Source organism: Balaenoptera ricei, chromosome 4 (assembly GCF_028023285.1).
Source record: "Balaenoptera ricei isolate mBalRic1 chromosome 4, mBalRic1.hap2, whole genome shotgun sequence".
Taxonomy (NCBI): domain Eukaryota; kingdom Metazoa; phylum Chordata; class Mammalia; order Artiodactyla; family Balaenopteridae; genus Balaenoptera; species Balaenoptera ricei.
The window spans coordinates 148586165-148874522 of record NC_082642.1 but is presented as its reverse complement, the minus strand read 5'-3'; the positions used below and the strand labels follow the sequence as shown (position 1 = coordinate 148874522).

Genomic DNA, 288358 nt, shown 5'->3' with positions numbered 1-288358 from the left:
GGGAGAGCGCGACACCGCCTGCAGGTCTGGGATGACAGCGTGAGGGCCGGGGCAGTGTCCCTGTGAGTTAAGCCGCTGCTAAAAGTGGCAGCAGAGACAAGGTTTGCAAAGCAGAAGGACATGCAGATGAGCCTGGCCTCCTCCCTCGCCTAGGGCTTAGGAGATGTCTGGGAGCTGCTTCGGGCCCGCTGCCACTGCGGGCAGCCTGACATTCCTGATCTGTGCATCTCACTGGGGCCTCTTAAGGAGATGGACAGATGGACAGATGGAGGAGGGGAGGGGTGGGGGGAGGGGAACGGAAAGAAGGAACAGAGGGGACAGGAGGAGAGAGGGAGGGGAAGAAGCAAGAGAAGGTGTGGGAGGGGAGGGAAAGGGAGGAAAGAAGGAGGGAGGGAGGGAGGAAGGAAGGAAGCTCCCATAGCTCAGCTTAGGGGCCCAGGCTTTTCTAATTCAAGCGCCTCCTCATCCCAGGTGTTACCAGTTAAACTGAATCTCTCCCTCTGCCTCCACCCCTACCCGTTCCCCCACCCAAAAGATGTGTTGACCTCAGAATTTGACCTTGTTCGGAAATAGGGTCATTGCAGATGAAATTAGTTAAGATGAGGTCATATTGGAGAAACCAATCTGAAATATGTACTGTATGATTTCAGCTATATGACATTTAGTAAAGGCAAAATTATGGAGAAAATTTAAAAAGATCAGTAGTGGCCCTTGGTGTGGGGGAACGGGGAGTGACTAGACAAAGCACCGATGATTTTTAGGGCAGTGAAAATGCTTTGTATGATATTATAATGATGGCTACATGACATTATACATTTGTCTAAACCATAGAATGTACAATACCAAGAGTTAACCCTGAAGTAAACTACAGACTTTGGGTGATTATGATGTGTCAACCTATGTTCATCCCTGGTTAAAAAAAAATTTTTATTTTTGATGACTGATATTACAATGCAGGAGGCTATGCCTGTGTGGAAGTAGGGGTGTATTGAAAATCTCTGTACCGCCTTCTCAATTTTGTTGTAAACCTAAAACTTCTCTTTAAAAAACTAAGTCTTTTAAAAAAATCAGAAAGCAGGTATGGTGCGGGCCAGCGAGAAAAGCAAGTGTTGGCACTGTCTCTGCATTCTCCCCCCCCCCCCCCCCCCCCCCGGTTATTCATAACGACAATAAGCATCACATGGGAGGCCCGCCACGTGCCAGGCACTGGGCACAGACGTTTTACAAGTGAAAAGAGACTTACTACTTTTCACAGTAACATGACCATTTCTCCCCTTCTACCGAAGAAAACAATTAGGTAACAACAATAAAGCAAGTTCCAGAGAAGTTAAATAGCTTTTTTGAGGCCACCTAGCCAATGGCATGCTTGTATTCAGACCCCAGTCTTTCTAACTCCAAGGACTGTATGATTGTATTCTTTGAACCAATTCTCTCTCTCTCCTTTTTCTTTTGGCTGTGCCACGTGGCTTTCAGGATCTTAGTTCCCCGACCAGGGATTGAACCCAGGCCCACGGCAGTGAAAGTGCCAAGTCCTAACCACTGGACCGCCAGGGAACTCCCTTGCCACCAATTCTCATAACCGCATTTTGCACTTAAGGAGTCATCAAGATTAGAACTTACATGGGGAGAATCCATCTCTTTAGCTACTCTGGACTATCTCATTGTTACACACTGGATTCCAGTAATAATATTCCCCCAAATACAGTGGCTCAAGTGAGATAAAGATTTATTTCTGTCTCATGAAACAGTCCAGACAAGTAGTGCAGGGTCAAAGCTCAACTGTGTGTGGACCCAGGACCTTTCCACCTCCTTGCTTTCCCATCCATAGAGTCTTCTTCTGGAACAAATTGTCAGGGGTAGCTCTCCATCACCTCCACATTCCAGCCCATGAGAAAGAGACAAGGAAGGAAGGGAGCACGGGCGTCTTTTCTTTTACAGGAACACCCCAGAAGTTCCGCACTCTGTTCCCGCTCACATCCCAGTGGCCTGAATCTGACCACACTTTTGGTCATATTTAGCTGCAAGGGAGGCTGGGAAACATCATCTTTTGAGCTGGATTAACCAAGCTGAAGCTTCTATTCCTATGGAAGGGAATAAAGGTTATTGTAGAAGACAATGGCGGTCCCTATCACAAAATTAATAGAGGAGATTTCCTTAACCAGAGCACATACAGAAGAGATGGAAGTTTGTCCAGGAAGTGGGAATAATCAGAATTGGGACTCTCTGATCTGTTTCCCCAGTTTGTGGTCTTGGTCTTCACACTGACTGCCCTAGTTTGGGTCCTCAAGCCTCTGGACTATTTCACCTGTTTCGTAATTGGTTTTTTAGTTCCTGTTTCTTTCCCATATAATTTTCTACATCACCACCGATATTCTAAAGTGCATTCTAAAATTCAAATCTAATTATGTCAATTCCCTGCTTAAAGCCTTTTGATGGCTCCCCACTCTCTAGAGGACCAAGTCCAACACGCTTAGCAAAGCACTGGAACCCTGGTCAACTTTTAATGCTCATCTTCGGCTGCCCTCACATCATTATCCTAAGCTGTAGGCAGATGGAGACAATAGCAATTCTCAAAATGCTACAACCTCCCACTTGTATGCAGTGTTTCATTCCCCTTGTATATGATGTTTCTTTTGCCTGGAAGGCCCATCTCTGCTTTGTCCTTCAGGTGAACTCAGTCTTCAGTGTACTAAGGAAAAGTATACAGATATCTGCAATATACTTTGAATTGTGTCCAAAAAAGTGAGAAAGTCTGATGGATGGATAGTTGGGTGAAAAGATGGATAGGTTTGTAATTTTTTTAAAAGTGTAGTAAAACATTAATGGTAGATTCAAGCTGTGGGCATATGGCTGTCCACTGTACAATTTTTTAAACTTTGCTATAAGTTTCATATTTTTCATAATAAAAATAAAGAAAAAGACCCCAACACAAAGTGGTTTTAAATGTTTAGGTTTTTTTTCTCCCTCAAGTAACAGTTCCAAAGTGAGTGTGCCAGGTTTGTGGGCAGTTCTGTTCCATCTGTTCATCTAGGGGTGCCAGGCTTGTGGGCAGGGATTCAAATTTTTCCAAGTTGTCAAGTCATTGCTCCATTATCCTTTAGACCCAAGGATATTGTCCTCATCTGTGGCCAAAGCTGGACCACTCTGCCCCAGTCCCAAGAGAAAGAAAGACTGCAGGAGGCATGCCCATCTCTCAAGGCCTAGACCCAGCTGTAGACAGCATGACTTCTGTCAACACTCCACTGCAAGAACTGAGTCATATGGCCACATGTGACCACAAAGAAGGCTGGGAAATAAGTAGCGCCATGCTTAGGAAGAAGGAGAGTATCCCCTACCCTGCACTCTCCGAGAACACACCAGACAGCCATTTATCACACTGTAGTCATTTGAAACCTGCAAACTCCTTACAGGCAGAAACAGTGTTTTGCACATCTAGGAAACAAACACCAATCAAAACCGAACACGAGGCCTGAAATGAGAAAAGTGTTGAAGAAATGTTTGCTAAATGAATTAGTGCATGAAAGTAAAAATGCATAAATAAATGAAATGAAGAATTAATAGTACTTTTTGGACCATACATTTCTCAGTATGTATCTACTTTGATTTGTGGAAAGCAAGCCATCTCTTGATATTGTAGATCTATAATAGGCCAACTCATTCAAATCAAGTAATTCTTTATTAATTTAGGCCTCTTTCCCATTCCTCCTCTTTCCTCAATTTTATCTTCATGAGGGATAAGAATTACTCTTTTACAGAGTTTACCAAACAACTTACATGCCTTGGAAGAAAAATATTTAACCTGATTAAGAATGGAAACTCCTTTCCATGTTATTAAAGCACTTGAGTAACACCAGTTTGTATTAAAATAATGTGAAATGGCATATGAAAATTGTCTACTTATTACAATCGACCCATAAGACTTCTACTTGGTTACCATTAAAAAAAAATATCGGGGGGCTTCCCTGGTGGCGCAGTGGTTGAGAGTCTGCCTGCCAATGCAGGGGACACGGGTTCGAGCCCTGGTCTGGGAAGATCCCACATACCGCGGAGCGACTAGGCCCGTGTGCCACAATTACTGAGCCTGCACGTCTGGAGCCTGTGCTCCGCAACAAGAGAGGCCGCGACAGTGAGAGGCCCGCGCACCGCGATGAAGAGTGGCTCCCACTTGCCGCAACTAGAGAAAGCCCTCGCACAGAAACGAAGACCCAACACAGCCATAAATAAATAAATAAATAAATAAATAAATAAATAAATAAAATTAAAAAAAAAATTATCTGTGTAGGTGCTTAGAAGTAATATGTGTTTCTTCCATTACATTCTGTAATTCTAACTTTCATTAACTCATATTGAATTCTTTGCCGATTGATCCAAATTATTGTGCTTTTACTGCACTTCTCCAACACTTAATCTGAGATTTAAAGAAACATGATACTATTTTTTTTTTAATTTATTTATTTAATTTATTTATTTTTGGCTGTGTTGGGTCTTCGTTGCCTCTCAGGCTTTCTCTAGTTGTGGCGAGCGGGGGCTACTCTTCATTGCGGTGCGTGGGCTTCTCATTGCGGTGGCTTCTCTTGCTGCGGAGCACGGGCTCTAGGCACGTGGGCTTCAGTAGTTGTGGCATGCGGGCTCAGTAGTTGTGGCTCACGGGCTTAGTTGCTCCGTGGCATGTGGGATCTTCCCAGACCAGGGCTCGAACCCGTATCCCCTGCATTGGCAGGTGGATTCTTAACCACTGTGCCACCAGGGAAGCCCTATGATACTATTATAGATGGCATTTAGCTCAAGTATTAATTGGATCATTATTGAAAAAATAGAATAGGAAATTAATTTTCTTTCTCGATTTTGATGGGTTTGCCTTATACAAGATACAGAACTGTCCTTTCCAATTCTCATGTCATTTCTTTCTGTTCAATTCAGGGACCTCCTGCCTTTCTGCATTCACATCAAGATCTCCACATATACCTTTGTTGTAAATAGTGACTTTTCCAGGTTATTTTAACTGGATCTCCTGTGTCTGTATATTGGAAATTATTTTCAGCAAGCTGGTATGATATGCATATGCTAGCCCAGAAGATACAGTGAATTTGGATGGTTCAGGAATTGACTGTCAGAAGAAGGATCTTGTTTGGATAGGTATGAGCCTGGGTTTGTGCCTGGTAAGAGAAAGCAGTGATATGGAAAAGGGAGACTTTTCTACAAGAGGATAAGCGGAAAGAAGGATGGCTTACCCTGGCCTGGGGATGAAGCACTGAAGGCTGCAAAGGGCAACTAAGAGGTCAAAAGAGGTGGAAAGAGGCTGCTGTGAGCAGCCTGGCATGACTGAGAAGAGACCTGTCAACCTGGACATGAGTAAGACTAGAATGTCTCCAAGGTCTAAGATGAAGATACTGACTACTTCTCATGGGAATTTGGCCAGGTGGAGTTCCACTTTTAGGGTTGCAAATTTCAGGACCACCATCACTTTTGTCACAGATAAGTTGGGGGTCTTCAAGACCACTTTCATTCTGACACAAATTGCAAGCTTGAGCCAAGACTATTACCCGAAAACTAGGTTCACTTCTTGGTGGGTGTTGAGCTAAAAGAAACAACCAAGTCAAAGATCAGGAGAAGGAAGGATTTATTACTTGCAGCAAGTAAGGAGAACACCAGGGATCTTTCCCAAAGCAGTATCTCCCCAAACAGCAAAATTGAGGAAGTTTTAAGCTAAGGGTACACTGCATATTTATGAAGGGGCTTGGGCTGTTGACAGAGTCCAAGCTTTAGTTGATGGAAGTCATGAGGGTCAGAAAAGGTCGTCATCATCCTCCCTTAGTTTCCAGTTGATCTGGTGGTTGAGCTTCAGGCTAATCTTTACCATTGAAACAGAACTGAGAGTCTTTACAACTGATTTATTATCTTTGCTATTGTTAATTATCTTGCCTGATGACAATTGTTTGTTTCTGCATGTTTTGTTCCCTTAAGATTATTATTTTTTATTTTATTTTATTTATTTTTTATACAGCAGGTTCTTATTAGTTATCCATTTTATACATATTAGTGTATATATGTCAATCCCAATCCCTTAAGATTATTAATTACTGAGACCTGTTCAAGGACAAGCATTGTGGCCAGGCTTAGATCACAAAATGGCTTAGGCCAAAAATGGCTTCTCTCATGTCAAGAAAGCCATGCCTGGTTCTCTTCCTCCAGGGACCCTCCCTACCCTGTCTACTTACAAGACCACCTTCAGCATTAACACAACATTGTAAATCTATACTTCAATAAAATAAATTTTTTTAAAAAGACCACCTTTGGGTTCAATAATTTGTTAGAAGGGCTCACAGAGCTCAGAAAAGTCATTATATTCATGGCTACAGTTCATTAAAGTATTGATAAAAGGATTCTGATTAAAATCAGCCAAGGGAAGAGAGTATAGGGCAGGGTCCAGGAGTCACCAGATGCAAGTTGTCCCAAGAACACCTACTTCTCCATGATATAATATGATGTGCAGCAACATGCATGGAGTATTATTAAGCAGGGGAGCTCAAGCCTTGGTGTCCAGAGTTTTTATTGGGGCTCAGTCATGTAGACATGGTTGGTGATCTGCATGGTGGACCTTTGTCTCCAGCTTCTCCAAAAGTCAAGTTGATACCATGTGGTCCAAGTTCCCCCACCATAAATCACTCTGTTAGCATAGACTTTCTGTCATGGCCCAAGGTCTCCAGATAAACAAAGGCACTCTTATCAGGCAGGGTATTCCAAGGGCTTAGAAGCTACTTCAGGAGCTGAGGCAAAGGCCAAACTTTTCTTAGGGCAAGGTAAATCCTGTACTGCACACAGGGTCATTCTTGATTAGTGGCCCTATGCCCAGGGCAGATCAAAAGATCAAATCTGTGGCAGAGCATCGGATAGAAACTTAACTGTCCTTGTATCCAAGGGGCAACCTCAGAGTTATCACAGAAAATAAAGCTCCAAAGTCTGGACAGGGAAGATGAGCAGACATGAATAAGGGAGTCATACCCAGGGCTGAGATACCAGGATCTTGTTCTTATTGGGTGCTTATATCCTATGATGCTTGGGTGGGTCTGTCATTAAAAAATCTAGGACTGTAGTGGTCCAACTGAAAAACTTAAAAAAAAAATCCAACCAAATCATGTTGGTTGTGATGACTAATCTGGACACCTGAAATTTTCCATCTCTCTATAGCTTGACCTGGTTGTAGAGCTGATAATTATATGCAGAATAACTGACACTCCAATTGTGCTGATGGACAGGCATGGGGCCTGGGTATGGGAGTAGATGATAGGCTCCAAATGGCATCCAAAGAGGGCAAGCGTCCCTTCTCCTTGGGGTGGGAAGCAGCAGTGATCCCAGGTGAATACAAGCTTCCTGAAGAAGATTCGTCACAAGCTCATGAATAGTAGAGTCTGTTCCCATGCCTGTTCTGCCAGGTGAAGAGACAATCCAAAACCAAGCTTCTCCACCATTTCTTAGACTAGGTCATGTTGGACTGGAATGGGATTACCAAGCATGAAGCATTTCTAAAAATCAGATGGAGGATCCTTATAGAAAGACTTTGGCAGAGTCTGTAGCCAACACGTTCACTTAATCAACTTATCCTTAATATTTATTGAACACCTCCTATGTACCTGTCAATGGATTCAGTTCCAGGGATATCACCATAAAGCTCACTCAAAAGGAGCTTATGTTCCACCCTAAGTCAAACATTTATTGAACGCCCACTGAGTGTAAGGTGTGCATTCTCTTATTTGTCCAGGATCTGCATAGATTATGTGATGGTGACATCTGACTGCTCCATGAAAGGTAGTAGTTAGGATCTAGTTGTCTCTCTACCTCCTCTTCCTGAATACCCATGGGTTTCTGAGCTTTGGAGAAGCTCTAGAATCCCTGGTGACCAAGAGAAGGAAACTGCTGGTGTGAATGATTAGGGGAAAGGCTGAGGAAATCAGCTGTACACCTGGTACTGAAGTAATGGCTGGAGTACATTCTGATTGGTCAGGTTCGTCCCATACAAGCTGCTAATTCTGAATATCACCTTGGCTGTGTCCTCTCCTTCCAGGGCTCCTCCCCATCAAGGGCTTTCTCTTCTCCAAGAGGAATCCTGATCTGATGGACAAAGGTTGCCTTAGAGGGCACTTTCTGGAAACTTCCACTTTCTCCTTGAATGGTGATTTCCCCCCCACCCCACCCCCCAATTTCATAAGCCCTAAGGATTCATCTCTGGGCAATGAGCAAGTCTTCAGAATCATTTCACTGTTTCATTCTATCTCAGGACCCAGTGTGGTATTTGATTCTGATAAGGTTTCTTTGTGTGTGAGAAACTCTTCTGAAATATGCTAACAAGAAACCAAGTCATATTATACTGCACTGTATGGGAAATCCACACAATTCTCCCCCTCCCTAGTGAGGGTAATCACTGCCAATTCATGATGCTTTTGTGAAAATGAGTTATTTGGAGGGAATCCAAAATAGGCAAAGAAAGGAGGTAACAGATCAGACTGATGGATTTGGTGACATTAAATCACACAGATTTAAATGTGGTGCACTTTGTAGAGTTGTGTTTTTAATCCTTGCTGAGAATGTTGATTAAAGAAAGAAGTTACCTAGATATGTGACATTTGGTAATATGATTATATTACCCTTTAAAAATTTTTATTTTTGACTAGATAATATATGCAAGTGTTTTAAAACTCAAAATGACATGCAAATGTACACATTGAGAAGTCGTGCTCCTCATCTTTCTGCATATACCCTTCCCCCAGAGGTAACTACGTTTGTATCATTTTATGTTTCCTTATGCAAATACAAGTGATAAAACTTCCTCTTTAGTTTGGGGGATCCCACACCAGAAGAGCTTATCACTGCCTCTATAAGCTCAAATTAACAGATACATCCCCAGCCTTCCCCACAGCTGGGGCGAAGTCATATGATCTAGGCTCAGCCAATCAAAAACACCTGCCCAAAGTGTGACTTGGAAGGAGGTGACATCCCAGAGCAAGCACAGGGGAGAACCTTCTCATCTCATTTTCAGAGACAGTGAGGCTAGTGGTTCAACCGCTGCATTTGGGGTCCATGGCCAACGGGGTCAGCAGTGCCCACTGAGGCATTTGCAAAGCCAGATTAACAGCAAATCCAATGACTCTTTACCTTCAGGCCTCCTCAGTTGAATGAGCTTCTTCCAAAGCCTGGAAGCGGGTTCCAGCAACGTGTTGACACATTTTTGTAAAATCTGCAGAAGCCAGATATTTTAAGTGAAATTGGTTAAGACTCTTTCCTCTCCAACTAACCCTTTGTCACACTTCCTTTTGGACTACGTGATGTTGGTGTGGCTGCAGCATTTTGGGAGAACAAGCTAATGAGGAGGAAGCTGAGTTAGGGTACAGTTAGTCTGGGCTTAGGGTGACACGTTTATGTGGTTCATGATTGTTTCCATAGTCTTTGCTATCCATCCTGAGGTCAGAATGGCTGCCAGGAGCATTTCAACCTCTCACTGTGCCAATTCACCCAGCCTCTGGTCAGGAAGGTGCAGGGCCAGAATTTGTATTGCAAAAGGATACGTCCTTAGTGCCAGGTCCTGAACTATGTGGAGACCAGAAGGGAAATAAGATACAAATGCACAGAGCCAGAAGCTCGTCTGTGGGAAATCCTTCTAAACCTTCAGGATCACAAAAGAAATTTGATAGAGGTTTTCCCAAATCTGACAACAATCCAACAACTTTACACGACGTTGCCAATAATGAGTATGAAGCTGAAAGAAACTTTTCTAAATTATAAAAAATATGAAACAAATTTGGATCTCAGCCAGGTGGCTGAGATGGGATGAAAGTGGTCCTTTGTCTGTGTGGTCTTCCTCTCCCAAACCTAGAATCTCTATCAAACCATGAGAAAAACAGACAAAACCAAATTGAGGGACAGTCTACAAAATACTTATAAAACTCAAAACTGTCCAGGTTACCAAAAAGAAGGAGAGTCTGAGAAACTATCATAGCCCAGAGGAGCCTAAGGAGACATGGTGACTAAACGAATGTGATGTGTTTTCCTGGAACAGAAAAGAGAGCTTAGGGAAGAACTAATGAAATTCAAATAAAGTGTGGAGTTATTTAATAATGATGTTTCAGTATTGATTCATTCATAACAAATAGATGATAGAGAAAAATGGATGAGGGTTATACAGGAACTCTTTTCACTATCCTCACATTTTCTGTAAATCTAAAACTCTTCTATATTTTAAAAGTTGCTTAGAAGAGAAATTTGGATCAACCATGCTAAAAGACTGAATTATCTGTTCTTTCTATAGAAAATATTATAAATTACATTTTATAACCCTATTCTTACATAACCGAAAAATGAAATGGAAAAATACAATGTGAAGTGTGTCAGGCAAATAATTAAACTATTATGTAGTATTCTAGATTTTGTGATGTTTATGGTATTATCAGCTTTTTAAATATTTAATTTTTGTGATTTATCTTCTCTCATTCTAAATATTTACTTTTGTGCCTAATTTTCTGTTCATGATTTTTTGTTAAAGAACAGCCCCTCAAAATCCAGATCTGCCCCTGGGTATATGTGTGCAGCCGTGGGCAGTAGTGTTACCACGGTACCAGTCTACAATATGCTGTGGGACATATGTACTGTTCTTTGGCCTACCCAAAGGCCAAAGATATTAATTTAAATATTGTCTAAATAAATTCCTTTTTTTGCATAAATTATCCATAGTTTGTTTCTGCTGCTTGTAAATGAGAATTTGATGAATAATTTGGGCAGAATTTAAAGCAGTGGTTTTAAGCCCTGGCTGTACATTAGAGTCCCCTGGGGCAGGGGTAGGAGGGAGGGGGTTAAAATATACTGATGCCCAATCCCTGATGTTGAACCAGCCTTTCCAAGGCTAGGACTTAGGCATCAGTAGTGTTTAAAATTCCCTAGATTATTCTAATATTCAGCCAGACTTGAGGACCATTGAATATAGTCTGGTTTCCAAGTGGTCCAAGTCAACTATTCATGTTATGAGTCCTAATTTTGTGCCCATCACTGTTCTAGGAGTGACAGATGCACGGAAGGGTGAAACAGACCATCAAGGACCCCTCAGTCTGGACATCCCAGAGTGAGGTTGGGGTGTCTGGATTTCCCTTTCAGAAGCATCTGAAGAGAAAATTGAGTGCACACTGCCTGGAGAGAGGAGCAAATGAAAATGCCCAGGAGAGCTGTGTTTTGCTTTATCACATCTAGGGGTAGTGAGAGATTCTGAAAGAGTGTTCTATGAATTCCCAGAAGCTTCCAACAAATTTAAGTCCATGAAGAACCTTCCACCAGAGCTCTCAGCTTTGACATTAATGAGGGAAAAGATGATCTCAGATGGCCTGCGGGCCCTGAGCCCCTGCCTTCATGGAGACCCGACTAACAACATTGTGTGGTTGTTAAGAAAACATGAAGGAAGAGAGAGAGAGAGAGAGAAAGGTTGCTCACAGTAGCAACAAAAATATAAAATACTGAGGAAACAAGTGGTATATAGGATCTGAAGTCAGAAAACTACAAACTTTACTGAATAAGTTTTTTAAAACTTACTAGAAAAAATAGAATTGGGAAAACTTAACATCGTAAACACATTTATTCATCCCAAACTAACTAACACATTCATTAGAATTCTGGTCTCTATCCCAATGAAATTATTTTTGGAACTTGACAGTGATTTTAAAGTTCAACTGGCAGAATGTGTGAAACTGGTAGAGATTTTTTTTTTTAAAAAAGGAGGAGCATTGATTTTACCGGATATTAAAACATATTTTTTTAAGTGACAAAAATATAAACAGAATGATACTATCTTAGGAACAAACAGATAAGGAACAGAATGAAAAGTAAAGAAAGAGCTCTACTTATAATAAATAATCAGATATGATAAAGATGGAATTCCAATTAAGTGGGGAAGAATGAACCAGTCAATATATCATTTTGGAATAACTGGCTAACCATTTGGAAAAAATCAAGCTGGATTTCCTCCTCATAACATCCATGGTAATAACTTGCACATGGTTTATATATTTTTTTTTAAAATGTAAAGGTACCAGAAGGCAAAAGAGGTAAAATTTTATGTAAACTTGTAGTAGGAAAAGCATTCTAAGCATAACACCAAAGGAAATATCAATAAAGTAACATCCTGGGATAAATGATTATAAAAAAATATTTTAGTCTCATAAATCTAAAAAATGAAGAAACATGAAAGGCAAATTACATCTGGGAAAATAGCTAGGACACATGTGACATACATAGGATTTAAGATCTTAAAATACAAAGCTATACTGACAGACAAAAGAAAGAGGCAAATAGTTCAGTATAAAATAAGAACTAACCATTCTTACAATAAGTGCATACAGCCGATATGAAAAAAAGCATTCAACCTCCTTAGTCAATAGAATGCACACAAAAACAAAGCCACTTTTGGCCTAAAAGATTAGCAAAGAAGGTGTGGAGAAATAGGTTCACCTCCGAAAAATATAAACTGGTAACATGTTTCTGGAAGACAATTAGGTATTAAGTCTTCACAGTCTTGCAAAGATTCATCTCCTTTGGGGAAGTCATTCTAAGAACTGCTGGTGTAAAAGCACAAAGAGAGAAAGTTAAGCACATGCTTAGGCATCAGCAGAGCAAAGAAAGCTTTTTCTTTTAAAATAAAAGAACTGTAGGGGTAGGAGAGAGGGAAGTGGGGCGGGGCAATGTAGGGGTAGGCGGTAAAGAGGTACAAACTATTACATATAAAATAAGCTACAAGGATATATTGTACAACATGGGGAATACAACCAGTATTTTATAATAACTGTAAAAGGAGTATAACCTTTAAAAATTGTGAATCACTATATTGTACACCTGTAACTTATGTAATATTATACATCAACTTTACTTCAATAAAAATAAAAAAGAAAAGATATATTTGATATTCAAAAAAGGACCAGAAGAGTATCATCTTAGATAAACCAGAATCTTGCTGAACCTTTTTTATGATTTTACTATTTTTATTTTCTAATCTGAACCAGACAAGGGAATGCAGTGGGAGAAACCATGATTTCTTTTCACTATTTCATTTATCTTTAGATCTTTTTTTTTTTTTTGAGAGGCTGTATTTCTTATGAGAGAATCATCAGACACCTCCCTCAAGCCAAGAGAAAATATGTTAAAAGATCCATGCATGAGATGGACCTTAGTCCTTGGGACATCAGGGAAGGAGACGGCTATCAGACTCATCCTTAGCAGTATAAAGGTGAAGGTCATCGCTAGAGTGTTCTGTGGTGGGAGAGGGCTGAGCCAGGAGCCAGCAAGGGAATCAAAAGATAAAAAAATATAAAACTAAAAAATAAAAACTGCTACAAGATGAAAAAAAATCTACAAATTTGTCAAATTATAGACAAATTACATTCTAAAACTCTTTGTCTGGAAAAAAAAAGATTTGGCTAGAAATTTCCCACTAGTATAGCAGAAGCAATATATTTTACCACCTCTCAGTAGTGAGTGGTGACCAACTTGCTTGGGAATGAAGACACTGGTTGGTCCTTCTGGAAGGTTAGCACCCTTGCTGCAGTACCTCATTGCTCTATGTGGTTCTTTTGGGAAGAGCGTCTCTCAAAAATACTTAGTTCAACTCCCATCCACAGGGCCCTCCACCAGGCCAAGGGAACCATGCTTCTTATCTTTAGATCTTGATCCACATTCTGCATAAAGACATTTAGTCTACTATTAATACTTATAGTAATGAAAACCTAGAAAAAACAGTAGAGAAAACAATCAATGATTTGTTTCAAATGTATGCACAGTCTTATAATGGAATACTAGGAGCCACTAAAAATTATAATTGCAAATTTCTATTTATTGACACGGTTAGATATTCCCAATTCATGAGAAAGTTCAAAACAAGTTCAAAAACAATCACGTAGTAAGATCCTGTTTTCGTTAAGTAAATATTTAAAAGTGTCTCGATGCACAGAATAAAAGCCCAGAAGAATAAATACTAAAATGGATACAGTGAGTATCAGGATGGGGGCAGATGATGGTTAGCATTTTTAAAATCTGCGTTTTCTAAATTTTCTACAATAAAAATGAGTTACTCTGGGGATACAGAAAAGAAGTTACTGGAAATTTTTAGCTGCCCAGTTGTAATACTTTCTGGAACAAGGCAGAGTGTAAATTAATTATTTAATGTTTTAAAAATCTAGAGCAGTCAGTCCATGTGCCTGGTCCCATCTCCAAATAACTAGGTACCGTGGACAAGGCCGTATATTTGTAAGAATGCTGCAGATTCTAAAATATTTGATCTTCAGGCATCTGTCCTCTTGGTTTTCTTGGCTACCCTGAAAGTGCTGGAGGTGCTCAGCCCTTGTTAAAGACGAGGGGGCGAACCCCAAAGAGGGGAAGTGACCTGCCCAGCGCCCTGAGGAAGGGCAGCGTCCTCGCCGGGCCAGGCGGGGCCCTGGGGCCGCTGCTTCCTGCCCCTCGGCTGAAACGTTCAAGGTACTTTGCCGGTTTCTGCTGTGCATTCTGGGGCCTTGCCGGCCTCTCAGGGAGGCCTCACAAAGATTGTCCTCCAGCTTCTCTCCTGTGATCACAGCAAGGGCGGGGGAGGCACGCCCAGAGGCTGACCCCGGCCCTCCTGTCAGCCCCCTCTTTGCCTTTTCTTTCGTGCTCCCACCACTGGCTCCCACCCAAGCTCTTGTTGCCTTCCAGATGGAGGTAGGCTTGGCCCAAGCCTCCTGGAGCACCGGAGCACAAGCTTGGGAGAAAGGCCACCATAAGCTCTGTGATGCGTGCATTGCTGGTACAGAAAGGGCGAGGCCCGGGGAGCCTACAGTGTCTGTGTTGTGCTCAACGTCTCGGCTTCTGTCTCTCTAGAGTGGGGATACTAATGTCTCCATGCAGAACTATTAGAGAACCGAGTTAATTCAGGTAAAAGACCTGGGAGATAGGAGGTGCTCAATAAACATACATCAGTTACCACTTGGACCGCAGTCTCTTCTTCAGGAAAAATGCAAGAGTTGGTGGGGCAGACTTGATGGTCCTAGCCATCTCCGCTTTCTGTGAGCCACCCTCCTCCCAGAGTTAACAGCTCTCAAACGAAGGGATGGCTCTTCATCGCCATAGATTTTCCTGAAAAGGTTTTGATGTCCATTAGCCAGACACTATAACGAGAATATCTCTTGTTTTTCTAGAAAAATATGTTTTTTAGCCTTCTCTTCTGGTATATTATATTGTTCTTTTATCCTTTCTTTAAAAAAAGTCTTCCAAACTGCTTGCCTTCCATGGAAGAATAGATAGTATATCATTTCTGGAGGGACCTGGTAAATGATTTAATATCTTAGTTTAAAGCAAATTTACTGTAAGAAAGTTGCAAAGCTAATACTGATTTAAAACAAAAAAAATTTTTTTTTGGCCCAACTCTGCCCAGCTGCAGAGATCTCAAGTGAGAAACTGGCCTTTCAGCTCAAGTATTACATGGTGGTGCATTCATGGCCGGCCAAGCGGGAAGCAGCCGTCGGGAGGCAGCTTCCCCATGGAGGCGGATGGGGAGAGGATGGAGAGCCTGGGGGAAGGCTCTGGTCCAGGGCTCTCTGAGCTTGGAGCGTGCGGAGCCAGAGCAGGACAGAGCCCCGCAGAGACCAGTGAGCTGGGTGAATGGGCTCATCCTGGGAGCTCAGGCTGGGAGAGCAGAATGCAAGGGACTTGCCTGACTGCCTTCCCTTCCTTCCCTCATGACTCTTGACCTCCGCCTGCCCTTCCGCCTTCTTCAGTGGGGATACAGCGGGCTGGGGAGCTAACCCACAAAGCGTGGAGAAGGACTTTCACCTCCCGAGGTGTGGAATCCAATGAGATAATAAGGCATTGAATAGCATTTTCTCATTTTCAGATCACATCACAAGTGTCTGCTCGATTCAGACCGAGCTCTCATCAACTCCACTTTGAGGAGGAAAGAGGGACACAAGCGGATCTGGTGACTTGGCCCGGGTCAGGGTGCCCAGCGTCTGGGAGAGGACGTCAACTTGGGGCTCCTACTTCCTGCCCACGCCCCTCCCAGTGCTGGCCACACCATGCATCATCCTCAAGAGCCCCTCGGGCAGGTGCTGTTATGCCTACACCCAGGACTCGGGAGCCCAGAGTGGGTGAGTAACCTCCCCATGGTCACCCAGCTGGGTGGTGGGAGCCTGTGAGCCCTCCCTCCCATGCTCTGCCCCTGCTCACCTCACTCCTCTGAGAATCCACTATGGGCCCCTCCTCCCTCACATGCCTTATTTGATTGACTACTTACAGTGTCCCATTTTGTCAAGGTCAGATGACTGGTCCAAGTTCATCCATCAAGTTCTTGGAGTGGATCACAAAGACAGGATCCCTTCGGGATCTTCCAGTGCCAGCCCGGGGCACCTTTCCCACCCACAGGGCCTGGTGCCGCACTCGGCTTGGTCTGGGTTACAGTGACAATAGCTAAAAGTCCATCAGTCCTCCTGTGTTTATTGTAGTGATCACTGATTAATGTTAGCTGTAGACGAGGGATAAATTGGATGGAGCTACTGAGAAAGATTTGAGCTCTATTTAAGAGCGGCCCGAGGAGGGGGAAGGTAGGAGTAAGTTCCCCTTGCTAGAGGTACTCACACTCAGAATGGACAGTCACCAGCGTGGGTGGCAGAGAGGTGACCCATCAGCAGAGCCTAGATCATCTGGACCTCCAAGCTCCTTTCTACACAGAGGCCTAGGAAACACTCCGTCATGGTCTCCCACGAGCTTTGAAACACAGGCATATGTGGACCCAATACTGCCCTCTCCCTATGGAAAAACCAGCTGTTATGGGTTAAATTGTTTCTGTCCCCCCAAAATTCACATGTTGAAGTCCTAGCCCCCAGTACCTCAGAATGTGACCAACATTTGGACACAGGGTCATTGCAGATGTAATTAGTTACGATGAGGCCGCACTGCAGTGAAGTGGCCCCAAATCCAATGACTGTGTCTTTATAAAAGGGGGAAATTATGATGCAGACACGCACACGGCGAGAAGGCCATGTCAAAATGAAGGCAGAGATGGGGCTTATGCATCTCCAAGCCAAGGAACAGTGAAGAGTGCCTGGAAAGCACCAGAAGCTAAAGGAGAGGCCTGGAACAACTTCTCACTCACAGCCCTCCGGAGGCAGCAACCCTGCTGACACCTTGACCTCAGCCTCCCAGCCTCCCAGCCTCCCAGCCTCCCAGCCTGCGGGACAGCACATGTGTATTGTCTCGGCCCCCAGCGTGTGGTACCCGAACAGACTGCAGTTCCAACTCAGGGCTCCTTTTCTGGCCTGCCAGGGACAGCCACGTTTGTTACCTTCTCTGTGGGCGATGGCCCACTTTGCTGCCCTGTTACTCGGGTGCATGCAGGGGCCTGGCAGCTGAAAGGTTGCTGCTGGGAGACAAAGCTATTCTTGAAATGATCAGGTGTGGGGCAACCTCCTGGGCCCAGGAGGCTCTAGCTGCACTTTTGAATGATCACCAGGCAGGGAGAGGGCGGCCATCTCCCGGTCAGTGGTCAGAGCCCCTCTGTTCAGATAAAAGCATCCACAGGGCTACAAGGGCAGAAGGAGGAAATAGAGAAAGAGGCGCCTGGGCAGCCAGAAGCCCTGCTCCGCCACCTCCTAATGACCGGCTTTCAGACCTGGGCTCCCTTTATTCAGACAAGGGTTTCATTCAAGTCAGTAGGGCTCCGTCCTCGGCCCAATTTCATGCCAGCAGTGCGTAGGCGAATGCACCTTTAGAAACCAGAATCCGTGGACCTCAGCATCCTGGGGTTGAGCCCTCAGGGAGGATCCAGGATGGAAGGCCGGGAGCCGTGGCTTCCACCACCATCTCCCAGAGACTCCATGATAACAGCTCGCATCCCTCCAGCCCTCACTCTGTGTGAGGCACTTCACGTGTGTTGCGTCTTTCATCCTCTACCTGCTTTGGGGGTGGGGGGGGATCCTTTCATGAGCCCATCTCACACACGAGGAAAGTGAGGCACAGATGGATTAAGAAACTTGCCTGAGGCTGCAGCGCTATAGACGGTGGAGCTGAGCTCTGTGCTAGTAACCACTGTGCTAAACATATCCACCTTGGCTGTGTCCTCCCCGCTGGGGGCGTCCTCGGGCAGACCGTGGGCAGGCCAGGAGGGCTGATAGGGCCCCCAAAGTCGTGAAGGACCAGGTTGAGGGCCTGGTCCAGGCATTGTGTCTCCCTCCGGAGCCTGCTGGCCCTGCTGACTGTAGAATCACAGCCTGTAGAGCTGAACGGGACCTTGACATTCATAAAGTCCCCATTGTTTTCCCAAAGAGGCTGAGGTCTAGTGAGGTGAAGTGACTGGCCCCAAATCCCAGAGCAAATTAGTGGCAGAACCAGGCCAAGAGCAGAGGTCCTGGTTTCCAATCCAGCAATCGTTGTTAAATACCATGTTCTGTCTCAGCAAGAGGGGGTAATTTTCTTCCACCGCCTGAGAGATTCATAAAGGGTGCTGAGAAACCCTTTCTGATCCCCAAGGTCATGATGTATTTGGTCAGGTTTTCCATGGTAGATCTTCCATGGGAGTTTAAAAAATGGGGCAGAGGGACTTCCCTGGTGGCGTAGTGGTTAAGAATCCACCTGCCAATGCAGGGGACACGGGTTTGAGCCCTGGTCCTGGAAGATCTCACATGCTGTGGAGCAGCTAAGCCCGTGGGCCACAACTACTGAAGCCCATGCATCTGGAGCCTGTGCTCTGCAACAAGAGAAGCCACCGCAATGAGAAGCCTGCGGACCGCAACGAAGAGTAGCCCCCGCTCACTGCAACTAGAGAAAGCCTGCACACAGCAATGAAAACCCAAAGCAGCCAAAAATTAATTAATTAACTAATTAATTTTTAAAAAATGGGGCAGATACCGTAACTCCCAACTGGGACAGGTATCCAACCTGCTGTAGGCAGACTCCCCTGAAGGGGAGCAAATGCAGGCTGGAATCTCCCAGGACCATATTTTAGGTGAGAAGTTGAGTGGACTAACCTTTCGCTAAAAGTCCATCAGTCCTCCTAAGCTTATTGTACAGATCACTGATTAATGTTAGCTGAAGACAAGGGAATAATTTTAGCACAATATTCTGAGACAGCTGAGAGAGATATCAACTGTTGGTAGTTCTTGAGGCATGTCTACCAAATTTCCCATCCATTCAACCACTTTTCCATCCATCCATCCATCCCTCCATCTATCCACCCATCCATCCATCTACCTATTCATCTGTCCATTTATCCATCCCTCTATCCAATCATCCATTTATTCACTGTTCCTTACTCTGTGAAAAGTATTCTGCTAGGCCTTAGGATTTACAAAAGTAAAGACTTAGTTCCTGCCCTCAGAAGAGCTTAGATTCTAGTGGTGGAGTCATGTTGTAAACCTGTAACTACAACTCTTTGTATTCAGTGAGGGAAATGGTCAAAAACCTGAGGAGGCAGAAGAGAGCTTCTTGGAGGGAATGACATTTAGTTGAGTAGGGATCCGTTAAGCAGAAGATGGGGGAGGGGGAGGGCATTCCAGATAGAGAGGCAAAGATGAACAGCAGCATGGTGTGGGTTAAGCAGGTAATAATCGTAATCCTTGCATTAGAGTGGAATTCAAATCATATTTGCAAGGTGTGTTCACAGCTTTTGTCACAATCAATTCTCCAGCAACCCTGTAAGGTTGGGAGAAGATGCCAGGGAAGGAAATGAGCACTTGTTCAGAGTCACAAATAATGCCATCAGCTAGCATCTTTTGAGCCCTCACTATATGCCAGGCTCTCACAAGCAGTCCTTAAGGCATCACCTCTACTTTCCAGATGAGAAAACTGAGACTTAGAGAGGTGAATGAACTCACACACTAGCAGGTGGCAGCTATCTGGACCAGGTCTTCCGAGACGAGCCCAGCCCAGGTTAGATACACCCGAGGTCTCCTCAGTTGATGGGAGTGGACGAGCTGGACGAACTCGGTAGTGATCCCAACACTGGAGTTTAAGCCTTGAGTTCCAGCTTCTTCTTCGAATAAAGGCTTCCTGTGGGTTGCTCTCAGATAAGCCGACAGGCTGCCCCGAGGAGATGTTGAGAGCAGTGCGATGGGCAAAGCAAGCCCCAGACCCAGGAGAGATGCCACGTCTGCCAGAAATACACCCAATCTCGTAGCAGCCTGAAGTTATTTGTTCCCCAGCACCCACTCCCCTTTCCCTCCTCTCCGCAGATGGATTTTATAAACAAGATAAAATCAGAACCTAAAAACTAAACAGACTCCACAAGGCCTCCTTCACTGGCCAGCACAGCCCAGTACTGTTTTTCCAGATGTTTTCCCAGCCCATTTCTAGGAGAGGCCAGAGGTAAGGAGTGCCGGGAGAAAGCAAGTGCTGGAAGGATGAGGGGCCTCAGTACCATCTGAGGGCCAGGAGAGCTGCATCACCTGAACAAACACTGTGCCTCCTTATCTTCTTGTTTTATGACCACCCCACCCCCATCCTCCTCCTCCTTCTGCCCCAGAAACCCACCCTGCCTCCTGACTGCTCTCTTCCCATGAAAGACTTTAGTTCAGCTCCAGGGCAACGTTAGGTCAGCCCCATTCATCACTTGCAAATGCAGGCCAACAACATTCCCATCATCTGCTGAGAACACACATCCTGAGGCTGGGCAGGGATGGGCCAGCCCTTCGGATGGAGGAGGGACAAAGCTCCGCCACAGGCACCCGGAGCGGCAGGTCAGGGGAAGGGAAGCCCCCAGGCTGGTGATTGTTGTAGGGCTCGTGCCTGGTGTGGGTCCTGGCTTCCTTTCTGCCTTACGCAGTAAGATTTGCAACATAAAATGAGGCTGCAGATCAGTATCCAACTGTGAAACCACCAGGGTATCAAGACCGAAACATTCGTATTTTACTATTTAAACTTTGGATTGTGGCGGGAAAACCAGAAGTGCTATTGGATTGGCAAGTTCAGCAAGTCCACTGTATGCCAGTATCACAACTGCAGGGGAAGAGAAATTGTGTGACATGCAGTTATAAAAATAGTCAGTTAAAAAGAAGAAGAAAGAGGAGGGGGAGGGGGAGAGGGAGAAGAAGGAGGAGAAGCAGAAGAAGAGGGAGAAGGAGAAGAATCTGTAGAGACTGTAAGAGACCAAGTTGGGATCTGAATCCTAGGCAGTCTCGTCTAAGAGTCCGTAAGCTTAACTGCTACACCATGGAAACAGTGCCTGGCATCTGCCTTCCCTGGTATTAAGCCTTTGGGTGTCAACAGGCACAGCCAGGCCACTAATCTTGCCAAGAGACCCAGAGGGTAAAAACTGGACCCCCTGCTCCCAGCTTTGGAACTTGAGGGACTGACGGGGAAGTCTTGGGGGTGGAGAGCAGGCTTCAATCTGGTCTGGAGCTTGGAGGCTATCCTGTAAGCTCTGTTTCTCAAAGGCTCACCTGTGGTAGAATCAATCTGAGGGACTGTTAAAATGCAGAGGTCTGATCCCAGACGCATAGATTTAGAACTTTGGGAGGTGGGACTCTGAGAGTTTGCATTTTAAACAAACCCCACCTCACCCCTCACCTCCCACACTGGCCTCAGTGACACCACTGCACAGGAAAGCTGCAGGAGCACCGAGGTGACTACCTGCCTCCCAGCTGACCCTTCTGAGCTCACGTCTCTCCTCCCAGGGGCCAGGAGCTCTGAGCCTGCCGTGTGGATAAGCAGGTGGCATTTGATAACATATAGGTCTTTCATTCGTTAGGGAGCAATTGTCATCCACATGGATCGCTGGGTTTTGGGGTCATGCATCAGTCAGGGTTCTCCAGAGGAATAGAACAAATAGGAGATACAGGCAAATGGATGGATGGATAGATTAGGTGAAAGATGGATGGATCGATAAATTGATAGGGAGATAGATCTAGATCTGTATCTATCTATCAATTGATCAATGGATCTATCCATCCATCCATCTCTCCATCTAAGGGATTTATTTTGAAAAATAGGCTCATGCAGTTGTGAGGCCAAGTCCCAAATTTATAGGTCGGGCTGGGAGGTTGGATATTCTGGTAAGAGTTGAGGCCACAGTCTCGAGGCAGAGTTTCTTCTTCCCCGGGAAACCTCAGTTCTTTGCTCCTAAGGCCTTTCAACTCACTGGATGGGGCTCGTCCACCTTATTGAGGGTAATCTCCTTTACTTAAAGTCAACTTATGTAAATGTTAACCGCTTCTACAAATACCTTCCCAGAAACACCTAGACTAGTGTTTGATTAAATAACTGGGCACTATAGCCTGGGCAAGCTGACATATAAAACTAACCATCACAGTGTATTTCTTAATTGATTTATACTTACCCAAGGTAGAACTGGAGGAAAAGAACATTTGTTGAATAACACACAGTAATATAACTCCATAGTTTATGACAAAAGCTGACTTCAAAGAAAAAAAAAAACACACCCCACATCTGCTGCGGGAGAGAATCTTTTTAAGCTACTCAAGGCAGAGGGTCGCTTCAGTACTAAGCAGCCCGGGTTCAGCGAGCAGTGACCTTTCATAATCCCTGTCTCATCCTGTCTCCTGGCAGCCCCAAGTTCTGGTCTCATCATGAGCACTTTAATTGAGATGAATGCTTATAAGTATCAAGGAAAAGTAAAACTGTGCCTTAATTACTTTGCCTCCAACCAAATAATGTTCCTAAATATTCTTTCTTTCTTACCAAGAATTTTAAAAGAGACAGGCATAAAGGTAGGAGCAGGGGGGCAGGGCTGAGGGGAAGATTAACGTGTTTTTCTAGGTTGGGGTTCTTAACATGGGGTTCGTAGGTTTCCTGGGGATCCCTGCTATTATATATAAAATGTGCATGTGTGTTTGTGTGTAAGTGCCTTTTTATGAGGAGAGAATCCATACTTTCATCAGATTCTCAAAATGGTAAATGACTCCCAAATAGGTTCAGAACCTTGTTACAGAGTTTGGAACGATAATTCCGTCCCATTTAGAGGACAGTGAGATGGCTGATCAACCAAGAACCAAGAACCACATACTGTGATTTTTTTAAAAACTAAACTTTATTTTTTAGAGCAGTTTTACGTTCACCGCAAAATTGAGTGGAAGGTACAGAGATTTCCCGTATACTCCCCCCATATACTCCCCACCCCCATGAATACACAGCATCTCCCATTATCAACATGCCCCAGCACTGTGGTACATTTGTTACAATCGATGAACCTACACTGACAAATGATTATCACTCAAAGCCCATTTGGACAAATGTAGGACATGTATCCACCACTATAGTAACATATAGAGTAGTTTCATTGCTCTAAGGATCCTGTGCTCTGCCTACTCTTCGCTCCTTCCCTTCTAACCTCCAGTAACCACTGATCTTTTTACTGTCTCTATAGTTTTGCCTCTTTCACAATGTCATACAGTTGGAATCTTACAGTACGTAGCCTTTTCAGATTGGCTTCTTTCACTTAGTAACACGCATTTAAGTTTCCTTCATGTCTTTTCATGGCTTGATAGCTCATTTCTCTCTAGTGCTGAATAATATTCCATTGTCTGATGTACCACAGTTTATTTATTCATTCACCTACTGAGGGACATCTTGGTTGCTTCCAAGTTTTGGCAATTATGAATGAAGCTGCTATAAACATCCATGTGCAAGTTTTTGTATAGACATAACTTTTCAACTCCTGTGGGTAAAAGGAGTGCGATTGTTGGATTAATATGAATTTTATAGATCAATGAGGTTTTCTTTAATCTTATGACTTGACCACTAATCAGCCCAGCAGATTGAAAAGCCAGTCCTGAGAGTGGAAAGGCTTCTCTGTTTGAGACAGCACAATCTCAAACTGACCGGACAGAGGGTTCTGGAGCTATGCAATCTGGGTTCAGAGCTGGGTACGGCTCTGCCACTTATGAGTTGCGTGACTGGGCAAATTACCCACCTTCTCTGTGCCAGTTTCGTCATGTGTAAGATGGGAACAATAATAGCAGCATTCACCTCACAGGACTGTGAAGTCTAAGTGAATTAACACGTGTAAAGGGCATAGGGTAGTTCTTGGCACACAGTAAGGGCTGGATTTGATCAAGCTTCTGGGTACCTGGGGTCGGCCCAGGAATCAACCTTTTTAACAAGCTCCCCTGGAGATTCTGTTTGCAGGTACAGTTCGCTGTGGACACGGAACTAAACTGAACGTGCCTATTCACAGTGCAGGCCCTGTTTTGCAAATCACCACTCACGATGCACAGGAATACCTGGTGAGCTTCTGAGCCCTAGTGCCAGTGCTGACTGGTGAACCAGCTGGGCACGGCCCTGGCTCAGACGGGCCCCCTCGGCTGGGGAGGTGTGACAGGTGCCTGTTACAGCTGCAGAGGCTGCTTCTGGACCCAGGGGCTGCGGTGATGCCGGACGCAACCCAAGTGTTTCCTGGCAACTGGGAGGGAACCAAGATGATGTGCAGAGCATCCCAACGAAGGCACGGAGCACAGCCAGTGGTTCCCTCCAGCCCCACCCAAGGCCACACGGGAGCCATCGACATGGCAGCGCCCACCCTCTCACCTGTTCAAAGCCACCTTCCCCAGGAGCCATCTCCCACCCTTCTCCCACCCCAGCTTCTCTCTCTGGCCATGCTTTCTCTCTCTTTCGCTTTACACTGTGGTCCCCCCTTCTCTGCCAAAGTTACAGAGGACCCAGGGGAAATTTAGGTTCCCAATTACCCTAGAAGCCGATGGCCTCAGCTCTGGTTATGCAGGCCTGTAGGCAGGTGATGCTTCCAGACAAATCAGCCAGACCCAGGCCCAGTCACCAAGACGATGCACAGAATTGCTGGCAACAGGGGGCTAAGTCCACAGGAAGCAGCACTTCAGTGCCCGGGCTGGCAAGAGAGCGGCCCCAAGCCCGGGAAGCCCCTGCACCAGCTGGTGACATGGTGGGAGGTGGAGAACTGGGCCCAAGGTGGCACTCAACTGGAAGGACAGAGACAAGCAAAAAGAGGGGAGGGGGGCCCATGTCAGATTAACTCAAAGGTGAAAAACTGAAGTATTTGTCCTTCTGGAGGGCCTGCCCACAGCTCAGCCCTGCTCTTGAAAACAGGGCCCGAGTCCACAGGTGGACATCAAGTGACTCCAGCCGTGAGGGGGAGGCACCAGGACCCCATCGGGACATGGCCTGGGGACAGCCGTACAGTAAGTCACAAATCCCGGCACCAGCCACCACCACTGCTACAATTCAGTGCCCTTGGTAGGGGCCAGGCATGCATGGGGCTGCTCTACCACGGCCCTGTGAACTACGCCTTAGTGTCAGAGGCTCAGGAATGGGGACTCTGGAGCCCGGAAGCCTGGTTCAAACCCCAGCTCTGCCGCCGACTAGCTATGTGGCTTTGAACTAATTTCTTAATTTCTCTGAGCCTCTGTTTCCCAATCTGTAAATGGGTATGACAAGAAGAGTTCCTGCTTCAGTGAGCTGCTGTGAAGGTTAAATGGAACGATCCACATAAAGTACCAAGCAAAGTGCCTGGCACCCAGGGACTGGAATGGCAGCTGATGTCACAATGTTACTGTTGTTATTATTATTCTTTTTAGGTGGGCTCTGTGAGCCGTGCTCACGTGGCTGCATCAGGGGAGGAAGAGGTAGGCAGGTAGGCAGATTGACACTCCCTGAACAAAGGGATCTGGGTCTACCTAAAAAAGAACATGCTTTTTAAAATGTGCTTTACATCTGTTTCCCCCGCGCACACTTTAGAGACATATGAACCGACCACAAACCACTTTCCACGTGACCTTGGAAATGCAGACATCAAACCTCGCAGTAGAAGCACCCAAACTTTCCTCAGATATTCTTGCAGAAAGATTGTCTGCCGAAGACAAAGGTCTTTCTTTGGTTAAAAAAAAAAATCATCCATTAGGAATGTCAATAATATTTATATTGTGGGAGGGAGGAAAATAAGGGAGAAATAAAAGCAAAATCCTTCAAAGCTTATTATGATACTAATGTGCAAATCTTTGCACACGTGACCTCTCTCACCTGGCATGTCGTGTGCACATGTTGATCGAGCTTTAGGATAAAAGCCACCACACCCCATTTTACACGTACTATGCTTGCACCCTTCTGGGCTGAGGGCAAAAAGCATCCTATACAAAGGTCATCATTTTGCAAATGTAGCTGTAGAAAGAGTAGGAGCCATCTGGGCCCGGGGACAGGCAGATATGCTGGCGGATGCAAGCAGGAAGCAAGGGAATTGAAAGGAAAGAGAAGTAACGCAGATGGATCCTTAGAATTAGGATGATAAAAGGCCAAGACGAGGTGCATGGAGATGGATACGTTTGGGGATGGGGCGAAAGGGGGGAAAATGATGGCTGGTGATGCACTGACCCATCATGATCAAGGGCCATGAACCTGAGAGGGGAAACTGAGGCAGGACCTGAACAGGTTGCCTCGGGGTTGGCTCCCAGGGCTGCCGTTTCCTGGGGATGATACTGATCCAGTGTCTGGTTATCCCAGCCATGGTAGTGGGAAGTTAGCCGGGAAAGACTTCACGAGCTGCGGCTGACCCTTGAACAACACGGGTTTGAACAGTGTGGGTCCACTTATATGCGGATTTTTTTCAATTAATATATTGGAAAAATTTTTTGAGATTTATGTCAATTGAAAAAACTCTCAGGGGCTTCCCTCGTGGCCCAGTGGTTGAGAATCTGCCTGCCAATGCAGAGGACACGGGTTCGAGCCCTGGTCTGGGAAGATCCCACATGCCGCGGAGCAGCTGGGCCCGTGAGCCACAACTACTGAGCCTGCGCATCTGGAGCCTGTGCTCCGCAACAAGAGAGGCCGAGACAGTGAGAGGCCCGCGCACCGCGATGAAGAGTGGCCCCCGCTTACCGCAACTAGAGAAAGCCCTCGCACAGAAACGAAGACCCAACACAACCAAAAAAATAAAAAATATATATATATATAAATAAATTAATTAATTTTAAAAAAAAAAGAAAAAAGAAAAAACTCTCAGATGAACTGCATAGCCTAGAAATAGCAAAAAAAGGAAGAAAAAGTTAAGAATGTCATGAATAAAATATATGTATATATATATGTATATATGCATATATAATAAAATATATGCATAAAATATAGATATGAATCTATCCTTACACAGGCATAAAGTGAGTGATATTGGATATAAAATTAATAACGTGTTAGTTTTCTTACTGTTTCCCAACTTTGCTTTCAAAGAATTACATTACTGCACCGTATGCCTCTCTCCCTGGTAATTGGAGAAACTGCATATCAGCCTATCACCACAGGTAAGTGGTTTTTAAAAAATGTCACAATGTTTCCAATATTATATTATGAAGATGACTGTCACACGGCGTGCCATGAAAATTGTATAATGATTCATTCATTAGTGGCTTGGCTTGGCTTGGTTACCGTGAAGCAATCGTACCGATTACATCAGGCGAGCATAAAACAATCATGTTGCTGCTTCTTCGTTATCCATGCAGGAATCATTATACTTGTAAATAAATATGAATTTCCTTTTCACATTATCTTTTCATTGTCGATGTCTAGTGTTAGTAATACGTATGACATCTACATTGTTTTGTATCGTATAAGATAATACTGTTGTGGGTACTGACAGACAATTCATCTTATAAGCAGATGATGTAAATTTACGATATGGATAAATACAGTACATGATTGTAAATGTATTTTCTCTTCCTTACGATTTTCTCTTTTTTTTCACTTTAAAAAAAAAATTTTATTAGAGTATAGTTGATTTACAATGTTGTGTTAGTTTCAGGTGTACAGCAAAGTGAATCAGTCACACATGTACATATATCCACTCCGTTTTAGATTCTTTTCCCATATAGGCCATTACAGAGTATTGAGTAGAGTTCCCTGTGCTATACAGTAGGTCCTTATTAGATATCCATTCTCTTATGGTTTTCTGAACAACATTTTCTTTTCTCTAGCTTACTTTATTGTAAGAATACATTATATAATGTATATAATGTACAAATTATGTGTTAATTGACTATGTTATTGGTAAGGCTTCCATTCAGCAGAAGGCCATTAGTAGTTAAGTTTGGGGGGAGTCAAAAGTTATATGTGGAATTTCGGCTGTGACCCTGACCCTCATGTTGTTCAAGGGTCAACTGTATCATGTTTATATGTACTCAAAATATAAACAAATGTATTTGTCATTATAATGATATTTGTACCTATATGAATACGAATATATTTACTTAAAATGCACCTGCACTGCTTTCCTCCAATGCCTAGTGTCCAGGTACATTGGAGGCACTTTGGAAACACTGGTTGAGTAAATGTCGGTAGGTTTAGTGGTGATTTAAGGTCACAGTCCCAAGCAGGAAGCCCCCAGCCAGTCATCCTCTGGATCAGGTAGTAGTGAAACATTTCTTGGTCACATGCTATTCAGACTGTGAGTTCCTAGAGGGCAGGGAAGGTGACCAATGTCCTGGTTGACACCCCGCATTGTCCACCTGGTAAATATGTAGACAAATAACATGGCAGAGCAGAAACCTGCAAGCGGAGCTCAGGACTAGCTAAAGGTGTGGCCAAGGATGTGGTCTCCAGGAGACAGATGACCAGACAGAGGAATCTCTGAAAATCCCTGAGTAATGGGACACGTATACACACACGTGGGAGAGGAGCCTGGAGGGAGATCTTCACCTGGACAGTCGGTGCGATGCTTCAACAAAGCACGCTGCGCCCACGTGAGTGCCTGAGGTGGAGATACCATCCCCCAGACTCGGGCTGATAACTTCAGCACCAAAGTTGTGTCAGAGTGCTCTGATTTGGGGCCAGGGTTAGAGATGGCCTGTTACTCCTTGCTGAGGATTGCTGCTCTGTGCACAGGAACTTTCAGTGCATTGCAGAGGGTCACAGGCTGCTGGGGACAAAAGGTCCCCACCTCCACCCCAGGTCTTGTTGGGCAGCTTTGGAGGGTAGCTCAGAGAATCTCCATCTCTTTCTCTCCCTTCTCTCTTCCCCTTCCCGCTCCCCCACCCTCAAGACTACAGGGGGGAGAAAGTCATGCATTAAATGCTTGGAAAGGATTAGTCCATAAAGCCAGATCAGATGGTTAGCTTTGGGGAGGGGGGAGGAAGATGAAGTTAGATCCTTCGCTTTAACCTAGACTAAAATTAATTCCAGATGGCTTAAAGAATTAAATATAAAACAAGGAGCCATCAAAAAAAAAACTTCAAAGGTGCAGCGGGTTAGAGGATGATCCCACAGATGAATTTCCCAAACATAAAAGCAAGGGAAGGAGTCACAAAGAAAGCTTGTTAGATATGAATACGTAGAGATACAAAGCTTCTCCACAGCAAAAAGACACCCTAAAAAAATTAAAGGGCAAGTCACAAAATATTTGCAATATATACAATAGAGTTAATGTTGTTAATATTTAAAGAATTCTTACAAAACAATTAAAAAATGGAAAAATTAGCAAAATGGGTAAGAAATGCAAATATATTTCATAAAACAAATACAAATGGATAACATACATAGGAAGATGGGAAAAACAGCTGGAAAAAAATAAATATTTAAGCCAACAAAAAATTGTATTTTACTTATCAAAATTAGCAAAAATTTGGAAAATTCTGTCATTCTAAGTATGTGATTCTAATCACATTAGTACATTGCTATAAATTAGTGCAACTTTTCTGGAAAAGCAAGTGGCAATAAGTATAAAAGATATTAAATACATGCCCACTCTTTGAAAGGCAATTCCTACTTTTGGAATCTATTCTAAGGAAATAATAAAAGACATAAAGACATGGATGAAGATTTACATTTAAAGACATTTCATGCAGCATTATTTATAACATTGGAAAACTGGGAAAAGCCTAAGCGTCCATCAGCTGGGAATTCATTTGAAAAAGACACATCCATGTGATGTTGTATCAATTAACCAATGACACCCATAGCTCAATGCTAAATGACTAAGACTATACCACTAGAAAACTATACACAAATATAATCCCAGTTTTGGAGTGTCTCTCTCTTCTCCCTCATTTCTCTCTTTGTCTCTGTCTCTCTTCCCCTCTCAATCTCTCTTTCTCTTTCTTTCTGTCTCTCTCTCCCCCATTCCTCTCTCTGTCTCTGTCTCTATTGCTCTCTCTACCCCTCTCTTTATCTCTCTGTCTCTCCTTTTCTCTCTCTCTCACACACACACAGATGCACACGCACACAGCTACAAGGAAATTAACCAAAATATTAATAGAGGTTATCTCTGATAGGTGAGTATATTAACAATTTTTTGTACTTTTTAAAACAAGTATATAATACTTCTATGACCAGAAAAATAAACCCACATTCATATTATAAATTACACAGTGAGAACGAGCCCCATCTCATAGCAGTGGGTTCATGGCACGAGCTCTGCTAGCTGGTTGAGTGCACACTTATACGACTGTAGCCATGGCCACCCAGATACTGGAGCCATGGTTGGGGTATTTTAATAGACCACAGAAAATGATGGCAACCTAGGATTCTAGTAAATTCTTCCACAGGGGACTTTTGTGGAAAATTCCACCCTGAGAGTTACCCAGTATGGGCTCACCTCCCCAACTTCTGAAAAAACAGTCAGAGGAAGTGCCTCAGGCTCGGGGTGAGGGGGTGACAGTTTAGAGCAGCAGTCAGCAAACTCTGGCCCAAGGGCCAAATCCAGCCCACCTCATGTTTGGTATATCCACAAGCTAAGAACCATTTTTATATTTTTCGATGATTCTGTAAGTGCCTCCATAACGTCCTGGAGTTTGACTCTCGGACCACAAAGTCTAAAATATTCACTAGCTGGCTCTTCCCCACACCCTCACCTCCACCTTGGTGTTTGGCTTATTTGCAGTTGGAACATATGTGCACTTTAGTCAAATACTAGTAGCAATTTTCAAAAAGTAATGCCTTTCTTGAAAACTAACAATGGTGATATTAGCTATGGTTTGGGAGAACATATATGCAAGAAAACTTATTCTCTGGTACTACTGGGAAGGGTGGACCATTTTCATCTCTTTCTTTGCAATAATTTGAAATTACATATCGAAAAGGCTTCATTAATGCAAACTTATTTACTTAGCAATTCCACTTTTCAGAACTTATTCTAAGAAATGTTATATATGTTCACAAAGATCTAGCTATACCAGTGTTCACTGAAGCATTCACCGTGGAATTGAAAAACTGCAACCAGCCTCAACGTCCAGCAACCAGAAACTTGTTGGACATCTATCAATGTAATAATATGTGGCCCTGATACTAACATTATTGATAAACATGAACATACGTTCATGATAAAGAGTAGAGTAAAACAAAATAGATTATAACAATTATACAATATGATTATTAGCATGCGTAGAAAATCCTCTAGAAAAACATAAACAAAAATGCCAGCAGTGGATATCTCTGTGTGATGGGATTGTGGATAATTTTTATTTTCTCCTTTTCTGTTTCTCTGGCCTTTAGGACTTTTATACAGGAACATAGATTATTTTTGCCTCTGCTCCCTTCCCACACACACCCTGACAAAGTAGACCAAAAGCTCATAAACATACTGTAACCAAGCAGGACCTTATAGGGCTTTCCTGGAACAGAGCCAACCCTCACCCCAACCTACCCACCATGTCCTCCACCTGCCTCTGGTCTGTAGAAAAACTGTAGCCTCCTAGGCCTTTCCTGAGTTCCAAAGAGTAAATTTAATCAGAGAACTGAGAAAATGCAGAAGGAAAGGAAAACAGTCAAGCAAGACAAAATAATAATAGTTTAGCCATTAAACAAAGTCAAGGACCTTTAGTTCCTCCTCAAGGACTATAGATAATATTCTGAGCCATGTCCTTTGAGCTGCTTTGCAGATAGTGAAGCCCCCACCAGAAGGAAGAAGTTAATGGCATGCTGCTCACAAGCATGTAGACCCCAGACCAGTTGGAACCAGAAGATTGATAATGTTGACTCCTGATGACCTCACCACCAACCAATCAGAAGAATGTCCATGAGCTGATCACACACCCCACAACCCCTCTCCCTCACCCTGTCTTTAAAAACCTTTCCCTGAAAGCCATCAGGGAGTTCGGGCCTTCTAAGCACTAGCTGCCTAGACTCCTTGCTTGGCACCCAGCAATAAATGCTGCACTTTCCTTCAGCACAACCCAGTGTCAGTAGATTGGCTTTACTGCATGCAGGTAAGTAGACCCAAGTATGGTTCAGTAACAATAGAATCTTACCGACATGTCCCATAACATCTTACAGCAGTGTTGTACAAATACTATTTGGAATTAATTTTCGTCTAGGTTGAAGTGAAGGATCTAACTTTATCCCTCTCCTCGCCACCCAAGGCCAACCAACTGATCTGATCCTTTGCAAATGTTTAATGTGCATGTATTCCTCCCATTCTGTGTATCTTAACTGTACCAGAAAGCTCCATGTTTCTATTGGCTTTTGCTGCAAAATAATACACCCAAAATTTAGTGGCTTAAAAGAGCCACCTTTTTATTATGTGGTCAAGATGTTGCAAATTGGATAGTTTGGTGGGGAGAGCATATCTCTGCTCCACATGGTACCAACTTGGTAGCTTGAGAAGCTGGGGCTGGCTGACATGGTTCTGCTTGGTTCATGTGTCTGGGGCCTTGGCTATCACTATTGGGGGTGGGGGCCTGTCAACTATTCTCCATGAGGCTTCTTTACACAGTTAGTTTGGGCTTCCTCCTGGCATATTCATCTCTGGGTGATTGGACTTCTTCCATGGCAGCTGGCTTCCCCAGAGCACAAAAGCTGAAGCTATTGGACCTTTAAAAAGTATAGACACAGAACTGGCTCAGCATCACTCCTGACACACTTTATTATTTAAAGAAGGTCCAGGCCAACCCAGATTCAGGGGAAGGGAACACTGGGAGGGGCCTGGCTTCACTGGAGGCCACCAAAGAAGCAATCTCCCACACTCAGCATTTACAGGAATATTTTAGCAAGTTCTCTGGAAATGTACACTGGTTGATTACTAATATGATTTATATTTCCGTATATAGAAATTCTTAAACTCAGCAATACTGTGAAAGGAAGATTCGTTATATATTTTACTACTAATTTGCACCTCTGATTTGACATAGTGTGTATTTGATCGGTTCAAACATCTTAAACTGACTACTTTTATTTATGCACTCAACAAGATAACTGTCCTTAAAATATCAACATCTACTTATCATTCCCTTAAAAGCAGCTAATGGCATCAGTACATTTGAGCTCACATATTGCTTAGGCTCCAGACTTTTTTGTTGAGATTCAAGTTAGGCTAAGTATGTTGGATACGAGTTCCAAAAACTTTTCCACCCAGATCAATGTTTCTCACAGATTTTCAGGAAGGACTAAGGGAGGCTACAGACATTCAGCTGAAGTCGCTCTAGCTGTGGTGAGCAGGGAGGTGTTGTCTGGTGGGTGGAGAGGAGCGTGGAGACCTGGAGGGTCAGCCACGAGATCTCTTGACCTCCCCACCCCACCCGTCTGCACCATCTCCCCCGGGGACCAGAATCTTGCTCCTCAGCTTCCTCTGCTCTCTTCTGTAATTTTCAAACTCTCCTTGTCTTCTGGTTCATTGCCAAAATACTGTAAAGCTCAAGTCATCTCAGATTAAGACTATACAAGCAACACGCACTAAATGTCCCTCAGCTCCTTGTATCCAAACAAAACTATTGCTGTGGCTTTCTTCTTTTCTCATACCCAACCCCTGACAGAAGAGCCTGTACCTACTGTCTGCCCTTCCCCACCTCCAGCCCTCACCCAGTCTCCACTTTCCCGAGAGGTCCAGCCAAAGCTCACCCATGACCACTGCCACCAAATCCCTGATAGATTTTCTTCAACCATGTGGCTGAACTTCTCCACAGCACAGAACACTTTGATCCTTCAATCTGTTCTTGGGATATTCTCTTCCTTGGCTTAGTTCTTAGAGCATCTTGGGTCTCTTCCCATCTCTCAGACCAGCCTCTTTCACAGGCTCCTTTTTCTTTCCCCACACTGTGAATGTTGATGTGCCCCCTAAAGGCTATGCTTGACCCTCTTGTTGCCCTTAAGTTTGTTCCAGACCAGAGGTTCTTAATCTTGAGTCCGGGACTTCATTGTGATTCTGGAACCAGAAACGTTATGAAGATTTTTGAGTGTGTTCTTTTTCTGGCAGGGAGGCTAAAGCTTTTAGTAGATTCCCCAAGAGTGCTGTGACCCATTAAAGGGGGAAACCTGTTGTCTTAGGCCATTTCACCTGCTGTCCTGACTTCCTCCATCCTCCGAAGGGTGAAGATTTGTGAATCTTCATGTCCAGCCTCTACATCTTTCTTAAGCCCCAGTCGTGTGTGTTCAACCTAGATGTCTCACAGTTATTCTTATGTCACTCGGATAAAACTCAATATATCCAAAACCCAATTTATTATCTTCCCCTGAAACCTGGATCCTTTTTCCCTCTTACCAAAGCTCCCAAGCTAGAAAATAATCTCTTTTCCTGACCCCATATTCAATCAGTGGCCAAGCCCATTAATTCTATTCCTTTTACATCGTTACTGGGCCTGTATCTTTCTGCCATCTCCACCTTATTGCCTTGGTTTAAGTCACGAGTTGATAAACTTTTTCTATAAGGGGCCAAATAGTAAACATTTTAGGCTTTGTGGGCTGTGTGGTCTCTGTCACAACTACTCAACTCTCTCCTTGTAGCTCAAAGGCAGTCCTAGATAATCAGGAAATAAATAAATGTGCTGTGTCCCAACAGAGCTACTCTTGGACACTGAAGTTTGCATTTTATATAATTTTTACATGTGACAACATATTATTCATCTTTTGATTTTTCTCAACCATTTAAAAATGTAAAATCCATTCTTAGCTCCTGGGCCACACAGAAACAGATGGCAAGCCAGATTTGGACCATGGGCCATAGTTTGTCAACTCCTAGCTTAAGACATCACATCTCTTTCCCGAAACAATCTTTCTTTCTCCAGGATTCCTTCCTCAGATCTGCGTCCCACGGTGTTCCTCCAGCCATCTTCCTAAGAAGGAAGCTGGGCGCGCCACTCTCCAGCTCTAAACTCTCCAACAGCTCCCCATTAACCTAAGAGTAGGGTTTCTCAACTTTGGCATTATCAATACTTGGGACTGGATATTCTTTGGTGGGCGGGGTGGGGGGGGAGGTGCTGTCCTGTGCATTCAGGATGATCAGCTTATCCCTAGCCTCTACCCAGCAGTTGCTAGTAGATCCTTACCTCCCTGGTGGTGACAATCAAAACTGTCTTCAGATACTGGGAAATGGCCTCTGTTGAGAACCCGGGCCCTGGGAGTAAAGCCTGAGCTCCCTGCAGAGCACAGAAGGTCCTCCCCGACTCAGCCCTGCCTTGTTTGCTGCCTATGCTCTAGCCACGCTGGGCCACTTGTAGTTCCCCAGGCACACCAGGCTTTTCCCCCCCTCCGCTGCCTCCACAAATGCCCTGTCCTCCTGCCCAGTGAGGTAAATGCCGACTTATGGTTCAACATTTGGTGCCACCCAGTCTTAACGCATCTTGACATCGTGGGGAGATTTGAGATTTTCCTCCACTGCGTCCTCATGGTCAACCCTACATACTTCCATCAAACCCCTTAAAATGCCTTCAAGCCCTGATTTTCATGTTTGTCTCCCATCTTAGATTGTAAGCCTCTTGAGAGCTTGGGTCGTGCCTGATTCCTCTCTGTAGCCTCAGCACGTGGTTGAACACATAAATGGGTAAACTGATGCTCGGACATTTGGCGTCCATAATGGGAGAGCCCAAGATCAAGGATTTTCATGGTAGAGCCAGAGCCAGAAGACCCATCTCTCCTAATCCCAAGCCCTCTACCCTCACTCTGCCATGTCGACCCCCGAGCCTCAACTGTCGGTTTAGATATCTGAAGACTTTGCTCTTACAAATGAACAGGAACCATTTGTGGTGAAAAGGATAAATGGGGGAAGACATTTTAGACACGTGTTGCTGCACTATTAAAGCTCTGGAATTCACTAGCTGTGCCAGTGGGTGAGGGCACACTGCCTTACAGCGTGTGACAGGCCTCTGCACAAACTCAGACCAAGGTGACCTAAAGGCTCACCGAGGCTGGATGAGCTGAGGGAAATGGGAACATAAACACAAGATGCACCCAGATCCCAGGAACCCGGATCCTTGCCTGTCACAGAGGATCTTCTAACTGCTGCAAGCTGAGAAAAATTACTATAATTAACCCATGCTAAGGAATAATATTATGACACATGATTTTTGCAGCAGGCTCTTGAGCACCTCGGAGCCACGGGCAGCTACACTGCTTGCAGCAGCTGTGTACTCTCTGAGACAAGCAGCTCAGAAGGAGTTTTAGGAAAGCGTTCACGGCCCTGAGACATCAAGCATCTGGTTTTTATTTCAGAAACCCAAACCTTAATAAGGCATGGAAGTCGCCAAGAGGATTATAAAACAAAGGCAAGAAATTGACAAGTGGCCCAGACCCTACAGAGCGTGGGGACAGTCCTGCTCGTGCTTCTGAGTGGGAGCAGGGCCGCAGGCAAAGGTCATCTAGCTGGCAGTATTACTCCATCCAACACCCCAGGCCCCTGGTTTGGACACGACGGACGGACCTCATTCAGGAAGTTCCCTCCGCCTAAGTCAGAGCCCTATGCCTCTTCCTGCACTTCCCTCCCGTGTGTGCAAACCACCGTCAATCTGTGCCCGGGGAAGGAAGCAGGGACCCCCAGACCCCGAATGGAGATTGCACAGGGGGAAGCACTGGGGAGTATCAGACCTCGATGCCTGGCAGCTGAAGGGCAGGCTGAGACCATCTCTCCAACGCCCGTCCTATGGAGGAGGCGCCTGAGGCCAGGGACGGAAACCACCTGACCGGGGAGGGTCACCTGCTAGAATGGGATTGAGTGCGCTCTAAGGCTCTGCTTTCCCCCAGACACCCTGCAATAGTGGGCGGGTCCCATAAGTGGTGGTATTTCCCCACAGTGGAGAACTACGCAGCCTTCGAGAGAACGAGGCTACTCTTGAAGGACTGATAGGAAACAATCTTCAAGACACACTGCAAAGTGAAAAAAAGCCAAGTGTGGAAACTCACTCGGGTGGAGAAAGGGTTAAACATATGTATTTGCTTGGATGCTGTAGTGGATTGAATTGTATCCCCCCCAAAGATATGCCCAAGTCCTAACCCCCAGTGTCTGTGAATGTGACTTATTTGGAAATAGGATCTTTGCAGATGTTATCAAGTTAGGGATCTTGAGATAAGATCATCCTGGATTCAGGATGGGCCCTAAATCTCAGTTCCTCGACCAGGGATTGAACCCAGGTCTTTGGCAGTGAAAGCACGGAGTCATAACCTCTGGACCACCAGGGAATTCCTGGCGAGGGAGCTTTCAGACACATAGAGAGAAGATGTATGAAAGTGGAGGCAGAGATTGCAATTATGTTGCCACAAACCAAAGAACACCTGGGGCTGTCAGAAGCTGGAAGAGGCAAGGAAGGATTCTCCCCTAGACATTTCAGAGGGAGCAGAGCCCCACTGACACCTTGTATTTGGACTTCTGGCCTCCAGAACTGTGAGAGAATAAATCTGCATCGTTTTAAGCCACCAAGTTTGTGGTCATCTGTTACGGCAGCCCTAGGAAACAAATACTGATGCTAACTGATAAGAATATTATTGGAAGTTAATTTAGATTTTATTGAATACAAGGTCAATATGAAAAAAATCAATAATCAACAAATAATTAGAAAATAAAAGATTTAAACTCTACCATTTATAATAGGATCAACCATGTTAAATACCTAGGAATAAATTTATAACAAAAGATATGCAGGACCTCTACACACAAAAAGTAAAATATTATTAAGAAAAAGTAAAGGTTTGGGGCTTCCCTGGTGGCGCAGTGGTTGAGAGTCTGCCTGCTAGTGCAGGGGACACGGGTTCGAGCCCTGGTCTGGGAGGATCCCACATGCCGCGGAGCAGCTGGGCCCGTGAGCCACAACTACTGAGCCTGCGCGTCTGGAGCCTGTGCCCCGCAACGGGAGGGGCCGCGATAGTGAAAGGCCCGAGCACCGCGATGAAGAGCGGTCCCCGCACCGCGATGAAGAGTGGCCCCCGCTTGCCGCAACTGGAGAAAGCCCTCGCACGAACCGAGGACCCAACACACCCAAAAATAAATAAATAAAAAATAAATAAAGTAGCTATAAATGTATGACATAAATTAAAAACACAGTGAGATTTAAAAAAAAAAAAAAAAAGTAAAGGTTTGATAAATGAAGGTATATATTAAGTTAGGAAGGTTCAGGAATGTAAAGGTATCAGTTCTCTCCAAATGGATTAATGCAGTCACAAAGGTAGATGAAATGCAACCACAATCAAAATCTAGGTAGATATTTGTGAAAATTGATAAGCTGATTCTAAAATGTGTGTGAAAGTCCAAAAGTTCAGGAACAGCCAAAACAATCCGACAAGAAAGCTAGAACGCTTACCCTCCCTGGAAAGCAAGACTTATTACCAAGCTAGTCATTAAAATAGTGTGTTATCAGCAAAAAGACAGAAAAATAGACCAATGGAACAGAATAAAGCACCCAGGAACAGAACTACATACAAAGGAACACTTTGGTTTTTGATTTATAACAAAAGATTTGTACTGCAGAATGGAGGGAAAGTGGGGGCTTTTCAATAAACGATTCTGGGTCAATTGGCTGTCTGTAGGGAAAAATATTTCTCTTATCAGCCTCCTCACACCATACATAGAAATCAATTTCAGATCAGTTATAGGTTTAAATGTGAACAGCAAAACAATAACAATTCTAGAAATACAACAGGGGAACATCTTCATGACTTTGGAGTCACCAAAGCTTTCTTCAAGACACGTAAAACAATAACCATAGTGGAAAATATTGATTTACTGTATTTCACCAAAACGGCGAACTTCTGTTCATCAAAAGACACTATTAAGAAAGTGGAAAGGAAAAATCTCATAGAAGAACCTATCCTAATGAGCAGTGAAAATAAAATCAATAAAAAAACAAGTTTGTGGTAATTTGTTATGGCAACCCTGGGAAATGAACGCAGATGCCCAAGACATTTTGGAAATGAGTTTAGATCTGAAATTCCCTGCCACGGGTCTGCCATGGATCAGATCCTGCTGAGGCCACAGCCAGAAGATTTTCAATGAGATCAAAAAATAAAATAAGTGAAAATAAATGAAAAGGTGCTCAGTCTCATTAGCCATCAGAGAAACGCAGATTAAAGCCAAAAGAAAAACCATACACACCCATCAGAAAAGCTAAAGCGATGAAGCAAACCATTTGGTGGCAAAGATGCAGAGCAGGGCTTCCCTGGTGGCGCAGTGGTTAGGAATCCGCCTGCCAATGCAGGGGACACGGGTTCGTGCCCCGGTCCGGGAAGATCCCACGTGCCGCGGAGCAATTAGGCCCGTGAGCCATAACTACCGAGCCTGCGCGTCTGGAGCCTGTGCTCCGCAACGGGAGAGGACGCGTCTGTGAGAGGCCCGCGCACGGCGATGAAGAGTGGCCCCCGCTCGCCGCAACTGGAGAAAGCCCTCGCACAGAAACGAAGACCCAACACAGCCAAAAATAAATAATTAAATAAATAAATTAAAAAAAAAAAAGATACAGTGCAAGTGGAACTCTTAATACACTGCTAAGTAGAAGGTAAAACTGCACAGGTTCTGGAAAACGTTGGCAGCATTTACTAAAGTTGTACCTATATATACTATGTTTACCCAAAGACATGAACAAGAATGTTCATAGCCTCATTATTAGTAATCACTCAAAAATGAAACCACCCAGAAGTCCATTAACAAGAGAAGGGATAAAGAAATTATATCTTCATACAATGGCACTAAGTAACAATGAAATGAAGGCAGCACAGCTACAAGCAAAAACAAAATGCGGAGGGAAAGAAGCCCACCTTAAAAGAAGACAAATATAAAATGTTTAAACACTAACCTATGGTGGTAGAATTCAGAGTAGAGGGAAGGACGTGGGCATCGGTAGGAAACCTGAAGGTCCTGCTAAGGACCCCTTTTTTGACCTGGGGGTGGGGTTACATTCGTGTGTCCATTTGTGATCGTTCATTGGATTGTACATTTCTGATGTTTATGTGTGTAAGGTACACTTTCATGTATGTCCCTTAGAGAGCAATTAACATTTTCTTTTTAAAAACTTTAGAAAAGACCAGGAAAGCTCAGACATTCAAAGCAAAACAAAAGAAATCTCAAAGGCTTGGAAAAAAACGTTACTGCTGGAAGAGGTAGAAATGAAAGGGCAGCACGATTTTTTAAAAGAAATGCTCTGAATCCACCACTTTCTTCCTCGCTTCCCTCTTGCTGCACACCTTTAGGGGGCAGAAACCCCTCCAATGGGGAGAGAGGAGGGGTGGGAGGGAGGGAGAGAAAGGAAAGATGGGGAGAGAAAATGAGCAGGAGGTATTGGGATCAGAAAGAAACGATGCCTGACACCTCCTCAAATCCCAGCCCTTTGGCTACTCGGCAGCATTTTGAAAAATACAAGTGTTCTTGGTGGGGGGCGGTGGGGGGGGGTCGTCAGACACTAGCGGTAGAGAATGCATCCATCGGGTAAGCTTCATCTGGCGCCCAGCTGATGAGCATTCAGGAATGGGGCCATTTGAGTGGAAGAAAGAGAAGAAAGTGAGATTTTTAAATAGGCCCAGTGGGGAAAGGTCAGGCTTAGACGGATGATGGTTAGAAGCCAGCCAGAGGGCAGCAGGGAAGGCACACGGGGACAAAGGAAAAGAGCTACTCAAGAGCTCAGAAAAGAGAACCCACCAGCTTCGCAGTCGTGCCAAGTGTCTGCCCACCTGTGAGTGTCTCAGGCTTACCCTTCCTGGCCCCCCCGCCCCCCATGATGGTCATTAGAGAATGAACTTCATTCACAATGTGCTGGAGGTACCCCCCTCCACAGGTGACCCGCGTGATGCCCAGCCCAGCTCTGCCCCATAGATGGATTTAACCTACAGGCTCAGCCCTGCCCCACCCTTGAGGGCCTGAGGGAAGATTATTGGAAGGGCCGGGGTCCCAAGGCTCAGCGGATCATGGTGGCCTGGGGCCGCACAACTGCTTCCCTGCTGCCACCTTGCTCTCTTGCAGACCTGCCCTCCAAGCTCCCTGAGCACGCAGCCTACCCACTACCATCACGCTCTGCTCAGCCAGCCCACACCAGGCTGGCTGCACCTCCTGCACCCCCCTCCGCCGCTGGATCCCCACTCACCTGCCTCACCATGGATGGCCTGTTTGATTTCCAGACCTGGCTCAGCCCACCACCCCGGAGCTCCACTTGGTCCAGGGGAAAATTGCCATTGCTGCTGTCGCTGGAGAATAGGTACATAGGTTCTGCTGCGTGCCAAGCATCGTTCTACGCACTTTACTGGTGTTCTCATGTGACCTCACGCCAACCATAGGTACTATTTGTTAGCATTCTTATTTTACAGATGAGAAGCTGAGGCCCAGAGAGGTTAAGAGACTTGGCCAAGGACACACAGCTGTCACATGGTGGTACCAAGAGTCAGTCTCTTAACCGCCATGCTATGCCGAGTCGGGCAATGAGGAGGCCGGGTCCAGTCACAAAATAACACCCTCAAGATGGGAGGGATCACATACGGCAAGAATGACAAGGGACTCCCAAAGGTGAAGCTGGTGTCATGCTTCCACTCTGGCTACTGCTGCCAGCTGACAGGAGCACAGCCTCTCTGCACCAGGCTGGGGCTCCAGCCCCCAGCGGGGAAGAAGGAAAGCAGCCTCAGCCCCAGAGCCAACAGGCTGCGTGCTGGGCTCTGAAGCTGCTGTCCCGGAAGGCTCTGTGGTGGGTCAGGTGCTGGGGAGGCCACAGCCCGAAGGTCCCTGCAGAAGGTGGAGGGACCCAGCCCAGCTACAGCTTCAAGCCCGTGATCTTGTCATCTTCTCCTCCTCCTCCTCCTCCTTTTCCACATCACCCCTTCTGCTTCCTATTATCTGACCTTGCCTCTCGTTGGAATGTTAGTTAGCTCTGTGGGTCTGCGGGTCTCATCGCGTGGTTTTTTCGTCGCTGCATCCTGAGCACCTAGAACTGTGCTGAAGGCATCGTAGAAGCTCAATAGATGTTTATTCAATAAATGAGTGGGAATAACTGCGATAAAATACACACAGACTTTCGATTGAATAGACTCAGGTCTGCAGGTCGTTCTGCAAATCATCTGTGCCCTTTTCTGGCCTGCTCTGTGCTTGGAGGCTGAGTCCCTGCCTGCGCCACCCAGGCCCTCTGGACAGCTGCTGCTGCTACAGCAGTAAATGTGAGCACGGGAGGGAAGAGGGCGAGAACAGTTTTCCCCGGGCCCTTGACAGGTCCTCATGGGGCCCAGAAGACACCACTTCCTCCCCCTCCCCCCAGGCCCAGGGGTGGGAACAGCGTCCCCTCTTGTTAGCACCTGGGAGCCCTCCATCCTTGGTCCTTCCCTCCTCCCTCCACAGCTGAGCCGTCATCACACTCTCTCTATCTGCACCATTTAGGATGAAGTGTTTCCTGCTGGAATCCTGTCTGATAAATCAGGCAACTCTCCTTTTCTATGTATATACCAAATAGTGTGAGCATGAATTATCTTTCTTTTTTCTTTAAACATTTTTTTTTAAATTTTGCGACTCTATTTTTAGACCATTCTCTGTTACTGACATACAAACTAAAAGTGCCTTGTATCTGCACTGTGGTTGTGTGTGTGTGTGTGTGTGTGTGTTTGCCATCAAGGGAAAAATTTATTATAACTGTATAAAATTTAGAACAATCTAAAGAACAAACAATATCTGAAACAAAACGGAAAAGGTTTAAAAATTACAAAATAAGAAAAAAATGGTCACAAAATTTTAACTCCCCTAAATTAACCTATGAATTTAGGACTAATCTAATAAAAATATTGTTAAGTATGAATGGAGTGTTGTTGTTTAGGGTTTTTTCCAATTGTTTTTTAAAAATTAATCAACATTTATTCAGGTAAATGTTGCTTGTACAGACTTCTAATAACAGCTCATGGCATACAAAAACGGTCTTTATTGTTTTAAGTGTCTGTACCCATGCTAAACTTCAGTGATGGTCAGAGTAATAATAGACCTTTTGTTTAAATCAAAATAGTACAACAGTGCTTATATTATCTAATTCTAGAGGGTCAGATGGTGTGAAAATAATGTATTCATAAAGATTATATTAAGAATCTATTAAGAATAAAAATTCATAAGACATTTTAAATAAATCTTTATTTAAAAATACTATCCTAAAACAATAATGTTACATCTACTTGAATAATTGTGGCATCGGTTAAACAACAGTAGCTAGACTAAAAAGAAATAAATCAAAATAACTTTAAAGAGAAAACATATGCAGATGTTGTGCTGTGGTTGTGAGTATCCAGAACTCAGCTGCTGGGGAAACTGAGTCAACCCTGCAGGTGACCTCAGATCCCTGAGCCCTTAAAGCGTGACTCTCCTGCTCCCTGGGAAGCCTGATGACCCAGGGCGTGCCCTGACACTTTGGGGCCCCTGTGGGCTGTGAGTGGAGCAGCAAGAGCACCAGGGCCCCTTGGGAAAGGCTGGAACTTGGCTCGACCTTGGCCAGCATCTTCCTGTTGTGCCCATTTTCTTTCCTTAGCTCCCTGAGCTTTCTCTCAGTTGACACAGCTGCCATCCCACGTGCTTGAGCTCTTTTCTCATGGACGCAGATCTCCTTTCGATGGTAGGAACTGGTTCTCTTCAATTCTTTGCCCATGTCTTCCACCATCTTCTTATAGAGGTCATGATCCTCAGTTGTGGATTTCACGTTTTTACACACACTGGGAAGTTTCTTCTCCATTTCTAAGCAGTGCAGTTCCTCCTCAAGAAATTTTTTCTGAAGTTGTGTTAAATGATCTTCAAACATTTCAGGCAGAATTTGAAGCTGCAGCTTCAGCTGCTGAATCTCCCTTTCCAGCTGTGAATTCTTGTACCGCAGAGATGCTTCTTCCACTTCAAGGCTTGATATTTGTCCTGGAAGCTCTTCATTCATTTGCTTTTCTTCCCACAGTGATCGGGCTATTTCTTTAGGACTCCAAAGGGACACATCGAAGTCAGCATCGCCAATGACACCCTTCAGATCAGCTTCTAACCAATGGATGGATTGAGGGCTGTTTTCTGCTTCCTTCTTTTGTGGGACTTTCGAGTTCCCATCATCCACATGATCTCCAAGGAGGTCAGGTAAGGGGATGGTCTTCAGCATGTGCTCAGACATTGATGTCAGTTGGCTGATTTTACCATTCAGGATGTGCTCTGTTTGTGGCTTTGACTGTTCCAGCCTTTCTTTCTCCTTCATTTTCTGGACTCTCTGCTTCCACCTGGCAATTTCTTGGGCGAGCAGTTCTGAACCTTCTGGAAAACGAGTGGTCTCATTCAAATCATCCATTTTCTTCTGAGGTTGTTCTCCACCCTTCATTGATGCTTTTAAGATGGGTTTTCCATCAGTGACTTGGGAAAGTTGAGGAGGCTGGCTCTCCCATGCCTTTTCCAGAAAGTCATCATTTCCCCGAAATGAGGACTTGCTCAGCATTGTATTCATTGCCAATAAGCACAGGGTTTGTAACATGGGAGGACTGGCCTCCACCCCAGGGGACCTGAGGACTTCATCAGCTTGTGCCTTGGTCCAACAATCTCATTCTCACTACAGGTTTCATCATGGGCAGAACTCCTTTTGCCTAGCAACGTCACACTTCTAAAAGTGTGCTGCCTCTTTACTGTCACAACTAGCATCACAGCACATACCAGGATCTCCCAGGAAAAGGCAGGGAGACCTGGCACGTTTGTCAAACTTTCAGAAACCACCACAAGAGCACCCCGCAGGTGCTCCAGGATCAACTGGAAAGTGGATCCAGAGGCAGGCAGCAGGCTCTCCATGGCTGTGAGGGCTCCACAGCTCTGCCTCTGAGAGCCAGTGTCCTGTTGGCCGCAGCTAACGGCTCAGAACCCTGCAGAGTGTTCCGTCTCCAAGGTAAACAATTGCTCCGTAACCAGGGTAGATCAGTTGGGCTGGGGGAGGGGGAGGGGCCAGCCAGGTTCTAGGAAACAGTGCTCCCTAACTGCTCTGAAACAGAAAGTCATCTCACTTATACAGGCCCTGGGGGAGGTGGAAAGGGCTGGTCGCAGCCTGGAGCTCAGCCACTCTAGGTCCCACCTGGTCCTACAGCCAACCTAGGGGGTCAAAGCAGGGCCAGGCTATGTCTTTTTTCATATACAAGAGCACATTGGGGCAGATTGGTGGGGCTCTGTCCCCAAGTGAGACCCATTCTCCTGATTTAAAGTTTCCTTCTGCTGCAGGAAAGCCTGGTCTTGCCCTCAAAGGCCCTGGGGATCTCCCTTCTCTGTGGCTCCCTCTCTTCTTTGTGTGTGGTCACTGTGAGCAGGCAGGCAGGGGCACCAGACTGAAAGGTATCCCCGAAGGTATTAACTAAGAGACAAAGATTCCAATCCTAACAACACAGGAGAAATCGTTTGGAACTGGCAAGGTCTCATAATTTCAAGGATTTTCTGTGGAACCAGTTTTGTTCAATCCAAGGATTCTTAGGAGGGGGTGACTCAGCTCCAGGAGTGACACAGTGACCGGAGTTCTTCCTTCATGTTCTTCCTCCATCTTCAGCCCATGCCTCCCAAGGTGGCCTTCGGAGGGTCTCTAATCCACTGAGACCTCTTCAGAAGTGGGTCTCTGGGGAGGGAGCGGGTCCTTCTTCTGGCTGAATTGCCCCCTTTTATCTCATTAAACCACATCTCATTAAACCTAGTATCTCTTTGGTAGACCAGGCTCAGAGCCCCCTTTTCCATCCCCTGGGACTCTGCCATGAGCCTCTTATCCCCAGTCCGTCTACCTGAGAAGGAAACAAGAGAATTGTCAGCAGAGGCCAGTCTGGGGGTCCTGAGGGGTGTCAGGGCTCAGGCTGCAGGGGCTGTGTGGATGGAGAGAGCCGAGACTCTGACCAGGTCTTGTAGTGAGGGGAGGAGGGGGCCAAGTGCCCACAGTGAACATTGTTTCTTTTTTAAATTTTTAATCAGACTATTTTTAAAGAGCAGATTTAGGGTCAAAGAAAAATTGAGCAGAAAGTACAGAGATTTTACATATATGCCTTTATCTCCCTGCAAAATATCTCCTACTATTACTATCTTGTATTAGTGTGGTGCATTTGTGACTAGTGAACCAAACTGATGCATTATTATTGGCTAAAGTCTATCACTTACCTGAGGGCTCACTCTTTGTCCTGTACAGTTCTATAAGTTTTGACAAATGGGTAATGTCATGTATCATACATAATAGTGTCACAGCCCTAAAAATCCACTGTCCCCCACCTATTCATCCCTCCCTTTCTCCTCTGGAACTGCTGGAAACCACTGATGACTTCCTTGTTCTGAGGTCCGCTTTGTCTGATATTTATATAACTACTCTCACTTTCTTTCAATTAGTGTTAGCATGGTATATCTTCCTTCATCCCTTTACTTTTCAACTAATTATGTCTTTAAAGTAGGTTTGTTGTAGACAACATAGAGTTGGGTGTTGTTTTTTGATTCACACTGATGGTGTCTGTCATTCAATTCATGTAATTAGGCCTTTGATTTTAAAATGATCATTGCTATATTTGGACTAATATATTTGTTACTGTTTTCTGTTCATTGTCTTTTACTACTTTTTTGGTCTTCCACTCTTTTTTGCCTTCTCTGATTTTAGCTGAGCATTTTACATGATGCCATTTTATCCCCTCTTTTAGCATATCAATTATACTTCTTCTAAAAAGATATTTAGCAGTTGCCCTTGAGTTGCAATATGCATTTACAACTAATCCAGGTCCACTTTCAAATAACATCATACCACTTTATGTGTAGTACAAACACCTTAGTAACAGAGTATTTCCAATTCCTCTTTTCCATATCTTATAACACTACTGTCATTCATATCACTTATCCATAAGCTATAATCACACAATACATCATTGCTATTATAATTTTGAACAAACTGTCATCTGTTAGATCAATCAAGAATTTTTAAAAATATATTTTATTTTACCTTCATTTATTTCATCTCTAATTCTCTTCTTTTTTCATGTGGATCTGGGTTTCTAACCTATATCATTTTCCTTCCCTCTGAAGAAATTCTTTTAATTCTTGCAAGGCAGGTCTATTTGATTCAAAACTCAAATTCTCTTGATTTTTTGTTTGTCTGAGAGATTCTTTGTTTCCTCTTCACTTTCGAAGGATAATTTTGCAGAGTAAAAAATTCTAGGTTGGTGGGTTTTTTCTTTCAACACTATAAATATTTCATTCCACTATCTTTTTGCTTGCATGGTTTCTGAACAGAAATCCAATGTAATTCTTATCCTTGTTCCTCTATAGGTAAGTGTTTCCCCTCCCTCCCCCAGCTTCTTTCAAGATTTTCTCTCTGTCTTTGATTTTCTGCAGTTTGAATAGGATATGCTTGGGTGTTGTGTTACTACCATGTGCGTGCTGCTTTACGATCACTGTGTTCCCACAGAATTAAAGTGGGGAATTCCCCTTGCAGACACACACACACACACACACACACACACACACACACCAAACTATGTCAAGAAATTCTAAATCAAGAAAATAGGAGGGTGCATCAGCATCTATAAATCTTACATTTTACGTGGACAAGTTCCTAGACCATGTTTTACAGCATCCCGGAAACATGAGCAAGGTGACCCACAGCCATCCTGTCTATCTCTCAGCCTGGCAAATAAACACCTTGAATTATGTGGTATTTGGGTTTCAGTGGAAACTTGAAACCCAGAACTAAAGATGTGCATGAGCATATGCTTCTCAAGGGAAAAGCATGCAGAGGAGGAGTGGTGATCACACAGAGAACGGCCCAGTTGTGGTGCCTGTGTGCAGTGCAAAGAGTTAGGGTGAAGGGTGAGGACCATAATCCTGAGTGTCTGAACTCAGGGATGGGGTGGGGCACTGAAACCTCCAGCTGGACTAATGGGGGGTGGGCTAGGAAGCAAGTTCATGTGTGAACATGAACCATCATTCAGGGGAAAGTATGTGAAGTTCAACCCAAGTGTCTGCAGCACAGGGATGGGTGAGGACAAAACCACCCTGGTCCCAGCCATGTTCTGATTGAACCACATGTGTGGGTGTCCAAACAGTAACATGGGTCACACCTGTGTCCTAGGCACCATGGAAGATACCAGAGATCATCTGACCTTATAGTGGCCCCCGTCCACGTGACTGGCTTCCACCTAGGGTGCCTTTGTCTTTGCCCCCCTCCCACAGTGGAGGTCCCTGTGTCTCACCCCTTCTGTCTCCCGCTGCATGAAATGGGTCTGGGGCCCTCTCAGGATGGAGATGGCATTTACCAGTCATTCTGTGAGGGGCTTGAAGTGCTCCCAGACAAGGCCAGACACTCCCAGGCATTCATTTTAAGATCTGGAAGGCTTGTCCTTAATAGTGTCCTTTGAACATTGGCAGAAAGTCCCTTCAGGCTGCCCCGTGGAACAATGCCCCCATCCCCAGGGGAATCCTGGTTAGAACAAGTCCATGACTAGCCAGTCAGAGGGAGGTGAGCTGATAGCCCTTCCTTCATCTGCTGGACTTCTCCACGTGAACGGAGAGCTGTGTGTGTGTGTGTGTGTGTGTGTGTGAGCACTCACACATATACACACTCTCACACACCCACGTACCTATCACTCAAATACATGCACACGTGCATACATGTGCATACCCCACAGTCACATACACACACACGTTCTTACTTACAGGTACGTGCACACTCTCATGCTCACTCACAGGTACACAGTCACACTCCCGGACACTCAGCCACTTTTACACACGTGTGCACGCTCAAGCTCATACACTCACACACTCTTACTCACATGCACTCTCTCATGTTCCCTCATGCACACACTCACACTCTCAGACACACTCGTTTACTCACTCACACACATGCACACACTCACTCACACACTCTCACACACACCCCTTCCTCCCCTGCATCTAAAGAGGTACTGACCAGCCTTGGACAAAGCTCTGTGGGTCAACTTCGCCCCTCCACCCGGCAGGATGCAGTAGACAGTTGACAAATTCACGGATTACAGATCAGATGAGACCCCCTGAGGTAGGCCCCTGTGTGTGCATGCGTGTGTGTGTGCATGTGTGTGCATGCGTGTGTGTGCGTGTGTGTGTGTGCACGTGCATGCGTATGGCTGGTGGGGCTGCTGAGTGCCAGTGCTCCTCTGGATGGTGGGAGCGCTCTGCATGGTTTGCTATTGGCCCGAGGAAGCCGGTGTGAAGGGATGTTTTCTAGGGCAGCCCTCCTGCTGCAGCCTTGGTCCTCTTCTTGTCTCTTCGTTACTGTCACCCAGATGATCCGATCGTTTCCTCCAAAGCCCTGATCCTGGGGACCCCAGACTTCTTCACACCTTTCCTGCGCTGGTGCTCTGCCCTGCCTCTCAGAGGTGGCTTTCTAATATTTGGGAGATCCCGGAGGACAAATTATTATCATTCCCTACTCATTCATTCCTTCTTTCGTTCAGTAAATAAACTCTCATCGATTGAGTGCCTCCTACAAACGAGGCTGTGCTCCAGGTGCTGAGAATCCGGCAGTGAACAAAATAGAGAGGGGCTTTGCTCTCATGGGGTGCGTATTCCAGGTGTGGGGTTGGGGTGGAGGGGGCCAAATATAAATAAAAGAAATGACAATGTAAATGCTATAAAGAAACATAAAGTGCAGAGGGAACACGTGTGAGCTGGGATGGGATGTTCCTAGCGATTTACCCCTGCTGGGATGGGAACTCCAGGGAGAGCTGGAGACTCATGCATTTAAAAGTATCACTCTCTTTGCAAATGAAGCGACCAACAAGGGATTAATCTCCAAAATATACAAACAGCTCAGGTGGCTCAATATCGAAAAAACAAACAACCCAATTAAAAAATGGGCAGAAGATCTAAATACAGCAAGTCCCCTACATACGAGCCTTCAATTTTCGAACTTTCAAAGATGCAAATGTGCATCTGGTTCCAGCAAGGAACCAGAACCTGAGCCATCAACGTCAGGAGTGAGTGAAATTGTAGCCCTCCGTCTCCTATTGCTGACGATCCTTCAGCTCTACCATCTCCCACCTCCTCTCCCTCCTCCAGTCAGTAACTTTTCTTGCCTGTTCACTCGATGCCAGCCCCTGGATGCCAGCTGTTGCACTGTACTACTGTACTTTTCAAGGTACTGTACTGTAAGATTTAAAATGTTTTCTTTATTTTTTGTGTTTGTTTTTTATGTATTATTTCTGTGAAAAGTATTATAAACCTATTACAGTACAGTACTATATAGTCGATTGTGTTAGTTGGGTACCTAGGCTAACTTTGTTGGACTTACAAACAAATTGGACTTACAGACACGCTCTCAGAATGGAACTCATTCGTATGTAGGACTTACTGTAGACATTTCTCCAAAGAAGACATACAGATGGCCAAAAAGCACATGAAAAGATGCTCAAAATCGCTAATTATTAGAGCAATGCAAACCAAAACTTCAATGAGGTATCACCTCACACCGGTCAGAATGTCCATCATCAAAAAGTCTACAAACAATAAATGCTGGAGAGGGTGTGGAGAAAACGGAACACTCCTACACGGTTGGGTGTGGGAGGTTGAAAAGATGAAAACCATCAGGCAATGCAGGGGGATGTTTGAAGAAGGGCAGGCTCGGTGGCCCAAAAGGGCACAGCAATTCTTGTGTGTCACACCCTCCAAGGTGGGTCTAACAGCCCCCAGAATCTTCCTTCTGTGGCTACTTTCTTTTCTCTACCCCTTACTGGAACAGAGGGCCCACCGTTTCTCTTCACAAGCCTGCTCGGCCTCTGGAGAGATGGTCTGACATGCAGACAAGCATTAGGCAGACTGGGTGGGCACCGGTCCTGGCTGGGTGACCTCAGGAAGCTACTATTTCTCTCATGAGTAAATCAGTGATCATGATAGCTGCCTCCCAGGAGTGCTGTGAGGGTTAAATGAAATGATGTACATAAAGGGACAGATAGTGAGTGTGCAGTAAGTGGCAGCTGTCATGGTACACGCCCAGACATACACCAAGTGTGGGCAGGAAAGACTGCCACACAACCAACCAGACACCGGGCAACATCTGACAGTTCTTCAATGCAAGCATCCATGCATTACAAGCATAGCCAGTGCTTTCTTTATGTGGTCTGGTTGTGAGTTCATTAATAAAGTAGACGGTGGCCACTGGGTTTTGCCAAACCCTTCCAGCCAGAGGATGAATCAACTCTTAGCAACCACAAGGAACTGCTCACATTCTGAGGCAGAACCAACTCAACTCTTTTTCAATGTCTGTTCTTGACACGAGGCACTTAACTCTACCGTGACATTATCTAAAGGCAGCCCAAACTTAGCTTTCTCATAAAAAGCAAAGCCAAAAAAATAAAATAAAAAGCAGTGTCTGTGACCGCAAAGAGCAGAGTATGTTCTGTGGGTGGTAATAAAACAGTAAAAGAAGGTCAGGAGGACCCAATCCTGGGACATGGTGTGGCAGACACGGCTGGCTGAATCCTCTATTAAAAAACAAAAAGTTTTCTGGGGTGAGTGGTGGGGGCGGTGGGCATGTAAGAACGCCCACCCTAGAGGATGAGTCACGATTGGTCCAGCCTGTCTTTCAATCACCTTCCCCTTGGCCAGTGATTGGCCTAGGAGTGAGCATGTGACCTAATACTGGCCAATGAGACGTAAGGAGGGATCTGCTGGGGACTTTGGGGGAAGGTTATTTCCTCCCTGATCAAAAGTGAGGCAGGTGAGGGGCCCTCTTCTATCTTGAGGCGCTCACCTTCTCTCTTACCTCCAGACATTTGTGAGACATCTCCAGTTCCATGTGGCAAGCTTCCAGAGAACAGGGATGATGTCTTAGTCATAGCTTTACCCTTCCAGTTGCTGATTCAGGTAAGATGTTTAATGAGTTATCACAGACATGCGCAACCCATGTCTGCTCTTTGAATAAAATCATTCTACAGCCATGGTCCTCAGCTGGGGATGATCTTGTTCCTCCACCCCCACTCCCAGCGCCAGGAGATGCTTGGCAATGTCTGGAGACGTTTTTGGTTGTCATGACTAGCCAAGGGGAGGGCTGCTACTGGCATCTAGTGAGGAGAGGCCAGAGATGCTGGTAAACACCCTACAATGCACAGGATGGTCCCCCATAACAAAGAATGATGTGGTCAGGACTCAATAGAGCCGACTCTGAGAGACTCCGCTCTGTAGACAACCAACTAGGGAGGCTTCCTCTTGATTCTTTTCAGTCAAGATGAAAGAAATGTTTGAAAACAAAATTTTTTTTAAAGAGTGGAATCTTTTTTTTTTTTCGAAGTATAGTTGATTTACTATACTGTGTTAGTTTCAAGTATACAGCAAAGTAATTCAGATATATAGATATAGATATTCTTTTTTTCCAATTCTTTTCCACTATACTTTATTACAAGATGTTGAATATAGTTCCCTGTGCTAAACAGTAAATTCTTGTTGTTTATCTATTTTATATACAGTAGTGTGTATCTGTCAATCCCATATTCTTAATTTATCCCTCTCCCCTACCTTCCCCTTTGATAACCATAAGTTTGTTTCTATGTCTGTGTGTCTGTTTCTGTTTTGTAAATAAGTTCATTTGTACCATTTTTTAGATTCCACATACAACTGATATCATATGATATTTGTCTTTGTCTGTCTGACTTACTTCACTTAGTATGATAATCTCTAGGTCCATCCATGATGCTGCAAATGGCAATATTTCATCCTTTTTATGGCTGAGTCATATTCTTAAAGGGTGGAATCTTAAGGCACTAGACCCCAGATCATCTTCACTGATTAACGAACAAACCTGCATGAACAGTTCGCTGTCAGTAGGGAGACCCTGTTCATACTTCACAATTAGTCTACGGCTCCTCAACAGGCCAGCAGAATCACACAGCGAGAGGGGCAAGGTTATTCCTCTTCTTTTTTTTTTTAATTTTTATTGGAGTATAGTTGATTTACAATGTTGTGTTAGTTTCAGGTGTACAACAAAGTGGATCAGTTATACATATACATATACCCACTCTTTTTAGATTCTTTTCCTATATAGACCATTACAGAGTATTGAGCAGCGTTCCCTGTGCTAAACAGTAAGTCCTTATTAGTTATCTATTTTATATACAGCAGTGTGTATATGTCAATCCCAATCTCCCAATTTATCTCTCCCCCTACCTTTTCTCCCTGGTAACCATAAGTTTGTTTTCGACATCTGTGATTCTATCTTTGTTTGTAAATACGTTCATTTGTACCATTTTTTTAGATTCCACATATAAGCGATATCATATATTTGTCTTTCTCTGTCTGACTTACTTCACTAAGTATGACAATATCTATATGTATGGAATATTACTCAGCTGTAAAAAAGAACGAAAAAATGCCATTTCCAAGGTTATTCTTTGATAAAGAGGCCAGGGTGACTGGGGTCTCTTCACCTCAAGGTCATGTTCTGTAGCATCAAGGTGAGGTGAGTCGTGGTAGCCAGGCTTCTGGTCCATGGGGTGGGATAGCCACTGAGGTGGATGGTGGCAACTCAGACCCTTTCCTTCATTTCTCAGAGAAAAGATCTCTCAACTGACAAAACACAGCCTGTAAGAAACTCCCCTCACGTGGCCTTTGAGACAAAGAGGGTCCAGAAGAACAAACTGGGGTGACTGTCGCAAGCCTGTGGGACCTCCAGCCAGGTAGGACAGTGACTTGGGGGCTGTTGCAGTAGATCGGTAGGTGGTGTGGCTGGCTCGTGCTGAGCCAGCCCCAAGGCCCAAAGCCAGGCAGTGGACAGAATCCTCTGGGGGCCTGAGGATGCCAGGTCTGGCCAGGTCTCCCCACCGCCTTGTCTGGTGGCTTGTTTCGTTTATTTGTTTGTTTCACTTCCAGGAAAACTGCCCTTGCCGTCTCTTTCCCCTGATGTCACTGTGTAGTTGATTGTCGAGCTACCACACTGGCCCTTCCAGAAAGTGCAAACCTGGCCTGTTCAATACAAACACAATTTCTCCCGAAAGCCCTGTTTCTGTCTGTTGCCTCCGTCCCTTCCCACTGCTCAACCAGCAGCGGTTTGGCTCACAAGTGGGGTACAGAGGGGCTATCTCTTCCGCGTGCGAAGCCCTCACGTTTAGTGCCAGGAACACTTTGGCTGGCGAAGGTGATTTCTGAGATTGTCATTTTCCCAGCTAAGCTCCAGGATCCCCCCAGGAGAGGAGGAGGCCTGGGAGGGAGAGGGTGTCGGAGTTCCCACTCTACCCCATGCGGAGGCGGAAATGCAGGCGAATTCACATTCTTTCTAGAGAAGGTCCCCAGGGGTGCCTGGGCCCTCTGAGGAGTTCGTGCTTTAATTTAGAATTTCAGGGACCGCTGCTGGGATTGTGTGAAAGCCTAGAATATCGGAGAACCCCCTGAGTACCTTTCAACCTCCCAACCTCCTCTCCCAGGCTGGTCCCCAGCTCTCCTGCTGCAAACCCTGCCCCCTGGAAGGCAGGAACCTGATAAACTCATTTTTACTGTGGCGTTCATGATGTCACGCTGTCTTCTCAGGGATTTAAAAAGCAACACGGGGCCTCTAAGAAGGAAATTCGAGAGTCTGAGGTCAGAGTGGAGACTTTGTGTTTTAGGTCCTGGGAAACATTCCTTAACTTTTCCTCTCACTGAGTTCTCTGTTCAACCAACTAGCAGCTCCCCTCTTCAGACAACCTGAGTTCCCCAAACACCAGATTGAGAACCCCAATGATTGTAGGGTCCAATGGGTGAAGGTCTTACTTTTACACCTTAGGAGGAGAAAGGAAAGCAAGGCTTTGGCTACACTTGGCACTGAGCTCTGGAAGGACCCCTTGGTGAGACGTTTGTGGCTCTCACTCAGGGACTGTGGACCAAGGGCACACACACACACACACAGGCACGCACGTGTGCACACGCGCACCCCACAAAGCTGGAACTACAGGCAACACAGCAGGGTGGGGAGAAACGGGTAATCTGAATTAACGATTCAGAAGAACCTCACGCTGTTTCGTAGCCTTCTCTCAGCCCAGGCATAGCTCTGGCTGACCAGACAAGGGACGAGCAGGGGAAGGCTCTCTGTAGCTACAAGAGTTTTGGTTGTGCAGCTGGTTTGCCTGTGGGGTGAAGGCGCAGAGGGAGGACATGGAGGCCTGGGCTTGCAAACCCTCCCCCTGGGAGTACGGTTCTCTGGAATATGCCGTGACAGGTGGGCATGCCCGATGCTTTTCGTTTGCCTCTGTCCTCCTCAGCTCGGCCCTGCGCCCTGCGGGGCTGGCCTGCATTTACTGCATCGCCGGCCTGCATTTACTGCATCGCCAGCCGCCCTCCACCTGGGGTCGGCCAGTGGGAGGCAGCAGCGGAGGGAGATGGAGGGGCGGAGCGTGCGCTTCGGCTGTTTAATCTCCAGGGTCCCTTTCCGCTGAGAGGCTCCCAGTTGGCTGCGTCCATCTAGCAAATGTCGCTGCTCTGTTGGCGGTCCTCGCGGCTCCACTGTCCTCTTCACCCAGACGTAACCGCTCGCTGTCCCTGCCCTCCAGGCAAGGGGAGGTAACGGCTCCCGCTGATGTTATGCCCCAGGGTAAGTCACCATCCCTGTTCTTTCTCTAAATCAGCCCACACCTTTGTAAATAGTCCTTTTAGGAAACATTCCTCAATTACCCAGCTTGAGAATACCTGTTTCCTACCAGGATCCAGACCCAGCAGATAAAGAGGAAATGAGTGGGAGGGAGGGAGATGCAAGAGGGAAGAGATATGGGGATATATGTATATGTATAACTGATTCACTTTGTTATAAAGCAGAAACTAACACACCATTGTAAAGCAATTATACTCCAATAAAGATGTTAAAAAAAAAAAAAAAAAGAGTAGCCCCTGCTCGCCACAGCTAGGAAAACCCGCGCGCAGCAACGAAGACCCAACGCAGCCAAAAATAAAAATATAAATAAATAAATTTATTAAAAAAAAAAAAAAAAAGAGGAAATGAGCCACCGGGATTCAGACTGGGTCCATGGAGTCTGGTGTGAACGATCACTGTGATGAAAATGATGCGATGTTTTCAGGCTTCTAGCTCTTTTCCACTCATCACCTGATGTTGAATTGGCCAGCAAAGCCCCCCACCCCGCAATTCTGTTTTCTCCCCCCAAACTGACAATCCACACTCATTTAAGAAACAGCCCTGGTGTGTACTCTCTCTGTAGTGGGTGGAAATAGAGCTCCAGCTTCTCCCATGTAAAGCAAGAATGTTTTTTGCTTTGTAGAAGCAAAAGATTGTAGAGGAAGGGAAAAGATTTTTACAGAGGGAAAAAAAAATCCAAAGAAAATTATATTTCACTCCTAGGGAGGGTATCTTCCCAGCAAGTCTGTGCCCTGAAGTCATTGCTGCCCCAGAAAACATGGTCTTTCTTCCCCCACCAGCATGCAAGCTCCATAACAGTAGTGATTTTACACTGTGTTGTTCATTTATACATCCCACGTGATTAGAACAGTGCCTGGCACGTAGTGGGTTCAATGACAGGAAGAAGGAAGGAAGGGAAAAGGGGAGGAAAGAAAGGGATGGATAGATCATGGAGATAGATAGATAGATAGGTGATAAATGATTGATGGATAGATATATAGATAGACAGACAGATAGATAACAGATAAATAATACATGAACACAGACCTCTCCCTTAAGCTGAGGGGAGGTATGAGGTACTTCAGGGCCCCAGCATCTTACTAAGATGTGAGAGTCAGGGCAATCCCCAGAGATGAAACTCCAAGGGCTGTGGCCTGGGAGGCCAGCCCACCCTGTGTGGCCTCTGGTCAGTGGCGAGGGTGGCCAGCGTGGCTGGAAGAAGTAAGACACAGACCTCGCGGCCAGGCCACCAGGTCAAATCTTTCAGCTGGTTCTCAAACTCTAGGTGCATTAAAATCATCTTGGTTGGGAAGGGGGGCTTGTTTAAAATATTGACTCCAGAACCTTCATTTAAACAAACATCCCTTTGTGGTTCTGAGGCAGGTGGTCCCTGGACCATATTTTGAGAAACATGGCCCCAGAGGACAGAGAAGATTGTTATTCCTGGAGGAGGCCATAGGAAAAGTGTAGCCTTCCAAGTCATTGAAAAGAGTCCTAAGAGGTGCCTACAGGTGAGCCCACTGGAAGAAACAACCCAGCCTAGAGAACATCTGAAGAAGGACTGCTGGCATAACCCCAGGTACAGGTGTGCAGAGCGATGGATGCAGAGTTGCCATGAGTCAAGGCAGGGGCTCCCTGCCGTCCTAGGGTCGAATCAGTGCCTGACTCATGGTGAGCTCTCAGCAAACGTGTTAAACGACTGTTTCCAATGAGGAAGGTCTACTGATGATTTCATGGAAACTACACATATTAATTTGTTTTAGAAATCCTTGGCCTCAGCTGCCCATTGAAATTGCCTGGGGAGTTTTGAAACAAAGTCTTGACATTTGGGTTCCAACCCTGGAGATTCCAATTTAATTGGTCTAGGGTATGGCCAGGGCATTGTTCTTGTTTCGTTTTGTTTTTAAAGCTCCCCAGTGTAATGTGCAGTCAAATTGTGAAACAGTGCTTTACCTGTTGGTGAACTTGTAGGTATTAAGCTGATGTAAAATTGGCCTACAAAAAAGGAAAATTCATATGGTTGAACTTGACATTTCACTTGAAGGGTTGGCTTTGCTTCTCTTTAATTCATGTCTATGCTTGGTTGTCAGAGGTAAAAGCACCTCAGCTCAAATGAAGCCCAGGCAGTCCTGCTTTGGGACACTGAATGAGATATATCTAAAGACAGGCTGGTCCTGGCTCAGAGAGGGCGCAGAAACCCTGTCTTCCACAGGTGATGACCGCGTGGAAGCAATGAGAGGCTTGCTCTTCCATTTGGGCCAAATAATGAACTTATTCTGCACCTAAGAGCAAATAAAAGATGCTCATCTGAGCCTGCTTTTCTAATTCACCCTGTAATGTAGGAAAGGCTTAGCTGGATTCATGTATGAAATGCTCAGAAATCCATGAAGATAAGTGCTCTGCAATCATTTCCACTTCTTCATTGATAACTGGAGATCTGGTCCCAGTGGGGGCCAGTGCAGGACCAGTGGAAGGAAGGGAAGGGGAAGATAGAGGAGGCAAGATGCACAATTAGTCACAAGGGAAAAATGAAGCTTCCATCCTTTTTCCTCCCTCTACTGCTGGTCTTTGCTTGGGAAGATGTGAAGCCCGGGAGCTGTGCACACATAGCCCTTGCCTCTGGCACCAACTGCCAAGTTCAGGGGAGCACAGTCCCCCACCCTGAGGTTTGATGATTCATTAGAAGGGCTCACAGAACTTACTGAAAGCTTTCTACTCATGGTTACAGTTTATTACAGTAAAAGGATACAGATTAAAATCAGACTAGGGAAGAGAAGCATAGGGTGGAGGCCAAGCAAGATCCAAGTGCAGAGTTCCAGTTGTTCTCTCCCACTAGAGTCAGGCCAGCATCACTCTCCCAGCACAGGTGTGTCACAATCCACACTGGGCCCTGCCAACCAGGAAAGCTCACCAAGCCTTGGAGTCCAGAGCCTTTATTGGCGCTCCATCGTTTAAACCTGGTCAGGCCCCCACATGGTTGACCTCAGTCTCCAGCTCTTCCAGACGTCAGCTGATACCGCGTAACCCAAAGTCCCCACCCTAAGTCACACTGTTGATGTGGCTCAAAACCTCCAGGCAAACAAAGACACTCCCATCAAGCATGACATCCCAAGGGCTTGGATGTCCCCTCCTAGAAGCTGAGGACAAAGGCCAGCCTCTCTTTGGGCAAGGTTGAATTCTTTCCACACAAAAGACGAGATTTCTTTCTCCCTCAAAGGAATCCTGCCATGCATCGCATTTGCTTTTCTTCACTGGGCCTCATCAATCTAGACAGACTCAATGCCTCAGGCTGTTTGTCTTTTCTAGGTCAAATGTCATCTCCAGACCCTAATCTAGATAAGTCCTGCGTCCTTGGGGTCTGCCAGTGATGGGATGGGGATTGGTGAGAATAAGGTTGATGCAGCTCCCTGAAACCTTCCATGTAGGTGATGTCTACATGCCTTAAGTATAAGACAAATCTGATTCACTTTTTTAAAAGGTAATCTTGGGATTTTGTCATCTAAAGTGCAGGTCACGAGCAGGTATAACATGAATCTGTCATATTATCTGAGGATATTCAATTCTGTGATGGAGGATAGGAAATGAGTTGGATGTAATAAGGTGAAGTACAAAGAATGAATAAGCAAGTAGCTTGTAAGACATAAGCAGAATTCGTAAGAAATGTCAAATATAGATAATAAATTAGTAACCTGTAAGTGATGTTGTATGATTTTTTAAAAAATGGATGGACTAGCAAGAGTACTGCTTACAGATAGAAAGGGATGGAAAGACCAAGTCATAATGTATGGGTCATGCCACCTCTAAGCTGATTGTTTTGTCATCTCTGGATTGGCCACCCGTCTGTGGCACTCAGTATGTCCCATTCTGAATCCCCATGTGCTCTGCCCAAGGAATGCTGATAAAACCCACAGCTGTTCAGTAAGCTAGTCGGCAAACTCCAGCTATGACTGGGCATAACTGCCCCCGCATCTCTCCAGCAGAACAAGTGTACGTTGACCCCAGGAACCTTCTGCCTGCTGACCCCTGCTCAACCTTGGCACCAAACCATCACTGCAGAAGGTTGATGCAGCTGTACAGACAGGGTGTGTGTATGCCATGTAAGCCAGGATTCACGTGGGTTGCCCGCTATGCTAACTGTGGTAACTACCCCATCCCAGCCCCTTTGCTTCTTGCTGTGTGTTTTAAGTTGACTTAACAAACCATGAGATTCAAGCGTCTTAGTTTGGTCTGTGTGCTGTCTGTTCAGGGACCACTGGAATTGTTTTCAGGGTGGCCTCTTTGGAGGCTACCGCTAGATCAAGGTGATTTCCTACACGACAGCAAGGATTAAATGTTACAAACTATTATAAAGGACATACAACTCAGGGGTGGGCCCAGCATGTCACAGACCTTTAAGGAAGGAGAGAGGAAGGCATAGGCAGGGCTCTCTGAGGCTCCAGGGGCAGCATCTGCTCCCTCACATCCCTGGGGAGGAGCCTGAATTTTCATGCAAATGTTGAATCAGACAGCCCTCTGCCTTACTGATTCCCTTGTGGGAAGGAAAAGTCATGAAGCCAGGATTTGGGTATTTCTTTTGCTTCATGCCAATTAAAATACTAGTATTTTACTTTTTAAATGAAAGAGGATCACCAGGACCATCTATGATTTTGTCCTCAGAGGCATTCTACCCGAGAGGAGGTCAGGATCCAGGACTAAAGTTTTCCTCTCTCCAAGTGGAACGATTGAGAAAGAAGGGCCTTGGAAAAATAAATTATCTTAGAAGAGAGATCTTCCCTAAGAGACTGGACTTGGCCTTGGAGGAAAAAATGGGAATAAAGTAGAGGGAATGTAGCCCTGAGGAGTGGGAGGTGATTTGCTACTGGGGCGGGGGATTGGGTTTGAGAATCTTCCTCTTCTCATCCTTCCTTCCTCTCCCCCAACATCATCCCCTACTCCTTAATAATACACCCTTCTCCTTAATAATCCCCAGTAATTCTGAAATGGCTCCGAGAGAGAGTTAAGGAAAGAGATGTGGGCCAAACGCTCTGGGAAAAATATAAATGACAAATAAATATAAGATGTTCAACCTCATTAGGAACTCCAGAAATAGGAATTAAAAGCAACAGTACAATTCCTTAGGAGGGTTTTGAACAACTGAGAGAAGTGGTCTCCACTCTTTCCAAGTAAGGAGACCTTTAAGCTTATAACTCCCTAGGTCTGCCTCAAGATGGACATGATTCTGATTTTGGAGGGTTTTTTTTAATGATAATGAAATACTACCATTATACCGACAAAAGTGGCAGGTAGTTGGGGATTTAATAAAAGCGTGGTATCCAGGGTTTATTGAAATCATAACTCATGGCAGTCTTGAGAGATGAGTCATTTTTTTCTTTGCCATTGGTCATGTGGAGATTTCCTTTGGAGAAATCAGAGCCTATACCCAGCACTGAGTTTTGCAAGAGGAAATTATCCCACCTCTGTGTTACCCAGACCCTTCTCTTTCTTCCTCCTAAAAGACTCTCCCATCTATGCCCTGACTCAGTCCTGCCTGTTCACATGTGCACTGGATTCTGAGCAATAAAACTATAGAACTAATAAGCTGTTGAAACCTGGGTATCTCCTTCATTAGCAGATCTTTCTTCCCTGCCCAGAGAAAATTGAGATTTGGAAGTTCAGCAAAGAGCTTTCTGGCTGGGTTCCCCTCTGAAATGAAACTGAAACCACCTAGCATCACCTGTGAACAGACATTTACAAGATGGAATGTCCGCGTGTCCCCTCCCCCCTTCTCCTGTAGAAGGACAGATTTCTATTCCATACACCAAATGCCATTTCCTATCTCCTTCCCTTCTCAGTTTGCTCCTATTCCATCAGGAAAGAGGAAAGTTCAGAACTGAACCTGAAACTTCCAGCACTGCAGAAACGCCATAAGGCATTTCTTTTTTTTTTTTTTTTTTTTTTAATAGCTACTTTTATTTTATTTATTTATTTATTTATTTTTGGCTGTGCTGGGTCTTCGGTTTGTGCGAGGGCTTTCTCCAGTTGCGGCAAGCGGGGGCCACTCTTCATCGCGGTGCGGGGACCGCTCTTCATCGCGGTGCGCGGGCCTTTCACTATCGCGGCCCCTCCCGTTGCAGGGCACAGGCTCCAGACGCGCAGGCTCAGTAGTTGTGGCTCACGGGCCCAGCTGCTCCGCGGCATGTGGGATCTTCCCAGACCAGGGCTCGAACCCGTGTCCCCTGCATTAGCAGGCAGATTCTCAACCACTGCGCCACCAGGGAAGCCCAAAGGCATTTCTTTCACCCGTGAATTGGTCTGTCCAAAGCCTACCTCCAAAAGTTACAGATCTGCAAAATGTCAGGGATACAGGTTGAGTGAGGGCCACCTTCTGCACGGAATCCGGCAGATCCCTTGGAAAGTTCTACAATCATTCCAAATGAGATGAAGAGATGGAAACGCTTGCATTGGGATCATTAAGAACCATCTTCCAGAATTAATGCAAGAAGATTTGATAACATTTCCCTGGCCACCACCATCGTGACCATCAGGAAAGTTCACCAAAACAGTTAAATCAAATAGCAGGATGACATGAAACAGAAATGCTGGCAAACCCTCCTATTTGGAGCTTCTTTTATAAACTGGTCTAACTCACTACGGTGGTATGTTTTGCCCCAAGCCTTTGAAACTATCAAGCTGGGGTTTCTGGCTGTCAGGGAGGACCACTGACACAGGCCTTGCCTTGAAATTCCTGTCTGTGTCCGCCCAGGAGCTGTTTGGCATCACACGGATGGCGACAGGCTGGGCGCCAGACCCGCATGCCTATTCCAGGCAGCGGATGAGGGTATCTGAGAGGCTGCCTTTCATCCACAGTTTCCCTGCCCTTTGCCAACATGAACCCCTCTGGGAACCTCCGCACCCATCATGCTGAAAGGGGGCAATGCCTGGTATGTCCCTGCCACTCATACTCCTGGCTCAGACTCTCTGAGGCTGCAGTCAGCTGCCAAAAAGAAAGGTCAGGCTGGGGGAAATACACAGGGGGCCCTGGAAAACCCCATCCCCTCGGCAGCAGTGCCAGGTGCAGCTGTGGCAGCCAAGGCAAGGGTCCCACATCATCCATGTAAGCACAGAAGCATCAAGTGGAGGCCAGAGGCAGGAGGCTGTCTTTTAGGCTTGTGTGTCTTGCTAATGTAGTGGTGACCAGCCCTTGTGGAGGATGCTATAGACTGACTTGTGTTCCCCACCCACCCCCCCAAATTCTTATGTTGAAGCCCTAACTCCCATGTGGCTGTATTTGGAGATAGGCCCTATAGGAGGTAATTAAGGTTAAATGAGGTCATAAGGGTGGGCCCCCAATCCTATAGGCCTGGTGCCATTATAAGAAGAAGAGACTCCAGTGATTCTCTCTCTGCACTTGCACAGAGAAAAGGCCATGTGAGGACACAGCTAGAAATCAGCCATCTATAAACCAGCAAGAGAGGTCTCACCAGAAATCAGCCCTGACAGCACCTTGATCTTGGACTTTCCAGCCTCCAGAACTGTGAGAAAATACACGTCTAGTTGTTCAAGCCACCCACTCTGTGGTGCTTTGTTATGGCAGCCTGAGTAGACTAATACAATAGACTTTGTATGAAAACTGGGCAAGTCCAGGGAAAACCAAGACAAGGCCCTTACCCTACCTAGAGGTCCCCATGCCCTCATTACCCTTCCTGGAAAGCCACAGGTGTATATACTGCAAGCCCCACTCCCACCACGGGGAGGTCATTGCTCTTTGCCTCTTCTCCAAGGAGCACAAGCCAGCGCTGGGCTACCGGCCATCCCCAGGGATGTCAACTCCCTGGCACTTCCACTCCATGCCCTTGCAGGTGAAGCAGATCCAGTGGCAGGCATCTGAAGGACACAGGTGCAAGCATATAGGAGCAAAGCACATGGAAGCTGGGGGATGCACGTGTAGAATGGGTAAAAGGGATTCCTGGACACCTGGACATCAAGAGTGTCCCCTGGTGCTAATATCCTCCCATTTTACAGATGAGAAAATTGAGGTGCAGAGAGATTAAGTAATTTGCCCAAGACCAGCGAGCTTTTGCTTGAGACACCTTGATTTCAGACTTCTGGCCTCCAGAACTGTAGGAGAATAAATTTTTGCTGTTCTAAGGCACTCTGTTTGTGGTACTTTGTTATGGCAGCTACAGGAAACTAAGCCAGGAGGGCTCTGTAATTATGGACTCAGGGGAACAGTTGTAAGGGCACTGGACAGTTGAGGGGTGTTTTATCCAGTGGGGACAGCCAGGGCAGCTGCTGAGGTCCTGAGGTCCAAGGGCCCTGGATTCGATGTCCAGGCCAAACGGTCGCTACTGGAGCAGCTCTGCCTCTGCAATCAGCCATTGCTAGCTTGACGCTCATCCGGACTGAAGCAAACCCCAAACTTTTGTTTTCCCTTCTGAGCCTCAAGAACACGTGTTAGAAATGAAGGTTCCCTATGGACCTGCTATCGCGATATTTCTAAGTCTGGTGGCTTAGTGCACCAATAAGCTGAAAAGGAGCCATCACTCACCAAGTCTCTTTCTCCCACTCGGTGTCCCCACTCCAGGTCATCAGGTTCAGGGAGTCACCCAGGACACAGGAGACCCAGTGACCTGCTGGCCTCGCAGCCTGGGAAGAGTAAACACTACCCTCCCTTCTCTTTACAAGTCCACTCATGGCAGGGGAGCCATAGCCCCGCAGCGGAGTAGGAGGCTGCCAAATAAAATGGTATTTTTGGAGAGGTTTTAGTGACAGGGCCAAATGCTTTTGTTATGTATCTGTATTTTGTTAAGTAAATAAAGCTGGTGGCCACAAGATTGCATATGCAATTAAAAAGAAAAATAAGGTTTAAAAAATTATATATGTTGACAATTGCACTATGGTTATAGAAGATATTATCACTAGGCACAGCCATTAGGATGGTCATTATCAAAAAGACAGAATATAGCAAGTGTTGTCAAGGATGTGGAGAAATTAGAACACTTGTGCTTCACTGGTGGGAATGTAAAATGGTGCAGCCACTGTGGCAAACACTATGGCAGTTCCTCCAAGAACTAAACATAGAATTACCACGTGATCCAGCAATTCCACTTCTGGGTATAGACCCCAAAAAAGTGACAGCCGAATCTTGAAGAGATATTTGTACACCCAGGTTAATGGCAGCATCATTCACAATAGCCAAGAGGTGAAAGCAACTCAAGTATCCATCAACGAATGAATAGATAAAGAAAATGTATTATACATAGTATACATTGTATAGTCATACAATGGACTATTATTCAGCCTCAGAAAGGAAGGAAATTCTGAGACATGCTATAACACGGATGCACCTTGAAGCCTTTATGCTAAGTGAAATAAGCCAGTCTTGAAAGGACAAATACTGTATGCTTCCACTTATATGAGGTGCCTAGCATAGTCAAATTCAGACAGAAAGTAGAATGGAGGTGGTCAGGGGCTTGGGGGAAGGATGATGGGGCATTCTTGTTTAATGGGTCAGGTGTTTTAGTTTTGCAAGCTGAAAATGTTCTAGAGATGGATGGTAGTAACGGTTGCGCAACAATGTGAATGTACTTATTGACAATGAATGGGACACTTAAAATTTATGTTTTGTATATTTTACCACAATTTAAAAAAATAAGGGAGTTCCCTGGTGGTCCAGTGGTGAGGACTTGGCACCTTCACTGCCATGGCCCCGGGTCAATCCTTGTTTGGGGAACTAAGATCCTGCAAGCTGCATAGTGCAGCCAAAAATTAAAATAATCACTGGGTAAAACTGGGGGAGGGTACATGGGAACTCTCCATACTCGTTTTGCAACTTGTATGAACCTAAAATTATTTCTAAATAAAAAGTTAAAAAATAATAGTAAAATGAACAAACACTATAAAGGGTAAAACTGTATTTATAAATGCATGGGAAAGAATTACAAATGTTTTTAGGCATGGGATTTGGGGTAAACGGTTTTTCCTTTTTTCCTAACCTTCAAGATTTGCTAAAATGCAACTGTATTATTACAATTAGGGGAAAAAAATCCCTCACTTTTAAAAAACCCTCTGCTATTTTCTAGTCAAATACAGAAACATGAGTCTCTTGATATTCAAGAGCCAAAAGAAAGTCTCATTTTTAGATCCCCAAAGACTCACAAAAAGTTATTCATAGACAAATATTTATAGATTTATAAATCTATATTTATAAACACAAATAAATTTTTATCGAAGGAATTATAATAACCATCCCTATAATGAATGGTGAGATGAAAACCAGAAGAGCAATTGCTGAAAAGACAACAAAGGCATCAGTCCCCGCCCAAGCTAAAGATGGGATGCTCTATTCTGAACAGGAAAGAATGTTATTGTCACAAACAGACTAGTGGCCTTGTCATTGATGATCAGGAAGCTTTTCTACGAAGTTCAATCACAACCTGGGGGCTCTGGTGTCTTTCACCAGACTCTCCGTCCCTTTCTAACCCCTTCTCCCATCGTAACCCACCCTACAAACTGCAGAGAAAGTTCTTCTCGAGAAGAAACATCATTCTGAGCAAAAATTCTCATTTCCTAGCTGACTGGCTGTTATAGGTTAAATTCTATCCCCCCAAAAAAAGATAAGTTGGAGTCCTAATCCCCAGTACCTCAGAATGTGACCTTATTTGGAGATAGGGTCTCTATAGAGACAAATAAGTTAAGATGAGGTCATTAGGATGGACCCTAATCCAAAATGACTGGTGTCCTTAGAAAAAGGGGAAATTTGGATATAGAGACAGACATGCACAGAGGGAAGATGATGTGAAGATGCAGGGAGAAGACAGTCACTTATAAGTCAAGGAGAGCCCGAGAACACCAAAAGCTAGGAGAGAGGCCTGGAGCAGATTCTCCCTCAGAGCCCTCAAAAGAAACTAAACCTGCTGACACCGTGATCTCAGACTTGTAGCCTCCAGAATTGTAAGACTATATTTTTCTGTTGTTTAAGCCTCCCAGCCTGTGGTACTTTGTCACGGGAGCCCTTGGAAACTAACACACTGGCCTTCACTTCATCTTCCAAGCCAGCTACTTTCCTGACAAGCCCATATCAGGCCACCGAAGGGTAGGCTCTGCCTTTGGATCAGCTGTTGTTAAACTCTCCTTCCCAGACCCAAATCTGGAATGGCTGTTTTCCCCTGTGTACCTCAAAGACACAAATTTGTCTTCTGTGTCCCTCCAGCCCTTTTACTTTGTTATTTTCCAGTCTGGTGAATTGCTCACCAAAAAACTGACTCATAACACTAATACCCACCTGGAAGACCCCTCCCCCAATTCTACCTTGCCACAGCCCAGAGCAAGGACCACAGGACCTGATGACCTTCAGGACCCAAGATGCCAGCCACACTGGGAGGCTAAAGGCAGGACATGTGGCCCTGTGGTAACCTTGCTATACAGCCATTATACAGCCTTGCATTTCCCAGGTCAGTGGGTGCATGGCCACAGCCACAGATCAGGGTGCCAGGTTCCTACCATGGGAGGATTGGATGGTGGCCCCAAACCCACAGCTTGTGGCTTGGCCCAGAATCAAGGGAATTCACAGCCCACACACTACAATGGGGAGGGTGGTTGCTGGGTCCAAATGGGATCACGAGCTTCAACTCTGTGTGGTTTGGCAGCATGAAAAACTGGCAATACTAATATCTCCAAACCTCAAACCCCACCCTGAGTGTGGAGAAAGGACCCTCAGGGAGCCTTCCCCATCCAAATTCTGCAGGGCTGCTCTGCCTGTGCACTCCTGACCTCCAGCTCCCTGAACGTGGTGCATGTTGCTTCTCCTGGCTTGGTGGGCGGAGGGGCGCTAGGTACAAGGGGGGCAAACAACTTGCCATGCTCTTTACTCTCTGAACTACTAAATTCTTGGGCAATCTCAGCATACATCAAGTCCAGCCAAAGGTCAGATCTTAAAACCAGGATGAGATCTCTATTCATTTCATTATTCAACAAATGTTTGCTAAGCACCCACTATGCTCCAGGCACAGCTGTTACTGGGAATACAAGATGAGAAAGATATGGTTCCGAAGCCTGGAGAGCAGTTGGGGGTAAAAGAGGCAAGATGGATGCAGAAATAGACAACTACAAACTAACGTAATAAGTGAAGCGATCAGGATATGCATCAATAGTTATGGGAGAATCAGAGAGGGGTGTTGTGGTTGACTGAATAATGCCCCCCACCAAATACCCACATCCTAATCCCCAGAACCTATAAGTATTACTTTTTATGGCAAAAAGAACTTTGCAGATGTGATTAACTTAAGGATATAAAGATGTTACCATGTTGGGGATGGGGGCAGTGCCCTGGATTATCTAGGTGGGCCCTATCTAATCACAGAGGTCCTTACCAAATGGAAGGGAGGGTCAGAGTCAGAAAAAAGAGGTATGATGAAGGAAGCAGAGGTAAGAGTGATATAACTTTGAAGTGGCCACAGGCAGCTACTAGAAGCTGAAAAGGCAGGAAAACAGCACCTCCAGAAGAAACCAGTCCTGACAACACCTTGATTTTAGCCCCATAAGACTCATTTCAGACTTCTGACCTCTAGAGGTGTAAGAGAATACATTTGTATTATTTAAGCCGTTAAGTTTGTGGTGATTTGTTATAGCAGCAATAGGAAACTAATACAGGCATATGATGATCCACTCCAGGATGGTAGGAGTGGGGACAATGATGTCTCCTTGATAAGAGAACATTGGACGTAGTCTTACAAAATGGGCAGGAAAAGTGGGAGAGAGGGACCCAGCAGAGAAGACAGCAGATATGTGTGTTGGAATACAAGCAGCTGAGCATGGCTAAAGCACAGTTACAGACAAGGAATGGTGAGAGTTGAGCTTGGAAGATAAGCAGGGACCAGGTTGCACAGAGCCCTGTGTTCTTGCTAAGCAGTGGGGGTTGTAGCCTGTGGCTATTAGGGAGTCAATGTAGGTCTGTAAGTAGGGGAGTGACATGGTCAGAGTTTAATATTAGGAAGATCAGTGACCAAGTGGATGAAGGGTGGATTTCAGGAGACCAGTCAGATGGTTGTTGCAATAGGCTTGACCCAAGATGATAAAGACTGGTGTAAAGGCTATTGAAAGGAAGTGGCTTCAATGAAGGGGTGGAAGAAGCAAGATCCTGAGGTTGGTTGAACGTGGGAGCTGAAGGAGAGGAATCAAGCACAAGAGCCAGGATTCTGGCCTGGGGGCCTCAGGGCAGAAGAAAACAGAATGGAGGAAAGAGAGCAGATTCAGAGGGGACACTGGTAAGTCTGGCTTTGCACATGTTGACTTTGAGGTGCCTAAGAGATTGCTGAGATTTCCAACCAGAGACTGAACGCTCATGTCTGAAGTTCAGGGAGATATAGATGTTAACAACTTTGGCTTGGAGGGAGGATCTGAAACAATGACAGTGAGTGAGGTGGCTGGGGATGGGAGGTGGGGACACCAGCATTTAGAAAGCAGTGACGGGAGAGGAAATCCAGAGGGAGACAAAGAAGGAAGAGTCAAAGAGATGAGAGGAGAATCACGGAACTGGGAGAGTAGAGAGTTTCTAGGGAAAAAAGTGTATGAGTCAGCTAGGGCTGCTGTAACAAAATACTGCTGGAAGTCCAAGATCAAGGTGTCAGCAAGGTTGGTTTCTCCTGAGGCCTCTCTCCATGGCTTGTATAGATGGCAGTCTTCTCACTGTGTCCTTACATGCTCTTTCCTCTGTGTTTGTGCATCCCTGATGTGTCTTCCTCTTCTTATAAGTTCCCCCAGTTCTATCCTATTAGGGTCCACCCTTATGACCCCGTTTATCCTTAATCACCACCTTAAAGGTCCTATCTCCAAATACAGTCACATTGGGGTTAGGGCATCAATGCATGAATTTGGCAGGGGGACACAATTCAGTCCATAACAGAGACAGTCCAGTGAAATAAATGAAAAATACTCATTATATTTGGCAATGAGGAAGTTCCTAATGATGCTGGAGAGCAATTTCAATGACACAGTGGGAGAAGATGCCAGAAGGCAGTGGTGCCTGGTGGATGGAACAGCGTGAAGAAACAGAAGCAGCAAATGTGAGAACATCTTCAAAAAGTTTGGATATGTTGGGATGAGAAGGGGAAGAGATCCAAGTTGGAATAGTGTTGGGTCAAGGTAGGGCAGTACTGGAGCGGCTCGCTGTGGTGTATGAGGCTCTACAGAAGACAGCTTGGTGGGGAACTTCTGGCGGTGGTTCCTAGCCAGATGACATGTGGTCCTTCTAAGGAGAGTGTATTAGTCGGGGTTCTCCAGAGAAAGAGAACCAATAGAACATATATACCTATAGAGGTGTACACACACACACAAACACACACAACACACACACACATATATATGGGGAGAGAGAGAGAGACACACACACACACACACACATATGGGGAGAGAGAGAGAGATTTATCATGAGGAATTGGGGACTGAGAAATCCCACAGTCTGCCCTCTGCAAGCTGGAGACCCAGGAAAGCTGGTGATATAATTTAGTCCAAGTCCAAAGACATGAGAACCAGGGGAGCATCTAGTATAAACCCCAGTTCAAAGGCCAGAGATGAGATGAGATGTCCCAGCTCCAGCAGTGAGGCAGGAATAAAAGGGGAGAATCTCTCTTTCCTCCGCCTTTTGTTCTATTCAGGCCCTCAATGGATTGGTTGATGCCCACCCACCTTGTGGAGGACCATCTGCTTTACTGAGTCCACCCATTCAAATGCGACTCTCTTCTGGAAACCGCCTCACAGACACACCCAAAATAATGTTGAATCTGGGCACTCCATGGCCAGACAAGTTGACAGGTAAAATTAATCATCGTACACAAGACAAACATTTTTGACTCTTTGCACCACGAATATCTGTCCATCCACTGCAGTAGATTTCTGTGTATCCAAAGGGGTGGCCCGTGAGACTTGTGGAAGTCAAAGACTGATCTTAAAAGGGACTTGCTGTAACCTGCCTTTGCCTGACGGCTGCAGGATTTCCCACACCAAGCAGACAGGTCTGCGCCAGGGGGTTGAAGAGGATGTGCATGTTGCTTCATGACTGAGTAAAAATGATGGCAGTTTTAAGAGCAAAGAGTCTCCAATTTTGTATAAAATAAAACAATGGGCAAGCTAGACATCTGACTTTTTTTTCAAAAGAAAGCATTGGGAGAAAAAGCCAAGAACATATGGCAAAGAAGAGAGCTCTTGATTGTCACGGAAGGCTTGAGAAAGGAAGGAGCTGGTTCAGCGATGGAGAACGGGGAGTTGCCTTCTCACTCAAAAGAGCAGTGGAAATGCTGAAAGATCGGCACGCTGGACAATTAATTGTGAGCATGATGGCTGAAGTGTTACAGTCAGATGGAAGAGGACTTGAACACTAGAGAGATTTCTGTGAAAACTTGCCAAGAATTTTAATTCATGAACTTAAAGCTAAAAAGCCTTGGCATTTGCTCTGATTTTTCAAGGGGGGTTTGAAGAAGTGAACAAGCACACATGTTTTTGAGAAAAATAGTAACTAATCATGGAACGTGGTGTTTCTATTATGATCCAGAAGCTAAGTTTCAACATTTATGGTGGAAAACTTCAACATCCTTAAGACTTAAGAAAAACACCCCTTTCAAAAGCAAAAGGGAAGGAAGTGTTCATTTGTTTCTTTTGCATCAGTGACATTGTTCATGCTTAATTCATCCTACAAAAGCTGAGAGTTGATCAGATTTTTTTAATGCATAAACACAGAAGTCATTGAGAAATGTTAAATACTTTTTAAAAAAAGACTGGCTGTGATTTGCTTCTCAACCATGCCATTGCTTTGGTTCACCACTTACTTTCTGTCACACAGTTTTTGATGAAAGAGATTATTTAACTCACTTGATTACCAATCTATGTCACCAGATAAGATTCCAAATGATGTTTAGTTATTAAAATATTTTTTAAATCCACTCACAAAGGAATTGGACTTGGCACTGTTGGTGGCATTCAAAAGAACATAATGAATCAGGGCTCCTTGGAAAAATGGCTGCTTCTAGGACAGAGGCAGGGAAAGTATTAATACAAGATGAGCCTGGAGCATCTTAGAATGCCAGAAAGTAAGGGAGTGTTAAAAAAAACAGAAGGGAGGAAGCATGTCAAAGGGATGCAGAAACCAACCTGAAAGGGTTCCCAATGCCCAAAACTGGAACAATTTGGGCAACAAAATAAATAGTGTATATTGGATTATAACCTAAAGTATAAATTTATAAACCACGAGTCCATACTGATATTAATAAGTGACTGAATAAACAAACAAATGGGCAAAAAGAGACATATCTTTCTTAAAGAAGAATTTCAAATAATGTATGTAATACTCCCTCTTCCCGGAGGTGAAGCTTGGTTTCCCCTCTTCTCACTTAGTCACTGGCTTCCAAAAACTAGAGAAAGGGAAAAACAGGAACTTGACAACGGAGAAACCTGGCAACTCTACCTTAACCAAATGATTGAGGTTCATATCATCATGTTGCCATGTGGCTCCCAGGTACGTCCTGATACGATGCGTTGAGAAGGGTACTTCTCCTCCCTGGAATTGCTTACAAAGACCCGTACTCTAGTCTAATCATGAGGAGACCAATAGAAAAACCCAGATTAGGAGACATTCTACAGGACACCTGGCCAGTATTCCTTGAGACCCGCAAGGTCATGAAAAACAACAAAAGATCGAGAAACTGCCACAGGCCAGAGGCGATTGGGGAGTAATGACAGTTAAATGCAATGTGGTGTCCTGGATTGGATCCTGGGACAGAAATTGTCCTATTAATGGGAAAACTGATGAGACCCAAATAAAGTCTGGAGATTAGTTAATAGTAATGCAACAATGTCAGTTTCTTAGTTGTGACAAATATACCCTAATAAAGTAAGAGGTTAACAATGGGGGAAACTGGGTAAGGAATATCCAGGTAAGGGAAACTCTCTGTACTATCTTTGTAATTTTTCTGTAAATCTAACATTTTTCCAAAATAAAAAGTCAATTAAAAAAAAGAATACTTTGAACTCCAAGAGAAATACTAAAACAGAATTCCACAAAAGCATTCTGAAAAATGGCAGCAATGCTAGAACACGAGTTCAGTTTCTCAAGGGGCTGAGCTCAACTGTTTTTGTTTTATTTCAGTGAGGAATCTCTCCCTAGAGAGTGGGGCAACTTGTCCATAGCTCCTTAATGCGGATCGAGGCTGAGGACGCAGGCCCCTGGACTCTGGTACTCTGTACAACAGCACAACAAACTGCCACAAGATAGCTTACACGCCTATAGCACTTGCTTTGTACCAGACTCTTCTAAGTGTCTTGCATATATTAACTATTTAATCCTCATTTACCTTATTACCCCAAATTCTTATTTTGCAGATGGTTCTGCATTTGATGCATCATCCACTGCCCCATGCTAAGTGGCATGAGAGGAGAGTGGATTTCATACCTCCATGTGGAGTTCATACTAGCCCTTGGTAGCCCTTCGTCTTTGGAGGGTGGAACTAACAGGATTTGTGAATAGACGAGAAGTGGGAGGTGAGGGGAGAGCGTGGTCCAGGATGATGCTTAGGATGGGGCTTGGGCAAGGAGACGTCTGTGGTGCCCTTCACTGCAAGAGGGAGACCAGGAGAATTTGGTCTGCAGAATGAGATAATTTGTTTTGGATACACTGAGTTGAATGTGGTCCTTCTCTGGGGCTTGATAAACATGGCTGAAACTCCAGAGAATATTCTGATGTGAAGATAGAGTTTTAGGACAAACAGTATGTTGATCCATGGATTTTGTGGAGAATCAAGACTTCATAAACCACTGGACGCAGCATTCCCACAATTCAGCATCCCCCACCACCGAGGGTTGTCTCTCTCTTTGTGAAAGTCTATGTCAGGAGGTGATCAGATCATCAACCTGGCCCCAGTGTCCGCCTTCCTTGGGGTGGACCTGCCAATCACTCCACATGGTCGGTTGTGGTTTCCTCTCCTCCCCGCCTCTGAGCATCCCAAAGTTCCCACCCAAAGCATCACTTCCTAACATACTCAGTTCTGAACGTCTCGAGACTTCACAGAGTTGACTCCCCCGTGGTGCCCAAGGCCCTGTGTCAGGTCCAGACTTGCCAGGCCTCTGGCCCTGGTGACAGCAGAAGAGAGTCCTTAACCAGTATAGTATGTTGTATAGTGTCTCCCCTAAAATTCACGTCCACCTGGAGCCTTAGAATGTGACCTGATTTAGAAATAGGAGTACTGCAGATATAATTAAAAATGAGTTCATACTGCGTTAGAGAGGGCCCCAACCCAATGACTGGTGTCTTTGTAAGAAGGCCATGTAGAGACACACAGGGAAGAACAAGTGACGATGGAGGCAGACATTGGAGTCATGAGTCTATAGCCCAAGGATACCAAAGATTGCCAAGAACCACCTGGAGCTGGAAGAGGCAAGGAAAAGTCCTCCCCTAGAGCCTTCAGAGAGAGCACAGCCCTGCTGACACCTTGATTTCAAACTCTCTTCTCGAGCACTGCGAGGGAATACATTTCTGTTGTTTTAAGCCACCAAGCTTGTGGTAATTTCTTACAGCAGTCCTCAGAGACTAACACAGCCAGATAAATGGAATGAGAAGACCAGTGAGGTACAGGATATATTGTACAAATGGAAATTGAACTCTGATTTTCTTTTTCCTTTTTTTTTTTTTTTGAATTCAATCCTTTATTTTTTTAAAAAATTTTATTGGAGTATAGTTGCTTTACAGTGTTGTGTTAGTTTCTACTGTACAGCAAAGTGAATCAGCTCTACGTTTACATATATCCCCTCTTTTTTGGATTTCCTTCCCATTTAGGTCACTGCAGAGCAACGAGTAGAATTCCCTGTGCTATACAGTAGGTTCTCATTAGTTATCTGTTTTATACATAGTATCTGTAGTGTATATATGTCAATCCCCATCTCCCAGTTCATTCCACCCCTCCTTCCCCCTTGGTATCCATACATTTGTTCTCTACGTCTGTGTCTCTATTTCTGCTTTGCAAATAAGATCATCCATACCATTTTTTTTAGATTCCACATATATGCGTTAATATACAATATTTGTTTTTCTCTTTCTGACTTACTTCACTCTGTATGACAGTCTCTAGGTCCATCCACGTTCCTACAAATGACCCAATTTCATTCCTTTTTATGGCTGAGTGATATTCCATTGTATATATGTGCCGCATCTTCTTTATCCATTCCTCTGTCGATGGACACTTAGGTTGCTTCCATGTCCTGGCTACTGTAAATAGTGCTGCAATGAACACTGGGGTGCCTGTGTCTTTTTGAGTTATGGTTTTCTCTGGGTATATGCCCAGGAGTGGGACGCTATAAAGCTCTCAGAGGAACTCTTGAGTTTCAACCTCTGATGTAACCAGCCTGCAAAACCAAACTACACCCTCTGCAACAATCAGCCCAGCAGGTCAGGAATTGGTCAGTGATTGCCTATTTCCCTAGTTTTGTCTCTGCTTCCAACTCCAAACCAACCAGAAGAAGCCAGCTGTGTTCCCCTAGCCAATCACGTAGGATGCCCTGCTTCTAGTTAGTCTGTCTCCAGCTTCTCCATGACAACCGCCTCCAATCGGGGCACACCTGAAGCCTTCCCTTGATCCCACTACGAAGCTTTCCCACTCCCCTGCCTGCTGTTGAGATGGTTCTGATTCCCTTGCTACAGCGAGCTCTGAGAAATAGCCTCTGTCTGTTCTCACTGGGTAGTCTTCATTATTTCCACACCCGGAATATGTGGGTGTATTAGTTTGCAAGGGTTACCATAACAAATACCACAGACTGGGCAGCTTAAGCAACAGAAATTTATTTTCTCATAGCTCTGGAGGCTGGAAGTCCAAGATCAAGGGGCTGGCAGGTTGGTTTCTCCTGAGGCCTCTCTCTCCATGGCTTGCAGATGGCCGCCTTCTCCCGTGTCCTCACATGGTCTTTCCTCTGTGCTTGTGTATCCCTGGTGTTTCTCTGTGTGATCAAATTTCCTCTTCTTATAAGGACATCAGTCACATTGGATTAGGGCCCACCCTAACAGCAACCTCATTTTAACTTAATTACCTCTTTAAAAGCCCTATTTCCAAATATATTCATATCCTGAGATACTGGAAATTAGGGCTTCAATATATGAATTGTGGGAGGACACAATTCAGCCCATAGCAGAGGGGAAGAGACCAGGTCAGCTGGGGTGAGACATTCTATCTCCCTTGTAAAAATGCATTATCTGTTTGTAGCTTTTAGATGATCTGTGTGCAACAGAGCTGAAAGATTGGGATGACAAGATATGAAAGTAAATAAGAAGGAGCATTTCAGAGTCAGTATTAGGATACAGAGAAGAGTTTGGGCCTCAGTAAACTAGGCTAGTAAGCAACCATGTGGGGGGAGGAGGAGGCCAGGTAACTGTCCCAGCTTCTCTCATAATCGCCTCACCTTCTTGCCAAATCTCTATACAGTCACCAAAGTAAAACAGTCAAGTGGACGTACATGCCTTTAAGAAATGGGGACAATGGCTTCACCACACAACCAAGGCCCATGATTACTTGTTTCCAGGATGGTGAATGGACCAATATTAGGAGGAGGCAGTACTCTGGCCGTCTTCTGTGAAGGATGTTGGTACCCAAACTGAGAGCCCTATTTATTTCCCAGGCCCTCTGCTTGAACGTTTATGATATATCTGCGGGCTTATACTCTGGGTTAGAGCAGTATTTTCCTTTCCCTGAAGTGCCCTTCAGCCATCCACTAATTGAAGTCATCTAACTCCTCTCCACATTTACTCTTAATACTATTCATGCATCAGTTCGACCACCCACCCATCCATCCACCATCCACCCATCCATCCATCAGCCACTCACCCATCCACCCACCCATCCATCTACCATCTACCCACGCATCTATCCACCACCCACCCATCTATCCACCGCCCGCCCAACCATTCATCAGCCACTCACCCATCCACCCACCCATCCATCTACCACCCACCCACGCATCTATCCACCACCCACCCATCCATCCATCAGCTACTCACCCATCCATCCATCAGCCACTCACCCATCCACCCACCCATCCATCTACCACCCACCCATGCATCTATCCACCACCCATCCATCCATTCATCAGCCACTCACCCATCCACCCACCCATCCATCCACCACCTACCCATCCATTCATCATCTACTCACTCGTCTACCCACCCATCTATCTACTATCCACCCACCCATCCATCCCTGTGTTGGATGTACTCATGGAGGACCAGGAGTACCCAGAGAAGGGCAAGACAAACCATGCTTGGGAAGGTGGAGAGAGCAGTTACACATACCCTCTTCCTTCAAATACTCCTCACAAATCAATTTCCTTCTTTCTATTATCCACCCTCTCTGTGGCCCAAAATTTGCAAGAGGGAACGAGTAGACCCCAGACATCGTGACATTCCTAAGCATCCCCAGCCCCTCCCTTAATTCTGGGCTCTTCACGCAGGGTGGTGGGAAGAGAACGGACCATGGAGGCAGATGTTGCCAATGACAAGTTTGAGTTCCTCATGCCTTATTTCTCCATTCTGGCCTCAAAAGCATCATCTGTAAATGAGGGAGGTTGACCCTGACTCTGCCTTTTAAAATTATCCCCTGAAATATCCAAAGCAGAGAGGACAATCAGGGGTGGATTCACAATATTCACACTAATTTTGCATCTGAATACACGACATATGTTAGTTTTAAGTAAAAAAAAAAAAAAAAATTGTTTTAATTAGCAGTGAGTTATAAAAGCTCTGCTCCAAGAAGCTGCTTCGTGCTTATCTTGAGAACCCATGTTTCCTGTTGCTCTTTGTGGACTGCCCCAAGCTCCTGGGGGGGCCTAAGCCCAGGAACTAGGTGACCCCAAGGTCCTTGTGATTCTGTGACTTGGGCCCAAAGGCTCTGAAAGTGAGAATGGCTCGCGTAATTGAAGTGGCCATGGTGGGAAGGGCTCTGAATGGGCTCTCTGACTCAGATGGCACGATTCCTCTTTCAGTGGAGGGGACGCTGGTCCAGCCGGTGGTGACACCGTGTCATTCAGGTTCGAGTAATGGTCATGATTCATCTACAAGACATCACGCAGCTACACATCTGCTCTAGATTTAGACATTTTCCCTCAAATGTTGGCTAAGCTCTCTCTTTTTATGAGCAAGCAAGAGCTCATTTTGGAGAGGCCATTCACAAAGAGAATGGGAAACGGCTTGAATGGAATGTGATTTGAGCACCAGGGCCACGCTCTGTTCTGCGTGGATGAAGCAGGATGAATCCGAGAATGGGGACGAATCGTGGCAGCGGCAGACTGGTGACCAGGACGTTCTCCTGAAGTATCGCCGCGCCCGTGGATGGAACCAGCGGTGGAAATCTACCAAAAGCAATACAGGAAGGAGCTCTCTTTCTCTTCTTTTCGGGTGGTGGGACATTTTGAACATCTGTGGCCTGTGACCGCATTAGTGCTGGTTGTGTGAACTGGGCAAAGCTACCTCAACTTACCTGTAAAATAGAGACAATGTGACCACTCCCCAGGGTTCTTGTGAGGATTAAAGCGGGAGGCCTGAGGGCCAAAATCTCTGTGGCCTGTTTTTGTCTGCCCACCAGACATTTTTAAAGGGTTGTAGAAAAACAAAAACAAAACACAAAGAAGAATATACCACAGACTGCATGACAATCCGCTAAGCATAAGGTATTTGCTATCTGGCCCTTTACAGAAAAGTCTATGGGTCTCTGGATTGAAGGAAGAAATATACTTGAAAACAACTGGCACATGGGTCTAGCATATCGGGGACACTTGGAAAAGGTGGAATTTCACTCCAAAAAAGGGACAACTTTCTGGGAGTAATTTAGTTGCAAGAAAAGGGTAAATGAGATTCAACATATGGGACAAAATCTGTAGGATTTGTAGAATATATAAATATTTCTATTTGGCCTCCCCACCGTGTTAGTCTGCTGAGGCTGCCATAACAAAATACCACAGACCATGCGGCTTAAACAACAGACATTTATTTCCTCACAGTTCTGGAGGCCAGAAGTCCAAGATCCAGGTGTCAGCATGTTGGGTTTCTCCTGAGGCCTCTCCCCTTGGCTGGCAGATGCTGCCTTCTCATTGTGTTTTCACATGGTCTTTCCTCTGTCTGGTGTCCCCTCTGTGTATCCAAATTTCCTCTTCTTACAAGGACACCAGTCAGATTGAATTAGGGCCCACCCTAATGGTGGTCTTTTTAAAACTCACCTCTTTAAAGGCCCTATATCCAAACACAGCCACATTCTGAGGTACTGGGGGTTAGACCTTCAATATATGAATTTTTGAGGGTATACAATTCAGCTTATAACGCTCTTCTTAAATTAAAGGAAGTATCTATAATTAACAATGCTTATCCCTTTATTTAGAACAAATAGCCCTTACACATGAAGAGGTGCCATAATTGTGTAACAATGGGAAAGGCCAATCCCACTTTAGGGAACCTTTAAGTGAGAGGTATCTGCACTTCCCCTGTGGCAGAAACATTCACTGCACCCAAAATATCCATACGGTCCCACACATTTCTCAGCCTCTTGCTCACAGGCAGGGCCACAGGACTAGCTCCAGCTCTCATGAAGCTCTCACGGGCCAGTGGAAGCCCTCCAGCTCGCCCTTCCTTGGCTGTAGCAGCCAGAGAAGCTTCATTTTGAGTGGACAGAACTGGAAGCTGGAAGCAGCCTGGGTCCCTGAGTCACCACATAGAGGACAGCTACTCTGGAGTCAGCCAAAGTGCATAAACGTTTGTGTAAGTAAGAAATAAAGCTTTATTGCACACATCACAGAGATTTGGGGTTTAATTTATCATAGCAAAGGCTGATCTATCTAACACACTGGTTGTCAGAGAAGAGCCGAACGCTGGAGAAGGATCACAGAAGGCACGCTCATTTCAGACCTGCTGTGAATTCACTACCTAACCTTGGACAAGAAGCCTTATTCCTGACACAGACTTGCACTCTGCCCTTTGTTCGCTGGCTGTAGTAACAAGGCCTAGAAAAAATAAATTTTGTTATTCCTGAGGGTTTATATATAATATCAGCCAAAGACTTTCTCTTCAAAATAGCTATGGGGGGACTTCCCTGGTGGCGCAGTGATTAAGAATCTGCCTGCCAATGCAGGGGACACGGGTTCGAGCCTTGGTCCAGGAAGATCCCACATGCTGTGGAGAAACTAAGCCCGCCCTGGTCCAGGAAGATCCCACATGCTGTGGAGAAACTAAGCCCGTGCGCCACAACTACTGAGCCTGCTTGCTGCAACTACTGAAGCCCGTGTGCCTAGATCCCATGCTCTGCAGCAGGAGAAGCCACCGCAATGAGAAGCCCGCGCGCAGCAATGAAGACCCAATGCAGCCAAAAATAAATAAATAAAGTAAATAAGTTAAAAAAAAAAACAGCTATGGGCCATCTTCTGAACAAGGAATATGTTGTGTAACTAACTCAGGCCCTTAAATTGGAGCCATTTATTTTTTTCACCCGTAAATAATGCAGCATCCTGGCACCGTCCACTCTGTGATGTGTCACTGGTTAGTCTCTGAGTTTGCTGCACATCAGTCTACTCTACACTCCCAGAGCTCATGCCCCCAAAGACCTCCTTATCCGCACACCAGCTCAAACGTGGATATACACATAGAAGGGAATTGCAAAGGCCGAGATGCTCCCCACCCTTTCCCACTCCCAGGCCCTTGGTGCCACAGGCATCAGCTCTCAGAGGTAACTGTGTGTCCCGAAAACAGGTCCACAGAAACGAAGTGCAAACACAGACTCCATTTGTCTTTGGAACCAGGTGTCTGAAAAGCACCCTTGACCAAAAAAAAAAAAAAAAAAAATCTGCCACAAATAGTACACTCATTTACTACTCAGGAAATATGCTCTTTTCATTGAAAAGTGATGACATTAAATTGAACCAGCTCCCATTACTGCTCTGAATTATTCTAACTGTGCCTGTAACACTCAGAGGGTCTTACAAAGAAAACAAATACAATAATCAAGAGGCTTCCAGACCCCCTAAAAATATCAGTCTCACATTCTTTCTGAATTGGTCTCACGTTATGACATGGCTATATAGAAAGTATTTTATTGACTTAATCTAGTAAAACCCAGTAGCCTTTTAACAGCTAACATAGATAACAAGGCTATCCAGGATGGCTGCTTACTTGGGAGATCTGCTGAGAAAGAAAGAGTCTTTGTCCAGCTTCAAGAGTTGTCATACTGAGTGAAGTAAGAGAAGGAGAAGTATGGTATGATATCACTTATATGTGGAATCTAAAATAAAATGACACAAATGAACTTATTTACAAAACAGAAACAGACGCACAGATTTAGAGAACGAACTTATGGTTACTGGGGGGAAAGGGAGGGGAGAGGGATAGTTAGGGAGTTTGGGATTGACATGTACACACTGCTATATTTAAAATAGATAACCAGTGAGGACTTCCGGTATAGCACAGGGAACTCTGCTCAATATTATGTAACAACCTAAATGGGAAAAGAATTTGAAAAACAATAGATACATGTATATGTATAACTGAATCACTCTGCTGTACACCTGAAACACAACATCGTTAATCAACTGTACTCCAATATAAAATAAAGAGTTAAAAAAAAAAAAAAAGAGTTGATGGTAGACGGAAAGCGTGTGATGCTCAGAATCTCAAGAAACTGCACAATTTTGAGAATGACTTAAAACAGCACAAAGACCTGGCCCACGTGGAAACCCCAAAGATACGTGCTGTAAGGATGGTTCGATCTGCTGTTGACTTTCCCCTCTGCCCACGGCGGCCATGCTCTCTGATTTCTCTGTGTTCTTTGAGGAAGGTGCCCTGCCCCCCCAGACCCACTGAGGGACCAGCTCACTCAGGGACCCTGGAGAGTCCTTAAACCATTTGGGGCCCCAGTTTTCTCTTCTTCAAAAAAGCTTGGGTTGAACCCCATGATCTCAGGTCCCTTCTGTTCTAAATTGTTCTGATTCCTAAAAGAAAATATCATCATCAAAACTAGATACACCTTCTTGCCTCCCCCATCCCCACTCCATCAAACTTCAGGGCGAGCTTTGCGTAGTGGAAACTGCAGGCCTCTCACTTTCTACCATGCTACACCGTACAGGGGAGCCACACTGTAGGGGGACACAGGGCTTCAGCAAGTCTGTAGATATGAAAAATGTTTTGTGAACAGTTATGAATGAAGTCAGAACTGGGCCAATCCAAACACCCCGTCTGGACCCCGCTTCCATTCTACTCATCACTCCTCTTCCCCCAACCCTCAAACAAGGACAAAAGCTAGAGGTAATGTTCACAGATGGCATTCTTCATGTGCCATTTTCAGAGTCTACAAGGAAGATCCTGACCACACCCCCCGCAAAAAAAAAGAAAAATGCTGATTCGTCTTGAACTGCCATTTGCCGTACGTCAGGCAGATAGACGTTGGCAGACACCCTGTGGCAAGTGAAACGAAGCCAAAAATGCCCTCAAATACCCACACCTCGATCCCCTCTTGTATCCTGTCAGTTCCTGGGCCAAGAACTTTATGTAGGAGACGATACCACTATTTTGCAACGTGCTCTTAGTTTTAAGATGTATCAGCCAATAAATGAAGCAGTCATAGTGAGGGAAAAGTGTATTTCACAGTCGTTATAAAAGTACATATATTTAATAATGGTGACATAAATACAGTCCTTACTTATGACCAGATGGTACGATGAAAGCCGACTTTTCCTCCCGGATGTCACACGATGATAGCTGTCACTTCCGGCAGTAACTATAGGCTGACTCAGCTCACAGGTGCAGACTACTGAGAGACAGTCATGGGTCAAAGAGACAACACGCTTTGTACTTACCAAAGGGATAATCAAGGTCTCCATATAAATATAATAAAATAATAAAGAATTAACATTTCTTCTCTCACTCGATTCCATAGATTTGTCAGGTGCTCACACACACAAAATACAGTTTCCCCCCTTCCTCACTCCCCCCTCACCTCTCACTGGGTTTGGAATAAACCTGGGTTCACAGTTCAAGTTGCCAGTGGTGGTGCAGTTGGTCAGTTGTAGGAGAGCCTGCAGCCGTTCTGGAAGCATACGAGGATCGGGGAGCACGTCCCAGCAAGCTAACAGCGACACAGAAATGCTCATGTTCTCGAGGCAAGTAAAACACAAGAGAGAGACATAAAGAGCTAGACCAAGTTCACAGGCACGCAGCCTGCAAGCCTGCAGAGCCGGCACTTGCAGCTGGAAACCATCTTCAAAAAGGCTTCTTCGGCGATCAAAAACCAAACACTTCATGTCAAATGGAGAGAGGGACTTTCTCAGATGCTTTTCTTCTCTCGGCTTAAAAAGCTCTATTTTCAACGGAAAGTTCCACAACCCGGTCTGGAGCCATCCAAAGGAGTGCCAACAACAGCGGAGAGCCTGACTTGCTCCCTAGCCCTAGGGCTGGGGTGATCCCATCCAGGGGGAAGCAGCAGCCCCAGGTCTTGTCAAGGTCGGCCAAGACTGGGCACGGCAGTGGCTTCTGGGGACAGCCAAGTATCCGCTCTCGCCTTGCTCAGTCAGAGACGTTTGGGGCAGAAGGAGGTCACCAGTGCTGAATGAGAAGAAACGAAGGACCATCCCCGCTACTCTCTGGCACAGGCTGGCTGCCGGTGGAAGGGAAGGCAGGCTTTGCAAATGCTCAAAGGCCGTGGCCTTTCTTCAGAATCAGTGGGCTGGGAGGACTAGCCCTGGGGTGGCCACATGAGTGGTTTCTGGCCGCACCTGCACCAGCCAACAGTCAAAGACTCCAGGCTGTAGTGTAACCCGTCTCCGAACTGACCTCTATCCAACCTGTGCTGATTCTTCTTCTTTTGCCAGTTCCGCTCACCACCAAGTGGTCCCCGCCAAGTGCCAGGGCCCAGGCCCCGGTGGAGACAGCCCCCGGTGGGCTCCAAGCTACACACGGTCAGACAACGCTGGAGTCCACAAAACACGTACAGAGGGACGGCACAGACACAGACCCAGAGATGCATCTTTGGTTCCATCCTTGGCAAAAGGTGTGAAAACAGAACATGGACTCAAAGCCTGTGTGAGGAATGCTGCTGTCCTCAAAGAAGACACGGTACTGTATTTTGAACGTGATGCCCTCCAGACGAGCCTCTCACAGCCCACGGCAAACTGGCTGAGTTCCAAATCATGCCTGTTTCCTTGGCAGCTTGAAAACCACATTGCACAGAGCTAATGGTGCCTTCCAAGTACATCCATATCCAACCTTAACTCTCTTCTCTCTTTCCGAATAACCACCTGTAACTATGTGTTACACTTTCCAGCAGGATCAGGGCTCTGTTGATCCGATGGGAAGAACACATGGCTGGCTGTGATCTCGCCCCTCCTGCAGGCCAGCGTGGGCCACCAGCCACTCAAAACATCACCTGGGTGAGCTTTGATGCCCTCCACGCTTATCCTCCCGTGAGAACAGGAGTTTGGTGAAATCAATTCTCATCTCTCCATCCAGGTTTTTAAAAATTATGTTGTTTCGGTTTAATGACATCACATAAAGAAAAATCATCTTCGGAGAAGATAATTCCACCATTAGCAAGTTTCAACCAAAAGAGAAAAGAAATCTGTCAAGACCCCACTTGGCAAATGAGTGTCCCCATCGGCCCTTTCCTTTCATTGGCGTCCCCACTGTTCGGATCAGTCTTTGACCAGATGCCCCTTTTTGCTCAGAGGGGGCGGTGCTGCTTTCGGAGGTTCCTGCCTGTCCTCCCCAGGGGTTCATGGGACTGGGTGCTCCAGGTCGCCAACTCTTGCCACCCCTGCAGGGATCCACCTCTATGAAAAGAGGGGAAACCGTGCCTGGCTGAACCAGTTTGTGACGCCGCCATCTGACTGCTGAAAAGAGAACAATCCATTGAGAGGCACACACAGAGCACGAAGTGGAGAAACAGCTCGGAAGGGTCTGTAATCTGAGTGGCCCAGAGCCCGATGCTGGGTTCTCACCCCCAGCGCAGTTGAGGGAGGTGGGTGGAGGGCTGGTGAGTGGGTGGGAGGAAGGAGGCCGTGCGTGATTGGAGCTGGACGCACAGACAGCCAACCCTCCTGGGGGATCCCAGCATCTCCAGGGGGCCCTACTCGGGACTGGGCTGTACAGGCTCTGGGTCTGTGGGTTTCAGCTGTGGGGACATCGCATGTCAGGAGGAGGTGAGACCGTGAAGGATGCTCTGTGAGAGGCCTTTGAGTCTTCATGCCCTGACGGATGTAGGGAGCGGCTCCATTGCCTTCCTTAGAAATGCCAAGAACCCCGCCGCTGGCCCAGGTTAACACTGGCCTTTGACCCCGTCAGCCATGTCGAAGGAGAGGCTCACGGGGGCCAGGGGCTGCAGCGGGGGCATGCTGGCCTCCAGGGGCCTGTCTGCGGAGGGCTGCAGGCTTTGATGCCGCTTCCTCAACATCTGTCCGATGCCCATCATGGGGAACCTGCCTCGGCTCTTCACACAGTTCGGGCTCCCCAGGGGCTGTGTGGTGCCATTGCCAGGCCCCGGGGCTGGGGGACACATGCCCTCCTCTTTGGGGGGGCTGTTCTTATCTTCGTGGGCAAAGGAGACCAGAGTGGGGTGCAAAGGAGTCTGAAGAGGTGACAGGCTTCCAGGCAGCAGGACGGGAGAGAGTGTCCGCTCACCGGGATTCCCTCGAGCCAGGCCCCCAGGGGAGCTCAGAATCCTATAGTGATGGGACGGGGACAGCAGTTCCGTCTGGTCATCACGATCCACAGACTCAAAGGAGCGCACCATATCCAGCATCAGGGGGTCTTCCTTGGCAGGGATGCCAGCGCTCCCAGGCCCCTGCTGAGGGGGCTCTGGTTTCTTGACAATCCTGGGTGTCCTGGGGGGTGGCACGGGGATGAACTCCATGGAGGAGGAAGCCACACAATTGGAGTCCGAGGTTTTGCGAAAAATATTGCGGCAGCCGAAGGAATCTGCACACCAAGAAAGCAAAGGAAACATGAAGACGGCCACGCAAACAGTGCCAATGGCCCACTCCCTCCTGCTCTGACCTCCAGCTTCACTGAGACAGTGCGTTATCCAGGGAGGTCAGATGGAGCCAAGAAGTGAATGGCCTCAGCATCCCATTCTCCCCATGGGGAATCAGACGGTCTTCCTAGAATGGAGGGCACAGAAGGCTGGTGATGGGAGGCCTCCTGGATTCTGATTTGCCTCATGGCGCCAGCTTAACATCTGTTCTCCTTTCGGTTGCTTAAAATTCTGGACCCTGCCGAAGAGCCTTTGAATAAAAAGGTCCATGGCTCAACAGAACGACCACAAAACTGGGGAAGCACATGGATACCAGCTCTCTGAGGACTTGCAAATCTGGTCCTCAGATAATCAAAGCTGGAAGGAGGGTTACCCTTGTGACTTTAAAAAAAAAAAATATGGTAACAATTACATAACATGAATTTTAAAGTGTTTATTTATTACTTAACCACTTTTAAGTGTACAGTTCAGTAATGTTCAGTACATTCACACTGCTGTGAAATAGAACTCTTCACCTTGCAAATCTAACAGTGGTTGCCAGGGGCAACCCGTCTATGAATGTGACTACTCTAGGTCCCTTGTATAAGTGGAATCCGCAATATGTGTCCTTTTGTGAACGGCTTGTTTCACTGGGCACAATGTCCTCAAGGTTCCTCCGTGTCAGTGTAGCACGGGTCAGAATCCCCTTCCTTTTTAAGGCTCCCTCATGGTTTTTGGTCTCACCGGAGCCTCACCTAATTCTGAACAGGAGTGAAACACTCTTCCTCTGTATATTTAAGGCAACCAGCCGACCCCCACGGTTTCCATCTCAAGTTGGCACAGACTAGAATCCAGGTTTGCAGACTCTGCCAGAAAAGAAAGGGAAAACCTCCACGAGTTTGGAGGTGAGGGAAGTAAAGCCAAGTTCCTGTGGAACAGGCCCTATCTTAGCTGCCTTTTCCTACCATCATATTTCATAGGCCCCGTCGGGGCCCGGAGGCAGGAGCAAGCTGCTGCCCCCAGCAGAGATTTCGGGGACATCCCAGGGCACTGGGAATCCTTCGCCTTACATAAATAAATACACAGATCCTGAAATAAACCTCCTCCTCGGGCCAGCACAGATGCCTGAGATTCACCGGCAGAGAGAAGGAAAATTTCATCGATGGCTAACGTCTCCAGTGTTCCAGCTGGCACGTGAGGTCCCCGTCCCTCCCTGAGATGGCTGCGTGCTCCCAACTCGTAGCCCGGTTTCTCCCTCCGTGCCGTCCTGCTTCCTTCACTTCCCCAGAGGTGCAGATCCTGGGAGGACGCCCCCCACACTCGCCCTACTGATCCCTCGCTCAGAGTCAGCCCCGGGGCACAGAGCCAGACACTGCAGTGTCCCCCGCAAGAAGGGCACAGTCACCAGCCCCGACCCTTGAGCATGACTGCCAGCTCCTCTTCATCCCATCCTTCCCGGGAGGCAGTCGGCTACACTGGTCAGGAGAGAAAGCTCTAGAGCCAGGCTGCCTGGTTGGAAATCTAGATGCTGTCACTCACCAGCTCTCTGACTTTGGACAACTCTCTGGGCTATTTCCTCGTCTCTAGAAATGGGGGTGAGAATGATTTCACTGGGTTGAGGTAAGAGTTGAAACAGTGCCTACCGCACAGTGAGTGGTCAGTGCTAGCAATTATATAGGCTCCAGGGTGCTTCTCAGCAACAAGCTCTCAAATCCCAGGAGGAAGGAAAAATGCAAAGAAACAGAGGACAGTTGGTCCAGGAAAGTATCAAGGAATGCACTCCACCTCTGGGGCTGCAAAGTTACCCCCACATATGCAGCCCTGACCTAGACTTTCCTTGGGGAATCCATAGGACGCCACTGCAAAGGGTCCTAACAGGATTTGCTGCCTGTTCCCAAGCCAGAAAGGAGGATCCCCCAAGGAGGGACAAGCACAGTCCCTCCAGTGGGGTCCCTGCCTTCCTGAAACCTGCAGAGTGAAACTGAACTAAATGGCATTGTTCTTCTCTGGGTGAGAACCGGTCTCAGAGTCAAATGGACCGTGCTGCTTGGTGCTGTTTGAATCTCTGATACTTTCCTGCTTCCCCAGGGAACCACTGGTTGATCTCAGACAGCCAGGGCCCTCTTGGAACCTCAGTCTCTTCCTATTTAAAACAAAGAGATCAAAGACTGGACTCCACAATCTCTCCCATCCGCCCTCCGTAAGGAGAACCTCTCCTCTACCCCACAGTTGGCTTCAGGATGCTCCCCGGCCCCCTATGCCCGCCTCCCGGCTCTCCGTGTGTTAACCCCCCCCTCTGCATCGCTGGATGCTTAGCCCAGAGGAAGGAGGCCCGCATGGATCAGTTACCTCATGTGCTGGATGATGAATGAGGCAGAGTAGCCCACACCCGTATCTCATTCGATCCACCCAGTAGCTCTGATGGGTAGATTTCCTCACAAGTAAGGGAACCAATTAAGATCCTCAGTGGGTAAGGAACTTGGGCCACAACCAACTACAGAGCTGGGTTTGAGCACCCTACCTCCACCCCAAAGCCCACATCACTGCCTCTCAGGGTGCACTTCTCTGGTGAAGGCTCCCACAAGAGCACGCCCCCATCACTGCTCCCGCACCACGATCTCTGCCCCTCCAAGTACTGAACACCCGTTCCTGGTTCCATGATACCATGCACCCCAAGCTCTGCTCCCGCAATGCCACGCACCCTGATATCTGCTCTCACAGTACCACACGCCCTGACATCGGCTCCTGCAAAACCGTTCCTCCCGATCTCTGCTCCTTCACCCTGATCTCTTTTTCTGCACCAAAATCTCTACGCCTGTAATACCTTACCCCCTGATCTCTGCTCCCACAATCCCGTGCACCCCACCTCTGCTTTCTCAAATCCTGTCCACACCGGTAGACAGCACCCGGCAGTCTGGACTTGCTTATTCTCAGGTTGCCTTGCACGCATTGATCCTGCTTTCCCATGGGCACGAGAGTCGTGTCTGTCCCAGGGGCCTACACAGCCACCAGCATGGGGTACACGGCGGCCCCGCAGCTGAACACAAACGGCCTGGAGAGCCCCCCGAGCTGACCCACCTTTGTCGGGGAGGCCAGGCTTGGCGGCCTTCCGGTCCCTCAGCAGGGCCCTGGTGCTCTGAGCCTGCGTGATGAGCAAGGCCGAGGGCTGCTTGTGCGACGGCAGGTTCTTATCCAACTTCTTGGAAAATGGCCGGTGAAGAAAATCCCCTCTTTTTTCTTGTTCTTTGGGCTTTTTATCCTTCCAATCAGAAGCAAACATAGGTACTCAGACGCACACAAGAATACACAATGGGGTCCCTCTTTGAAGAGTTATCGAAGTAGAGTTAAGAAACCCCAGTTTTCCAAAACGCTAGGCTCTCAGCTACATGTTGAACAATGGAAGCGCTGAGGCCCAGCGGCTGCTCCAGGGAACCTCCCTCCCTCCCCCTGGGCCACAGCAGGCTCCGGTGGTCCCCAGCTCCCTGCCCTATGCCGTTTTGACGTGTTCCAACAAGGGCAAGATCATCCCTGGGTGGTCCATTATTCTAGAACAAGCTGAACAAACTGAGGCAAAGCAGATGAGGACTCCCGGAAACCTGCTGTCTTATTTATAGCAGAGCCCTAAGATTCTGCCCACAGTAGTGGTTTTGCAAAGGCAATTCTGCAAAGGAAACGTAACTGCTTCCTCGGTGCTTGTGTGTTCAGTCAAGCCGAGGAGGTGGACGACCAGCCCACGGAGCCCTGAGCCAGTCTAGGTGAGTTTCTGACCCCTTTACCCCCACTGGGCACGTGGGCTTTTACTTGTGTACTTAAATTGGCACGATTCAGCCACTTGTGCTGTCAGTCTTGCCTTTATTTAACTCATTTATAATCCCTCTGCTAGGAGTGAATTTGACTGTTTTATATATCTTCCACCCCACAGCCTCAGGCATGAAGGCAGGCACAGAGAGAAAGCTTAATAAATAGTTATTGAAATATTAAAAAGCAAAAACAAAAAAGCCAGTGGAAATGGAAATGAATTAAAATTAATTGGGTTCAAGCTTCTGGGAAGGGTGATGTTGCTAAAAGGAAGCTTTTTTCTGGCCCTAAAGATTATGTTTGATGTTTACTGTTAAACAGAGGCAACTGAATCCGGACCTCACCACAAGGGAGCGGGGAAAAGAGACCGATTTTCACATTTTTTGCCTTAAACCTTAAGAGCATTTGCAATTCAAGAGAGCTCATCTATTTTTCATTGATGTTGTTGAAAAGCTTCTCCAGGAAACATCCCCTTGCACTCAGGTAGCCCTTTCTAATGAGGATTTTCAGAGCCTTTACGAACTGGGGTTCATTATGTCCAGGTTTTGAGTGGGAAAGAACGACTGTGAAGAGATGGACAGTGGGGACGCCCAGCCCAGCCTTGAGTGTCACCATGAGGACAATAGCTCCCTGGGGCCTACGCCTTGGCTGAGGTGGCTCGTCACCCGAGGAGGGGCGAAGTGGGATGAAAGCAGAGGTGAAACTTCTGCAAACACCCTCCCCAGCTTCTGGACAGCCACTGGCACCTTTACTGAGGATGCTTGGAATGCAAGACGCTACTCTAAGAGCACGACCCACGACGAGGCAAATACTGTTATCCCCTCTTGCAGAGGGGACTGTGGTGGGTAAAGAATTCCCCCAGAATATACCCGGACAAAACTATAATTCAAAAAGATCCATGCACTCCTATGTTCATAGCAGCACTATTCACAATAGCCAAAACATGGAAACAACCTAAATATCCGACAGAGGAATGGATAAAGAAGATGTGATACGTATATGCAATGGAATACTACTCAGCCATAAAAAAGAACGAAATCATGCCATTTGCAGCAACATGGATGCAACTAGAGATGATCATACTAAGTGAAGTGAGTCAGAAAGAGAAAGACAAATACCATGTGATATCACTTATATGTGGAATCTAAAATATGGCACAAATGAACTTATCTACGAAACAGAAACAGACTCACAGACATAGAGATCAGACTGGTGGTTGCCAAGGCGGGGGGGTGGGGGAGGGAGAGGGATGGACTGGGAGTTTGGGGTTGGTAGATGCAAACTATTACATTTAGAATGGATAATCAACATGGTCCTACTGTAGAGCACACAAAAGTATATTCAATATACTGTGATAAACCATAATGGAAAAGAATATAAAAAAAGAATGTCTAATGTGTATAACTGAGTCACTTTGCTGTACAGCAGAGACTGGCACAACATTGTAAATCAACTATACTTCAATAAAAAAAAGAAAAAAAAGAATTCATCCAGGAGCCGGACGGCAACTCAGTTTTTCACAGCCCTCCCTGAAAGTCGGTGTTCTTAACGCTTGACTCCACAGTGCCCTCCGGAAGCCTGAAGCCTGGGGCAGGGCCAGGCGTTTCCAGTGCCATAGAGGAAGGCTGGGCACAGCGACTGGCCAGGAGCAGGGACCCCACTGTAGTCCCAGGGCTCCGGGTCGGCATCTGGAATGCTACAGAGGAGGCCGTGGGCAGGACACTACGGAGGGGGAAGGGGGCATCCGCTCCAGGTCAAGGCCAAGCACAATTTTCCGCTGCCCCCCCTCCCCGTTTCTATCAAACACCAACAGGCCCCCGTCTCTACGGCAAAGGAGAGTGAGCTTTCACGTTCCCCAGCCTCCCCCAGGCACCAAAGGGCCTGTCCCGAAAAGTCTGGCAGAATTCCATCCTTTTGCTCCGTTCTATCTCTGATTTTACGAGAAAACTCATAAGTTCTACCTGGTAACACCTTAAACAGGAAAAAAGAAATCAAACACGCTTTTGTGATACATTGTAAAACAGTATTTGAAAGAAAAAGCAAAACTTCAGTCCCCCCCTCCCCCCGCCCCCGGCCCGTTTTTAAGGATTTTTTTAAGAATGATGAGCACACCTTCCTTTGGGCTGCCCCGAGTTCCCTGCACTCAGAGGGCTTCCTGCCGACGGCTTCCTGGGTCCAGCTCAGCCCTTTTCTAACTCTCCGTGGGTTCTCAAAGCTAAAGGATCAAGATGCAAACTTTCAGGGGGCCAGTATCACTACCCAGATAGAGCTCATGAACCAAGAGGTGTACAAGGTATGAGAGTTTTCTGTAGGAAGAGACCAAGGTTGGCTCTGGGAATCTCTCCAACAACCGACAAAGGGGTATTTGGCAATGAGCAGAAAGCCTGCGATGGGGGCAGAAGAAAGGGGACATGGATTTAGGACTAAAGATTGCGGGAAAGCTTGCTCAGGCCCCCCTGTTGAACTTAATCCCAGGATCCTGAACCATGGTGCTTCCTCCATAACCCCCAGAGCACCTTTCTCCAGCCGAAAAGACTGGGTGACTTCACAGTGACCGGTTTCTTGGGAGATACCAAGAGTTCATCACCGGACCGCTCCCTGTGCGGGACAATCCCCTGGGTCAGTCAGTCCCGGTGGAAGGGTCACCAGCCCCCAGGAAACGAGTTTGTTTACAAGCAGCCATCCTCATGCCTTCCAAACACAGGTTACAAATGCAACTGATCATCCAATTCTACCTGTTCATTTGCATGGCCTATTTTCTCCAAAAGAGATTTCCCAGGAAGCAGGACGCTGAATTGCCTTATGTAACAGAAACAGATCTCCAGAAGGACTAATTACGTTCCCCCTTTGACATGCCTGCACCCATTCCCGCGCACCCCACCCAGCAATGCTGACTGCCTTCAGGCCTCTTTGGTTTCCCTGTGATTCTCACGGGAGGGCGGTGCGCCCCTCCCCCACGTGTGCCTAAGGGTGGGCGATGGAGCTGAAGCTTCCGGGGTCTCCTCTGCCCCCTCATGTTCAGTCCGCACCCCCAAGGCAGATCCAAGAGGAGACCGCAAGCAAGCCCCACACAAAACAGCTTCTTGTTTTCTTTCAACCACGTTCCAACCACCACACATGTGCGTGGACATTTACAAAGCTGGACACTTTGAAAATGTGACCCCTTAAAAGGTTACCTACCCAAGACTCTTTGGATGTCGTGGATTGTTTGATGGAGGAGAGGAAGAAACCACTGAGCGAGGATCCACTGGGCTACGGGAGGGAGGCGTCTGCAGGCTCGGCAGCCGGGCCGGGGAGAAGCGGGGAGCCAGTCCTCAGCTTCTGAGATCTGAGCTCCAGGGCGTGGGTCCCCTTAGACTCTTCCCTGCGACTCCAGGCTCCTGGCTCCAAAGAGCCGCAGCCTCCCCCTGCCTTTCCCGTTTTGCTCCTGAAGGTACAGCCAGGTGACCTTCAGCAAGTCACTTCCCCTTGAGGGACGGGCCTCCCCATCTATAACCAAAAGGGTGGGTCCTTCCTAAGCTCTCCGGTTATAAAAAATGAACCCCACATCTCGCCTGCTTCACTGTCTGAAAGGCAAAGGCATTCATTCAACTAGGACAGTTGCGGCCACGCCTCCTGGGGCCACCCCCTCAGCCCCGCACCCCCGGGGCTGCAGGAGGAAGTGCTGCCCAGCGGGGCCACCTGCCCCTCACACAGTGCAGAACTGACCGCAGAGTGTCAGTGATGGCACAGCGGAGGGGCCAGGGGACTGGAGGCGAGCTAAAGCTGTCCTCTTTGAGGAGTCTTCAAGTCCGCTCAGCGTGGGCTTTCTGGAGCCTGGGGTCCCCTTGATGATGAGACAACCTCACCTGGCTGTTTGGAACATCAGAACCAGGTGCGGATCGTGGACACCTGGGATGGCCCAGGGGCCCAGGTGTTGTCTGCTGGTTGCTTTTGGTTCCTTGCTGCCCATCCCATAAGGGAAAGCCACAGAGGCCTGATTTTGCCATAGGAAACAAGCAACTGAGTTGAGAAAAAAGAGGGCTTGGTTCATAAATTAGGCCACTGGGCCGGGAAGCCCTGGACTGTTGTAAACCCCACTTCTTTACAGGTAGAAACACGAACGCATAGCCAAGCGTGTAGTTTTAGCAAGACAGTAAAAAAATGGTCAACTACGCATAGACAGCACTGATCTGATCTGAGGGATTCTGACAAATCCACTTACAACAGGATTCTGCACGGTGGAATTCAGGACAGGATGGAGGCGGGCAGGGTCCAGAGCCCTGGGCAGAGATCTGCCAACCTTCAGGGTCATATGTGACAGTTACAACAGGATTCTGCATGTTGGAATTTAGGACAGGATGGAGGTGTGCAGGGTCCAGAGCCCTGGGCAGAGATCTGCCAACCTTCAGGGTCATATGCGATGGTTACTTTCATGTGTCAAGTTGGCTAAGCCAGGGTACCCCGTGTCTAGTCAAACACCAGTCTAGATGCTGCGGTGAAGGTATATGGTAGATATGACTGCCGTTTAAATTGGTAGGCTTTGAGTAAAGCAGATTAGCCTCTACAGTCTGGGTGGGCCTCGTGCAATCAGTTAAAGGCCTTAAGAGAAAAAGACTGAGGTGTCCTGAGGAAGAAGGGATTCTGCCTCCAGAAGACATAGGGATGAAGCTGAAACATCAGCCCTTCCCTGGGTGTCCAAGCACCACACACACACACACACACACACACACACACACACACACACACACCCCATTGGTTCTGTTTCTCTGGAGAACTCTGACTAAGCCATCATAACCCCCCAAGTTCTTACCTGCACAGCATGAAATTCGAGGTCTCTTGTCCAGGTGCCCAGGGAGGCCTGTAAAAAGCAGCATTTTTCAACAATTCAAGAAGCTGCACTTGTTTATTTCCTAAATTCTACCCCCTCCCACTTGCAGCTCCGGTTGAGGATTCTCCCTTTCAAAGTTTATAGACAAGAAACCAAACTGTCGTGGAAGCAGGCAGCAGATGTCCTAATGCCTGCCTGCCCTGGATAGATTTTCTAGGCAAGATTTTTATTGAAGTCTAGGACACATAACACAGAGGTGCTCCGATGATGAGTAAGGAGTTCAATACGTTTCCTCAAACAGCGAAGACACGTTGAAATGGCACCCTGATCAAGACACAGAACCCAGCTGGCACCTGGAAGTCCCTCGTTCCCAGCATCCTCTCCCTGTCCCCAAAGGTAACCACTGTTCTGATTTCTAACAATTCAGCTTGACCTGATTCCATACTTGATTTTAAAGATTTGTACAGATTTTAAAATGACACAAAGAAAAATCATTGTAATATTTTACCTTTAAACTTAGAGTCTCCGTTATGGGTTTAATTTTATTCCCCCCAAATTCATATGTTGGAGTCCTAACCCCCAGACCTCAGAATGTGGCCTTACTTGAAGACAGGGTCAGGACAGGCCCGTCACATCCTCTTTGAAGCTTGGGGGAGGGGGGAGTGTGAAAGTTTGCTCTCCTTTGCCTTTGAGAAGAAGGAGTGTTGGTGTTACCTTGACAGAGGTAAGCAAGTTAAGATGAGGTCATCAGGGTGCGTTCTAGTGCAATGTGACTGGTATTCTAATAGAAAGGGGGAAATTGGTCACACACACACACAGAACGCCATGTGAAGATGAAGGCAGAGATCGGGGTGATGCTTCTACAAGCCAAAGAATGCCAAAGATTGCCAGCAGCCACCAGAAGCTAGGAGGCATGAAAGATTCTCCCTCACGGCCCTCAGAGGGAACCAATCCTGCAGACACCTCGACCTTGGACTTCTGGCCTCCAGAACTGGGAGACAATACACTTCTGTTGTTTAAGCCACTCAGTTTGTGGGACTTTGTTACGGCAGCCCTAGCAAACTAATACAGTCCCTCCGCCACCCCTGCATAACTTTTCTTCCAAAACTGCAATGTTACTTTGACACTACAGAGAAGCCCTGCTAATGCTAACTTACATTTTGCTACAAATTAGCATTATTCTTCAAGACTAAACAAACTTGGCTCCTGGCTCTCTACAGCTTTAATAAGCCAGTTTAGAAATGATGACTGCTCTGCCACCACCCCCATGGTCCCCCAGGGCCTCTGTCTTAGGAAAAGGAATCTCTGGGGCACATGCCTAAGGTGAGACAAGTGTCCCACTTTTCCAGACATAATCTCTGCCTGTTACAGGAAGAAGAGGGGGAGAAAGTGGTAAAGTCATAAAATGATGACACTGTAGTCCCAAGAGGGAAGTTTTTTCCACTTAATTCAGCCCCTCCGTCTCCTTGGAGAAAAAGAACCAGGATCAAGAAGAAGAAAGAGACCGTCACTTGCCCTCAATGCCCGGACACGGCCCCGGAGCCGCTCCCCAGCCAGCTTGTGTACACCCTTGAACTTCATTCCAGGGCTCCGGCTCACGGCACCTCCCTCCCCTGCCACTTGGCCGCTTCTCCTCCTGGACCAGCTGATGGCAACTGGGAAGAGCCCCACAGAGGCTCTGAGTGGGCTTTACCTGGAAAATCTGGCTTCTTTCAGACTTTCTCACCACTTTTTCTAACTGGCCCCATTTCACTTTCTAGGTTCCAACAGAGAGGAGTTGCATCATCTAGTCAGAGCCTGTAATTTAATTAGCACAAGTATCGCCACAGTTTGGAGAAAACAAATGGATCACAGAAAATTGAAATGCTGTCTTCCCATTAACGTTCCTATTGAAACCCTAACCATTAACTATTTCGACAAATGTTTTAAAATGCTTACTATGTGTTTTCCGGGCCAAATGAAGTAATCAGCTGAGAATAATAATCTGGATGAAAAAAAGAGGCCCCTTTCCCATCGCGGTTCTGACACTTAACACACAAGCAAGGTCGGGTACGAGGGCAACCAAGGACGTGGGCGTCAGCCAGGTGGCTTAGAGGCTGCCTAGGGCACACACATAGGGGCATGCGGTACGTCTAGGTTTCTGTTATTACCTGAGGCCCTAAACAGTCAAACCAAGAGGCAGGGGAGCCTACCAGTGAATTCAGTATCCCCTGGACCCCAGCCGAGGTACCCAACCTCCCTGCAAGTGACTGTAAGAGGTCCCTACCTGCCACAGGGCATGGCCATCAGGTGATGATAATTCGACTTGCACGCTATGGTGCAGGTGGTCCCCTACTTTCTAGGTGTCCCACCTGGAATGTTCGACCTTCCCCAGATGCTGGCCCAATTCTATTTTCTGAGACTAGGACCAAGGTCCACTTGATTATTTCATTTGTTCATTTAGCAAATATTTACTGAGCCTCTACTGGGTGCCAGGCATTGTGTAGGCTCTAGGGACAGGGTGAGGAGCAAAAGTGACACTGTCCCTGCTCTTAAGGAACTCGCAGTCCAGAGTGGGGAAGAGATGATAATCAAATAATCCCTGAACAGACAGAACCCTGCCAATGGGACAAGCCCCAGGAAGCAGAATGTGTGTGACAGTGTTTACTGGAGGGATGCAACCCAGTGGCAGAGGTCAGAGAACGGCAGGGGTCCACGAGGACATGACCCTGCCGTGGGATCTGAAGATACACATTAACTCAGCAGAGAGGGCTGGGGAGAACATTCTGGAAGAGAGAACAGGGTGTGCCCAGCCCTGGCAGCCAAGAGAGCACAGAGTCTCAAGGCCCATGGGACTGAGCACAAAGCAAGAAGCAGGGCTGTGTGCGGGGCCCGGGAGACAAGGCTGGAGGAGCTGGCAAAGGCAGTTCAATCCGGGACGTGGTGGCCACGTCACAGAGTTTGCCTTCCAGGTTAAGGAAGCCTTTGAAGGTTTCAAGCGGGGAGGTGACACGGTCTGACTTGAGTGTGAATCGCTCGCTCTGGCCGGTGTGTGGACAGAGCGCCAGGTAGTCGCGGGGAAGGAGCGGGACCAGTTAGGAAGGAGGCTGCCGCTGAGGTCCACGCAAGAGGTGATGGTGGCTAGGATGGGGCGGATGGAGAGTGGAGGGGTTGGAGAGCTTCAGGAGTCAAACCAGCAGAACTTGGCGACAGACTGGCTCTCGGAGTGAGGGAAAGGAATACGAAGGTCTTCCAGGTTTCTGCCCTGTACTGAGGGTGGGGCTGCCATTTGGAGACAGAAAATAGGGGCCAGGGGTGGGGGGAGATGGGGGAGGAGAGGTGGGGCTGGTTCCAGGTGTGCTGGATTTGAGACGCCTTCATTCACGCAACAGAAGGTTCAGTAAGCAACTGGCCGGAGGGGGGTGGAGCTCAGAGGAGTCTGGCCCTACCCCGTCTCTGCTCTCCCGCTCCCAGCCCTAGGAGCCATGCGTGTGCTTCCCGCCCAGCCCCAGTGCGCGTCCCCCCGCTGCCCCTCCAAAAGCTCATCTCCGTCCTCACCATGCTGGTGCCTCACAGCCAGTCTCAGAGGAAGGAGGCCTGCAGCCTGGGGTCAAGGCTAGGGCCCACCCTGGCTGCTCGGAATGCATGCCCCTCCCCACCCATCGCTGGAGTTCCTTCCTCTGCCTCCCGGCCCACCTGCTCCCCAGCCCCTCTTCACTGCCAGCGGCATCGACGGAGAGATCTGTGCTCACGGTCCTCGCTCCCCCAAACCCACGCAATCTCCTTTCTGCCTTCTCCACCTCCTCCAGGACGAGAAACTGCCCAGCTGTCACCACTGGCTGCCGTATACTTGACCTTTCCCATGTCCTCCCTGACATCCTTCCCTCCTGGGTCTCCGGCTGCCCCGTTATCTTCGCTAGCTTCTCTGTCATCGGCGTCTCCTTTTCTCTGCCTCCTTAAATTGTGCCATCCCCCAGGCTGTCGAGATTGACCAGCCTCGCCCTCCTCCTACGGCCACCCCACGCTACCCCAGCCTCGATGCTCAGGGGTGGCTGCGTTTACACGTGGTGCCCGGCAGCTCGGCAACCCCGTCACCGCGTCACTGGGTTGGCCCGGGCCGTGTCCCACTTTCTGCTGCCGCCGTGGAGCGCAGCCCAGCTCGTTCCATATTCCATGGAAAATCACTGAGAAGACAGGGGAGCCCCACTGGACAAAACAGCGAATGAGGAGCCCTGGTGGGGGGGACCCTTACCCTGTGCTCCAGGCCTTGGATCTCGAGTTCCCAGGTACAGTCTCTTAACAAGCATGTATTTGGGGTCCAAATTTGGGACAATATGATACCAGTTTTTACTCTGAAATCAAAGACTCTTGGTATTTTCTCTCAGGTTCGTTTTAGGTAGCATCAAGTCACCAGGGACAGCTGACTGGAAAGGCTTTTGCTCCAGATACTTTTTCCTGTTCCTCACTGTACTTTGTTCTCCTGATGCCAAGTGTTACACACACTTATATTTTTCAGCACCTCGTTTTTACCTTTTGGAGATCTGACAGCGGATTCCAACCTTGATTCCACTGGGAACCATCCAGGGAGCTTTAAAAAATACTGACCCCCGACCTCGTTGGGGATCAAGAATGGATCGATGGAATCAGTCTGAGGTACGGCCTGGGCATCCAGATGTTATAATGCTCCTCAAGGATTCCACTATGTGGCCACAGCTGAGAACCATAGTCTAGAGACAGAACGATGGCGGCCCCGCTGTAAACCATTTCTCAAAGGCTCAGTCAAGTAAGTATTTGTCTTTGGCTACTTCTGTGTCCCACAATAATTGGTTTCCTTTACCCCTTTCCCCCCAGAATGGAAATCCACTCTTCCTAAGAGATCCTGGGGTTTGCTCTGGGGGCCACTCACCTCATAGGGCTCCTTGGTGGGCCTGCACTTTTCTATCTGGTAGAGCTGGGTCTTGTAACAGATGCTGTCCTGGATGTCGGATTTCTACCAGAGGAGAAGAGAAAAAAAGCCTGGCTTAACTCACAGGAAATAGAAATGTCCATTAAGCATTCATTAATTTTTAAACCAGCGCTTGGCTGAGAAAGGGCAGAAAGTGGTTGGCAAGGCACTTAATTGCAGTGCAAAGCCTCATCCAAGGACGGAGTGTGGGGAGAGCCCGGGACCCAGAATCAGGTGACCTATTTCTGTTCCTGGCTCTGCCAGGAAAGGGCCAGGTGACCCTGGACACATCACTGCTCCTTGCTGGGCCTCAGTCCTCTCATCTGTTCAATGAAGACCGCTCTAAGACATGAAAGCAGAGACCAAGTATGTGAGCTGGGGAGAATACCTTATTTTACTGAATTACTGAATGGGATACAGATGTTGCTTATTTAAAAACAGCCCTAAAATGGATAAATAACAAGGACCTACTGTACAGCACAGGGAGCTAGATTTAATATCTTGTAATAACCTATAATGGAAAATAATCTGAAAAAGAATATATATATATAGGTATAACTGAATCACTTTGCTGTACACCTGAAACTAACACAACACTGTACATCAACTATACTTCAATTTAAAAAAAAAAGGCCTAGTTCCTGCCCCCTGCCCCAATAAATGTCACAGCAATTCATAATATAGCTTAAAGAAGAAGACAGATAACCACACCTAAGATGATCTAGGGGCACTATTTAGGTGCAATCCTCTCTGGCGACAGGTGAAATTAAATGACTGATTAATTTTTCAGCCAACAAATATTCACAGAATGCCTTTACAGGCTCTCCAAATTAAAATCCACGCTTCTAGGTTTTAGAAAGAGGAAACAAGAATCAAGGGATAAGGGGAGAAATGACAAATAATTAAGTTACAATATTTTACTTTTTAGTTCACTAGTTTTGCTTTCAAAATTATACACGGCTGTTAGTAATTGGTTAATGATAGTCAAAACTGGACCAGTGCATAGGTGCAATTAAATTAGCCTTGTGTGGAAATTACTGAGTGGACCAGCTATGGCTGTCTGTGGGGAATAAGTCATTCTTAAAAGCAGCCACCCACCTAGACACTGGTTCTCACACCAGCTATGTCCTATGATTTAAGGTTTAAGGGTGAAACAGACAATAAAATAAGAAAGAACCTTCTCCAGTTAGAACTAAGTTAGTTGAGTTTCCAGGGAACTTCTCAGTAGACAAAACCACAGAGCTTTGCAACACTGCACCATTTGTAACCCTGACGCTGGGCAAACACAGCAGATGGCAAGACATCCAGAGAAAGCAAGACATGCCCTGAGAGCTTCATACAAATGTCTCTTACTTGGGATGAGCCGTGTGATTAAGAGTGTGAGTAACCAAAGTTTGCATATGTAGATGTGGAGGTAGACATAAGAAAGAAACTAGGGTTTCCCTGGTGGCACAGTGGTTAGGAATCTGCCTGCCAACGCAGGGGACGCGGGTTTGAGCCCTGGTCTGGGAAGATCCCACGTGCCGCGGAGCAACTAAGCCCATGCGCCGCAACTACTGAGCCTGCACTCTAGAGCCTGGGAGCCACAACTACTGAGCCTGCGTGCTGCAACTACTGAAGCCCGCGTGCCTAGAGACCGTGTTCCACAATAAGAGAAGCCCTCACACTGCAACGAACAGTAGCCCCCGCTCGCCACAACTAGAGAAAGCCCGTGCGTAGCAACGAAGACCCAACACAGACAAAAATACAAAATATAATTTAAATAAGGAAATAAACTATTTTAAAAACAAAATCCCCTCTATCTTATTGATCAGTATGCAGAAAACTGGTTCTTCCAAAAGAAGAATGTTTGAATCTGCTAGCTTATTCAGGAAAGTAGCAATGTCATCCTTTAAATATGTGAAATCATAAACTTTATAGTCAGTTTCATGGAAACATTTTTTAAAACTAATTTTCGAACAACATTCATCATTTCAAAAAGAAAATCAGCGTGTGACCCTCCTCTGTTCCTTTTACTTGAGAACTACTTGTCCCTAGCATGGTGGTTCCTAAATGGTGTGACCTTGAGCCCATATGAGTGAAAAAAGTTGTTAGCAGGCATCTACAGTATGTGCGCATTTATTTATAAATTATAAGCATGTACTGTACTAACATATGTACATTATAAAATAGGCAATAAAATAGGAATTTAAAAGGATAAGATAAGAAAGAAATATAGGACATATGGTCTTCTTATAAAAGAGAAATGAGAAATGGCTTCAAGTCTAACATGTCTTTTAATCTCATCATCATAGGTGAACAGAGGACCTCTGTTCTCTGGTGTGAGAGAATTTCTTGATCCCTCCTATCACATAATAAAATGATATAAATAACATACTATGTATCAAAGGTCTCATCTTTCTGAACTCCACTTCTCTCCTGCAGTAGCTTTCCTGTGACCGTGACACTGGCTCTGAAATCCAGCTGCATATCTGTTCCCTTCCGAAGTTTCGTCCCATCACTGCTTCTGGAGCACGTTTTTTTTTTCCCCATAAAACATTGCTCTTTTTTTTAAATGCCTTTTACTATAATGTTTCTTCTCATGTACATCATTCCTTTGGTGGCTCACCAGGAAAAAAAGTTGTTTTGTGGATAATTTCCTGTTGAAGCCAAATCTAGGAAATACCCTAAGCTGAATCACCTTAGAAACATCTATACTTTTGTTCCATTGTTTAACAAATCTCCCGTCAAGCTTCTTCATCTATTCGGCAATGTTTTCTAGATGTCTCCCAAATCCATTTGCTAATAAGAGACACATTCTGATCATGCTGTCTTCTGGGCATCATTTTGGTCATTTTCTCCCTCATCAGGGAGAATATCATTTCCCCAACTATCGGTGAATTTTCATCTTTAGCTTTAATGTAGAAACCTCATAAAAGGTTTGTAAACCTATTGTTTAGTGGAATTTTGTGGGATATTGGGCTATCACATGACTTTAAATAGCACCACAAAACTCTACAAGTTCCTCTTTACGTTCTGGATTCTAAATGTCTTCCTAACAGTGATGACCCCATACAACCTGATCTCAAGGTGCCATATAGGCAAGGTGAAGATCATCCTTCAGGAATGGGTATGAAATCAAATTTCAGATGGGCTTCCTGACAGTTCCAAATTTCTCTGGCTGACTTCCTGTTAGATCTGGTCAGTCCTCACCGTTCTGAGTAGGAGAAACAGAAGGAGTGATATGCAGAATCCATCTGCCTGTGATCCAGTTTTCTTTGCAGAATTCTTTTTTATCCATTGTCCATTTGGAAAGAGTTGATTTCGTCAAAACTAGATATTGAAGCATGTAAATTCCCTCCCCCAGGCACGTATGAACTTCATGAGGCAGAAGGATGAAGGTGACCAAAGCATGAGGGTACCATGGCCCAACACAGGCTCCCAGCTCTACCTCCTTCATCTTCAACACATGCGACACCTGGACTATCTGATGCCCAGACTGAGTGAAGGGGCCAAGGTTTCACTTTTGTTTTCTAGAGAAGTAAATGTAAATAGTGGCTTTCTCATCTACCATGCTTTAGAGGTGAAGGCTTGAGGGGCTCTGCTCCCCAACTTTTATGATTACACAAGCCCCAGTGTGTCTACACGGGGACCCCAAGGAGCCAAGAGAAACAGAGCCAAAAAGGCAACAAGAAGCTGAAAGGAAAAGAGGCTTGAATCTCTCACGAGTCTGCCCAGAGCTTAACTCTGTGGGAGAATATTTTTAAAACACCTCAGATAAAAAGCGCTCCCTGAGAAGCAGGTTTTGCTACTATTTTATCCCACCTTCAGGAAACTCAGCCTCACATTAGTTTCAATTAACAGCTCAGATCAAGTGTCAGTAACTGGGAAACATTTCAAATGTCAGAGCTCGTTCTTCCACAGAGAGCAGAGAAAACCACCGCGGGGCTCCACTCACCCCTGACAAATAGCGCTCGAGCTTCTTGTTTAAGAGGAAGTAGATGGCAAGGATGTGGCAGGCGCGGTTGGAGAGCACGGTGTTGATCACGTCGCTGTTCTTGTAGCCCAGCTTCTCCGTCATGTGCAGCACCACACTCGGACTCAGGTCTTCCAGGGAAATCCTGCGGGGCAGAGGGACACAGAGCCAGTCACCTCTCCACCGTCGCTGAGAGGCTCCAGGGCCTCCTTAGCGATGGTCACAAACATGACAGCACAGAAACCGCCCCCCCCAGCACACACACGGGCCCCCTCAGGGACAATCAGTCCATGCGTTCACTCATTCATTCACTTGACTTTTTATTATGAAAAGTTACATATACAGAAAAGTAAAGGGAATAGTCTAATAGCCTATGTGTGTACCCAATTCCTGGTTGAACCAATTGTTAACACTTTGCCTTGCTTTCTTTCTTCCTTCCTTCCTCCAGCTCTCCCTCCCTTCCTTTCTTTCCTAAAGTATTTTAAATCACAAACATCATGACATCTTTTTTCCTAAACACCTCGACGTGCATCTTTAAAAACCAAGGACATCTCCTGTAGAACCACAATACCATCAACACAGCCAACAAAATTTTAGTAATCTCTTAATATTCTCTGATATCTAGAATATATGCAAATTTCCCCAATTGTCCCAAATTTCTTTACAATTTGACATTTTTTCCTTAAAATGTATTTATTGGAGATGGGGTGGAGCCCACACTTAGGTTGGGTGGAAGCTGAGTTGGGAAAGGAGGGTATTCAGGAGCCAGCCCAGAGAGTGTTTAAAGGAACAATGTGAGTTCACAAGTTCACAAATAGGGGATTTGGGGCTCAGCTGTAAAGTAAAGTGCTCTCAGAGGACAGGTTAAAGCTTCTACACAGGAGTATTATGAAGATAAACTCCTTGGGATAAAATGCCAAAGAAATGAATGCCAGGCATTCATTTAACCACTCATTCACTCATTTCGTTCATTCAACAAGTCCCTACCTCATGGAGTTTACATTCCAGTGGGGAAGAGAGAAAATAAATTCATTTATTCTTCATGACAGTCTTATGAGTAGGTACCGTTACTATCCCCATTTTACAGATGGAGAAACTGAGGCCCACAACAGGGAAGTAACTTGCGCAGGGACACATAGGCAAGAAGTGGCAGCTATGGGGAACACAAAAACAGACTGAGGGGCATAGAGAGTATGTGTGTTGGTAGTGGAGGTGTGTCATCAGAGAGAACGTGCTACAGTCCTTAAGAGAGATGCAAATACAGTACTCTGTGAGCGGAAGGCGAGCACATCTGGCTAGAGAGCTCTGTAACCACCGCCAAAGAGTCTGAAGACATTTCTGGTGGAACCTCAGAACCATAACACTAGGAAAAACCACACAGTATAACCCCATAATGGTGCAGAAGAGGAAACCGACTTGCCAAGTTCACAGGCCCGTTAGTAGGGGCAGCAAGGGCAGACCTAGGTCTGTTGACCATTGTAACCTAGGTCAGCTCTCCCTCTATTTGGCTAAGTGCTGTCCAAAGAAAAGGTGCCCAAAAAACCACAAAATCTGCCTTCCTCACTCCTGTTGGCTACAAAATCACAAATTCTAGAAAGCAGGTTGGAGTATGGTTGGTGTGATTAATGCCTAAAAATAATAACGTTTGTTTAAAAAGGATACAATTACGTGAAGATTGCCACAAGCACTTAACACAGAAAGCACAACTGTTTGAAACTATCTGGTAACAACCATGTGCCAGCAGCCCTGCCCTAGGTCAGTGACACCACTGCCGCTTGACCTCACTCCTGGCCAATGAGATCACTGCCCTGACATTGGCCAATCAGACCACAGCCTCATGGCCTCACCTCCCAGCCAATCAGATCATGATTTTTGTGACCCTCCCCCCCCCACCCCTGGCCAATCACCCACAGCTACACACGGATGGCCCCGCCCCCTACCAGGAGCAGGCCCTGGAAGGGAGGGTGCCCTGGGTGTGGGGGGCCACCAGGGTGGGGCTGGGGGTGGAGGAGAGAGGAGGAAAGTGAGCAGGGGGGGACACCCGGTCTCTGCCCTTTGTACCCACTGTCTTCCAAAACAGGTGAACTCTGCCAAACGTAGACTGTGGACTGGCTCTTGACTGAGAGTAGTATTTTAAACATTTTCAATAAGCAATGCATGTATTTAGTGCTCTCCTGTATCAGTTGTTGAACCTGTGTTATCTCTCCAAGTTTCTTTCTTTTTTTTTAATTTTATTTTTTTATACAGCAGGTTCTTATTAGTTATCCATTTTATACATATTAGTGTATATATGTCAATCCCAATCTCCCAGTTCATCCCACCACCAACCCCTCCCCCCCGCCGCTTTCCCCCCTTGGTGGATAAAGAAGATGTGGCACATATATACAATGGAATAGTACTCAGCCATAAAAAGAAACGAAATTGGGTCATTTGTAGAGACGTGGATGAATCTAGAGACTGTCATACAGAGTGAAGTAAGTCAGAAAGAGAAAAACAAATATCGTATATTAATGCATATATGTGGAAACTAGAAAAATGGTACAGATGAACTGGTTTGCAGGGCAGAAATTGAGACACAGATGTAGAGAACAAACGTATCCCTCCAAGGTTTGATGATATAGACAATGGTAAAAAATGTTCCAGAACACTAGGTATAATTTTGAGTAAATTTGCATTAAATCCAATTTTATTCCACTTTGGTCTAATTCTGTCCTGTGAACCAATGACCTGCTTTCCCTCCCACTCATCTCCAGAGCTAACTGGAGGTGTGGGAGAGTGTCCAGGCCCAGGCAGGACAGGAAGGAGGTAGCCAAGGTCGGCTCTAAAAAAAATGTCTGCTCCCAGAACAGGGAGGGGAGCCTGGCACACAGCAAACATCTGTGACGACTGGCATGAACATTTATCATAAAGAGTTTACATTTAAAGACATTTTCCTCTTGCGTCTTGGGGATATCAACTTGGAGGCCCAAATGAATTAACAGAAGGCTTTACAGAAGAGTGATATAAAACACAGGACCTTTTTTTTCTCTTTCCCAGACGTAAAACATTGACAACATCTAAAATAATTAAATCTGGGGCTATGAATGTCGGGAAGCTATAAAATAGACTTTATAAAGAAAATATTCCTTTCCCTGGTCACATGTTCTTACTCCCTTCATCTGTGTGCTGGTAAAACCAGAAAAATAATCATCAAAAGCACTTTTTTTTTTTTGCATCATATATTTTTCATAATAAAGACTGTAAATAACACGTGTCTTTCCCAATAGTTGAGATTTCTGGTTTCATTACTTAAAAACTGGACATTGATTTGCCTCGAGTATAAAATGAGTAACGAATCTTACCTAAACAGAAGATATTGAGCTGCTGTTTTCCTTAATATACAAGCTCTTAACCATTTTTACAATCTACCCAACTAGATCATGTGCAGCCTTTATTGCTTTTGACCAAGTCCAAATGCAAAAATGACCAATCTGGCAAAGCCAGTATAGGTTACTAGAATTTAAGTTTTAATCTACAAAAGCCTGTTTATAAGCTACAAAATGAGATGCCTGGGCCTGAATCCTTGTGAATGAAGATGTGGTCAGCAAGCGGGGGGGTAGGAGGGGGGACTGTATTTTTAACAGCGGCTTCACTTCCTTTAACAGCTACTGCATTGAGTGGATTGATTCTGCTCATTTAGACCATGATTACATTAGGTTAATGACTCATTTGGCTGCCACCAGCGCCTCCTCCTTTACAGAGAGCACACCTGGGCGTGACAGGCAGCGTGAGCCCTGGTGATGAGGCACGGCCCCTCGGCTTTGCTTTCTGTCTCACACTGGGCTAATATTCCCCGTGTCTATTTCAGGTACTAGCCCAAATCAAGCCAGCACTGGAAACCAGCAGTCTATTTCCAGGTTCCCCTGGTAACCTAAGTAACCTAGACTTTGTTTACATTACCTCCCACAAGTCAAACGCTAGAATTGTAGATGACAGCTATCTATGGCCATGGCGAGTGCAAATGTGGCCCAGTAGCCAGGAGGCGGGTCCCAGCACTGTCCACCCACACCCCCTGAAGTTCTTCTAGACCTTCCTCCCCAAGACGGAGCTCCGCCTGCCCATCTCATCTGGAGAAGTCAGTGCTGCAACTTTCATTAAGTCTTGGTGGATGTTTCCAGACCTTCCTGGGCATTTTGAAGATATGATCACAGAGGACACCTCTTCCCTGCCCTGTCAGTGCTCTACTTGTCCCGCTTCATCAGTGGCTCTCTTGTCTTCATCTGAGCTTCAGATCTAGAATGTGCAGGCCACTCTAGGTCTGAAGGAAGAAGTACTCAAGGTAGGTCCCAGTCCTGGGGGGTATTGGACCCATAGGTCCTCACGTTGGCTCTAAAGTCACCAAGGGAGAGGGTCCTCATTCCCCCACTCGGGCTAGTTAACAATATGTCAAATGAGTAGGGAAAAGTACAAGGAAATGTTTTCCTGTACTTGTTTTCAAATCTGTACTCGATACCCACGCATGGGGACATGTGGGCCATCATGAGGTGTCCCTCAGTGATACCCGAGGACTCCTGTGGACTCCTGCCTGTAAGCCTTCCCTAAAGATTCCTCCTCACAGAAGTGGCACGGGGAGACGCGGCCTGAAGCAAAGGACTCCTACTCTTGACTTTTCTTTCCGCCCCCAACATTTCAGGGCAGGGGACTTCGGGCTGAAACAAACATCAGAGCAAAGAAGTGGAGGAAGAGGAGCCCGGGGGGATGGTTTGAAAAGGGAGAGAGGCGATTCCCCTGGATTCCGCCCGATGCCGACAGGAGAGCTCTTGAGTGGAACACACACACACACACACACACACACACACACACACACACAAACACAAACAGATACACTCACAGACACACTCAAACACAAACATACACACACACACACACACACTCACTCAGGTCATAGCTAGTCTACACGGTCCCTTGCTGTGAATTAGAAAGAGGTGCTGCTCTGGAAAAACGCAGGTTTGATAAGGGGAGTGCGGCCTGATTTCAGCGCCCACACGCCCTCCGCCGGGCGCCCCCTGCAGGGCGCGCTCTACACAGCCACACGGGCCGGCCCCGCCTCCCCTCCCTCTTGTGGGCGGAGCGGGGAAGGGCAGCCAAGAGAAGGCGTGGCCTTTCCTCGAATGATGTGTAGTTTCCTGTCCAGAACTATTCAGGGGCTCGTAAGCCAGGCCCCATCTTGCACAAGGAGGAGTCCTTCTGTGTGCACTTGATTACCTGTTGGGATAGGTGACATTGCATGGCACTTTGCCCATGTAATTCTCATTAAGCCAGCGATTCGCCAGTGCTTGCTGGATATTGGGCCTCTTCACAGGATCTGGTTCCAGGAGAGAACGCAGGAAGTTCACGGCTCCTGTAAAGGCATTCAGCAGAGAACACGCATGTGTTACAGGCTGAAGGAAGACCCAGGGCAGGGGACCCACCACACCTCCTGAGCCACTGCTGATCTATTTTCTGGATCTCTGGGTGTCATAAGTCAAGAGTTTAAGATATCTGTCCAAGAGGTGCACCTGGAACGCGGTAGAGCACGAACCAGCGCGGGTCTCCCCACATCCTGTACTTCCCCAAACCACCTGTGCTCTTATCTTATGGTCCACCGCTGTGGTTTCTTCTCTGGTCCACTGCTAAAGGTGAGCCAAAGAGGGATGAAAGAAAGTAAAAAGACAGTGCTTGATCTCAAGGTAGGTTTTGAGGAATATATATATATTATTATATATATAATATAATTATATATTTATATATTATATATATACAAATTCTTTTCAGATTCTTTTCTCTTTATAGGTTATTACCAAATACTGAGTATAGTTCCCTGTGCTATACATGCATCCTTTAAGATTATAACAATGGAGACAACTACACAACATGGGAAAATACATTTATAATGCACATGAAGGTCACAGGCTCCAAAACTGTTCAGCAGGAGAATATGCAGGTCCTCATATGGACAAGGAATGCCAGGGATTCCTTCAAAATGAAGATGGTCTGTCTTGCTTGAGTTGTGGGACCAGGATATTTTCTTATTTATACTCATTTTATGAAGCACTGTGATATTCTCCTTGCAAGAGAAAAAAATACTCTTTTATGTAGCTTTCTACATGATATCCAATTTCCAATATACCAAGTAATAGATTCCGGAAAATAATCTTAATTTGCTTGGTCACCAAACTTTTCTATCTTCTCTCCAAAGCTATTTTTCAGTTTTCTAAGATAATCTAACTTTTCAGTGATAAGTCATAAAAATTCTCACTTTCTCACAGGCTTTAGTTGTCATTTCAAAAACTGTCCTTTATAGAATGATGGGTGTTACTGTCAACCATTTTTCACGGGGTAAAAATGAAGCCATCAAAAAAGGAGCTAACTCTGATGCCAGAATCAACCCAAAAGAAATAACCTTTGCTAGTTCAGGACCCCAGGTAACCTCTCCAGGTGGGTTCCCACACAGTTGATGAGGTCACCAGAAGGTCATTTCCCTTTGAGAACGTTGTGGGTAAAAATATATGGGTAGATGCCAGAACAGTCAATGAGATACATTTACTATTCTAAGGTTTATAGCTGGGTCTCCAAATAAAACTTTTCTAAAATGTTCTTCAATGCTAGTGGGGCTCCAAAAGAGGGGTTCCTCTTGTTGGAACCTCTATCTATCTCCCTTCTCTCACCTCCCCTATATTGTAAGATCATTTATATTTGCTTTATCAGGGGCATCTATTGGTCAAAGAAAAAAAGATGTGAGCTTAATGAGTTGAAACGGGGAGGCTATTCAGTAAACGATGTTCCGCTTACAGACATCTCTGTTGCTTACCCTCAAAGGACCTGAACAGCAACCCAGGCTTTCTCAGAGTATGATTAACCGGAAGAGCTAAGAACAGACTGGATGCGTGTTTTTGTTCTATTTTCAGAACAAGCGCTCTGCGCCTTCACAAATTGCTGATGAGCACGAGTAATTTTAGTTCAGATCTCTACTGGTGAATTTTCTTTCTGTGGACATCACAAATATTGCCTTCCTATCCAAAAAGGACTTTGAAAACATCCTTAGAGCTCTTTGAAGTTTGTGTTAGGGTCTTGACTATCCCTCTGACTCATGAGCAAAAGGGATTAAAATATTCTCCACTGTCCTGGAAAGCCATGGGGGGCACAGCCATGCGTCCCAGCCCGTCTTCTAAGCTAGCGCTTGGGGTCTCCACGCGGGCTCAAGCGTAGGGATGGCCCGCACAGGGCGCACTCCCTGTCTGTGCTCCATGTCACAGAAGGTACACACTCTTCCGCTGCAAGACCTGTTACCTCCACGAGCTGCAGCTTTCCAAAGTCTGGACTGGCTTGTGTGAGCTCCTGACCCTGTGCCTAGAGAAAGAGCCACAGGAGACAGATGAAGCCATCAAACTTTTTGCTCCAGTGCAGCCCATGGGACGCCAGCTGGGGTCTCCCACACCTGAAGCTCCTTCCTCATCACCTCCCAGGAGAAAGCAGCAACAACAATTATTTGACAGTCGAGGCTTCTCAGAAATCTTTTTTTCATATATATGTATGTGTGTGTGTGTGTGTATATATATATATATATATATATATACACACACACATATATATAAAGATATACGTATTCTTTTTCAGACTCTTTTTCATTATAGGTTATATACAAGGTACTGAATATAATTCCCTGTGCTATACAGTAGGGCCTTGTTGTTTATCTATTTTATATATAGTACTATGTATCTGTTAATCCCAAATTCCAAATTTATCTCCCCCCACCACTGCCCTTCCCCTTTGGTAACCGTAAGTTTGTTCCCTCTGCCTGTGAGTCTATTTCTGTTTTGTAAATAAGTTCATTTAAATCATTTTTCTTAGATTCCATATATAAGTGATATCATATATTTGTCTTTCTCTGTCTGACTAACTTCACTTAGTATGACAATCTCTAGGTCCATCCAAGTTGCTGCAAATGGCATTATTTCATTCTTTTTTTATGGCTGAGTAATATTCCATTGTACATATATACTACATCTTCTTTATCCATTCATCTGTTGCTGGACATTTAGGGTGCTTCTGTGTCTTGGCTATTGTAAATAGTGCTGCTGTAAACAGTGGGGTGCATGTATCTTTTCGAACTAGAGTTTTCTCCACATATATGCCCAGGAGTGGGATTGCTGGATCATATGGTAATTCTATTTTAGTTTTTTAAGAAACCTCCATACTGTTTTCCATAGTGGCTGCACCAATTTACATTCCCACCAACAATGTAGGAGGGTTCCTTTTTCTCCACACCCTCTCCAGCATTTATTATTTGTAGGCTTTTTGATGGTGGCCATTCTGACCAGTGTGAGGTGATATGTCATTGTAGTTTTGATTTGCATTTCTCTAATAATTAGCGATGTTGAGCATCTTTTCATGTGCCTGTTGGCCATCTCAGAAATCTTAACTGGCATTGGCTCAACCCTCACAAATGCTAACACCCCACCTTCAGCATCACTTCAGTGACTTCATGGTGCAAAACCCTCTAGGTCTGAACTGAGTGTCTGGAATGTATTCTAAGTGCCATCATTGAGGTGTAGTGATGAAAAGGTAAACGTGAAAGCCATGAAAGGCATTCACAACTCTGTGATGTACAAGCACCAACAAGCAGAAAGAGAAACTGTCTAGAAGCCAGAATTGGCAAGATCCCAACAGCTTAAGCTTTCAGACTACGTGGTGGAGAAGAGAGGCAATCTTCAAAAGCGTGCAGAACGCACTCACAAGGGCAATAACACTGTGCTCTTTTTCAGCTCAAATTTGGCAAAAATTATTCCAACTTAGTCTTAAAAAAGAGTGCTATTATACAACAGACGTGGAAAGATCATTACAAGCATGAATGATAGGGGACTACCCTGGTGGCACAGTGGTTAAGACTCCGCGCTCCCAATGCAGGGGGCCCGGGTTTGATCCCTGGTCAGGGAACTAGATCCCACATGCATGCCACACCTAAGAGTTCGCATGCTGCAACTAAGGAGCCCACGTGCCACAACGAAGGAGCCCGCCTGCCGCAACTGAGACCCAGCGCAACCAAATAAATATTCTCAAAAAAAGGATGAATGATAGAATCATCAAATTAATAAAGATGTGTTAGTGAGACACAATAAAATGGCATATCCTCAATTTGGACGTTTCAATTTTGATATCACTCAAAACATGAGGACAACAGATAAAACCACCAAATCTGGGGTGGGGAGGGGAGCAGAGGCATCTTATACTGAATAACATAAAGAAAGATAGGGAAGCAACCCAGTATAGTAGGGAAGTTCAGGTTTGGGGGTCAAGCAGATGCAAATTAAAAACCAGAGAAGCTATATGACCTCACCGAGACTCAGTTTCCTCCTTAATAAATTGGGAATAATAGAACTTACCTTACAGAGTTGTTTTGAGAACAGGAGGTACTATGAAAAGCACTTACCGATGGCCATTCAGTAAATGGCAGCTACTCTTGTTACTGTAAGCTAGTATTCTGGGATGTAAACAAGGCAGTATCATACAGTATCACAAATGAAGGTGGGCCAGGCACGGTAGAAGGGAGAAGTGGTAAACTCGGGGTGCAAAGAACAAAGGGTTGGAGAAGCAGGGGGCTGATGGAAGGGCAGTGGCTGATCCCCAAAACTGAAGTCATTCCCTCTGTAAACAAGATGACTTGAGCTTCCTCAGCAGCTGGGGCACAGCTCTGGGCCCTACCACATCGAGCCAGATCCCGTATCTGAGTAGTCAAATGAATCTATGGGCTGCCTTCCCAGGCCACACACTTTAACACAAGTGCCAGAGACTTAGATTCCCTGAGCAACTACTATGTGCCAACGCTATGTTTGGTACCTGACACAAAGGGTTAAAGCCCAAGATGAGCAGATATACACATATCCCAATGGTAAAAGAATAAAAGGGGGAGGGCAATGTCCAAATTCCTTAATTGTAAAATCAGATATAGAAATGCACTTCATGCTTGTTCATGCCTCACCAGTCAAGACCACAACATCCTGTAGGAATGTGAAGATCTTTAACAAGCACACACAGAGCTTAAGGCCAAAGTCAAAACTGTCTGCTCAGCGCAGGAGCTACGTGAGGTTGGACCCCAACTCCAGGGATGCTGACATTGCTTGGAACATTTCTAATTTTTCTTCTGTGGAATTTCCTTTGGACATTTTTTTTTTTTGTTAACATTTTCAGGGGTGCAACTTTTACTTCTTTAAGGGTAAATTTAATTGTCACAATCAGAAGACACTTAGAGCCTAGCCTACTAAGGCCAGATAATAGTATTGGGGTAAAAACAAGTCTGGTTCAGAAGTAATGAGACTGATTTCCTCGTGCTCTTACTCTACCTTTCCTTGCCCTGCTGCCCGACCCTCCTCAGTGACGATGGCAGGGACCACTGCCCACCCCCAACCCCCGCTCCTCCTCCTACAGCCTGTGGCTCACACTAATAATGCTGTTTGGTCAACGGATATTTCTGGCTTTCTGCCTTCCAGATATATGGTAGGGTTGCACTTCCTCAGTTCCTTTAGCTGGGTGAAGCCATGTGACATGTTTTGGAAAGTTAGGAGTTATGAGTGGAATGTTGGTGGAAGACTTCACTGCTGACATGAGACCTTCTAGATTTCTCTGTCCCTCTGAACGGATCAGATACATTTGAGATTGTGGCTGCCCCATTGGTCTGGGACCCTGACTAACTAGAATGAGCAGAACCCTTTGACCTTTGATCCAACTCTCCATAGACATAAAGCAGGAATGAGAAATGAATCTTTGTTGAATTCCCTGGTGGTCCAGTGGTTAGGACTCTGTGCTTCCAATGCAGGGGAAACGGGCTCAATCCCTGGTCGGGGAGCTAAGATCCCGCATGCCACATGGCGTGACCAAAAAAAAAAAAAAGAGAGAATCTTTGTTGTCTTATGCCACCGAGATCTGGGGGCTGTTTGTTACTGCAGCATAACCTGGGCTATCCTGACTAATACAGTGAGAAGGAGCTCCAGCTCTTTAGGGTTTCACTGGGATTCAAAGTGAACACTGTCTGCTTTTTCCAGGCATGAGGATACAAACAACCTCCTATTGTTCTTTGTATTGGGCCACTTAGGACAAAACAGGCTCTGAATCATAAGAGGAACTTCAGAATCACTCTGAAAGATGGCAGTACTTATGACTATATAACCCTTAAAGAGACTACCTTGAAAGATTGAATTTATTTATAAACATTAAATCTTTTTTGTTACCACAATGAGGTATCATTAGACCCCTATCAGAATGGCTAAAATAAAAGGTAGTGAGAGTATCAGATGCTGGCAAGGACGCAGAGAAACTGGATCACTCACACATTGCTAGAGAGAATGCCAAGTGGTACAGCCACTCAGAACAGGAGTGTAACAGTTCCTTACAAACCAAATATGTGCTTACTATACAACCCAGCGATTTCACTCCTAGGCATTCATCTCAGAGAAATCAAAACATGTTCACACAAAAACCTGTATATGAATGTTGACAGCAGATTTATTCATAGTAGCTGGAAACTGGAAACAACCCAATGTCCTTCAATGGGTGAATATTTACACTATGGTATATCTATACCATGGACTACTACTCAGCAGGAAAAAGGTACAAAGGATTGATACATTCAACAACTTAGACGGATCCCAAAGGAATTATGCTGAGTGACAAAAAGTGATATATATAAATATACAGCATTTTTGAAAGGACACATGGTAGAGTTGGAGAACAGGTTAGTGGTTGCCAGGGGTTAATTAGGAGGCAGGGAGTTGGCTGTGGCTACAGAAGGGTAGGACGAGGAATCCTGGTCATGGGACTGTTCCCTATCTTGACTGTGTAACTGTCACATGACTCTGCACGTGTGATGAAACTGCATAGAACTAAATACACACCAACACACACAAGTGCAGGCATATCTCAATAAGCTCAATGGATTCTAACAAGGTCCTGGTGGTGATATTAAACTACAGTTACTTAAGATCCTACCAATGGGGGAAACTGGGTGAAGGGTAAACATATCTCGCTGTATGATTTCTCACAGCTGCATGTGAATCCACAATTACACCACAACAAAAAGGTGTTTAAAAATTGTAATTGGTTAAAAAACAACAAGAACAACAACAAAAACCTATCTTTATTCTCTATCCCCTTATCCTGGTTTATCTTATTTTCTTTAGAGCACTTAAACTATTAAACATCACACGTGTTTGTTTATATGTTATTTTTTTGCCTCCCCTGCTGATATGTATGCTCTATATGGGTAGAGACTGTTTTATCCTCCTGGTGCCTAGAGCAGTCCTAGCACAGAGTTGATGCCCAGGACATATTCATGGAATAAGTGAATGAATGTGAAATATGGAATGAATGAATGAATATGCTTTCCTTGCAGCACTTTGAACATTTCAGAAAGCTCTAAAACATAAATATAACAATTCAATCAACATTTTGCACATTTTCTAACTCCAGGAGTTATGGCTCTTGATGCAGAACTATTTCTTTTACAACGACAGAACTGTGTAACTCATCTTTCCAAGTACATAATGCCTGCTTTGCTTTCAGCCTCCAGAGATTCGAACCTCCCCAGCAGAGATGAAAGTATGAACCGAATTAGATAATTACCTATAAGAATGCATTTCAGCTTGGGTGCCATTTGGCAAGCATTAAATTCCGGGTCAGGCTCATGGATGCTTTATAAACTCAAGAAAAAAATACCTCATAGTAGTCAAACAAAAATGCTATATTTTAACCATGTTTCATACATTGGAATTAAATAATTACTCCTTTTTTCTTTTTTGGCCACATGCCTTATCTTAGTGAAGCTGAGTTTATTCTAAGGAGCCAATTAAATGACTGTCAAGGCCAAGCCAAGGCCAGGAACTTGAAGTGAATTGTGAAACAAACCAAAGAACAAACTGTACTAATCTGCTGGATCTGAAACCAAACCTTAATACGAACTGTTTAGTGAAATGTGAACCAGGTAAAGTTGAGTGTACTTTCCAAACACACCTGATGATTCAGTCTAATCAAGTAACCAAACCTATATATATTTAAAAGCTCCTGAACAGGCTCAAAAACTCACATTGCTAAACAAATCCCAGACCAAAGTTGAATGAAACTAACATTTCTTTACAGTGACTTGACTAAGGAAGACACAATAGAAATGTGATGATCAACATTCTTTTCAAAGTCAACATGATACTATGGTGAGTTTTAAAACACACCAGCCTGAAAGTATTTTTCCAAGGGAGACTATATGATCCTTTTGATATGTGTATTTTGTGCAGAAGGAGGAAGTTAGGGGTTCAGAATTACAACGGAAAAAGAAAGGATTGAGGAGAGTGCCTCCTTAGAGATGGGAAACCCAACCATTTTTTGCGACTTAGCTTTAATACTAGGAAGAGACCGAGTACAAGCAGAGGGTCGTCCTAACTCCAGTGCTGCAAAACAAACACTGCTTCCGGTGGTTAGAATGCAGCCCTGGGCCCTGAATCGGAGTGGCAGGTGCGTTACCTGTGGAGAGCTGGGTGGGAAGGGGGTTCATTTCCTTGTCCACCATCTTCTGGTACAAAGCCCTCAGGCTAAAAGGCTCCACCGTGAAAGGCAGGGTCCCAGTCAGCATGGCATACATGTTCACACCTCTGAAAAGAGAGACACCAGAGCATGAGACCAGAAGAAGACCCCGGGGAGAGGATGGCAAAGAGGGCGTGGGCTTGGGGAAGCTGCAGTCCTGCCACTTTCATGTCCACCTCAGTGCTCCTTCTTGGTCATTTTCTAGAACACTCAGCTCTGCTCTGAAACAGCAAATGTGAAAGACGTGGGTGAAAGCACAACTCTGACGATGTGGACAGGCAATAAGAAGAGTTTAAAGAGCTTCAAGATGATACAAATGAACTTATTTACAAAACAGAAACAGATTCACAGACATAGAGACTTATGGTTACCAAAAGGGGAAGGGGGGGATAAATTAGGAGTTTGGGGGTTAACAGATACACACTACTATATATAAAAGTGATAAACAACAAGGACCTACTGTATAGCACAGGGAACTCTACTCAATATTCTGTAATAACCTATTATGGGAAAAGAATCAGAAAAAGAATGGATATATGTATATGTATAACTGAATCACTTTGCTGTATACCTGAAACTAACACAATATTGTAAATCAACTATACTCCAATATAAAATTAAATTAAAAATTAATTAATTAATTAAAAATAAATAAATAAAGAGCTTCAAGAGCTATCCCAGTAAGGAGGGGTAACTATGTCTCTTCCTTGTGGAAGGAAGTCCAGACCAAATGATGTGAAAAATACCTGGGGAACCTCATGTAAATGGGAACCTCGAATAAAAGTAGGTCTGCCATGATGTGGTTTTCCAAGTACAGTTTACAAGGTGGAGCCGGGAGGAGGTCGGACCAAAAAATACATAGCAAGACCCTGCACAGGAGGGCAAGTCACGGCATAGCCAGCATGTCTGGTTACCACTCAGCCCTTTGAGACAAAAGTCTCATACCCCACACTGGTGTTTCGCTCTTCCCTTGAGTTCTGTTTTGGCCTGTCACTGGAGAAATTCCTTTGGGGGTGGGGAGGGGAAAGGAAGTCTCTTTCCCACTCTTATTTTCTATATTATTGTTTATTGTGAGATTCTGCCACACAGCTCTGGCCCAATATCTCAGATGTGGTCAGAATACCTTTCGAATGGGCTTAACTATACTTATATCCAAAGCCAAACCAGAGAGCAGCAACATCTCTTGGAGGATTTTTATTCTTCTGATGTGCAAACCTAGTATCATTTTGATGAGATTTCCTGATGGGGATCAAATGCCTTGCCTGCCAAGAGGTCTGAAGTGTTCAAAAGCGCCCAAGGGAATGTTTTTAAAAAGAGGCAACAGGACCTCCAGTCCAAACAAATCCAATGAGACTGACTGACATGAAGACCCTTGGGGCCCAATTCCACCAAGGTGCCTCTGAATCACAGCCGCTCCGGAGAAGGACAGGTACAGAGCCCACAGGCTCCAGCTAGAGATCATTCTCGAATTGCAGGCCTATGCCAAGACCCAGTTCCTGCTCTGTAACTCGCAGTCGAGTTAGGGAGACTGATACATCAACATTCATTCCACAAATGTTTGCAGGTCGGCTCTCTGCCCCAGGCAGTGGAATAGATGCTGGCTCTGGGGCGGGTGGGGAACCAGACAAGGAGCTGCCATCTTGGACTTAGAATTGGGTGAAGGCTGACAACCAGCAAGTCAACAAATAAATAAGCACAGTTCTTTCAAATAGTGAGTGCAGAGGGGATAAGAAAATGCTGAACTCTGCTGCTCTTGACCCCAGAGGAGTTCAATTAAGGGAGACAGAGGACTATAATAAGTACTTGAAGATGGGAGGCCTCTCAGGGGTAAGTATATGTGTGTGAGCTTATCTGTCTTGGCCGGCTGGATATGAGGATAAACTGTGTAGACCAAGAAATGGAGACAAGAATGAACAAAGCACATGCTGAGCCGTTTAGAGCAGCGTTTTCCTGTGTGTGCTAAGTGGAACACGTTTCCCAGGACAAGAATAGATGTTGGGTGAATAAACCTTCTACGGCCAGATAATTTGGGGAGTAGTCACCTGGCATTAAGTGGATGAGGGCTCAGAATGGGGCACAGGAGACTGTGTCATGTTGTTATTAAAGTCTGAACGGGAGGGATGGTGTGCAGTGGAAAGAGAAAGGCAAATTAGCAATAGAGACGTTTGAAGGGGAAGCAAGATGCAAACGTGGAAAGCAGGATGATGGTGGTGATCGTGATAGAAGACAGGAAGCTGGGAGGAGAGCCAGTTTGGGGGCAGAGGGAAGCGGTGTTAGGGGATGTAACCTGTTTGAGAAACTGGGATGCAGTGCTGCATTGTGGGTCTGTTTGAGGCAGAGCCAACCATCCTTGCTTGGAGGATGCTTGGAGACTGATGAGGGGGAAAACTAAGAGGGCCTCCAAATTGTATCATTTTTGCATTCAAAGGGGTCTTGGACACATGGCTCTTATGGATGGAAACCCCATGGGACACTCCACGAGGTTGTTGTTGGAGACCCCTTAAGAACCTCAGAGTCAAACAGCTTCCAACCTCCCTAAGGCAGCTCGGGCCATTCAGGGCAATGCATGGGGAAGGGCTTCAAATACTAAGCCAAAGTCTACAACTTCTACCCATTGGCTGTGGGACACGACCAGTCAATCCTGTCCCCGCTCACCTCTGCGTGCCTTAATCCTGGCTCTGACACTCACACCTAAAGCTGAACAGCCTGGTACTTAAACAATATCATTTTTCCTGCAGGTGTTTTATGGTACCCAACCCATACAGTGATTCCCAAACTGAGGCCCAGGGACACAACTTCAGGGGCTCAGCAGTCCTACTTTTGCTTTTCTTGTGGTGACAATACTAAAACATTTGACAAAGCCCAACCAGGGACATGGGACGGCTGCCATATAACCCAGTCACCTCCACTGTACACACTTGACTGCAGTGCCTGCTTTTGCATTTGTGTTTACCAACACACACCTTTCTTAAGGTGTGTGCTAAAATATACCACCTTTATTATCATAGGCCAATGAGAAAGGAGCAGAGGTGGACTTAATTTGTCAGTGATGTCTCTATGTTTATATCTGTGGGAAAGAAAGTCTCCTGATGATCTGGAGAGTGTGGTGGTTCCCAAAGTGCGGTCCTCAGACCAGCAGCCGAAGCATCACCTGGGAACTTGTTAGAAATGCAGATTCTTGGGCCCCGCGCCAGACCTACTGAGTTAGAAACTTGGGGGGTGGGGACCCACCCCTCATGTGCTTCCCGTGCACACTCAAGGTTAAAAGCCACTCAAAGAGTGAAAAGTGGTGAGCGAGTGCAGTGATCCCAAGCCAGGACTGAGCAGCTCAAAAAGCCTGTGCCCAGCGGTGAGAACCACACTCAGACTGCGTACAGCAATTCAGCTCCCACCCACAGTAGGCTTGGCCTTTAGTGAATGTTGCTAATTTGATTATTTGGGGGTTCTTTTAGTCTTGGTTAGATTTAACTTGTAAATGAGTTTTGGTTTTTCATTTCTACAGGACCCTAAATAAAAGGAGTTTAATTTTACAGGCATGCACAATAAGTAAAACTTAAATGAAAATCACAAGTCAACACGAGGGGTTACCAAGAATGTTATTCCTTTATAAGAATGAACGATACTGAAGTTTGATGAATATCGCCCTATGACCTTTGCTATTTCCCTTTATCTTTAGGGACGCAGAGCATCCTGTGACAGGAGGGGTGCCTGAAAGAGTGCAGAATGCTACATAAGGTAGCATGTTATGGTAATGGGACGGGGATCCAACTGAAGACGTTTGGTGAGTGTAATATGGGGTCAGAGAACTGACTCTAAAAGCTTTATGAACTTTCTTCCTTCAAGGAGTTCTTAAGACATCAAACTGCTTGTCTCCTTGTCACCCCTGGCTGCAAAAGATGACAGAAATCTCCTCCAGGGCTTCCCTGGTGGCGCAGTGGTTAAGAATCCGTCTGCCAATGCAGGGGACACGGGTTCGAGCCCTGGTCCGGGAAGATCCCACATGCTGCGGAGCAACTAAGCCCGCAAGCCACAACTACTGAGCCCGCGTGCCACAACTACTGAAGCCCGCACTCCTAGAGCCCGTGTTCCGCAACAAAAGAAGCCACCGCAATGAGAAGCCCGCTCACCAAAACAAAGAGTAGCCCCGCTCACCACAACTAGAGAAAGCCCACGTGCAGCAACAAAGACCCAAAGCAGCCAAAAAAAAAAAAAAATCTCCTCCAGTCACTGCCCCTCTCCATGATCTGGCGGTGACCACAGATAAAGGTAGCAGATGCTTGTCTTAAAAATGGTGTCCGTGAACTCTGTGGTCAGACCAGGATCGAGCAAGTGGTTTTTATAGTAATTCTACCTGATTATTTTACCAAACTCACTCCAGGTTTCCATTTCTCTTGGAGGAGTTTATCATCAACAAAAAACAGTCACAGATCTGTAAAGAAGACCCAGCTCTCTCATCCAGCGTCTCTCATCTATAAAATGTGGATAATAATAGTACCTACCTCTCAGGCTGTATGAGGGTCAAATGAACTAAGCTACAGAAAGTGCTGAATGCTGTGCCTGGCATAAATTTACTGCTTGATAAATGTGACCTGTCATTTCATCACAAAACTTTTAAAAACGAGAGATAAAAAGCTACCATTATATTTGTACCTATTGCCAAATGATAATGGAAACGTACATTAATAGTCCTACAGCCGCAGGAGATATGAAAAGGGAAACCAGATTGAGCATCTTAATTCCCCTCCCCTAGAGTTTTCATACACGTTTAATATCTGGATAAAGAGAAATCCAGTCCCTTTGACATTTCGGAAGGATGTGAGAATACCAAGGGAAAAATGTGGAATGCGGTTTATAAACCTCTGTAATCCCATAGAATTAGTAGGAGTTTCAAAACATGTTCAGAATTTCCTGATGTGTCTTTTGAAACATGGCCCATGGGCTTTCTCGCTTCTCCATGGCAGACATGGGGCCCCCAAGAACCACAGATAGTTTTAAAGAAAGAAAGTAATGAGATGCTGGGATAAAGGAGGGCAACAAGCAAATACCATTCAGGGTTTTCCAAGCAGAAAGAAATAAGGATGGAAGCAAATCCAGAGAGACTGGCCAGGTGGAATACTCTGATGTCAAGAAAGAAGGAAAAAGTGCCACTGAAGGGCAGCTGGAAGAAGAGAGGAAGGGGCCCCAGGAAATGTAAATGTGGAATCTTTGGGATTAAATCAGGAGCCAGATTGTGGTCCTGATATTAATCCGAAACACAGAAATATTCCCTGGAGGAAAAGTTGGGGTATCACCTGGCATCTCTGAAAGGAAAGACATAGAGTCACAGCTCCCTGGAGAAGTCGGCCAGCAACTTTAACAAGACACAAGGGACAAAGCAATTGGCAGAGCTACGGTGTCAGGGCAGGGTGTGGATACAGGTTCTCACAGGGCCAGTGGGCAGCCCAGTTTATACCAGAGTGAAACTGAGAGGACCTTCAGCTGACACACCTTGCTTCTGTGTGATTCTTCAAGAAAGAAACTGCCTTGGAAAAATTAAAAATAACTCTCCGCCTAAAAGCAATAGCCTTCCATCTTTCAGTATCAAACTTCTGATTTAAGGTCTTAAAAATAGAGCGGGAACAGATCCATCCATTTGGTAAATCTCAAAGTTCACAACTGCTCCATTAAATGGTCTGTGTTCAGCAAGAAATTATTTTCTTGTGGATCTTAAGGCTTCCCCCCCACCCCGACTTTTCCTTTCTTCCTTTTCCTCTTCTATTTTAAATGCACATGCTGGCTACAAAAACAAAAAAGTCTTGTATTTTATAACTGAAAAAGCTCAGAAGCTAAAGAAACCTTCTCTTTGAAAAGCCAAAAGCTCTAAACTACCCAAAAGAAGCCATCAGGCTCCTCTTTCTGCCTGCTTCTCCTGCCATCTTTCATTTTAAGGGGGCCTGAATGAAGAGAAAAGGCTATCCTTCCAGATTTGAGCCCTGGAAGTAGCTGCTGGTGTCTGGTAGTACTTTTACAAAACAGAGTCTGAGGACTGGAACAAATTCTCCCGCTCTCCCTCCTGAATGCTTAGGTCTATATGGGGATAGTAGGGCTGGGAACAAGATGGTACCCCTCGGCCAACTTGTCTACCCAAAGGGACAGCACTGGAACAGAGATTTCCCACAAAGTGAAAACAGACTCAGTGAGCCTGGGAAGGTGGTCTGGGTGTATTATGCAGGACACTCCACTAAGTACCAGGTCTTCACACAAATGCTTCCCTCACCTCAGATGCCCCCACGAGAGCAGAGAGCAGCTTTGGTGAAAAAATGTTGCCTTCTCAATGTTTTGGGGATAGAACTCTCAATTTCCGTTTTCCCTACCCTTAGAGATTCACCGAAGTTCTCCCAAGAGCATTGTAATATTTTGAAAATTAAGTTAATTTGGATTCTTTTCATTTAAAAAGTACATCTGCATTAAAGGGGTTTTTAAAATTAGCATATATGCCACTCTGAGGAAAAGTCAGTTGCAATAAAAAAAAGTTCACTGCACCGGAATGAATATTTAATTTTTGTGTCTTAAGTTTCAAAATTCACTGGAGATAGAGATATAGATATTTCATTCATAGGGGTTAAAGGAAAGAAGTGAATGATTTTAAAGGTATTCATATACAGTTCAAATACAAAAACAATGACCATTGAAAATAACGGGAATTCCCCAAGATGGCACACACCTTTTTCCATTTCCATTGTTAATTCCTGATTCACTAGAGGAGGAGGATCCTGGGGGCTCCATTTGTGGGGAAGAGCTTTCTTTCCCAAGCTTTCCTTGAATGACAAGCTGGTTTTCTTCCTGAGTCAGTGTCAGAAGTCTTGAAGAAAGGCCCCATCCATCTGTCAAGGTCCAAAAAAAACCTCTGGAGATGGGAGTTTGCTTTGATTTTGGAAGCGAACTCTTCATTTTATTGTTTCAGAACAATAAAAGGGATGTTTTATAATACTGGTGTCTGACCCAGGAAGAAAATTGGTCCCACTTTCACTCTCTTTTTAAACAGCCTTTAAAATTAAATTCTCTTTGGGTTTTCCATTTCCAATGCCGCCAGCAAAGTCGTGGGCACCAAACAGAAACCTAACCAGTATCTCAGACACAACACCCCAAAGCAGTGGAAAAGTAATCTCTTAAAGAAGGTTCTGAAGTTTTGTTTTCTCCAAGATTAAGAGCAAGAGGAATCAGACTTTTCACAACTACCCGCCTTTGCATAGGCTGTTCCCTCTGCCTGGAAAGTTTCCCCTCCTTTTCTCCATCTGGCAAATTCCACGTCATCCCTTAGGAGCAGATTAAAGGCTCCTCTGATGCCTTCTTGAATTTAACCCAGCTGGGCAGCCTCATTTGTTCTCAGCACCGTGCCTCCTGACATGCTCTATTTGTTCTTAGGTGAGACTTCTAGGTCACCTATAAGCAGGTATCTTGGTCAGCTTGGGCCGCCATAACAAAATACCACCGACAGGGTAGTTTAACCACCAGAAATTCATTTTCTCACAGTTCTGGAGTCTGGAAGTCTGGATCAGGGTGCCAGCGTGGCCAGGTTCTGGGGAGGTCTCTTTTCCTGGCTTGTAGACGGCCACCTTCTCCCCGTGTCCTCTCATGTCAGGGAGTGAGCAAGCTCTTCTTAAAAGAACACCAATGCCATCATGAAGGCTCCACCCTCATGACCTCCCAAAGGCCTCACCTCCAAATACCATCACACTGGGGGTTAGGGCTACAAAATATGAATTTTGGGGGGAACACACTTTTCCATAGGAGTAGATAAGTATGTTCAATCGCAAAACAAACAAACAAACAAAAAGCAAAGGCCACAAATTCCTTGCTACTCCCCCATCAGGGGGTGGAATCTATCTCTTCTCTTGACTCTGGGCTTGGCCATGCACTCTGCTTTGCCCAAAGAGACATGAGAAAAGGTGACACAGAGGCCTCTTGAAAAGTGCTTCTGCACCAAGGCTTGTCCTCTCTTGCTCCAGGGACTCTCCCACCATTATGTGAATGAAATTCTACGTGTTGGTGGTTTTCTTTTGTTTCTGGTTTTCATGCAGCCAATAATGTATGGGGAACAGCAAGGACTGAGACTTCGGTATATGGTCTGACCTTTTGGTGACCTCTGCTGGGGGGCTGTGAGGGGTGACCAAGACTTCAGCTAGTCCGTTTCACTTGTCAATTAGTGCACTTGATTCACTGGGAAGGAGAATGGCTCTTGGGATCTGGAGTGGTGAGTTTTTACTCACCTTTCACCTTTCCTGAGATTGCAGAGCGTCAACAAAGGAAATCTCACAATTCTGGAGGCGCAGAGTCTGTGATGAAGGTGTTGGCAGTGTTGGTGTCTCCGGAGGGCAGTGAATGAGCATCTGTTCCTTGCTGCTCCCCGAGCCTCTGGTGGTTTGCTGGCCATCTGGGGTTCCTTGGCTTCTAGATGCGTCACCCTGATCCCTGCTTTCATTGTCACATAGTCTTCTCTCTGTGTCCAAATTTCCCCTTTATGTGAGGACACAATCATATTGGACTACAGCCCATCCTAATGACCTCATTTAGCTCATTAAAGACCCGATCTCTAAGTAAGGTCATATTCTGAGGTCCTGGGGTTTAGGACTCCAACATACCTTTTTCTGGAGGGACACAATTCAATCCATAACTTTTTTGTTACCCACCTGCTTATAATTGTCCAATAGTCTCTCACTACCTTTAGGGCAAAATTCAAACCCCTTCCCACCCCTTCCCACTCTACAGCCTTCACACATCCTGTTCTGTCTGCCTACAGCCTTCTCCCACACCTTCTTCTTCCCATAGCTGATTCTTCTCATCCTTAGGATTTGGCTTTGAGGTCTTCTCAAGAGGCCACCCCCATCCTTGTGACCTGCACCCCGTCCACTTCTTCCACCGCCATTACCGCACTGAGTTTACAGCTTTTTAAAAAATTGTCCGTCTGCCCCACTAGTTTGTAAACCCTACAAGAGGAAGTACAACATAGTAGAAGCAGTAGAGGGTGACGATTAAAGGCAGACTCCAGAGTCAAACCACCTCAGTCCATCTTGGCTTGATCGCGCACCAGCTGTGTGTGTTATCTGGGCAAGTGCCTTCAGCTCTTCATGCCTCAGTGTCCTCATCTGTAAAGTGGGACAACAGAGCACTCCCTTGAAGTGCTGTGAGGCAGACGAGATGAGCTAAAACCCGCAGAGCCCTTGGAACGCTGCTCGTCACTCGGTGGGAGGTACGTGAGGGTTTACAGCGATCATTACAGGAGCAGGACGGACCATTGTGCACTCGGAACTCGGCACAGGGCCTGACTCCACAAATATCTGCCGAATGAACAAATCTCTAGTAAGCCAATATAGGGCTCACATAGCTTCCTTTTGTTTTTTAAGCTTTATCAACAGCTTCTAAAAAGGGCCGAGTTTATACCATCCCTGTGAATTAGGTGTTGGTCATGTGGTCTCTTCCCCTAGGGAATGTTCCAGACAGTCAGCTAACGCAGAGCTGCTCTGGGGAAACCTCGTTTCTAAGAAGGAATAAAACACGACCCTTTGTGGCTGAGCAAGGGTAAGAATTTACTCCACCTCAACTCCCCACCTCAGGGCACCGGAACAGGGACTCGGGGGGCTGCGGTTTCTGGTTTACCTGGACGCATCCCACACGGGCCTCCAGAGCTTTGCCGTGATCAGCTGAAGCCCAGTGTCTGTAAAGTGTATAACCGTTTATCAAAGGCTTTCACATACATTACTTGATGGTATCATGACTAAGAATATGGCCCGATTAGAGCTTTCAGGAGACTTTCAGCTGCACATCATCTTCTTGAAAAAAATGCGATTAAGTGGAGGTTAGCAAAGAAGTGTCCAGCTGCCCCAGACACAGCCTCACCAGGCCAGCAGCCAGGGTGGGGGCGGGAGGCGAAGAGTCCGGGCGTCCTGGTCTCGGGTCATCTCCATTCCTCCTGCAGCTTCCCCTTCACCTGCCCTCCTCCGAGGCCACCATTACTTCTGGGTAGAGTCACTGGATGGATGGCGACACAGCAGGTGGCAATGGACCAAGTCCCTTTATTTTATTTTATTTATTTATTGTTTAATTTATCTTTGGTTGCGTTGGGTCTTCGTTGCTGCGTGCGGGCTTTCTCTAGTTGCGGCGAGCAGGGGCTACTCTTCGTTGTGGTGCACAGGCTTCTCATTGCGGTGGCTTTTCTTGTTGCGGAGCACGGGCTCGAGGCGCACGGGCTTCAGTAGTTGTGGCACACAGGCTCAGCAGTTGGGGCTCGCGGGCTCTAGAGCTCAGGCTCAGCAGTTGTGGTGCACGGGCTTAGTTACTCCGTAGAATGTGGGATCTTCCCGGACCAGGGCTCGAACCCGTGTCCCTTGCATTGGCAAGCGGATTCTTAACCACTGTGCCCCCAGGGAAGTCCCAAGTCCCTTTATTTTAATCATGGGGCCCCAAAACTAAGAAATGGAGCATCTGTGGTCACTAAATGTGGATTCCTTTCCCGCATCAAGGGACTTGGAAGAAGAGGTAAGAACAAAGTCCGAGCTTAATACTGACCCTCGGATGGTGCTGCCTTTTGCAGCCTGTGCTTTTCATTTTCCTTTATATTTCCCCACACAGGATAAATGATTTGTCCCCATCTTAGTGTTAGCACAAGGGGACGAGTGACCCCAGGCTGGTTATAAGGCCAGGCGCTCTCCTACAGCTCTGGCAATCCACTGGCTCCTTCCTTCCTTCCTTCCTTCTACCAGCAGTTCTAGACTTTGCGGAGATGCCCGCTTTGTTAGTCACGGGCCAGAAAGGGTCCCTCTCACACAGGCTGAGCTTCATCACCATGACAACCAGGGATGACACTGTATTGTCCAGTCCCCTCGAGAGCAGGACCTCAAGAGCAAACTGTCACCTCTTCTCCAACCTCTCTTTCCCTTTGATCACTATGTCGCCCACCCCACTGCCTGTCACCACAGTTACGTGACACCCCTGAACCCCTGGTCTTTCAGACTCCCCATTCTCCACATTTTTTTTTTTTTTTTTTTTTTTGGTACACAAATCATCCCTCTCAAAGCTTTCCATTTAGCCTAAATGTGTTCCCTAACTGTTAAGGAGAGAGAATGACTATAGACTCAAACTTTCATATTCACCCATTAATAAATAAGTACTTATTAAGGGCAGATTGCGTGCCAGACACTTATGACACCAAGAATGGATTTCACCTGTGTATTGACCTTGACCCATTGGTGTTGGCTGCCTGGGGGGTTGTGTTGAGAAGGATTCTGAGGCCCGCCTGGGCACAGTATAAAAAGAGTCTGTGACTAGCGCTGCCAGTCTCACCACCCAGCGCACCTCAGAGAGAAGGGATCTTCTGCCTCTGCTTCCTTCCGCCACTCCCCCCACCCCAGTGGCCCCCAGCAGGTCAGCAGCACACGGCACCCTCTCCACCTGCAGCCTTCACACATCCTCTGGAGAGAGGGAAGGAACCGGGAGCTCGGGCTGAGGCGTGAACAGCCCTGAGTGCCAAGCGCAGCTCCCACACCTACAGGCTGGGGGGCTCTGGGCCACACTAACCACAGAGCTGCCCTCCTGTCTGTGTAAAAGAGGGTAAGAGCCGGCCTCACAGGTTGTCCTGAGGAGCAAAGGGGACAGTTAACTCCGAGCCCTCAGCAACGGAAGCTGATCCCCCACTCACTGGTCTCACCCGCTGGCTGAACAAGCAGAGCTGCGGTTCCAGGGAGAGCTGGCCCTTTCTGGGAAAGTTCAGGGAATTCTGGTGCCCTCAGAATCTCAGTCTCGTCTCTGGTTCCTCTGAATAATCTCCAACCAGAACTTCCTGAAATCCCCTCACTGCCTCACATTCCTTTGTCTGCTTCCTCTGCCAGCTTTAGCCCCTGACCCTCTAGCTTCTGTTCACCTGGATGAAGTGCCTGTCCCTCCCTCCCTCTTTCCCTCCCTCCCTCCCTTCTCTCCTTTTCCTCCTTCCTTCCTTCTTCCCTCCCTCCCTCCCTCCATCCCTCTCCAGCCCAGGCTCTGTGCCAGGTGCTGAGGCATCCCTGGGACAAGAGATGGACTCTGCAGTGGTGACACTGGATTAACAGTGGAATGTGGGAGTGGACGGGCCATTCAAAGAGCTGGGAAATGGCATTCCAGGCAAAAGCAACAGCAAGTGCTGGCCAGGGGGGAGGGGGATGGGGGGGTTGAGCAAAATAGGTGAAGGGGATTAAGAGGCACAAACTTCCAGTTATAAAATAAATAAGTTACTGAGATATAATCTACAGCATAGGGAATATAGTCAATAATATGGCAATAACTTTGTACAGTGACAGATGGTTGCTAGACTTATTGTGTTGATCAATTTGTAATATACATAAATGTCGAACCACTCACTATGTTGTACACCTGAAACTAATACGATATTATACGCCAACTATACTTCAATAAAAGAAAAGAAATAGCGAGTGCAAAGCCCAGAGGTGGGGAAGACAAAACAGAAGCTGACATGTGTGAAGAGCCGTGAGCAGAGGGTGGGGTGATAGGTGCAGAGGCAGGAGAGGTGAGCAGACCCGTGAGGTCTGGGGCCAGGCCCCAAGGCTGGGATTTATGCTGATGCTGACGGAAAGCTTTGGGAGACTCCAAGCAGGGGAAGGACATGAGTGACTCGTGAAACCAGAACATGATCTCGGCGAGGGCACAGCTCTGTTTTCCTCCCTTCCAGCACGTTAATGAATTTTAATAAAGGCCTTTTGGGCAGTTGATGGAGAAAAGACAGAAAGAACAGAGATGGAAGTCAGGACCCCAAAGAATCACTGCATATATATCCCAGAGCCTATCATTATAATTCATGCTCATCAAATACTCAAAGGTTATTTCATAAGAAGGGGACAGCGGAGACAGCAGGAGGGAGCATTCAGTCTTAGAAGCTCAATAACTCACATGGACCAGACATCGATTTTGGGGCCGTATTTCTTCCTGGCGAGGAGTTCGGGCGCAGCGTACGCGGGGCTGCCACACTGTGTGCTGAACGGGTCGGAGTGGCCCAGGATCCCGGCACAGTTGCTCAAGCCAAAGTCTGCAAGGAGGGGAGGACAAAACCAGCCCGGAATTAGAAAACCATGGAAATGAAAAAGGGGGGAGGGTTGGGGGAAGCAGCAGGAAAGGAAACATTCTCTCGGGCTAACACATCATTTCACATCCAAAAGGAAACCCAGCAGCTGTGAACCGTAACCTCTGGATATGGGTCTCAAGACAAAAGTTCCCTTGCTGAACTGGAAACATTTTCTATCAGGCCTCACAGTCAAATCCAGCGAGAGCTAAAAAGTATGTTGAACCAAAACATATTTTCATCAAATCTTGGAAATGAGTCATCCAGAAAAAAGACAGGCTTGCTTTCTAGGACTAAGGCAGAAGGAGAAAACGAGCAGAAGTCCTTGGAGTCAGCCTGCTGGCTTCCAAGTGGCCAAGTGGGAAAAAGCCGAAGGAAGATTGATTTTCTCTGGCTGGTGTTGGTGTCACCCCAGGTGACATGCGATCCCACTAGTTAGGGCTGACTTTTTTGGCTGAATGCTTTCATTTTATGCACGTCTCTTAAAAATGCTCCCAATGCATGAGGCAACATATGGTGATTTGAAGAGGGGGGAAAAATACACCCAACGATTTAGACAAGGCTGAGTGTTGGCCGGAAAAATAACGCCGGAAAGATAGCAATGAGAACTAGACTAAATGACGTCCTAGCATTGCTTTGTTCCTGGATGATTAAGGCAGGGGGGAGGAAGAAAGAAGCACCCAGTGCATCTAAAGCCATACTGGGTCCATTGTGCCTTTTGTGCTGTGTTTACTTTTGACCTTACAGATCCTGCAACTGACAGGTCATTAGAGGGCTGTTAGTGTTAGGTCCTCATCTGATATCTTTCCTCAATCTTTGTTGATTGCAGAATTAAGAGCATGGCTCCTCCTTTGAACTTCAATGTAAATATTATGGTTTTGGTCCCCAAACAGAAGGCTCAGCCCCCGGGGCTCAGTCAGAAAGGGGCTGTGGTCAGAGACAGGCTCCACATCGGGAACAAAACCCTTGCACTTTCTCAACTGGCAAGATATACATCTAATTTCGTTGACTGTTTTCTCCTTGAGGCTAACACGTCTCCACCTGCAGAGCTACGGCTCTTGTGAAAGCTGTAGAAAAGCTCAGGAAAGGAGAGACATAGGGTGGGTCAGCGCTGCGAGCCCACGAAGTTACTCACACACCACAGGTCAAGATGCACCACCAAAAATTCTCCCCACAGTCGCTGGTGTAAGCTGTATAAGGAAAGAGCGCTTCTGAATAGAACCCCAGGACTTCCCTGGTGGCTCAGTGGTTAGGAATCCGCCTGCCAATGCCCGGCACACGGGTTCGAGCCCTGGTCCGGGAAGATCCCACAGGCCGCGGAGCAACTAAGCCCGTGCGCCACAACTACTGAGCCTGTGCTCTAGAGCCCGCGAGCCACAACTACTGAGCCCGTGTGCCACAACTACTGAAGCCTGCATGCCTAGAGCCCGTGCTCCGCAACAAGAGAAGCCACCACGATGAGAGGCCCACCCATGGCAACGAAGAGTAGCCCCTGCTCACCGCAACTAGAAAAAGCCCGCGTGCAGCAACGAAGACCCAAAGCAGCCAAAAATAAATTTTAAAAAAATAAAATTTAAAAAAATAAATAAATAGAACCCCATCCAAGCAGAGCTCTGAAAACACGTCAAGGCTCTGAAGATCACCCAAACTCTTCAGCTCAAGACTGGAATGAAGAATCAGAACCAAAATCGGGGTGAGCAAACCAACCAGGAATGCTGCCTGTTCACATACTTGACTCTTCTTTTGTTTGGAAGAGTTTTTTAAAATATGATTTTATTCCTTTCTCTTAATCTCCCTCCTCCTCTCTTCCTCTGCTCTCTACTCTTGCGCTCCCACCCTGACAAATAGGGGGACAAAAGGCCCCGATTTCTTTTCCCATCGGCCCAGCCTGCACTAGCAGACCGCACATAACCTGCCCAAGAAGGCCCTTCAGGGGCTCCACGGCTCTCTCGGATTAGGAGGAGATCTCTGTTCAGAAGGATCTGAGGGCCCTGCTCTCGGGTCCCACCCTGTGGTATCACTGAAGTGGGAGAAGTGGGGGGATCATAAGTAGAAAGATCATACTGAGCTTTAAATTGAATGGCCGCTTAAAACTCCCAAAGGAAACTTAAGGAAACAACCAATGTGTAAAGAACACCCACCATGGTAAGATGGAGAGGTAGCACCATGGAATACACATCAGATTAACCGGGCCAACATTTCAAGGAAAATTTCTTTAACAGTCATGTTAGAGGCCCAGTCTCCTAAGAGCCCCTAAACTAAAAGCCTCCCTTTCGAATCTCCGTGGGGTTCCATTAACTCCTTCAATTACTCCCTCACCTCCTGACTTGGGGTCTACAACAAAGTGCTTGATCTTAAAAGAGGGCAGGGGAGGGGAGATAAGAGACCAGATCACCCCCCTTTGCTCCCAGGCAAGCTTGTGCACACAGCCTCTTGCCTTGTCTTAAGTTTCAAGAAGATAAATAAGCAGAGGATCCGGGGAATGGAGAAGATAAAATCTACATTTTAAGTGACTTATGTTGACCTAGCCGAAAGGGTTTAATTTAAAATATATTGTAGAGAAATAACTAATATGTTTCACATTCATAACCGTAATTATTAAAATTTTACACATATGCCTATAATTAGAATTGTGAAACTAGGGAGAAGTTCGCCTCCCAGTAATGTCACATGGGTCTGCCTCAATTAGATTTGGTAAACACATAAGCCAATTATCACTCAATTTTCTGGGAGCTACGCAATGAATTTCAAAAGACATCCAAATGAACGCTGTTTTGGAAAACTGAAGTGCAAAATCGTTTTAAGTTGTGGCTGATACATTTTAAGATTATACTAAACTAAAAACATCAAACTGCTTTTTTTTTTTTTAAAGGGGGTGCGGGGGAAGGATCCTGATTAAATCAAATCTCATTCCAGCTAATATTCTAGTTAACTTGAAACATGGCTTAAGTAAATTTATTTAAATCAGATTATTTCAAAGAGAAACTATTAAGAGAAAATGGTGATAGCTATAATCAACCTTTGAATAAACAACTAGGTAATTCCTTTGAAGAAAAGGTTCAAAGGACTTTGAAGTTGCAAAAGGACAGTTGTAGAGACATTTGATCCAAATTGCCCAACCCAGGGGCAAGAAAACCCACAAGACCATGGGCCTTCCTTGCCTCCAGCATCTTCCCTCCCCTCCTTCGGCCTCCTCTTTATGAAAGAAATGAAGAAACGCAGATTCTGCTAAACAAAACGCAATTCCCAGCTGCCCTCTGGGATGGCATAATGTCTCCTTCCATTAGGACGTGCGTTAGCACTCTTTGGTTTTAGCTGATCATGAGAGAATTAGGCGCCAAGTGAAAAGTTCTAACAAAGGAACATCTAATTATCAGAGCCTCCTTTTGAGCAATTTTGGGAATTCCAGTTTCTGACACCTGGTTTCTGACATGGCCCATTTTGTCTGGATTAGCTGAAATCCCTGCGTGGGTACCAATCCAGCGGTTGCCGAGCTGGGAGATGATGACTGAGTAAAATGGTCCCTGCTATCCAAAGGGTCCACCACTCATCCCAAGGCAACTGAGGGCTCTAATTTAGGTCCATCCTGTCTTCATCTTATTTGTACAGGTCTCCTCTAAGAGGGTTTATCATGTGGCCAATCTGTGAGCTACTTATTAAATGCATCTGCTGTTGACAGAGATTGGTTCTTCGAGGATCTTCTCAGCAATGAAAAGATCTGTGCTTTTCAACACTGTATACTCTCACAAATGGTCGTCTAGGGCTATCATTTGAAGAGAGACAAGGGAAAGCAAGCACAGGGGCAGACAGTGAGGCAAAGTGAAGGGAAGAAACAGTGTAGGGGATGATGGGTGGGTAGGGAGAGCCCCTGCCGGTGGCCTGCACTTTGCTGGAATTACCAGCCTCAGTATAGACGGTGCGCAGGGGAAGTGAATTATTCTAACTCGTACAGTCATGGACATCCAGCCTTCACACAGCCTGTTCTCTTATAATCTCTGCAGCTTTAGGGCAACTCTGTGACTGTCACCTACACACTTTCCAAAGACAAGTTCCAGGTCACCCTGCCAGGGAACCTAAAAAACAATCTCCTTTCCTCCGTTCCTCACCACCCCCCTCACCAGGACATGCCTTTGTTTAATGCCGCAGATCCCGGAAACCAGGACCAGAAAGACATCCTGCAGGCATTTCAATGTCTGCCTTGTTTAGTGCTGCTGCATTTGGCCCTCAGGACAACTCAGATGCAATAGTAAAACAATTTGATTAAAAAAAAAACTCTTTGAATCATCCAGGAATCTTTTAACAATACCTCCTATAAAATCTTTGGGGGAAAAAAACTGGTTTCCTCTTAATTGTTAATCTCCTAATAATGGGTGTATTTATCAACACCTGTCAGTGGTGCCTAATCACCCAGCCAAGGGGTCTGGAGTCCCTTGCAGCCTCTTGCCTGTTACTGGGTTGGAAGCCAACTGGGCTTCCAAAGAATATAATTGGTCACTTGAATGATACGTTTTAGAAAGTCTTGAGATGGTTTTCAGTATTTGACAAACAAAATTTCCTTCTTGGGTACAAAAGTTAAAATTCACAAAGTTCTATTGATCCTTCTCTTTTCTTCTAATATAAAGTTTTTTCAAGCCATTGAGGTGGAAGGAATTACTTGCACTTGAGGTGGGAAAAGAAAGAAAGGAATAAAAGATGATGCTAACATCTGGGTGGAAAAATGATGCCCTGAGGTTTTGCCAAGAGCAACAAAACAAGCAAACAGAAGCGGAATTCTAGAGAATAAGCCATGGAGTGAATTCTCTTCTGGACCCTGACTTGTGCACCAATTATGATTCACTCCATCCTGGAACCTCCTTCTGATTGGGACAGACCTCTAAAGGATCCCTCTGTGGGGATTTCTCTTTGCACGACCATCAGTGTACTATAGGGCTTGGCTAAAGATATTAAAATGAGAAGGTAGGTCACATTCCCCCTGATTTCAGTGCCTCTACATTCACTGAAAAGTAAAATAAGGCATGGCCAAGCTAAGGGCAGCATTTCTGAACCAAACTATTTTCCACTATTTTTAAGAAGCTTTCTGGTGAATTCAGATAAAAAGAACCCCTATAAAAGTTCAGCTCCATCTGAATTAACAGAGAAGCAGAAGTTTGAAGAATCCTAAGAACATGTTTTATGTCTAAATTATTAAAATTAATTTTCTTTTTCCAAACCATTGTTAAATGTTGCAGGTAAAAGGAGGCGAACTAGATGTATTGTCTGGGGATTAGAAATAGACCATGATAATTTTCAAAGTCAGAAACAAATAACTGAGAATTGATAACACAGCACTTAGAGGATAATCTTGCTTTAAAAAAAAAGGTCATACCAATCAGCTTGATATTATTGTCTTCATCTAGCAGCAAGTTTTCTATCTTCAAGTCTCTGAAATAAACAAAAGCATACAACATTTCAGATAAGCACTTGAAATGGTGGAATAACATTTTGCTTCTCAAGGGAAACGAACTGTTTTAGAGCCACTTTGAACCAACCCATAAGGCTTTCTGCCAAAACTCACACAATCAATAAGTGAATATTTATAAAACATGATATAAGTAATTGCTGCAGACTGAAAAAGCTAAAGGATTTCAGATAAGATGGAGAGCAAGAAGGGCAGAACAAATCAGTTTCCAAAAGAAATGGGACCAAAGCTGAAACTTGGAAGTTAATAAGACCAGGAGACAGTGGAAGCATCATTCAAGGCAGGCACTGTTCGAACAGTCAGGGAAATACAAATGTGGCCACGTGTTTGTGAGATGGTGAGCAAAACCAGCCAGAGTAAGGAAGATTCAGGGAGACAGTTTTTTAAAAAAAAAAATGGAAAGCTAACATAATTATCGGTCCTACAACCTCCATGCTTGGAGCCCAATCCACAAGTTGGCAAGTGATAATAAATTAATCTATTTAGCAAGCAGCTATTATGGTGGGCAGAAAAATAGACCCCAAAGATGTCAGGGTCCTAATCCTTGGTATTATGCCCAAGGATATGTTAACATTACATGACCAAAGGAAATTAAGTTTGCAGATGGAATGAAGATTGCTAATCAGATGGGTGACTTTGATCATGGATACTGAGATGATTCAGAAGGTGGGAGGGAGAAATGCACCCAGGGTCATGCTGAGTGTGAGGGGCCTGTGGTATCTGTACAAGCTGACTGTAAGCCCCTTGAAGGCAAGAAACATGTCTGCCTTGCTTACCACTATGCCCCAGTACCTTTGCACAATTCCATACTCAGCAAATACCAATGAATCTACATTACCAAAGAGATCGTTTGGGATTTCAGAAGGAAAAAACATGGGCAAAAGTATAAGCCCTCTATGTCAATGACTATGAGCATCTTAAGTTGCAGCCTGTCAATTCAGACACACCATGAACATTAAATATGTAAGAATATTCTTCCCTTCTATACACACACAAAATGATTTCTTCCATTGTTTTGAAACACAACATTCTTGGTCCAGCTTTTATTTTCCCACTTCTGAATAGAGACATGGCCAATAGAATTATTTTTGTCTTCTTATCTCTATTGTTAGGACTAGAATAGTGTGGTCATGATAAACAGAAATGGCAACTGATAGCACTTCTTCAAAGTGCAGAGGCAAGGGAAGCAGCAGTTGCTAGGACCGTGGTAGCCAGGACAGCAAAAGTGTCCCATTTAACGGGGCCAGTGGCTCACAGCTTGGTCCCAGCACTGCCAGCTCATCCTGTTTCCCAAGAGAAGCCAGAAATCTAGATTCCATCCTAGTTTTTTTAAATGTTGGCAACAAATTCACATGTAAAACAATAATAACAATCACAGTGCGTGGGCCAACCTTGCAGGCAAGATCCAGCCTACCAATTTTCAACCTCAGTATGGGTAGAAGCTGAGCCTGGAAAGGACATGAGATGCCCAGGGGAGAGGGTAGAGAATGAGGGTGAAAAGACCAAGGACGACATGCTGGTGGGAACACCGACATTCAGAGCTGGCTGGGAAGAAAGAGTCGGGGAAGTATTGGCACAGGACGACAAAAGGGCAGCATTTCAAGACGAGAAGCGTTAAGGAGTCAAGCGCAGAAAAAGATGGGCTCTGAACAGTGACCAGTGGATTTCAAAATTGGAAGGTGGCCGGTAGCCTTAAGGCTGGACACTTGAATAAGGGAGACTGCGTTGAACTGGCAGCTGGGGAAGGTAAATCGATAGTCTCCAATCCACATGCACCCACCAACGGGAAGAACTGTATACCTGCACTTCAATTCAAATGAAACGATAACACTTGAAAAACTGTGCCAGGCTTTAAAAGATGTCACATATGTCCAAATGCAGGGCGATCCCCCAATACAAGATGATCCTCCTTACTTTCCCAGTGGGAGGACCCTGCCCCTCAGAAGGGTTTTTGGAAAACACAAATATACAATTTTTAGAAATGCAATGAAATTATCAAATGACTATTTATACTATTTACCTATGAAGCTGCACCATCTTATTTAAGAGCATATACTATCACCTTAACATAATTAATTGTAGAAATATTGTTCCCACACCCTCACATTTTATGACACAGTTTCATTCAAACTTGTGGCAGGCAGGAGCAGGATGACAGAATGATCTCCCCCTGTTTCCAGTGTAAGATGATCTTTAAGTTGATTGGATATTTGAGATAAAGCACTTTTCGAATCTGTCTGTGATGTGCTTGCTGGAAATATTATCCCAAGTCATTTAAATAACAAGAGCCCATTTAAAATCTCTATAAATTATCTGCTGAGTGAATCGATTTTAGAGTGGTCTCACAAACTATCACAATTGTGAGTCATATCTCTTTAGAAGTTATTATTAAAGCCGCGCAAAATGCCTCCCTTTCTATTGGTTTCCTCAGGCGACTTCTAGAGTTCCCAAAGTCATCAGTGAGTCAGGCCAAGGTTAACTGGTCCTTTGTTGTTGAAAATAAAGTAATTGAGATCGTACCCCGATACTATCAGAGACTTTGCAAGCACTCTGTAAGGCACTTCCTCTTTCCTGAAGAGGATGGGGACAGAAGACAACACCCTTATATTCAAGCATATACGGTAATTCCCAGCCACTTGCACAGACTCAGAAAAACAGTGTGCCAGCAATAGCCCAAACTGTGATTCTGTGAAAACTGATTATAAAGCAGCAGCATTATTTTAATCTAAAGGAGAGCCACAGTTTGTTTCCAGCAAAATTAAACCTCTTTCCCTGGGAAGCATGGAAGCCACACTAAGGCATTAAAGGAGAAATTTGGTTCAGAACAAATACTATAAAGGAAAACAGCTTAAAGAGGTGAGGTAAAAGAATGCAATTGTCAAGAATAATAAGACTAAGCTGGATAATTCTGGGGCCACAAAAGCCCAGAGAACAACCACAGTGATTAGAAGAATGATATAAATAGAAGGCTAAAACTAAGAGAAAAATGTAGAAGGAAAAAAAAAAGCCCACTTTTAAAATCGGGAAAAGGTCATAAAACCAGGGGAGAAAGCATTAAAATGTAATTCTTAGGCAAAATGAGAAAAATGAAATCAGTTTTTTTTTTCACCCTTTGCATCCCATAGCCACCCACCCCAACCCCTAGGAAAAATGCTCAGAACAAACCTGGTTAATGGGTTGTTTACCCATACCCTTCTGTTAAGGTTTCTAAAAGATTTCAGTGATAACAATCTAACTGCCTCCATGGCTAGTTAATGGTAAGGTAGCTACATCAGTCTCTCTGCCCAGATCAGTGTACTTAATCTACCCAAATGAAGGGAACCTTCAACCTCTTTTGGCTTTATTTCCACCTCCTGCTTTGTCTTTGGAGATTTATCTAGAAAGAGGAGAAGAAGACTTTCCTTCTGACTCTTTAGGAAAAAAGGGTCTGAAATCATATTTTAAAAAGTCATTTTAGCCGAGGTATTTACCCAAACGCATTGAAAACTTATGGACACGAATGTTTACAGCAGCTTCATTCGTAATTGTCAAAACTTGGAAGCAACCAAGATATCCTTCAGTAGGTGAATGGATAAACAAATTGGGGGACATCTCAGACAATGGAATATTATTCAGCCCTAAGAAGAAATGAGTTATCAAGTCATGAAAGTCATGGAGGAACCCTAAATGCATGTTTTTAAATGAAAGTAGTCTGAACAGACTACATACTGTATGATTCCAAATTCTGGAAAAGACAAAACTATAGACAGTGAAAAAAAATCACTGGTTGCCAGAGGTTGCAGGAGGAGGGCTAGAATGAATAGGTGGAACACATTTTTTTAGGGTGGTAAAATTATTCTGTATACTATAATGGTAGCTACATGACATCATGCATTTGTCAAAACCCATAGAATGTGTAACACAAAGAGTATCCTAATGTACTATGTACCCTAATGAACCCTAATGTAAACTGTGGATGTTAGTTAATAATAATGTATCAATATTGGTTCACCAATTGTAACCAATGTCCTACACTATCATAAGATACTAATAATAGGGAAAACAATGTAGAAGGGAGGTGGGAACTCTGCAGTTCTGCACAATTTTTCTGTAAACCTAAAACTGCTTTCAAAAATAAAATCTATTAATTTTTTAAGTAGCTCTTGGATATTTTCCCCCTTCCTAAGAGATCAGTACTAGGAATGCTACGGCCACCACCAAGCACCTCATTCAGGATGTTCACTGCGGAGTATCCTTACCGTCTGAAGTTAATTACGAATCCATTCAGCACAGTGGGCCACTCAGACCCTCTGCCCAGCTACTCACCATATGACCCAAAAGGCCAGAAACTGAAAGATAACTACATGAGTAATAGAAGAAGGATGAATTTATTCACAAGGTTTTAGTGTTAGTGTATCACAATGTACCTTAAATATATAACACACACACACACACACACACACACACACACATATACTGGCAGGCCTCTATAATCCAGAAAACCTCCCCATGGTCCATGTGAAACGCATGGTTTTTAGCTCCATCCCGAAAGCAGAATATTTGTCTGTGTTAAGTGTCAGATCTGTCAGATGGGAAGGAAGGTTCTGACAGCTGACTGGTTTGCACTTGATGATGGGGCAATGCTCAATTTCCCATGTACGGTCCTTGATCGGATTAACCACTTTGTGGAGATGAGAGAGAAGTGGAGGGCTCTTCCTCCCGACCTGCAGTGTGAGAAGTTCCTCTCTGTGGCTGGCAAACTTGAGGTGGTGTGAACTTGTAACTGAAAGCCAAAGGGAAGGAAAGAAAACGGTCCCTGGATGGAGAGGAAATAGCTTTTCCTTGGCCAAAGGGGCTTCCAAGAGGAGTCAGGACAAGCAAGAAAGGGGATGGGGCACGTGTGGAGGACCCACTGACTAGGACAGCGCTGGTGGACAGGAGTGGCAATGGTGTGTCTTAGGAACAAAGGAAAGTAGCCAGTGAAGTGGCCTTTGGCAAAGCATGAGGCAGCCAGGCCCAGAGTGCAGGCTCAGAGGCTTCTGGACCCATCTCTAGTAACTGGGCAGTTCCAGGAAAAATGCCCAGTGGGACTCAACATGGCGGCCCTCGGCAGACCAAACATTGGGTCCTGTTCCCTACGGTGTTTGGGGGTGGGGAGTGGGGGTGGGTAGGCATCTTTCCAGAGATTGAGAGAAGGCCCAAGGGGAGAGCCCTAATCACCAGCCCTTTGTTCTAGGTTATTTCAAAAGAACAAGCTCGAACAGGCCGCAACTAATAATTAAAGGTTCACCCACAGGCTACCAAGCACCCCTCCCCCTCCCCACCCACCCACCCAGAGGTTCCTTGCATTTCTTTAAAGGTGATAATCTCTAAGATTTGGAGACTGGCCACCAGGAACTCTGCCCTCCCAGACTGAGGGGTGGAGGGGAGGAGGCTGTTGCCATAGCAAACACAGGGTCCTGGGGCGCCATGGGGGAGGGGAGGAGCAGCGGCTCCCGACACGCTGCAGAGCAGAGGCCCGAGTGGGAGGGTGTGTGCGCACGCTTACGGGGAAAGCACACATCCGTGTACGGGTACTTGTACGAGACTGCATGCGTGCGAATATGTGTTGCACGCACACCCACGTGTGTGTGCGAGCACACATGTTCGTGTGTACGTGTGTCTGTGTGCACCTGCACGCACACGCTTCCAGAATACTGGGATGGGAATGCAGGAAGAGTTTCTCCCCTGGGCCTCACCTGGCCATGCAGTGAAGGTCAAAGGTCAGGCCTCTAACAAACCCCGGGCCGAAATGAGAGCCTCCAGGGGCCACTCAGGGCTGAGACCCAAGATGAAAGTGAGGAACGGAGGGGCATAAAATCGAGGCTGCCAGGCTTCCAGGGAAGGGAGAAGAGGACAGAGGGAGACATGGGGGAGCTGGGGAAGAGCTGGTGAAGGCCCAGGGCGGAGGGGCTGAGCAAGGCCTGGACCAACACGGCAGCCTGGGGAGGGAAGGAGACAGGCTCTGGAGGCTGGGTCTCTCTAACTGACCCGCTGAGCCGCCCTGGGCAAGTTACTTAAACTCTCTGAGCTTCTGATTCTTCTTTGGAAAATGGCGTCATGAGAAGGGCCACCTGGCAGGGCCATTCACGGCGGAAATGAGAAAATGGGCCACTCCCAGCTGAGCAACCACTAACAGGTAAGAGGTGAGAGGCTGGTGTGGCCAGGGGAGGATATGAAGTTAAAGGTTCTAAGACAAAGTGAAGGGGGAGACTCCAGGAAAGACTTAAGTGGTTCACTTGGTGATAAGCAAACAGTACTGGGGGGCATGAGCCCTCGAAGGAAAGGTCAGAGAGAAGGGGCCCGGGCAGGAGGTGGGGAGCCTGGACCAAACCCACAGAGGATTAGGTCTAGGGGCGAAAGCTGTACCTGTGGAGATGGCCACAAGATGGATTTCAGTAATAAGCTAAGAATAAAGTTTCAAGAAAATTCAAGAAAAGCACATAACTCCCCAAGGCAATAAGCATTTTGCCGTGAACAAGAGGTTTTTCTGTTTTTGTTTTTGGTTTTGATTAGGTTTTATCTTCAAAAGCACTGTATTAAAACCAAATGATTTTTTAATCTTTGATTTATTTACAAGATGGGCAATTTGGTAAAACATAAGAACAATTTGTTAAGCATGTACCTGATTTATTTATTCAAAATGAAACCTTTATTGAGTTCCTACAATGCTCTGCAAACAAATTCTGTTTATAAAATGAAAGAGCTGGTCATTCACTAAAAAGATGCCACTCTACAAATTGTTACCTGAAAAATAAACAAATTGGTACGAAGTCAATGAAGAAACTCCCTTAAAACTCCAGGGAGAATATGGAATATTCCAGAAAGAACACGAATGGGTGACCAAAAGCTTCCATCCCAGTGCTAACTCTGACACTAACTGTATCCATTCAGTTTCCCTTCATTTATCCAACAAAGTCTCTCTGTGTGAGTACTGGGCTGGGCGCTGGGCTATATGGTGGCCCATGCAGAAGATAGATAGCAAACAAGCCAGTTATCTTGTGAAAAGTGTTTGGAAATCAAAGTAGAAGGTGCCGGGGAATCTATGACCGGGGGTCCTAGCCTGGAGGGCATCCTGGAGGACGTGAGCTTCCTAGCTGGGACCCAAAGGATGAATACGATTCATCCAAAGATTGCAAGGGCAGTACGAGCAGAGAACAGCTGTGAGGACTTGAGCACACAGAACTCAGCCTCTGTGGATAAAATGAGTGAGGTGGACTCAGTAGTAGTTACGGCAAACACGTACTCAGTACTTCCTAAGGGTCTCGGTGTTAAGCACTTTACATGAACTGACTCATTTAATCCTCACAACAACAACATGAAGTGGATAATCCCTTATCCCTGTTGTGTAGCTCTGGAAAGCGAGGCAAAAAAGCCTAAGTGATTTGCCCAGTGCAGCTTTTCTTTTTTTTCCTCATAAATTTATTTATTTTATTTATTTATTATTTTTGGCTGCGTTGGGTCTTCGTTGCTGTGAACGGGCTTTCTCTAGTTGCAGCGAGCGGGGGCTACTCTTCTCTGTGGTGCGCAGTCTTCTCATTGCAGTGGCTTCTCTTGTTGCGGAGCACGGGCTCTAGGCACGTGGGCTTCAGTAGCTGTGGTTCGCGGGCTTCAGTAGTTGTGGCACGTGGATTCAGTAGTTGTGGCTCACAGGCTCTAGAGCACAGGCTCAGTAGTTGTGGTGCATGGGCTTAGTTGCTCCATGGCATGTGGGATCTTCCTGGACCAGGGCTCAAACCCGTGTCCCCTGCATTGGCAGGCGGATTCTCAACCACTGCGCCACCAGGGAAGTCCAGCAACAGTTCAGCTTTTAAGTGGTAGACCCCGCACGTGGACGCAGGCGGTCTGGCTTTAAAATCCCCATGGCCGACCACCGTGCACCCCAGTCCACAAAGTTGTCACATTTTTTCAAACTCGACTAAACAAAAAACCTCTGATCTGTATAACCAGCACCTCCAGATGTGTGCTCAGGCCCTGGTATCTCCAACAGCCCCCGATGTGAGCAGAAGTCACTCCCTTCTCGTCTGCCTTGCCCTCTTTCCCCTCTCCAGGGAAACTTAAAAGTTAAAACAACTTCTTAAAACCCCCCACCGGTACAGGAGGGGCTTGCTTCTTGTCAGGCCCATGAGAACAAAGAAGAGTCCCCTCTCTTGCCCCACAGTCCTCCCAAGTGCAGAAGGTCCTTCCCCAATACTGATGAGTGAATAAAGACACGGCTCTGGGCGCAGCCGTGTTGACACACAGGCTCCCGTTCACTTTGATCGTCGGTGTCTCTCTCCCGGTCCTCGGGCCCCTGTGGCTTGTCTCTTCCTGCTTAGGGGACGGCGGTACTGAGTTACCCAGGTATGTTTTGTCTGTACAGTTTGATTGGACTTTGTTATTTTGAATGAACAGAGGAATCTCAGAGTAGCCTCTTGGCAGAATCAGTATTCTTCATGATGGATGTGAAGAGTCAACGCTCTTTGTACAATAGGAAAATCATCAGATTATGGCACCCTGCTGGGTGAGCCCGGAAGAGAAAATGAAAAAAAGAAAAAAACCCTCATTAGATTTTAAACCGGAAGTATCTCAGGCACTCCTCAAATGGTGTAAAGAAGAAGTTAAGACCATATTCTAACTTTGCAAAAGTGAACAACAACCCTGTTGTAGAAGACACAGAAGCTACGGCAGGTCCAGTTTTAAATGAAGTTCTCTGCCAGCTAAGGAAATCTGCTTTACAGACGTTTAGTTTCCTTTTTTCCCTTCCACTTGTAATAGTTCCAAGATTTTTAAAGACTTGCTTCCTTTAAATGATATTTAAATAGTTCTGGGGAGATAATTAAATATTTAGATTTAATTTCACAGGAAATGAGGGCTCTGCTAGGCGTTAAGTTGATGATGACATGACGCTATAGTACCAGCCTCATCAGGAACTGTGCTTTTTAAAGCATCCTCTAACACATAACCAAAAGCCCTTTAAATCATGTAATGTAGCCACCAAAATTCATCCTGAATCCTTCTGGATGATCCAATCTGTTTGCTCAGGACTCTTCCCATTAGGGACTCCGGGACATCTCTAAAATGCTATCGAAACTCTCTTACTCATTTGAAAAATCTAACCTCAAAATAATTTATGAAATTCACTCCACCTCCGTAGCATAAAAGGAGAAGATTCTCCACCACTGAAAAAGGCTACAGCATATAGGATACCAGCCAGATTACGGCTGCTAAAAATGAGACGTATAGAACCTTTGAAAATCAAGACATTCCAGATACAGCCACCCATGAATATATTCTAAACAAACGTTTTCCTGTGCTGTCTCAACCACCTAATCACCTATGCCCATGCGTGCATAGGTGACACTCATTAACATGATTTCTAGAGAAGAAAATAAAGAACTCCTCCGAAACAACACCTGTATTTCCAATCTTCCCTAACTTTAAAAGATCTGAGCCTTTGCCACTATTGGCTGATGAATATATTTCCAGGGAGGGGGGGAAGAAGTAGAACGCTGGAGATCAGAGAGAGAAAAAGCGCACCGTCTTTGCTATCAAAACATTATTAAATTCATTCCTTTGACATTCTGACAGTAATTGCACTGAGAGGGAATGGATTTTGTTAAAATTACTTGAAAAGGGTTGTTGAGAATTTCCTGGGGGAGGGACCAGCGAGCGATGCACAGCCTTTGCTGGCTTTCCCTTTGCTGTCCTCAAAGCTCCAAGCTCGGTGCACGTCTGATTTTTGACAGCACGAAACCCTTGTAATAACACCTCGAGTCTCTTGGAAAGCTCTTCCCCGGTTTCTGTTTGCCGCCGTGACCAGCCGAGTGGGTAACCCAAGCTGATTCATTCGTCAGGTTTCTGCCTTTGTCATCTTAATCACCAAAGACAGAACCAGGAGCACTTACGACCATCATTTTCCTAATAACGGCAGAGCTCTGACACGGCAGGTTACACAAGGGTATTGTTGGAAAGAGCCAAAAATAGTGTTATTCACTTAAAATTTCTGAATGTTCCCTTCCTTGCTGATCGAAACTCAAAGAGTTCTAATGAATCGTGATTTCGTGACAATGTGTGTGACTAAAAATATATACAAGGAGAGGTTTTCTTACCTTAGTGAGAAAATGATGTGCCTGAATGGGGCCTGGCCAAGGCTGGCTCCTTCCCCCCAGTGCCACCCCTCTGCCCCTGAGCCCGGGACCTCGTCCCAGTGTCCCCCCGCCCGAGCCCAGGACCTTCTCCCAGTGTCCCCCCGCCCGAGCCCAGGACCTCGTCCCAGTGTCCCCCCGCCCGAGCCCAGGACCTCCCCACAGTGTCCCAGATTCAAGCACACAAGGTAGAGCATTCCCCCGGTGCCAATCCCATTGGTAAAGTTAAGTGAAAGAAGCCACTCATAAAAGACCATATATTGTTTCCATTTGTATGAAAGGTCCAGAATAGGCAAGTTCATAGAGACAGAAAGCAGATTAGTGGTTATTACCAGGGGCTGCTGGGAGGGCTGGGAATGGGGGGTGACTGCCAATGGGTACAGGGTTTCTTGTTTGGGGTGATGGAAATATTCTAAAATTAGACAGTGGTGATAGTTGCACAGCTCTGTAAATATACTGAAAATGACTGAATTGTACACTTTAAAATGGTGACTTTTATGGTATGTGAGTTGTATCTCAATACAAAAAATTTTAAACATATGTGTGTGCATATATATATAATTCCTTGATCTTGCTTTTGTAAATGAGAATCAAACATGAGACCTAATTTTTCTCAACAACCCAGAGTAATTATGAATTATAACTCCATGAAGGAAGAACTATGCATTTATTGGTGAAGTCAACACTTTCTTGGGAGGAAAAGAGGGCACTTTCATTTTTTTATTTTATTGTATCGTATTGACCTTATTTAGTCTAGCACAAAAAGTCAGCACCCACCACCAACAGCAACACTGCTAAGAATTCTGTTTCCGCTCAGTTTGCATGCAAAGCTCCTCCTCAGGAAGGAACAGGCTGTTTAAAAAAAAAAAAGTTTGATTTTCATAATTATTTGCAAGGTTGGTTTGGCTTATGGAGAACATGCCTCTCTTTCAAGGGCAAGTTCACACTTCACGTGGTGATTCAATTCCACTGAATGAAACAGCCATTTAGCAACTACCATATGTAAAGCAAATACAATGAAAGAACCATCACTTGCAGAAAAACAGTCTCACGCCATCTTAACATTGATGCTTCTTTCAGGCACCTGAGCAACTGTTCTCATTACTTTGCAAATAATAATAATAAGAGCCGCCAACACTAAACATGCCCCTTACTATGTACCAAACGCCGTTCCAAGTTCTTTCCGTATACATATAGTTTTTCTTTAATTTTTTTTTGGCCATGCCGTGCGGCATGCGGGATCTAGTTCCCCGACCAGGGATCGAACCCAGGCCCCCTCTATTGGGACCGTGGAGTTTTAACCACTGGACCACCAGGGAAGTCCCTCTTTCTGTATATTAACTCATTTCCCCTTATACCAACCACGAGATAAGTATCACGAATATTCCCATTTTACAGAAGAAGAAACTGAGGTTCAGAGAGGTTAACTAACTAACCCAGGGGCACACAACAATGAAAGGAGAGAGCCAGGATGCGAGCCCAGGCAACTCTGACTTCAGACATTATTCTTTTAACCCCACGTTAGCATTAACCCAACACACAAAACAAGTCCATGAAACAAAACTGCAGAAGAATTGTAAAACGTGCTGCAAGGAATCAACCTTGCTTGGAGCACGCTGAAGCACAGTGCCGTCCATTCAGCACAGAGTTGGAGATCAGCATCATGGCGTGGCCCTTACCTGTGGACCACCCCGGCCCGGTGCAGGTGCTCCACCGCAGAGATGAGCTGCCTGATGTATCTGCGGGCTTCGGGTTCCTCCAGCCGCTTCTTCTCATATATCTTGTGCATCAGGTTGCCCCCAGGACACAGCTCCATGACCAGGTAGTAGCTGTTTTCTGTCTCTAAGATATCAAGGAGCTGGGTAATGTTAGGGTGGCGGATCATCTGCTGGATCTGCCCCTCTCGCCGAAGGTTTTTGGTGACATAGGTGTCTTTTTTGGCTCTCTTCTTGTCGATGACTTTTATGGCCACCTAAGGAGACACCAAGAATATGGCTGTTGTCAGACACTGCAGGCAAAGTTTATTCCCTGACTATTCACAAAACCCTAGGAAAATACATAGCTACTCGTCTGCACCAGGAGAAGAACTTTATCTGAAGTGGCATCAAGGGAGAAAAGAAAGATGTAACATCAGCGAAGATCAAAAGATTCATTTATGAAGGAAGAGAATGAAATTTACTCAAGCAAACTCAAATGGTGGTCCGGAAGCCTCCATGAAGAGTCAGTGTTAAACTTGGTTCTCCGCAGGGTGAAACACCAAGTTCTCCTCCAGCAAAGGGCCCCTCCCCACTCCCTCTCCGGCCTCGCCACCATCCCTCCAGGTTGGGTCCCCCCATGATTCCATTTCTGAAATGGCCGAATCTGCCCCATCTTCAGTTCTAGGGCGTGTTTAGGGAGCTGGGGGACGCAATGCCCAGTTCCTCCCCACCCTTTCTCTGCCCTGTACCAGGACCTCAGGCCAGGCCACCTCTGTCCAATGGTTACCGCTTTCCCTGTGAATCACTGTACAGGTTATCTCTTGGCCCCAAGTCAGGCCCAACCTATTGCTGCTCCAGAGAGGTATGTCAGCTGCCCACTGAATGCTCCTCCTGGGTCACTTCCCCACAATCAACATGTCACATGTGTGGACCCTCCAGCTTTGTATCAAGGGAGGGAAGCGGGGAGGGAGGGACAGGAGAATGGAAGTAACGATGGTGTGAGGGAGGGGAAGGGAAGATTGTCCCTTCTGCCCAAGTCTGCACCCTTCCCCACTCTCCCTTCCTTCAATGGCTGTCACCAATCCACTCACCTGGCCTTAAAGCACACCACCGTTTGGCCCTCTTCTTTTCTTACTTATGTCTTCGCTCCTCTCTAATGTGACCAGCCAGTGACATCACGTCGATACCTTCTGCTAACTGCCTTCCTCACTTTTCCTTCCTCTCTGTTCCCATGCCAGGTCGGGTTCATTTAGGACCTTGCTTCGCAGCGCCCAGACGCATTGTCTCTACGTGAGACTCCAGCAACCCAAGGGACGTTCTCATACAAGGCTACCAAGCCACTGGGCTGCAGGACAAAAACAGTGGACCTCCCATTTCTATTTGTTTCCTTTTTTGTAATTATATTTTTTAACGGCTTCATAATGCACTCAATGTGCAGAGGTGTGATATAGATCAATCAGCAAATGATTGATAGATGATAGATATAGGTAGATAGATACATAGATAGATGTTTGCAGCAAGGGGCTCAAACATTATTTTCTTGACAGAAGTTTGTAATAAAATAAAATAAAAGTCTGTCCACCACTAGCCTGGGCTATGACGTCAGCGTGCTACCTCTTTTCCTTGATGCTCATCCTGGCCCCTCGAATTCATCCTCGAAATCAGTGGGTCTGGAACTCTGATGTCTTGCTTAAAGCTCTTCGGCGGCTCCTTGCTGCCCACAGAGCAAGGTCCACAGCCTCAGCCCAGCCCTGAAGCTCCCTCCCCATCAGCCCCGCCACTGACCAGCCCCGACTCCCAGTTCCCCAGGGCGGGTCTCCTCACTGCCCAGACCACACGTTCTGCTACTCTCCAAGCTTGCACTCACAAGCCCACTTCACCCCTTCAAATCTGCCTGGTCCTGCAGACGCTAACTCCAGGCCCACCTCCCTTCCAGGAAGTCTCTTCAACCCTCCTTCCTTACGCTCCCACCACACCCACTGCCTTCGATACCATTTAAAGCTCCCACCCCTCCCTTAAAACAGGGACCGCTCCCCCCTCACCGCACACAGCAGTTTATAAACAGTGAGTGACCAACAGGTCACTAACTGAGCAAATCAGTGAACCTTTTTTTTCTAACCATTGAAGCAAAAAGAGCTGTAACAGCTTAATCTATTATCTCTTCTGGGGAACAGTCTTTTTTTAATTTTTATTTTTTTTAATTGCGGTATAATTGACCTATAACACTATATTAGTTTTAGGTGTACAACATAAGGATTTGGTATATGTATATATTGGGAAATGGTCACCACAATAAGTTTAGTTAACATCCATCACCATAGTTACAAATGTGTGTGTGTGTGTGATGGGAACTATTAAGGTCTTCAGTATTAGCAACTTTCAAATATACAGTATTGTGAACTGCAGTCACCAGGCTGTACCTTACATCCTCAGGACTCATAACCAGAAGTGTGTATCTCTGGACCACCTTCACCCATATCAATGGAGATTCTCAGGCCCTTAAACCAAAGATGTGACTAACAGGGGACAATCAGCCATTGGATCAGACAAGCTGGGGGCCTGTACTGTCCCAGGGCCATGAGAGGCTGGTGCTGTCAGCCCACAGAAGTGGGCTGTAGTTTGGCCTACGAGTCCAGTATATATGAAACTAAAAGCTTTCAAAACTGTACTCATTTGTGTATATATTTATAACACATACCTATACATATATATATATATATATATAATACATATTTATACATACAAATATATATCCATCATCTTGTGGAGGTGGAGAGAAAGAGGAATGCTGGAAAGTACAATTAGATTCTGTCTTTGCTCGAGTCTATGTTGCAATGTTTTAAAAATTACACCCTTTGGCAGTGAAATTCTTAAATGTACTCTGAATAAACAGCAGTCTGAAAACCCAGCAGTAAAACGATCTGCCTTTCTTAACAGAGCACACAATTATTATTAGGATAATTTATTTAGCTCTTTAATTGCCTGGAGTAGGTTATATAATGGCCACCCAAAGACATTAAGGCCCCATCTGTGGACCATGTGAAAGTGACCTTATTTGGAAAAAGTGAAGGATGTTGAGATGAGATTAATCGAGATTATCTGGGTGGGCCCTAAATGTCATCACAAGTGTCCTTATAAAATAGAGGCAGTGGGAGATTTCACACAAATACACAGAGAAGTGGCGAACGGGGCGGAGATGGCGGGGATGAGCCACAAGCCAAGGAATAATGCAGCCACCAGAAGCTGGGAGAGGCAAAGGACAGATCCCCCCAGAGCCATCAGAGGGAGCATAGCCCCGTCGACACCTTGATTTTGGCCCAGTGAAATCAATTTTGGACTTCTGGCCTCCAGAACTGTGAGAGAATGAATTTCTGTTGTTTTAAGCCACCAAGTTTGTGATAATGCATTACAGCAGGAAACTAACACACCAGGTGTCTGTTCCACCATCATCTGACAACTTGGTTCCCAAGTTCTACTGATTCTGAGGGTCCCTCCGTGAAAACCCTGAACCCTTAGGCAGCCTCACCTGGCGAAGGTTTTCTATAAAGCCCCCTCTCTATTTTTAAACACCCTTACTTGTAAGCGACCTTAAACTTATAAGCTCTGCATTGATAAAACTGAAAATGGAATCCGTTCTTGATTACACAAAACCATTTAATCAACTTCATCTGTAACAACCGAAAAGGGAAAAACTGAATTGGAAGTTAAGGAAAAGGCAATGATCAATGATCACCAAAGGGAGGCATCTAATTTAATTTGACAGTAATCAGAGATTTACAGGCATGAATTCTACCTGGGGGGAGCCCAGTGTGATGATGGGTCTCTAGCTGAAAAGATAAACTGCTTTAGTCAGGAGAGTTTTAAAGAGTGAAATTAAATCTGCACAGACTGACTGAGGCCCCAAGTCCCAGGACCACACTGGAACTCCCAAGCTGGTCCTCGAGGGTAGGAGGGAGGGGAGGGGAGGGTGTCAGGGGAGTTTCTGAGTTGCATCCTGAGCACATTGGGACAGGAACTTTTGCTGTGAAAGGTCAATAAAACGAAGACTCCAACTCTTCGACGGATCCAAGTTGCAAAGCCTCCTGAAATTTTACAGAGGAAGCCGTTTTCAAAGATTGCCCCCATATTTCCGAGTAAGTAGCAAAGTCTTAAGGTGCTAGGAACTTAGTAGAGAGAGATTAACACAGCGCCAGTATACCACAGCTGAAACTGATCACTCATCAACTTCTTATTAAGAAGTTGCACTTCTGCGACTTTCCTGGTGGCGCAGTGGTTAAGAATCCGCCTGCCAATGCAGGGGACACGGGTTCGAACCCTGGTCCGGGAAGATCCCACATGCCGCGGAGCAACTAAGCCCGTGTACCGCAACTACTGAGCCTGTGCTCTAGAGCCCGTGAGCCACAACTACTGAAGCCCACGTGCCACAACTACTGAAGCCTACACGCCTAGAGCCCGTGCTCCACAACAAGAGAAGCCACCACAGTGAGAAGCCGGAGCACAGCAAGAGTAGCCCCGGCTCACCGCAACTGGAGACAGCCCACGCACAGCAACGAAGACCAAACGCCACCAACGAAAAGAAGTTGCACTTCTCACAATATGGCAACTCCCACCCCACCCCACCCCCCAGGCTCCCGCCAAAAAAATACCTATCAATGATGGATAATATCAGCAAATTTTTAAATAACTAAGCTCATACGAAAGAAAAGGAAATCCTCCAAGGCCAAGAAAAAAAAAAAAAAAAGTGAGTAGATCTAAGATGAGGAGAGGGCAGCTATGGGGTGGTGAAATAGAAGATACAGGAAAGAAGGGGTGACTGCAAGGAAGGATCCTGAGGAAGGAAAGGAAGAGGTGGCAGAGTCTGCTCTGCAGGGATGGGAAGCACCGCTCCCTCCCACACGGGAAGGAGGAGGGACCGAAGCGAAGCGCGTGAATCCCAATTCTCCAGGAGAGGCGCCAGCTGCAGAAAGGCATTCATGCTTTAATGGCCCCTGTGACGTATTAGGAGAAAAATTCCAACATAGAATTGTACTTAGAATGCGGGGTCCACAAAAGCACGGGGCTGCAGTCACGGCACACACTCCGACAAACCAACTGGTACCTAAGATAACGTACGTAAAGCGCTCAGTACAACGTCTGGCACATAGTAAGAGCTCCTTAAATTGACATTCTTATTATCATTATCATTTTACTTTCACTGAGGCAACCTGTAGAGGGTGAAAAGCATTCAAGCTTAGTTCAGCCAAGAAAAAAATGTGCATTTCCTTGACCTGTCGCTTTAGCATATTTAAAAGAAGAAAAAGAAGCCTGAACCTCATTTCAGTGTTTCAAACTCTCTGGAATAGAGTTGCTTTTAAATCCCAAGGAGGAGGTTTAATATCAGTCTAGTCTCTCATCTTCTTTAAATATTGACTTAGTTGAGACTGTCTACGTAGGATCAGAGTTAACAGGATTTAAAATTCATCCCTTCATCCTGGATCACCCTTCACTGCCTTTAAAACTCATTCCTCTGAAACATGTCGAGGATTGTTCACATATCCAATCTCCAAAATGAAAAGGCAGATGCAAAATGGATGGATCTTCCATACAACGGAGAGGGAGGGAAACACTGATCAAAGACACTACTCTCTAATATCACAGAAATATACATATATGTATTACCCATTATACAATGTGTGCTGTGTAAGTTCAGCCTTTCTTTAATTAAAGCAATTTTATACCATGATGTTTTAAATAATCAGAATGCACGGAGAATAGGAGGCTCTCATCAGCAGGATTTTCTTTTTACATGGAAATTAGCCAAAAAGAGCTTCCTTTCCAGAACATGTTGGTTTCTTAATAAATACTGTATGTTAAACTCAAGTGAATCTTTTCTTCTTCAGCAAACATTTATTAACCACCTAAAATATACTTGACACTGTTCTACATGCCAAGTGTACACTATGAGAGAGATAGGGATCTTCAGGCCCATTTGTGGCCATAATTCAGATTTTTTATAGTGATTTAAGATGACCATCTGTCATGGGCTGAACTGTCTCCCCACACACACCCCGCCCCCAAATTCACATGTTGAAGCCTTAACCCCTAATGTAACTATATTTGGAGATAGGGCTTTTAGGAAGTAAAAAGGTTAAATGGGTCATAAGGGTAGGGACCTAATCTAATAGGATTGGTGTCCATATAAGAAAAGGAAGAGATACCAGAGATCTCTCTCTCCACACATGCACAGAGGAAAGGCCATGTGAGGACACAGCAAGAGGACGGCCATCTACAAACCAAGGAGAGAAGCCTCCCTAGGAAGTAACCCTACTGGCACCTGGATCTTGGACTTCCTGCCTCCACAACTGTGAGAAAATAAACGTCTGTCACTTAAGCCATCCAGTCTGTGGTCTTTTGTTATGGCCACCAAGCAGACTAATGGACCACCCGAGCATCGCACAATTCTACTATGCAGAAGAGTGTAACTGTAAGAACCAAGGGCTAGCGTCCATTCTCCAAGGACTGGGGTCAGATCTGATAGTTCCTTTCCTGCGCTCCCCCAGTTTTCCACACCCCGGCAGTTCAGAGGGTGGAATGGCACAACAGCCAGACATGCAGATTCCAAGGTTGGGTGCCTTGACTTCAAAGCCTACCTCTGCCACCTGGTAGCTTGGACCTTAGTTTCCTTGCTGTTATAAAAAAACGGAGCGGGGATAATAGTGCCTACCTCGTGGGGATGCTGGGGATATAAATGAGGAAACCCAGGAAGGACGGTGAGCACCGGGGACATGTCTGGAAGCCCTCGATAAGTGTCCACTGTTAGGATTTGCACGTTTTGTGCAAGAAGAGAAGCCAGGAAGCCCCTGCCGCTCAGCTTCCATCCCCGTCGCTCCCTGCAGCCCTCGTCAGGGTCCCCGGTGCCTCCCGACTACCCAGTCCACGAGGTCACCCTCCCTCCTGGTCTCCTGCTTTTCCTCCCAGCCCGGTCTTCCCAAGGTTCTGCCCCAGGCCCCATCCTTCCTCACATTAGGGAGGTACAGTCCATCTCCTCCACTTCCAGGACCCCTACGACCGTCCATATGCTGACCAGTCCCAACACCTACATCCTGCTTACGCCTCTTCCCCGAGCTCTGACGGCCCTGTGGACGCCTCCCATTTGGATGGTCCACTGGCTCCCCAAACCCATCACTTCCCCCTGGTCCTCCCTGGGGCTCCCCAGCTCGGCCTGAAGCGCCTCCCTCCACAGGTGTCCTTGCACCCCAACTGTGCATTCTCCTCCACCCAGCGCACCCCTAGTCCCCCACCTAATTAATCACCAGGGCCTGTCGCCTCCACCTCCTAAGACCTCCCCACCCCCTCTGTTCCCCCATTCCATCCGCTGCTTGCTGCACCACCATCCTCTCCCGCCCAGATGCCTCCCACCCCCGCCCTCCCCTGCCTGGAATTCCCTCCCACACAGGGCTCTCTCGGTCAGGCCAACTCCCAACTCCCACTCCCCTCTCCGACCTCAGATTACAGTTTGCTTCTCCAGACTGGCTCGGGCCACCCTGCAACTCCCCAGCTGTCACACCCATCACACACACTCTTCACGGTGTGGGACACCCTCCACTGTCATTTCCAGGAAGGCAGGACTTGCCCAGCCTCCTCACTTTTGTGTTCCTGGCTTCCACACTGTGCTTGGCTCATTTAGGGCAAGTACGTGAGAGAAAGAACAAAAAAAGAACAAAAGGGCCCAGCAGTCTGCTACAGCGGGTCAGGATGGTGAGCTGGGGGTCGTCTCTTCGCCTGCCTTGGGTAAGCTGGCCACTCGAGCCCTCCCCTTCCTAAGCTACAACACAGGCAGACCAAAAGCCTTCCCTTCAACCATTAAAATTATAAAATGTGACGCCACCTGTGGACGTGGTTTCAGCTCGAGCGTGATTGTGATGCGGAAACACACCCTTCCCCTTTTGAGAGATGTCACCTCGTCACAGGCTTCCCTAACCAGCCTAATTAGAGCTGCACCCACGCCCTCCACCCCCGCCCCCGTGGCAACACTCATAATCCCCTTACTCTATTCTGGTTTTCCACTGGGCTCCAATAGGACATTCCTCCTTCACAGCATAAAATTCTCCCAGATTTTGGGATCAGCCCTGCTGGGTCCTTCTCACCCTTCTTCAAGCCTCACCCTTTTCGTAGAATACTCTTCCAGAACCCCAATCCCCGTTGTCACTTCAAACAGTGCTCACCCTTCCACGACCTGTGCCTAGCAGTGTCAGGAACAGAGAAGAAGCTCAAGAAACGTGTACTAGACCAATGACACAGCCAACAATTGTGCAGGTTAAGGAGAGAGGAAGGGAGAAAGGGAGGGCGGGGAAGAGGGAAGATGGATGGATGGCTCCAGTCCTTCCCACTTACATGTGAGCTTTGTGGATTCCGGATAGAAGCCAGACGATGTACACTAAATGCCCACGCTAGAAAACAGATTAGATGACATGGAACAAACGGTATACTTGGTGACCCTCTCTGGGTGAGCCAGAGCAGACAGAGAAATTCAGAATCCCTGCTAAGCTAAAGGCGGTGGATTGTGGTCCCCTGCTCACCACATGTGGACTGGACTTGCCCAGCCATCCTGCTGCAGAAAGCAGTTTCTCACTTCCTGAGAGTCTGGCTGACAGCTGGGAGAAGTCACCAAGGACAAGGGGTGCTGGAGAGGACACCCATGACCAGCGGTGAAATGTGCCGTCTGGGGACCTGGTGCCCACCACAGAAGCAGCCTCATTCTTCCCCCTCGTGCCCGCTAAGTCCCTCCTACCCCAACATCTTATTCTGGCCTGTGCCCCTGCCATGTACCCTTTCTCCCTCCTAAACTTGTCTGAACCATCTGTCACCTTCTCTAGAACAGCTAATCTAGAGGGGCAGCAAAGTTCCCCCAAAGCAAGGACCACCCAAAAGCACCCAGAATCCCCATTTCTCCCAGAGAAAGAGCCAAAGTACTGACAGTGCCTGGACACCCATCTCCCTCCCACCTCCTCTCATTCCCTCTGCTTACTTGCGGGCCTTCCTGTAGTTCCACGAATGTGACAGGTGTATTCCCGCCCTGGCCACACACGCTCTCCCTCACCTCCGAGACTTGCCGAGATGTCACCGCTCAGAGAGGCTCCCGTGACCCACCTATTTACAGCCACACCCACCTGGCACTCACCATCCCCTCAATCCAGTCTATCTGTCCCCATAGGGCTCATCACCTCTTAAATTCTGTAGAACTCATTGACTGAGTGTGGAATCTGCCTGACCCATGGCAGCTCTCGAAGGGAAGAAACAGTTCTTTGTCTCCTTTGCTGTCATGTTTTCAGCATCCAGAATAGTCTCTGGCTTATAGACAACACTCAATAAATATTTCTTGAATGAATGAATGAATGCAAGTGCAGTTGGAAGAAAAAGATTCTATTAACTATATCAGAACCTGTTATGGACCAAATTGTGTCTCCCCTCAGATTCATATGTTAAAAGACCTAACCCTCAATGTGACTACTTGGAGATGGCTCTTTACAGAGGTAATTAAGGTTAAATGAGGACATATGGGTGGGGCCCTGATCCAATAAGATTGGTGTCCTTGTAAGAAGAGGAAGAGACACCAGGGATCCACTCACAGAGAGAAAAAGCCATGCGAGGACACAGCAAGAAGATGGCCATCTGGAAGCCGAGGAGAGAGGCCTCAAGAGAAATCTAACCTGCTGACACCTTGATCTTGGACTTCCAGCCTCCAGAACTGTGAGACAATAAATTTGTTGTTTAAGCTACCTAGCTGTGGTATTTTGTTAGGGCAGCCTGAGTGGACTAATACCAAATCTTCATGAAAGTTATCAGTGATGATAGGATGGCTTGCTCTGTAGATCTCATTACAACAATAATATCTAGGTGACCATACTGGCTGAAGTGAGTTGAGCAGGGGTGAGCTGGAGGGGACATCCCAAAAGCCATGAAGAAAACAGCAAGGGACTGAGGACTCTGAGGCTCTAGCCCAAGCCTGAATTCGGTGTAAAAGGGCTGAAACCTGTGGTGATTGGCGTGACCCAGTGGGAAGATTTGAAAATAAATTGGTTTCACGCCTTCTTCCCGTAGAAACAGTATATGTGTAAATGCATTGGAGTAGAGAGTGTGCCTGTGCGGAGGATACTTATTTAACCGAAAGCAGAAAATATCCTCTGCTGGCTTTATAATTAATTTCAGGGTAGCCCCAATTCACAGAGAAATGATGCTGGACAGCACACACAAATCGCTGTCTTTTATGAGGGCCCATTAATTGCTGCTATTTATGTCACGGAGCACAACAGCTCTGACCCCTGGCTCCCCGCCGGCCGTCTTTGTGGAAATGAGGGGGAAAAGTTTCTTTCTCCAGTTTAAACAACAGAGCTCATTAGGGCTGATCTTGGTGATGAGAGCAGAACCCAGAGCTGGGCAGATGTGAGCAGAATCCAGCTCGCAATGCAGGGCTGGGAGACCCTCCCACACCCACCCAGGGAAGTTCTGAAGCCACCATCACCGGGGTTCTCTGCGCCCTGACTCCAGCTCCGATTCAGAAAGCAAATCACGTCCTGACACCCTAGAAACATCCTGTGGGTGGGAAACCAGAAACTGGTTCCTTCAAGGAGGAAAAATGCAAAGCACAGAACTTTGAGAGAGCTATGTAGACCAACCAGGCTGCCCACAAAGGGCAGTAGTTGTGCAGTTGTTGGACTTCTTATCAAAAGCCCGCCTACTTAGTTAGAATATGCATGCCTCATTTGTCGTCAGAATGTATTTACTATCCACAAGGATAAAAGCAACCCCCAATTCCCTGCCCAGCTGGAATTCACCAAAGCTCAGGAATCCTAAGGGGAGATGAGGATTAAATGATGAATTAAAACAGGTAATGCTAGAATCATTTCTCCTTGGTTTTGGAAAAGGGTCAAAAAGCCCCAGCTCAGTAACAGATTACAAGTTTTTTGAGACCATGGGTAATTCATCTTGGTATTCCCCACAACGCCTGGCTCCGAAAACACCAAATACATTACATCGATAAATATATTGGTTAAAAAACTGAACGTCCATTTGTCTCAAATACTCGTCAACTCCGATGCCCCCAGCAGCCTCTTCTTGCTCCAATTCTCTTCTAACTCTGCCCCACTTTTTAATGACCCAGAATGTAACTCGGGGCCAATATGGAGGAAGCCACAAATTACATCATCTAGAAGCAAATCGATCCGTGGAATCCAAAAGGTAATGGGATGGTTAGGCTTGACTACCCCTCGCCAGCCATCACTGTCAACTGGCTGAGAACAGCAACTCCCGGCTGCCCGCAGGACGCCCCAGACGGACAGCCGGCATCCAACCCTCCCATCACAGCCTCTCCAAGATCATACCCGCCATGCTCCTCCTCTGAGTGAATCGCTCTCTGTGCTCCCCTCACTGAGGCCATCATCATCCCCACCTATTGGTTGAGCACTTGACTCCCTCCCCCTCTCCCCCCAGCCCCCAATTTCCATGGCAACCAGTCACCAAGTCTTTTCTGGAAGTTTCCTTCCTTGCCACCCCCATTGCTGCTGGCCCAGCCTCCTAAGGGCTCCCCGGGGCTCCCTCAGGTCTCCACCTTCTTCCTTCTCTACACACTGAGGCATCAGAGGTTTCTTTCTAAGGATGGTTATGATCATCTTCTGTGCTCAGAAACTTTTAAAAGAAAATCGATCCCTTGAGGAGAAATTAAAAATCCTTCATGATCTGGCACAAGCCACCATGCCCCCTTACCTCCCCCTCTGCATATTTTTTTTTTTGAGCAAAATTTTGACTAGCTTACATTCTATCAACTTTCATTTAGCCCGACTGCTGTCAGCCAAATGACGTTTTCATTCTTTAAATGGTTTCACATAATAGTCATAGTGAGACATATAGTCATGAAGTTTTTGTTTGTTCTTTATTATTTATTTTTATTTTGATAAAAGACACCTAATATAAAATCAAGCGTTATTTTTTTTATTTTTTAAACATCTTTATTGGAGTATAATTGCTTTACAGTGTTGTGTTAGTTTCTGCTGTATAACAAAGTGAATCAGCTATACGTATACATATGTCCCCATATCTCCTCCCTCTTGTGTCTCCCTCCCACCCTCTCTATCCCACCCCTCTAGGTGGTCACAAAGCACCGAGCTGATCTCCCTGTGCTATGCGGCTGCTTCCCACTAGCTATCGATTTTACATTTGGTAGTGTACATATGTCCATGCCTCTCTCTCACTTCGTCCCAGTTTACCCTTCCCCCTCCCCATGTCCTCAAGTCCATTCTCTACATCTGTGTCTTTATTCCTGTCCTGCCCTTAGGTTCTTCAGAACCTCTTTTTTTTTTTTTTTTTTTTTAGATTCCATATATATGTGTTAGCATACGGTATTTGTTTTTCTCTTTCTAACTTCAGTCTGTATGACAGACTCTAGGTCCATCCACCTCACTACAAATAACTCAATTTCGTTTCTTTTTATGGATGAGTAATATTCCATTGTATATATGTGCCACATCTTCTTTATCCATTCATCTGTCGATGGACACTTAGGTTGCTTCCATGTCCTGGCTATTGTAAATAGAGCTGCAATGAACATTGTGGTACATGACTCTTTTTGAATTATGGTTTTCTCAGGGTATATACCCAGTAGTGGGATTGCTGGGTCATATAGTAGTTCTATTTTTAGTTTTTTAAGGAACCTCCATACTGTTCTCCATAGTGGCTGTATCAATTTACATTCCCACCAAGAGTGCAAGAGGGTTCCCTTTTCTCCACACCCTCTCCAGCATTTATTGTTTGTAGACTTTTGATGATGGCCATTCTGACCGGTGTGAGGTGATTCCTCATTGTAGTTTAAATTAAGCAGTATTAAGTGTACCATTCAGTGGTATCAAGTACATTCATATTGTTGTGCAACCGTCACCACCACCCATCTCCAGAACTCTTTTCATCTTGCAAAACCGAAGCTCCTTATTCTTTAAGCAATAGCTCCCTGTGACCCCCCTCCTTTGGTAATCACCTTTCTACTCTTTGTTTCCATGGGTTTGATTTTTCAAGATTCCATATAAGTGAGATCATGCAATATTTGTTTTTCTGTGTTTGGTTTATTTTACTTAGCATAATGTGCTCCAAATTTATCCATATTGTCACAAATGGCAGGATTTTCTTCTTTCTCATGATTACATAATATTCTATTATATATATGCCACACTTTCTTTGTCCACCCATCCAACAGACATTTAATTTGTTTCCATATTGTGAATAATTCTTAACTAGCTGTTTTACGCTTTTTTTTCATACTAAGTCTCTGACGTCTGATGTGGATTTTACACTCACGACACATCTCAGTTCAGACCAGGCACACTTCCAGTGTTCCACAGGCAGACGTGCAGCGTGGCCAGGGTTAGACAGGCAGTCCTGGTTCCATGACTTTGACCAAGTCACTCACCCTCTGAGCACAGGACCCAGCACGCTGTCTGCCTGAGACAGAGAACTCAACAAAAAAGCCTGGTGAATGAAGAAAGGAATGAAGACATGCTCCTTGGTCTTCATCTGCACATTGTGTAGGAGAACGCCAATCACACAGATTTGTAGTGAGAATAAAATCACACCTTTTGGAGCCAAACCAAGGTCAAGCTCCAGAACTGAGAAATCCCAGGCAAGAAACTTAACTTCAGTAAACCTCAGATTGTTGATCAGTAGACTGAGGGTGATGGTGGTGGCCAGGATACGCCACGTAAAGTGCTCGGCACATAGTGACTGTTCATTAGTTGAGTTAAAACTGAGCAAACAATGGTGACAACACAGTGGGATAAGGATATTACTGCTCTAATCACACCGTGCTAATGGGGAGGGGAAGGAAGGAAAAAAAGAGGGGAGGAAGGGAGGAAGGAAGGAAGGAAAGGAAAGGAAAGGAAGGATGGAGGGAAGGGAGGGAGGAAAGAAGGGAGGGAGGGAAGGAGGAAAAAAGGAAGAAAGGACGGAAGGAAGGGAGGAAGGAAGGGAGAGAGGGAGGAAGGAAGGATGGGAGGAAGGAAGGGAGGAAGGGAAGAAGGAAGGGAGGGAGGGAGGAAAGAAGGATGGAAGGATGGAAGGAAGGGAAGAAAAGAGGGAGGGAGGAAAGGAGGAAGGAAGGAAGGAAGGAAGGGTAGACTGCAGGCGGACAGGGGGGGGTGTCTCGTGGAAGCCTTCAAGAAGAGGGACGTACTGCTCAAGGTGGAAAAGAGTTCACCAACCCTCAGAAAATGAGAGAGGGCAAAGGCCCGGGGGAGGGAGAAATGCAGTGGTTCCAGAAAAGGAAAGTCAAAATAATAGTTGTGCGCCCACGGAGCACAGGAATCCTTATCAGCCCTCGCGTCTCCAGCGCCCGGGGCGGCTGCTGCCCTTTCACACGAGGTCCTCAATCAGCGTCTGCAATGGCCTCCCCGCGCCGCATGCACACAAAGCTTCCTTCCTCTCCGCGTAAATCACGCGTTAAACATCAGGGCTAGCCCCAGTGCCTGTGCTCTTCAGAAAGGGAAAACTAGGTCTTTTTTCCACTCTTGCTCTGATTTATACGCATCCATTTATGGTGTCAGTCTGTGTGAAAGGAGAATTTGTGTTCCTGCAATGACACCATAAATCCTCCCGGCCTCTCTTCCACTTGCTGGGAATCCTGAAAGCTCCGCTTCCACTGACAGCAGATAATGGCTTTTAGGAAGGGCCAGGAATTCACAAGCAGATAACAAAGGGGCTCGGCAGGCAGTGTGTACGCGTTCGCAGGCACTTGTGCACAGGGTGCAGGCTTCGTGGAGAGGGCCTGGGCGAAACCAGAAAGCTCCAGTACTTGATTCTTTTTTCTTTTTAATACAGGTTGTTCTTTCAATCATTTTAATTAACGTCTCCCAGTGTATTCGTTTGCAAGGGCTGCCATAACAAATGACATCAGACCGGGCGGCTTCAACAACAGAAATTTATTTTCTCACAGTCCTAGAGGCTAGAAATCCGAGATCAAGGTGTCAACAGGGTTGGTTTCTTGTGAGGCCTCTCTCCTTGGCTTGTGGATGGCTGTCTTCTACCTGAGTCTTCACGTGGTCCTCCCTCTGTACATGCCTGTGTCCTAACCTCCTCTTCTTTTAAAGACACCAGTCATATTGTAACCGGAAGTGGGGTCCGGCTGCTTGCCGCTCAAAAGCCAATAAAAAGGCCAGGTTGGTGGAAAGGAAAGTGCTTTATTTTGGAGGCTGGCAACCTGGAAGGAGGGCGGACTCCTATCCAAAGGCCAACTCCCCCCGCTGACAATCAGGGCAAGAGCTTTTATAGGTGAGGGAAGGGGGCTCCGTGCAGAAACAGCACAGGCAGCTCTGACGGTCATCTTGAAATTGGTCATCGGTGGTCTGACCAGCGTCATCTTGATTGTTTTAGTACAGTTAATCTTCAGTTCCAGGGTCAGTTTGTTCCTATTTTCTTGAGGCCAATTCTTGGAATTCTGGCACCCTATGTCATGGCTACAGTCTGGTCATCATGTAGTTAACTTCTCCCGCCTGGCGGGGGTTTCAGTATCTACCAGACAGCTCACAGGATACGGCTCAGAATAGTATCTATAGCCCTTGAGAAGGAACTAATGGTCCTTGACTTTACTTACTGACTAAACTATTATTGTTTTGTTCTGTTTGACTGCTTTTCTTCTGTTTCTGCATTTTCTCACTTCTCTGATTAAACTTATTCTTTGGCTAAAGTTTTTCCACAGACAAAAGGCAGGCTGAGGACATGGAGGAGGACAAGGAAGATAGGGTCCTGCCCCATTTTAAAATTAAGTTAAGGCCCACCCCAGTGACCTCATTTAAACTTAATCACCTTTTAAAGACCCTGTCTCCAAACATGCACCCCCTATGTTCATAGCAGCACTATTCACAATAGCCAAGACATGGAAACAACCTAAATGTCCATCGACAGATGAATGGATAAAGAAGATGTGGTACATACACACAATGGAATACTACTCAGCCATTAAGAAGAATGAAATAATATCATTTGCAGCAACATGGATGGACCTAGAGATTATCATACTAAGGGAAGTAAGTCAGACAGACAAATACAAATATCATATGATATCACTTATATGTGGAATCAAAAATATGGCACAAATGAACCTATCTGCAAAACAGAAAGACTCACAGTCATAGAGAACAGACTTGTAGTTGCCAAGGAGGAGGGGGGAAGGGAGAGGGATGGATTGGGAGGTTGGGGTTAGGAGATGCAAACTATTACATTTAGAATGGATAAACAACAAGTTTCTACTGTATAGCACAGGGAACTATATCCAATCTCCTGGGGTAAACCATAATAGAAAAGAATATTTTAAAAAAATGTATATATGTATATAACTGAGTCACTTTGCTGTACAGCAGAAATTAGCACAACACTGTAAGTCAACTATACTTCAATTAAAAAAATCAAAAAGTTTCAAAAAATAAAAAAATTTAAAAATTAAAAATAAATACAAGGACCCTATCTCCAAATACAGTCATATTCTCAGCTACTGGGGGTTAGGACTTCAACACAGGAATGTGGCAGGGAGACAACTCAATCTGTAACACCCAGGAAAACTTCTCACAAATTTTAGAAGAAAGGAAGCAACAAATGTAACGGAGAAGGGGACTCACCAACAATGTGACCTGAGTAAACTCAATTCCAACAATCACATTGCTTTGAGTTTCTTTTTATCTGTCACCTGTTTTCCCTGCTTATGCATTTCAATATACTTATTAGTTTAAGTTATTAACTTTTCTACAAATAAACATATCTTTCGCATCTTAATTTTGGACATTTATTGTACCTCCTGCTTATCTTTGAAAAAAGAGGTCACTGTCTTATATGCATTTGTCACCATGGTTTTCTTTTCTTTTTTTCAGCTGCTTTTAGCGATGCACAAAGTTTAGGAAACACCAGATAAATATGCTTTCTACTCTATACCATTCGTCCATTTAAAGTTTAGCAAAAAATAAACAGAGACAGAAAGGGGCTGCAAGGGTGGACTCCAAAAGAAGATTTCCTGAAGCAAGTCCAGGTCAAAAACCTGCCAGGATTTCAATATGTGTGCATAAAAAGCCAGTCCTTTGTGGTAAATAGTCATAATGTGAATGTTGGACAGAGGGCTGTGACTAATTCGCCTAGCTTACAGGAAAGGGGGGGGTCTTGAGATGGTTCTAGGAAGGAACAGAATTGGTTTTTGGCTCCATCCTCCTTAAAGAAGTCTTTAAAACTCTCGTAGTAAGTACAAGTGTCAGATAAGAAATTCACACCCATCCCCAACAGACTACTTTTCTATTAATACCATTTCCTTTTCTTAAATGGTATCAAGACTTAAGAGTCACATAGTCTAAATCAGCTATCAAAAAAAAGGGGAAACCATTTTTAATCAATATTGTTCATCCCATTAGATACAATCTGATGTTTTAGAAAGACAACTTCAAACGTTTCTCTTATTTTCTCTAAAACCTTTCTCATCTTGTGAAAATGCACTTTTCATAGCACAGTCCCTCTGAAAATGTGACCATTTAAGAAAGTATTAGGAGTTTAGTTTTATTTCCACTGATGGGAGAGGATAAATTGTATTTAATGGGAGTTTGGGGATTTGCCCAGGGTGACACAGACAAAGTGGCAATTCCCTGACTGGAATGTAATTATTCCAACTCTACCAGGACACCAATGTTCAGAATTCTTTTAAAATATACACTTTTTATTCATCATTTAGTCAATGGTCTGCTGCAAAGGTAATTTTTGTGGCAAGAATAAACTAATCTGTTTGGTCAAGAATTAAAATTATTTCTCAACTCAACCATATGGTCAGTACCTGGGAAACATTTTGTGTTATTCTGATGGCAAAAAAGTAACTGATGAAACAACATGAAATATACACACACAGCAACATAAATATTTATATAGTCAAGTCTAATAAAAGAATCATTTCAAGAGAACAGACTATCACAGACTTCAAAAGGATGTTTCCCACTTAAAAGAAAGGGATCATTAACTATGAAAATACATTTTAAATTCTGAGATTTTTTTTTTTTAAGTTTTGGTGGAGGTATACCTGTGATGGGAGTTATTACCCAGTTTATGATTTCCTACACTACTGGGTCCCATACTGTGAATTTGGGCCAAGTGCCAGTTATCTATTTCTTCCATCAAAATTAATGGAGCTTTGTTATGTCAAAATCAGGATGGAAAGATTTTAATAGTGTCTTTCATAGGAGACAAGATTTACTGGTTGCAAACTCCACCTCTCCCCCTTCAAAAAGGAAAAAAAAAATACTTTGATCATTATCATAGTTTTTAAAGTGGATCCGTAGTGATAATCTCATTATATTCAACACATTTTTATCATTACATAAATAAAAGATTCATAGTGCGAATAGTATTAAAAATTCATGTTGTAATTAGGATTGTGTCTCTGTGGTCCAGATAAATCGATCAATCAATCAATGTAGGCAACTGTCTGAATAACTGAAGCTATGTAAATATTCCAACTGGCTAGGGATCCATTTAGTAATCTAAATTGTCTAGTTTAGCGGTCTATAAGCATAAAATTAATGAGCTATTTGGGCAATTGCCATTTCTTTGTCAACTGCATAGTGTGAAAACAAATTAAAAAGTACACACGTAGACCACAGTCACCAAGCCATATAAAGCTCAAATTGGGACTAGTCCTATTTATTAAGTACTTGCCAAGCAAGACTCTACAAGACGTTTTACATGCATTGTCTCATGTAACTCCCATAGATCCTACTATTTGCCCTTTTTTTTTTTTTTTGGCCACGCCTCATGGCATGCAGGATCATAGTTCCCCAAACCGGGGATGGAACCCGTGCCCCCTGCAATGGAAGCGCAGACTCTTAACCAATGGACCACCAGGGAAGTCCCTTTTTCCCCTTTTTACCAGAGGGGAAACTCTTGGTTTATACAGATTAAGAAACTCGCTCACAGGTCACCCAGCTGGGAACTGGTACAGCCTGAATTTGACTCTCAACCCACAGCTAAGCTCTTCTTACCATGTAGAGGGGCCACTGGATCTGAGCTGGAGCCCGAACTGGACTACCCAGTGGATTATTTGATTATTGTAAACAGCTAAATCAGGTAATTCGATGTAACCAAGAAAAACAAAAACAACTTATTTTACTCTCCACATTAGTCACTTTAAAAGCCTAATTCCCAAATCTCTACATCTTCCCACTGCTTAATGAGACATCCTACACTATCTGTCTTAGCAAACAGGAAGTAGTTCAATCACACTGAGGCGCAGCACTTGGTGAACAGAGAAAGAAATAGTACAGGGGGCTTCCCTGGTGGCGCAGTGGTTGAGAGTCTGCCTGCTAATGCAGAGGACACGGGTTCGTGCCCTGGTCTGGGAAGATCCCACATGCCGCGGAGCAACTAGGCCCGTGAGCCACAACTACTGAGCCTGCACGTCTGGAGCCTGTGCTCCGCAACAAGAGAGGCCGCGATAGCGAGAGGCCTGCGCACCGCGATGAAGAGTGGCCCCCGCTTGCCGCAACTAGAGAAAGCCCTCGCACAGAAACGAAGACCCAACACAGCCAAAAATATTAATTAATTAATTAATTTTAAAAAAAAAAGAAATAGTACAGGTGGGACAGTATAAACAGAAAAGGGCAAGTTACAAGTTTAAACATTAGCTAAACACAGATGTGACTGATGCTGGGACCTTAACTCTGAGATCTCGAAAGCTCTCTCCAAGAGGGCCTACCAATTCCTGCAGGCCTCTGAAGGCATCCCAAGCCCGGTGGGTCACTCTTGCCACCAGCCTGAGGCTTCCCCGTGGGAGAAGGGCTTACAGTGACTCCACAGCCAGGTATATGGACCAGAGTTATTTCCCAGGGACTAGAGGGGAACGGGGGGGATGGGGATGGTCAGCTCCTTCTCTTCACCTCCTTCCCCTCTGAGGGAGCCTCCCTCTGCCCTGGCAAACTTCAGTGCCTCACCCAAGTCAACCTAGCAGACACACCCCAGGCTCTACAGGGTGTTATGGGTTCAAGTGTGCCCCAAAACATTCAAGTTGAAGTCCTAGCCCCCAGTACCTCAGAATGTGACCTTCTTTGAAATAAGGTCACTGCAGATGTAATTAGTTAAGATGAGGTCACTAGGGTAGGCCCTAATCCAGTGACTGGTATCTTTATAAAAAGGGGAAATTTGGACACAGTCGCACATGGGGAGATGGCCATGTGAAGGTCAGAGTTATGCTGCCACAAGCCAAGGAACTACCAGAGCTAGAGGGGAGGCCTGGACAGATGCTTTCTAGAGCCTTCAGAAGGAGCCTGGCCCTGTCGACACCTTCATTTTGGACCTCTGGCCTCCAGGACTGTGAGATAATAGTTTCTGTTGTTCTAAGCCACCCAGGTTGTGGTTCTTTGTTAGGCAGTCCCAGGAATCGAATCCAGGACACTAGGGTTACTGGCACCCAGCTCATCCTGAACCTCTGGAAAAATCCTTTCCAACCACTCCACATCCAGTCCATCAGGAAGTTAAAAATAAAGCGGCCGACTTTGGATAAAAGCTTTCTTCCAGAGTACTGATTACTTGAGGTCTCACACAGGACAGCAGTCATGTTGTCCGAAGGAAACCCTTGCACGGTGACAAAGCCTCAGAAGTGCAGCCAGAGCCTCCCCAGGAAGACCTTGGTTCTCCCAAGCTGCCAAGTCCCACCATGTGCGAAACATCAGAAGAGGCACAGAAGAGTTATTTATTTTGAATGACTAAAACCTGGTTCTACCTAAACAATCCTACAAATCGATGAGGAAGCTAACACATGCACCCTCGTGACCAAGATGTCACATGGAGTGCGAGAGGTGACAGGGGCAGGAAGACACAGAAGCAGGAGAAACTGCTTCGGGTCGGGCAGATCAGGGCAGGCTCCGTGGAAGAAGGGGCATCTCAACGGGGCTGGAAGGGTGGGCCTGCGGGTGGCACCAGCAGGGAGCAGAGGCATGCCACAGGCCCCCGAAAAGGACACTCCAAGGACAGAGAACCCATCTGGCCTGGGTGAACACAAACGCTGATGGGAGAGAAACCAGAACACAGCTCGGGGACTGAACACTGAGAAGCCTGGACGAAGGGGATGGAATTTGGAATCTGCTCTGTAGGTAATAAGAAAACCAACCAATTGAGGGTTTTGTTTTTGTTTTTGTTTTAAGCAGGGCTGTGGCATAGAGATGGTTTCTAGATGGTTAGGATGGATTCTGGCCCTGAGGAACTGAGGATGGGGAGGATGAATAAGGACTAAACCTGAATGCAGCCAAGAGACTGGTCAGCGGGTGATAAAATCAAAATGCAACGTGGAAGTGGAACTCACAGGAGCTGCAAAGAACCCGGGAGGGGCTGAGGCAGCTGGAGGAGAGGACACCAAGCCTCTGAGGGAAGGCAAAGAGGCGATCGGGGGTCACAGATGGTTAGCGCAGGAGACAGATGTGTTTGGGGTGGAACTGTGTCCCCTCAAAAAGATACACTGAAATCCTAACTCTGAGGACCTCGGAGTGGGGCCTTCTTCGGAAACAGGGTCATTGCAGATGTAATTAGTTAAGGCAAGAGGAGGTCCTACAGGAGTAGGAAGGGTCCCTTATCCAAGGTGGCTCGTGTCCCCATGGGAAGAGAAGGGACACAGGGAGAACGCCTTGTGAAAACAGAGGGAGAGATGGAGTAATGCGGCTACAAGCCAAGAAACACAAAGCTTGCTGGCAAACCAGAAGTTGGAAGAGGGGCAAGGAAAAACTCCCCTGCGGGTTTCACAGGGAGCCTCGCCCTGATGACACATTGATTTCGGACATTCTCGTCTCCAGAACTGTCAGACAATGAATTTCTGTTGTTTTAGGCCACCTTGTTCGTGGTACTTTGTTTCGGCGGGCCCAGGAAACGGATACAGAATGTGGAAACAGAAGATCTGAGGAGGGTTAGCTCATCGGGAAATCACCGCCAGCCCTAAAGCCATTTCCTCTGTAGCACTAAGTACGGGATTCAGCTTTCCCCCCATTATACTCATATACCTATCAGAACAGTGGAAGACGGTGATAACTTATAATCACTGAAACTGTTTCCCCTGTAACATCCATCATCAATGTTTGTAACACTGAGCCATAAAGGAGAGTAAGTTCACAAACGGTAGTCCCCAAGAGGCTCCCAGCAAACTATTTAAGCATACTGATTGGATGCTTGGCGGATATCAAAGTCTTTACTTTCAAATCCATCTCTTTGAGTATCAGCAGAAACTGCCTTTCCCCTAAACTTCCCGAACTCCTTACTTCCCTCAGGGCTGGGCCGACGTTAATCAGCCTCCGCCCCGCCCCTGCCCTGTCCCACCCCAATCCACAGCAAAGTTCAAGGCTGGGCCTCTCCAAGGGGTGACCCAGAGACAGAGGAGAGGCCTCCAGAGTCTGGAAGAAAAGAGAGCTGGCAAAACGCATATTCAATACACTTACTTTGGCCCTAATAAAACCCCAAAATACAAAGCTGGTCCTGATAGTAACCACGAACCATAAAATGGTTCTGCCAGGTGGGGATTCACCAAGGGGCACGTGGGTGAACATCAAGGCTGAGAAATACCGGACCCAGACTTGAGCTGGGAGCCCCACAGATGGGCAGGCTTCCACGGAAGGCAGAGAGATGAGAACACAGGGCAGAGCTTCTCAGATCCCCTCTTCTTAGGAAGACACCAGTCCTACGGGATCAGAATCCCCCGGTACAACCTCATTTTACTGTAATTACCTCTTTAAAGTCCGTATCTCCAAAGACAGCCACATTCTGAGGTCCTAGCGGTTAGGACTCCAACATGGGATTTGGGGCAGGGGGTGGGCGTTGGGGGACACAATTCAGCCCATAACAAAAACCCCAAGAGATGCAAGACTTGGGTCTCTAGGTGAGGAAGTTCAGGATGACAGTGGCTCACAACCGTTGCAAACACCAAGCACCAGCCTACACACACACCCTTTCAGGGGCAGAAGCCGCACTGAGCAACTATGTTGAAAAGGTCACTGAGGCCCGGGCACCAGTGAGGCATGGCCCACCCAGCTGTTTGTGATAAATCAAAAGTTACTCTCCTAACGTTGAAATTTTCCTCTGTCACACTGAGATGGATGAGCCTCTCAGATCATACACGGAGAAACCCAAAACTATCACGTTCCTTTCCCAGAAAAAACAACAACAAAAGCCAACTCTGTTCAAAGATTCTTGCTTCTCATTCTCTCCACTTGCATGTAATTGTCGCTGACCCTTTATTAAGCGGTCACGCTATTTAGCCATCCAAGGGAGGTATGGTGCCGAGGGGCCTGAGGTGCAATCAGTGCTTTGGGGGAATTTTTCTGTTCAGACTCGTAGAGCAGGGTCTATGGGACCCCAGCTGAACAGCTGCTGCAGCTCTTAACACACAGGAAGTCTGAGCCCTGGGCCTCTCCATCGGCTTGAATGATGACTCAGGAGATGGGTCGGGTCACAGGACTTGAGGCTCCAGTGAAGGGCATTTCCCCAAGATCTTAACGTTACATATGCCGGAGTATGTCTTATGTCTCCCGGACAGTGAGTAACACAAACACAACTGAATTTATTTCTCACCCAGATGCTTCATCTTGCTTGTCTTTCTCTTACTGAGCAAAGCAACACAGTGGATGTTTCCAGAGAGGAACCAGGACTGATTCTGCAGAATTTTACTGGAGCTTCCCTAAGACCCTAGGACTCTTCATCTGTCACTCTCTGAGGAAACTTTTTTTTTTAATTTTATTGAAGTATAGTTGATTTACAAGGTTGTGTTAATTTCTGCTGTCCAGAAAAGTGATTCAGTTATACATATATATATTCTTTTTCATATTTTTTCCCATTATGGTTTATCACAAGATATTGAATATAGTTCCCTGTGCTATACAGTAGGGTTTGAGGAAACATTTTCACTGTAATACCATGAGCTCTGTGTTTGTGGTTCATGGCTTGGTTCTGATTCTAGAACCCGGGTTTCCTGAGGGCAGATCTGATTCTTCTGCCTATTCCCAGTGCGTTTGGTGCCTTACACACACACACACACACACACACACACACACACAAACACCCACTGGAGGGGCCGTTTGGGACAGAAACCCAGACTCCACTTGACTTGCCAACCCGTGTGCCCTGGAGGTGCCAGGTACCATGGCGCTGCAGCCACTCGTGGGGGGCATCTTTTTCCAACTGGTCTAGCAAAGGAGACTCCTTTTTCTAAACAGTCTGCCCAGGGCAACACCTTTTTCTAACCAGTCTGTCTAGACATACATGCCTTTTCTCATTTGTACAAAAGCGCATACAAGTTGCCAGCAGCTGTGCATAATGAAAGAAATCAATAAATGTTTGAATGAAAAAATACATGATCATCTCCAACGGCCAAGAAAAGGTAATGCTTTCTTTAAAAACCATTCACAACCGGGAAACTTCTCCAGCCATGAACGTTCTGACCTCACAGTACACCTAGCAAATGGCTTTAGATTAAGAAATAAATCTTTAAAAAGGACAATATGAAAATGGAAAGAGTTCTCCATGAGTGTAGAGGGAATGATTCAGAAGAGGGAGAAGTCATCAGCTCTTTTCTCTTTTCCCTTCTCTTTCTTCCTTTCCCTTCCCCTCAGCCTTGGATGACCTTCCCTTGTGTAACAAAGTGACCTTAAACAGGCTATCTTCAAAAGTTGACATTGAGTACTTTAAACTCCAAAATTAGCTCTAATTCAAGAAGCATTCCTGTCCCACAGGCAACAGGAAACAATCAATATTCTATTCTCACATCATAGGACGACTGGCGGTCAAATGTAGATGAAAAAGTACAAGAATAAAGTTGCCTTTGAAGGGGGGGTAAGTTTGGGAGGCACTATAGGAAATGGAAACACAGATATTTTGGCAATATTAATCCAATAAAAAATTCTCAATCCAATCCTGGACTCTAAGGAGATCTTAGATCACACTGGAAATAATGGGAACTTCTAGCAAAGGGCCAGTTAACAAATGTAGTGCCATATCCCCAAAACCACAAATGTAGAAGAAATCAGAACCCCTAAAGACAGTAAAATGTTTTACTGAGTGTTAAGGAAAGAGCTGGCTACCAAATCAAAAACATGGAGAACTAAGTTGTCTAATATATTTTTCTAAACCATACCAATCTGGTAACTCATGGGGAATCACCTATAAATTGACTCTTTCTTCTACTTTTAAAATGATTTTCTACTGTTAAAGGATGCTCAGTGCCAAAAAGGTGACAAGAAGGTCAGGGCAGTATGGATTCAATGATCAGACCTTCCAAGCACTATGTCACCAATTCAAAAAATGTCAGGGAACCAAATAATACTTAGAAAGAGTAGAAAGGGAAAACCAGGAGGCAGAGAAGCCAGAAGGCAGGGAGGATGGGCTGGACGGAGGAATATTCCCTAGGAGCCTGGGAAGCTCCAGGCAGAGGCAGGGAAGGGAAGCGCAATGTTTGGAATGCAGACATCCAGGGCCCTGCGGAGTCCCGCAGACCTTCCAGGCCTCAGGGAGGTGCTGACTGCAGAGGTGAGAGACGTAGCCCTAGTCTTTCTTCCTCACCTTCCCTTTATCCTTAAAATAAACTCCATCTTCCATGATGAACTGAGTGGGCGTCTGTTAACTTGCTATCTGAAAGAGCCTAATTAACACAAATCTTTAAGGGTTAAATATAAATGTGAAAATATAACAGAAGAAGATAACCAACTGCCATTTGTTCACTAACACAATATTGAATACATTTTCAGGCTAACTATGTGCTTTACACATATATACACATACATACACACCAAATACACAGTATATATATATATATTTTTTACATACATGTGTATTTTATACACACACATATATATTTAATCAAATTTCTATTGAATTCCCGTGAGATATTATTATCATTATTTTACAAATACAAAAACTGAAGTTTAGAAGATTTAAATACCTTGCACAAGATCACACAGATACTAGGTAGCAGCAGAAAGGCCATTGGAACCCAAGGCTTTCAGCTCCTAAGCCTGTGCTTTAGTACATGACCCCATTAAGTTAAATCATGCAACAGGCTAGAAAATTCAGTCAAAAATCCCTACCCAACACAAAGATTTTTCTGCAGATGACAATGAAACACTGGCAAGACTCACTGATAATTTATAAAGCAAAATCAACAACAAACTCTCTAGTTTACTTAAGCATAAAAAATAAGAGAAAACTAAAGGAAAAAGACTAATTGGTTTCACTATACAAAATATTAAATTTTATGTACCCCCTCCCCAAAAAAGGAACCATAAAATGAATCAAAAGACAAATATCAATTGGGAGAAAATATCTGCAACATAACAGATGAAAAAGCTAATATCCTTAATATGTAAAGAGTTTGTGGAAATCAACAAGACGAACAGGAGAAAAATGGGGAAAAATCATTAACAGTTGTTAATAAGAGGAAACACATTTTCAATCAAGTACACAAATTATGATAAACCCTACTAATTATCAAAATATGCTTTTTAAAAGTATATACACACTCACATATGTGTGTGTGTAAATATATATATATATATCTGGATCACATGTAACCAGCCCAAACAACTAAACCCAGTGATTATTGCTGGGTTGTATAATTACAAGTGATTTTTACTTTCTTCTTCGTGTTTGTGTTTATTTTCCACAAGGAACCAGGGGGGAAAATTATGTTTCATTAATCAGATTAAAAAAGGATAATTTTTTTTAAGGTATCTAAAACAGAAGGGGAGTATATAATGAAACATGTCAAGTGTGGTAGCAAGTGGTAGCGTTAATAATGAAAATAGTATATGTAAGTGGCTATGCAAGAACAAAATACATGGCAATTGACAAATATTAGCCTAGGATTTATTTTGATTAATTAAAAACCACAAATATTCTAGAATGTGCCAGTGACTAGACTAGCTGAAAAACTTCTAAAACACGAAGTACTTCGTCCAAAATACTTTAAAAAATTATTTTAAAAATATTTATAGCTGATCATAGGAAAAACACGGATTTATACTAGATGATTTACATATATATTTTAAATAAATATGCCCTGCTGAAATCTGTAGCACATTATTCCAAGTCTGATTATTGGAAAGAAACCATTTGTTACTCTATGTGCTCTCAGGTGCTTTAATTTAATGGCTTCTATGACAAAAAGCTCAGTTTTGATCTAGGAAGAAGCATCTCAGGGTACTGAATTGGGTGGGAGTACCATAGCCATAAAGCACCTTCCCTCCAGAGGGAAATTCAAGTTTCATTACGTCAAGTCGGGCTTGAAATTACAACCACTGCTCACAAATGTTAGTTTTTAATAGAATAAAATGTCATCCCGTAGGACTGACACTTTACAAACCTGAAGAAGTGTTTTCAAAACAAGATTTTTATTAGTATTATAAATGTAAATGTTCAACTGAGAACTGAGTCATCAACTAGTTTCTCTAATTAAATTTTTAACCTGGAATAAAGAATACACTTAAAAACCTCGACTTCTACATCAAAGCCACAGTAATTCCACCCAAAGACCAGATTACGTAAGTGATAACACTTATGCATTTGCTTTCACTAAAGTAGGGCTCAGGTAACATGCTAGAATATTCTGATCCCAGACTTTACACTCACTTTCCTTGCAGCTGCATTTTCACTTGGGCACTTCCTTCCGTTTGGCTCCAGCGTCCCTTCTTAGCCCAAATGGGGACAGAGCAAAGGCTTAGAAAAGCTAGTCTAGCTCCAACTGTCTGCATAAATAAGGCAGGCAAAGGCACTGGGTGTTCTGCTTTGTTTTTAATAAATAATCTGTGTTCATTCTTGAAGGAGGGTGGTCTAACAAGGAGGATCTCAGGGACTGTTCAGTGAGCTACGTAAGACGTGCATTTGCAGCTTCACCTTTATTCAAAATCCTCTCTCCCCTCATACAGATTTTTCTCCCTCCAATGCAAAAGAAAGGTATTAAAACAGACTGAACGCTTATCAGAGCTACTCAAGGTAACTCCTAGTCCCCATTGCTTCCTTCATTAAGAAAATCTGCTACCAAAATATTATGTGTGGGGACTTCCTTGGTGGTCCAGTGGTTAAGACTTCACCTTCCAATGCTGGGGGTGTGGGCTCGATCCCTGGTCGAGGAGCTAAGATCCCACATGCCTCATGGCCAAAAAAACAAAACATAAAACAGAAGCAATATTGTAACAAATTCAATAAAGACTTTCAAAATGGACCACATCAAAAAAATCTTTGAAAAAAAGAGTTATGTGTGTTTATATTTAGCTCGGTATTATGATTTTTATTTAATAATACACACACACACAGAGCAGGCTCAAGCTCTTCATCTCATTGTGAACTTGTAAAAGATGGCAGACCAGGACCTCTGCCCACCCTGGAGACTTGGAGTGCACGGTGAACCTAGCATATTGGAGCCCAGGGGTGGGAAAAGCCCCCCTCACCACCCAGGACCACAAGTGGAGGTCATCATCCACAGCAAGCATCTCAGTTACGCCCAGGGCTTTGGGTTTTGAGCTTTGGTTCGTTCATCACTTATTCATGACCTGATTAACTCCTCTTTAATACTTTCATTTGAAAACCCTCAGTAGGGTTCCAAATACTGATGAGATGTCTTCTTGGGTTCATCTGGTTTTGCTGTTATCTTAGGAGTTTCCCCAAATGCAGAACTTTTACAGACTCTTGGGCACCCCGGATGGCTGGTCAACCTAAGCTACAAAATAGGGACAACACTGCCTACTACAAAAGCCTCTGTAAGGAATAAATTCTATTCTGCAGCAAAGCATCTAGGACACGGCCTAGCAGATGGTATGCGATCCATAAATGTTAATTATTACTACTGTTATCAGTATTACATCCTCGTGGTCAAAGCAAAGGGCAAGCACGCAATCCTCTCCTGTAGGTTTTTGGTGATTCAGAAGGTCACGGAAACCCTGCTCTGCTCCAGGTAGACAAGAGAATCACTGGGATTTGGAACTTCATCCCATCATCCGAAACAGAGAGAGCAAGCCTCCTCGTGGGCGGCTGCTGCATTTTCCACTTGCTTTGTCCGTCAGCACCATGCTCTGTGCCCAGGAAGCGTCCCTCACTGCTGTTCACCCCTCCTGCGCCCTGTGCACAGAGCTCTGGCAAAGAGCAAGTCGTGACCAAGAGAGGAGATTCGTGGCACAAGAGTATCTGAACAGAGTCAGAGGGATGGCCAGACACCTTACCAAAAAGCCATGGGGCAGGATGTAAGACAACAGAAACTCAATAGGAGGTAAAAATGACAGAGATACAACATCTCTAGCTATTAGAGAAATGCAAATCAACACTACATGAGGCACCACCTCACACCAGTCAGAACGGCCATAATGAAAAAGTCCACAAATAACACTTGCTGGAGAGGGTGTGGAGAAAAGGGAACCCTCCTACACTGCTGGTGGGAATGTAAATTGGTGCAGCCACTATGGAGAACAGTATGGAGGTTCCTCGGAAAACTAAAAATAGAGCTACCATATGATCCAGCAATCCCACTCCTGGGCATATATCCAGACAGAACTATAATTCAAAAAGATACATGCACCCCTACGTTCATAGCAGCACTATTCACAATAGCCAAGACAGGGAAACAATCTGAATGTCCATCGACAGATGAATGGATACAGAAGATGTGGTACACGGAACTCCCTGGCAGTCCAGTGGTTAGGACTTGGCCTTTTCACTGCTGTGGCCCCGGGTTCAATCCCTGGTCAGGGAACTAAGATCCTGCAAGCTGCGAAGCACAGCCAAAAAAAAAAGAAGAAGATGTGGTACATATATATAATAGAATACTACTCAGCCATAAAAAAGAATGAAATAATGCCCTTTGCAGCAACATGGATACAACTAGAGACTATCATACTAAGTGAAGTAAGTCAGAAAGAGAAAGACAAACACCATATGATATCGCTTATATGTAGAATCTAAAGTATGACACAAATGAACCTATCTATGAAACAGAAACAGAATCATGGACAAAGAGAACAGACTGATGGTTGCCAAGGGGGAGGGGGTTGGGGGAGGGATGGAGTGGGAGGCTGGGGTGAGCAGATGTAAGCTTTTATATATAGGATGGATAAACAGTAAGGTTCTACTGTGTAGCACAGGGAACTGTATTCAATATCCTATGATAAACCATAATGGAAAAGAATATAAAAAAAGAATATATATACATATATATATACACACACACATATATATAAAACTGAATCACTCTGCTATACAGCAGAAACTAACATAACATTGTAAGTCAACTATACTTCAAAAAAAAAAACATGACAGAGATAATGCAAGGAAAGGGATGAGAACGAATCAAATAGCTCAGAGAACAGGCAAGAGAAGCAAGCAGGTTTGCTAAATGTTTTGGCAGCAATTTGGCTAAGAGACTGATAAACTTAAAAAAAAATTTGTAGTTAAAGAGACAGAATCCAAAGCTCCATATATCTCCATGGGCAACATCCAAAGAAATGTATGTTTGCAAATAGCAACGTCGCCCATCTGCTGCAGTGTTGGTACATTTTCTCAGGAAAGAGCTGAGGGTCCATTAACAGTCCCATGACATTGCAGAATATCTTTCTGTCTCTGGCTGGTCCCTCTGATACCTAGGTGACTTCTTTAACAAGTTCCTGCAGAAGGCACAGCTGTCCTGGGTCTGGGATTTTTCCCAAAGAGCGCCCGCTGAACAAGCTGTCCAATCTACTCACTGCTCACACAGGCGCACCCAGGAGCTGCAAGGAAGTGAGAGAGACAGGGCTGTCAAACCATTCCCGGCCAGGGAACTCCCTGGTGGTCTGGTGGTTAGGACTCCAAGCTTTCACTGATGGAGCCCGGATTCGATCCCTGGTCGGGGAACTAAGAACCCGCAAGCTCCGTGGCGCGACCAAACAAAAAACAAAAAACAAAACAAAACAAAACAAAACCATTCCGGCCAACCGTCCTCATGGCCTGGGGAGATCAAAGCATTCTTTGATCCATTCAGAAAATATTTACTGAGCACCGTCTCTGTACCAGATACTATTCTAGCCACCAAGCATAAAGCAGTGATCCCTTCCTCATGGAGCTTACAGTCTAATGGGGAGAAAAATTATAAACATATGAACACAGAAATATATACCATGGGGTCAGGTGATGGTATGAATTGAATGGAGTCCCCCACAAAATTCATCTGTTTAAGTCCTTTCTTAGTCTGTTCAGGCTGCTATAACAAATACCATAGGCCAAATAGCTTATAAATAACAGACATTTATTTCTCACAGTTCTGGAGGCTGGGAAGTCCAAGATCAAGGCAGATGTGGCGTCTGGTGAGATCTCTCTTCCTGGTTCCTAGACAGCCATCTTCTTGCTATATCCTCACATGGCAGAACAGGAAAAAGAGCTTTCTAGGGTCTCTTTTTTAAGGCCACGAATCCCATTCATAAGGGCTCTGTCCTCATGGCCTAATCACCTCCAAAAGGCCCTACCTCCTAATACTGTCACACTGGGGATTAGGTCTTAACCTATGAACTTTGAGGGGACACAAACATTCAGACTAACCCCCAGTACCTCAGAATTTCACCTTATTCGGCAATAATGATCTTGACAGAAGTCATCAAGTGAGGTCATTAGGATGGACCCTAGTATGACTGATGTCCTCATGAAAAGGGGAAATGTGGACACAGAGACAGACACACACAGAGGAAAACAATGTGAAAATACCCAGAGGGAAGAAAGCTATCCCCAAACCAAGGAGAGGGGCCTAGAGCAGATCCTGCCCTCACAGCCCTCAAGAGGAACCAACCCTGCCGACACCTTGATTTTGGGCTCTGGCCTCCAAAACTGTGGCAATAAGTCTCTGCTGTTTAAGCTGCCCAGTGTATGGTACTTTGTTACAGCAGCTCTAGCAAACTAATACAGGTGGTAAGAAGCACTTTGAGGAAAGACAAAGCAGGGTGAGGGGGCAGAGAGTGACAGGGGACAGGAGCAATAGAGAGGGTCTTCAGAGCGAGGCCATGCTGATCTCCAGGACTCCAAACAGGCCCAGTTGTTCACTCCACCAGTACCACCCACCGGAGGGCTTCGTGGGTGGACAAAATAGCCCCAAAGGGTCCCAGGAATATTTTTACACACGTGCTTACACTTGACTCAGTGCATTTTATGTCCAAGTTAAGAGGCAGCTATTGCTCCTTAAAAGGTTTTCATTTCCCTTGATACTCCCTCTTTCTCTTTCTTCTCAACCACCCACCATAAACTGTATCTATCACCTTTCCCATGAAGAAATAATGGGACATGATTCAAACATGTCCTAGCAAGAGTCAAGGTCTTCCAAAAATCTGTCTACACTCTATCATGCCCTCTCCCTGTGACCCAGGCATGGTGGGGGACAGGAAGGCAGAAATTAGGCATGCCAAGCCAAGGTCACAGTCATAGAATCACCTGCCTAGCCCGAGTGTAATCTGCAACTTCAGCCCAATTAGCACAGGTGCTAACACGCCAAGGTGATCCAAATCCTGATCCCAACATACAAACCTCCATTCAGACAGCATTGCTGACACGGATAGGCAACAAAGCAGTGGCTCTTAACATTCTGGGGGTAAATAATTCCTTGTAGAATCTGATGAAGTCATGGATCCTTGCCCCAGAAATATAATTATACGCATACAATTTGTAGGGGTCCATGGAACCGCAAAGCTCCTTATGGCCCCCTCACTAGTTAGTAGAATCCAGGGAAATAACCTCTGCAATGGTGAGGATGACCAAGAAACAAAGACAAAGAATAAACAGGGAGCAAGCAAGGTGGAGGAGGCTTCAAAATATATCACTGAAAGAGGATTGATTGCCTTAAAATATAAAAAGTGCCTATAAATCAATAAGAAAAAGACCAAAAACCCAAGGGAAGATGGAGAATAGACATGAACAATTAACAGAAACGAAATCCAAATTGTTTTTGGACATATGAAATATGTTCAATTCACTTACAAATATGACAAACTACACATAAAAAAGATACTGTGTTTAATCCACTAGATAGGCAAAGATCAGAAAGTTTAAGAGTACCTTATATTGATGAAGATGTGGAAAGAAACTCACATACCAGGTTGATGGAAGTATAAACTAGGACAACCTCTTTGGCAGGCAATTTGGCAATATTCGTCAACAGTTAAAAGTCATACCCTTGGGAATTCCCCGGTAGTCCAGTGGTTAGGACTCAGAGCTTTCACTGCCGAGGGCCCAGGTTCGATCCCTGGTTGGGGAACTAAGATCCCACAAGCTGCACAGTGTGGCCAAAAAAACAAACAAAAAAAACCAGTCATACCCTTTCGCCTAAGACTAGGAATTTATCCCTCAGATATACTTGAAACATTTACAAGATGACACAAAGGCACAGATATTTACTGCTGCACTATTGGGGAATAAGAAAAAATTGTATACAACCTAAATGTCCATTCTTTAATTGTGCTTAATTCCTTAAGTGACGTCCATTGACATACTCATCGAGGAATGACTAAGTAAACATGGTACCTCCATATGATGAATACTATGCAGTAATTAAAAAGAATAAGGCAATTCTGTAGTAATTTGGGGGAAGGATGTTCAAGATATATTGTTAAGTGAAAAAAGCAAGATACTGAACAGCATGTATAGTGTAAAAATATATTTCCCTATATCTATACCTTTACAAATGCATGCATATGGAGTATCAAATGTATGTACACATGTATGCAGACAGAGTATGTTTGGAAGGATACACAGGAAACTAGAAGTGGGGTTGCCTCTGAGGAGAGGAACCCATCACTGAGACGCACAGGTAAAGGCAGAATTACCTTTCACTGCATCCCCTCTTGAAACCTTTCCATTTAAGACCACGTGTCTGTATTTCCTATTCCAAACTTTAGCCAAACGAATCTTAAAACACACACACCCGTGCTTAAAAACCAGAAAGAATCCAGTAATTAGAAACTGCATAGCTGGGTAGGGAAGAGCCGGTTCGCTGGAGGTAGAGGTGGTAAGAGGGTGTTAAGAGATGGCTCCCACCTGAGCAATCCTTCCTGTCACCCGAATGTCCCGATTCGTGACTCTGTTTGACAACAATCCAATTTCCCACAACTCAGGAGTGATGGGGGAGGGAGGATCTCTCCCACTGTCTCTGATTAGACACGCTGGTCGACAAGTTAGCCCAACTCTGTGGACAAAAAGTCCTCAAGAGAAAACACATAGAACACGTGAAAGTACCCCAAAGGTACCCACAAACCCAACAGTGAGCCCTGAGCATCCTAAGTGGAAAGAAACGTGAGGCCGGCATATTCCCAGGATGGTCACTGTTAGGAAGCAGACTCTGGCTGTCCCCTCACTGCAGGTGGAGAAGCGCCATAACTAGGTGGGCAAGGTAGGGCGGGAAGCTGCCCACTCTGCTTATGGATCCGGCCTGGACTCAGATCAAGACCCTGGACTCTGGCCTGTCTCTCCCAGTAAGCAGTGGACACCTGGCCGCGCTGCCCCACTTCCCTTTCTGGACTAAGAACTTCCTCCCCAGCTGCTGACCTCTGCTGCGAGCTCGCCCCAGGAACTACCCTCAGCAAGTGTCCAAAGCCACGCCTCCTACCCAGGGCAGCACTCACCCAATGACGGGTCCAGGGTCCAAAGTTACGAAGGCTCAGTCCCCTCGCCCCAACCTGGCCACCTCAGTAGATATAAAGATACAGAGCCCCAGCTTGGACGTCTCAGCTCCAGAGTGCAGCATGGCATGGGCGGGGGGCTTCAGCTGGGACTGCGTCGGGGCCCAACTTCTGCCTCTGCCCAATGCTGCCTTGTCCCTCCCCTCGCCTCTCCTCCCCTCACAGGTGTTGGTCCCGAGTATACACCCTAAGACCACATTCCCCTCCTTCCTTATGAGGAGAGGGAGATTTGGAGACAGAGAAGACACACAGGGGAAAGAAGTCCATATGAAGGCAGAGGCAGAGGTTGGGGTGTTGCATCCACAAGCCAAGGGATGCCAGGAATGGTCAGCAAACACCAGAAGCTGCAAGAGGCGTGGAAAGATCCTCCCCTAGAGCTTTCAGAAGTTCTGCCAACACCTTGATTTTGGACTTCTGGCTTCCAGAAGTCTAAGAGAATAAATTTCTGTTGTTTTAAGCCCCCCAGTTCGTGGTCATTTGTTAGGGCAGCCCTAGCAATAGAGAAGAGAAGGTCAGAGGAAAAATCTACCCAGGGCATACCTCCACGTAGTCAACACAGGTAAGGACACCAGCGAGTTGGTTCTCACCTGCCCGGGGTTGCTTCTAGCAACTAATGAGAAAATGCATGCAAGACCCTGAATATGCCACAAAGCGCTCTACCGCTGAGCTGGTGTTCAGCAGACAGGAGAGGCAATAGCTCTGTCTACCTCTGTAGAAGTATCTGCCTCCTCGGGTACCATTCAGGTCCCGTGGTTCACCCCTTCCCTGCTGGTCATCCTACCAGCCAGCACCATGTCAACAGAGAGCATGAAATTCAATTCAGGTCAGCACTTGAAAGTGGCCAGGGCCCAGGCTGGGCGGAGGAAGAGGTTTCACCAGTTTGCTAAAAGTAAGGCTTGGGGATTATCTACGGGTTTCAATTAGCCAAGAGAGCAGGTCGCCGGGTTACCACGAATAATCGAGATGGGGCGTACCTCCCAAGGTAAACGATACTTGGTGTCCAAACCGCCTTCCCACAGAGGACACCCAGTCTGATGCTCTCTCTGGGCAGACACAGCTGCCACTCCCCACACCTCCCGGAAAAGTTAACCCCTGGGATGGATGATTGCCACGCGGCCCTGGAACGGCCACCAGCGTGCGGACCGCTGTCGTTGGGCCCGGCCTGTGCCGGTGACTCCACACCCGCAGAGAAAATGTCAGGCTGTGCTCCTCTTCGTGGGCACTGTTCAGCGCTGTTGTGCTGACTCAAAGCGCCCTTTGAAGTCCATGGGACCTGCGTATCAATGAACACTGAGAAGCGAGCCCTAAGTGCCAATTTCCATCATTCACAAGGACTTCAAAAAGATGAGGCAGGGCAGGAAGTTCAAAAAGATTGTGCCTGTGAACTGCAGCATGCAATCTCGGAAATTATAGGCACTGCCTTATCACAAGCAACACACTGAGCAGGTGCTTTTGCCCAATGCCTTTCGCGTGCCAAGAAATCCCTGCTGGGAACTAATAGGGAATTTCCAGTTCCCTAGGCATTTCTTGAGCCTCAGAGCTATTACCCCTAAATTTCTAGCACTTTAAAAAAAAATACAGGATTTAGCACCTGTTTGTTTCCGAAATACTTGCTAAAAACAGATCTGCCGAAAGGCCACCTCTAAAATTAGTCATGTTTCCTGCTCCAAAAAAACATAGTAAATTGTATTTTTAGTAACTCCTTCACTCCAGGTATCTGGCGCTGTCATGCTTGAAGCATAATTATTGGCAGCTTACTAAGCAGGCAACCCTTATTTTTAGTCCCAAAATAGCTCCAATGAAAGTGATAAACAGGCTTTTTTTTTTTAACCAAGGGTTAGAACAAGGTAGTTAAACATCTTAACCAATCGTTTTCTGTACCTAACTTTGTCTCTCAGAGAGACTTAATCACAAAAAGAAGTAATTGTGGCCTCAACTATTTTCTCCTTTTTGCAGCTTTGCCTGCCTGTGGAACCTGCTCTATACCTGAGATAGCCCTCTGCTCTTCTCTCTAAGCCTCTGCAACTATATTCTTTCATTTTTAAAATGAATAACCTATCAAGTGCCAGAGACTATGCATTTCATAGGCATTGGGGACCAATACAGAGGCCGCAAGCACACCTCTTCCTGTGTATTTCAAAGTTATCACTTAATGCTCCTGCACAGCAACTTTGCTCTTTGTCTCAAAGCCACTAAGAATTCTTTTTTTCAAAGTCTGATTTTGTGATCATTTTTCCTTGTCTAATCATCAACTTAGTCAAAGACAGACTGAGAACGTGCCAGTTAAGAGTTTCACATGATCGAGTGAATGATTTATTTTCAAAGCCGTGTTAACGGAGGATGGCAGCAACTCAAAGCTACAGGAGGACAAAATTAGGTCTTGCCCAAAGCCATCCTTTCTTTTCAAGCGGTAAAAGGGCCAACTGGATTCAAATGACTTTCAAACAACTTTGGAGAGAGGCTGGCCAAAAAAAAAAAAAAAAAAATACTGTCCTGCAGGCAGTGGTGGGAAAAGGAGCCTCTTGATAAGATAGGATTGAAGCCTGAATGAAAGTCAGGAAAAAGCGGCTCCTTTTGTCAGACGGACTCAGACAGTAATTCTCAGCGAGCCACGTAGGAAAAGCTTTTTGGAAACGTGCGCCACGTCAAAACACAACACAACACACACACACACACACATACACGCACCCTAAGCCAGTAATACTCTGGATGTTGGCATAAATCACCCAACACAATGTGCACAGTTTGAGACTGCAACTGCAGGTGTGGGGCACCTCCCCTTCTTCCCTTTCTCCATCCCCCTCTGCAGATTTTTCATGAACTGATTCCTCAGGACAGGCTGCCCCGGATCCTTCCACTCAGGGGATCACGTGGGGGGGATACATCTATTTCTTAGGACAGCCTTCATGACTTAATTCCCCTTCCGCGGTGGTCTGTGTCCTTTCCAAAAAAAAGGAATGGAGAAAAGTGAAGTGCTTTCTCCAGAAAGTATGCACCTCCCCAAAGGGGGAATTATTGAGGGGAGAGGCCCTTCTGGAACACTCATATCACCCACTCTGGGGACACTTCGTTTCCCTTCCTCTGGGTCCTGTCACCTCGAGGTGTCCCCTTGCTTGGCTCACAGGAGTAACCCCTTTCTGGGCGAAAACCCTCTTAATAGATCACCTTATAAAGAGACCTGGAGGCTGCAAATAATGTGAGGTTGACTTCACCTTTGTTTTGGTCTTAGTAAGACATTATCCAGCACATGAGTGGGGCTGGGGACTCATGAACTCAGCAATACTTCCCAGGCAGAATCACATACACACACACACACACACACACACACACACACGCACAAACATTTTAATCTCTACGATCTGCCAAAAACCACATCTTTTAGTTAAGCATTAAGGTGATAAAAAGCTATGAATGACACCCATTGTTTCTTGCAAGCTGGCCATTAAGTGAACTAAAATCCAGATTTCTCACGATGTCTGCATTCCCTGAGCGCTGATTCTCAGGGCTGAAGTAGGGCACATCACAAAAATCTCTCAACCTCCGGCTCCACCCTAACAACCACCCTCCTTAACTAGATCCAATCAATTAGTCCAGCACAATAATTTTACATCCAATTAATTGTTCCTCCCCTTGTGGAGAGGAAGTGAGATGCATCATTTAAGAAAGACAAGATGACATAAACGGGCGTGAGCACCTAAGGGTGAGGGGGAATCTTCACTGGACCCCATCCGGGCAGGAATTCCCCACATTCCAGGGTGCCTTCGGGCCCAGCACAGAGCTCCAGAACCCAAGCATCCGGCTAGGGACTGAGCTCTGAGTGCATCCTCGGGCAGTTCAGCCAAAACTAACAGCCTGATGCTAAGGCGCAAAAATGCAGCGGTGAGGAGCCGGACCCACAGCAGGGACCAGAAAGTGGAAGGCAGCCCCAAGCAGCTGAGCGGCAGGGCAGGGGAAGCGAGCGTACTCCTAACGTTGCCCATTCTGCTGCCCGCATAACGCCTCGTCTCTTTTTGTTAAGTTTCAAGAGGAAACATACACAACTAGACTGAATCCTATACATTTCGAATGAAAATAAAGTTCTACCCCCGCGTGCCGGGCACGGAGAAGTGAGTGCACTGTAGTTAGCAAGCTGGGGCCTCGGGCATCCCCACGCCATGACGGGATGTGTTAAGTTCCCAGCCCACTGCGAACCCAGGAGTAAACGGTGCCGCGCTCCCTTTGGACTAGAATGAGGTTTGGAGTTTTTTGTTTTTGTTTTTGTTTTTTCTTATTCTTAGTCTTCTTTGAAGAGTTACTCAATTCAGTGAGTTCATCCTGAACACTCCCATTTTGCATGGAAATTCAAGCAAGAGGCACTTTTAGAACTGCTCACTGTAACCCCACTTACCCAAAACAAAGGGCACCCCACCCAGAGCGGCTGTAGGAAAAGGACAAGTGACAAGGGTGATGGAGACCTGCACTCAAATGCAAGGGGCTCCAGGACACACTGGGGAACCGAGGAGGGAGATTAAAGCCAGGTGAGGCTGGGGACTGGGGGGCAGGACAGCTCGCCCAGTAATCAGAGGTCGCACAGCAGTGCATTCCCAGGAACTCCCAGGCTGGACAGAGGATCCCAGGGCAGAGGGTGGAAGGGCAGGTAGGAAGCCTGGAGCTTCCCGGTCCCACCCACGCTGCTGATGCCTCCCTTGTGAATGGGCCACAAAAAGGGGCTACTACCCCACCTGTGCCGAGCAAGCCCCAGCCTGGGGGGAGCCTTGAGTCTCAGATGATCATGAGCTTGGGGCAAACCCAGCCTGAAGTAGCTCCAAGCTTAGGGTAACTCCCAGGCTGGGGCAGCCTCCCGGCTGGAGTCTCACCTCAAAAGTAAGTCATATGCATGTTATGGGTTTCTTCTCACAGATCTAAGTTACAACTTAGGTCTAGCTGAGGCTTGCCTGGCAAGGGTTCACACCCTGCTAACCTCTCACAAGGCTGGAAGGGGTGCCCTTGCAGGTGTCTGGGGTTCTTCCTTTGCTTTCCCCTCTTCTAGAAGGATAAGAAGGCATCTCCCAACCTCTGAAATCTGGGGAGAGCGGTGTGTAGTTCTGCATATGCCAGAGCGGGATCCTTACTGCAGCTCCCACCCCAGCGGCTGGAGTGAGGGGGGAAGGAGGGGGTGGAATGCTTGAGGGTGGGGAGGGGGTGATATGGGGATGCAGGGCTGGGAAGGCTGGGTGGAGGGAGGGGCGGCGTGTGAAAACCCTCCCGTGAGCACGCAAAACTTCCCCTAGCTGCCGCAGCGCACAAGTGGGTACGTCCCTGGGCTCTCGTCCTTCCCCCACCTCCTACCCAGAGCCCAGGGTGCGGATCAGACTCTGAGTTCCCCCAAGGGCTGGCTAATCAGCTCTCCCACCCTCAGCGTAAGGGCCCACTCACTCCATTCCTGGTTCCAGCCTCTCCACTGATCTGCCGCCCCTACCGGCCGGGAGAGCAGAGTCCCACAGCCCCCAGCCCACCCCACCCCCGCGCTGGTGTCCGCCAGGCGGCGCCCTTCGAGGAGCAAAAAAGGCTGCGGGCGGCTTCGCGGGGAAACCAGTCGCCCCCTGGGGAAAGTGACCCCAGATCGCCCCTCGGGAAAGGCCGGTATCCCGGCTGCGAGGGTCTGCGCGCGCGTCTGGCTCGACCCCGCTTTCAACACGAGAGGAAAAGCAGACGGAGCGGGAGGCGCCCGTCCGGGGCTCCGCAGCCAGACTCGCAGCGCAGGGCTCTCCGCAGGGTCCCCGCCGCCCCGATCCCCCAACCCGAAGGCCAGGGGCCGGCGCCCCGGGCGGCTCACCTTCTCTCCGGTCAGCACGTGCAGCCCCTCGCGCACCTTGGCGAAGGAGCCCTCGCCCAGCTTCCTGCTGCCGATGAGGTAGTTGCCCACGCGCTTGTGGTGCTGGAAGTCGCGGAGCCGCTCGCGGGGCACGCCGCTCACCCACGCCGGCAGGAAACTTCCCTCGCAGGCCGCCGCCGGCCTGGCCGCGTCCTCGGCGCCGCCGCCGCCCCCGGGCGCCGCCGGCTCGCCCAGGAGCCCGTCCCCCGCCGCCGCCGGCATCGCGCTTGCCCGCTGCCCGCGCCGCTCCGGCTCGGCTCCCGCGGTCGCGGCTCCTCCTCCTAGTCCGGCCCACGCGACTCCCCCGGCTCCTCCCGCCGCCACCCCGGGCCCGGCCCCGCCCGGCCCGCGGCTCCCGCGCCCCGGGCCGCCGCCGAGCGCCGCGCGTAGACAATAGCGGTCGCCCGGGCCACAGGGTACCGGGGACCCGCCCACAAGAAGTTCTTCGGAGGGTCGCCCGGGCCCCTTTCGGGACCCCGAGACCCCGCCCGGGGTCCCGTCCGGGCGGCTAGTGACAGTCGCCCCGCTCGGGTGCGCGGCGAGCGAGCCGGCTGCGGAGGCGCGGAGGGGGGGCGCGGTCCGGTGCCCGGTCCCGGAGCCGGGGTGCCTGGTCCCGGAGCCCGGGCGCCTCGGCAGCCTCCGCCCTAGCCGCCGCCGGCTGGCCCGCACGGGCTCGGGTCCGGCTCGCTGGCTCCTAGCTGCGCGCCGGGCGGCCGCTCCCGCCCGAGAGCAGCGCGCGGCGGGCTGCAGGCGCCCTCTGGAAGGCAGCAGAAGAAAGCCCCATTCAGTTTGAATTTGCAGAAATTTAATCCGGTCGCGGGCGGCGGGAACAGATGCGAGCTCCACTCCGCAGCCTGTACACTTTCAAATCCCTCGTAGCCCCTCCTTCCCCGCGCGCAACAGCCAAACTCGACTCTCGCCGGAGAGGGGAGGGCCCTGGGAGGGGAGCCGCGGAGTGGGCGGCGGAGCCACCTGAGCGCCGGACAGGGGGACCTCGCGCTGCCTCGGAGACGCGCGCTCCCGGGCCGCCCAAGTCGGGCCGCCTCCGGCTGCGCCTCTCGCCCGGATTCCGGGCTCGGGCTTTCTGGACCTTTCGGCGAAGAAATCCCCCCCACTACCAGCCGCACCCACCCGGGGCAGGAGGAAGGGAGGGAGGCTCTCTCGAACTCGGTGGACTGTGGGTTAGGTGCCCGGTGTCCAGCCCCGGGCGTGGCACATAGTAGGACCCTCTGGACCCTGGATGGATGGATAGATGGATGGGTGGAAGGAAGGATGGAGAGGTGGCGGGGTGTCTGCCCGGGCTCACACCAGACAGGAACGCTCTGTTGGAGGAGGAGCAGCTGCAACAATACTAGTAGCAGCAGCAACGTAGGAACCAGGGCATTTGCTGCCTCTGCTCGTACGTTTACACCTTCTCTGCTTTCCGTTGAAATGATGCCGGTGATTGCAGGATGCGATGGACCAGCGCTCCCTGCTCCTGGAGGCTTTTGTTCTGTGCGCGCCCTGACATTGCTCATCCCTCGTAAACAAGTGCAGCTGCCCTGACGACTCTGATCTTCTCTAGGATCCCCAACGTCTTCTCAAACCAAAAATGAGGAATCTCGTGGCAGGGAGGTGGGGGGGGGGGGGTAGAGGAAGGGGGAGGCATTTACAAAATGCTACCTGTTGAGCAGCCAGATAAAAGGCACAAGCGTTTCAAGCATACTTAACCCCTGATATTACAGCACCAGAGTTCAAAGGCAGGATTCTGTCCTCAAGTTCCTTTCACTACTGACTCCTCGGTAAACAATTATGGCATGATCCATGTCAGTGCTCTGAGATCGGGGCGGGGCGGGAAGAGGAGGGGGTGCACAGCAGCCGTTAATCCAGTGTCTTGGGGGCTTTCTGACCCCTGTGAAAAGTGACCCAGAGAAACGCCTGTTTTAAGTAGATCTAATTTTAAATATGCTATGATCGACTACTCACGTGTTATGACTGGGGTTGTTTTCCATCAGTCTCCTCATTGTTCCCTCTTCTCAATATTAAAAATACACTTTCAAATGTTTTTCTTGCTGTGCTTAAGGGACTTCATTACTACCACCCCACCCCCATAATTTCCACAAGGCCAATCCAATCGCTATAATGTCTCCGATTCAATAATCAAATTTTAGGACAGTAACCTGGTGGGAGAAGGGGGCTATATGACCCGCACTGAGTGAATGTTCAACAAAGATCTGATGGACGAGGAATATGGAGTTCACTTTGGGATCAAAACCATTCTGCATCTTCTTTCTGCAAAGGTTTTAGAGTTTCCCCAGTTAGTAGCCTATGTGTTAATAGAGTATGAATTTCTTTAAATTTTAGGATAATTAGCTCTGTATGAAAATTTAGAAATCACTTTATTATAGAGTAAGGCAAATGTCAGAGACAGTTCATCAAATTATCTTTATGGCCTAAAAAAAAAAAAAAGGCTAGCCAATTCAGGTACAAACATGGTGGAAGATATTTACAATGAAATAGAGATTTTCTTTCCTTTTTATTATCCTCTCGGGGTGGAGGTCAGGAAAGGGGTGAAGAAGAGAGAAAATCCAGGTCCATTAATTCTTTTTCAAGCCTGATGCCTGGGTCTGATTCAAGTTCACTGCTAATTCCATCAGCTGGGATGGATGCCAAAGAGAAGTCCAAATCCTACCCTTCCTGGGCTTAGTCACTGGTTTTTGAACTATAGGTCCTGTTCTCTGAAATGGCCTTGTTTAATAAGGAATAAGCCCAGAAATTCCTTTATGTAGGACAAATTAGTACACAAAACAATGGACTGCCCTCATGTTAGATAGACACGTAGAAAACATCTTGTTGAAAGTCATAGTCTGTCATTGAAGATTCTCTACTAATTATTCCAAACTATATGTCTTCTCTTCCTGTGGGATGTCCCTGAGCACTATATTTCAGCTGTCTTTATCCGGGATGGGGCTTCCTCACCTCTGCACCTTTTTTTTTTTTGGCTGCGTAGGGTCTTTTAGTTGCGGCATGCAGGATCTTTGTCGAGGCATGCGGGATCTTTCGTTGCAGCGCTGGCTCTTCGTTGTGATGCGTGGGCTTCTCTCTAGTTGTGGTGTGCGGGTTTTCTCTTCTCTAGTTGTGGTGCACAGGCTCCAGGGCGTGTGGGCTCTGTAGTTGTGGCGTGTGGGTTCCAGAGCATGTGGGCTCTGTAGTTTAACAATAGTGAGCTGCAAGAGGCTGATCACTCCTCCTTCTCTCTTACTCTATATCACTCATTCTTCTTAAGTCCTGTATTACTTCCTGTGAATGTCTTTCTTCTCTTTTAGACTCTTTGAGAACAAGAGATTCTATTTGCCCTAGAGCACCTAGCACAGTGCCCTGAGACACGGTCATCATTCAATATATATTTGCATAAATGAAAGCAATCGTGGGACTTCCCTGGTGGTGCAGTGGTTAAGAATCTGCCTGCCAATGCAGAGGTCACAGGTTCGTTCCCTGGTCCAGGAAGATCCCATATGCCACGGAGCAACTAAGCCCATGTGCCACAACTACTGAGCCTGCGCTGTAGAGCCTGTGAGCCACAACTACGGAAGCCTGCTTGCCCTAAAGTCCACACGCTGCAATTACTGAGCCCACGCGCCACAACTACTGAAGCCCGCGCACCTAGAGCCCATGCTCCTCAACAAGAGAAGTCGCTGCAATAAGTCCACGCACCACAATGAAAGGTAGCCCCCACTCGCCACAACTAGAGACAGCCCACACACAGCAACGAAGACCCAATGCAGCCAAAAAATAAATTTAGAAAAAAAAAGAAAACAATCATTCATGGATTCTCAAATGAGTGGAGCTTCATTGCTCCAGACAGCAAGATCCCCTCCGTCCTGGGGGAAGACACTTCTAATAACTTTCTAAAAGCGTTTGCAGTTATATTGTTGGTTGCCCATGGGCAGTCAACAAATATAATTGTTTGTCTTGTCAAAGATGGGCCATTCTCTAATTTGGATGCTTTAACCCTTTAAAAAACATTACCAATTACAGTGGGCTGGAAAGCCGTGAAAAACTTTCTCAGTTGACTCGTACCAGCTGCCTCCTTCCCGTCTCCTGCTCCATCCCTCCTTCCATATGGCTGGGAGACTGTCTATGTGCTCCCACAGAACGCCAGCTAGGAGACCCAGCTGGAAGCAGTCAAAGACAATTAGAAGTAATCAGGCTGGCACAGCCAGGAAATGAAAGTTGTCTGGAGGGGGTTAGGATGGCAAAAGCTGGCTGGTGACTGGAGAAGGAACGGAGAGCAAAGCAAAGAGAGGCATGAAGAAACTTTGCCTGGAAGACATTCTCTGAACCCTATATGTTAACTCTCCCCAAACAAAGCTTCCAGTAAATCACAGAGGCAGGACTTGAACACATGTCCCCAGAGTTCATGTGCACCATTATCTTTTCACAGCACTCAGCTGTTGAATGTGCACAATGCAAAGGCCGAGGAAGGTGGGGTCCCTCAGTCACAGACTGGGGTGTGGAGGCAGCCTAGGCCGGCACTGGAGAGCCGTGCAACACCCCGCAGTGATGTCCTTCTCTGAAAATGAATCGTGACTCACCACCTGCCTGTGCCTCAGTCTCCTCCATCTGTAAAAGTGGGATATTAAGGAAGCGTGAGGGTTAAATGAGATGATGCACACAAAGCATTCAGCCCAGTACCTGGCACTTAGAAACACGTGGTGAATTTTAGCTCTCACTCCTTCAATCAATACTGTGATCATCACAACATGGGGAGAAGTCACTCGAGGCCCCAGAATTCCACAAACACAACTACCCTTATTACTGAGGAAGCCAATGCATTTTCTCCAGGTTGGATCACTTCCCTGAATCCAGAGTCCTGTGACCAAACCCTCTTCTTCTCCACTAGGCTGTCTGAAAGGATCTCAGATTTAAACTGGGCTCAACACACACACACACACACACACACACACACACACACACACACCCTGCTCCACTCCTATTCTAGGTTTTCACCCCAACTCATCCCCAAATCTAAGAATCATCCTTTGCTTCCTCTCCTTCCTGAGCCTCATATCCAGTCCCTCAGCAAATGCTATGGGTTCTACTTTCACAACACACCCACATGTGACCATGGCTGGCCACTCTCACCATCGTCACCTTCTTCAAGCTACCATCCTCTCTCACCTCCTAACTGGTATCCCTTGCTTCCATACCAAAGCCCAAACCATGCCCTAAAAATGGAAATCCTATCACAACACCACTTCCCTTCCCCAAACTGTCCAACAGATCCCCCACCACAGAAAAGATGCCCACATGCCTTATCCTGGTGCAGCCCCTGCTTCCCTCTTCAGCATCTGGCCTCCCGAGACTCACTAGCTGTACCTCCCTCCTGCCCCTACTGCAAGCCACCCAGCGCTTTCCCACCTCAGAACTCTTACCCTTGCTCTTCCCTCTGCCAACAACACACTTCTCCTAGATCTTCGTGTGGTCTGTCCCTCCCTTCACTCAGGGTTCTGCGCTCTGGATCAGAGAGCAGGGAGACCTCCCCAGGTCCCCTCATCGCCATCCTCTACCCCCAAACTCTACTCCGTATTTCCTTGTGCCATTTGGTCAGTAGCTGACAGAAGGGTGCACATTAGTTTGTTTATGCGTCTCTCTCTCCCTCTAGACTTTAAGGTCCATGCAGCCAGGACGTTGGCTGTATCCCAACCCCTGCGCATGCCTGGCATATTGTAGGAGCTCAGCAACACCCGTGGAACCCCATCTCAACTCCTGATATGCCCGTGCGTGGAGTCTGGATGGTGGTACCAAGCCTGCCCTCCTGCGACTGCTTCCCAGCAGCACTGAGCTGACGTCAGGAAGAGAAAGGTGCATTCTTCCAACAAGATCCTGATGGCTGCCCCCAGGAGAGCACGAGTCTTATCATGGTTGTACCTCCATCAGGCCCCAGGAGCCAGATGTCATGGCTATTTCAGTAAGAAAAACGTATCCCCTACCTCACAGCCACACAGGAGCCTGGGCTTTAGGATTCCACGTCTAAGGTTTGGTCCCTTCCTCCAAATTCCAGAGAGAGGCTATTGAGAAGGATTGGAAGTTAAAGTATTTTACAGGAGGTGATCATCACACATACTCCTCTGGACCGTTTCTCCTTGCCTGCACTTCTCCTTGGCAGTCAACACCAAGAGCATCCCCGTGAACTACGAGGCCCTTTCCCCTCCCTGACCCACACCCCTTCCCCCTCCCTGACCCACACCCCTTCCCCCTCCCTGACCCACACCCCTTCCCCCTCCCTTTACTTCTCTGACCTGTCTCTCCCTATTCACTCTAGTGAAGCCACACTTCTCCTGCCGTGGGCCCTTTAAACTATCTATTCCCTGGAATAGCTTTCTCCCAAGTATCTGCAGAGCCAGCCCTCTCACCGCCTTTGGGTCTTGGCTCAGAGGTCACCCCCTCTGTGAGCCTGTGTCTGACCTCGTCATTTACAGCACAGACGTCCCCCAGGCTACCTCTTTCCCTACCCCCCTTCCCCTTCTCTGCTTGGTTTTTCTTCCTGGCACTTAACACCATGTGACGAATCATATATTTTCCTTATTTATTTTGTTTCCTATCTGTCTCCCTCCCTAGAATGGAGGCTCCATGAGGGCTGGGATTTCTTGTTCAGTGCTCTACGCGTGGTGCCAGGCACACAGGAAGTACTCAATACAAATCTGTCGTGATTAAATGAATTTGTCATTCACAGGTTCTCCCGTTGCCGAAGAGGGGACCATAATAAATGAGAAAGCAGAAAAAAGAAACACAGCAAAACTGAGTTCTGTTAGAGAAAGCTCACGTCAAAAAGAAAGAATTGAAAAAAAAAAATCAATATTCATGCCGCAAAGATAAACCTCCATAACAAGCTCCACATTTGTAGTATGGCAGGAAGGGAAAGGTTATTATCAGCACTAAGGCTTGGAATACGTGGCCTCCGTTTGCAGGTGCGAACGTCTGTCCCTTTCTTGCTGGGGACTGGGCAGAACCACGCGGCATCATCAGGTCTGCAGTGGCACCTGGAGAGTGAGCACACACAGTGCGGCAACTCTAAAATGTGACCCGTAGGTGGAGGGTGAGTGAGTGGAAGGGCATTCTGGAACTGAGCGCACTCACCAGTCACACGTCAGGCACTCACGCAGGCTGATGGCAGAAGCCTGCTCTGGACGGTCAGTGGCCAGACCCAGACAACAAGAATCAGGCGCCCCCTGCTGGTTGACTCAGCTCTGCTTTCCCTCCACAGCCCAAGGAGCCACAGACAGAACACCAGTCTGGAAACAAGAAACTCCCTCACCTGCTGGCTTAGTGACCCTCCGCAGGGCAATTATTATCTCTTACATCAGTTTTCTCCACCTGTAAAGGCAATAACTCCTTTCTGTCATTCCTAGTTCCCAGGAATGTCCCCTGGAAAAAATGAGGCAAATATGCATGAATGTACCACAAAAATAGAAGCTATTTTGGTCACTGTTGTCTTAAGTCAAAATGGAAAGCGTCTGGGGCATACACTAGAAATCAATGAATTTAAAATAAAATAGAAAGTGAACGGTTGAAAAGATGTAGTCAGTCAGAGCCTCTTCCTTTCAAGGTGGAGGCTCTCTGGGGAGTATTGACATGGGTAGAGACATCTTCATGCTTTGTGCCTACTGTCATAGGTCCATCCACATGCCCCTACCTCAGACCTCCTTTAACGATGATCTTCCCATGTTTCTCCTTCCAGACCTCTGATCAACTGACCAAGCCATTTGTCACTGCTGATGAGTCTGTGTGTAGAGATAGTAGATGGATGACATATATTCTCCATCTAGACCAGTGGATGACCAGGTACACCACTGAAGCCACCCTTAGAAGGAATTCGCCTCGTTCTTGTCTTTAAGGCCAATCCTGGGGGCAGCTGTAGTGTCACTGTGTATTTTTGCCTAGTACCCTCACACACCAACCAAGAACCAAGCTTGTGCTTTTTCCTCCTCCATCAGTGTATCATCAGGGATGCCCTTCCAAACGTGGCCATAAGTGTGAGCTGATGGAGAGCTGCGGGTGCAAAAAGGGTGCAGGTTATGGAGGTCTGAGCTACCTGCTTATATCACTTGCTTGGGCCATCAGGCCCTGCCCATGCTCCATCCCAGAAGGCTGGACTTGGGCTGGATGATCCAGTTCCAAGAGGCATGGATGGGAAAGTTCATTCTGGTTGTTCTCAGGAGGCCTCAGTTCCTTGCCACGTGGACTTCTCCAAATGGTTTGACTGTCCTCATGACAAGGCAGTTGGCTTCCCCCCAGTGCAGTAGTCTGTGAGAGAAGGCAAGGCAGAAGCCTCAATAATTTTGTTTTCGAGAATTTTATTGAGTTTTAATGGACAATGAAACATTTTGTATATTTAAGAGATACAACTGGATGGTTTGATATAGTGTATGTACACATTGCAAAATATTCACCACAATCAAGTCAGTTAACATATCCATTAACATACCCACCTCACACATAGTTGCCTTTTTTTATCTGCGTGGTTTGAGAACACTTAAGATCTACCCTTGTAGCAAGTTTCAACCATACAATAGAATATTGTTAACTATAGTCACATTGTTGTACATTAGGTCTCCAGAACTTATTTATCTGTGTAACTGAAAGTTTGTACCCCTTGACCAACATCTCCTCATATCGCCTTCTCCCAGCCCCATTCTACTCTCCATTTCTTCATTTTATTTATTTTTTTAATTTTTGGCCATGCCTCGTGACATACGGGATCTCAGTTCCCCGAACAGGGATTGAACCTGCAGCCCCTGCAGTGGAAGCACAGAGTCTTAACCACTAGACTGCCAGGGAAGTCCCATCTACTCTCCGTTTCTATGAGTTTGACAATTTTAGATTCCACATATAATTGACAGCGTGCAGTATTTGTCTTTCTGCGTCTGGCTTCTTGCACTTGGCATAATGTCTTTCAGGTTCATCCATGTTGTCACAAATGGCCGTATTTCCTTCTTGTTCCTGGCTGAATAATACTCCATTATATCTATACACCACATTTTCTTTATTATTCATCCATGGACAGACATTTAAGTTGTTTCCCTATCTTGGCTATCATGAATACTGCTGCAATGAACATAGGAGTACAGATATCTCTTCAAGATACTTATTTTATTTCCCTTAGATATGCATTCACAAGTGAAAGTGCTGGATCATATGGTAGTTCTAGTTTAAATTTTTTCAGGAATCCCCATACTGTTCTCCATAGTGACTGCATTAATTTACATTCCCACCAACAGTGCAAGAGGGTTCCTTTTCTCCACACCCTCTCCAGCATTTCTTATCTTTTGTCTTTATGATAAAAGCCATTCTACCAAGCCATTGTGGTGTTTTGTTTTGTTTTTTAACATCTTTATTGGAGCATAATTGCTTTACAATTGTGTGTTAGTTTCTGCTGTATAAAAAAGTGAATCAGTTATACATATACATATATCCCCATATCTCTTCCCTCTTGCATCCTCCTCCCACCCTCCCTATCCCACCCCTCTAGGTGTACACAAAGCACCGAGCTGATCTCCCTGTGCTATGCGGCTGCTTCCCACTAGCTATCAATTTTACGTTTGGTAGTGTATATGTGTCCATGCCACTCTCTTACTTCTTCCCAGCTTACCCTTCCCCCTCCCCATGTCCTCAAGTCCTTTCTCTACATCTGTGTCTTTATTCCTGTTCTGTCCCTAGGTTCTTCAGAGCATTTTTTTTTTTTTAGATTCCTTATATATGTGTTAGCATACAGTATTTGTTTTTCTCTTTCTGACTTACTTCACTCTGTATGACAAACTCTAGGTCCATCCACCTCACTACAAATAACTCAGTTTGGTTTCTTTTTATGGCTGAGTAATATTCCACTGTATATATGTGCCACACCTTCTTTATCCATTCATCTGTTGATGGACACTTAAGTTGCCTCCATGTCCTTCCTATTGTAAATAGAGCTGCAATGAACATTGTGGTACATGACTCTTTTTGCATTATGGTTTTCTCAGGGTATATGCCCAGTAGTGGGATTGCTGGGTCATATAGTAGTTCTATTTGTAGTTTTTTAAGGAACCTCCATACTGTTCTCCATAGTGGCTGTATCAATTTACATTCCTACCAACAGTGCAAGAGTGTTCCCTTTTCTCCACACCCTCTCCAGCATTTATTGTTTGTAGATTTTTTGATGATGGCCATTCTGACTGCTGTGAGGTGATACCTCACTGTACTTTTGATTTGCATTTCTCTAATGATTAGTGATGTTGAGCATTCTTTCATGTGTTTGTTGCCAATCTGTATATCTTCTTTGGAGAAATGTCTATTTTGGTCTTCTGCCTATTTTTGGATTGGGTTGTTTGTTTTTTTGATATTGAGCTGCATGAGCTGCTTGCCTATTTTGGAGATTAATCCTTTGTCAGTTGCTTCGTTTGCAAATATTTTCTCCCATTCTGAAGGTTGTCTTTTCATCTTGTTTATGGTTTCCTTTGATGTGCAAAAGCTTTTAAGTTTCATTAGATCCCATTTGTTTATTTTTGTTTTTATTTCCCTTACTCTAGGAGGTGGGTCAAAAAGGATCTTCCTGTGATTTATGTCATAGAGTGTTCTGCTTATGTTTTCCTCTAAGACTTTTATAGTGTCTGGCCTTACATTTAGGTCTTTAACCCATTTTGAGTTTATTTTTGTGTATGGTGTTAGGGAGTGTTCTAATTTTCTTCTTTTACGTGTGGCTGTCCAGTTTTCCCAGCACCACTTATTGAAGAGGCTGTCTTTTCTCCATTGTATATTCTTGCCTCCTTTATCAAAGAAACGATGACCATATGTGTGTGGGTTTATCTCTGGGCTCTCTATCCTGTTCCATTGATTTATATTTCTGTTTTGGTGCCAGTACCATACTGTCTTGATTACTGTAGCTTTGTAGTATAGTCTGAAGTCCAGGAGACCGATTCCTCCAGCTCCGTTTTTCTTTCTCAAGATTTCTTTGGCCATTCGGGGTCTTTTGTGTTTCCATACAAATTGTGAAATTTCTTGTTCTAGTTCTGTGAAAAATGCCATTGGTAGTTTGATAGGAATTGCATTGAATCTGTAGATTGCTTTGGGTAGTATAGTCATTTTCACAGTGTTGATTCTTCCAATCCAAGAACATGGTATATATCTCTCCATCTGTTTGTATCCTCTTTAATTTCTTTCATCAGTGTCTTATAGTTTTCTGCATACAGGTCTTTTGTCCCCATAAGTAGGTTTATTCCAAGGTATTTTATTCTTTTTGTTGCAATGGTAAATGGGAATGTTTCCTTAATTTCTCTTTCAGATTTTTCATCTTTAGTGTATAGGAATGCAAGAGATTTCTGTGCATTAATTTTGTACCCTGATACTTTACCAAATTCATTGATTAGCTCTAGTAGTTTTCTGATAATATCTTTAGGATTCTCTATGTATAGTATCATGTCATCTGAAAACAGTGACAGCTTTAGTTCTTCTTTTCCAATTTGGATTCCTTTTATTTCTTTTTCTTCTCTGATTGCCATGGCTAGGACTTCCAAAACTATGTTGAATAATAGTGGTGAGAGTGGGCAACCTTGTCTTGTTCCTGATCTTAGAGGAAATGGTTTCAGTTTTTCACCATTGAGAATGATGTTGGCTGTGGGTTTGTCATATATGGCCTTTATTATGATGAGGTAGGGTCCCTCTGTGCCTACTTTCTGGAGGGTTTTTATCATAAATGGGTGTTGAATTTTGTCAAAAGCTTTTTCTGCATCTATTGAGATTATCATATGGTTTTTCTCCTTCAGTTTGTTAATATGGTGTATCACATTGATTGATTTGCGTATATTGAATAATCCTTGCATCCCTGGGATAAACCCCACTTGATCATGGTGTATGATCCTTTTAATGTATTGTTGGATTCTGTTTGCTAGTATTTTGCTGAGGATTTTTGCATCTATGTTCATCAGTGATATTGGCCTTTAGTTTTCTTTTTTTTGTGACATCTTTGTCTGGTTTTGGTATCAGGGTGGTGGTGGCCTCGTAGAATGAGTTTGGGAGTGTTCCTCCCTCTGCTATATTTTGGAAGAGCTTGAGAAGCATAGGTGTTATCTCTTCTCTAAATGTTTGATAGAATTCACCTGTGAAGCCATCTGGTCCTGGGCTTTTGTTTGTTGGAAGATTTTTAATCACAGTTTCAATTTCAGTGCTTGGGATTGGTCTGTTTATATTTTCTACTTCTTCCTGGTTCAGTCTCGGCAGGTTGTGCTTTTCTAAGAATTTGTCCATTTCTTCCAGGCTGTCAATTTTATTGGCATATAGTTGCTTGTAGTAATCTCTAATGATCCTTTGTATTTCTGCAGTGTCAGTTGTTACTTCTCCTCTTATGTTTCTAATTCTACTGATTTGAGTCTTCTCCCTTTTTTTCTTGATGAGTCTGGCTAATGGTTTATCAATTTTGTTTATCTTCTCAAAGAGCCAGCTTTTAGTTTTATTGATCTTTGCTATTGTTTCCTTCATTTCTTTTTCATTTATTTCTGATCTGATCTTTATGATTTCTTTCCTTCTGGTAACTTTGGGGTTTTTTTGTTCTTCCTTCTCTAATTGCTTTAGGTGTAAGGTTAGGTTGTTTATTTGAGATGTTTCTTTTTCCTTGAGGTAGGATTGTATTGCTATAAACTTCCCTCTTAGAACTGCTTTTGCTGCATCCCATAGGTTTTGGGTCGTCAGGTTTTCACTGTCATTTGTTTCTAGGTATTTTTTGATTTCCTCTTTGATTTCTTCAGTGACCTCTTGGTTATTAAGTAGTGTATTGTTTAGCCTCCATGCGTTTGTATTTTTTACAGATTTCTTCCTGTAATTGATACCTAGCCTCATAGCATTGTGGTCAGAAAAGATACTTGGTACGATTTCAAGGCTTTTTATATTTCCCAAGGCTTGATTTCTGACCCAAGATATGATCTATCCTGGAGAATGTTCCATGAGGACTTGAGAAGAAAGTGTATTCTGTTGTTTTTGGGTGGAATGTCCTATAAATATCAATTAAGTCCATCTTGTTTAATGTATCTTTTAAAGCTTGTGTTTCCTTATTTATTTTCATTTTGGACGATCTGTCCATTGGTGAAAGTGGGGTGTTAAAGTCCCCTACTATGATTGTGTTACTGTCAATTTCCCCTTTTATGGCTGTTAGCATTTGCCTTATGTATTGAGGTGCTCCTATGTTGGGTGCATAAATATTTACAATTGTTATATCTTCTTCTTAGATTGATCTCTTGATTATTATGTAGTGTCCTTCTTTGTCTCTTGTAATAGTCTTTATTCTAAAGTCTATTTTGTCTGATATGAGAATTGCTACTCCAGCTTTCTTTTGATTTCCATTTGCATGGGATATCTTTTTCCATGCCCTCACTTTTAGTCTGTATGTGTCCCTAGGTCTGAAGTGGGTCTCTTGTAGACAGCATATATACGGGTCTTATTTTTGTATACATTCAGCCAGTCTATGTCTTTTGGTTGGAGCATTTAATCCATTTACATTTAAGGTAATTATCCATATGTATGTTCCTATTACCATTTTCTTAATTGTTTTGGGCTTGTTATTGTAGGTCTTTTCCTTCTCTTGTGTTTCCTGCCTAGAGAAGCTCCTTTAGCCTTTGTTGTAAAGCTGGTTTCATGGTGCTGAATTCTCTTAGCTTCTGCCTGTCTGTAAAGGTTTTAATTTCTCCATCAAATCTGAATGAGATCCTTGCTGGGTAGAGTAATCTTGGTTGTAGGTTTTTCCCTTTCATCTCTTTAAATATGTCCTGCCACTCCCTTCTGGCTTGCAGAGTTTCTGCTGAAAGATCAGCTGTTAACCTTATGGCGATTCCCTTGTATGTTATTTGTTGTTTTTCCCTTGCTGCTTTTAATATTTTTTCTTTGTATTTAATTTTTGATAGTTTGATTAATATGTGTCTTGGTATGTTTCTCCTTGGATTTATCCTGTATGGGACTCTCTGCGCTTCCTGGACTTGATTAACTATTTCCTTTCCCATATTAGGGAAGTTTTCAACTATAATCTCTTCAAATATTTTCTCAGACCCTTTCTTTTTCTCTTCTTATTCTGGGACCCCTATAATTCGAATGTTGGTGCATTTAATGTTGTCCCAGAGGTCTCTGAGACTGTCCTCAATTCTTTTCATTGTTTTTTCTTTATTCTGCTCTGCAGTAGTTATTTCCACTATTTTATCTTCCAACTCATTTATCCATCCTTCTGCTCAGTTATTCTGCTATTGATTCCTTCTAGAGAATTTTTAATTTCCTTTATTGTGTTGTTCATCATTGTTTGTTTACTCTTTAGTTCTTCTAGGTCCTTTTTAAACGTTTCTTTTATTTTCTCCATTGTATTTCCAAGATTTGGGATCAACTTTACTCTCATTACTCTGAATTGTTTTTCAGGTAGACTGCCTATTTCCTCTTCATTTGTTAGGTCTGGTGGGTTTTTACCTTGCTCCTCCATCTGCTGTATGTTTCTCTGTCTTTTCATTTTGCTTAACTTACTGTGTTTGGGGTCTCCTTCTCACAGGTTGCAGGGTCGTAGTTCCTGTTGTTTTGGTGTCTGCCCCCAGTGGCTAAGGTTGGTTCAGTGGGTTGTGTAGGCTTCCTGGTGGAAGGGACTAGGGACTAGTTCTCGTAGATGAGGCTGGATCTTGTCTTTCTGGTGGGCAGGACTGCGTCCAGCAGTGTGTTTTGGGGTGTCTGTGACCTTATTATGATTTTAGGAAACCTCTCTGATAATGGGTGGGGTAGTGTTCCTGTCTTGCTAGTTGTTTGGCATAGCGTGTCCAGCACTGTAGATTGCTGGTCATTGAGTGGAGCTGGGTCTTAGCATTGAGATGGAGATCTCTGGGAGAGCTTTCACTGTTTGATATTATGTGGAGCCGGGAGGTCTCTGGTGGACCAATGTCCTGAACTCGGCTCTCCCACCTCAGAGGCTCAGGCCGGACACCAGGCTGGAGCACCAAGACCGTGTCAGCCACATGGCTCAGAAGAAAAGGGAGAAAGAAAGAAAGAAAGAAACAAACAAACAAACAAACAAACAAAATAAAATAAAGTTATTAAAGTAAAAAATAATTATAAAAAATTATAAAGTAATTTAAAAAAAAAAAGAAAGAAAGAGGAGAACAACCAAACCAAAACACAAATCCACCAATGATAACAAGTGCTAAAAATTATACTAAAAAACAAAAAACAAAAAACGGACAGACAGGACCCTAGGACAAATGGCAAAAGCAAAGCTATACAGACAAAATCACACAAAGAAGCATACACATACACACTCACAAAAAGAGAAAAAGGAAAAATACGTATATATCTATATATATAAAAACAAAGAAGAGGAAGAGAGCAACCAAAACAATAAACAAATCTACCAATGATAATAAACTGTAAATACTAATCTAAGATAAACATAAAACCAGAAACAAATTAGATGCAGAAAGCAAACCCCAAGTCTACAGTTGCTCTCAAAGTCCACTGCCTCAATTTGGGATAATTCGTTGTCTATTCAGGTATTCCACAGATGTGGTACATCAAGTTGATTGTGGAGATTTAATCTGCTGCTCCTGAGGCTGCTGGGAGAGATTTCCCTTTCTCTTCTTTGTTCGCACAGCTCTTGGGGTTCAGCTTTAGATTGAACCTCTGCATGTAGTTTGCCTGAGGGTGTCTGTTCCCCGCCCAGACAGGATGGGGTTAAAGGAGCAGCTGATTCGGGGGCTCTGGCTCACTCAGGCCGGGGGGAGGGAGGGGTACGGATGCGGGGCGAGCCTGCGGTGGCAGAGGCCAGCGTGACGTTGCACCAGCCTGAGGTGCACCGTGTGTTCTCCCAGGAAAGTTGTCCCTGGATCACGGGACCCTGGCAGTGGCGGGCTGCACAGGCTCCCAGGAGGGGTGGTGTGGAGAGTGACCTGTGCTTGCACACAGGCTTCTTGGTGGTGGCAGCGGCAGCCTTAGCGTCTCATGCCCGTCTCTGGGGTCTGCGCTGATAGCCGCGGCTCGCGCCCGTCTCTGGATTTCGTTTAGGCAGTGCTCTGAATCCCCTCTCCTCGTGCACCCAGAAACAATGGTCTCTTGCCTCTTAGGCAGGTCCAGAATTTTTCCCAGTCTCCCTCCCGGCTAGCTGTGGCACACTAGCCCCCTTCAGGCTGTGTTCACGTCACCAACCCCAGTCCTCTCCCTGGGATCCGACCAAAGCCTGAGCCTCAGCTCCCAGCCCCCGCCCACCCCGGCGGGTGAGCAGACAAGCCTCTCGGGCTGGTAAGTGCTGGTCGGCACCAATCCTCTGTGCAGGAATCTCTCTGCTTTGCCCTCTGCACCCCTGTGGCTGCGCTCTCCTCCGTGGCTCCAAAGCTTCCCCCCTCTTCCACCAGCAGTCTCTGCCCACGAAGGGGCTTCCTAGTGTGTGGAAACCTTTTCTCCTTCACAGCTCCCTTCCACTGGTGCAGGTCCCATCCCTATTCTTTTGTCTCTGTTTTTTCTTTTTTCTTTTGCCCTACCCAGGTACGTGGGGAGTTTCTTGCCTTTTGGGAGGTCTTAGGTCTTCTGCCAGCGTTCAGTAGGTGTTCTGTAGGGATTGTTCCACATGTAGATGTATTTCTGCTGTATTTGTGGGGAGGAAGGTGATCTCCATGTATTACTCCTCCGCCATCTTGAAGGTCTCTTCTCATTGTGGTTTTGATGTACACTTCTCTGATGATTAGTAAAGTTGAGCACCTTTTTATGTACCTGTTGGCCATCTGTGTATCTTCTTTTGAGAAATGTCTATTCAGGTCCTTTGCCCATTTATCAATATGGTTATCTGGTTTTTTGCTATTGTTACATGAGTTTCTTATATATTTTGGATATTAACCCCTTATCAGATGTGTGGTTTGCAAATATTTTCTCCTATTCTGTAGGTTGCCTTTTCATTTTGTTGGTTGTTTATTTTGCTGTGAAGAAGATTTTCATTTTGATGCAATCCCACTTATCTATTTTTGCTTTTGGTGTCAGATTAAAAAATATATATTGCCCAGCTTGTTAGATCCTATATGCCAGGAGAGCACTCCCAAATTGATAGGCTCTCCTTTATCCAACTTCATATTCCACACCCCTTCATCCAGCATCTGAGAATTCAGTTCCTTCTGTTTTTTTTCCACTTCTGCCAGCACATATTGGCTAGGTCCTGCAGCATATGGTTGCATTGTTCCCTTATTCAGACCAGCACTTTACCGGCTGTGTTATGTTGTGACTTAATCCTAACTATTGCCCTCTTGGCTAGGAGGGGAGGTTGGACCAAGACCTCTGCACCATGCCCAAGCAAGAAGAAGGTGCTAGCCCTTAACAGGAAGATGAGACTACAATAGTAAAGAAAAGTGAGTCCTCCGGTGTCAAGATGGACATGAAAAGTAAAAGAAATGCAATATATATGGAGAAAACTATAATTTGAAAAGATACATTCACTCCAATGTTAATTGCAGCACTATTTACAATAGCCAAGACATGGAAGCAACCTAAATGTCAGATGACATTTGAATGGATAACAGATGAATGGATAAAGAAGATGTGGTGTGTGCATATATATACACAGTGGAATAATACTCAGCCATAAAAAATGAAATAATGCAATTTGCAGCAACATGGATGGACTTAGAGATTATTATACTAAGTGAAGTAGGTCAGAAAGAGAAAAACAAATACCATATGATATCACTTATATGTGAAATCTAATATATGACACAAAAGAACTTATCTACGAAACAGAAATAGACTCACAGACGTAGAGAACAGGCTTGTTGTTGCCAAGGGGTGGGGCGGGTGGGGGAAGGATGGATTGGGAGTTTGGGATTAGCCAATGCAAACTAATATATGTAGAATGGATAAACAACAAGGTCCTACTATATAGCACAGGGAACTATATTCAATATCTTGTGATAAACCATAATGGAAAAGAATATGAAAAAGAATGTATATATATCTACAACAGAATCACTGTACAGTAGAAATTAACACAACACTGTAAATCAACTATACTTCAATAAAATAAATTTTTTTCAAAAGTAAAAGAAAGGTGAAAGCGAAATGCTACTTTTAGGTCAAAAGCATAAAACTTAAAATACAAACCAATCTCAAAAGAGAATCAATAAAGAATATGCACATTTAAGCTTATACAAACAAATCTAAATGCACAATAGCAAACTCAGAGTCCAGACTTGAACCAAAAATGTAATAAAAGATTTCAATGAGGTCCACCTTAATTAAAGTCAAAATTATAGCTTTTTTGGTGATACATTACACTGTGCAAAAGAAAACAGGCATAAAAATAAAGCTTTGGCAACTCACTTATGGTGTGCCTTCACTTCCAAGAGAATGCTGAAGACTGCCAAGGAAGAAAAAACCCAGGCACCAAGGTGAAAACAACAACTCGATGAAAATATTCTAAGAGAAACCACTGGGCTTTTTTTTTTTTCCACTTAATACTCAGGAAAAAAGAAATGTAAGATGTCATTGATGAGCTGAGATAGTGAAGTATTTCTATTTCAATTTACTTATGCTATCGATGAGTTTCTGGACTTCCTGGGATTTTTTTTCTTCCCGTTTTGTTAAGATATAATCAACATAGAGCACTGTATAAGTTTAAAGTGTACAACATAGTGATGTGACTTAACATACATCATACAATGATGATGACAGTAAGTTTAGTGAACATCCGTCATCTCATATACATATAAAATTAAAGAAATATAAAATATTTTTCCTTGTGATGAGAACTCAGCATTTACTCTCTTAACAACTTTCATGTATAACATACGGCAGTGTTAATTATATTTACCATGTTGTGTATACATCCCTTGTGCTTATTTATCTTATAACTGGAAGTTTGTACCTTTTGACCACCTTCATCCAATTCCTTCTACCCCTACCCCCCACCTCTGGTAATAAAAAATCTGATCGCTTTTTCTATGAGTTTGTTTGCTTGTTTTTGAAGTAAAACTGACCCACAACACTATGTTGGTCCCTGTTATACAACATAGTGATTTGATATTTCTGTACATATCAAAATGATCACCATGATAAGTTTAGTTATGATATGTCACCATACAAAGATATTAACATAGCTATCGACTATATTCCCCACACTGTACATAGCAATATATATCTCTATCTATCATCTATGTATTTCAAGTTGCTGATCTCTTAAGTTCAGACTCATTGTAACAGTCCTGCATTTTATTCACCCCCCACCCATGTTTACTGTTTTTGACATCATATTTTACATCTCTTTGTTTTGTGAATCCATTAACTACTTCTTGTGGATATAGATGATTTTACTACTTTTGTCTTTAACCTTCCCTACTAGCTTTGGGCGTGCATGATTTACTATCTTTACTGTATATTTGCCTTGTAATTTTCATGTTTCTAGTCGTGGCCCTTTCTTTTATGCATAGAGAAGTCCCTCTAACATTTCTTGTAAAGCTGGTTTTGTGGTGCTGAACTCTCTTAGCTTTTGCTTGTCCGTAAAACTTTTGATCGCTCCTTCAAATCTGAATGAAAGCCTTGCCAGGTAGAGTATTCATGGTTGTAGGTTTTTGCCTTTCATCACTTTAAATATATTGTGCCACTCCCTTCTCGCCTCCAAAGTTTCTGCTGAAAAGTCAGCCATAGCTTTATGGGAGTTCCCTTGTATGTAACTTGTTGCTTTCCCCTTGCTGCTCTTAATATTGTCTCTTTAATTTTTGCCATTTTAATTACAATGTGCTTTGGTGTGTTCCTCTTTGGGTTCATCCTGTTTGGGACTCTCTGTGCTTTCTGGACCTGGAGGTCTTTTCCTTTCCCAGGTTAGGGAAGTTTTCAGCTATTATATCTCCAAAAATGTTCTCTGCCCACCCCCCTTTTTCCTCTCCTTCTAGGACCCCTATAATGTGAATGTTAGTGTGCTTGATATTGTCCCAAAGGTCTCTTAAACTGTCCTCATTTCTTTTTATTCTTTTTTAATTTTTTTCTGTTCAGCATCAGTGATTTCCACTACTCTGTTTTTCAGCTTGCTGATCCGTTCCTCTGTATCATCTATTATACTGTTGATTCCTTCCTGTGTAGTTTTCATTTCAGTTATTGTATTCTTCATCTCTGTTTGGTTCTTCTTTATATTTTCCAACTCTTTGTTAAAAGCTTCCAACTTCTCACTCTGTTCATTCATTCTTCTCCCAAATTCTTTGAACATCTTTATGATCATTACCTTGAAGTCTTTATCAGGTAGACTGCTTACCCCACTTCACTTAGTTCTTCTTCTGGGGTTTTATCTTGTTTCTTTGTTTAGAACATGTTCCTCTGGCATCTCTTTTTACTTAATTTGATCTTTTTAATTTCTATGTATCTGGTAGGTTGATGATGTTTCCCAACCCTGGAGAAGTGGCGTTCTCCTCTTTTGTAGGAGACATTCTATGCATCTCAACAGTGCTCTACCCTCTGGTCACCAAAGCCATATACTCTAGGAGTGCCCCCTATGTGAGCTATGTGGGTCTTTCTGTTGTGGCAGGCTGACTACTGTGGGTGGTCTGGTAGGCATGACTGGCTCCCGGTCTGGTAGGCATGACTGTCTCCCAGTCTGGTTGGTTGCCAGGTCCTGCCTTGTGCAGAGGCTGGTTTCTGGGGCCAGGTCATGTGGCTGTGGGTTGTGTGGTCCTAGGATTCCCAGGGCTAGTGCTGGCCCAATGGTGGGCAGAACTGGATTCTGGGGTGTGTGGTGTGAGGCCAGGGATCCCAGATCTAGTGTAGGACTACTGGTGGGTGGGCCAAGTTCCTGAAAACAGCTGGCTGTGGGGTCTGGGATGTCCCAAATATGGTGTTGGCCTGTTGGTGAGTTGGGTTGGATCCTGGGGCAGCTGGCTGAGGGGTCTAAAGTGTCTCAGTGCTGGTATCGGCCTGCTGGACAGGGCTGAGGCCCAGGGGATCCCAGGGCTGGTGCCAGCTCACTGGTGGGTGGAGCCAGGTCCTGAGGTCTCTGGTGGACAGGGCAGGATCCCAGGGCAGTTGTGGGCTCAGGGGGGCTTAGGACAGCAGGCCTACTGGTGGGTGGGGCTATGTCTCTGCCCAGCTAGTATCTTGGCCTGAGGCCTCCCAGTACTAGTGCAGAAAGGCTGGTGTATGGGGCCAGGTTTTGGTGCCAGTAAGCTAGAGGGAGGATTCCAAAGTGGTGCTTGCCGACATCAGTGTCCACGTGGTAGAACTAGCTTCCCAGAATAGATGCTGCCAGTGTCTATGTCCCCAGGGTGAGCTGCAGTTGCCTCCTGCCTCTCCAGGAGATTCTCCAGGATCAGCAGGTGGGGCTGACCCAGGCTCCTTTCAAATTACTGCTTCTGCCCTGGGTCTCAGAGCACGTGAGATTTTGTGTGCGCCCTTTAAGAGTGGAGTCTCTATTTCCCACAGCCCCCAGGTCTCGTGAAAATAAACCCCACTGGCCTTCAAAGCTGAATGTTCTGGGGGCTTATCTTCCAGGTGCAGGACCCCTGGACTGTGGAGCCTGATGTGGGGCTTAGACCCCTCACTCCTTGGGGAGAACTTCTGCAGTTGTAATTATCCTTCTGTTGTGGGTCACCTTTTGGGGGGTATGGATCTTGACTAAACCACATCTCCACCCCTCCTACCTGTCTCATTGTGGTTTCTTCTTTATGTCTTTTGTTAGAGATCTCTTCTGCTAATCTTCTGGTTTTATTCATCAATAGTTGCTCTGTAAATAGTCATAACCTTGGTGTGGCCATGGGAGGAGATGAGCTCAGGGTCTTCCTACTCTGCCATCTTGGCCACTCCTCTTCCTGGGATTTTAATTAAGAATAAAAATATCTTGGGGATATTTTTCACAATATCTGCAAACTCTAAATAGAATCAGACAACTCTGATGTGGACCTGAGACTTTGTGTGGGGACTATGGAAATATCTGGAATTCTTCACAGGTGGCAGGAATTCTTCACCCTCATACTCAATGGTAAAAAACTGACAACTTTTCCCCTAAGTTGCAACGTCTCATGACACTCTGAGTGATGGATACAGACCACCAACAACAGGGGTAAACTCTTTTATCAAGGATCTTCCGGACCTCAGAAAAATGGCAGAAAATAATACAGACAGTCTTAAGTGTCCAGTGTTATCTTTCAGGGCTGAGACATCTCTGGAAACCTGTTGACCTTACACAACTAGGACTCCTGTTACAAATGCATAATTCTTGAATAATTTAAGCCCCCCAAATCCTAGCTAATACAAAGTACAAATGCCTTGTTATAACAAAAATTTTCTGGGTCCAGTGAAAACAAAATGTGGACTGAATCTGTTAAATGAACTTATATGAGCTAATTTCACATCTGTAAAAATTTGTTTATTAAATTTTTTTTTAAAAAGATCTTAAATGGTTAGTTATGTTATCTTTTTAAACTCAATGTGTTCCCCCTTCAGGTGCAAATGTTCATCTTCTTCCCAGAGCCCAGAGAAGCAACTGGGAGAAAGTGCCAGTATCCTTAATGAGGAAGCAAGGTTTGAGCCCATCATCATATACTCAAGGATGTAAAGCTGTGGCTGGACCAAGATTCAAACTAATTTCAAAGAATTCCTCATGATTCTGGAGGTCACTTAATTGACATAGGAAGAGGATATGTTAAATGGGCAAGAACTTAGAAAGATATAGTAGGAAACCGCTGTTAACAAAGATCTCAGTGCTGTTCATTAGATGTTAACATCAGTAATAGTGACAATGTCATTGCAAATAAACCCTACTACAGGATAGTAATCTGCTGCTACTATAACATTGCCAAAGAAAATTACTATAATTCCTCTCAGTGGATGCAGAAAAAGCATTTGACAAAATTCAACATCCATTCATGATAAAAAGTCTCAACAATCTGGTATAGAAAGAGCATAGTAACATAATAAAGGCCATATATGATAAGCCCACAGATACCGTCATATTCAATGGTGAAAAGCTGAAAACTTTTCCTCTAAGATTAGGAACAAGGAACAAAGATCCCCACTCTCACCACTTTTATTAAACATAGTACTGGAAGTCCTAGCCAGAGCAATAAGCAAGAAAAAGAAATAAAAAGCATCCAAATCAAAAAGGCAGACGTAAAACTGTTTCTATTTGCAGATGGCATGAACCTATATATATAAAACACTAAAGACTCCCTTAAAAAACTGTTAGAGGGGCTTCCCTGGTGGCACAGTGGTTGAGAATCTGCCTGCCAATGCAGGGGACATGGGTTCAAGCCCTGGTCCAGGAAGATTCCACATGCCGCGGAGCAACTAGGCCCGTGAGCCACAATTACTGAGCCGGCACATCTGGAGCCTGTTCTCCGCAACAAGAGAGGCCGCGATAGTGAGAGGCCCACGCACTGCGATGAAGAGTGGCCCCCGCTTGCCACAACTAGAGAAAGCCCTCGCACAGAAACGAAGACCCAACACAGCCAAAAATTTTAAAAAATTAAAAAAAATAAACTGTTAGAACTAATAAATTCAATAAAATTGCAGGATACAAAATTAATATATAAAAATCAATTGCACTTCTATACACTAACAATGAAAAATCAGCAAGAGAAATTAAGAAAAAATCCCATTTTCAACTGCACCAAAAAGAATAAAATACCAAGGTATAAATTTAACCAAGAAGTGAAAGATTTGTACATTGAAAACTATAAGACTTTGCTGAAGGAAATTAAAGAAAACACGAATAAATGGAAAGATATTCCATGCTTGTGGATTGGAAGAATTAATATTGTTAAAATGCCCATACTACCCAAAGCAATCTATAGATTCAATGCAATTCCTATCAGAATTCCATGGCATTTTTTACAGAAATGGAAAAACAATCCTAAAATTTGTATGTAACCACAAAGACCTTGAATAGCTAAAGCAATCTTGAGAAAGAAGAACAAAGCTGGAGGCTTCACACTCCCTAATTTCAAACTATATTACAAAGCTGTAGTAATCAAAGCAGTACAATATTGGCATAAAAACAGACACATTGATCAGTGGAACAGAATAGAGAGCCCAGAAATAAACCCATGCATGTATGGTCAATCAATTTATGACAAAGGAGAATATACACTAGGGAAAGGATAATGGCTTCAATAAATGGTGTTTGGAAAACTGGACAGCATGTGCAAAAGAATGAAACTGGACCCCTATCTTACACCATAGACAACAATCAACTCAAAATGGATTAAAGACTTGAACATAAGACCTGAAATCATAAAACTCCTAGAGGAAAACATAGGCAATAACAACTTTAACATCAATCTTGGCAATTTATTATTTGGATTTGACATCAAAAACAAAGGCAACAAAAGCAAAATAAAAAGTGGGACTACATCAAACTAAAACTAAAAAGCTTCTGTACAGCAAAGGAAGCCATCAACAAAATGAAAAGACATCTACAGAATGGGAGAAAATATTTGCAAATGATACATCAGATAAGAGGTTAATATCCAAAATATATAAAGAACTCATACAACTGAATAGCAAAAATACAAACAATCTGATTTTAAAATGGGCAGGGGAACTGAATAGATGTTTTTCATAGAAGACAGATACAAGGCCAACAGGTACATGAAAAGATATTCAACATCACTAATCTTCAGGAAAATGCAAATCAAAACCACAGTGAGGTATCACCTCACTCCTGTTAGAATGGCTATCATCAAAAAGACAAGAGATAGCAAGTGTTGGCAAGGCTTGAGGGAAACGGGAACCCTTGTGCACTGGTAGTAAGAATGTAAATTGGTGCAGCCACCTTGGAAAACAGTATGGAGATTCCTCAAAATAAAAATAGAACTACTGTATAACCCCAGCAATTCCACTTCTGAGTATATATCTGAAGGAAACAAAAAGACTATCTTGAAGAGATATCTGCACTCCATGTTCGTTGCAGCATTACTTACAATAGCCAAGACATGGAAGCAACCTAGGTGTCCATCAACAGGTGCATAGATAAAGAAAATGTGTGTATATATACAATGGAATATTAATCAGTCATAAAAAGAAGGAAATCCTGCCATTTGGGACAACATGGATGGACCTTGAAGACATTATAGTAAGGGAAATAAGTCAGAGAAAGAAAATACTGTATGATCTCACCTGTGTGGAATCTACAGAAACCAAATTCATAGAAACAGAGACTAAATTGGTAGTTGCCAGAGTTGTAGAAGGGAGGGGTGAAGGTGGTCAAAAAGTACAAAATCCCACTTACCAGATAAATAAGTTCTGAGGATGTAATGTACAGTATCATGACTGCAATACTGTATTGTATATTTGAAAATTGCTAAAAGAGTAGATCTTAAAAATTCTCATTGTAAGATTAAAAAATTGTAACTGTATGAGGTAATGGATATTGAATAAACTTAACGTGGTAATCATTTAACAATATATACAAGTATCAAAACATTATGTTGTACAGTTTAAACTAATACAATGTTATATGCTGATTATATTTCAATCAAAGTGGGGGGGGGGGAGAAAATTACTATAAATCACTTTATTTTTAATCTAAAAATTAGAAGCTTTAGTATTTTATTCCACTGATAGCATTTGCTCTACGGGAGATAGAGACACAAACAGATAAATGTATGTTTTACAGGCCATCTTCCTGATAAGGTTGAGGTAGTTGGCCATCACACTGGCTAACCTAAATATGAGATACCATGAAACCAACTGGTTTATACAATGTGCAACATTTAAGCATGCACAACTTACAATACAAGCTTAGCTGCAGCTGCATTATGTGATATGATAGCCTGTTTCTTTACTCTGCAACTTTAGTGAGACTATAAAAGTTAGATTATGCATCAGTATAACACCCATCATTAATATAACTAAAGGTGTGCCAAAATGAAAGAGACAAGATGGTCGCTAAGAGGATTAAAACTCACAGAACAATCGTTTCTAAAAGATGAAATGTCATATCACTATCATAAAACTAAAAACTAAAATCTTCTCTTTGTGTACATCTAGGCTCCAGGTTTTTGTTCAAGCAAGTTTGCAAGTCATGTAGCACAAGTAATGTGCTATAGTCACGCCTCTCACCTGCAATTTTCTTTGCTACATAGAACTAAGATGAATTGGTTTGCAGGGGGATTCAATTACTAGGGACACATTTCATTTTCAAATCTGAACATTTTTGCAAAGATGGATATTTTTAGAAAGCCTCCTAATATTTCTTTTCAGAAGCACTACTGATTTTATTGAAATCAAAAAAGCAAAAGCCATAAAGAACAACATTTAGAATAGACCAAAAAAAAAGTATGCTTTATTGTTCTAAAGAAAATAAATCTAATTTAAAACATGCAAGAAAGATTTTGTTGACTGTTCAGTTTCGGTTTCTCAGAAATGAGAAAATCATAATGAATGAATATATGTGAAAGATCTTGAAAGTGTATATACCTTTTGACCCACAATTTTACTTCTAGGAATTTATCCTTAAAAGAATTATTAACAAAAATGTATAAAGACATACACACAAATATGTTTATTGCAGTATTTACTTACAGCAAAATACTGGGAAACATCCAATTGCCTAATACTACAAGATCAAATACGTAAAGTCCAGTACCTCTGAAAATGTGCAACTACACAGCCATATTGTGGTGCAGAAGAATATTTATGGACATGGGAAAGTTTTAGTATTAAGTGGAAAATATTATACTGTTAAGGGTACTTACAGAAGTGATGGTTGAGTAAAAAGGACATATGTGTATACAGTCCCTGCAATGAAAAAAATTAGCAGAAGCGTTATTTTAATAGTGATTATTTCTAGGTAGTAGAATAAGTGTGATATTTCTTTTGTTTGGCTTGGGCTTTTCTGTTTATGCAATCAATAAACGCCTGTTGATTATATTCTGTGTGCTAGGAACTGTGTTAGGTGCTGAACGTGTGAGATGGTTTGAAAACATCGCCTTAATTTTTTCTTCAGTTTTATTGAGATATATTTGACATATAACATTGTATAAATTTAAGGTGTACAACGTGATGATTTCATATATGCATATATGGTGAAATGATTACCACAATAAGGTTAGTTGGCACATCTATTCTCTCACATAGTTACCTTTTTTGTGCTGTGTGTGTGTGTGTGCGTGTGTCTGTGGTGAGAACATTTAAGGTGTACCCTCTTAGCAACTTTCAAGTATGCAATACAGTATTGTTAACTATAGTCACCATGCTGTACATTAGGGGCTCAGAACTCATTCATCTTATAACTGGAAGATTGTAGCCTTTGACCACCTTCACACATTCCCTTACCCCACCCCTCTAACCACCCAGTTAACCAAGCCTCTTCCACCTGGAGTTCTCAGAATGCTCATTGCCCAAACACTCTCCTTGGATGCTCCCACCCGGAACCCAGGCACTGTGCTGCGAGACACCCAGCTCACAGGCGAGGCATGTGGAGGTACTGGGGTCAACAGTCTCAGTGGAGCCCGTCCCTCAGCCAGCCCAGCCTAGGCCCCAGGCAGGTCAGTGAAGGAGCCCCCCAAGATATGGTTCCTGCAGCCTCTGCTCTTTCCACCTCGAGTCTTGCCAGCTGAGACCAAGACATCATGGAGTAGAGAATATTCATCCCCATGGTGCCCTTTCCAAATTCCTCACCCTCAGAATGTGTTAGCACAATAAAATAATTGCTGTTTAATGCCACTAAGTTTGGGGTGCTTTGTTACACAGCAAAGATAACCAGAACAGCATGAGACAGTGAAGAATAATAAATAAGATTATGGGTTTTTCTCCATTGTTTTTATACTGTTTTTTATTACTGTCTGCTGTATATGTAATCTATTTTGCTTCTTTATCTTGTCTATCATATTAATCAGTGTTCTCCAGAGAAACAGAACCAGTAAGAGATATACATAGAAAGAGAGAGAGAGTGATTTTAAGGAATTAGCTCACATGATTGGGAGCTTGGCAAGTCTTATATCCGCAAGGCAGGCCTGCAGGCTGGAGACCCATGAAAGAGGAGAAGTTGGAGTCTCTAGTCTTAAGGCAGGCAGGAAGCAGAATTCCTTCTTCCTCGGGAGACCTCTCAGTCTTGTCTCTTAAGGTTGTCAACTGGACTGATCAAGGCCCACTGACACAGCAGAGGACGATCCTCTTTATTCAGAGTCTACTGACTGAAATGTTAATTACATCCAAAAAATACCTTCACAGCAACATCCAGACTGGTGTTTGACCAAACACTGGGTACCATGACTTAGCCAAGTTAACACAAAAAATGTACCATTTCATCTGATCTTTGATTCTCACCACTGGAGCATAGCCTCCATGTGGGCAGGAATTCTCATCTGAGTCACTGTTCCAACACATGGAACAATGCCTGGCACTTAGCAGGCACGCGTTAGATATTTATGGAATCACTGGGTAAGTGTGTGAATTGACTGGGGCAGTCACTTCCCTCCAGTGGTCAGGGAAGACCTCTCTGAAGACGCAATATTTGGACAGAGACCCAAAGACTGAGAATGAAGGACAGTCAAGAAGCAGAGACCCACAACTGCTACTGCACAGATCTGGGGACACGCATGTTCACAGAGGGAGGGAATTCGCTGTGGCTGCAGCCCTGGAAACAAGGGGCAGAGCAGTGAGAGGTGATGCTGACGGTGAGCAGAAGCCAGGCCATTAGAGCCCAGCAGTCAGGGAACCTTTGCACAGATTGGAGAAAAGCACCCTCTCCTCGGAGCAGAGGTTCTCCCTGCGGCAGGACACAGACCCAGGCTCAGGCCATATATCAGCCCTTGGACATGGTGGCCAGGAGCCCAGAGCAGGACACAAACTGCCCCACTGTATCCAGTGGCTCCGCTGTAAGGAGTTTGGACTTCATCCTGGGACGCATGAGGGTGACGACTGTTGATTTGCACTTTAGTAACACAACTCTGACTTTTTGGAAGAAGACGGAAGCAAGAAGACCCTATAAAAGCTACTGTGCAGACAAGTGACAAAGCTGTCTTGGGCAAGTGGCATGGCCACAATGTGGAGAGAGGGGCACAGATTTGACGTCTATTTTAGAAGTTGGACAGCAGGACTTGATGATGGATTCAGTGTAGGGGGTGAAGGAAAGGAGGAGAGGGGAGTAGTGAGAAAACAGTCCTCAGTGGCTCCAAATCTGGGGCTCAGGCAGCTGGGTGGGTGCAGGCCATGGCTAAGACAGCCCAGCCTCATGAGGAGTGAGTGTCAGGTGGAGGGTCGCGTAGGGTGCTGGGTGCGGGGGGAGATCAGGAGCTCTGGCAGACACCAGATGGACATAGTAAATAGGTTTTTGGACACACAAACCTGGAACTCAGAGGAGAAGAATGGGTGAGGATACAGATTTGGGGATCCATAGCATATAGATGAATTGAAGCTCTGGGCCTGGATGAGATCACCCAGGAATTGGGGTAGAACAGAGAAAACAGAACAGTCAGGCTAAGCCCTCCAACTTTTCTCCAATGCATTTCTAATTTCCAAGTTTTCTGCACTAAGCATAAAAAAGTTTGAATTAGGAAAAAGAAATGAATAAAGATCTTCTTCCAAAAAGATAAAAAGCCATTGTATCGAGGTTCCTCCCCATGGGAAACAGATGGGCCACTCGGAAGGGAAATGCAAGCTGATTCAATGAAGGGAGGACGAGCCATAAAAGTGCGGGCAGCGTTGAGGGAAGCCAGCAGCGAAGGGGAGCCTTCCGAGCTCGGGAAAGCAGGAGCACCTCTCACCCCTGGGCCTGGAGGAGCGAGAGGCAGCAAGGGTGTGGAGCTGTGAACGGCAGCCCTTCCACAAACCGTGCCCAGCGGGGAGGCGGCTGGGGGGGCACATGCTCCCATCTGTGTGCCCCTGTCCACTCTCCCCTCTGCTGGGGCCTCCCGATGCCCAGACCCAGCGGGAATCCAGAGGGCAAGGAGCCAAGTTGGTGCCGTTTGGGAAGTTGGCTTCTGTGATGCCCAGGAGGGTGGAGATGCTGAGGGCAGCCCTGGGAGGGGAAGGAGGGGGAACGGGGCAGGGTGGCCACCTGCCCTTGCCACACAGAGCAGCTGCAGATTCTTGAGCTTAAGGTTTTTCCGGAATGAGTCAAACACCAGCCTACCGCATCACCCCAGCTGTGGGACACGCACAGCAAGCTCTCTGGGTGGTCCCATGGGATTCCCTTTCCCTAGACTTAGGAAGAAGGGCAAGCACCCCTACCTCCTCCCTTTTGGGGTGAAGAGACCCCAAGTTTGTCAACCACCCTCTCTAAGGAAAATCCTCCTCTAGCTTCCGTCTTAGTTCTTTTGTGCACCCTGTATTTTTGAGAAACTAAGAGTCTTAAAACCCTTCTGCCAACCCTTCCTGGTCCTCCCACTTGGAAAGTGGGACATGGCATCTCTTGAGAACCCAGCTAAAATAAGACGAAAACAACTCCATTATCACTTCCTGTCACCCACGTATAGATGCGAATTTAATATTTGACACAATGGGCATTTAAATCAGAAAAGACCAGCCATTCAATAAATAATGATGGGACACATGGTTATCAACTAAGGGCAAAACTTAAATCCCCACTTCACACCATTCATACAAATAAATTGCATCAGGATTAAAGTTCCATTTTAAAGTATTGGCTGGAAATAGAGGATAACACGTTCATCCTCAGCCTTCTTAAGAGACAAAAATAAAAAAACCGCACACACACAAAAAGGGCCCCACCCCCTGGGCTCTGAAATCTATCGCTGTGTGGCACTGAGGCCACCCATTTTCCCATGAGCTACTCCCAGGCAGTGATTGAGCACAGTGGGGATACTAAGGCAGCCTGGGATCAGGGCTGGCTTCACCGGCACAAGACCCACGCACTCACACAGAACCTTCCACTCATAAGGGCCCCGTACTTGGTTGAACGCTCTGTGCTGTTAAAAATTTGTTAACAAGAGGTCCTGCATGTTCATTTCACACTGGGCCCTACATATGATGTAGCTGGTCCTGCCTGGGAGATGGGCAACCCCCAGGTAGGCTCAAGAACTACCTGACATCCTTGCAGAATCTTCCTTAAACTACTTGTCGGTCTGGGACCTTTCCACCCAACCCTCCCTCCCTTCTTCTCTTGAGGTCTGCTGGCTCCCCTGAATTTTCCTGGCCGCCTTCCCCATTTTCTCACAGGCATCTGCCCTAATAAAAACCTTGCCTGCTTAAGCCCATTTCAATGTCTGCTCCTGGGAGGAAGTTTAAGTGATGCCAAGGGAGGTCAGACAATACAGGCAGAAAGATGGGGATTTGTGACTACCTCATCCACCACGTGGTGGGCAAAGAGGACGCTGTCTGGGTTGGTACGTCACAAAGCAGCCGTTCAGTTGCTAAAGATCTCACTGGTGGTGGCCTGGGAACGTCTCCTGGTGGTAGGGCGTGCTGTGGCAGGGGCAGTGACGCAGGCATATGAAGAACCTGGGGGCAAAGCCTGCAGAGACAGCAGCCTCGGCTGAGTTATGCTAAGTCACGCTGAGGCCCTGCAGAAGGAGAAGAGACAGACGGCTGGAAACCAGCAGCAAATGGCAGAGCGTGAGAGCTAGAGCACCTCAGTGGATGTTCACGAAGAGGCCCAGATCAGCTGCAAAGGAAGGATAGACACAGGCTAGCAGCAGGCTAAAGACCTGATTCGGCTGCAGGTAGCTCCAGAGATGTTTGAACGCTCAGCCAAGGCAGGTGTGGGACGCACAGGTCAAGGCCCTGGTGAGGACAACCTGGATGGGGGTAACCCCGCCTGTAGAGTAAAGCCAAACAGAAACAAGGAGAGACAAGAGACAGAGATGACGCAATATGACATGAGACTCTGGATTCAGCCATACCTAAAGCCAAATCCATCTCTGGGCTTTTCAACTTTGAGAACCAGTATTATTCCCTTTCTCTAAAAGTAGTTTGAATCTAATTTCTGCCATTTGCACTGCAGAGTCCAGACATAGCTTCCCTTTATGTATCTTTTTGCACAGATAAGCATCTTTTCTCTATGTATTCCAGCTCCAGCAAGAATATCTATGTGCTTTCCTTCACTTTTTTGCAGAAAGAGGGAAATCATAGATTCACACGGAGCATGATTCGGTAAGCTGGTCTTGTTTGAATCAAGAAAATCCTCATGGTAGTCTGGAATCCATTTCATTACTTCATTCTCTGCAATCCCCTTTGAGGCTTCCTCTTGGCAGACAATTAGTTTTACATAGGATAGCTCCAGATTACTTTTTAAGCCCTGTCTTATACAATCTGGCTCTGGAACTAAGCTCCTCAGTTCCTTGGGATTTACAGCCCGGCTTTCTGCTGATGTGAATTTCTTCTAAATCTTTAGAAGTTCCAGACGTTTTTCCTTCTAATATTATAGAATATATTTTGAAAAGACACAATAGATGTGGGGTTGAGGGAATGGATATTGTGGTTTCTTTACCCAATGATGGAGGGAAGTTCTTACTTAGTTGTAGTAATAAAAATCTCAAGATTATTTTAACCGCATTTCAGCTTTTCTCATAATTCAAAAAAGCACACAATCGTGGACTTCTACTCAGAGAGAATGGCTTATAGGGTTGGGATTTGAGAATGCATTGGTACGTGATTATTTATTGTATGGAGTTGTTTAATTGACAAATATTTACTGAATACTATAGCACTTTGCATGATCATTCTCAAATATTTGCTGCCCCTCCCTATGGAAAGATTATATTTCCCTGTGCCAGTGACATCAGATGAAGCCATATAACTTGTTTTAGCCAGTGAAAAGTCTGTAGCAATGACGTGTCATTTCCAAGCAGAAGCTGTAAGAAGCAATGTAAGTTTTGCCATGTTCTGTTTGTACCCCTGCCATGAGCCAGCAATGTTTTAGCTTGAGGCTGCTCTGTCAGCTTGAGTCCCAAAGTAGGAGGATATGTAAACAGAGCCACAAAAGATGTGCAATGGACATACAATATAAGCAAGAAATAATGGACCTAGCAATTGTCATCCTGAGGGAGGTAAGTCAGACAGACAAAGACAAATATCATATGATATTGTGCATATGTGGAATCTAAAAAAATGGTACAAATGAACTTATTTACAAAACAGAAATAGAGTCACAAATGTAGAAAACAAACTTATGGTTACCAAGGGTGAAAGGGAGGAGGGATAAACTGAGGGACTGACATATACACACCACTACATATAAAATAGATAACTAATAAGAGCCTACTATATAACACAGAGAACTCTACTCAATACTCTGCAATGGCCTATATGGGAAAAGAATCTAAAAAAAGAGTAGATATATGTATATGTATAAATGATTCGCTTTGCTGTACACCTGAAACTAACACAACATTGTAAATCAACTATACTCCAATAAAAATTTAATTAAATATATATATAAGCAAGAAATAAATCTTTTGTGTTGTAAGCCACTGAGATTTGGGGGTCATTTGTTATAGCAGCTTCATATAACCTACCCTGAATAACACACAGTGCCCACTATGTGCTTATCACTGTGCTGGATGAATAATTTATTTACACATACAACTATAAGGCTATGGCCCCCAAATAGCTTTGCTTAATAGAAACTTCTTTTAAACAAGGGTACTATATCAGAGACGATTTCAAACTTTCTTTAAGCAGCAGAACCCCCCTTATGCAGAACACCAACTATTAAACTGATACCAGCAGAATTGCTCTGGTTGAAAGAGTGGGGGCCAAGAACTTGGCAGTTCTATCTCCCCAAAGACCATACTCAAGCCAGTGCCAGACATCTGACCAGCACTCAGTGAGTATTTGTTGAATAAACAGATAGATTATTTCCTGCAGAATTCTTTGAAGGCTCTCTGGGGAACTCTATATAGGTCCATAGAGTAGAGTTTAAAATTTCCATAGTAACAGTATGGTCTTATAGGAAGTTTGAGAATTAGTTGTCAGATTCCTATATACAGACTAAGAGGACAGGAGCAGAGATGGTAAAAATTCCAATTTTATTTCAGCCAATTATTTCTACATCTTTCCAATCACAGTTCTATCAGAGATGCTAATGACTGTTATTAAATAGTTTTGTTAAGGGTTTTCTATGACATCTTTTCCATGATCCAGCCAACAGAAGAGATGCTAATAAATAGAAGGGAAAAAAACAAATAAAAAAGATCTAATAATTCACACACTGGGTAATTAGTCCTAAAACAATAATTCAACCCCTTGTGTTCAGACTGAATGTTAGGGAAGTCTCTAAAAAAACTGATAAGTTCAGAGAACTGGCTCAAAATGATACTTTCAATGTAACAAGATTTCCTTTCCTTACTAAATCTCTCTCTCTCTCTTCCCATAAGGGTAGCCTGCTAGACATAGGAGCCTAATGCTCATATTATTCCAGTAACAGTGCTCTCTCAGCAAAAGACTTTTTAAAAACAATAATGGGAGCGGGCAAGCTGTGTTGGCAATATGACAGGCTAAGATAAAATAAACACCCCTCAAAAAACTCCTAGATATGCTGCCTAAAATATAGGGGTTTTATGGGTTTTTTGTTTTGTTTATTTATTTATTTATTTATTTATTTATTTATTTATTTATTTATTTATTTATGGCTGCATTGGGTCTTCGTTGCTGCGTGTGGGCTTTCTCTAGTTGCAGCAAGTGGAGGCTACTCTTAACTTGCGGTGCGCGGGCTTCTCATTGGGTGGCTTCTCTTGCTGTGGAGCGTGGGCTCTAGGCGCGAGGGCTTCAGTAGTTGTGGCACGTGGGCTCAGTAGTTGTGGCTCGCAGGCTCTAGAGCACAGGCTCAGTAGTTGTGGCTCACAGGCTCTAGAGCACAGCCTCAGTAGTTGTGGCGCACGGGCTTCGTTGCTCCACGGCATGTGGGATCTTCCCAGACCAGGGATCAAACCCGTGTCCCCTGCATTGGCAGGCAGATTCTTAACCACTGTGCCACCAGGGAAGTCCCTAAAATATAGTTTTTAAAAACCTTTTTAAATGTTATAGTTGAGCTCGCAAGAAAGAAAGAAGAAATCCCAGGGCCATGTAGAAGAGAGAACTGAAAACTGCTGTGTGAGCTGACACTTCAGATACAAGGGCAGGTGGGTGGAGTCTGGTCCAAATGACCAAAGGACTTGAGTTTCAATGTTCATGTGGGGAAAGGAGCTGAGGCCCAGGGTGAGATGAAGAAGGAAGAGTGAAAAACCCCACATGGAGTTTACTTGTCAAATAGCTGCAACCTCAGCAAAAGAGTGGACCAGAAAAATTCATCCATCAGCACAGCCAGTAGTTAGGGAAGAAAGCTTGTCTGTTTTCTGCTTGGGCTCTGGGTAAAAAATAAAAGAAAATTAAAACTTTAAGCCATTGCTTCATGTATCTGAGATTATAATTTTACTAATTGTAGAGTCTAGGAAACATCAAATTGGAAATTAATATAAAAATTGGTCCTAGACCAGGGGAAAAAAAACAGGGGAGAAGAAAATACAAGATGATCTCTCAGATTCTCTGCAAAGAAAGCCACACTACACAGTGGTTAAGAATCTGCCTGTCAATGCAGGGGAAGCAGGTTCGAGCCCTGGTCTGGGAAGATCCCACATGCCGTGGAGCAACTAAGCCCATGCGCCGCAACTACTGAGCCTGCGCTCTAGAGCCCGCGAGCCACAACTACTGAAGCCCACGTGCCACAACTACTGAAGCCCACACACGTAGAGACCGTGCTTCACAACAAGAGAAGCCACTGTAATGAGAAGCCCACGCACCGCAACGAAGAGTAGCCCCCACTCACCGCAACTAGAGAAAGCCCACGTGCAGCAATGAAGACCCAATGCAGCCATAAATAAAAAAATATATAATTAAAAAAAAAAAGAAAGCCACACTAGACTGCCGCAATATAGAAGTCTTGCTAAAAGTGAACTTACAAATATATTACATTATATATTATATATACATATATTCATATATATGTATGTATGTAAACACACACACACAATCCACAGGGACCATAAGACAAATATTGCAAAATAATGGGAGGGGGCAAGCTGTGCTGGCAATATGACAGGCTAAGATAAAATAAACCCCCCTCAAAAAACTCCTAGATATGCTGCCTAAAATATAGGGGGTTTTATGGGTTTTTTGTTTTGTTTATTTATTTATTTATTTATGGCTGCAGAGGATTAGAGAGGATTTATAAGAGGATTAGAGACCCTAAAACTTTAAGATTTTAAAAATCAAGAATCTGGAAAATAATACAAATTAAATATGTCTAAAATAAGTAAAGACTTAAATAGGGGATATGAAACCCTAAAAAGTGAACAGATAACTATAAACGAGAACAAGGAGATTTGAAAAAAAGACAAAAAGCAAATAGAAATTCCAGAAATGCAAAATATATTAAATGACATTAAATGTCAATAAACAGAAAAGCAGCAGTTTAGACAGAGCTAAAAAGAGAATTGATGCAATGCAAAATAGATATGGTGAAATTACTCAGAATGAAATACAGGAAAACAAACAAAAAAACAAAAAAGGCAGTATAGACACTATGGGACACAGTACGGAGGATTCTCAAAAAATTAAAGATAGAACTACCACATGATCCAGCAACTCCACTTCTGGGAATATATCCAAAGGAAATGAAAACACTAACTCCAAAAGATGTCTGCACCCCCATGTTCACAGTATTATTTACAGTAGCCAAGACATGGAAATAACCTAAGTGTCCATCAATGGATGAATGGATAAAGAAATTGGGTAAAGAAATTATACATATACATGTATAACAGAATATTATTTGGCCATGAAAATGAGGAAATCCTATCATTTGAGGTAACATGGATGAGCAATGAAGGCATTATGCTGAGTGAAATAAGTCAGACAGAGAAAGACAAATACTGTAGGATCTCACTTATACATGAAATCTAAAATTAAAGAATCAAACACATAGAAAAAGGGATCAGACTTGTGGCTACCAGAGGCAGAGGGTGGGGGAAGGGGGAATTAGAGGAAGGTGGTCAAAAGGTACAAACTTCAGTTATAACATAAGGAAATACTAGGGATGTAACATACAACATGAAGACTATAGCTAACGCTGCTGTATGATACATAGGAAAGACATTAAGAAGGTAAGTCCTAAGAGTTCTCATCACAAAGAAAATTTTTTGTCCTTATTTCTTCATTTTTTTTTTCTTTTTATTGTATCCATATGAGAAGATAGATGTTAGTTAAATATATTGTGGTAATCATTTCACAAACTATGTAAATCAATATATATAAATATTTGTAAATATTTAAATATCGATATATGTAAATATTTACACATATATGTAAATCATGTAACCCATCATGCTGTATGCCTTAAACTTACACAGTGATGTATGTCAATTATGTCTCAGTAAAACTGGAAAAAGAAATGAAAGAAAGAAAGAAAAATGGATGGAAGAGTGGTTAAGAGACTTGTAGGATGGGGACTTCCCTGGTGGTCCAGTGGGTAAGACTCCACACTCGCAATGCAGGGGGCCCAGGTTTGATTCCTGGCTGGGGAACTAGATCCCGCATGTATGCTGCAACTAAGAAGTCTGCATGCCACAACTAAGAAGTTGACATGCCACAACTAAGGAAGATCCCACATGCTGCAGTGAAAATCCCGCTTGCCTCAACTGAGACCTGGTGCAGTCAAAATAAATAAATAAATAAACAATTAATTAAATAAATATTTTTTAAAAAGAGACTTGTAGGATAAAGTTAGAATATCTAATATAGTTCCTCAGAATTTCATGGGAGAGAGGAAATATTGCAATATAAAATATTTCCTAGGATCTTGGTGTCTTAAATATGACACTAAAAGCACAAGCAACTCAAGAAAAAATAGATAAATTGGACTTCATCAAAATCAAAAACTTTTATGCTTCAAAGAACACCATCAAGAATGTGAAAAGACAGTCCACAGAATGGGAGAAAATATTTGTAATTCATATATCTGATCAGTGGCTTGCACCAACAATGTAAAAAAGTTACAACTCAACAATAAAAAGACAACCCAATTAGAAAGTGAGCAAATGATCTGAGTAGATATTTCTCCAAAGAAAACATAAAAATGGAGAATAACTACATAAAAAGATGTTCAACAGTATTAGTCATTCAAGAAATGCAAATCAAAACCACAATGACATATACCCACCAGGATGACTACAATCAAAAAGACAGACAATAACAAGTGTTGGTGAGGATGTGGAGAAATTGGAATCCTCATACATAGCTGATGGGATTGTAAAATGGTAGTGCCACTTTGGAAAACAGTTTGATAATTCCTCAAAAACAAGCACAGAATTACCATATGATCTAGTAATTCCTCTTCTTGGTATCCACCCAAAAGAACTGAAAACAGACGTTTGAATAAAAACGTGTGCATGAATACTTATGGCACTATTATTCATAATAACCAAAAAGTAGAAATAACCAAAATGTCCATCAACTGATGAATGGATAAACAAAATGTAGTATATTCATACAATGGAATATTTTTTTGGCCATAAAAAGGAATACTAAAACATGCTACAACCTGGATGAATGTTGAAAGTATTATGCTATGTGAAAGAAGCCAGTCACAAAAGACCACATAATCCATAATTCTATTTATATGAAATATCCAAAATAGGCAAATACATAGAGACAGAAAGTAAATCAGTGGTTGTCAGTGAGGAATGGGGAATGAGTGCTTAATGGGTATGGGATTTCTTGTTGGAATGATAAAAATATTCTGAAATTAGATAGTGGAGATGATTGCACAATTTTGTAAATAAACCTAAAGCCACTGAATTGTACACTTTAAAAGGGAGAATTTTATGATATGTTAATTGTATCTAATTTTTTTTAATGATTAAAAACTATGAATGAGGAAATAGACAACCTTAAATACAATAATGCTTTGATTGAAAAGTGTTTGCCAAGAAAAGAAAGAGGTTATAAATTAATTCTGATGTTTAAAGATACACACACACACAATTGCAGAGCTTCCAGTTCTCAATTCACACTGATACTAGTTTTTAAAGAGTAATGATCAGGACTGCCACTTGCGGTGATACTAAACCGGAAAAAAATTATTAATTTCTAGGGCGGATACATGAAGCTGAGGCAATAGTAAAGGGAAAGAGCCAGCCCACAGTGCCTGGCAGGTAGGGAAGAAGATGAAAAAAGCCCCCAGGTTCACCCTTCTTCTGCCTTCTGGCCTCCCGCCACTGCCTTCCAACGGTCAAACACAAATGGAATCCAGAGGTCAAGGAAGTCCACTGATGGACTCTGTAAGGATCAACTTTCCAAGATACTGAGCCGCGTAGATGGCTGGGGAGCAGAACCGGAGAGACAAAGGAAGAATGCACAGTACCCATTCTTAATTCATTTTGCATAAGATTTAAGTTAGAGGAGAATCCAAGTTACCCAGTTTGGACCCGGTTCTTACCTCTTGGGTAGGGAAGGGCAGAGCATGTTGATTTGCTATCACATTAAGACATTAAGAAGTAAATCAAGGTACTTTGAGGAAAATAAGGCAACCTGGTTTCCAGAGAGTGATATCCACCATGGACATCTTCTAGAACTTTAAAAAAAAAGACTTCAGTACTTTTGTAATCCCAAACAACTGGCTACAACACAAAAATGAAAATGAAATGGACTGTAAAACTAACTGACACCTGGTCATTGGGTCTTCGCTATCCGTGAGAGGTTAAAAATCCAGTGAAAGGTTAAAAGTGAATCTCTGCAAACAATGATAAAGGAATTGCTTCCCTCCTTTGCACAGCTCTGCGTTAGTGTCTGTGGGGGAGGAGCGGTGTCTGACAGCTCAAGTCTAGGTCACAGAGTTGTATTTCTTCATGCCATCCCAGGGACATAGACTCCTAGGTCCTCTCTACCAAGCATTGGATGTAGCACACAGTGGTCAAGGTAACTTGTCCAAGATGGCTCAGCTGGTATGTGGTTGACCCAAGAACAAAAGAAAAACCCTTGCTTTCTCCACGATGCCCTACTGTCTAGAGATATTCTAGTCAACAGCAAGCTCTAATGGCTAATGAGGCAACTGGGGACTAGAGAGAAGAGAGTTGCCCAATATCACACAGCTAGTTACTGAAAAAGCTAGAATAAGTTAGTCTTCTGATTCCTAAACCAGTGCATTTTCCATTACACAATGGAGAATAGAGAGAATTTCATTATTTCGCAGTTGCTTGTTCTCCCCATCAAGAAATGGAAGCAAAAGGGATGCATGAGTGAGAAACAGGAGAGAACATAACTGAGCTCTGTATTTTATCTAAGTCCCTTTTCTTTCTTTGAGGATGCATGAACAAAACTGACATGAATAGCTCTCCACGTGCTTCCAATACTGGAGGGCACCATATAGAGCGGTGAGAGTGTGCACCGTCAGAAACAGTATGCAAATTTGGATGTGAGGAAAACTCATTTGATTCTCCATCTGTCTCCCTGTTTAATTACTTAGCCATAAATTAACACTTTTTACTAGCTACATTCAGCGAATGTGATCAATTCATTGACATTAACTTCAAATATGGGAAATTTTTGACTTTCAAGTATTTAGCCTCTTAATTTACATTCACATTTGGAAATCTTAATTAACTACCAAAATCTACCCAAATACAATGTTGGGAATTTTTTCCTATTTGTCTTCTCATTACGATATTTCTTTGATTGAATCATTGATGAGATGCTTTTTTTGAAACATTGCTTTTTTCCCCTAAAGGGCAAGAAAAGAAAGTGTTTTTAACATATAATTAGGAAGCCTACCATGGATAGTGTGAACTCAGGGCCTTAAAGACACAGAGCCTGTAACTCTGCTTGAATTTGCTTACAGTCTGACAAGATGAGCACATCCTGCCTTCCCTACACTCACCTTATCAGACTTTCATCAATAGAAAAGGAACAGCACCTTCCAGCCCTCTCTTGTGCATAGTCTCTTAAAGAGGGCAACTTTCCAGCTTGTCTGTTGGTGAGATCACCCCTTATTTACTGTGTAATCACAATGTATCAAACCACTGTGTAGGCCCAACAGAGAAATAAAGGGGATGAGATGACTTCTGGTATTAGAATATCAGGGATGAGAACAAGCTCACAGAAGGTAGAAAATATTAAGGAAACATAATAAAATAACTACAAATATGTATTTGCATGTACTAGTATACACTGTACTGATATCCTACTCCTTCTCATTCCTTGCCCACAGAATCCCAGTTTTGCTTAGGAAGGTAATGTACCCAGCTCTGAGCAATGGATCAAGATTGAAGCCAGTCATGGCAATCCTGCTCCCTAAATTCCCAGATCTCTTGCAACTACAGACAGCCATGGGACACAATTCTAGCTAACAAAATATAATAGGAAGACTTCTGTGGGCTTCTAGAAAAGCTTCTGTCTCCTTGATATAAGCTCTGAGGTGCCCCTCCCATCCTTTCCTGTTATGAATGTAAATGTGATATTTGGAGTGGTGAAGCCATCTTGAGATTGTGAGTGAAAGGCAAAAAGAACTGCCAAGATGCCAGCCCTGCAATCTTTGAATGCCTGAACTAATGCCAGGAACCACCTACGTTAGGACTTCTTATTATATGAGAAAAGTAAATCTTTTGTTACATGCAACTGAATGCATTCCTAACCAATATGTATATAGGTTGCAAAATATATTTAAGTACAAAAGTACTAAAATACATTCATAAAAGGGGAAGAGTTACTGGAAAGCTAAGAGTTAGTTCAATGTCTGCTTCTCAATTACCCTCAGAACACCCAGCTGGTCCAATTTCAGTTCCTCAGTTGGGTGCTGATTCATCAACCCACTAAGACAGTGGGTTCTAAAGTGTGGTCTCCAGGCTGGAACAAATGCAAGAGAGAGATGTGTTGGTGTTTTGAGTGATGTACTTAGCAAGTACTGGGAGGAAAGACAGGCACTGAATGTTCTGACTGGCTTCACTGTTCCAAACTCACCAACTCACCATGGACAGAGTGCTAGGAAGTTGCTGAACCTCCTGGCTAAGAATTTCCAAGGTTAAACCTTCTGGAATCTGGTGAGAAGCTTCTCAATAGTCCTCATAATTCCAGAAAAAAGCCAGAGCTGGACCCAAAGTGATCTACAAATTCAACACAATCCCTATCAAAATTCCAACAACTTTTTCTTTCTAAAAATGAGAAAGGCAATTCTCAAATTCCTATGGAATTGGTGAGGGTTGGGGGGAGCTCTGAATAGCCAAAGCAATCTTGAAAAAGAACAAAGTCAGAGAACTCAACACTTCTCAATTTCAAAACTTACTACAAAGAGAAAGTAATCTCCAAAGTGTAGTATTGGCATAAGGATAGACAGAATAGAATTGAGAGTCCAGAAATAAACCCATACATATATGGATCAACTGACCCTTCTCCAGGGTTCAGGACCATTCAGTGGGAAAAGAACAGTCTCTTCAACCAATGGTGCTGAGACAACTGGATTTTCATATGCAAAAGAATAAAGTTGGACACGTACTTTATACTATATACAAAAATTAACTCAAAAGGAATCAATGACCTAAATATAATAATTAAAACCACAGAAGTCTTAAAAGAAAACACAGAGGTAACTCTTCATAACCTTCAATTTGGCAATTCTCAGATTCTTAGATATAACACGAAAGCACAACCCACAAAAGAAAACAGATAAACTGGACTTCATTAAAATGAAAACATTTTTCCATCAAAAGACAAAAAGACAACCTACAGAATGAGAGAAAATATTTGTCAATCCTATATCTGTTAAGGATTTTATATCCAGAATATATAAAGAGCTCTTACAACTCAACAACAAAACAAACAACCCAATTTTACAATGAACAAAAGATTTGAATAGGCATTTCTCCAAAGAAGATACACAAATGGCCAATAAGCACAGGAAAAGATGCTCAACATCATTAGTCACGAGGGAAATGCAAATGAAAACCACAATGAGATACCACTTCACACTTAATAGGATGACTATAAAAACAAAAACAAAAACAGAAATTAACAAGTGTTGGTAAGAACGTGGAGAAATTGGAAGCTCCACACATCGATGTTGAAAATGTAAACTGGTGTGGCCACCATGGAAAACAGTTTAGTAGTTCCTCCAAAATCTAAGCATAGAATTACCATATAACCCAGCAATTCCACTCTTAGAGGTGAATGAGGGCCGTTGGGAGGACAGAATGGAAAGTTATTGCTTAATGGTACTGGTTCAAAATCTCAGGAGCTTCCCAGGTAAAACTGGCCCCTGTACACAGAGGGCAGGGAGAAACCAAGGAAGAGGCAGATCATTCCAGAAGAGTAGGTGGCAGTTTTAATAAGCAAGAGGTTTTTCTTGGGCCACTACAAGACGCGCAGATCTCTGCACCCATCTGCCAGAATCTTAAAAGTTTATAGAGAGACTTAACAGGGTTCAGTCACATATAAACCATCCAGATGGTCCCAACAACACATTGCTCTTTCAAGGCTGCATCCTTCAAAGTAGTTCCCATGTTGAGAACAGTGGGCAGAACGTACCTTCCAAGGACAGGGGAGGAGGTGAGGTGCCTCTGATTGCCCAGGTCTAGCTCATGGTTCAAATGGTGGTCACATCCTCTCAATGACCTCCTCCAACAAATGGGTACCAAGTTTCTGTGTGGGGTGATGAAAAAGTTTTGGAACCAGACAGCAGTTATGGTTGCACAACTTGGTGAATGTACTTAATGCCACCTTAAAGTGGTTAAAATGGCAAATTTTATGTTTTATATATTTTACCACAATTTTTAAAAATTAAATTAAATTGAAGAAGCAAGAGCTGGGGCCCACTGTACGGGCAAAGAATCTTTAAAAAAGTGGATATATGTATATATACAACTGATTCACTTTGCTGTACACCTGAAACTAACACAACATTGTAAATCAACAACACTCCAATAAAAAAAATTTTTTTAAAGAAAAATAGAAAGCTTACCTTCACACACACACAGAAATAGAGCTGGGGCCCAGAGCCCTGGTGAAGGGAGTCACATTCATCCTGCTCTTGGTTTTATGAGGACCCAAAGATTCCTGAACAAGAGCCCTGGAATACCTGCTCAGCAACCAACAATTGACTGTTTCAAGGTCACTGCCCTGAGGAAGTTGGTTTTTCCCTCCCCCTTTTAATTAGTGACCACAGCTGGTTATAACGAAGGTATCTTTTCCCATGGCTTTTCTCTGAGAGAGGATTTACTGACCACAGTCTGAGAAGCACATAAAGCACCTTCCTTCTACCTGAGCATAGATTCTTGTTTCCTTCCTTACCGTTCTCCTGTAATTCGGGTGGCTGGGTAACCCAACTGACTGCCAACTAAATAGGTCTCATCCGCAGAGCAGCAGGGTCTGTCTTTCCCCTACTTAAATGTCACCTTCCTTTCAGTCAGGCGTTCCGATGTGGAGCCCATGTGCTCTAGTGGCCACTCAACCTAGCCCATGGTCGCAGGGAGACAGGGGAGAGTAAATTATTAGAACTCTTGTATTAATTTCCCATCTCTTCCTTTTTTTAACCTCGATTTTTATATGTGTTTTGTAATGTTGATAATATATTAGTATAGTAGCACATGTATATTATTGACAAAAATAAATATACATATATATCGGAGGGGCGTGCTTACAATTTTTCTTTATTGATAAAGGTATTTGCTCAAAAAAGGTAGGACACCAAGGCTTTAGGACCTTTGGGGGAAGGATTTGCGGACCATTCCTTCTGAGCTGGGGTTTGCTATGGACAAATATTTTATGATTCCACGCATATGAGGTACCTAAAATAGGAAACTTCACAGAGATGTAAAGTGGATTTTGTGCTGCTTTCTTTTTGTAACTGAAGCTCTTGGCCCCATTTCCATGCTGGCCCTTGGGCTGGGCCTCTTCTTTATCCACAAATGACTAATGACACAAAACCAGTTTTCATAACAGAATTACTGAGGGTTCAAGGGCAATAGAAAGGGATTATAACCCGTAATAGTAAGCAACTTAAAATTAAATATTTGACATCAGTGTTCCGGAATGTTCCTTGCTTATTCTCACCACTGGGAACTTTGCTCAGCCCATCTCCTCCTCAGGCCCTGGCTCTTACCACGTCGCTGGGCCCCTCCTCTCGTGAGAGAAGCCTTCTCCATCTTTCTAGAAGCTCCTCCCTTACAGGCTTCCAGCAATTTCCAGATTCCTGCTATTTGATTACACATAACAATACAGCTCCATCACTGTTCACACCTCCTCTTCCAGACTTTATGCAGACTTTGCCTTGGACAACCAAAATCTGCCTATGAAAGCAATTCTTTCCTTGGGCAGATTTGTGTGAGCCTCAAGGATCCGAATCACATAAGCACTTATTTAAAACACAGATTCCCAGGCCCCCAGCCCAGTGCTACTGAATCCAGTTGCTGGTGGATGTGGCCTGGGAAGCTGCTCCCCCATGATTCTGGTGCACAATGAGGTTGGAGAACCACTGGCCTCTCAAGTAGAGACTCAACCTGCAGAGACAGTTGAAACTTGAACAACATGGGGGTTAGGAGCGCCACCCTCCATTTATAGTAAACCCTTCATATACGTCGTTCTCCATATCCACGTTTCAGCCTTCGCAGTTTCAACCAACCAGTGGATCATGTAGTACTGTGGTATTTACTATTGAAAAAAAATCCCTGTGTAAGTGGACCCGCTTAGTTCAAACTCATGTTGTTCAAGGGTCAGCTGTATTTGTTTTTCTTTCTGTTACAGCTGATTTGCTACTGAATGTATTGGACAAAATTATCTTTTGCCTTGTTACCCATCCCACACCTGTGTTCAGACTACTTTTCCAAACCACACCTCTGACAAGTGTTTCAATGTAACCCTCCAGGTAGATGAGCCCGACAGGTACACAGTTTACAGGGGGCCCTGTAAAGATTAGAAAAAGGCATCCCTTACTCTGGGGATACAACCCCACACAAGGGTGAGACACTTGCCAAGCAGATGTGGGCTGGGGTTCAGCTGGGAAAGGAAGCAACTTACACACCCCTGCCTTTGGTATAAACCCACCAAAATAATAATCATTTTAGCTCCTTCTCTCAGGTTTTGGGCTCCCCAGAGTAAAGGCAGGAGCTAGTGCCTAAACTTCCTGGGAGCAGGAGAGCAAACAGCTGAAGCATCTACATCCAAGCTGCTCTGAAAGGCTTGTCTTCTCGATGACTGTTAAAGAACAAATCATTCTGACACTTGTTAAAACAGTAAGGAAGACTTCATTTAAGGTTATTGCAATAGGTGTCAACACTGTCACAGCAAGGGAAAGACACTGGGCTCAACTCTGAATGCAAAGATGGGTTGGAACTTATAGGCAAGGGCCAGGGTAAGGGGGCAAGTTACAGGCAAGGGCCAGGGTAAGGGAGCCAGTGGATGGGAAATTATAAAAGGAGACATCAAGAGTAAGGGGTTCTTGCTGAAGGTAGCCAAGGTGATCAGATATCAAGGGTGGGGGATGAAGAATTTGATCAGGTATCAAGAGTGATATCAAGATATCGAGTAGAGAGATTCTCTTTAAACTGACTTAGCAGGATCCCTGCTACAGCTAGGCTATGCAAACCCTGAAGGGAGAGGGGTCAAGGTGGAGGCCCAGCTGAGAGGAAGGCTCAGAGGAGCCCGACTGAAGTTTGGTCAAAGCGAGAATCTTCGTCATTAGTGCATGGAATCATATGTTTGTCTTCGTGATTACTCCGTGGTGTCATTCTGGTCTGAAACACAGCCAGGGGCTATTGAGTTATGCTGGGTGGGATGTTCCTTCACCAAATGTGCCCAGGAGATGGCTTCCAAATTCTTAAGTCTACCTCTAATATTTTGATTGTCGCTATTCTTATTATTCTGTTAGCTGTCATTTTTGTGCTTGTCGTCACACTTGCCTTTCCTATTTGCTGCTTCCAGTCTGCTGTAAACTAGGGAGCCAGACTGCTAGCTTTGTGTGAAATATTTCTAATTAGAGTAGTGGGACTAGAATGCTAGAATTCTGGTTGATTGTTCTGGGAGATCTCTGGTCAAAATCCCTTTTAAAAACCTGGCATAAAATCCTCTCCATTTATCATTTTACTCCTTCCTTCTGGGAGAAAAAAAAACAATATCCATTAAGTGTTGTATTCAAGAAATCAAAGCTGGGCGTTATCGCCTTCAGAGTTGTAAATTTCACAGCATTGCAACAAATTAAATATATGGATGCTTGCAAACCTTTTGCAAGAGATCTGTTCCGAAGAACTGAAAGGGGCGGGTCCATTAGGTCTGCCCCAATCAGGCAATGGAGATGTGATTGGACGTTGTTGCTGTCAGTCACATTTGCCCCGAGAGAGGCTGTGAAAGGTCCCACACTTTCTCCTCCTCCTGAGCAGTTGTAGGGTCCTCTGCAAGTAGGACGGTCCTGGTCTGCTCAGACCCGTGCAAACATAAATCATCTCACCAACAGAACAGAAGTCTGCTTGATTATATCTAAAAGATGTATTATATTTTTTGAATAGAAAACAAGGGGAAAGCAAAATGACTCTTTGAGGATCCTAGGTGTCCTGAAATATTGAATAACGTCATCACCAAGAATTAGACTTGAATCTAAGGAGACCACTCTTGATTTTGGCCAACAAATGCAGTGCCTTGTTTTAAAGTTAAAATAACACTTCTTTTTCAACCATTAAGGTCTAAAATAAGAAGGGAGAGCTGGAATGAGAACCAGAGGAGCTTTCCTGTGAACACAGCTGGTAAACTTCTGGCACGGATTTTGTGAGATTGAAGCTTACTGACTTATAAAGTGTCCAGCTTTCTTCAAGGCTTCTGGGTTAATTCCAAATGGCTGAGCTCACAGGGTGATGAGTTGCTCCCTTAAGGACGAAAAAAAAAATCAATGTAAATAATTTGCACTTAGAGAGCACTGCTTTGTTCTAACACACATTCTTTTGCCATGGTAAAATTTCAGGTAGGGTTAGGAGATTTTCCTCTGCGAAGCCAAGGACTTCTCTTTCTTGCTCGTGAGGACCCAGGCAGCCTTTGCTTGCTTGGGCACTGGGTCTGTGCCCTATCCTCACAGCCCTCGCCTGGATGGCCGCGGATGGTCTCCATGGCTGACCCCCTGATTAAGGAAATGTTGCCTCATTCTAACTCAGCGTTCTTCAATAATTTTAGGCTATAAATCTATATTAAGAGTGTGCCAACAAACACATGAAAGAATGCTCAACATCATTAATCATTAGAGAAATGCAAAGCAAAACTACAATGAGATATCATCTCACACCGGTCAGAATGGCCATCATCAAAAAATCTAGAAACAATAAATGCTGGAGAGGGTGTGGAGAAAAGGGAACACTCTTGCACTGTTGGTGGGAATGTAAATTGATACAGCCACTATGGAGAACAGTATGGAGGTTCCTTAAAAAACTAAAAATAGAACTACCATATGACCCAGCAATCCCACCACTGGGCATATACCCTGAGAAAACCATAATTCAAAAAGAGTCATGTACCAAAATGTTCATTGCAGCTCTATTTACAATAGCCAGGACATGGAAGCAACCTAAGTGTCCATCATCGGATGAATGGATAAAGAAGATGTGGCACATATATACAATGGAATATTACTCAGCCATAAAAAGAAACAAAATTGAGTTATTTGTAGTGAGGTGGATGGAGTTAGAGTCTGTCATACAGAGTGAAGTAAGTCAGAAAGAGAAAAACAAATACAGTATGCTAACACATATATATGGAATCTAAGGAAAAAAAAAAAAAAAAAAGGTCATGAAGAACCTAGTGGCAAGATGGGAATAAAGACACAGACCTACTAGAGAATGGACTTGAGGATATGGGGAGGGGGAAGGGTAAGCTGGGACAAAGTGAGAGAGTGGCATGGACATATATACACTGCCAAACGTAAAATAGATAGCTAGTGGGAGGCAACCGCATAGCACAGGGAGATCAGCTCGGTGCTTTGTGACCGCCTGGGGGGGTGGGATAGGGAGGGTGGGAGGGAGGGAGATGCAAGAGGGAAGAGATATGGGAACATATGTATATGTATAACTGATTCACTTTGTTATAAAGCAGAAACTAACACACCATTGTAAAGCAATTATACTCCAATAAAGATGTTAAAAAAAAAAAAAGAGTGTGACTGCGTGTGTGTGGGGGGGGGGAGGGTGATTGAAATTAAAATTCCAGAAAATAATTCTTAACCGTTATATTAATTTGTTAGGTCTGCCATAACAAAGTTCCACAGACTGGGTGGTTTAAACAGCAGATATTTATTTTCTCCACAGTTCTGGAGCCTAGAAGTTAAGATCAAGATATTGACAGAGTTGGTTTCTTCTGAGGCCTCTCTCCCAGCTTGTATATGGCTGCCTTCTTGCTGGGTCCTCACATGATTGTCCCTCTGTATGTCTGTGTCCTTATCTCCTTCTTCTAAGTATACCCAAATATTGGATTAGGACACACTGTAATGGCCGCGTGTTAACTTAATTACCACTTTAAAGACTATCTCCAGGACTTCCCTGGTGGTCCAGTGGTTAAGACTCTATGCTTCTACTGCCTGGGGCATGGGTTCCATCCCTGGTCAGGGAGCTATGATCCTGCATGCTGCGCGGCCAAAAAATAATAATAATAAACTCTGTCTCTGAATATAGTCACTTTCTGAAGTGCTGGGGGTTAGGACTTCAACACATGAATTTTGGAGGGACACAGTTCAGCCCACAACACTCTTTCTGCATGCATCCAGTGCAGTCTGTTATTTTGTATTCTGTTCTGTTTTTCAAAAATACATGGTGAGATGCTCTAAAATTTGATTTCATGACCCAATAACGGGACACAACCCAGAGTTTGAAAAACACCATTTAACACCTTGGCGTTACTCTGTGGTCTGATGATTGGCAAATAAAACCTTGATAAAGACTCAGAAGACACAGCCCTCAGATCCTGATCGTGATCCTCGCCTGTCCTTAGGGAGAAGTGAAAAGAGCAAAAGCTTTGGGTGAGTCATACCCAGATAGAAACCCCAGCTTTATCACTCACTCATCGCGTGGTCCTGATCTGACCAGAGGGACCACTGAAATATTCTGGCTTCCTTCCTTCCTGGTTTTGTAAGTCCAAGATGGTGAACCCTTAGATCCTGATTCCAGAATTAAATGTTGGTCCTTCTATATCCTTTGGTCTCCCCAGAAAAAAATCATACAGATTATCAGCAGAATGGGGCAGTACTTCCTCAAGGGAAATTTTATTCCTCATTCACACAAATTCCCCCATAAATCAGAAACTTTGTTTTCTTCGAGTCTGCTTTACAGCCATCCCTCTTCCCCATGCAGAGGACTGAGGTTTCATGTTATATAAAGGAGTTCCTATAATTAGTGTTTCTAATTTGAATTATTTTTTTAAAGGATTGTTAACATCTTTACCTTTTTTTTCAATTTAATTCCCAGTGAATTTCTTTTGTGCATAATTAGGTTTTTTTTTCTTTAAAAAAAAAAAGTCGTTAGGTATTAAAAAAGATGAGCTAGTTATTAAATACGAATTTAAATGCTTGCCACCTACATCTCAATGTTCAGTGAAGTTTCTTGGGCGCTCAACGTCAAATAATCCTGTCCTCCAAGAAAGGCGGGCAGGTGCCATGTATGAAGATGAAGATGTGATATCTTCCTGGGAGAGTTAAGTACACAGAGTAGACCTGAACTGGAGACCTGCAGGTTAAGAGAAAAGGAAAATTCAGAGGCAAGTACCCAGAAAAATCACTGTACACAAGAGAACCTAAAAGGAAGCTCTCATTGGAGAGAAAAGAAACATAGGTCCCGTGGTACCCTGAGCTGCTAGGACAGCAGACACTTTCATCAAAACCTACATTGGAGCATCTTCCACTTTCTGGCTGAGAAAATGAGGTGAAAGGTGCATTTGAGGAGGAAATGATCCCAGCACCATTTTTTTTTAAATTTTTTAATTTATTATTTATTTATTATTTTTATTTTTGGCTGTGTTGGGTCTTCGCCTCTGTGTGAGGGCTTTCTCCAGTTGCGGCGAGTGGGGGCCACTCTTCATCGCGGTGCGCGGGCCTCTCACTATCGTGGCCTCTCTTGTTGCGGAGCAGAGGCCCCAGACTCTCAGGCTCAGTAGTTGTGGCTCACGGGCCCAGTTGCTCCGCGGCATGTGGGATCCTCCCAGACCAGGGCTCGAACCCATGTCCCCTGCACTGGCAGGCAGACCCTCAACCACTGCGCCACCAGGGAAGCCCCCCAGCACCATTTTTAAGAAGAGAAAGAATACCTGTGGTGGCCGAGATGGAAAGAATTTCTTGACCACTTTTTGATTACATGTATCTCCCTTTCCTCTTCATCTTCACCCACTTCTTTCCATCTCTACAATCTCACTTCATTCTGTCATCCCACTACCCCATTTCCAAAATTTTCGTTTCTTTCTCTCTTAAATTTTCTTTTTCCTTCTCCCTTTTAGAGGCATCTTTAAGTATTGCTACACCCCGCCTAAGCCCTTACCCCTCATCCACATATCTCTACCCCATCATGTGGAGTTTAAGGCATCAGAGACTCTTGATTTGGATTCTAGATTTTGTGGTACACACACTGCTATGCTATGCTATACTTTGGTCCCTGCTGTCTGAGAGCTTACAATCTATATAGACAATATGAAGTGGTCAGCTTTTGCTGGATAACAAACAATCCCCCAACTTTCAGAGGCTTCCAGCATCAAACCTTTATTTCTCACTCCTGTTATAGGAGGGCTGCAGTTCAGGCAGGATGACTTCAGGTTTGCTTCACATGTCTTCTCACTCTGGGACCCAGAATGGAGAAACAGCCCCATGCATCATGCTGTTCTCTTGCAGAGGAGCACCAGTGGCCAAGCCAAAGCACACAATTGCATCTAAAGCTTCTGCTCTGAAGTGGCCTCAGTCATGTCTGCTCACATTCCACTAGCTACAGCAAGCTGCAGGGCTGAGTCTGTCAATATACTCCACCTCCAGGGAGGGAACAAAGAGTTGTGACCAAAACTAAACATACAACAGACAAATGTGTGGACATATGAACAAGCAGGAGACCAGTACCATGCAAGAGCAGACATCTAGTAGCTGATGATTAATGAATCAGTATTTTCATCAATATGGGTAACTGTCTTTTAAAAAGGTATTCTTTTTGGGGTAAAAAATTAATTGTGGTTATTGTAAAAATTTAGGAAAATATAGGGGTAAAAGAATAAACAGGAAAGAAAAAACCATCCATAATATTGATACCCAGAGACAATTTTAGTGCATCTCCTTCAGGAATTTTATCTATAAGTGGGTGTGAGGAGGAGAGGATATTTAAATTGTGATTATACTTCAAGGTTTTATATCCTGCTTTTCTTTGTTAACATTGTGTGCCTTTCCCCAGGTCAGTAAAAATCCATCACAAATCTCATATTATATAAATGTGTTATACTTATTTTTATTATGTAGAACAACAATTTACCTACTTCTATTATGGTACATTTAATCTGCCTCTGAATTTTTATGCTACTGTAAATATTTCTGCAATGAACATCCTTATAAATACATTTTTGTGGTAACTATGATTATTTCCTAAAGATAGAATTTATTGAGTTAGAATTGAATACAGTATACTACATGTATTTGAAGTGTGAAATTTGGAAAGCGTTGACATATGTATACATGCATGAAACCATCACCACAATCAGTAATGGATAATCAACATATCCATCACCTCCAAAAGTTTCCTTCTGCCTCTTTGTAATCCCGCCCTCTCATTCCAACCCACCCTACTCAAACTATTAAGCAGCTTTCTGTCACTATAGATAAATTTGCTTTTTTAGAATTTTATAAAAATTAGAACCATACAGTATGTACTTCTCCTGTCTGGCTTCCATCACTCACATTATTAGCGATTCACCCATGTTGTTGCATGTATCAATTATACTTCCTTTCTTTTTATTGGGCAGTAGTATTCCACTGTATGGTTATACCACTTTTTTTTTTTTTTTTTTTTTTTTTTGGCTGCGTTGGGTCTTCATTGCTGTGCACGGGCTTTTCTCTAGCTGTATACCACACTCTTATCCATTCATCTGTTCATGGACATTTCAATTATTTCCACAATCAAAACTTGTTTCCAGTTTTGGGCAACTACACATACAGCTCATATGAATATTCATGTTTAAATCTTTGTATGGACATCTGCTTGCATTTCTTTTTTTTTTTCACATCTTTATTGGAGTATAAATGCTTTACAATGTTGTGTTAGTTTCTGCTGTACAACAAAGTGAATCAGCTATATCCATACATCTATCCCCATATCCCCTCCCTCTTGAGCCTCCCTCCCACCCTCCCTACCCCATCCCTCTAGGTTATCACAAAGCACTGAGCTGCTCTCCCTGTGCTATGCAGCAGCTTCCCACTAGCCATCCATTTTACATTTGGTAGCGTATATACATCAATGCTACTCTCTCACTACATCCCAGCTTCCTCTTCCCCCCCGTGCCCTCAAGTCCGTTCTCTACACCTGCATCTTTATTCCTGCCCTGCCACTAGGTTCATCAGTACTGCTTTTTAAAATTCCATATATATGCATTAGCATACGGTATTTGTTTTTCTCTTTCTGACTTACTTCACTCTGTATGACAGATTCTAGGTCCATCCACCTCACTACAAATAACTCAGTTTCATTCTTTTTTATGGCTGAGTAATATTCCATTTTATATATGTGTCACATCTTCTTTACCCAATCATCTGTTGATGGACATTTAGGTTGTTTCCATGTCCCGACTATTGTAAATAAAGCTGCAATGAACACTGTGGTACATGACTCTTTTTGAATTATGGTTTTCTCAGGGTATATGCCCAGTAGTGAGATTGCTGGGTCATATCGTAGTTCTATTTTTAGTTTTTGAAGGAACCTCCATACTGTTCTCCATAGTGGCTGTATCAATTTACATTCCCACCAACTCTGCAAGAGGGTTCCCTTTTCACCACGCCCTTTCCAGCATTTATTGTTTGTAGATTTTTTGATGATGGCCATTCTGACTGGTGTGAGGTGATATCTCATTGTAGTTTTGATTTGCATTTCTCTAATTAGTGATGTTGAGCATCTTTTCATGCATTTGTTGGCTATCTGTATGTCTTCTTTGGAGAAACGTCTATTTAGGTCTTCTGCCCATTTTCGATTGGGTTGTTTGTTTTTTTGATATTGAGCTGCATGAGCTGCTTGTATATTTTGGAGATTAATCCTTTGTCAGTTGCTTCGTTTGAAAATATTTTCTCCCATTCTGAAGGTTGTCTTTTCGTCTTGTTTATGGTTTCCTTTGCTGTGCAAAAGCTTTTAAGATTCATTAGGTCCCATTTGTTTATTTTTGTTTTTATTTCCCTTACTCTAGGAGGTGGGTCAAAAAGGATCTGGCTGTGATTTATGTCATAGAGTGTTCTGCCTATGTTTTCCACTAAGAGTTTTAAAGTGTCTGGCCTTACATTTAGGTCTTTAATCCATTTTGAGTTTATTTTGTGTGTGTGGTGTTAGGGTGTGTTCTAATTTCTTTCTTTTACATGTAGCTGTCCATTTTTCCCAGCACCACTTATTGAAGAAGCTGTCTTTTCTCCATTGTATATTCTTGCCTCCTTTGTCAAAGATAAGGTGACCATATGTGCGTGGGTTTATCTCTGGGCTTTCTGTCTTGTTCCATTGATCTATATTTCTGTTTTTGTGCCAGTACCATACTGTCTTGATTACTGTAGCTTTGTAGTATAGTCTGAAGTCAGGGAGCCTGATTCCTCCAGCTCCGTTTTTCTTTCTCAAGATTGCTTTGGCTATTCAGGATCCTTTGTGTTTCCATACAAATTGTAAAATGTCTTGTTCTAGTTCTGTGAAAAATGCCACTGGTAATTTTTTTGTTGTTGTATTTTATTTATTTATTTTTTAACATCTTTATTGGAGTATAATTGCTTTAAAAAGGTGTGTTAGTTTCTGCTTTATAACAAAGTGAATCAGTTCATTGCCACTGGTAATTTGATAGGGATTGCATTGAACCTGTAGATTGCTTTGGGTAGTATAGTCATTTTCACAGTATTGATTCTTCCAATCCAGGAGCATGGTATATCTCTCCATCTGTTTATGTTATCTTTGATTTCTTTCATCAGTGTTTTATAGTTTTCTGAGTACAGGTCTTTTGTCTCCTTAGGTAGATTTATTCCTAGGTATTTTATTCTTTTTGTTGTGATGGTAAAGGGGATTGTTTCCTTATTTTCTCTTCCTGATCTTTCGTTGTTAGTGTATAGGAATGCAAAAGATTTCTGTGCATTAATTTTGTATCCTGCAACCTTACCAAATTCATTGATTAGTTCTAGTAGCTTTCTGATGGCATCTTTAGGATTTTCTATGTATCGTATCATGTCATTGGCAAACAGTGACAGTTTTACTTCTTCTTTTCCAGTTTGGATTCCTTTCATTTCTTTTTCTTCTCTGATTGCCGTGGCTAGGACTTTCAAAACTATGTTGAATAATAGTGGCGAGAGTGGACACCCTTGTCTTGTTCCGGATCTTAGAGGAAATGCTTTCAGTTTTTCACCATTGAGAATGATGTTTGCTGTGGGTTTGTCTTATATGGCCTTTATTATGTTGAGGTAGGTTCCCTCTATGCCCACTTTCTGGAGAGTTTTTATCATAAATGGGTGTTGAATTTCATCAAAAGTGTTTTCTGCATCTATTGAGATGATCATATGGTTTTTATTCTTCAATTTGTTAATATGGTGTATCACATTGATTGACTGGTGTATATTGAAGACTCCTTGCATCCCTGGGATAAATCCCACTTGATCATGGTGTATGATCCTTTTAATGTATTGTTGGATTCTATTTGCTAGTCTTTTGTTGAGGATTTTTGTATCTATGTTCATCAGTGATATTGGTCTATAATTTTCTTTTTTTGTGATATCTTTGTCTAGTTTTGGAATCAGGGTGATGGTGCCCTTGTAGAACGAGTTTGGGAGTGTTCCTTGCTCCACAATTTTTTGGAAGAGTTTGAAAAGGATAGGTGTTAACTCTGTTCTAAATGTTTGATAGAATTCGTCTGTGAAGCCATCTGGTCCTGGGCTTCCGTTTGTTGGAAGATTTTTAATTACAGTTTCAATTTCATTACCTGTGATTGGTCTGTTTACATTTTCTAATTCTTCCTGGTTCAGTCTTGGAAGGTTGTACTTTTCCAAGAATTTGTCCATTTCTTCCAGGTTGTCCTTTTTATTGGCATATAGTTGCTTGTATAAGTCTCATGATCTTTTGTATTTCTGCGGTGTCAGTTGTAATCTCTCCTTTTTCATTTCTAATTTTATTGATTTGAGTCCTCTCCCTTTTTTTCTTGATGAGTCTGGCTAAAGGTTTATCAATTTTGTTTATCTTCTCAGAGAACCAGCTTTTAGTTTTATTGATCTTTGTTATTGATTTCTTTGTTTCTATTTCATTTATTTCTGCTCTGATCTTGATGATTTCTTTCCTTCTACTAATTTTAGGTTTTCTTTGTTCTTCTTTTTCTAGTTGCTTTAGGTTTAAGGTTACATCATTTATTTGAGATTTTTCTTATTTCTTGAGGTGAGCTTGAATTGCTATGAACTTCTCTCTTAGAACTGCTTTTTCTGTGTCCCGTGGGTTTGGATCATTGTGTTTTCATTGTCATTATTTCTAGGTATTTTTTGATTTCCTCTTTGATTTCTTCAGTGATCTCTTGGTTATTTAGCAGCACACTGTTTAGCCTCCATGTATTTGTGTTTTTTACTGTTTTTTTCCTGTAATTGATTTCTAATCTCATAGCATTGTGGTCAGAAAAGATGCTTGATAAGATTTCAATTTTCTTAAATTTCTCAAGGTTTGATTTGTGACCCAGAATGTGATCTATTCTGGAGAACGTTCCATGTGCACTTGAGAAGAAAGTGTATTCTTCTGCTTTCGGGTGGAATGTCCTAAAAATATCAATTAAGTCTATCTAGTCTATTGTGTCATTTAAAGCTTGTTTTTCCTTATTTATTTTCTGTCTGGATAATCTGTCTATTGGTGCAAGTGGGATGTTAAAGTCCCCCACTATTATTGTGTTATTGCCAATTTCTCCTTTTATGGCTGTTAGCATTCACCTTATGTACTGAGGTGCTCCTATGCTGGGTGCATAAATATTTATAATTGTTATGTTTTCTTCTTGGATTGATCCTTTGATCATTATGTAGTGTCCTTCCTTATCTCTTGTAACAGTCTTTATTTTAAAATCTATTTTACCTGATATGAGTATTGCTACTCCAGCTTTCTTGTGATTTCCAGTTGCATGGAATATCTTTTTCAGTCCCCTCACTTTCAGTCTGCATGTGTCCCTAGGTCTGAAGTGCGTTGTTTGTAGACAGCATATATATGGGTCTTGTTTTTGTATCCATTCAGCCAGTCTGTGTCTTTTGGTTGGGGCATTTAATCCATTTACATTCAAGGTGATTATCAATATGTATGTTCCTATTACCATTTTCTTAATTGATTTGGGTTTGTTTTTGTGGGTCTTTTTCTTCTCTTGTGTTTCCCGCTTAGAGAAGTTCCTTTAGAATTTGTTGTAAAGCTGGTTTGGTGGTGCTGAATTCTTGTAGCTTTTGCTTGTCTGTAAAGCTTTTGATTTCTCCATCGAATCTGAATGAGATCCTTGTTAGGTAGAGTAATCTTGGTTGTAGTTTTTTCCCTTTCTTCACTTCAAATATGTCCTGCCACTCCTTCTGGCTTGCAGAGTTTCTGCTGAAAGATCAGCTGTTAACCTTATGGGGATTCCCTTGTATGTTATTTGTTGCTTTTCCCTTGCTGTTTTTAATATTTTTCTTTGTATTTAATTTTGGATATTTTGATTAATATGTGTTTCAGTGTGTTTCTCTTTGGGTTTATCCTGTATGGGACTCTCTGTGTTTCCTGGACTTAATTGACTATTTCCTTTCCCATGTTAGGGAAGTTTTTGACTATAATGTCTTCAAATATTTTTTCAGATGCTTTCTATTTCTCTTCTTCTTCTGGGACCCCTATAAGTCTAATGTTGGTGCGTTTAATGTTGTCCCAGAAGTCTCTGAGACTGTCCTCAATTCTTCTCATTCTTTTTTCATTATTCTGCTCCCTGGCAATTATTTCCACCATTTTTTCTTCCAGCTCATTTATCCGTTCTTCTGCCTCAGTTATTCTACTATTGATTCCTTCTAGAGTACTTTTAATTTCAGTTATTGTGTTGTTCATCACTGTTTGTTTGCTCTTTAGTTCTTCTAGATCCTTGTTAAATGTTTCTTGTATTTTCTCCATTCTGTTTCCGAGATTTTGGATCATCTTTACTATCATTACTCTGAATTAGTTTTCAGGGAATTTGCCTATTTCATCTTCATTTATTTGGTCTTGTAGGTTTTTACCTTGCTCCTTCATCTGTAAGATATTTTTTTGCGGTTTTTTTTTTTTTTTTTTTAATGTGTGGGGCTGTATTCCTGTCTTACTGGTTGTTTGGCCTGAGTCGTCCAGCACTGGAGTTGGCAGGCAGTTGGACAGAGCCGCATCTTGGTGCTGAGGTGTGGACCTCTGGGTGGCCTCACTCCGATTAATATTCCCTGGGGTCTGAGGTTCTCTGTTAGTCCAGCGGTTTGGACTCAGAGCTCCCACCACAGGAGCTCGGGCCTGACCTCCAGCCTGAGAACCAAGATCCTGCAAGCCGCATGGCATGGCAAAAAAAAAAAAGAAAGAAAGAAAGAAAGAAAGGAGCAGTACAATAACAAAGAGTAAAAAACAAAATAAAATTAGAAAGATAAAAAATATATTAGGAAAAATAAAAATATAATTGAAAGAACTGCAGCAAGGTAAAATAAAGCCACACAGAAAGAAGAAAGAAAAAAAAAGGGGGGTGGGGTGGGGAACAAGACAAAAGGAGAGAACAATAATAAAGTTAAAGAATACAATAAAATTAGAAAAACAAAAGATTTATTGGAAAATATAAAAATATAAATGAATCAACAACAATGAATCAACAAGGCAAAACAGACCTGAATCTAAAAGAGGAAAAAAAAAGCCTTGGCTATGGGGGTGGAGTTTAGGCGGGGGTGGAATTTAGGCAGGGGCAGGTTTTAGGGTGGGGCAGGGCCTAGGCTCAGGATCCACACAACCAGAAAAGGCCTTGAGGGTGGGGTCTAGGCTGGACGACATTCAAGCATGCTTAGGACCTGCGCAGAGGGGGAGGGGCAGGATGTCCAAAGGGGGACCTCTGGAGTGTGGGGTTCCAGAGTTTGGAGGTAAGGCCTTGGGTGAGGGTGTGTGGGTGGGGTTTACGCCCAGTGCGGTTGGAGGGGGTCTCAGAGGGGTTCTCCGAGTGTAGAGTGGGGCCCGGGCTCTGCACTGAGGGAGGGAGGCTCCGAGGGCAGAGGATTAGGCCCGGGAGCCCAGCAGGCTCCCTGGTGCCTAAGTAGACAGGGAAAGCACTGGCCCCGTTCCCTTCCGTTCCTTCACACCCCCTCCCGCACCATCTCCCCCAGGGTCTCCCCCATCCCTACTGGACCCCTAACCATGGGTGGGTCCCGCTGGGTGTAGGACGTCCTCCCCTCCCCCAGCCTCCCCTCAGGGGTGCCGGTCCCGGAGGTCCAGCCTTTGCTTTTGCTCCCCCTTCCCTCCCTCCCACTCCCTCAGGACCCGCTCGGCTGGAGGGGGCCTCGGTGCGCAGAGGATCAGGCCTGGGATCTCAGCAGGCTCCCGGGGGCCCAAGTGGGCAGTGGAAACCTGACCAGCCTCCCTTTGGATCCTCTGCCCTCCCAGTGGTCCCTCAGTTTCCCCCTTCGGGCGTGGGATCCCTTCCCCTCCCCCAGCCGCCCCTCAGGGACACCAGTCCCGTCCCACCTCCACTTCTCCTCCCCCTTCACTCCCCCCACACCCCACGTCCTACCTGGTCGCTGGGGGCTCCTCCCATGTCCTTAGGTGTCCGTGGTCCCCCTTTGGTGCCTGGTAGGTGCCCTGGTTGTGCGGAGACACGAATTCCACGTCCTCCTAGTCTGCCATCTTGACTCCGCCCTCCATCTGCTTACATTTCTTTGGGGTAAATACCAAGAGTGGGATGGCCGGTAGGTAGGAAACCGCCAAACTGTTCCAAAGTGTTTGTACCATTTTATATTCCCACCAGCAGTATATGGGAGTTTAATATACAGCTCATCAGTACTTAGTTTGGCCAGTCTTCTTAATTTTAGCCATTGTAATAAGTATGTAGTAATATCTCAGTGTAGTTTTAATTTGGATTTCCCTAATGACTAATGATATGAGCATTTTTTCATGTGTTTATTTGCCATCTTTTTGGGTGAAGTAACTTTTCAAATTTTTTGCCCACTTAAAAAACAGTTTAGGGACTTCCCTTGTGGCACAGTGCTTAAGAATCCGCCTGCCTGGGCTTCCCTGGTGGCGCAGTGGTTGAGAATCTGCCTGCCAATGCAGGGGACACGGGCTTGAGCCCTGGTCTGGGAAAATCCTACATGCCACGGAGCAGCTGGGCCCATGAGCCACAATTACTGAGCCTACGCATCTGGAACCTGTGCTCCGCAACAAGAGAGGCCGCAATAGTGAGAGGCTCGTGCACCGTGATGAAGAGTGGCCCCCGCTTGCTGCAACTAGAGAAAGCCCTCGCACAGAAACGAAGACCCAACATAGCCATAAAATTAATTAATTAATTAATTAATTTAAAGAAAAAGAATCCGCCTGCCAAAAGACCTAAATAGACATTTCTCCATAGAAGATATACAGATTGCCAACAAACACATGAAAGGATGCTCAACATCACTAATCACTAGAGAAATGCAAATCAAACTACAATGAGGTATCACCTAACACCAGTCAGAATGGCCATCATCAAAAAATCTACAAACAATAAATGCTGGAGAGGGTTTGGAGAAAAGGGAACACTCTTGCACTGTTGGTGGGAATGTAAATTGATACAGCCACTATGGAGAGGAGTACGGAGGTTCCTTAAGAAAATAAAAATAGAACTACCATACGACCCAGCAATCCCACTACTGGGCATATACCCTGAGAAAACCATAATGCAAAAAGAGTCATGTACCACAATGTTCATTGCAGCTCTATTTACAATATCCAGGACATGGAAGCAACCTAAGTGTCCATCGACAGATGAATGGATAAGGAAGATGTGGCACATATATACAGTGGAATATTACTTAGTATAAAAAGAAACGAAATTGAGTTATTTGTAGTGAGGTAGATGGACCTAGAGACTGTCATACAGAGTGAAGTAAGTCAGAAAGAGAAAAATAAATACCGTATGCTAACACATATATATGGAATCTAAAAAAAAAAAAAAGTGGTTGTGAAGAACCTAGAGGCAGGACAGGAATAAAGAAGCAGACGTAGAGAATGAACTTGAGGGCACGAGGAGGGGGAAGGGTAAGCTGGAACAAAGTGAGAGAGTGGCATGGACATATATACACTACCAAATGTAAAATAGATAGCTAGTGGGAAGCAGCTGCATAGCACAGGGAGATCAGCTCAGTGCTTTGTGTCTACCTAGAGGGGTGGGATAGGGAGGGTGGGAGGGAGGGAGACGCAAGAGGGACGAGATATGGGGATATATGTATATGTATAGCTGATTCACTTTGTTATAAAGCAGAAACTAACACACCATTGTAAAGCAATTATACTCCAATAAAGATGTTAAAAAAAAGAATCTGCCTGCCAATGCAGGGGACATGGTTCAAGCCCTGGTCCAGGAAGATCCCACATTCCGTGGAGCAACTAAACCATGTGCCACAATTACTGAAGCCTGCGAGCCTAGAGCCTGTGCTCCACAACAAGAGAAGCCAGCCAATGAGAAGCCCGTGCACCGCAATGAAGAGTAGTCCCCCTTGCCGCAACTAGAGAAAGCCTGCGCGCAACAACGAAGACTCAACGCAGCCATAAATAAATAAATAAATATTTATTTATTTTAAAAAAGTTTATTTTCTTATTATTGAATTTTGAGCATTCTTTATATACTCTGTATACAAGTCCTTTATCAGAAATATGATTTGAAAACATTGTCTCCCTATTTGTGGGTTGTCTTTTCATTCTCTTATAGGGACTTATGAAGAGAAAAAGTCAGTAATTTTTTAAAAATGTAATGTGGTAAGAACATGTAACATGAGATCTACCCTCTTAACAAATTTTTAAGTGTTAATACATTATTGTTGACCCTAGGTGCAATGTTGTGCAGCAGGTCTCTTGGGCTTATTCATCTTGCTTGATTGAAAGTTTATGCCCATTGATTAGTAACCCACTCCCCATTTTTTCCAGCCCCTGTTATCCACCATTCCACTCTTGACCTTATGAGTTTGACTATTTTAGATACTTCATATAAGTGGAGTCATACAGTACTTGTCTTTGTGTGACTGGCTTCTTTCACTTAGCATAATGTCCTCAATTTTCATTCATGGCGTTACATATTGCAGAAAGTCCTTTTTTAAGGCTGAATAGTATTCCATTGTATTATGTACCACATTTCCTCTATTCATCCATTGTCTATGGACTTTTAGGTTGTTTCCACATCTTGGCTATTGTGAATAGTGCTGCAATAAATATAGGAGTGTTGATCTCTTTGAGATCCTTATTTCAATTGTTTTAGATAAACACCCAGAAGTGGGATTACTGGATCATATAGTAGTTCTATTTTTAATTTTTTGAGGAAGCTCCATACTGTTTTCCATAACAGTTGTCCTATTTTGCATTCCTGCCTACAGTGTGCAAAGGTTCCAGTTTCTCCACATCCTTGCCAACACTTGTTATCTTTTGTTTTTTTGATAATAGCTATCCAGACAAGTGTGAGGTGATATATCTCCTGTGGTTTTGATTTGTGCTTCCGTGTTGATTAGTGATATTGAGCAATTTTTTCATACAGCTGGTACACATTTGTATGTTTTCTTTGGAGAAATGTCTATTCAAGCCCTTAGCCTATTGTTTAATTGGATTATTAGTTTTTTTCACTATTGAGTTATAAAAGTTCTTTATACATTTTGGAGATTAACCACATAACAGAGATATGATTTGCAAATATTTTCTGCAATTCCGTGTGCTGCCTTTTCACTCTATTGATTGCTCCTTTTGCAGAAACTTTTTAGTTTGATGTAGTCCTACTGGCTTCTTTTTGGTTTTATTGCCTGTGTCATATTCATAAAATCATTGTCAAGATCTATGTTATGGTACTTCTACCCTACATTTTGTTCTAGGAGTTTTATAGTTTTTGGTTGTATGGTTGTCTTTAATCCATTTTGAGGTGATTTTTTTAGTATATGTGCTGCCGAAGCAAGCACGAGGTGATTTTTTTTTTTTATATATGATGTATAAGAGTCCAATTTCTTTTGTTTGCATGTGGATATCCAGTTTTCCCAACACCAGTTGCTGAAAAGACTAAAATATTTTTAATTCGGATTAAGTCCAACTTAACAATTTTTTTTTCTTTTATGGATCATGTTTTGGGTGTTTTTTTAATTTCTGTTAATGTGAATTATTATTTACTTTATTTTGTTTTATGATTATTTTGTTAATACAAATTACATTGATGGAGGTTCAAATATTAAATCAATCTTGCATTACTTGCAAACTCCATTTAGTCATGATATATTATTCCTTTTACATATTGCTGAATTCAATTTGCTAAAATTTTTTTCTATTTTTTCTTTCTTTTTTTTTGTTGAGGTATAGTTGATTTACAATATTAGTTTCAGGTGTACAATATAGTGATTCAAAATTTTTATAAGTTATACTCCATTTAAAGTTATTATAAAATATTGACTATATTCCCTGGGCTCTACAATATATCCTTGTAACATTTATTTTATACATAGTAGTTTGTACCTCTTAATCCCCTACCCCTATCTTGCCCCTCCCCCCCACCCTTCTCCCCACTGGCAACTACTAGTTTGTTCTCTATATCTGTGAGTTTGGGTTTTTCTGTTATAGTCACAGTTTGTTTTATTTTTCAGATTCCATATATAAGTGATATCATACAGTACTTGTCTTTCTCTGTCTGACATTTCACTTAGCATAATACCCTCCAACCTTGTTATGGCTGAGTAATATTCCATAGTATATATATACCACATCTTCTTTATTCATTCATCTGTTGATGAACACTTAGGTTGCTTCCATATCTTGGCAGCTGTAAATAATGCTGCTATGAACGTTAGAGTGCATGTATCTTTTTTTTTTTTTTTTTTTTTGCATGTATCTTTTTGAATTAGTGTTTTCAGGGTTTTTCTGGATATATACCCAGGAGTGGAATTGCTGGGTCATGTGGTAGTTCTATTTTTAGTTTTTTGAGAAATCTTTATACTGTTTTCCACAGTGGCTACACCAATTTAATTCCCATCAACAGTGTATGAGGGTTCTCTTGGGAAAGTTTTAAACTAGTTATTAAATTTACTTAATAGACATAGGGCTAACTATTTCTTCCTGGATGAGCTTTAGTAGTTTACGCCATTTATCGTGTCCTTTTCATCTAGGTTATATATAGGCATAAAATTGTTCATAATATTTTCCTTTATCTGTAGAATCTGTAGTGATTTGGACCTCTTTCATTCTTAATATTGGTTTCTCTTTTTTAAAATAAACTTTTAATTTTAAAATAGTTTTAGGGATTTCCCTGGCAGTCCAGTGGTTAGGACTCAGTGTTTTCACTGCCGAGGGCCTGAGTTCGATCCCTGGTTGGGGAACTAAGATCCCAGAAGCCACGTGGCACAGCCAGTAAATAAATAAATAAATAAATAAATAAATAAAATAGTTTTAGATTTACAGAAAATTTGTGAAGATAATACAGAGAATTCCTATATGTCCTACCTACTTTCCCCTATGTTAACATCTTCCATTAGTATCGTAAACTTGTCAGTTAATGGACCAATGTTGATACATTATTATTAGCTAAAGTTCATACTTTATTCAGTGTAATAAATTTTTTTTTCACCTCATCCTTTTTCTGTTCCAGATTCCGTCCAGGATTCCACATTATATTTTGTCATCATTACTCCTTAGGCTCCTCTTCCCGTGACAGTCTCTCAGATTTTCCTTGCTTTTGATGACTTTGATAGTTCTGTGGAGTACTAATTAGGAATTTTTTAGAGTGTGCCTCACTTTGGGTTTGTCCGATTTTTGTCTCATGATTGGACAGGGGTTACAGCTGTGTCCCTTTGACACATCTCCATCATTGACGGGGGTGACAGTTGGAGTGGGGTTTTTGGTAGCACTTCCTTATTTTCTGGCACCACAAGATGCTCCAGGTTCATCTTGGATATTTCTACCCCAGTCTTAAAAGCAGATGTCTCTTTTTTTTTTTTCTTTTTATCAGTCTAATAATAGTAAGTTAAGTTCAGAAGGGGAATATTTCCAGACTTGGTTAATATGGAGACTAAACAAAATCAAGGACCCAGACTAACTGTTTTCCTTTTTACCATCCTCGGTATGCTGGTTTATCCTTTAGGTGGGCTCCTCTAATGGTCCCCAAAAGGCTACCATATTTCCAGGCATCACCTCTTTACAACCCACACAAGAAGCTGAAAAAGGAGCATGCCCACCTCTTTTAAAAGCAAAGGAAAATTTCCTCTAAGATCCTTACCAGATTTCCCCTCTCATCTCATTGTGTCACAAACCCATTCATAAACCAAACCCTGGGAAGGGAAAACAAGATTCCCTATTCTGTGCCTGGGGCCACTGCAAGGCCGTCCTAATCTGAATAGCATTGCCACACTTTGGAGAGTAATTAAAAATGAGATTCTGTTCATGTGGAAAAAGGGAAGCTGGGGTAACAGCTGTATGCAGGTAACTAGCGGTGTCTGCCATAGAAAGCTATAATAATTAGATATCTCAGAAATACGTCTTCATTGATAGAAGAGACATCAGTCCACTGCTGGGATTTAGGCAGAAAGTGTGTGTTGAGTGGGGGAGGGGTCATGGAGTCTTTACTGAGAATAACTGGTGAGGGCCTTGAAAAGCCATAGTGCTACAAAAGCTTCTCTCTTTCATCTTTTCTTTAGCTTTCTTCCATTGTCTTTCTCATTTTATTTTAACAACTGCCCTCCTCCCCCCTCCAAATTCTTTTATGACTTCTCCTGCTTGAGGTTTTTTTTTTTTTTAAGTTTCTAAATTACCGGACTCCCTCTGGGCACTAAACAAAATGATAAGCAAAGCATCTGTAAAAGGCCTCGGGAGCACAATGAAAGAGTTTAGGTCTCTGCCCTCTGCCCTGGAATATTTTTGATAGCTTGACAAAGGTAAAATGAGAATCAACAAAGGAGAAATTTCTTTATTCCAAAACAATAGTTATGAAGCACGTGGGCTTAATGTGGGCTAAAGGAAAGTGGGCAGGGGGTAGGAAAGTACCTGCAGGAAGGGAAGAAACAGAAAAGAAAATATGACTCTGTCTTCAAGATTTACAACACATAAAAAAATTAGAAAACAAAGCAACGTTCCCACTGGTGCCCAACACAACACCCTACACTCCAAATAAGTTCCCCTCTCCCTCCTTTTTTCTCCTCACTGTGCTTATTATAGCAATTAGCACATGGCCAGCTAGAGGTAACGAAAAAATGTAAACTCCTAGGGGTAACGAAAAAATGTAAACTCCTACTTTTTTCACATATTAAGAAGTCCAGAGGGAAGGCCTTGCATAAGTTTAGCTCATTAAGAACCCAGCACTTTCTACTCTGCCACCCTCCATTTGTTGGCTTTTTGTCTTTGTGTCTGTTGCTTCATGGTCACAAGATGGCTGCCACAGCTCCTGGATTCATGGCTGCCTTCAAAGTCAGGATGCAGTGAGGCAGTCAGAAAGAGAGGGCTGATGTTTCTGCCTTCCATCAAGGGAATCAAAATACTTTTCACAAGCCTTCAACAGACTTCCCCTTTGTCTCACTAAGCAAGTTGGTCACATGACCCCTCACTGGCTACAGCAAAAGTGAGTACATAGCAAACAGGATTAGCTTAGCCATGATTGGCTTAAAACCAATCACAATTCATCCCTAAGAGCTGGGCACATTGCTGCCTCCTCACCCTCTCAAAAAAAAAAAAAAAAATCAGAGAAAGAAAGCAGAGAAATGGCAGGTAACCAGGTCTGCCAAGTTCATCTACACATGTGCCTTTCATCCTGTTCACCTCACCTGTAGTGGCTTCACCGACCCCTTCCTCTTACTCAGGATCAGTTCATACTTCAAGACCCCAGCTGACCCTGCTGCCTTTAGGAGCCACCCAGGACCTCAGCCCCACCCTGAGAGGAGGGCTCAACTGACCGATGTCTCTGGCCCAGTGGAAGAGTCTGATTTCCTAGGTTTGAATCCCAGCCAAACCTCTTTCTAGTTTCAGCCTTTAGAAATTGTTTTGACCTTGGGCTTCCCTGGTGGCGCAGTGGTTGAGAATCTGCCTGCCAATGCAGGGGACACGGGTTCGAGCCCTGGTCTGGGAAGATCCCACATGCCGCGGAGCAACTAGGCCCGTGAGCCACAACTACTGAGCCTGCGCGTCTGGAGCCTGTGCTCCGCAACAAGAGAGGCCGCGATAGTGAGAGGCCCGCGCACCGCGATGAAGAGTGGCCCCCACTTGCCACAACTAGAGAAAGCCCTCACACAGAAACTAAGACCCAACACAGTCATAAATAAATAAATAAATAAATAAAAGAACGTGAATTTCTTAAAAAAAAAAAAAAAAGAAATTGTTTTGACCTTCCAGGAGTGAGGACACTTCAGTTTCCACATCTGTCCATAGAACGTGAATAGAGTGACTGGCCCGAAGCTGTCTTCGGTTTTAAAAAAATGGTTGGATGGATGGATGGATGGATCATACATACCTCCACAGAACCACTGAAAAGATTAAATGAGACAACGTATATGAAAAATCTGCACGACTCCTGGCATGTAGTAAATGTTCATTAGACACAGGTAGAAACCAGTCCTATCACTGCCCTGCTTCAAAGCCTTCAATCGTTTCAGTCAGCCTTATGGAAAAGGATCAAGTCCAACCTGTGTAAACAATCTGGCCTTTGCCTACCTTTGGGACTCAGCTGTCATGCTTGTGGCTCCACTGACCCTGTCACTCACCTGCACACCTGCTTCCCCCACCCATTCATCTTTCATGCCCTGGCCCAGGAGTCTCTTCCTCCTGGGGACCCTCACCACTGCTCCTCTCACACGCCACGCCAGGTAAGGTTCCCAGGGCGACAGGAAGTTGGAACGTCTGAGAGCTCAGGGAGAATTTTTGGAGCTGGAGAGCAAGAAAGCATCCTCTCAAATCTGTTCCTCCCAGGCTCAGGCTACATGCCCCCCTCACCCCTCCACCTCCCCCCACTCCTCCCTCACCCCTGCCCCCCATCCCCGAGAAGTTCTGCATCTAGGGAAGTTGTGGGAACCAGGGCTGCAGCTCAGACCACGATACCGCGCAGGATGGAACCACAAAGAGGGACATGTTCCCCGAGGAACCAAGCACTCAGAACTCAGAAAGGCCCCATAATTACCCAGGAACCTACAACGTGCCAAGAGTTATAGTTGCAGTCTCCTGAGATGCCTCGTTGTTTTTTTTTTTTTTTTTTTTTTTAAAGAAATTCTGCTGGGAAACATTTTTGCTTCCTATTTTTTTTTTTTAATTTATTTATTTATTTTTGGCTGTGTTGGGTCTTCGTTTCTGTGCGAGGGCTTTCTCTAGTTGCAGCAAGCGGGGGCCACTCTTCATCGCGGTGCGTGGGCCTCTCACTATCGCAGCCTCTCTTGTTGCGGAGCACAGGCTCCAGACGCGCAGGCTCAGTAGTTGTGGCTCACGGGATTAGTTGCTCCGCGGCATGTGGGATCTTCCCAGACCAGGGCTCGAACCCGCGTCCCCTGCATTGGCAGGCAGACTCTCAACCACTGCGCCACCAGGGAAAACCGCCTCGCTTTGTAATATTTTCTTATACTCCTATGTGCACGTGCAAAGTTAAACTGTTCATCTTCTCTTTCTTCCAGCCCCTTCTCCCCCACTATCTCTGCCCACGGGCTGCGCCGCCGCCCATCCTCCCAGGTTTCTTTCATCCTCTGGTCTCCACGTGGTGGTGGTCCTCACACCCTTCCCACGGCACCGCCCCTCCACTGCCCCACTGCGCCAGCTCAGACCTTGCTCTCACTCCTCCAAGGCTCCGCATCTCAAGCCCCTCCCTGCTCTCATCCATCCTGCCTACAGAGCCTGGACCCCTTCCTAACCTACCGCTGTCATCCCCTCGCCTGCTCAGACACCTTCACTGGCTCCCCGGTGTTTCCGTTAGGTGCAGACGTCTCACCTGGCGCTCTGGACCCTGCACACTGAGTCCTCAAGTGCGTTTCGGTCCGGCTTTCTTTGGCCTCCCTCTCCCCTTTATTCTTTCTTTGTTTTGAAACAGGTCATACATTCGAGAGTGTTCATAAGAGATGTACAAATTGTTCTTGTAAGGACCACACCTGTGAAACCACCGCTCACGGTAAGACTCGACGGATATGTGGAGTTTGTTAGATGGCCACTCATCTCTCTGCTCCCCACTCCCCGCCCCCCTCAGCTATTCTCCTGACTCCAAGAGCTGACACTCCCCTGACATCTGCAGAAGCATTCCCTTGATTTCTTTACAGTTTTCCCACCTATTCCTTTTTTTTAAAATAATGTAGTTGTGACTTAGATTCTTTTTTTTAATTAATTAATTTTTTGGGGCCTCACCACGCAGCTTGCGGGATCTTAGTTCCCCAACCAGGGACTGAACCCTGGACCTCGGCAGTGAAAGTGGGGAGTCCTAACCACTGGACCCCCAGGGAATTCCCTGCCACCTATTTTTAAATGGCATACTGTTTAGTGTCACCAGGTTCTGAATTTTCTATAGATTGCATCATTCTATATTTACTGTGCTGTGACTTTTTAATGGTTTTTTGAGATATGATTCATATACCATGCGATTCACCCATTTAAAGTGTACAATTCAATGGTGTTAGGACATTTAGTATATTTAAGCTAACCATCATCTCAGTCTAATTTTAGAAAACTTTATCATCCCAAAAAGAAGCCCTGCCCCCCAACCCTGGGCAACCAGTAATCAACTTTCTCTCTCTATAGATCTGCCTATTCCATTCTGTTTCGTGTGAATGGAATCACGCTCCTTTGGCCTTTTGCACACTCTGTGCCCTCATGGACCCAGACTGCTCTTCTCCCCTCATGTGTGGAACACTTCTTCGTTCTGTCTGGAGAGCCTGCCCGCCCATTGCTGCCCAGCCGGGGCTGTCAGTTTCTGCAGGACCCAACCCCAGTCATCTCTTTTCTGTGAAGCCATTCCTCTTTTCCATTCTTTTTTTTTTTTTTTGGGCGGAATCTTAGTTCCCCCACCAGGGATTGAAACCGCGCCCTCAGCAGTGAAAGCCCAGAATCCTAACCACTGGACTGCCAGGGAATTCCCAAAGCCATTCCTCCTTCCCATGCCACCCTGTGTGACGCTTCCCTCGTTAAATTCTCAAAATATGCTGCATGTCAGTTTGTCTGGGGGGGGTCCAGTGTCTCCCCATTAGCCTGTCAACTTTGGGGAGGCTGAGGGCCTTGCTTGGTTCTGTTCTCTGTTGGTCCCTAGAGCCAGCTCTGAGTCTGGCACGTAACAGGTGTCCAGCGGGTATGTGCTGAGAGAGCGAGGGACATGTGTGTCATTCTGTCTTAGATCATCATCATGCGTGCATGTGACTAGTACTCCAATGACAGGGACTCACCAGGTACAATCAGGAGTGATGTTTTCTTTCCCCTGAAAGGGCTTGTCTGACCTGTTCACAGAGCAGTGCCACAGGGGCTGGCTCGTCCCCGGCTCCCAGATGAAATCTCAGGTAGGCCCCGTGGCTTCCTGCTCACGTTCCCGCTGGCGTTCCCAACGTCCAACCCATATAATAGTCAAATCTCCATTTTCAAGTTAAAACTCCTCCCTAGGTCAGTTGAGGTCTCCTTCCAGCTGGCGCCTGGAAGCATGTGGTTGGTTTCTTCTCTCCTTCCCTCACCGTGTCTGCACTTTCTGACCTCTCCATGGTTAGAATCAAGAGGGGCAAAGGTAAATATCCATCAGCCAAAGCTCGTGTGTGAAGCCAACTCTTTCTCTGAGCACCCCTCCTGCTCCACCACCCCCCCCTGGAAACTGGGGATATTTTCCACCTGTCATGCCCTTGACTCAGGCAGAAGCATCCCATCTAGCTGGTCACCTAAGAGCCCTCCCTTGGTCCCTGGTCACCTAGCAATACCTCTCGCTTCCTCCTGCCCTTAGAATTCTCCATGACAACCTCACAGGGCTCTCTCTCACGTGGCTCACCCCTGCTCTGCACTGAGCTTGCATCCTTGGCCTGTGGTCATCGGACGTGCCGACACACAGCCTTCTTCTCCGTGGCCTCAGCCAGCTCCCTGCCTGTGGGCATCCACAGGCCCGAATCCGGCTCCGGTCCCTGAGTTACCTGAGTTCCTGGGGCACTGAACGACATCTCCAAAAGGCATCACTTGAAGCTACCCTCACAGACCGAGGAAAGAAGGTAGCACCCCACCCCCGCTCTATGGACAGGTAAAGCGTACTGCACACTGCCTATTTCTCTTCAAAGCAGCCCTCCACTACTCTCCAGCCCCTCTCTCAGCCTCTTGGATGTTTTGTATAGGCTGCAGCTATAGGTATCAGCTGGAGGCCTTGAAGCTGGTTTCCAACGACCTCCTTTGCAGTCCTGCCTGGGAAACCACACACCTCACCTTGGAATGTGACTGCTCTTCCGCCTACTGACTTGGGGCCTCGGTCAAAACTGAGACATGAGTCCCATTTTAACATCCTGTACTTGTCTTATCCCCTCGTGAGACTGTACGCTCCTGGAAGCAGGCACTCTGCCATTCTCATCTCCACTGCCTTCTCCCCTCTTACCTGGTGCTTGGCGGTGCCATGCTCAAGGTGCTGGGAAGTATTTTAGAGGAAAATTGCCGTGGCAGTGAGCCAGCAGCATGAAGGAACATGGAAGAAGAAAAACAGAAGAGTCCAATTCTGGGGTGAGGACTCGAGGGGGAGGCTTTAGAAGTTTCGTTTTAGAAGTTACTCAGGCTTGGAAGCTATTTTTCAGTGAAATCAGAGATCTGTCCCATTCGGTTGCCTCCGGCATTGAGTCAAAAACAAGTCTATAATGTAAGTAATGTCATACAGATTGACCTTACAATGCTGAGAATGCACAAAATAGAAATAATGAGGGAATTCCCTGGTGGTCCAGTGGTTAGGACTCCAAGTTCTCACTGCCAAGGGCCTGGGTTCGATCCCTGGTCGGGGAACTAAGATCCCGCATGCCGCACGGTGTGGCCAAAAAAAAAAAAAGAAAGAAAGAAACAATGAGGTTTTAAGAGGAAACAAAGGAGCACTCTCACAGCATCTAGGTCCCTCCAGTGATTTTTCTAGGTAACTCTGTTCCCAAAAATCAGACCTGTCACCACCACTTCTTTGGGATATTAGGAAACATATTGGTCCATTTGTTTAGACCTGGTCAAGGTACGTGCTCAAGGTCTTGGACATATGGAGAAGCAGAATTTATTAGCAGGATGAAGAGTTCTGGGATAAGACACCAAAAAGTGTCCAACTCCTAGCGAAGCAACAAATCCGGGGTGCTATATGACTGGATCTCATCACTTTGCAATCAGTGTCTCTGTTACATACTAAACTTACGGGGTTACACTCATTTGTTTGACACTAGGTAGGAATTCTGAGTTAAGGGCTCCAGACTTGTCCCTTCTACTAAATTCCCTGCCTTGGTTTCAGCCATCAGCCTCTTCTCAAAAGGTCCACTGGAGAAATGGCCCAGGATTATGACCTACCTCTCCCTTCCCCCGTCATTGCTATTGAACCTACCTCACGAATACCTTCCCAATCCACCACCTCCTCTCCATCCCCGCCACGGCCCCCAGTCAGGCCTTCACCATCATCCACCAAGTGGACTTGTACAAAAGAGCTTTATAAGTGGTTCATTTCACTACCTACCAATCTTTCTTACCCGTATGCCTGCTATGGACTTAGTTGTGTCCCCCCAGAAATTCACGTGTAGAAGCCCTAACCCCCAGTACCTCAGAATGTAACCATATTTGGAGATAAGGTCTTTAAAGAGTATATAAGTTAAAATAAAGTCTTTAGGAGGACCCTAATCCAGGATGACTAGTTTTCTTATAAGAGGAGGGAATCTGGACACAGACATGCACACATGGAGAGAAGGTTGTTTGAAGACAGAGGGAGAAGAAGGTGGCCATCTACCAGCCAAGGGGAGAGGCCTTAGAAGAAACCAACCCTGCCAATGCCTTGATCTCAGACTTCGAGCCTCCAGGACCATGAGAAAATAAATGTCTGTTGTTTCAGCCACACAGTCTGTGATATTTTGTTATGGCAACAAACTAATACAATGCCCATTAGCTTCCTACACGTAGACCTGTACGTTCTCCTGTTTAAAACCCTTCTATAGGGAATTCCCTGGTGGTCCAGTGTTTAGGACTCTGCACTCTCACTGCCAGGAGCCGGGGTTCGATCCCTGGTCAGGGAACTAAGATCCCACAAGCTGTGCAGTGTGGTCAAATAAATAAATTAATTAAATAAAACCCTTCTACAGCTCTCAGGCTCCCTGTTTCCTTTGGGATCAGGTTCAAAGTCCTTAGTATGGCACACCTAGCCCTTCCTCCAAGCCCACTGATGTCATCTCCTGCTCACCTCTCCTGGTCCACATCACCATCCCCAATAGCATAACCCAACACATCAACACAGACCTCAGCACACACTGTGCCTTGACCACCTCCCTGACTTGGCACTTCTATCACCTCCGTCTGGGATCACCCCCTCTGTGCCTCCCTCATCCTTCAAGACTGGCTCAAACGTCACTTTCCCATGATATCTTCTCCCCGGTAGAGTTTGTCCCCCATCCTCTGTGCACTCCTAGCAGTTTGTCTATTGTTTGCACTGAGTTCCTTGAGGCAGAGACAGTGTTTTACTCATCAGCACAACTATAGCACATAGTAGGTGCTTAATAAATATTTGTTGACTGGCTGATGTTATGTACTTAATGTTTGTCTTCCCCTCCAAATTCATAGGTTGAAGCCCTAACTTCCAATGTAATGGTATTTGGAGATGGGGCTTTTGGGAGGTGATTAGGGTTAGATGAGGTCATGAGGGTGAGACCCTCATGATGAGATTAGTGCCCTTAGAAGAAGAGACAACAGAGTGCTTCTCTCTCTCTCTCTGTCTCCCTCCTCCCTCTTTCCCTCCCCTGTCTCCCCACACCCCCACCCCGCTCCCTCCCTTCTCTCTCTCCTTCCCTCACCCCACCCTGCCATGAGAGGACACAGCAAGAAATCAGCCACCTACCAGCGAGGAAAACAGCTCTCACCAGCAACCGAATTGGCCAGCATCCCACTTCCAGAACTGTGAGAAAAGTTCATTTCTGTCATGTAAGCCATCTAGTCTATAGTATTCTGGTATGGCAGCCCAAGCTGACTAAAACAGCTGGGTGGCAGAATAATGCAGGGGCTGTACCTCCCACTATTTTAACCAAGGACTCCTCCCCAGACCTGGGAATTGTTTCCTTATGTGGTCACTGTCTGACACCCAGTCTCAGGCAATCCCCATCTATCTTGTTTTCCTGACACTGATGAGCTCTCTTGGGTCCTTAGAGCTTTTGCATGTGTATAGCATTGTCTGAGCTGTATCGCCTTTCTAGCCACTTTCTCTTTTCAGGGCTTAATAATTGCATTTGACTTTTACCAAAAAGTATGCATTTTGTTTTTTCCACCCTGAAAAGTCCTTGTGCCTTTCTTTTGCCAGGAGCCTGTTTGTGTAAATGGACGCTTCCCAGTCACCTCCCTCACAGGTCTTTGCCAATATCACCCGATTACAGTTTTAGATCATTCTGTCCAGGAGAGATGGTGCCTCAGTCAGAAGCTTAAACCCAGCCTGAGCTGCTTTCCTCCGTGCAAACCCAGGACTCTTCAAATTCTTCTCTCGTTATGTAATTGTAATTCCCACAGGCTTTCGCCTAAAACGTTTGTAATATTGCACCTTCAAGCATGCATAAGTCTCTCTAATAACTTACATTAGTTTAAACGTACATGAAACTGGCATAGAAATATAACCCACCTGGGATTCCGGAACTTCATTTCAGAGCTGGCCATTGTCTCCTTCTACACATATGCAGATAAACCTGTTGTGTCAACAAAGAAAATTCTTGGCAGCGAAGAACCGAAATTTTCTCGCCCGTATTACTGACATTTCAATAAGCCTTTCCCAACCTACCTTCCAACTTGCCATGTGAAGGAGTCTGAGAGCTTGCAGAGAAATTGCAGGGCAAGTAAGCTGAGTGTTTGCTTACTTCCTCTGGTGTCAAGGAGCCTGGAGGGGTGTGATGAAGTGTGCCTGGATCACCTAAGGGGAAAAACTCCACTGAATTGAGATTTGGAGGGTGTAGAGGGGGAGGAGATACACCCATGGTGTACCACGGCAGGGTTCAATACTGAAGCCACTAGCCAAATGCCGCTATTTAAGCTGACATTAGTTGAAATGAACTAAAAGTGACAATGTCATTTTTCAGTCCCTCTAATCACCTTTGAGTGCTCAAGAGCCACCTGTAGTGGCTACTGTATTGGAGAGGGCAGTTATAGAATATTTCCATCATTGCAGAAAATTCTATTGGGCAGCTCTGATCTATAAGTAAGTAATGCTTATAAGGAAGACCAAAATGCGAAGTTCCTACCATTAAAATGTGTTGGAAAAATATGGAAAGGATTTGGGTAACTGTAATAAGAGTAAAACATAATTTTTTTTAAAAGGCACTCAGATTTTCTCTCAATGCTGGTGAAAGATATAACTGCAAATGGAACAGAACCTTTAAAAATTATATAAAAAATTAAAAATTTTTTAAAAACAAAAAAAGTTTTAAAAAATGGTGAAAGAAAGAAATGAAGGGCAGAGAGAAGAAAAGAAGACAGTCAGATGGTTATCAGCACTAAGGTGTCTCCTTGAAGATCAAGAGAACCCACCACATCTACGGCACAGGAAAACCAGTGGCCAGGCACCAACTTGTCTGAAGCCCCATCTGGAGGTGGCAGGCACTTTCTCATCCGAAGAAGTGGCTTCAAAGATGTGATCATGCAGACATGGTCATGGGCCATTCAGGTGTTCGATGTGGCTGTTTAAAGACCTAATATGAGGGAGGAGGAGGATGTCACCTTTAAATAGCTCCCAACCCCTATTTACACATCGCTTCCTTTTCTTAAGGCCACGTTGGATGACTGGCCAGTTGTGCAATAACCTATGTGGGTGCCACTGCTGGGGGAAAAACACACACACAGGCAAAGAAACTCGTTGCACTTGTTCAAGATGCTAGGAGAGAAACCCCAAGAATCTGTAATCCCAAGGAGTCTTGGTATTCAGACTTGGGGGCTCATGACAGTGAGTGACGCCCATGTTCCTGGCTTCTCTAACCTACCAGCCCATCTCTCTAGGTTTTTAAACCTTTGCTCTGTTTAGTAAGACTCCATCCCTTCCTCCACTGTCAAGTAGTAAATGGCTAGTGTACATCCTACCGCCATATTGATTTTTCAAGACTCGTTAACAGCAATCCTGCAAGAGTAGCCTTGACTTCTGGGCTCCGTAAAGTCTAAAGAAAATCAGGTTTGCTGACTCTTCACTCTGTTCACCCTGTCTGGTGGGCTAGCCAAGAATGGAATTATCCAAACAAGCTCTGGAACTGGGCAGGATCATTCATGTGAGCATGACCCAGCCAGGGCTAACTTGCCAACACCTGTGCTTTTTTATTCACAAAATCCTAGCCAAGTGTGGGACCTCAAAGCACAATTCATCTTCTACTGCTTAGCAACAATGGCTGAGTGAACTGCTTCCAGAAGTTCCACAGATTGGCAGGATGTCTAAGATGGGTTATTGTTAGTGGTCAAACCCGGCTATGATCCCCTCTGCCTCTCACTGTGACCAGGAGAGAGGCAATGAGAAGAGGCAAACCCAGGCCTGGATACAGACCCCGCCCCAGCCTGGGCTCTGCTCCTGATCACCCCCTCCTTTCCTCCCCTCCCCCAGCGCTGTCACCCACCCTCTCACCAAAACAAGGAGCAGGGGGATGTCTCTGCACCCACATTTGGGGGCTGGCCAGCTTGTTCACCACCCAAGGTCCAGAGCATAACCATCAACTCTCGGGGATCTTTCAAGAAGGCTATGTGCATACTGGCATGCACACACACGCACAACATACACACACACACAACACACACAGCATACACACACACACACAAAACATACCCACACAAACACACACACACAACATACCCACACAACGTACATACACACACACAACATACACAAATATGCACCCATTCCCCAAACACATATGTACCTACACAATCATGTACATATATTCATGCACATGTATATATACACACATATACACAGCATACAAACTCACAAATATATACATATACATACACCCCGTGCATATATACACACATGCAACATACACACTTAAACACATTCAGACAATATACACACTCACACATACACACACACAACACAAACACATCTACATACTTACATGCTTCTGGGCAGCGCTGTTTTGCTTGGCTCAGCTTTAAGCTGCCCGGGAATAGGAAGCAAGCTCAGGAAGTGGGGCCTCGCCTCCCCCCGCCCCTTTAGCAGCAGCTCTGGAGAGGGGTCGGGGGGCACATCTGTGCTGAAGCCTTTCCCATTTCTGCCCCATCCCAGAGGCATTAGCGATCGGCCTGAGCTCAGGGGAGAGCGTGGGCTGTTCTTCAGTGTTTAAACTGTACTGTCACATCAGCTCCATCTCTCCTTACAAGACATATGTCACCTATTGCTAGAATGTCATGTGGTCTATGATATTACATGTATGGTATATAAACCATATATGAGAGATGTAAAGGATATCTGTGAATAGGCCAACCAGAGGAGAGGCGGGGGGGAGCAATGCAAGAGCTCTCCAACAGGAATCCGACAGCACAATTAGAAACTGGCCCCGCGGTAAGTCAAGCACAGAAAGACAAATATCATATGATATCACTTATGTGGAATCTAAAAAAAGGGGACAAATGAACTTATTTACAAAACAGAAGTAGAGTCACAGATGTAGAAAACAAACGTTTATCAGGGGAAAAGGGGGGAGGGATAAATTGGGAGATTGGGATCGACGTAATACACACTACTATGTATAAAATAGATAATAATAAAAACCTACTGTATAACACAGGGAACTCTACTCAATACTCTGTAATAGGCTATATGGGAGAAGAATCTAAAAAAAGAGTGGATATATGTATATGTATAACTGATGCACTTTGCTGTACACCTGAAACTAACACAACATTGTAAATCAACTATACTCCAATAAATTTTTTTTAATGTAACAATAAAAGAAGAAGAAATTGGCCCTGTAGCCCACCAGTAACGCAGCCTGGGCCCTGGGCTCTTTGTATATAATCCCTTTCACACACAAGTCAGGCACCTGTGGCCTCTTCTATTCCACTGAGAGGCTCATGCTGAAATCTGCAGGAATTCAGCTATTTCAAAGGAATCGAGAACAAATAAGGATGGAAGGGCAGAAACGTACATTTTTAAAGGCGGCGCTCACTGGCTAATGATACCTGGGTTTCAGGCTGTGCTGCGTGCTCTCCGAGGCTTCTGCAAACGTGAGCTAATCAGCCTGTTCTCAGAGGTGGGCGCACATGTGAATTGTTACCACTCGAGCTTGCAGAACCACTTAGCTCTGTCACACTTCTTGTAGCAATATGCCAAGCAATCACTAAAAACACACTGGGTTTAAAATACCTGGATCTAAACTGATAGACCTGGGGGATCTGTGAAGCCGCTCATGCATTCGAATTAGAATTCTCCCTCTTCTCTCCTAGCTCTTGGCTGCTATACGTTCTTCTAGACTCTGATGGCCACTCAGTTGTTTCCCTCCTCCACAAAGCCTTCCCCAGCTAGGCTTGCTCTAAAATCAGTCCTTCTCTGCAGTGACCAACTGTCCTGTTTTGTCCAGGACTGTCTCAGTTTTAACATTCCAAGTCCCATGTCCCAGGAAACCCCCTTAGTCCTGGCTGGTCACCCTGAGACTCTCACCACCCTACAGGATCGGTAGCATGTGATTTTGCTATTAATTACACTGTATGCTGTCTAGTAATATAACCTACTGATTCACATGCTGAGTTTGTCCCAACTGCTCAAGTCAAGTGTCCTTTCTTAAGCTCCTTGGTATACCTAATTTGGGCACGTTGACTTCATTTCTTTAAATACCAGGTCTCTGCTATGACACAATACAAAATAAGACCCCTCCCAATGGTTTCACCTGTAAAGGCAGGATGGCGCCTTCCCACCAAGTGATGTCTTGAGCTCCGATCCTCAAGATTGAAGGTCCAGACCAAGAAGGAACTACGGATTTTGCCCTGATTAGTAGAAGAGCCCTGAGAGGCCAACTCTTCTCAGTTGGTCCCAACTGGGGTTGTTTAAATGCAGGTTCCTCCAGCCCGTCCTCAGAACTTCTGACTCTGGACTGCAGCTCCCCTGATGATTCTGATTCAACTGGTCCTTGAAAAATAGAGTAGAAACCCTTTCATCAGACCCAGCTGGGGACTAGTTGTTGGTTGCCAATCAAAAGGACCACTTACAGTGAAAATCCATTTAAAAAAATAAAAAGATACATACTTACCATACTTATCTTAAACACTTCCTTGTAACTTAAAACACGTAAATGTCCATTGCTTCACCTACCTCTTGAGGAATGACCAGAGCCTTTCTTGGGTATAGGTTTGCTGATTGTATGTCTTCGTTGTTTTTCTTGTATAAATCACATCCATGTGTTTCTAGTTTTTACTACTTTAAAATAGAACAAGAACTTAAAGACATTTGTGAAGTGCTCTGTGTGTGGAATCCTTCTAGATCTTTGCAATATTTTTTCAAATCTTTTTACAGTTGTCTTAACCACACCAAATTAAGCAAAAATTTTGAGCAACTCACATGTGTTGAGTCTCACAGAAGCATTTAACATAGTTCACATAGACACAACTCTACAAGGTAGATTATTTTTTTGCATAGAAGATAAGTTACATGAAAAAAGAAATCCTTGTTTCTTTGTTCATCGATTTATTCCAAGCCTGAAGAACAAAGCCTAGTATGTTGTTGGTGTTCAATTTGTTTTTTTTTTAAAAGTTCACATAATATTTAATTTATTAGTTATAGTAATAAGTACAACCAGCATACAGATACTTAGGAGCTAACACCTGACTTGGTAAACACAGCAGCTAAATCCGCAAGTGGGTGAGAGCGTGGTCAATTAGCTCTGCGATTCAACTTACCATGGGTACATGTTATCATGTGTTTTGGAGGCAATGGAGAGTGTCCATTAAGCTGGGGAGTCAGGTGAAGGTTTGTCATGAGACTTTCCTCTCTCCTGATAAGATAAGGAGCCAAGGTCAACTGAGGCCGGAGAGAGAGAAAGGAGTCAGGCAGAACTTCTCCAATTTCCAGTTTGCCAAGGAGTTCTTCTCCCAAAGAAATCATTTAAAGTCTTTCAACCCCTTCTAAATAGCTAGAGGGTGCTGTGATTCCCAGCAGGGGGTACACATCCTGCCACCATTTTAAGAGCAAAATATCCACCTACTTCCTGATGTTCTTTATTCATGTCCTCCTTTGCCAAGAATGCGTCTGGTTAAAATTATCTGAAGCTGAAACTAACACAACATTGTAAATCAACTATAATCCAATAAAAATTTTTTTTAAAAGTCATTTGAGACCACATCTAGAATGACATCAGAGATTCCGACTGCCTTGTATGATCCTAGTGTTACATCAGCGGTGTGAAACCTGGGACAAGTTCTTCACCTTCTCTCTACCTTGCTGTTAACACTTCATGGGGTTATTTTGAAAACTCACGAGATAACACAGGTGAAGATTTTGAACCCAACATGTTGTTAATGTATTTGTATCTGTGCTGTGCTTCTTAGGGCCTATTGAGTGTCAAAAACAAGTAAGCAAACAAACAAAAAAAATTGTTGATTGAATTCCTGCTCCTACCACAGAAGAATGAGTTTTCAGTGCCCTGATCCATTGCATGTAATTAACCTTTTCTTCTTCAGATTTCAGTTCACATTGGTTTCTGGGACAATCAAAACTTTTGGAAAGAGGTAAATAGAGAATACCGTACTTTCAGACAGATTGGGAAGACTGCAGAAGATTCAAGGAGTGACGTGGGTCTTCTCATTATCCAACAGGCTCTCTCTGAGACCCCAGCTCATTAGAAACGTAATATTACATTCATTGGATGAAACCTTACCTAGCCATTAAAACGGATTGCTTTTTATTGATAATGGAAAATGATTACAATATTAGTTTAAGATTTAAAAAGCAACCATTCATTTAGGCATTCATTTATTAATGTGAAGCCATGGCAAATAAAACAGATGATATCCTTGGCTTCGTGAAATATGTGTTCTTCTAAGATGGCTTAGGATTCTTGGGCTGTGGGCTGCAGCTAATGTTTCAATGGTCGGTCATGAACTTGGAAGGAACAATATTGGAGAACTAGTAACAGGGTTTGAGAAGGTATGTGGATGGGCTTCTAGGAGAGTGCCTGAAGTGCAAACTCACTAAAAGACTCTCACTCCACAGTGGGAAAGGTACTCAATAAACCAATGGACAAGATGCCCACTCCTGTAGCTATTGGTCAGCCTCCTCCCCAGCCACCCCAGTGGTGGTTCAATGGACTCATGAGCAAAGAGTCCATGGAGGTGGGAGTGGAACATACTGATGGACTCGAAGACACAGATTTCACTGAGGCTAACCTCCCTCCCTCCAGCACTGAGGTCCAACTTGCAAATGGCATGAACCATCCTTTATCCCCTAATATTGTCTTCCCTGGATGCACCAGCCTGCTACCTGGTGGCAGATGGACTGAATTCAATCCCTACTATCATGAGGCATCAGCATTTGTCCTCATGGATATAAACACCTTCTGGATTTGGACTTGTTTTCTGCACCTGCCATTCTTTGGTCAGGATCACCATCCACCATCAAGTTGTGTCTGTCTAAGGAATACACATTACAGGGAAAAAAAGGTTAAAGGGCTGCTGCATTTATAATTCACTGATCCTACATTGTACATTTTCACCCAGAAATAGCTTTGCAAACAGACCAAAAAAAAAAAAAAAAATGTGTTGCTGGTTGCATCTGATTGCTCTTGACTATCAACAGGGAAACAGGGCTGCTGCTACAAACTGAAGGCAATTGGAGATGGATGGAACCCATGGATCATTGGGCTATCTCTTAATATTACTGTGCCCAATGGTAAAAACCAATCAAGGGCTATAGAAACCCACTTCAAGCAAGACCACCAAGATTTCAGAACTGTTAGAATGAAAGTTTGTATCATCTCATCAGGTACAGAACCCTGACCAGGTGAGATGCTGTCTGAGTTCAAAAGAAACATGGTGGTAGTGGAGGGAAGATATATTTATCAACTTAATCCTCTTGACCAAATACAGAAATGGACACCTTAATTTTCTTCCTCACTAAAATATATATGTTGGTATTTTAACTAACTTTCTTCTCCTTTCTCCCACTATTTTATATCAGGTGATGGTTATTACCCTTACAAATTTTCCCAGAGATTACAAAATATCAAAATGAAATCATTATGGAACAGATGAGAAATGGTCATGGCCCAGAGATCCTGAACTCCAAGCTGGACTCAGAAGCAATGAGAATTTGAGTCACCTATATTTAGGAGGTAAGAGCATATTTTCAGTGGCATGAATGATGGTTGTTCGGTGGGAAGTATAAGTATAGGGTTAAGAGTATATGTTATTGGGCTGCCAAAGTGGTACACGCTAAAGGACAATTGACTGCCCAGCTTCTCATTCCCCACACAGTCTCCAAGGAATACAAAGGCAACCACCCCTGATAGATGCTGGAAATGGCAGATGTTTTCTTCCCCAGCCTCCTTGGACCCAGATTCCTTGCATCAGACACATCTACATGGACAGCAGATGAGGAATACGTGCTGATACGAAGCCAGAATGGCAGAGAATTCTGTGTATGTGTGTGTTACAGTGGCAGGAGGATTGAGGCGGCGGCACGGTAGTTGCAAAAATGGCAGAGGGATGGTGATTAGAGGCACGGAGTTCTTGGGTCAGCAATGGAAGCCAAGGCATCCGGGGCAGGCTGTGGCGTCACTGTCCTCTCTGTGGTGTAGTTGTAGACATTATTTTCCCTTTGCTTTCTAGTTCCAAGCCTAGTTCTTCAGCCCTCCAGAAGCTTCCATGAAATACCTATTATTCTTGTAGGAAATTCCTTTTCTATTTATATCAGCCAGTCATTTTGTCTTGCATACAACTAAGAATACTGACTGATTCCGAATATGCAAGAAGGGTAATTAAATACCCCTTCATAACCTGACCCACACCTCAGTTCTGCTATTCATGACGAGGCTACTTTGAACTAAATTCTTCTCCCTTCTTTCTGTTTTCACATTTCAGCAACCTGTCTGGATCCTGATTCTTGCCTCTGTTATGCACCTTTGCCTAATGGCATAACCCCTGGAAACAGGGGTTCATCCAACTCCAGGGCAGCAGGGCCCAGTCTCTCTGTTCTGGAAAAGCAGGCTTTTTTTTTTTTTTTTTTTTTTTTTGCATTTCTTTAAAAATTTTTATTTTATATTGAAGTGTAGTTGATTAACAATGTTGTATTAGTTTCAGGTGTACAGTAAAGTGATTCAGTTATACATATACATGTATCTATTCTTTTTCAAATTCTTTTTCCATTTAGGTTGTTACAGAATATTGAGCAGACTTCCCTGTGCTATAGAGTAGGTCCTTGTTGGTTACCTATTTTAAATATAGCAGTGTGTACATGTACAATCCCAAACTCCCGATCTATGCCTCCCCCCAACCCTTCCCGCCTGGTAACCATAAGTTCGTTCTCTAAGTCTGTGAGTAAAACAGGACTTTTAGACTCTAACAACTTGGGTGAAAACAGAGATCGTATTTGGTTTGAAGGAAGGCTCACAAGGTCTTATTACTGTGTTTCTAAGTTTCCACTAAATGTCTTCCCTTTTGGGGGGAACCTCACATTCTTTCTCATTTGATGTTTTTGTATTTGTTTTTCCTTTATGTGACAGCCTGGCTTGATGGCTGCAGTTTTGGCTACTGAACAGTGATTAGCCATCCTCCTGATACCAGAGCCAGAGCCCCAACACTTGTCCCACTGCTTCTGCAGGGCCCTCAACACTGACACTCCCCTTCCTCGGTGGTTATAAATTTCCAGGGCCCCTAAAAGTAGCCTCAATCTTTCTGATTAGACTAGAGTTGATTTGAGGGACACCATCAAATACTACATCAAACGTATTGGTCACTACACCTGACCAGGAACCACAGGACAACCCAGGCAATCTCAAACCATTTTCTCCACCTTCTTGAAATACCCAGGTACCTACTGATCGTCAACAAGGTGGGCAAGCTTTGCCTCCCTGATTTGAACCAAATATCTCAAACAGGTATTCTGAGGCTCTACCATGAGTCCCAGGGATGTCTTTCCCATTTCTCCAAGGAGATTTGGAATCCTCACACAAACAGGATTTCTGGTTACCTCTGGTATCCCAGTGTCTCCAAGTGGACAGGTTAGGCCTAGATCATGACCCTCACATGCAATGAGACAAGCAGTGCAGTCAGTTGTGAGGCAAACTTCTGGTTTGCCTTGGGCAGTACCAGTTTTAGCACTGACAGTCTTGCATCCCAGAAAAATCCTCAGTCCCAGAAAAACCGGGACAATTGGTCAACCTAACAATCAGCCAAAGTGGGAAAAAAAAGAATGCCTACAAGCGGAGATCAACTGCATGTTGGCACAAGTAGTTTTTTCTTTTCCTTTGTGTCTACACACAGTGCATATTCTTAGATCTACCAAAATGCTAAAGTAATTATGTCCCCTCTTTATCATAGCTTGAAAATATTCATAGAAGTCTTGGAGCCGGCTTTCTTCCAGCCGGCTGACTGCTTAGTGAAGCATTCCCTGCTTAGCTACTTCAATCTTCTCTCTTTTCATCATTTTAGCTGATCTCTTCTGGAACCTCTGCCAATTTGCCTGCATCTTCTTCATGCCATGGTACTCCAGATTGAACGCCAGGCACTTTTATGTAGACTTTCACCTCCTCATCTCATTAGGTGCCTCAGGCAGCAAATGCAGCAAACCCATGTAAGCATCTTGTCCAATTATTGTAATTGCTTTTAAGACACATACACACAGACAGATATACTTTGTTAGTCAAGAGAATTAAACACTATCCCTTTTGGTTAAAAAAGGCAGGGCAATAATCTTGTAACACTGATGAGCATAACAGTAGGAAGGGAAGTGGATGGAGTTCTGAGGATCTTCTTAGAGATCCAGCTCTGCCCCAACAGCTGGGAAACCTTGGAGACAGCCTGGCTTTTCGTTTTCTCATGAATAAAAATGAAGGGTTTAGAGAGGTCATCACAAAAGTCCTGAAGAGCTATTTGGGAAAAGACAGACACTACTTCAGGATAACATTTCATCCAGTGGATCTCAATAGAGGTGGAGCTGAATCACTTCTGCTAAGTACACCGGCTTCTCCAGGCCACTGCCTGCTGCCCCTCCAAGGCAAGTCAACATTTGAAGAAAGGGGAAAGAGGCATTTCTGCTTTGTGAAAGCTCTTCTAGTGATTATGATAGTGACTGTGGTAGGCTAAGTAATGCCCCCTCTTAATCCCTGGAACCCGTGAATATGTTAGGTTACATGGCAAGAAGGAATTGAGTTGCAGATAGAATTAAGATTGCTAATCAGGGCTTCCCTGGTGGCGCAGTGGTTGAGAATCTGCCTGCCAATGCAGGGGACACGGGTTCGAGCCCTGGTCTGGGAAGATCCCACATGCCGTGGAGCAACTAGGCCCGTGAGCCACAATTGCTGAGCCAGCGCGTCTGGAGCCTGTGCTCCGCAACGAGAGAGGCCGCGATAGTGAGAGGCCTGCGCACCGTGATGAAGAGTGGCCCCCACTTGCCGCAACTAGAGAAAGCCCTCGCACAGAAACAAAGACCCAACACAGGCATAAATTAATTAATTAATTAACTTTTTAAAAAAAAGATTGCTAATCAGCTGACCTTAGGTAAATTACACTGAATTATCCAGGTGGGCCCAATGTAATCACCAGGATCCTTAAAAGTGGAAGCAGGGGCAGAAGAATAGGTCAGAATACTCGATGTGAGAAGGACTCTTTCTGCCATTGCTGGCTTTGGAGATGCAAGAAGGGCCACAAACCAAGAAACATGGGCAGCCTCTGGAGCCTGGAAAAGGCAAGGAACAAATTCTCCCCTAGAGTCTCCAGAAGGAATGCAGCCCCACTGACACCTTGATTTTAACCCAATGAGACCCATTTTGGACCCCTGACCTTCAGAAATATAAGATAATAAATCTGTGTTGTTTCAAGCCACTAAATATGCGTCATCTTGTTGCAGCAGCAACAGGAAACAAAAACAGTGACCTCTAGGGCCAACGTGCAGACACATACACTCACTCTCACATACAAACACACACTCTCACACACATTCGCACACACTCATGTGGTCACGCTCACACACATATTCCCACCAACCCACACTCTCTTTCATATGTACACTCTCTCACACACTTGCGTACACTGACACACTCACATGCACTATTCACTCACATACCCATGCACACGCACTCACTCCTCACACACGCTCCCTCACATACACACACTCATTCACACACATACTCACACACTTGTCCTTAAAAATGAATCCATGCAATTGCCCTGGACTTTATGGAATAATACCTATGGACTTTTCAGTGTCCCCAGGAGAAAACTTTAAATCTCTTCTAACCATACCAAGAAATAATTGGCAGTGAAACAAGCTATGGAACGTGAAGGGCGTTCTGACAAACTCAGCTTCTGCCAGGCTCACTCTCAGTGACTTTACCCAGCCCTACCCACACTCCCCCAGGGGAGCATCTCTCCTTCCTCTCACACCCCCCTCACCCCCTTCACCCCCCTCCCCCGCCTTGCCAACCTCCCTCCCTTGGCCTGAAAGAAGCTCCTTACTTTCTGTGCTACTCAACACAGCCAACTCTTAGACGAAGAGAATAACCAGCCATAAAACTGCTCTCCTTGCTCCTTTCCTCCCTGATTCCTCCCTCCTCCAAGATGCATTTGAAATGCTCTTCCTGGTACCAGGATCTGATTTTTTTTCATTTGCTTAAAACTTCCGAGGCATTTAGTGCACAACTTAGCACTGCAGTTCGTGGCGCTCGTTGGGGTCAGTGGACGGCTGATCTGATGGGAAAAGTACTGGGCATGGAGTCAAGAGGCTACAGGCTAGTCCTGGCTTATCCCGTTGTTTTGTGGTCCCTGAATTACAAAATATGTCACTCTCCACAAAATAAATTAGGCTGCTGGTCTGTAAACCCCACACGAAATATTTCATTATGAGTGTGTTTATGTTCAGTGGGAATGTTCTGTGTCCCCCAGAAATTAAAAGCTCCTTCAGGGCATGAGTTGAGCTTCTATTTATTTTTAATTCAGCCCCACACCTAGTAAAATGTGCCACACCCTGTGGGTGTCCAGTAAATGTGGGTTGATTGACTGCTGGCCTCAAAGGAAGAAAGCATGACTCAATTCAAATACTACAACTCATGAATCCACTTAGGAAGGGAAGCTGCTTTGTGGGCATGAATTTGGATCTTCTTCATATCACCAGTGACATTTTGGAAACCTATGTCTAAATGTGTAACATAACTTTTAGCCTGCTATAAAATAATTATTAGCATCATTATAGCTTCATGCTGTAATTATGTTTTTATAGCCGAAAGTGTTTCATGTGAAAACTAGACTTCCTTATTTTATTTAGAAGGCAACTGTTATGAGCTAAATTTTGTTCCCCTAAATTCATACGTTGAAGGCCTGACCCCAGTACCTCAGAATGTGACTATACTTTGAGATAAGGTCTTTAAAGAGGTAATTACGTTCAAATCAGGTCATTAGAGTGGCCCGAATTCAATATGACTGGTGTCTTTGTAGGAAAAGGAGATTGGGACACAGACACATACAGAGGCAGGACTGTGTAAAGACTCAGGGAGAAGACGGCCATCTACAAGCCAAGGAGAAGAGACTCAGAAGAAATCTTACTGATGCCTTGATCTCAGACTTCTATCCTGTAGGACTGTGAGAAAATTAATTTCTATTGTTTAAGCTACCAGTCTGTGGTACACTTTTATGACAGCCCTAGTAATCAAATATAGCAAGTATATAGGCGAATTTTGTTTATTTCAGATGTTTGTGGAAAGTATATTCATTTTGAAATTACATACTTAATACCTGATTGTTGTAAAAAATTTTTGTAAAGAGAAAAGAAAACAGAAATTTGATGAAATTTAAATTTCCCCTTCCCTCACCACTGGTGCAAATCCTTCCAAAACTTTTTAAAAACAAAAATATATGCATATAAATATATACCATTTTTGAAGTGGATAATACACATACAGTCTATAATCAACTTTTTACTAAATATATGTCCGTTTTGTTCTTCCCTTTTAATAAATGCAAATTTAAATTTAATGGCTGTCTAGTTCTCCGTTATATAAATGTATGATAACTCAATCAGTCCTCTTGTTTAACAGTTAAGTTTTTTTCTGGTTTTTACTTTCATCTGATAAACAATGCACACTTTGCATTTGCCTGGTAGCTTCCTTCGGATAAATAGTTAGGAGATCGCTGTATCAAAAAGGAATGCAGTTTCCAGACTTTTGATACTTTTTTTTTTTTTTTTTTTTTTTTTTTTTTGCTGCGTGGCTTGCGGAGTCTCAGTTCCCTGACCAGGCATTGAACCCAGGCCACAGCAGTGAAAGCCCGGAATCCTAACCACTAGGCCACCACCTTTTTTTAAATTAATTAATTAATTAATTAATTTTTTAATTTATGGCTGTGTTGGGTCTTTGTTTCTGTGCGAGGGCTTTCTCTAGTTGTGGCAAGCGGGGGCCACTCTTCATCGCGGTGCGCGGGCCTCTCACTATCACGGCCTCTCTTGCTGCAGAGCACGGGCTCCAGACGCGCAGGCTCAGTAATTGTGGCTCACGGGCCCAGCGGCTCCACGACATGTGGGATCCTCCCAGACCAGGGCTCGAACCAGTGTCCCCTGCATTGGCAGGCAGACTCTCAACCACTGCGCCACCAGGAAAGCCCGCCACCACCTTTTTTAAGGGACTCATTTTGTTCTCCGCTTTGTCCTCCATACCTCAAACAAGGCCCAGCACAAAATAGAGGCCAGTCAACATCTGTTGAATTAATCAATTTTGCCAGATGAGGTAGAGTTACTCATATCATGTCATTTCTAAATCTATTTTAAGATGCCATAAAATTAAAAGTTATTTTATGTGCACAGCCACGTGTAAAACAGATAGCTAGTGGGAACCTGCTGTATAGTGCAAGGAGCTCAGCTCGGTGCTCTGTGGTGACCTAGATGGATGGGATGGCAGGTGGGAGGGAGGTCCAAGAGGGAGGGGATATATGTATACATATAGCTGATTCACTTCATTGTACAGCAGAAACTAACACAACATTGTAAAGCAATTATACCCCAATAAAAAGAAAAAAGTTATTTGAAGACCCAGAATTCACGGTTAGTCAGAGATTGGCAGAAATGAGGGCCCATTGGTGCCTTCAATCTCATGTACATCAGAGAATCTTACCTCGCATCTGAATCAGAGTGACACCTCTCCCAGGTGACGCTGTTCTCAAAAATCTGCACTTTTGACAATGTATGGACTTGGAAAGAATGGAAGTGGGTTAGCCTAAATCATTTGCCACTATTAGAAAAACGAAGCAAAAAACTAAATGCACACATTCACACATACACACCTCACCCAAGCTCAGCTTACTAGAAGGCCAGCATGTAATGCCTCTGTCTTAGCCCATTCAGGCTGCTATAACAAAATACCATAGACTGAGTGGCTTATAAATGACAGAAATTGATTTCTCACAGTTCTAGAGGGTGGGAAGTTCAAGATCAAAGTGCCAACTGATGCAGTGTCTGGTGAGAACCTGCTTCCTAGGTGGCCATCTTTCCACTGTAACCTCACATGGCCTAAAGGGTGAGAGAGCTCTGTGGGGTCCCTTTCATAAGAGCACTAATCCCATCATGGGGGCTCCACCTTCATGACCTAATCACCTCCCAAAGGACCCACTTCCTAATGCCATCATAAGAGGGTTAAGTTTCAACATATGAATTTTGGGGTGGCACATTTAGTTCATTGCAACCCCCTCTTCAACAGAGATAAGAAAAGCAACACTTTGTCTATAGCAGTGGACTGTCTTTATATTAAATATTCAACTCATCTATTTTACAGTCCTGAAATGAAATCCACAGATAGCATGGCCAACCCACAACTATGTAAATGCTCATGCTTGACTACAATAGAAGACATCAGTGAGTAGTCAGATGCTTGCCTTTCATGTAAAACTCCAGGAACAGGACAGTTAATACTGCAGACAAAAATGGGTGTGTTGCATTGGCAACTCAAATCCCATGAGAGTGTTGCCATCGGTGATGGGATTTTCAGAAACGGTGAGCAACTCTTGGTAAGGCTCTCACAAAAGAGAATGCAGTGTTGCTTCAATTTACATGGTTACCCAAATGGGATTCATTGCATATTAAAAGTGTGTAAAAAATAACTTGTGTTGCATATAAAGTGGAATTCAGGTCTAGGATTAGATCACTATCAACAAACTTTTCACCTACATGAATGACCAACAAGATATTAAAAAATAATGCAGTCTGGGGGACAATTCTTCATTGTGAGGGAAAACCTCACTCATTGCAGGGGTATTAGCAATACAGGCACCTACCTACTAAGTGCCAGGTATGTCCTTAGTCATTGTGACTACAAAAAGGTCCCACAAAGATGTGGAGAAATTGGAACACTTGTGCATTGCTGGTGAGACGGTAGAACAGTGCAGCTGCTATGGAAAGCACCATGGCAGTTCTTTAAAAAAAATTAAACATAGAATTACCGTATGATCCAGCAATTATGCTTCTGAACATATATCCAAAATAATTGAAAGTAGAGTCTCAAACAGATACTTGCACAGCCACTTTCATAGCAGCGTCATTCACAACATCAAAAAGTGGAAACAAACAATCCAAGTGTCCACCAACGGATGAACAGATAAACAAAATGTGGTATATACCTGCAATGGATATGTATCTATTCAGCTTTTAAAAAGGAATGAAATTCTGCTACATGCTACAGCATGGGTGAACCTTGAAGAAATTATGGTACGGGAAATAAGCCATTCACAAAATGACAAACATTGTATGATTCCACTTACATGAGGTATCTAAAGTAGGCAAATTCATAGAAAGTAGAATGGTGATTATAAGGGACTGTGGGAGTAAACTGAGGGATTAATGTTTAATGGGTACAGAACTTCAGTTTGAGAAGATGAAAAAGTTCTGGAAATGGATAGTGGTGATGGTTGCACGATACAGTCAGTGTACTTAATGCTACTGAACTGTACACTTAGAAATGTTTAAGATAGTAAAGTCTGTGTAATGTATATTGCACCACACACACACACACACACACACACACACAAACTGGAGATACGGATAACATAGAAAAAAAAATAAACAACAGCAAAAAAAGTCCTTCAGATATCCAAAATTCTCCGAGAGTGGAACTGCCCAATTAAGCATCAAATATGCTTTTTAAAATAGAGGCCCAGGGAATTCCCTGGCAGTCCAGTGGTTAGGACTTGGCGCTTTCACTGCCAGGTTGGGTTCAATCCCTGGTTGGGGAACTAAGATCCCACAAGCCTCGCAGCGAGGCCAAAAAAAAAATAGAGGACCAAACACTATACTTTAAATGGGGAGTGATGGAAGTGTGAAGGAGAACATCTCAAGGATGCCAAATTGGTTTTCTCTCAAGTGCCATTGATTGCTGGAAGTTGACCGAAGTGCTATGGTGAGAAGGCATCTAACCTGCCTTTGAACTCAGCAAGGAAGAGCACCTAAATCTATCAACAGTGCCTTCCGAGGGCAAAAGAATGAGGCAAGGGTGGCCATGTGTCACATGTGTGCGGACTCAGAAATGTAAACCCTCTTACTCTGGACATCTTCTGCCTGTGAATGAAGCCTAAAATCAAAACAGCTTTTTGGCAGGAAAAAAAATGCAATTGACATATCAAGCTCCATCTTCCCACATTTTGCAAAACATTTCAGAATTTAGAGCAAAGAAGAAACATTGGGTTCAAATATTCAAAACCATATGTATTTCACTCAACAAGAGAAACTCACTGTGACAGAGAAATAGGAAAAAAAAAATAGATAGGCTTAGTAGATCTATAAAGCCTGGTTTGGGCAACAGTCTGGAGGTATTTACACTCAGGCAGCTCCAAAATTCAAAAACCGAGTAAAATTCTTACATGTATTAACTTGGATCACATTTTCCTTCCATAGTCTGCCCTCTGGTGACGTTACTATGAAGCAAACTCATCTGAGATTGAACTTACTGAGGGAAAAGGGGGAGGGTAAGGAGAAATGAGCCAAATTCTGCCCTAAGACCTTCTAATGATGGAGGAAATATTCTGTGGCTGCTGCTGGTGATGATGCTGGTGGTGATGATGGCAGTAATATCTAATCCATATGTAACATTTCTCCATGCCTGGCTCTATTGCAAATGCTTTATATACATTCATTAATGTAATCATCACAACAGCCTTATGGGGCAGGTACTTTTATGATCCCTACTCACACGTGAGGAAACCTAAGCAAGAAACCGAGAGGCCCGTAACACCCTGCTCTAAAATATTAATTAAGTAAAATTTCCTAATACTTTGTTCCTAATTAAAGTTTCGTTAAGATTCTCTCTCAAAGGAAAAGTATAGGGCTTCCCTGGTGGCACAGTGGTTGAGAATCTGCCTGCCAATGCAGGGGACACGGGTTCGAGCCCTGGTCTGGGGAGATCCCACATGCCGCGGAGCAACTGGGCCCGTGAGCCACAACTACTGAGCCTGCGCGTCTGGAGCCTGTGCTCCGCGACAAGAGAGGCCGCGACGGTGAGAGGCCCGCGCACCGCAATGAAGAGTGGCCCCCGCTCGCCGCAACTAGAGAAAGCCCTCGCACAGAGACGAAGACCCAACACAGCCATAAATAAATAAATAAAATTAAAAAAAAAAAAAAAGGAAAAGTATAAGCTGGTTAGTGAAGGCCATCAGTCATTCACACATGTGTGTGAAGTACCTTAATCAAATATTACTCCAAATACTTGGGAGTTTCCATTGAAGGTGGGAAGGGAGGGGTGGCATTGGAGGAGAAGCGCCTGAAGAATAGATTTGAGGGGAGGGGGCTGCTGTAGTTGGAGGGGCTTGACTCTGGCAGTCAGAAGGCACATGCATTTGAGTCAGAAACAGGGTGTCAAGCAATCTCACTACTGGGCATATACCCTGAGAAAACCATAATTCAAAAAGAGTCATGTACCACAATGCTCATTGCAGCTCTATTTGCAATAGCCAGGACATGGAAGCAACCTAAGTGTCCATCGACAGATGAATGGATAAAGAAGATGTGGCACATATATACAATGGAATATTACTCAGCCATAAAAAGAAGCGAAATTGAGTTATTTGTAGTGAGGTGGATGGACCTAGAGACAAGTCAGAAAGAGAAAAATAAATACCGTATGCTAACACATATATATGGAATCTAAAAAAAAAAAAAAGGTTCTGAAGAACCTAGGGGCAGGACAGGAATAAAGACACAGACGTAGAGAATGAACTTGAGGACACGGGGAGGGGGAAGGGTAAACTGGGACAAAGTAAGAGAGTGTCATGGACTTATATATACTACCAAATGTAAAATAGATAGCTAGTGGGAAGCAGCCGCATAGCACAGGGAGATAGCTCAGGTGCTTTGTGACCACCTAGAGGGGTGGGATAGGGAGGGAGACGAGAGAGGGAGGAGATATGGGGATATATGCATATGTATAGCTGATTCACTTTGTTATAAAGCAGAAACTAACACACCATTGTAAAGCAATTTTACTCCAATAAAGATGTTAAAAAAAAGAAAAAAAAAAAAAAAGAAACAGGGTGTCAGAAAACGGGAGGGTTCCAAGCATGAGGCTTATTTTCTTGTGAATTTTCCAAGAGACTGCTTTGGCATGTATGACCTTGGTTTATTTTTCTAGTACTATCATGGATTCCATCCTTAAAAAGCTGGTACAGGGCTTCCCAAGACCACGTATTGGTTAAAGTTGTCACTGGAAATCATTACCATGATCGTTTGAACTGCCTAGTAATTGTAGCAGCGTCCCCAATAACCAAAACATGTATTTAGGAATAGGCTTAGCAAGGTTTATGTATTCACCTACTATGTTTTAACAAAAGGGAAAGGGGATGGGGTTGGGAGGGTGGAGAAGATGATAAAATAGCCCTGGTGGGTTGATTTTACTTCGTATCATGATTTCCTCAGGATTTGGGATAGTGTAGATGCTCAGTGAATGTTTGCTAATAATAACTAAAGGGATGAATACATGAAATATACCAGGGACATCTCTAAAGTAAGAAGTCTGATTCGACATCGGTGATGTCACTGCCAGTCTCTTTCAGTTTCTATGGATAACACATTTGTAGTCATTTTACGTGGATTTTTACCCCTGGATTCCGAAATCATTGCATCTCTGAGTGGAGTGACAATACTGAGGGGTTGTGGATGACATGTCCATTACGAAACAGGACATGACTGTTGGTCTGATATGATTAATGTATTTGTGTCAATGGATGGGATTTAAAAGTAGATGCTTTATTAGGGACATGATGTGATGTGCAGGTAACATCAGTTGGTGGTAAGTATTTCATAGAGCATTCAGGTAGGGTGGAAAAGAGTGCCTGGTGAAAAGGGTGAAAAGTTGTGAGAACTTTAGATTGGGAGATGAGAAGGACTTCCCTGAGCAGATGACATTTAAGCTGAAAATCGGACGCATCAAAGGAACCACCATGAGAAGATGGGGAGCCCGCACGTGCAGCGTCCACAGAAAGAAGGTGTGGCGTGGAGTATGAGAAGGAATATGTAGGGAGAAGAGTCTGCAAAAGTAGGAAGGCCGTGACCGGGTGGGACTTTCTAAACTAGGGAAAGGATCTTGGCTTTTGTTTTAAGTGCTATGGGGAAGCCTAGGTGGGTGGTGGTGGCTTAAGGGAGTGGCACGATGTGATTGTTTTTAAAGAACACTGGCTGTGTTTGACGAATTGGTTAAAAAGGACAAGTGAGGCAGCAGGGGAACCAAGAGGAAGGTTCTTGGCAGACGTCCAGGCCAGCAATCACGGCTCTGCTAGGCTGGAAGGCAGAGGGTGAAAAGAGGAGGGCAGAGTCGGGATGTGTCTCAGGAGAGTGGGCAGGACCTTTTGGGGGATTGGTGGAAGAGGAAAAAGAACAGACTCAAGGACTTGATTTTTGGCCTGAGCAGCTCAGAGGATACGGGTGCCACTTACGGAAATGGGGAAGACCGTGGTTGGAGTAACTGGTTATTCTTCTTTTGGAAGTGGAGAAGGAAGCAGATCCCGAATTTATTTTAGCCTCATTAATTTCGAAATGCCTCTTTGACATTGGGGAGGAATTCCAAGCAGGACATTGGAGATGCGGGCCTGAAATTCTCGCGAGAGGTCAGGCCCGGAGAAGCAGCCGAGTAGCCGATGCATGTAGGTAACAAAGAATGCGTAGCCGATGCATGTAGGTAACAAAGAATGCATGCGCGCAGCCTCTTTCAGCTCATGGAGCACCTTCTGTGTGCCTGAGCCCAGTAACCTCACAGCCACCTCGTGACGGAGTTACTACTTCTACAATTTTACTGGTTAATATTAATACTTTGCGTCTGTGTCTCCGGTTAGAGTTGCCTAAACACTTCTCCACAGGCTGTCTCTGTCACATTTTGCTCCTGTTAATCACACTGGGAATTAGAAGACCTGGGCAATGGTGGCCATAAGGACAGGAATTATACCTGTTGAAACTTATACCTGTTGAGACACACAGATGACGTCAGAGGGTATGCACACCTGTGCGTATTCTCTTTAAAAAAAAAAAAAAAAAAAAAGCAGTTTTTTTTTGTGTGATGGACATGAGAGCCCTCTGCTGTTCAGACTGGGCGTATCCATTAACTACAATTTTTCAGCTGAACTGTCTGCAACTATTGAATGAATTCTCTTTAATTTTTGTAAAATGTCCTTGGGATAGAAATCCTACATGATGTATACACTGATGTGTATAAAATTGATGACTAATAAGAACCTGCTGTAAAAAAAAATAAAGAAAAAAAGAAATCCTACGTGATGAACATTAACAATTTTTAGAACAATTTAATTTGTCATAGCTAATAATAGCTCCATGTTATAAAACCCGATACTTTATTTTTCAAGAAAGCAATGTTGAGTGAGGGAAACAAAGAGCTTTATGTTTGAGATTAATTTTTTTCCACTGCCAATTACCCAAATCCAGGTATCGTTCTCGTATAAAAGTAGCAATTTCATGGCTAAAAGAGGAATGAAAAACTCCGAAACCTTTGGAATATCTGCTGCGTAGGACTGCCACATGAAATCAGTCATTGAATATTTCAAAAAATTTTTGAGAAACCTTGTCATATTTACCAGTATGCTTTATCAATACATGGGTAGAATGGCACCTAAAGGATGTAGATGTGTAAAGAGAAGGATATGAATTGGTCCTTGATGATGTTGCAGGTTGCAGAAACAAGTGGTGAAGGGTATGCCAGACAGAAGGAATACCCTGAAACCGAGAGAATCTTAGACTCTTGGGCTGGGACATAAAGTTGGACAAGTACCTCATCTAGGTTGATTGAGGGTCTTCAGCACCAGCCAGCTTTGGCCTTCACTGAGTTGTCAGTGGGGACCCCAGAATGCTCATCAACTAGACAGTGACATACATGATCAGGTCTGAGCTTTAACAGAGGCTTCGGAAGATGTGTGTAGGGCATTCAGAGGCAGGAAAGGGCAGGATAAAGAATAGCCATTTAGGCAGCCCTTAAAACCGCCCATCAAAGAAATCACAAGGCCCTCAGCTAGGGTAGTGGTAACGGGAAAGAGAAAGCAGAATGAAATTGAGAAGTGGGAAGGAAAAAAAAGGAAAGATGATTGGAAGAACGGAGAAACCACTGCATAAACTTTTACCAACAGCAACAAATATTGTATACTTCTCAGGCCTCCCTCTACACACTCCATCTTGTTACTCTTAGGGCTGACTGGCTTATTTCCCCAGGCTCATAGCTGTCCCTAGTCCTAGAACCCATCTTAACCCCAGAGCGGGGCTATTTAAGTATCAGCTGGAGCATTACCACCCCACAGGGGGACATTTGGAAATGCATGAGAACATTTTCAATTCGTAAAATGACTTAGGGTGGTTACTGACGTTTGAGAACCAGAGATGCTAAGCATCCTGAAATATTCAGGAAAGGCCCACACAATACAGCCTTGAACCATGTGTAATCCAGTAGACCCATCATTAAGGAACACTGCCACAATCCCCTCACCCCCAGATCCCAGTTTGATAAACAGGCATTTGCTGTGTTCTCTGTAGCATCTCTCAGAAGATTTGGATGTATCCAGAGGCCTCTGAACACAAAGATTTAATGCCCAATTCCTGCTGTAAATATTTTTTTTAATTTTTAAATTGATATTTCAAATCATTTTTTAAATCCACCTCTTTTTTTGTTTGTTTGTTTGTTTTTTGCCGAGCAGCGAGGCTTGCGAGATCCTAGCACCCTGAACAGGGATTGAACCCGTGCCCCCTGCAGTGGAAGCTTGGAGTCGTAACCACTGGACCACTAGGGAAGTACCGAATTTTAAGTGATTTTTTTTTTTTTTGTGGCTGTAAACATTTGATATTCTTCCAAGATCACTCTAATCGCTGACTGCTTTCTACGTAATTTGAGAAGTTACCAAGTACCTAGCACTGTAGTCACAGCTGGTGGCCTAGAGAAGCAGAAAAGTAACCCAAAATGGAGTTCCTGCCCACAAGGAATTTAACACTCCACTGAGGAATAAAAGGCTAGCCCACAAGAGAAATCTTAAAGCAAACTGGATTGATATGTATCAGTATATAAATCAGAGCTAAGGTTCCTAACACAAGCCAGAAGGATTGTAGGGTTTCAGAGAAGGGAATAAATAAAAACTGGAAAAGAGGAGGGATGCTTAGATCAGTGCACATCTATATTTCCCAAAGTGAGTTCCTTGAAGCACTTGTCCAATGGAATAGCAAATATTGTTACTGGGGGAAAAAAAGTTCTGGGGTTTAAAAAGTTTGGGAATTGCTGGGCTGAGCGAAGTTAATCAGGTTTCTTTATTCCAGGACTTCTTAGACTGTCTAATAACTGATAACCATTGTAATTCTCTGAGAGTGGGCTTTCCTCTTCAAAGTTTTCTCCATTTATTTGACCATGCCACTCCCTTTTGTTTTTTAAACCTAGGATTTCATGGTCCTGGTGTTCCATGACATATTCTTGGGAAAGACCATTCTGATCAGAGCACGGGACACATGAAGGCATGGGTGGGAAAGGTGGGAACGTGCGTGAAATAGTGAGAAGATAGGCATAAGCAACAAGGAGGGGAAAGCTGGGTGGGGGGGGAAGGTGGGAATCAGCGACATTGAAACTCTTACATCAGACCATAAATGTTCAGGTACTACCGCTGCTGTCTATTAGCCACATGAACTTGAGCACGTTACTTCATCTCTCTGGGACTCAGCTTCCTCACACAGAAACTGATCAATCATGGTATCTGTCTTGTAGAGTTGTTGTTAAGATCAACTGTAGTAAAACAATAGAAAGCACTTAAGACTGTTCCTGGCATAAGGTGATATTATTGTAGGCTAATGTGACAAGACTGGAGGGGCCAGACTGTGAGGGCCTTTGAGTTGGACAGAGAAATGTAGGTGTTATGGAAACGATAGTCTCATAGACTCATAGAGACAGTTTATTTATATATTTTTCTATTACTAAATATTTCATATAAAATAAAGAATATGTGTATATGTATGTAGGGTGTGTGTGTGTGTAGAGTAGATGCAAGATTTAAAGAATAAAACAAATCCTTATGGACTGAGCTTAAGAAATTAAACACCACCAATGCAGCAGAAACCCTCACAAACCCCTCCCCAGTCTCTCTCCTTCCCTCCCCATCAAAGGGAACCCCCAGTCTGATTTGGACAATTATCATTCCCTCTTTTATCTTGGGAGTTTAACTACATTTGCATGTTCCCCTATATACATTGTTTAGTCTGTTGATTCCTAAACATTATATCAATGCAACCATACTGTACTTATTTTTCTGTGACTTTCTTTTTTCGTTCAACTTTATGTTGCGGAGATCCACCCACAGTGATGCATTAGCTCAAGTTCATTTATCTTCGCTGTTCTTTCGTGACGTGGTCCATTGAATGAATATAGCCAACACTTTTCCATCCATTCTCTGCTTAGTGAACATCTGGGTTGATTCCTTTTTTTGTTTGTTTGTTCTAACAACAATTCTGCCAAGGGCATTCTTATGCCTATTTCCTGTTGTACATGTGCAAGAGCTTCTGGATGGCAGTATACCTCCAGCTTTTCTAGATGATCCCAAATTGCTTTCTGAAAAGATCAAATGGACTCACTGTCTCCCAGCTGGATGTACAAGTTCCTTTTCTTCACATTACTTACCCTGGAGAATTTGGGGCATAAGACTGACCACACAAAAGCTGTGTTTAGGAAGATTTGTTTGGCAGTGACAAGGGTGGGCAGGGGGAGAAGCCCCTGGTAAAATGCATATGAGAGCAGAGGATGTCAATAGACACATCCCTGCAGAGATGTGTGGACCTAGCAAGGCGTAGGCTTCTTTGAGGGCAGAACACCTATAGTTTTCTGTGTGTGTATGAGTCGGTATCCACCAATAAATTCATGACTCTCAGAATGGACCTAACAGTCTGCAAGGCTTGCAGAAAAACAACTAATTAAAAACTAGAAGTTCAAATATATTTCTCTGGCTCTGTTAAAAGCATCTGGCCCCAGGCAAGGTACTTTGCATCTTCAAATCTCATTCTCCTCATCTCTAAATTGGGCATCATTACCTGCCCTGGAGAATTGCTATGTGGCATAACAACTAATTAATAGCAAAGGGCTCTTGGCACCTATAAATCCAGATGTCAGTGTTTAGTGGTAAAAACAGATGTGCACATTAGGGTAGAAGTGGTATGGAACATGACTGGCCCAAATAGTGCTTCCAGGCTACAGCTGGAATCTCACTAAATTTTAAACAATTTAGGTTTGTACCGACAGGACTTTTCCAAAACCATTGGTTTCCTTGGCCTCCTGCACAACTAAATGGGACAGTCCCTGGAGAGGTAGGCGGGTTTCCTGATAGGTCACACCTCCCTGGGCAGGCCTGCTCAGCCCCCCACAGGAAAGCCATGGTCTCATCTTCATCAGCCATTGAATCTTGCTTAACCCAAGACTGACGAGACCAAAACATATCCCACTGGCTGCCTCCTGCCTTGTGGCAGGGTCAGCTGCGTTGAAAGAAGGGCTGACCCCCAGCAGTAGGTGACTGAAAGAATTGTAACAATGCCCTCTTCTCATCAGGAAATAAAATGTGTTGCAAAGCAATTCTTATAAATCATTAGGGGTCCAAATACAGACCACTGAGACACATGGGTGTTCTGACACAGCCTAATTGGGGTGCTTTTGGAGCAGCAGTGAGCCTCTAA

The 288358-nt window shown here is 44.6% G+C and overlaps 1 protein-coding gene across 2 annotated transcripts; it reads right to left on the bottom strand.

The window, feature by feature from the left end:
* Positions 1–82261: 82261 nt before the first annotated feature.
* On the bottom strand, positions 82262–187849 carry HUNK (hormonally up-regulated Neu-associated kinase). Of its 2 annotated transcripts, none has more exons than XM_059921437.1 (11): positions 187589–187849; positions 147080–147372; positions 135163–135218; positions 129629–129764; positions 116654–116781; positions 108374–108509; positions 103112–103274; positions 99136–99219; positions 94233–94280; positions 88721–88901; positions 82262–85608 (listed from the first exon to the last, which is right to left on the bottom strand). In XM_059921437.1, the coding sequence occupies exons 1-11, from the start codon at positions 187847–187849 to the stop codon at positions 84950–84952; spliced, it is 2145 nt and encodes a 714-aa protein (XP_059777420.1). In that variant the 3' UTR covers positions 82262–84949. The 2 variants fall into 2 exon arrangements, with proteins under 2 accessions (XP_059777420.1, XP_059777421.1); XM_059921438.1 differs by lacking the exon at positions 187589–187849 and adding an exon at positions 177724–177749.
* Between the last annotated feature and the right edge of the window lie 100509 nt (positions 187850–288358).

What these genes read in the sequence shown, in the direction of transcription:
- HUNK (XM_059921437.1), bottom strand. Translation starts at nt 187,849, where the DNA reads ATGCCGGCGGCGGCGGGGGACGGGCTCCTGGGCGAGCCGGCGGCGCCC. An exon ending in CAATAATATCAAGCTGATTG is followed by an intron (nt 129,765 to 135,162) that starts GTATGACCTTTT and finishes CCCTCCTTGCAG; the next exon opens with ACTTTGGCTTGAGCAACTGT. An exon ending in AATGTCACCTATCCCAACAG is followed by an intron (nt 103,275 to 108,373) that starts GTAATCAAGTGC and finishes TCTGCCCCGCAG; the next exon opens with GATTTCCCTGGAAGACCTGA.